The sequence below is a fragment of the Equus quagga genome, chromosome 18 (genome assembly GCF_021613505.1).
Source record: "Equus quagga isolate Etosha38 chromosome 18, UCLA_HA_Equagga_1.0, whole genome shotgun sequence".
NCBI classification, from domain to species: Eukaryota; Metazoa; Chordata; class Mammalia; order Perissodactyla; family Equidae; genus Equus; species Equus quagga.
The window spans coordinates 10,562,864-10,851,221 of NC_060284.1; positions in this window are offsets into that span (position 1 = coordinate 10,562,864).

Below are 288,358 nucleotides of genomic sequence, written 5' to 3' on the forward strand. Positions count from 1 at the left end.
TTGATTATTTGATTTCTTCAGGGTAGTTTATTTGAACCTACACGGTATATGAATGATGCTGATGACGCCCATAAACTTCATGATGCATATGGAGAGAATGGTTGTAGACTAAGTTATGACTTCATGCACCAATTTGGTTGACTTTAACCATTTTCCTAACATTTTAAATATTCTTCACTAGAGAAAGGTATTCCATGTTAAACTATATACCAGACATTTTAAATATTGCTCTCTTGGTTTCCACAGAGTATAAATTTTAAAAGAATAAACAGTTCTCTGGGTTTTTCATTTAAACTTTGTCCTCTGAAGTCCTTTGATGAATATTGTATTTATAGCCTCTGATGCCAGTCCCTTTAAAAATACAAGGCTGTTCTAACTGCCTCTTTCATCTGTAGCATTAGGAGTGTTCAGAGGACAGGCAGCACAAAATGGCATGATTTGCATTCAATGCAGAATCTGTACAGTTAAACTTTCAAGCCTTCATGGAAGGTCATAAAATCTTACAGTACTGACCAAATAGATTTCCTAGAACATTAAATCCCCCATGTATCCTCCTGTACCACTTTAAACACAAGTTAAAATTGCAAATCATAAATACTGAATGCTTTCTTCCCTAATGTAAGTTCGCTATCATAACCTTGTCTGGCTGAGATGCTCCACTTAAAGGTCTGTAACATTTTCATTATCAGCTCTCTCTCTGAGGGCTTCGTAATGCAGCTGTTTCTGTTTGTAATGGGCTGAAAATGCTTATACTGATTTTTCCTTTAAGTCAGCTGCAAGTGTAGCTCTTTTTGAGTCCTGAGCTAAAACAAATGAATTTCTTTAGTTTTCAGTTGCCTTTTCTTTTATTGTCCAGTTAAAAATACAATTCTGTAATAGAACCTATATTTTCATGAATATATTATATCCACAACTTAAGCCTTCCCCTAATACATGAGTTACCTTATTGTGTGGGGGGGTGTGTTTGTGTGTGTATGTATGCGTATGTATATGTAAGAACAAATAGTGCTTTCTCAAACCTTAATTTTCTTTGCGGTAGAAAAGATCCAAAAAAAAAAGAAAAATCCCATTAAGATACACGGGAATACCTCCACAAATTAAGTTCCCTACTTGAGTGGGAAGAGTAGGCTCCTACTAGCATAAAGTGCACTTGAAGCATACAAAAGATTAAAATGTTCTGAATTATATTGCATTTCACAAAAGCAATGGCTTCACTAGCTGATGGGAATATATGAAATGTGTTTTGAATCAAGTGAAATGTTAATAGAAATCAGTTTCACTTCTGTATTATGTGCAAGTGTTTGCTAAAATGCATTACGTTTTAGCAGTGTCACAGGAGCCCTGGCTGGGTCTTACATCTAGGAAACCTAAAGGACCATGATTGCCAACATATTTTGAGGCATCAACCTGCCTATTAACAGATATGTAACAGGAAAGAGATGCTGGATGGCACAGGAGGGCCCTCACTGGATAGAAGAATAGTCTCTGATTTCATCTCTGATATTTTGCATGTTTGTGTAAAGATATCTGTTGTCATTGAGAAGATGCATCATCTCATTTTCCCTGGCCCCTTAAGCTTCTGGAGTAATTTGCTTAGAAGACGGAGAATAATATGACTCTTGGAAACTTAGAAGGTTTTCTTGACCACTTGACATTCTCCAGGCCATGAGAGTCAGGCAATGACCTGGTCTCAAAAATACACACAGAGAACTTCAGTGATATTATGATATGTTCTCTAGTCATCTCCCAATTCCTCTTACTGCTATCACTGTATAACATACAGGTTAGGAGAAGTCATTCTTGCTGTAGTCTTGTCCAGACACTATCTTATCCTTTGATATTCTAAGGTTTACAATATCACAAAATAAGTCATACTCTGAGACCTAGGGCATCACACCACACCCCATATATTCAAGTCATATGACTTGTATATGCTGTATAAGAAGCCTATAAAATATCATATCCTTCTTTAATTAACACTTGCTAAATATTCTACCAGACCTATGTAAACATGTTATAAGTGATTTGGAAATAGAAAAATATAGCATTGTATTGTATTTAACAGAAAATAAATAGTTGCTTATTTTAGGCAGTTTTACTTTGAGAAGATAATGTCAGGTTTATACCAGGATTGAGCTGTGAAAGATCCACAATTTTCTGTCCAGCGTAATTTACTTCAGTTTTGTTTGACTATCTAGTGCACTTATTATTACTCTTCGGCGTCTACTACAGCAGGCCTCACCGCATACGTGTATGTCTGAACTTGCCACAAAAAGCAAATAGCTCTTGCACTTCCCTTGAAAGACATTCTGCAATCTGATGCCACTTGAAATCTTTCCCTTCATTTATCAAGTAACAACTTAATTATTCTTTTTATTTCTTTCTTTCACTGAAATACTTGAAACTCTAACAGATTCTGTCTTACCAATTCAGAGGGAGTAGTAACTGTGGTACTGAGTCAGAAAAGAAGCAAATGGATTTATCAGGGGCTCTTTTAAGACCTTTATATACACACTAGGTAAGTGAGAAAGGTCCTCACTGGGTCCCTTTGGTCCCATCTCCCTCCCCGACTCTGTCTCTGACCCTGCAGTTCGCTTCAGCAGCTTCGATAACTCATTTCATATATTCTCTCTGCTGCCAAGGTGCCCTCTGCCAGTGCTGAGAGCTCTGGTCCAGGACATGCTTAACTGTCCTTTTCTACCTGAACTGGAAGTGGTGGATGCTTCTGATCACTCCTGTCTTCATGTTTAGGGTAGCGTTTTGCATTTTGACTGGTTGTTTGGCCAGTCCTGAGGGCCTACTATGCTCAGCCATGGATAGAAGTTAGAGAGCATGGGGCTATATTAAAGGGTTCAGCCTTCAAGAAGAAGCCTTGAGCACAAAAAGACATTCGTCTAGGATAATCCTAGAATCTTTTGCCATTATAAGTTTTATGTGCATGTGGGTATATGTGGCACACCTTCTTTAATTAATGTAAGCCTATTATATGTAGGATACATAAAAATAAGTCACCTGATTTCACTGAACTCTCTCCCTCTTATCGTCTTTCTGTTTATTTCTTTATTTATTCATTCTTAGGAAGATTAGCCCTGAACTAATATCTGCCACCAATCCTTCTCTTTTTTTGCTGAAGAAGACTGGCCCTGAGCTAATATCCATGCCCACCTTCCTCCACTTTTTATATATGGGACACCCACCACAGCATGGCTTGACAAGCAGTGCATGGGTCCACTCTTGGGATCTGAACTGGCAAACCCGGGCTGCCATTGCCACCAGGCTGGCCCCCTTATCATCTTTCTTTGCTATTGTGTTGCCTCATTACAGAGATCCAGAACTTTCCACTTCCTTCTAGTTACTAAGAATGTCTTCCTCTACTAGGCCCTGTCACTTTTTGATCAGGAGACTTTTGTTCTAAACTTCTATTTCCTGTTCACCCTGGTGCTATCAAACCTATCTTAGCTAGATTCCCAGTGGAAAGACTTTAATCAAACAATTCATAAAAAAATTGTTAACTACTCATAATAAAATTAAATATCAAAACATGTTTACATATGACTTATTATGTTTTAGTTACTAAAGATAATGATAGAAATTATAGTATACTCAGTGGGGAGAAAGACATGAATATTCGAAGAATTAAGTGGAAAAAAAAAGTTAAGCTAATTATTCAAGTCAACTACATGTAATTTGTTTACTAATATCCTCCTGAAAGAATTTCACTCTCCCCCTACTAGTGCTTTACTCCAATTCATAATTGACTATTTTCTTTATATTCATGGCAAACAAAATTCAGCAACTCATGACTATGGAATTATTCATACACCATACAAAATCATGCTAAATATTTCCTAGCCTGTGCATGTCACAGTTTAAAAAACTTTCCTCTATTTCTAATGCAGCTTCTTGGTCTTCCAGGAACCTAGGAACCTAGGAAAAGGGGTTTGCAAGAGGGCATTAGATACAACCTTAATCGTATATATATATGGTTTATACATAATAAAAAAAGGAGAGAGCTAAAGAATAACAGTTAGAAAAATCCATTTTTATAAGTTAGAAGAAATCATCAGAGCATAAATAGAGAGCAAGAAACCAGTACAAAGTAACATCACAGAGTTGAGTAGAAAGAATCTTTTAAAGTAATTATGGTCAACAGTTCCAAACGGCAATTAAAAGCGAATGGCAGCATTTCATAGCATGGCCTTTGGTACTAAAGAGATTGCGTAGCCAGAGAAAGGAGTGTGAGACTGAAGTAAACCGCTGGATCCTGTGACTAACTAATCATTGGCCATCTTCCAAAGCCTAATGTGAAGGGGAATAATGTACGAGTGGACCTTGAGTAAAAATAGACAAGAGTTGTATGTCACCTGACTAATAAAAAAGAGGCGGATAATGACACTTTAGACCACTACCACTTCCCAGGATATCTGCATTTTTGAAGGTGCAATTTCAAACATCTGCCAAAAGTATGGTAGACTGATAGACTTTGACAACTGTCAGTTTTCAGATCACATTTCATAGGCAACCTCTGAGTTACTATGGCATTTGTTATCCTTAATCTCTCTCAATGTGGTTCTGTGCAGCAGAACACAGGGAGGACTTGGTAAGACACAGATTCGTGGCACCTACCCACAGGGTTTATTATTCTGAAAGTCTGGGATGCTGTCTGAGAATTTGCTTTTCTAACAAGCTCCCAAGTGATGCTGCTGCTGCTGGTTCATGGACCACACTTTATATATATTCAAAGACGCTGTCATAAAAGGATTTTTTTTTCTACAGCAGTGGGTAAAATTATAGACGAGCTTAAATTCAGTTCAACTGAGAACAAGAAAGGAGGAAGGAACTGTTCAAATTGTTATGGTGATGAAAGGGACTGAAAATAAATACCATCTCACCTAGTATTGAAATATTACTGGCCATGCTGTGATACTTATTGTATAATCACTCATCTTTATGTGAAAAACTCTGCTGACCTGGACAATATTCTGTAGCCAGATTCTCTTGCTGAGGTTTTCTTTTCTAGATACATAGACTTGGCGGCTCATGATTGCTCATAATTTTCTCCTTTATGTTTACTTAAGAGGATAGCAAATTGTCTTCCAATAGATAGCAATTAAAATGTATAAATGTATTTTAAACCATTTCCTGAAACATGGGAGAGTATTTCATACTTAAATAAAATAACAATTGTTTATAGATTATGGTAGTGATTCACTCTGCCTTTTGTTTATACCAGAGTTCTTTGTTCTATTTATCTTATATAAGACTTCACACGTAACTCTGTAGTTTCTCATCTTTGACGACAAAAAAAAAAAAAAAAAAAACCCTGGAATTTTCAGAACAAATAAAGATCAGATTTATTTTATCTTTGGATCACTTAAAAGTGATTTGTGGAAAATTAAACAAAATAATAACTTTCTGATAATTCAAAAGTGAATTATACAGTTTTTGGGAAAAAGATATCTCCATCATATATATTCTGATATGTTTACAATTTTTGGACCACGTTTTTTAGGTAATAACTCTTCAAATGAATAGAATGAATGTGAGGAACGGATAGTGTGAAAAATGAACTTCAGAAAGTCCTCTGGTGATGGGTAAGTGGGTATTCATTTTATTGATCTTATCTGTACCTTACATATACGGTATAAATATTTTAGTACGTTTTCAATATGTAATAAAAATTAAGAATAAAATTCATAAGGCCCCTGCTTTTATGCCTGTTAAAGAATAAGCCAAAGTAGGGACCTGCCTGGTAGCACAGAGGTTAAGTTTGCAACCTCCACTTCAGCAACCTACACACCACTTATCAAGTCACTGTGTTCCAAAAGTTATTAATTTTTTATAGGAAATAGCCTATGATGACAAAATATAATATAGTTTGTGCCCTGAAGAGAATTGTTTTATAGTGGTGCTTCAAACTTGTAAAAAATATTGGGAAACTAATGGGGAAGTATCTCTGTTTGAATCTTCAGAGAAATATATATAAATTGTGTATAAAATATATAATATGATGTAATATAATTAGTATTAATGTAGTATTATCTACCTACCATAGATAGATAGATAGATTCAGAGAGAGATCAAGAGTCATTTCTCAGACGTATCAACAGATCTTCAAGGAGAAGTTTGAGCTAGAAGATGGAAGAGTCGAAATTTTACTCTGTACTCAGATAATTCCTTCCCCTTTAGTTTACATTGGAGCTTCCATGGATGTATTTAAGAATATTACCTTTTAATTACGCTGTAAGCTTCCTGAAAACATATGTTGTTAATTGTATTGCTGGGTTTTGTTTATGCATTTGATTTATTCCAGAAAAGTGAGATAGATTTGAGTGGAGGAGATGGGTGAGTCTCAGTAAGGCTTGATGGATGTCTGTTCCTCCTCCCCTTGCTTGACATGTGGCTTTATCCTAACTGTGTTGTCCTACCTTTACCAATGATACAAATAAATTAACAATGTTCAACATCTGAAACTTGATTTCACACTTCTGAGTGAGTTCTGTGAATTTGCCATGCTTCATCATTTACAGCTACTGACAAAAAGTATGTGTGAAATAACTGTGAAGGCAGAGAGGCAAAACAGGAAGTTGTAATAATTCATCTGTAAAAAAAATCTGTATAGGGTATGAGCACTGACAGGACTTTTTTTATTTGACATTCAATTCCAACACCATAGAATTCTGCATCTGTCTAAGAAACAGGAAATGAATATTATAGGGCTGCCAAAATGAGGTGACTCTGTAATAATCAGGCCTTTTTAAACTTCCCTATATTTTTCCATGTGCTGACAATGGCTTAAGCATAATATAATCATGTCTTATCTAGTTGAATTATGGGTTTTTCCCCTTTAACTAAGCTTTTTTAGCAATCCTTTGTTAAGCTTCACCTGCAAAATAATTTTAAAATCTTATAATTTATCACTTTCTACACCTTTACACTCAATTTATTGACAAATACTAGGTATGCAACTGTAGACACGTTTTCAAAAAAAGCATAATTGGCATGGTTATTTATGAATTTTCCTGCTACATAATTCACACTTCCCTTAATGGAACAAGCAATACGGAGGCAATAATTCCACTTTCCATATGTTGCTATTCATATATCTCTAAGAATATCATACCTCAGGCATATTTATTGAATACTACTCTTAATGAGAAAAAACTAAAAGCTTGATTATAAGTATTAATATAAATTTTCTCCATTCAATGCCTATTAAAGGAATTTCACTTCATCAGGAGCTAATCACATTTCATTTTCTACTTTTTATTCTTCTTGTGGTCAACATGTAACAGAGCAGTTGAGGCGTATGATAATCAAAGAATTGTTCACGGTTGAAAAAATTTAATACTGTTGCTTCATCAGTGTAGCATATTAAAAAGTCCCCTGGAATATTCAGCTTGATTGTTTAAGGCATCCCACTGGATTTCTGATATCACAGATTCCAAACACAATATGGGTGGGGTGAGAAGTTGCTTTTATCTATCTCTTATCTCACATGAAATTTGGATGGAAATAAGTTTCTTTTCGAAAACAAGCAAAAACATTAATAAAGCTGTAATCCAATTTTTGCCATGCTAGTGGAGAAATAAATGTTAATTTTCTTTTTCTAAGAGGAGACTACCACATACATGTCAAGATATTTGGGGGCCGGCCCCGTGGCTGAGTGGTTAAGCTCGTGCACTCCGCTTCTGCCGCCCAGGGTTCTGCCAGTTTGGATCCTGGCTGTGGACATGGCACTGCTCATTAGGCCACGTTGAGACAGTGTCCCAGATAACACTACTAGAAGGACCCAGAGCTAGAATATACAAGTATGTACTTGAGGGATTCGGGGAGAAAAAGCAGGGGAAAAAAAAAAGATTGGCAACAGTTGTTAGCTCAGGTGCCAATCTTTAAAAAAAAAAAAGATATTTCAGACTGCAAAACCAATCTAGTAGTGTAATAAAAGAGGAAGTAAATATTTTTTTCTCAGAAATCTTATTTAAAATAAAAAGAAACAAACTGATGATTGGATAAAGAAGATGTGGTATATATACACAATGGAATACTACTCAGCCATAAAAAAAGACGAAATTGGCCCATTCACAACAATGTGGATGGACCTCGAGGGCATTATGTTAAGCGAAATAAGTCAGTCAGAGAAAGACGAACTCTATATGACTCCACTCATAGGTGGAAATTAGTATATTGAGAAGGAGATCTGATCGGTGGTTACCAGGGAAAAGGGGGGGTGGGGGGAGGGTACGGAGGGGGAAGTGGTGTACCCACAACATGACTAACAAAAATGTACAACTGAAATTTCACAAGCTTGTAATCCATCATAACATTAATAAAAAAAAAAAAAATGTAAAAAAAAAAAATAAAAAGAAACACACTTTCTAGTATATTCTAAATAAAGTGGCAATGGAGATCTAATTTAATATGAATTTTAGCAGCACATTATCAGCCTGCATGCCTCTTTGTAGAGCTATGTCAACAAATATTCTATATTCATTTTTATTTCCTCTTCCTTCCCCAGAAAATATTTGTTTTCTCAACTTCCATTGCTAAAACACACACAGCTACATTTTAAAAGTACTTTTATTGTCTTGTTAAAATTAAGAGAACTAAAAACCAACAACCACAACAACCCAGATAGGAAATACTTGCTCTTTCATATGTAAGCTTCTTAAAACTTTTATTCATATAGGTTACGTTGTCCTATTCCTTCTGGATTAGAACGCCTTCGGAAAAAGGAAGCACGTATTTTACTTCTTGGATTCTCCAGTGTTTAATATATTATGATGTATGGCACATGGTAACACAAAAGTAGGGCTTATTCTCTTTTAAATTATATTCAGAAAGGAGTATTTTGTTCTCTTTCTTTTTCTCTCCCTGCCCTGCCCTCCATTCTCTCATTTAAGCAGAATGAAATATGGAAAATAATTCACATAATTTTGTTTTCAGATCACAACCAACAAGCTGACATTTGATGCCCCTTAAGTAAAAGAAAGACATAACAATCTAGTAAATATCGGTCAAACTATACACATAAACAAATATGAAGAGTAGAACATAACTTTCAACAAAAAGTTCTAGGCATGCTCCATGGTATAAAGTGACACCAAAAGAAGTAGTTGAGGGTTATAAGGAATTAGTAAAGAAAAAGAAGCCAAGTAAAAAACATGTTTTTCAATTGCCTTAACTTGGTAGCTGAGTGTAAATACTGAATTATAAACTGTATTAAAAACAAATACATCACAAGTAGAAGGACCGGCAACTAAGATATACAACTGTGTATGGGGGGTTGGGGGGATAAAGCAAAAAAAACAAAAAAAAGAGAGATTGGCAACAGTTGTTAGCCCAGGTGCCAATCCTTAAAAAAAAACAAAAACAAAAACAAATACACACATTTTCCCAATAAAGAGTTAAAAAAATCTTCATAAAAGTCTTAAGAAAATGGCATACTAGATATTTCAGCAACTTGGAGTAAAAGAGTAAGGTAAGGATAGTGAACATAGGTTTTAAAGTCTACAGATTTTTTTAGCAGAGTAATACTAGGATTTTAAGTGTGTATTGTAACCACAATTATTTTGGGGATCCAATTGGTAACACAGGGTTTTTTCCTGCATCTAGAGATTAATCTTGATGACTTATTTACTTGTTTCTTAGGTAAATATAAAGATGTTAAATAGCTTTTGAAATATTAGCCGCCAAGTAGTATTAAACTAGTATACTTAAATACATTTAATACTTTAATGTTAAAAAGACAATTAGTGAAAATGAAGTTTAATAATGTATTATCTCTGCAACTAACTGGACTGAGAATTTAGAAGTGTAAAGTTTAAATGTTTGTCTGATATTGATCCGTCACCTTAGGAAAAGTTAATGAGATCACTCATACTTTCCTGGGAAATAAGCAGAGAGCACATAAGAATGGATACAGCATTGGTTCAAAACTGATTTTACTAAAATCTGGACATTTAAAAGTATTTAAAATGATGTAGAAAGGCAACTGGAAATCGTTTGACTCTTCCTCTTTAATTAAATCTGATAAGGATTAGTGATCCATGAAATAGGGACAAGCTTAGTCCTTCTGATATTATGAATCTTGACCATTTAATAGGTCCCCAGTATCTTGTTAATGATGCTGTTTTCCAAAAGATCACATCTTTCTACTGCTTTTTTTTTTTTCCAGTTTGGCTAATTTTGTGTATTTAACTTTTAAAATCAGGACTGATTCTCCTATAGCTAAAAATCTTCACGGTATACCCATCCTTGTGTTTTCTGTCTGCAAAACCCTAATGGAACACTGGCCATATTGCACGATAACAAAATGGCCTTATAAAACTTCCAGTTGTCCCAGACTGAACCGTGTGATAGAGGAGGTACAGAGTAGTGAATGGTTAAAACTTTGGAATCAGGCTGAATGCCTTCTGAATCTTGGCTACCAATCTATAAAGTGATTGACTTGCAACACTTCATTGACTTATCTTGCTTAGTCACAGTTTTCTCATTTATTAAATGTGGATAATAATACCTACCTCATATGGTTGTTGTGTAGATTGGATGATATTGGTAAAATATTTGACCAAGTACTCCATAGCTGGTAGGTATTATGATTATTTTAATTGGTAATGTATTTTATTGTTAATGATAGGGAGAATAACAGCAAACCATTTGAGGACACCCACTGTAATCTCTTAGACTGTAGTTTGCTTGCTATAATTTCTGCCGTGCTTTTTCTGCCAATTGGTAAATTCTCAAGTCCCACTTTTTCATTCTGAGAAGTTGCTTACAGCCAAAAACAGGTGAAACACTATCTTCCGTTAAATTTCTGGAACTTATTTTATTTTTATTTAACAAACATGTATACAGTGGCTAATAGGTACCAGGTATCATAATAGGCACATCAAACATTACTTCATCTAGTGCTCATAGAGACCCTACGAGTTGGGCCCTCTGCTCACCTCCTGGTACAGATGAACACCTGCGGCCCAGTGAAGTTATACAACATGCCTGCGGTCAGTTAGTAGCAGAAGGTGGCAGAGTGGGGATTTTAATCCAGGCAGTCCCTGGTTTTAAAAACTACGCAATCTGCTTCTCCCTTACATGGCTCTAGAGCACTGGGTTTTAAAGAGGCTACTGCTGGCCCCACTTCCCTCCAGAGCTGCTGATGGTGTTGCCAGCGCCTGACCTGCTGTCGCCCTGGCATCTGCTCCCTTTCACTGACACTGTGGCTGATAAACCTGTGGTCCTCTTCCCTGCTGCTGCCAGCCTCCAGCTGCTCTGAAGAAAGCCAGCTTATTTCACCTTGAAGCAAAGTAAATTTTCATCTCATGGGTGTTAGCAAAGATAAGCACCATGTATAAATCCTGACATCCTCTTGCCTTTATTTCCATTGGTCAGATTCCTCAATTTTGGGTTGATGGATTCAAGAATATACACATTTTGAATACGAAGGAATGCTGACAGGTTATTTTCCAAAAAGGCAATGCCAAATCCTACAACCTCTAGTAATATTTGAGAGTGCCTATTTCACCATATAATAACAAAAAAATTGGATGCTATCGATGTTTTAAAATTTCTTTTTCAGCTGGATAGGTTGAAAATTTGTATCTTATTATTTGTAATTTGCAATGAGTTTGAGAAGCTTAAGTTTACTGGACATTTTCTATTTTCTAAGTTAATGTATATAATTAACAAATATGTGCTACATGTCTCCATGCTTGTCATGTGCCTGGCTCTGTGCAAAGAATATTTTATGGATTATCTTAGTTAGTCCTCAAAAAAATCCTGTATGGTATGTAGGATTTTTATTCCTACTTTACCAATGATCTATAAAAAGCTTGCATAGCATCCTCCAAACCACACAACCAGCAAGGGTTGAAGCCAGACTCAAACCCGTATTTATATCCCAGCTACATAAATAACTCCACTTCCCAAGCTCTAACCATATGACTTGATATTTATTGCCCATTTTCTTGTGGGACCATTTGTCCTTTACTTATCAGTACATAAGGAGTTTGTTTGTTTATTCAATAAGGGAGAGTTGGGGAAGGGAATTTTAGTTAGGAAGAGTTTCCCCAGCAGTCAGTAAATCCATCAACTGAGATCAACAAGGGCTGTGTACATTGAGAATAAAAGCATCTTTCTCTACATGGGTCAATAAGAAACCTGAGCATGGGACCCATGAACACACTTCTCCGAAACTTCTTCCCACTCTTCGGGAAGAAAGGGAGGGCCCCTAGGAACCACCGTTCCCTGGCCACCAATATTTGTAGTCCGGTCATGACTATCCCCTTTGGATCCTTTGGGACTAACCACATATGTGCTTTACTGTTGCTTGTATTGGCGCAGCAAGAAGCCCCAGCTTCCCAGGTCACCTACCACTCATCCCCAGTATTCTATCTCATCCTTCCAAAGTGCATGAAATCCTTCCACTAGGAATGCCACAATTCATGGTCCAGAGTAAAATCTGCCCTGTCCTCAAATTTTGTCTGAAAATTCCCATCTCTGCTTTGCTCTTGAGGAAAAGTAACTCTGCAACGGGAACAACATGCTCCCTGCACCCTCTCAGGGGGCAGCTTCTCCCTCTCCCTCAGCCTTTGACTTCTAGGCTGCAAGCAGGTTGTGTCTTTGGTCCCCATTTTGACTTTCAGACTATTCTTCTCAACACCCTCTAGGCTTGTATCTAATGTCATCATATTATATCACCCACTCACATTAGCTGTCATACATTGACCCCAGGTCCATTGCCCCTCTCTTCTCAATAATGTTACCTACTTATTAACAGTCACTTTTTCTAATACTACCCCATCTGAATTCTTAGCAATTTCAACATACACACAAATGATCCTTCAACACCTTAGCCTTTCACTCCTTCTTCTATTAGCAATCTTACTATCCTTACTATCCACCCTATCTCGGGTAGCTTAATTTAATACATTCCCTTTCTGATGACCACTTCTTTTTTTTTTTTTTTTGTGAGGAAGATTGTGCCTGAGCTGACATCTGTTGCCAGTTTTCCTCTTTTTGATTGAGGAAGATTGTTGCTGAGCTAAAATCTGTGCCAGTCTTCCTCTATTTTATGTGCGATGCTGCCACAGCTTGGCCTGACAAGCCATGTTAGGTCTCTGCCTGGAATCTGAACATGTGAACCACCGGGCTGCTGAAGTGGGGTGCGTGAACTTAACCACTATGCCACGAGGCTAGCCCCCTGATGACCACTTCCTTCATACCAGCCTCCTTTCACCTCATACCTGATCCAACCTGCTCAACCTCCAATCCGTTGGCCATACCATGTTTTCCTTGTTCCTCACTCCCTTAATGTCTCTGCTCTCTTCCTTGCCCAGATTAAATTCTGTAGTTAAGCATTATAATCACTTGCATTCATCGTCTCTCAATTTTCTCATACCTTTCTCTCATTTTCTGAACTTGTTTGATAACAAAGAATCACGGACGTAGTTCAATTCAATTCTCTGCCTCCTTTTTTAGCTGATGACCTTGGTCTCTACTGCATTGAGACACTGAATTCACGAGAGTCTCACTCCCACATATGACCTACCCCCGCCTCTGCACTTACACACTCTGCCTCCCTTCTCTTTCTATTGGTCAAGGCTTCTCATTCTTGGCACTCCTGACATTTTGGACTGGCTAATACTTTGTTGTGGGAGCTATCCTGTGCATTAAATGCCAGTAGGAATGCCCCTCTGAGTCATGACCATCAAAAATGTCTCCAGGCATGGCCAAGCGTTCTCTGGCAGGACCAGGCAGATCCTGCTCCTATTTCTTCCCTTTTACTCTCATCACTTTTCATTTAGTTAAGGCCATGACTCCTAAAGTTTAATTTTCTCTTCTTTCTCCTATATCAGCTATTTTTCATTCTCATTTTTGTAAACATACAAACGTGTGCTTCTTTTTCCCATTTGAAAGGAAAAATAAGGAAGAAAAGAAAATATTCTCATAATCCAAATTTCCTCTCCATCTATTTCTCTATTTTTATTAGTTTTGCTTCACTTTATAGCTATCAAAGAAAAAGAAGAAACTCTTAGGCAAACTCATAGTAAAGAATGTGTAAAACAGTTCAACTTTACAGGAGAATTGCATCACAAAAAAACAAAAGTGCAAAGCTGACTGTTCAAAATTTATATCACAATTCTGTTTGGAGAATATTTGGGTCAATTTTGATGTAAAAAATAGGTTTTCCTGTGTTTAATAAGAAAAAAACAAATTGTTTTTATTTTACATGCCTTGTCTCAGTCTGAAAGAATTTCAGCTGTCCCCATTGTTCACGGCCATCTTGGAATGCTGAACTTTTCAGGATGCTAAACCTGTCCATGATACATGGTATGCCAACTTAATCAAAGTGTCTGAGGCTAAAGAAAAGATGTCAGATTTCCTTTCTTAAAAACAAAACTTCTGAAGCCTTGTCTATACTCACTGTGTGTAATTTGTCTTCTTTCTTAGACTCAGTATAATCTGGCTTTTGGTCCCACCAATCCCCTTTAGCTGCTTTTGTTATGGTCACTGGTGACATCCACTTTGCTAAATTCATCTGTCAGTCCTCTTCTTATCACAACAAATTAGCAGTATGGGGCACAGTTGATCCTCGTGATACATTTTCTTTACATTGTTTCCATTATATCAAATTCACTAGATATTTTTCTCCTACATCATTGGTTGCTCTCTGTCAGTCTCCTTTGCAGACTATTTCTCATTTTCCTGAAACTTAAATATTAAAGTATACCAGGGCTTACCACTTACTGTTTTTTTCTCTTTTCTCTCTATACTCACTATCTTGGTGATCTCAAATGCGAATTTTAATTTCAGCTGTTGGCCTGTAAGTCCCAAACGCATTCCTCTACCACAGAGCTCTCTTAAAAATTCCAGATGTGTATATGCAATTTCTTTCTTAACATCTCGATTTGAACATATAATACATTTCTTGAAGTTATCATGTCCAAAACCAAACTCTCGACTTTTTACCACTGCATTGACAGTCTTCCCCATTTCAGTTATTGGCATCTCTGTTCTTGCAGTTATTCTGGATAAACCTGGAATCACCCTTAACATTCCTCTTTCTAATATATCAAGCGCTACTCTCAAAATCTTTCTAGAAACCAATCTTTCAACCTCCAATACTACTAACACCTGCCTTGAGCCAGCATAATCACTCACTTAAATTGTTTCAGTAGCCATCTATTAAATTGTGGGAGACGGTATTATTATTCCTAATTATCCACATATTGCTTGCCGTTTCCTTTGAGAGTATTATTCAGAGCTGCCCACTTCCACGTAACTTGCAGTCAGAGCCAGCTTCATGAGCGTGTGACCTTCATTTGGTTTAATGCTCTGTTATTGCCATCTTGAAATGTGTAATGATTTTTCAACAAGAGATCCCACATTTTAATTTCTCATTGGGGTCTTCAAATTATGTAGCCAATACTGCTTGCAGCGCCCCTCTTTGTAGGGAAGCATTGGCTAATGAAATGCATGCGTTGTCAGGTGGCGCTCCTAGGAGAAGCTTAAAGAACTGTCTTGTGGTGCCACCATTTCTGTTTTTCCCTCTGCAATGAGAATGAAATGCCTTGGATATGGGCTGCTCTTTTATCCTGGATCCTAAAATGAACAAGACTCAGGGAACAGAACCATAGTTGATCCTAGCCAACATCTAACCTGAATGAGCAATACATATTTCTTGTATGGGCACTGAGATTTGGGAGTTTTGCTATCTTCAAGTAAGCTCATGAAAGCTGACTAATGCACAATTTTCCCTGCTTCATCCCTTTGTGTCCCTACAGTGTATTCTCAACACAGCAGTGAAACTGCTTGTTTTAACAATGAGGTTAAAGCATATCATTGCTCTCTCCAAAACTATGCAACAACTGCTCATTTTACTCAAACGAAAAGCCAACGTCCTTACAATGGCAAGCATAATTTTCTTTTTCCACCAGTCTTACTTCGTTGGCCTCATCTCTTGCTATGCTATCACATTTATACCATACCATAGGCATACTATCCTTCTTGGTGTTTCTTCAATATGCTAGGCCCACTTCAGATGTTGGACCTTTTCTCTAGCAGTCACATTTTTAGAATGCTCTTCTTCCAGGGATCCGCCTTGCTTACTCCCTCATCTCCTTCAAATCTTTGTTCAAATCTTACTTTCCCAATGAGGCAAACCTTGACCACTCTAAATTAGATACTGCACCCTCCCACTCAGCACATTTGATCCTGTCTGCTTTGTTCTACTTTTTTCTAATGGCACTTAAACATCTATTAGCACATTTTATTACTTATGTATTTATTTCTTATTTTTATTCATATGCTATCTTCTCACATTAGAATGTAAGTGTTATTAAGACTGGGATTTATTTTCCACCTATGTTTCCCAAGTTCCTGAAATACTGCCTAGAATATAGTTGATGTTCCATAATCGTCTATTGAATATTTAAAGATTGAAAAAGGTCTTTGTATAGATACCTCTCTACTCATATGCCTGTAAGTCTCTAGTTCCTCTCTTCACGCTTTAGCAAAATCCTAACTATGGTTAAGTCTTACACTCTAACTGCTCACTGACTGTACATAGTAGCTAAATGTTGATGGAATGAAACAAACAAACATGTTGAGTTGTTTCACTTCAAATTTAGGACCACCATCCTTTCTCAGCCCCTTGATTCTGCCTGGCAGTCATACCACATTTCTCTATTCCATTCACTCTTCTTTCTTCTTGTCATTTTCCTTTTTTTGGCTTTTGCATTCTTGAAATACCCCAACTCTTATTTTTTCTTTTCACTCTCACTGCAATTTCTTACTTTCAAATTCCGTTAAAAAAAATAGAGGCTCTAAGAAGAGAACTGCCACAAGCCCCCACAATTTTAAACACCAACACTCCTGTATTTTTGCCCTCCATGCAAACCTATGCCATTTCTTCTGTTATGTGGATAAACTCTCTACACTCAAATTGAAGGTGAACACTTCCAACTATGTAGTGGATATCATCTTTCCTGGCTTCTTCAAGAACATCAAACTGGCAGCACCTACCATCTCCAGCAAAATCAGTTTTTCAGTCTCTAGAAGATAGTTTTCATCAATATTCACAAAACACATAATTCTCCCATTTTGAAAAAGAAAAATTAACCTACAACTTCAACCAGATACTGTATAGATTCTCTCCTTTCTTTATAATGAAGCTCCTTAGGAAATTTGTCTATCCTTGCTGTTTCCAACTCTTCTCTAGGAAGAATTTGCCCCCACTCCTCCACTATTCTGCTTTTGACAAATCACCAGTGCCCTCCATATTTCTCTATACAATGGTCAATGTTCAAACTTTAGTGTACTTAACTTCTATCAACATTTGACACAGTCAATATTCCTCCTGGAAACACTTTCTACAGCTAGCTTCCAGCACACCACATTCTGCTGTTTTCCTCCCATCTCTTTATCACTCCATCTCTAAGCTTCTCTCCTGATTTCTACTCATCAAATTAACCTTTTGTCTTTTCTCTGTCTAAATGACCTTTGGTAGTTTCAAATAGTCTTATGGATTAAGCATCATCTCAATTCTAATGCCTCCCGTACTTATCTTTCAAGACTTGACCTCTTTTTTGAACTCTAAATTTGCGAATCCAACTCCCTCCTCTCTATCTTCTCTTGAATTTTCAATAAGCGTTTTTATCTTAGCAAGTCCAAAACTGAACTTCTGATCTTTCCTTTTCCCCCTTTCAAACCTGTCTATCATGGAGCTTTTCCCATTGCAGTTAACTTCAGTTCCATTCTTCAAATTGCTTGGGGCAAAACCATAGAGTTACTCTTGAATTCTTCCTTTTCCTTGCTCCCATAACCAGTTCTTCAGCAAATTGGGTTAGTTATTTCTTCAATATTGATCAAGAAATCTGTCCACTTCTCATTTCCCGCACTGCAACCATGATGATCCATATTTCTCTTCTATCTATGCAGTATTATTTACCTGACCTTCCAATTGATCCCCCTGCTAATGCATTTACCACCTTGGAAGCTAATCTTATCAGAGCAGCCTCTTTGATTCTTTTAAAGCACAACTCAGGTCATTCCATGCCCCTGCTTCGAAGCTCTACAATGGCTTTCCAGCTGAAGTGAAGCCACAGCCATTAGATAGTGTTTAAAAGGCTCTACAATTTCTAGCCCTCTCTTATCTCTTGCTTTGTGCCCCTTGCTCACTTGGCCTCTACATCACTGGCTACCTTGCTTTTCTTGAAATACGCCAGATGCACACTTACCTGCGGGATTTTACACAAGGTCCTCTCTCTGCCTGAGATGTATTCTTTTCATACATCTTCACAGTTGTCCCTCACTTCCTCCAGGTTTAATTCAAAGAGCAGCTTTGTTGTGAACCTGTCTCTAAAGCCCTATTTAAAATTGCACGATTTCCTGATATCCTCTACCCACTTTCTTGCTTTATTTTTCTTCTTAGTAGTTACCACTTTCTGACCTACTGTACTACTGTATATAATTTTAACTTAAGTAAAAGACAAGTTTTATGAAATCAGGGAATTTTGTCTATTGTATTCAATGTTGTCCCCCAGTAGCTGTAAGCTGTAATGGTACCTGATAAATGCTGAAATACTAAGTGCTATATATTCATGTAAAATATATATATAAAATCATCGAATGACTGGATGAAAAATAAGACAGGCTGTAAAGAAATTAAGACAACTCCCAACGTAAAAGAAATGGGTACAACAGATATTTATTTACTGGGAGAGTGACATCAGCAAGACGGAAGACTAGGACGCTCCAGGACCTTGTTCCTTCATGGAAACAGGAAATAAACAACTAGAGACTGACTCAAATAACTTTCTAGGAGCTCTGGAAATCAGTTGAATATCTCCAGCAACCAGGTGAATGCCCCATCAAGAAAAAAACACATTCAAAAGGAAACTTTGGGGTGTTTTTGCTCATCAGACTCCATGGCCTCCTTCGCGCAGTGTGGCCTTGGTGTGGTCTGGAGAAAGTGGCAACTCTGTCCCCAGTTAGTTTCTGTGAACCAGAGAAAGCAGAACAGACCTAATTTGCAACATTATAACTTACCTGGTGGCTGCCTGAGGGATTGGCTTCTGTGTGACCTAGAGGGGACCTGAGACAGCCAAAAACAGCACAGCTCAGATCACAGGCTAAGAAAACTTTCATGAAACCCACAAGGGGTCTCCAGACCAGCAGGTGCCTGGGGTGAGCACTTGCTGAATAAGGAATACAGTATAACCGCTAAGGCCACAAGAAGAAGCAAGGACGAGACTCTTAGGGAAAGTAACACTTTGAAAAGCAGCCATCTATACCAGCCAATGGGAAACAAGGGCATCCACAGGCCTAGAGAAGACACATGCCCAGAAAAGTGCTAAGGGGACCATAAGCCTTGATGCCAAGCTGATTCCAAGGCTCAGAGATGTTCTGCTAATTAGTGAGAATCTCCTGCACAGATCTGGTCTTCAAAGACTGAGAGAGGTAGCTGATTTTTTAAATTCTCAATTTTAAACAAAAGCTCACAAGGCATACAAAGAAACAGGAAAACGTGTATGTTCAAAAGAACAAATGGATTTCCAGAACCATTCCTGAAACACAGAGGAATTGAAAATACTAGACAAAGACTTTAAAACATCTGTCTTGAATATGCTCAGAGAGCTAAAGGAAAATTTGGGCAAAGAACTAGGAATAGAGGAAAACCACCTCAGCATAATAAAAGCCATATATATAAAACCCACAGTTAACATTACACTCAATGGTAAAAGACTGAAAAACTTTCCACTGAAATTAGGAACAAGACAAAAATGTCAATTTTCCCCACTTCTATTCATTATAGTACTGGAAATCCTAGCCAGAACTATTAGGGCAGGAAAAGAAGTAAAGGCATCCAAATTGGAGAAGAGGAAGCCAAATAACCTCTGTTCACAGATATATTTTATATGTACAAAACCCTAAAGATTCCATACACACAGAAAAACAGAACTGAAAAAGGAATTCCAGTGACGCTTCAGGATACAAAATCAATGCTCAAAAATTAGTAGCAGTTCCATATGCTGGCAACAAATAATCTGAAAAGAAAATTAGCAATTTTATTCACTAAACCATCAAAAAAAAATAAATTACTTAGGAATAAATTTGACCAAGGAAGCCAAAGACCTGTGTGATATAACTTAAAAAATATTGCTGAAAGAAAGAAAAAAGATACCAATAAATGGAAAACATCCCATGAGCATGGATTAGGAGACATAATATTGCTAAGATGTCAATACTACCAAAAGTGATCTACCAATTCAATGCAATCCTTATTAAAATCCTGACGATTTTTTTTTCCAGAAATAAAAAGAACCATCTTAAGATTCATATGGAATCTCAAGGGACCCTGAATAGCCAAAACAATCTTGAAAAAGAACAAATTTGAAGATCTCATGCTTTGTGATATCAAAATGTACAATAAAACCACAATAATTAAAAGAGTGTGATACCGGTATAAAACAGACATACAGAGCAATGGAATAGGATAGACCAGAAATAAACCCTAACATATATGTTTCAATTATTTATGACAAGGTTACCAAGACTATCGGAGCATGGTAGGACTTTTCAACAAAAGTGTTGGGAAAATTGGATATCCACATGCAAACAATGAATTTGGACCCTTTTGTTAGACTATATATAAAAATTAACTAAAAAATGGAAGAGATAAATGTATAAGATACAATTATAAAACTTTTAGAATAAAACATGGGGAGAAATCTTCATGATGTTGGATTTAGCAATGATGTTTTGGATATGATACCAAAACACAGATAACAAAATAAAAAATAGACAGTTTGGTCTACATCAAAATTTAAAACTTCGTGCATAGAAAGACACCATTGACAAAGTGAAAAGGTAACTCATGAAATTGGGTAAAATATTTGCAAATTCTGTATCAGAGAAGGAAATTAGGTATGCATTTTTAATGGAAGTATGAAATGGTGCAGCCACTTGGAAAGCAATATGTCACTTCCTCAAAAACATTAAAAACAGAATTACCATAATATCCAGCATTTCTACTGCTCTGTATATATTTCAAAGAATTAAAGCAAGAGACTTGAAGAGATAATTGCACAACCATGTTCCATAGCAACATTATCTACAATATCCAAAAAGGAGAAGCAACCCAAGTGTCCATTAACGGATGAGTGAATAAACGGAAAAGTCAACGGGATGAAGTGTATAAAAATATATTCAGTGAATGAAAATAACATTTCATTCTTTTGAATTGTGATTCATAGGATGGGTAATGAAGGGCATATACGGGTGAAATTTTCCTAAAAATTAATAACGATATATGAAGATTAACATTAACTGATAATCCATAAAATTGTAGGAAGAATCAGCGGAAATTTGAAATTGCTTCCCCAAATTTCAGACCTGTAGGCTTTTCCTTTATTTTGTACTTCTTACATACTGCAGACTTTGTGACTTTTCATTTTAAAATGCTACATAAAAATTTGAGCTTTAAATGCAAGTTTTAACGTATAGCTCTATGTATGTGGAAAATTTATGGAACATTAATATAATATGGGAAGAAATAGAGAATTTAATATTCACAATATCCTGCCTTGTTTCTTCCTTTCTCTCCAGGAAACAGTGAGCCAAAATATTAAATACATATATTTGGATAAGGTATACATGCACACACACACAAAAACACACAAATGTATTTCACTTCATGTGAATAGTATTAGCTGGGTATGGGTACGAGCACCTTTTTCTCATGGGGAAGAAAACACAAAAGCATTTTTATATAGCAAAATTCATTTTCTAAAGTCTTCAGTATAATCTCAGAAATTCTTGCTCAGTCAGCTGTTAAGTGACATTTGGATGCTTACACTTTGAATTCTCTGGACTTCAGCACCTTATTTGGTCTTGCAACTACTGCTGCTGACCCAGAAATGTTTGCTTATGACTTCTTATGAAGTGTTCAAATCGCACTGAGTAGACCCTGGAAATACCTTACTTTGGAGTACAATGTTCTATAATTGAATACAGGACTTTATGCAAATCATAGTTTAGAATGAAAGGAAAATAGGTGAATTAGACCTCTCAAGATTGGTTTAGTTTATAACAGTATTATGGAATTTCAGAACTGAGGGTACCCAAGGGATCATTCAGCCCAACCTCATTATTTTACAGATGTAAATTCTGAAAAACACTAAGGGAAGTTATTTTACTAACACCCAGAACTCATCTGAGTCTAGTCTAATAGTGTGTGTGACATGATGCCTAGTCTAGGCATATGTCCTTGTCATGAAGTAGTATTGGTTAGTCAACAACATGTACATTGCCTGAAGCTGAGTTAGGTTCACATTCTGGCTCTGAACGCTTACTGGACCTCTGGCAATCAGAAACCTAACTTCTAAGCCTCAGTTTACTAATCTGTAAAATGTGTGCTAAAACTATCCTAGTGATTGTGAGACACAGATGAGATAATGCATGTAAATTCTTGAAACAGTGACAGACAAGTGTAAACACTCAGGGAATGTTTGTTACTTTAGTGAACCTTAAGGGTTTTATTTGTTCAATAAATATTTTATCTTTACTTATTCTAGTTGTCAGTATCCATATCCAGAAACATGAAGGGCAGACAAAGGTGTGTTTATTTAAGAAGATAGAAGTGCATAGTTATTTATTGATTTAATTATAAAACATAAGCATCATTATTATATTTTTATATACTCCTGCTTGTAGATTAAAAGAACAATTTACATTTCCTTTGGGCAATACATAATTCTTTTTGTACCTTTGTCACGTGCTATAAAATCTTTTTAAATGCTCCATTCCTGGAATGTATAACAAGCAGGCTTGAATGCTGAACCATAAATATTAAATACATAGGTGTAGCTTTTGAAAACTGAGCATGATCTAGTTTTAAATGGGAGATTAAACAGTGGAACAATTAATAAATTTCAGACATGCCTCTTTGCACTCATAGGTTATTAGAAGGAAGGGAATCTGTAATGAACTCTGCAGTTTCTGACCCTGATACTGATATTGAACTGACAATTATAAAAGGCAGCTTGAGGGGATGGAGTGATGCATTGGCATTGAAACTAGAGCATCTGTTCTGCTTCTAGTACCCGTACTGTTTAAGCAAATATCAAGGGTCTAACAGCTTGATATGCATTCATGGCCCAGAAACCTCCAATTATACCATGTGTCATGACACTGATGCAAATGCTATCCTCAACCATTTGAGAGGGAAAGAAAAAAGTTAAAAAAATATACTATTGTGGCAGTGCATTAACCTGCTCTCAGCTGCTCAGTAAGAGACAATATAAATGTGCTTCAGTTAAGGATGACACAAACCTTTGCCTTTGAGCTAAAAGGGCTATTAAGTTAAACACAGTGCTTATAAAAAGGTATTTATTGTTGATTTGAAGCCTATTACTGTGTCATTACATTCAGTTAATGAATTTTGTTATTGTAATGATAATTGGGAGTGCAGAATTCTTTCCTGCAGGTTCTGGACTTTAGAAAAGCAACGTATCGGACTTTTGAGTTCCCTCCATGTATCCTGATTCCTCTTGGTTTTACACTTTGTCATAATATAATATCCATTTGGTAGATCTGGGAATTGGAGAGGACTTGCTCAAAGGTCGTAACCGGAAGGAAGGAGCTGGTTTTGTTCTCCTGTGAATGCCAGCTTGCTTAAAGTGTGCTTTGCTCTCAACTTCCAGACTTAACCAGTATGTTTGATAATAACTATTTAAAACATAAACTCTTGAAAATCAAAGAAACATTTCAAAAAACAGCTGTGCCCCAATAGTAGACTGATTGATTTCTGATTCTCTTTAACATAACTAACTAGGACAACTTGGCTCCATTTCAGCTGAAAATGCATTTCTTCTAACACTAAGTTGGCATTTATCTAATGACTGTAATGAAGGCAAGTGTTACATGTTAATGTTTCTGTAACACTGGAAGGAGCTTAAGAAAATCAAAGGCACTTTTTATTTTACTTTGAAGGAAAACAATTGTTCTGAAGGTTTCCACAAAGCTTTAAGATGATTCAGACTTACTGCCTCTGTTTTACCATTGTGGTGGCTTCTGTAGAAATAACCATCCTTTTGATAGCACAAAGGCAGAGGGGAGTTGCCATATTGTAAGAGGCCATTGTCCCATCTGGTCTAAATTCCAGCCTGTAGCCAACTAATTTTCTTTTACATCAAGCCTATATTACAATCCTATGACTTTGCTGGGCTTAAAGCCCCTATGGTACCATTTTCACATACAGGTGGTGGAAGGAATTGGACATTCACCAATGGAAAAACTCATTTGTACTACCAAAAGTAAAAATTTTGTTTAGTAATCTTGGGATATAGAAGAGGTGGGTAGCTGTAGGCTAGAAATAAAATCAGATTTCTTTCATCTACAATTGCTTTCTACAATGCTTTATATTAGTCATATAATTTAGAATTTTCAGGATAGCTAAAATAACATTCAAGGACCCTGATTTTGTCTTAAAGATCATGTTCAGTACCGTGATGATTTTCAGGATAGTTACAGCTAGATGTAACTTTTATCAACATTGAATCTTCACGTTCATGCTGATATAGAACTCACCTATGACTGTAGGGAGGAGGGTTGGCTCTTCAATTTCTAGAGCATTCGTTTTCATGGATACAGTATCTAAGTAAAATAAAAAATCCATCAAAAAACTCTCTAGTTCAAATTCTATAACTTTGCATGAAAACTATTAGTGAACCAATTTCAGCTATATGTATTTAAGATTTTTCTAAAATAGTTTTTGCCTAAAATTGCCTGTAACTAATGCTCCTCTAAATCACTTTTGGAGATGTTAAGCAAAAACTGTACAGTTCAAATAGATTTTGAGACAGATCACAGTTATGAACTTGGAAATTCTGTAGGTCTATAATTCTCCAGGCTTTCATTTTCTCTTCTGTAAATTAGTGCATTGCACGAGATGGTTTTTAAGTGACTTTATACACAAAGATCCCAGACCACATCTCCTTCCTATTATCATGAGCATGAAATCCATGATTGCTATGCTTTTGGTTTCTCTCATCCCATTGGATTTCTTTTTTCTGTGTCAGAGGCTAAAATAAATTTACCTCTTTTATCAGTTCATCGAATACAGTTTTGAGACTAATTAATTGATTATTGAATTTCTGAGGAGATTCTCTATTGTTGAAAGTTAGTTTGTCAATGATTTATGGTGTAGTGCTGTCAAAGTACTGGAAAACATTGATCAACGTCTACTCTCATCCTGTTTAGCCAAGTGATCCATAAAGACTTGGTGTTGATATTTTACCTTTTCACTTATATCCCTTTAAGCCTCATTTTCTCATGTAAAAATGGGGTAAATGTATATAATTCATAGTGCAGTTGTGAAATGGGATAATGCCTACTAGGTATATTGTAAAATGCCGAAAGCACATGTTGATCAATAAATGAACATTAATATGTGAGCATCATTTTTACTACCAAGCTCATCATTTTAATCTATCTCCTCAAACAAAAATTTTTCAATTGGAAGAGACTAGGAAAAAAATCCGATACACTAATTATATTATTTACTGGGTGCAGAAGCCAGATTTCGTGCACCTAAATTTACATTCTTTGAGTCTCTGCTTCTTAAGCTGGGTATAGTTTGACAGATAACTTAATGTTTAATATCTCAATTTACTTGTACTGATGTTTTAGTAAATATGTTCATTTATGAGTGCATTTACTTCTCACTATTATTCTTTAATAAGGTTTTCTATATGAGTGTATGGGTGTGTGTGTATGTGTGTTATTGATATTTCTCAATAATATGGCTCAAAAATTTTGAATATTTTGGACTTTCAAAGATAAATTTTATTCAACATTTACGTATCTTACCTAAAGGAGCTGATGGACTTGAAGAAGTAACATCTATCTTTCTGTTTATTCATCCATCCATCTATTTATTTTCGATTTCTCTGCCATATTCCTTAGTGAATAAAACTAATCTCTTTCCCATCCTCGGATTCTCCATAGCTTATTTTCATTGTTGTTAGCTTCGTCACAAACTCAGTTCAAATTCTATCTCTAGGAATTCTTTCTCGTCTATTATAACTGACGTGATTTCATCTTTCTTTGACATGCAATTCGTATAATACATAAATATTCCCGGGAGTTAATTAATGTGTTGTCTTGATATATTTTGAATTGCTATTAATTTCTTGTATGGTTATTTTTTCAAACACGTGTTCAATTTCTACAATTTAAATTGTAAAATCTTTAAAATCACAGGTATAAATTATGCTTCTTTATATTCTTTTACTTGTAGAAACACAATAAGTATTTGTCGACTAATTTAATCTGTAAGTAAAGGCTACATAGGTAAACTTGTCCATTAGTGTCAGACCTGAAGCACAAGTGCTATTAAATTACGACTCTCTAGAAACTGGGACTTAATGACTCCCAGGAGTATTGATTCTTCATTTTCCAATTTGGCCAGAAAATGTCAGATTCTATGTTCTTATTAGTAGAGGAGGAACAAAAATAAATGTCTGACCTAAGCACGAGGTAACAATGCATGATTTAACATTAACAGAAATTTTAGCTAGTTTATCTCTAGGAAAAAATATTCATGAGACAGTTTAAATCTCCAAGTACTAATAACTACTCTAAAACATGCTTTGAACCAAAAACACTTCTCTTAGCCTAAATTTGACTTTGCAGGCTGTTCCTCGTTTCTCTGTACCTATGTTCATATTTTTCTGCAGCTGCTGAAATCTCTAGGGAATCTCTCTCCATGGAGACAGAGCCAGACAGCCCCAGTCTCTTCTCTGTTCTTGAGTTCCTGTTTTCAAGTAATGATTCAGATAAACTAGAGACCAGTTTCCTTTCCTGCAACTCTGGCAGCTGAAATTAATTCTCCAAAGACTTCTCTTTGGAGGCAAGCAGATGGTACACATGCACGTGTTTTAGTTTTGATTGTACCAGTTCTGAATAATTTAAAGTTCCAAATCTCTATAAAACTACTGTATTCCCATTTCCCAATACAATTTTTTTTTCTTTTGCCTCAGAAATTCCTTCCTTATATTTTGACATTTGGCTGAATCTTCGTTCATTTTGTATTTGCTTCATTGTCGCACACCTCCTGCTGTTCTTTGTTACAATTTTAGATAAGTATGGCTTTAGAAAACTAAGATGCTTTTAGAAACTATTCTGCTGGTGATTTTCCCCTTACCATTTGCAAAGCATTTTGTATACATAAACAGCACATTAGCCAAATGATGTTGTTATCACAGTTCCTGTTGGTCTGCACTTGGCTCTCGCTTTAGAATTACCCCAAATAGGTTTGCAGAGTTTTATAGTTGCATTATGAGGCACTCAATAATATGTATGAACTTAGGCATGCTTTTCCCCCTGCCACTTTGTTTGAGAAACAGCCAGTGCTATCTCTGTTGAAGATTGGCTGCTGTTCCAGGTAGAACATGATAAGAAGAGAATGTTCAGAACAATCTCCAAGTAGGTTTCCCCATCTTTAAATTGAGAAGACTTGCCAAACATAGTCCAAAATTTTCAGTGAGATCTAGTGATTTGTGATCTGTGAGACCACAGAAGCTGTGAGTATACATGTATTTGCACACATACACACATATTTGCACACACATCATCTACAGCTACCCAACTCAGAGAACTCTGAGACTGTAGGCGCTAAAGCTGTGTTCAATTCTGGATGAGTTTCACTAAGTTTTATTGCTGATACCTTCTTTTCTTACTATGACTAAAGCACAAGAATAACTATGAGATCGTGTGTGTTATATTAGTACAAGTCATTACCACTACCAGAAAAGAGAACCTTAAACATATAATCAATTTAGAATGAGATAGTAATCTCAACAGTGAAGATAAAAAACAGTCTTAACCACAATATGTAATTAACCTTTACCAAAAGATGTTTTTATATTGTTTTGTGGTTCAACCAACTCTTATAAAATTATGTCATTTTTGAGCACCATATTATGAATGCAGAACCTAAGTTTCAGAGAGATTTAGTGGCTTCAACACCATCATGCATTGAAGCAAGAATACAAACCCCAGGTACTATTATATCAAATTCCTTTTTTATTTTTTCCCATATAAAGTGGAACAAAATAAAGAGTGTAAAATTTACAGAATACCCAAATACATTTTGTCTAGGAAAACTTTATATTATTTTTAAAATATAACTACAGAGGAAATAGTGTATAAAACACCTTGGATTTTTTATTTGTATATAAACTTTGGAAAACAGAAACTCAGAACAACTGAAGAGAGCCTTAGAAATCTCATCTATTTGATAGAACTCTTCCCTTGGGAAGCTTTACAATTGCTATGCAGAATCAACAAATAAATAACTTTCTGGGGTGTTTTGTCTGTCTTCATTTCGACCATTCAAGTGATGTGACTTCTACCACTTCTCTTGAGGGAAAATTCCATAATCCAGCAGTTTTCATGTCAGGAAGGTTTGCATGTATTCCACCCAAATAGTCATTTCTCTAATTTCCTTCCATTTCTCATAGTTACACTAGATCTGAGCACATCACTAAATGAGGTCTCACTCCCAGTGAGGGTTACTCTTTTAAACATTTGACCACCTAAGGTTTTCTTCTTTTATTTTTCACTTTCCCAAGAGTTACAAATTTACCTCCAACAAACTTCTTTCTTCAGTCAGTCCCTCTACCGCCTTCATCAGTTTTAAGCTCTTCTTTACCAGCCTCTACATTTGTTTGCTGAATGGTTTGAAGTGGGGCCTAGGAGGATTATGGCTGTTCCCAACAAAGCTATATTCTAAACATACCATTTAAAACACTACCAATACTTATGCTTTTCAATTCACACAAACACACGGAAGAAACGAGAATGCACATCGCCCCAAAATTAAAATAAATGAAGAAGTAAGATTCCCACCTTTTAGGCTGCTTTAATTTGAGACCTGATAGATCATTTCCTGGGAACCTGATGCAGAAGCTGTGTAATAAAAATCTGAAAGTCCCAGAATATTAAGGTAAGACATATTCAAAAGGATCCATTCTTTTATGGTAAGAGGCTGAGGGTATTTCTGTGGCTACAAAAGTGGCAGTTTACTGCCTAGATGAAAATACTGGCTTGTGAGGTGATAATGTGACAGAGGAATTGTGATCATAATGGGAAATAAAGGATTGCTACTTTTCTTTCAAATGATATACCTGGAGCCTTGAGAATAGACAGACTGATGGTTAGTTTTCTTCCCCTTCCTTAAACTCTAATTCCATGTGAGTTTCATTTTTCCCATTTTTTATTGTTTATATAAGATTTCTAAAATGTGTTTCCATGGTCTTTGTTTGCTGTGTCTCTGGGATTTCTATTTTTTAAATAACATTTTGATTATCTTAAGGCTGAAATTCTTATATTGTGACTAATGCTTTACATGTATTAGTTTTATGATATAGCTTAAGAAGTGCCATATTTTATATATGGCTACATACTGCAAAGTCCAATAGAACCTATCTTGTCAGAGAATTGTTTTTCCATTTAAGTTGGACTAAATGTATTTTGTTCAAAAAACAGTTATTAGATGTCTATAATGTTTAGCAACGTGTAATATTCTAGTTAGATACGCTTCTCATCCACATCTAGTGTGGGGGAGACATGTAAATAAATTTCAGTTATGTATTTAAAATTGGATAATGGCAGTCCATACAGGGTACACTAAGGCACAGCACAGAGAGATCAAACCACTGAGCATGGAGCAAGAAGAGAGGGAAGCGAAAGGCTTTTAAGGTGATGCTTCATCTGAGTGTTCAACAGGAAGAGCTTTTTCCAAACACTTGTAAGCCATTACCAGACGATGGAGCCGTGTGAGCTGACAAAGCACAAAACAACCTGATATGTTCAAAGAACTATTAACAATTTTGCATTCCTGGAGCAGAGGATACAGTGAAGTTTGGAGAAGAAAGACATTTGAGATGAAGCTGAAGAACTGAGAAGGGCAAAATATATGTCATAGAAAAGATTTTAAATTTTAACTCAGGGTTGCATCAAACTATGACCCTCATGTCAAATCTAGCCTCACCTCTTTTGGAAAAGAAAAATTTACTGAGGCACAGCCATACCATTTGTTTACGTATTGTCTATGTCTGCTTTTACGCTACAACTGCAGAGTTCAGTAGTTGCCGCAGAGATCACGTATCCTGCAAAGCTTAAAGTATTTACTGTCCAAGTCTATACAGGAAAAGTTTTCTGACCTCTTCTCTGGGCATTATCGAGTTGCTGAAAGATTTGAGCCAAGAGGTAGCCTGATTGGTTTTCCCTTTTAGGAAGTTAGGTTCGGTAGCAGTGAGAAAATAGATTGGAGGTGTGGTAAAGTGTACAGCCTGGCACGTAATACGTGCTTTATATCTGTTGTATTTCGTCTGTTCCCTTGCTTTTTCTTTTTTCTTTTCAATTTAAACTGCATTTGCATGGATGCTACCTGCTACATTGACCTCCTGCCCATTATATTAATTGCTAAATATTTTACTTTATAGATTTGGGGGGAAAACAGTAGTTTGACAAGAGCTGTTTCAAAAGTAATGCATGATACATGGTTTATAAAACCTGGATATCTAATCTTGGTTATATGCATTTTCTATTTTTATATAAAATCAGCAGAGCAGCAATAGACGTTTATTGTGCATTCACTGTACATAAGGATTTTGCTAGGTATGAACTTAACATATGGGAGTTCTTCATGATGAAGGGCAATGTAATTGATCAAAATATTGTTAAACTGCACATTATTCCAGCTCCAGGTTTTTCAATAGCAGCACCATTGGCATTTTGGGCCAGATAATTCTCTGTTATAGGGGCTGTCTTGTGCATTGTAGGATATTTTGCAGCATACCTGGCCTCTACCCACTAGATGCCAGTAGCATTCCCGACCCCAGTCATGACAATCAAAAATGTCTGCAGACATTACCAGATGCCAAACGTCCCCAGAGGGAGCGAAATCTGTGCTGGTTGAGAATAAGAGGAATTCTGTTTCTCTTCTATGTTCTCTCAGAATATATCTTTGATGAAAATAACAAGAGACAAAAAAAAACAAAAGCTGTATTTCTTCTTAGGCAGGGAGTTCTTTAATCAGAAAGTTGAGATCACAGGCTAATGGTGTGGTGAGGATGGATTCTGCCTGTGTCGTGTCCCCGTCTCTTCCTGAAAATTGACTTCATGTTGTGACATTTTCAATTCTTGCAAAAACTTTCGTCACAAAAACGAGGTATCAGATTTCAATTGTCTCTTTTTTACATTCCTCCACTGTATTTTGTTGACCTTTTCAGTATTCTAGGCAAGATTTTGAAACGGTTGACCATTCCCTTTTCTTCCTATTAAAAAGTACAGTAACCTGTTGCAGAGACTAAAATGACTGGCCAACTGAGATGAAGAATTTTAAAAAGGTCAAAATGGTTCAGCACATCATATATTTCACAGTGTTTATAGAGCATTTTGAATGCGTGTCTTTACTTTTTTTTAAAATAAAATCCAAACCAGTGGTTCAAAAAAAAAAAAAAAAAATGAGAGCATGCCTGATTACTGCTCTCCCTAAAAAGTTGGCCTAACTTGTTACATAGCCTTTGCCTTGTGGTCATCTTAGGGAATTAGAATTTATATAATTCCATGTCAGAAGAATAATTTTTGATACTGTTAGGTGACTATTTATAGTTTTCCTGAGCCTTAGAATACTTACATCTCTGGGAGTCTACTCAGCTATACAGAATTTCCAGACAAAAAGGTAAAACTCATTCAAATAAGAGACATTAAATTTTCTGCTTCTTCAGCAACACTGCAAGAATTTTCGTTTAGCAAAGTGTCAGCATCAGCAGTATCATTATCAATGGACATCTGGTTTTCATTCTCATATACATAGGCAGCAAATTTAAGGTCCGGTTTAGCATATTCAGTGAAGTAAATGTGTTTAGGAGGGGTATTGGGGGAAGTAGATGAGTTTCTGCACTCCTTTTGAGTCAGAACTGAATTTGAAATTACTTAGATATCAAAAAGCCAAATGCATTAGAACACAAGACTTGTACTAACATAGGGATTTTAAAATACAATATTTGTGACATATGTAAATAACATGAATCCTTGAATACACAATCATGTAAAATTGTGTCTATTCTTTTTGTGTTTAGTACCTGGAAGTACCAAGGGGCACAGTTGCTGCCTGAATACCCAACTATACAAATACTGAATTGAAACAAAGGGTAGCAATCGGACACTAAAATGTACTTCCTAGTTATATCGCATGAAATGAATTTACAGGTGTCACGGGAACCAAGGGAGAGGAGTGGGAGGAATAATGTAAATTGAAGCAAAAATTGTCTTGACTCACATTTAGTTATTTGTAGAAGCAAAATGAGTTGACCCTCAGATTGAACATTAAAAATTTTAACAATAAAGTTATTTTTGACCTATAAGTCTAAATATTGCATCTCCTAAGGCTGGAATTTCAGAGAATCAAATATGGCCAGTGTATATTTTCTGTGGGGGGAAACACAGGGTTGCATCCTTCAAACGAATCTAAAGTAGGAGGCATAAAACCTGGCTTCAAATTTAGGTCACGTGTACTTTCAGCTCAGCTCATTACCTGAGGTGTACCTTGGACCTCTTCGCAGATTTTCTTTAGTAAAATAATATTAATAAAAGCTATATTACTTAAAAAAGAACTGTTGAAGAGATTGAGTTAATAGGTTTATTTTATATTAAATACTTGGAATCATCTAGAGACACAGTGCTTGAGGTATAAAAACTCATTCACTTATGAAAAAAAAATGCTTTGTTAAACACCTACTGCCAAGTCCATGTGCAAAATTGAGAGAGATATAGAAAATGCAAAATGGAGTGTCTCTGCATTGGAGACATGTATGTTCTAAAAGAGTAGTTAGGACAAAATGGAAATAACTTGGGTAGTCTTTTATACTTTTCAAAACAATATTTAGTTATTCAGATCTGGTCAATAAATGGTTGATTCTAATTATGGGTTAAACACTCTGGTTGGCCTGGAAACACTGACAAATTCTCCTTGACTTTGAGAAATTTACAGTCTAATTGGAGATATGGAATTTCCAAAGGGTTTAGATGTGGGAGGGTGGTAAAGATGCAACAAAGTGCGTGAAGAATAGACTGGTATTACTACAACTAATTTCAGATGTGAAAAATAAGTTTAAAACAGTTAAGTGATTACTCGTGGTCAAAAATCCAAAGATCCAGAATTTTAATTCAGATCTTCTGCCTCACAATCCAAAATTCTTCCCATGACTACCACTGCCTTTTAAACCGTATTTACAGGTAATTAAGATACAAGCCAGAAATCAGTGACTAAAAAAAATAGATACAAAGCAGAATGAGTGTTAAAAAGTGGAAATAAGACAATCTTATTAAAACTAAAATAACAGAGCTAATTCTCACCCACAGAAAGTAAATGACAGTAATAGATATCAGTATTTCTCAACCATTTCAAGACTATGTGTATGCACATATGTATATCTGTTTACATATATGTGCATGCATGTACATGTATATGAATATATATGTTAACATAACTCATTGTGTTAACTAATGAAAATAATTGCACTGTTTATACAGAGACTCATTACAGTACTTATACATCCGATATCCCTTCTTTAGGAGGGATAAATGAATACACATATATGGATTCCAGGACCTCTTGAAATAATCCTAAATTTCCCCAAGGATTTGACAAACACTTTGAAATCAATAATACAAAAAAGAACTCATTACATCATGGGCCATGACTGAACAATTACACCAATACGTTCTCTCTGATTATTTTTTCAATTTTACTATGCCAACTAAACAATCAACCGATTGAATCACTTCTTTTGTAAGTGATGAACATCTAAAGAACATTCTAAATAAGTATCAATAGCCAATTAAGTTACACTGTGTATGCATGATAAAAATTTTATAAAGATGTTTTATGAGCTCTTGTGGTCTGCAAACATTCCTTCACTTAGAGTTCATGACCCAGGGGGATGTACTGAAGACTCTAGACTGGACTTCAGGTGGCTTGTAGATCAGTCTTCTCTCTAAAACTCATGAGCCCTCAACTGAGTCACTTTCAGGCTTAGTTATCTCATCTGCAAAACAAGGGGTTTACACCCAATGATCCCTAAACCGTGCCTATCTCTAATGGTCAAGAAACTCATGGTTCTCTCTAATTAGCCCCCTGACCCCCTCCACATATACGTGCTAATTTATCATAATGATTAAATGTTCTTTTCTGGTTTACTTCGCAGCCCTCAAAAATCTCAACACATTTCAGTATCTATATCACACAAATCACGTTTTTGTATCATAATGCAATAAAATTTGAAATCAACAACAAAAATAGCAAATACAAAACATTAAAGTGAAAAAGACCTCAGCAAGATCTGGGTTCAAATTGAACCACTCTTTATTTAGGAAGTATTAACATTTGTGTTAGACACGTCTTTGTTTATTTTCCATGTTTAGTCCATCTTCACTTTGTATTTCCTCTATGAAATTCAAATAAACTTCAAAGCTAACTATATCCAGGGCACTCAGGATTGGTGGTTGCACCATGTGGTATCTGTTGATTTTTAAACTTACTTAGAAAAAAGGCCACAGAGTTTTTAGGGGAAAGTATAAGAGACAGATTTTCTCTTTCTCTCTTTGTCTCTCAGAGAAAGAAAAAGAGAATCTGCTTTTTGCTTCCATGAACAAATTTGATTTCTTTTCCTTCTGCTATACACAGGATTCCTTTCCTGATTTACTCTCTGTCCACTCAACATTATGCTCTGTTATTGGTAATAGTTTGTGTGATTTTGGTCTGCTCAAATGACTTATACAAACCTTTGTAAGTTATGAATATATAGTATAAAGTTATGTTAATCAATTAAATATGGCTCAGTTAATTCTATCTAAAATATTAGACACTGGACACTTTGTCAGGCAGTCAATCTTTTATTTATAACGTAATTAGAAAATTTCTTTCAACTTATGATACCTTCTTCCAAGTATATATCTTAATGAGGACTACATCTGTCATATTTAAAATGAAATTGAGAAATGATTTAGTACTTTCCAATTAGAGTGATGTTATCTTAATTCAATCTAAATCCAAATTTTTCATGAATTTCTGAGTCATCTTTTTAAAAAGTTGATTAACTACTCAGTATTGACTTACTATACTAATTAACTGTACAATAAATAATTTAAAGGACCTTAAGGTAATTACCATGCAAAGCATTTACATAATTGATTACAATTTATAGACAATAATTACTTTGATATTTTATACCATCTTGATCTAGTCAGTAGAAGTAACTAAAATGAACCAAGTCTTAGCATGTAATCTCTCTTGTCCCAGGAAAGAGTTTATGAAATTTGGGAGGAATGCTCTCTCTTGCAGGCCACAGGGGTACTATTTCATAAACTGCCACTTCAATGTGCTAAACAGTGCCCCAATGGACTGAAAGAGAAGACCTGTTTCCAAAAGTCTAATTTGCACTGGGGGAGCACTTTGCTCACCTGACAAGTGTGGCCCTGATGCATCACATTCTGGAATGCCAGCAGATTCATGCAAGGATAATTGATGGCAAAGGAAAGCTGCAAGAGACTACTTTTTTCTTTTTTCACTTCCAAACATTAGATCCCCAATTCACCAGTGCATGATTTTATAAAGCAGACACTTTATTAGGGCACAGGGACTTCATGTGACATTATAATTCGACAGCTCTTTTCGGTATTTATTATGTGATATGACTCAGATTTTTTTTAATCAGTTCAGGTGTTGTCACTTAAGACAAATTAATTTTCTGACAAGCTATTATTTTTTTTACAGACGATACTGTATAAATTTTTTATTTTTATGCAACTTTTGCTTGATGAATATTTTACAAAAAAGAAAAAAATGTGACATTAAAAAAGCAACTCAAAGTCTTGTGAAAAATTCCAAGAACATATTTTGTTTTAAAAAAGACCTTTAGAGACTATTTTAGACTTTGCCCAAATGGTGACAAGTGCTGGACCATTAACACCGCTCCAGCTCTCTGGAGAAGAAGTGCCATTAGTATCAATTTCCTAATGTGCCTGATAAGGCATTTTAGTGTGATATTAAATATACTCTTTGACACATTCTTTTGGGGCCATTTTAGAAAATGTAAATGAGAGCATCCAATGAAAGATATAAGAAGTAATTCTGGTCAAGGCTATTCAAAAGTCTGGATTGGTCCAAAGGGATGATTGGAAAGGAATTGTGCTATTTGCATGGCAATGAAAGGGAGAGTTTGAAAGGTTAATGGTGAATTCTCTCTGCTTTCTGTTAACCTTGGCCTAAAGTCTGTTTTTTTATATAACTTCTCAAAACTTCTTTATATTCAACGTGCTATGCAATTTCTAGTGATCAGCTGAGTCACAGTATTTTAAAAATATAAAGGAATTTATAAACCATCTGATTACCACCCCTTCTAATTAGGGGTGAAGATTCTGAATCAAAGAGAAGAAAGGAACCTAGCAAACTATTATACGGTTGCATGATAGCTGGGCCAGAGTAGAACCAGGGACTTCTTTTTTTCTTGGACCCAGCTATCTTTTAATATAACAATACTTTAAAAGTTTACATAATATATTTAAAAGTGTGGGCAAAATTAAGATAGAAGTCTTTATTTCTCCAGTTGAGAAGATGCTATATGTTTTATTTGATAAATCTGGTAACTCTATCAAGGGACACAAATAATGGCATCATTACCCTGGTTCTTCTGCTCGCTTTAGTAGAGTTTTTGGAAATAATGTAATTTTGGAATACAGTAGACTCTTACTAAATATTTTTTTAAATAAATCTTCATCTAATGAGAATCATATTTTGGAATGAGAAGCTAACGTTTCTATTTACAAGAACATTCAGCCCCTAATTTCCCTGTGACAAAAGCAAGGATGGATCAACTTGACCAGTCAGTAACTAAAAACCAACTGTAGAGACAATTCAGAATCTGATGTAGAGGAAATACTATCCATAGGATATGGAGGAAAACCCCCTCCCTTTGATCTATGAATTGTGGAGTGAGAATGAATCAGATAAAGGAGGAAGAAGCTCCAAATATTTGTCCTGACTTCCACTCTCTAGGTGAAAGTCCTGGAGTTGGAAAGCATGACATTTAGATTGAAAAATAACCTTAAAGCATGAATTTATCTATCATCTATCTATCTATTTATCTATCATCTATGATCTACCTCTCTCTGTCTATCCATCCATCCATCTGTCCATCTGTTGTTTTGGTGACCAGAGAATAGACTTTAATGGAGAGTGGCCACATGTCAATATGGGTGTGAATAACACAACAATCACAGAGCCAAGTATCTGTGGATGAGCCTGAGGTATACTCTCTCCTTTCTGCCTGCTGTATTCAAGGGATCCAGAGATGGTCATATGCCCAGGTGAGGAAATAGGTAGGTAATGAGAGAGCAGAGGGACCAGCAAAGAATTGTGGTTACAATAAACAGAATATATTATTTGATGGCCTACAGCTGGAAATAGACGTTGAGGATGACAGTTTCCAGATGTGGGTGCCAACATAGCATTACCAAACACCAGTTATGACATGTCACTCTGACCTGTCACTAGTCCGTAGACCAAAAAGATGCCCGTGTTGATCCATAAGACAATGTGAACACCAGATGCTCCTTCTTCACTGCTGCTACAGAAATGCTTACACCAACACCCAAGACTTCACCAACCTAAAGAGGAGAAAGGGAAATGGAAAAGGGAGCACTGAAAATTTACCAAAAAGAGAATATCTAACCTGCAATACTTTCTAGAGTGAAGAATGCTCATTCCAGGACTCTCAAGATTCTTCAGTATTAAGTTTCACCAAATATGAGCTCATAATAATAAATTGTCAAACACAAGAAGGAACATACCACCATGAGATAAAAACAATAAATAACAGATTTACACTTCCAAAGCCTTCACATTTTCAAAGACCATTTGCAGAACACAAAATGACTATGCATGGAACAAAAAATAAATTTCCCCTATAATTCGTAACCTCCATTATGTGGATTTGTTGTCCAAAATCACAAGACTTGTGTTATCTGGTAAATTTCATAGCAGAATTTATTTTAATATTGGTTAGTTTTGCCCCAGTAGCTTTACAGATGCAAACACAAATACTCCAGACAAATGAATTTTCCAATACAGACTTACAAAATTCCATCTGATAAAAACTGAAAGAAGTATGCACTCATGGTCAAAATGTCCCATATGAAAGTGTGTGCATGTGTGAACACACACACAAATCCTTAGACGACCACAAAGAAACAAGGCATCATGAATGAGAATCAACAGAAAAAATTATCCAGCATAGTTATTTTTCCCAACATTTAAAATGTATGAATTATCAAAAGCAAACTAAAATAAATATTTTATTCAAGAAATAAAGAAGAAGGTCCAGCCCCAGTGGTCTAGTGGTTAAGTTCGGTGTACTCCAGTTCAGCATCCTGAGTTCCGTTACCAGGCATGGCCCTATACTACTAGTCTGTCAGTGGCCATGCTGTGGCAGCAGCTCACATACAAAGAGAGGAAGATCACCAGCAGATGTTAGCTCAGGGAAGATCTTCATCAGCAAAGATAAAGGAAACATGGTTTTTTAAAAGAAAAGATCCAATAGATTTAAAAAATAACAAATACAACTTCCAAGAATGTAAAATGTAATAATTCATTCACTCATTCCCAAATTCTGAAAAATCTTAACATATGCCTTATATTTTTCTAGGTCGTGAAGACAGCTGTGAACCAAATAGACAAAAACAGCATTCATTTGTTGATTACATTCTGTGTGTGTGTGTGTGTGTTTGGGAAAGGGGAGCAAAAATAAGCAAAACAAAATATGTAGATGATATATATATATATATACATATAGATATAGATCAAATAAATATATAGATATAATATTGAAATGTAGTAAATTCTGTGGTGAAACATAGATTTGGGAGGAATAGTAGACAGTACTTACAGAGAGAAGAAATGCAACTATAAACAGGTAGCTCAGGAAAATCCTTAAAAATGATGACATTTCACCAAAGATTTGAAAAGAGGTTAAAGCGAGGGAGCAAGATACAAGACTGCAGAGAGCGGGGGTTCTGCAAACTACCACCGGGGGCCCAACAGGGCCTGTGCCATTCTTTTGTATGGACTGGGAGCTAATTATTATTTTTTTCTTTTTTTTAAGAGTCGTAAAAAATAAACAAAGAAGAATATATGACAGAGTCCATACATGGTCTGAGAAACCTAAAATATTTACTATCTGGTTCTTTAAAAAAAAGGTTTGATGACCTTGGTCTAGAGCAAAAGCATTTTGGTAAAAGGAAGAATAAATAAACAAATTCATTATTTATGAATGGTACCTGAAAAATCACCTAGGGAAAGAATAATGATATTGGGTCCATAGCTCACACCATACAGAGAAGCCAATTTCTAATGGTTTAAATACTAAAATGTGATAGGTCAAACTAGTAGAGAATGTAGGAAAATATATTTATTACTTCAGAGTACAAAAGAATTTCTTAATCAAAAGCAAAAAGTGCTAACCATAAAAGAAACTATTCACACAACTGACTATATTAAAAATAAGAACTTAGGTTATAAAACTGCAGCAGAAGGACAAGTTGGAGGAAAAAAAGGTAGAAGAAATTCATAGCACATATAAAACAACCAAGAATTAGTATGCTGAATATATAAAGAACTTATCACAATATACAAGAAGAAGACATGCATCTTAGCATAAACCAGGCAAAGGCACAAACAGGCATTTGTTCTGATAAGGAGACAAGATTAACGTGTAAATACATGGAAAGATATTTATCCTCATCAACAATACAAGAAATCAAATTAATTCCACAATGAGATATTATTTTTCATAAACTGGGATGAAAGAAATTAAGAAATTTTGCTTGAAGATGTGAATCAGTGAGACCTCTACACACTGATATTGGGAGTGTAAATTAATACAAATATTTTCAGAAGCTATTTGGCTCTTGCTTGTAAAATTGCACATCTGTGTCATCTACAGCACTGCTATTAAAGTCCTGGATAGGTCTTAGTTTAGCTTCCCCTAGAAGCCAACTCAGTCAAGGATTTCAGGAGCCACCTGTAAAGGAGTGGGAAACTGAGACAAAGAAGGAAAGAAAGTCAGCAAAAAGTAGGTTATAAAGCAGGTTACTACAGTGGGCAACTGGAGCATTATCATGCAGTAATCTCTGTGAGGCACAACATGCTCCAGGGGTGTCATGCGTAGGGTCAGATGAGGGTGAAGCGCCAGGATATATTTTGCACCAACTTCCACCAGTCATTGAGTTCTGCTCCCCATTGTCATTAGTTGCCCAGGACTTGTGACCTGCTGAGAGGCAGGGCATTCTTCAAAAGCTAGAGAGAGTCCTCAGGCAAATGGATGCATCAGCTCTCCTGAGGTAGTTAGATCCCCTTGGCTAAAGAAAGTGAAGGCTGAGGCATTCAGGGGGAGCACTGGCAGCTTCTGCTACAGTGTAGATACTAGAGAATATCTTGCATATGGATAAGAACGCGGCACAATGCTCAAAGAAGCATTGCACATGGTAGTTTGCACACACAAAGAACTGAATTCTCAAATCAGACTCAGTGAATTAGAGATTTTACACAGTATCTAGTTTTACTGGTGATTCCCAGGATGCAATAAGTCAAGAGACTAAGATAAAGCAAGCTGAGGTCTGGGACATTGATAGCACCGCTCCAGGCCCTCCAAGGATTTTTGGAAGAACAAAATCATGTAACTCACACAAAGGACTCTGGGCAGTATCTACTGGATAGAAGGTACACATTGTTTTGCTTTTCAAATAGATGGATATATGATGCTAACTTTTAACTAATGCAAAATCCAGCAAACATCAGATAAAAAAGTCACATCTCTAATGCTCGTTAATCAATATAAAATAATTAAATGATCAATTTCTGTAAAGGCACTCAATTATTTAGAGTTTGGTAAAATGGATCTTTGTTTTAACTTTTAAAAGATAAAATCAATATGAAGACACGTTTCAGTTTTGATTTTTAGTTTACTTCAAAAATTAAATATTGTGATTTGATCATTACAAGTATTCAAAGTAATGTATTTATATAACAGCATTTGAAACCATTTGAAAATGGAAAATGCATATTCTCTGTTAAGCTCTTGACTGTTTCACCTGAAATTACTGCTTTTGTCTATCTAAAATATAGATGTATTGTAGTTACTTAATTCTAGCGCCAATATTTTGCAAAAATTTCCCTTCTCTACTCTTAAAGCCATTCTACGGTATTCATCATTCTACCAATAGCATGAAATAATCCATGTTGTGGAGACATTGGTCAACATTGTTGTGAGTTTGGTCAATATTGAAATTGGCTTTATTGTTTTTCTATTTCTAAGGCGATATATTCTGAAATCACTTCAGCAAGAGCTGGTGAGAAAGTTTGACTTTCCTGTCTTTTATATATAACTAAGTTTTACACAAATAAATTTTAGCAAATAAAGTGAGGCTGTGATTAAAAAGATGAAGACAAAACAAAGTAAACTCTTAAGCTCCTTTTCCTTTATTTTGGAGTTTCCAAATATAGGAGAGAGCAGCCCTCTCGCTCTCTGCTTCGTTGCACATTGTGTTTTAGTTCCTGTTGTTTTCATCATGCTTGTTTTAGTTTCTTTCATGACTTTTTGACATAGAACATTAGAGTAATCTATACCTGGTGAAGACCCTTCAGAGCAAAGCCATTTCTGTTGAATGAAGCACCACATAAAGAAAAAGGATTCTGAAACTGAGCAGAAAGTCCCAGGGGATCTTGTAGGGAACTCTCCATTAGAAAGATCTCCATCTCAACAGCCCTGGAAAACACTCTGAGGGTGAAGTCCCTGGAGAGACTATATCTGTTCCTTAGGTTTTCCATTTGAAAGCTGATGCCTTTTTGGCCCCTTTTCCTCACTTTCAAAACTTGATGGTATTCTTTTTCTTTTTTCCAGACTATTCTAACTTGATTAGGTTTAAGGCCACTCATTCTCATTTCTGCATATCCAGCACAAATGCCTATGTTTTGCTTTGGGAATGGTATTTTGCTGTGCCCAATCATAATGGGACACTGAAAACCACTTTTTGTAAATTAAGAATGTTTCCCAGTGCAGCAAATTTCCTTATAGAAGTGAAGAGTAGTCTCCATTTTTTTTTTGTTTAATGACTACGTGTAGTTAGGGAAACCTTATACTTTTAACCTCTTAAGTTATTCCTACCCCTGAACTGTTTCTGTTGTTTTCTAAACAACTGAAGACTTCCATTTGTTTTAGTTTCTTTTAATTGTTATTCATCCTATAGGTTGCTGGAATATTAAAGTTATAAGTTCTGTTTGGATATCTTCATACCTAAACACACCAAATATGTTCTTAAATTCGGTACAACCAGGAAGTCAAATGGTTCTTGATGTTAGAGACTTTTTATATTTTGTTAAGAATTTACAAACATCAGAAAATGTTATTCCTCAAACTCCACATTGTGTACTTTGTGATATAATAATGGTTCTTAACTGAGTATAATATTGCAATATATTTTTCATTTTCTCTGGTATAGTTGAATTCCTTACTAAGCTACATATTCAACACTTAACAGCTCATAAAATAGAGTAACCTGTTTCCTTCAATATGATTTCCAATTATAACTCAGAATATTCTTTGGAATCATTATATTCTATAATCCTGCCAATTTGCATTATTTACAGTTTTACTTTCCCTTTGGAAGACACAATTCTTTATAAATTCACACTTCATTTTTTGTTTGTGGAAAACAACCATACTGCCAGTAGTATTTTCTGAATTCCTTCTGTAAACTGCTACCTAAATATTGGCGTGGCCAAATGTGCATGGCTTTGGGCAAAGTCAGGAAGCATAATATATAGCCTAGTGCAAAGTTACATTAAAATTATTGCATTTGTTTTGTATTTACACAGGTCAGGTGCTGAATTGGTTTGTTATTGGCAAAAGAACTGTGATTCATATATATGAATTCTAATAAATTCTGTATACCTATAGCATTTCAATGTGAACAGAGATGATAGAAATATCGGATTTAATTTACCAAGAACAATCCAATTAATGAAAATGTCTGAATTGTAATTATAATTTATATCATAAAATACCATAACTGAATGAGTCTAATATACTACTTAACATTGCATTTTCTACAATGAATTGTTCTTTTCACTTGCGAAATTGTTATAGTCCAGCCATGTTGATTTAATGAGTACTAAACAGCATTATTAATTTAGTACTGACACATACCAGTTCCTCTAGTTAAGTTAAAATTTAATTAACATTATAATAGACTGGAAAGAAAAATTTAAAAGCTGTTGACAAGCAATATATTTTAATGTTACTCTCAAATTGTAGCCATAACCCTTTCTGTTTTTATTAATTCAGAATCATGTCTCTAACAATAACCAAAGAGATAAATACTTAATAAATTCATTTTTAAAAAGTTATTATAAAACCTAGAATGAAGAACATAGTATGAAAATTAGAGTAAGTAATATTTCCTTTCATGTATTTAAAAGCTAATGTCATTGTTTATTTGTTTGCATATTAATGCATATATAATTGCCCTTAATGAAAATATTTTAAAGAACCATTTGGAAGGATTAATTTTAAAAGTCAAGCAATATGCCACAGTATATGCCTTTCATAGGAACATTGAAAAATCTACATGGTACCTATCAGATAGCACCTATCAGCTAGCAAGTTTTCTAGTTTTCTGTGTGCCAACAAAAAATATTTTCTCTCCTTTTCCCTCTCTCTTCTTCCCCTTTTCCTCTCTCATCCTTTTCTTCTCTTTTCTTTCACCTTGTATATGAATTTCCCCTCCTCTTCTGATTTGCACATGTGTAAGCATTTGCACACACATGTGCACACAGAAACACACACAGTATAGAGATTAAAAGCAGATTTGGAGCAACACTGCTTGCCTTTGAACAATAGCTCTGGTTGTTACTAGACGTATGACTTAGAGCAAATTACTTCATGACACTATCAGTTCTCACACCTTCAAAACAGAGATGATGATAAAACCTACCTCACATAATGGTAATAAGATTTGAATGAGTTAATGTCTGTAAGACACTTAGATCAGTGCCTGAAGTGCAGTAAGGTCCACAAAAAGGTGTTTTGTTTTTCCGAAACAAACATTTTTACGTATGAATAAAATTAAAATTGGATAACGTTAACATGCATTCTCCTCGGTCAACGATTGAAGCATTGGGTGAGAAACGTGTACAATAACGAGTAGCTAGGACCTTTGTTGAAAGCCAAGTTAGCATAATCTAGCCTGGTGTTCAGGGAATTTATAGATGTTGCAGCTGGTTTCCCTTTAATCTAGATAACTGGAAGTAAAATAAAGATGCATTTTCACTTGGACAGACTATGGAAGGACATAAAAATGATTAAATTTAAGATTATGTTATCTTAATATATAGAGGGTACATAATGATGATTCAAATAAAAAAGACTGCTTCACCATCATGCTGGTTTCATTGGCAAGAATAGTGACGAGACCTTGGACTCAGCTGTTTTTGCAGCTGTAATTTTGTAAAACAGAATGGCTTCTCCCCAGCTAAAATGTTTTAGTAATTATTCTATGGTGTTGTCAAGTAAAACGTTATAGTATATGTTCTAAGGTTGGTAAGCTGGGTACTGATCGGAGCAGAGAGTATTGCCATTTCCTCCTACGCCATGGTAACTCCCATTATGAGAATCTACCATCGGTTGTTTATAATTTCTAACCTCTACCCTCTGGTAGTAGATTGTATGGAGTCAGATTCCTGACCCAAGTCTGGACTGTTAAATTATTTTTCCTAGGAATTTGGATTCTGGACCAAGTTGTAGTTAGTCTTCTTTTGTAGCTGGAACTAAATCCATGTAAATTTAAGAGTTGAGAGGCAAATATGTGCATAAGGAAGAAACTGGAGAAAGCCAGTTTGTAAAGAAAAAAGATGAAAGCTAATAAGCACAGAGGAGTAGAAACGAAATCTAATATTGGGCAAATCTATGAGTCCATAAATAGAATAATAGCTAATATTTACTGAACACTTACTACAAATTGGAATCTGTTCTTAACACGTTTAAAGTGTTCACACATTTAATTATATTAATATATTTAATTCCCCAATAACTCTATGAGTTAGATATTATTATGACTATTTTAGAGGTGAGGAAATTATGGTAACCAGGTCAACCAGCTAGCAATAGGCAGAGCTTGAGTTTGAAACTGAAAAGTCTCATTCTTGAGTCCATATTCATAACCACAATTTGTTGTGCTCAGATGTCTATATTTGTCCACTGGATTAAAATTGTTTATAAAATTGGTTAAACCTTATATATTTTTCAAACATTTTGAGTGCTTGATCTATTGGAATCTAGGTGACTTTTTATCATTTGCCAAATATAACTATAGATTCATTAACTTATCTTTGTAATTCTGTCAGTTTTATATATACATGGATTCTATATAATCAGTTGCATAAAGATTCAGGATTGGCATGACTTAGAAAATAGTAACAATTAACTTTATCCATATTTAGTCTGATTTCTTTTGTTAACATGTATCTTGCACCTCACTCTTTTGAGTTTGTCTTCCTTCTTACTAAAGCGTTTTAGATTGTTCTTTTCATGAGGATCCATGAACTATAAAGTCAATCAGTATTTGAGAATATTTTATTTTTATTCTTGAATAATAATTGAGGGGAGTGAGGACATCAAGATTGAGAGTCATTTTTTTCCTTATCAATGTCGTATCTTTGCTCATTTATTGTTGCCGTTTGGTAGTATGTTGTCAATTGAACATTTATTCCTTTAGACTATATACATATATGTCTTTGTTCAGTCAGCTATAACAAATTACCATAGATCGAGTGGTTTAAACAGCAAACATTTATTTCTCACAGTCTAGGGGCTGGAGTGTCCAAGATCTAGGTGACAGAAGACCCACTGTCTGGTGAGAACCTGCTTCCTCGATTGCATATGACCATCTTCTCCTTGCATCCTCATATAGAAGAGAGCAGAGAGCGAGGAAGTGAGTTCTCTACTGTCTCCTCTTGTGAGGGCATTAATCCCATCCTGAGGGCTCCACCTTCATGATCAAAGTACTTCTTCAAAGTCTTACCTCTGCTACCATCCCATTGGGTGTTAGAATTTCAGCAAATGAATTATGGGAGAACACAAGCATACAGTCCAGAAATATAAAACTACATATATATAATTATAACTATATATGTAACTATATAACATATGTATGTAGTTATAACTATGTAAGTAACTATATAACATATATATATAAAGTCATGGACTATATGTATAAATATGCATATATATTACACATATATATACATTCTTTGTTTTTCTAGAATATACACTTTCTTTCTCTATGTTCATTTGTCTTTATTCCACTTTTGATTTGTAATGCCTCCTGAATCTGAAGATACAAATCTTTAATAAATTCTGGACATTTCTCAGTGATTCTTGTTTGGAACATTATTTATTCTTTCATCCTTTAACTCCTATTAGAATGACTTCGGAAATTCTTGTCCTGTCCCCTATGTCTCTTGAACACTTCTTCATACTATAAATATCTTTATCTCATCGTGACGCATGCTGGATCATTCCCCATCTCTGGTTTCCACATTGCTCACTTGATCTTTATTGTGTATAGTCTGTATGCCGTTCTTTACATATTTTATTTCAGCATCTATTATTTTCCATTGCGAGAAGTCCTATTTGGGTCTTTTTAAATTTGTCTTTTTCTTACATTAAACAATCCTCTTCTTTTACTATGTCTTTTTTTCATTTTAATTATTCTAAGCTTCGTTATTTTAGGAGTATCTTTCACAATGTTCTGTTACTCTATGTTTTGGAGGCACTGATTATTTTATTTGTTTTATTAACCGACGCTTCTTCGTGGTTATTTGTTTTCACGCATGGTTTAGTTTTCTTGAGTTGTGAGCAGAGATGGCTTACTCTATGTGAGTCCTATATGCCCTAAATTGTGAAAATGCTTCCATCTTGTATCAGCTGACACCCAAGGGTTTTAATAGCTCTAGATTCTTTTTACATAATTGAACAGCTTATGGATTTCATGTCATGAAGGTATTTTCAAACTTTTTCTGCAATTTGTTTTCTTTTTGTGGGCAACCATTTTTTTTCCTTTCTTTCTTTTTGTTTCACATATTTTTGGTCCTCTATTCAAAATCAATTACAAAGGTTCCTTACTGCCTCTGAAGGCTCCTGGGCGGCATTTATTTTGTTCTAAGCTGCTGAGAGGGTAAAGAACTCTAATACTCCTGACTCTGGTTGCCGTGCGCAATGTGTAAATATCTCCTAGCCCATAGCCCTCTCCAGCTGATCTGAATCTAGTTTAGGATACGAAAGCATCAGATTTCCCTTGCCACTCTTGTTCTCGTTTTAATTTATTTCTGAGATTTTAGCATACGATGGTCCATTTTCTTTTCTTTACAATTTTACCGGTGAATTTAAAAATATGTCCTATATATTTTATCTGGAATTTCTAAAGCTTAGAAAGGCATAGAAGCTCATCCTTTTCAGCTCAGTCTATCTGCCAGAAGTCTGTTTTACATATTTTTCTTTGAAATTATTATTGATTTTAGTATATTTTTAACTGACCATGGAATTTTCTAATTGTCTGAAATGTTATGATTCCTTCTCCAGAATTTTCCAAAAAGTCAATAAAGTCTCTTATTACTAATAATTTATTTGCTTTATTACAATAATGCTTCCCATTTCTTATAAGATCATATTGGTTTCAATTCAAAGAAGAATGTAAGTTAATTATGATTACAGCAGACATCCTTGACTTTTCCTTGGTTATTAGAATTGCATTCTTTTGTCGGTAATCCATAATGATGGCTCTTTGTTTGAGATAGATGCTTTTTTATTACATTAAAAAATGCCTTGGGGCTGGCCCCGTGGCCGAGTGGTTAAGTTTGCGCGCTCCGCTGCAGGCGGCCCAGTGTTTCGTTGGTTCGAATCCTGGGCGCAGACATGGCACTGCTCATCAGACCACGCTGAGGCAGCGTCCCACATGCCGCAACTAGAAGGACCCACAACGAAGAATATACAACTATGTACCGGGGGGCTTTGGGGAGAAAAAGGAAAAAATAAAAAAAAATCTTTAAAAAAACAAAAACAAACAAAAAAAAATGCCTTTTTTCACATATTTCTCTAAGAACTTTTTTTCCCTACTATATCTTCCTTTTTTTTTTTTTTTTTTTTCTTTTTGCTTGGAAAGATTCACCCTGACTTACCATCTGTTGCCGGTCTTCCTCTTTTTTTATTTTCTCCCCAAAGCCCTCGTGCATAGTTTTATATCATAGTTGTATGAGAAAGATGGACAGTGGATTTTGACACTGGCCCCTTTTTCTCTAGAGTCTCCAGGACCCTATCTTCCTATAACTGAAATGGCTGCCGAGGGATTTCCTCCTACGCCCAGGAACAACTCCCAGGAAACAAGTCCCAATTCAAGTCTGGTGGGAAGATCTGACTGGTGGACTATTTCACATGTCTGAGCATATGAATCAAGAAAGGATGGGCAGGGCCCGGCCCAGTAGCACAGTGGTTAAGTGCACAAGTTCTGCTTCTCGGTGGCCTAGTGTTCACTAGTTCGGATCCTGGGTTTGGACATGCTGCCGCTTGGCAAGCCATGCTGTGGTAGGCCTCCCATATATAAAGTAGAGGAAGAAGGGCATGGATGTTAGCTCAGGGCAAGTCTTCCTCAGCAAAAAGGAGGATTGGCAGATCTTCCTCAAGAAAAAAAAAAAAGAAAGAAAGGATGGGGAAAATGTTTTAACATTTTCTTTATTGAGTGAAAGGTATGTTCTATCTTCCTGTAAGATATGTAATGTATGGAAAGAGCTCGGTTACTAGGAAGCCAAGAGGAAGGAACTTTCCTTGCTTATTTAAAAAAATTATCTATAAAAGCTGTTTAGACCAGTGGAATGATCACCATGTGTGGCTTTATCTTTCTACTGATGAAAGAACCCACTTCCTCCTGAGTACAGGAATCAGCAAACAACATACACGGGGAAGATCAGAGAAGTCATACGCTTAGTTCTAGGCATTGGTTTAGGGACAGGCGTGCTACCCAGTGTTGTTATATCAGACTCTGTTGATTAGCTTTCTGTTGAAAGGTACCTGAGGAAGATGTCTTTTCTTCACTGATGCTGATACTATAAAGAAATGGGCCTACAGAGAAGCCATGGTTCCAGACTTTGTAAAGGCTGTATTTCCCCCCCAATGAATTATGTTGCACCTGCATTGAAAATAAATTGGCCATATATGTATGGGTTTATTTCAAAGTTCTTTACTCTGGTCTATTGATCTATATGTCTACCCTCACGCCCATATCATGATGTCCTGATTACTTCAGGATTATGATAAGCCTTGAAATCTATAACTATTTTATTCACTTTGCACAATAAGTTCTTGGTTGATATATAAATTGTGTTTTTTCAATTTATTGAAAAGCTCCTCCATCTGTCATTATTTTGATCTTTTATAGTTTTCTTGGACATTTTTTGTTATTTACCGGCTTCTTAACTCAAATAATTTTAATCTCTTTTTTGCTGATTTTAAATAATTGAATCATTACATCTATGAATTTTCTCAGTCTATTTTTTATTTTCTCAAGAAATATGATACGCTGTTTTCTTATTAAGCTATTTGTCAAATAGTAAAAATCTATTTCACTCTATATGTCATTGATTTATGTTTATTGTCATAATTTTGTAGCTGTCTTCTGAAATCTTGAGTTTTTAATTTTGTTACATCTCACATTGCAGAATTGAATTTATTATTGTTTGGCACATGTGGTTTTGAGTGACCCATTTTCAATAATATCGCTTTATGGAACTTTATATTATTTCCAGAAAATATTAGTTAAAAGTTATGCACATATAAAAGATTAAGTTGATCTACAAAAATATTAATGTTCACCCGCTCTCAGATATCAGATCCTGACCTATTTTGTTCAAAGGAAAACCATAATTTGCATTTCAGACAAATGGCACTGGAATTGTCTACAGTAGCCTATAAAACAGGAAAGCAAGTGAATTGCAATAGTTCATCGATTTTAAATACAGAAGCACATCTGCAGAGATTAAAAACAACTGTCTTGTCTATATCACATGGCTTATGTCATTTCAAATGTGCCCAAGGACTCTAATATACAGTAATGAATCAATCAAAGAGAAGACATCTGAATTTTGACTTGTGGGAGAGATTTACGACTTTTTTTTTGCTTTGTAAGAAGAACATACTGTCACCTAAAAGTACATTTTTGCATATGACTGATGAATATCCATGCATGCCTACAGCAATAGAAATTTAATTAGAAAAGATTCTAATTTTAATTGAAGAACAAGGTTGTTTGCTTTTGACTAGAGCCCCCTTTAACAAACTCGTATATCTTTTCCTCAGAAACTGCATTTAAGTGGCTTTAATAAAGTTCAGGGAAGTACACCTTTCAGACATGTGAAAGTACACCTGTGGAGACAAAGTCTAGGCCCTTAATGAGGACAGCAAGACGAAGAACGAAGAACCATTGCCTGTACGATTTACTGCAGACTAACCTCACATTCATTTCAGCTTCCTGGCTTTTACCCATACTCACAGGATTGGGTTTTGACTTGAATTTAAAAATCCGTCTTCACATCAGCATTTTCCCTATATGTGAGTAGCTTTTATTTTTCTAGCTCAAGAATGCAAATCTGGACATTCACTCTTCAAGTCCTCTCGTATGCGCTGGAGTCTCATGTTCTGCCTGGGCACTTTTGGCTTTTTAGCATCTAACCGATTCTTGATTGCATCTTTCAGTGTAAGAATTATTACTTGTCTCCTTTGTAGAATGTGTTACATCATTTTTGCCTGAGGGCACGAGGTTGACTTAATTGGAACTTGAGAGACTTTTTCAGCGTAATGGAATTGTTCTAGATCTTGTGAATGGTTGTTACGTGGATGTATCCAATTGTCAAGCTGATCAAAACCCTATACTTAAGAAATGAAGATTTTATTTTTTATCAATTAGACCTCAATTTGTAAAAGTAGTAAGAGGAGTAAAGTAAAAGTCAACAAATATAGACTCTACTTTTGAGGAGGTTTCTTTTTGATGAGAGTAGAAAACCAGAAATTGATGAGTTATATGAAATCACAAAGGATTTCTTTATAATTGTATTTTAAGATGAGAGAAATAACAGTAAGTTTGTGTGCTGATGAAAATGACCAATAAAGAAATAAGTAATGAAGATGCAGGAAGACAGCCAAAAATGCAGTAACAGTACTCATGAGTAAGCAAGAGTGAATGGGATCCAGTGTACTTGGCATGGGTGGGCCTCGAATAAGGAAAGAGGTTGTATATATGTGATAATTAGAGAGAAAGCACAGATGCAGAGGAGTAAATTGTCGTGCTGATGGGAATTTACTGAAGTTGTTTTCTGATTGTTTCTATTTTATCATTCAGATAGAGAAGCAAGTATTAGAGGTTTGAGGAGAAAGAAAAGATAGGACAAACTGAAGATGTACTTCCAAGGCAACAGTGGCTGGATTTAATACGAGGTGAAAGAAAATTCAGTAGTGACCCTAATTTAGTAGTTCTGATGGATTCTGTGTTTTACCTATTTGTTGATGATACTGCAGAAAGTAGATCAGAAACTCCCAGAATAGTAGTGACTGTCTTAGAATTGTTTCTTTGTGTAGACATGCTAACTAAACTCAAAATCATTGGAAGAATACTTTTCATGGAATCTTTTTCAGCTTTTTGTGGAATATAAATAAGAACTGGGAAGGGTTTTATACTAAGAACTTGGGTTATAACAAATAAAAGTTTTATGACCCTGCGAAAATTAATAGGCAAGAAATTTTAAAATTGCTAATATAGAAAAAAAAAGAAGCATTGTTTCTTCCCCTGGCAATTCTAATCATTCTAAATTTAGCTGAGATGTTGCTTTTTCTTTTCAGATTTCCTTTCTGTCACTCCTTCTCCTCCCAGAATGGTAATCTCCATCATCAGTCTTTTACTACTACTTGAGGCGTATCTCTATTATAACACTCATCACCATACTATATTATTGTTCTTTCTTCATGTTGCTGTATTCCTAAGCAGGTTATGGAGAAGTGGCCATTTCTAATTCATTTTTGTATCCAGAATATCTAGAGCAAAGACATGGAATCAAAAAAAGTAATAAGAGTTTATTGGAAAGAATTGAATCCTCTAATCTCTGTTACAAATAAACTCCATTTTAGAATGACTAATTGGTATACATTTATCCACTTTCAAACATATGGCTTTTTTTTCCAAAAATAAAATAGTAATTCAGCAGCAGAGTTGACTAAAACAACAACAGCAAAACATTTTGGTATCCAAACTACCAGCAGAGCCCGTCAGAACGGCTATAATTAACAAGACAAGAAATATCAAGTGTTGGAGAGGATGTGGAGAAAAGAAAACTCTCATACACTGCTAGTGGGAATGTAAACTGGTGCAGCCACTATGGAAAATAGAATAGGGATTCCTGAAAAAAATTAAGAATAAAACTACCATATGATCCAGCTATTCCACTACGGGGTATTTATCCAAAGAACATGAAAACATGAATGCATAAAGATATATGCACCCCTGTGTTCATTGCACTGAATGAGAATGTGGTATATATACACAAGGGAATACCACTCAGCTGTAAAAAAGATGAAATCTTGCCATTTGCAACAATATAGATGGACCTTGAGGCTATTATCCTAAGCGAAATAAGTCAGATGGAGAAAGTCAAACACCATATGTTCTCACTCATAGAAGATAAAGACAACAGCAACACTCAAACACATGGCGACAGAGATTAGATTGGTGGTTGACGGGGAAGGAGGAGGGAGAGTGGTGAAAGTGGTGACTGGGCACACATGTACAGTGATAGAGGATAATTAGTCTTGGGGTGGTGAACATGGTGTAGTCTACACAGAAATCAAAATATAATGATGTACTCCTGAAATGTATATAATGTTATAAACCAATATTACCACAATAAACAAAAACACAAAATACTTGTAGATCTCTGCTGTGCCCAAGCCAAGGAAATTATTTCCTACATATTAATTTTACCATAAATGGACATCTTATTTTCTGGAGAAAGGCATCCAAAACTCAGATTATTAGTAAGATACCTTAGGGTTAAAAAATGTATTGTAATATTGTAACATTAAATATGAATTTAGAATGACATAAGACATCAGGGGACCAAAACTTTTTTCACACTTTCGAATATAATTTTACAGCACTGAAGAGAACAAGCACCTCTATTTCAGGTGGCATTTTACAAATAATAGTATTTCTTATTCAAACACTATACTTCCTGCAAAAATTGCCATACATTCAGAGTTTTCCTACTAAGAGCTCTTTTTCTTTCTCTCCAGTCTCTTTGATATTCTTAGAAATGGACTTCAACTGAGTTCAGCTGCATAAAAGTTTGAAAAGAAGTCACCAGAATGATAATGGTGGTTAGGGCTACATTGTATCTCAGAGAAAAGAAATAAAAATATAAATAAGTATGCTGTGCATATGAGATCGATGTTATCATTTTTAGAGGTGGCCGTACATATAGATTCTAAGTTGGGGGTAAATTACTCATCATAACAAAACTATCTAGTAAAATAAAACAATAATAATTAAAATGAAATATTATCATGGGAAGCCTAAAAATGTGATCTTCTCAAAAGTTTAACATTACAGAAGGCATCATTCCTGTGGATTAATAGTTTTGGGAGCATTGATACCTATTAAAAGTGCTAAATTTTTAGCTCTCCCGCCAAAATTCTCCTCTCATTTTACCCCATGAATCAGGCAAATCCCTAGTTAAACAATTTTGTTGAGTGGGAAACTCAACGTCTTCTGTCCTTAGCTTAATATAGAGAATATTATTTTTAAGGTGAAGTTAGATCATGACAGTAATCTTCTTTTGGGGTAAAATATGTTTCTAAAATGAGTCCTAAACATAACTGATTCCTAAAGAACTTCACACTTTTAATCTATTTAAATATGACTATTGTTGTGTGTGTGTGTAACTCCAATTTTCAGAACAAAACAAAGCAAAACACTCTGAGTATCAAGCTTTACATTACCTACAACAGAAATCTGTCTCATTCTTTGTGAAATAAGCAGCTGTTGCCATGGTGAGAATTTGACTGAGATACAAGTTGCTCTTACGTATAATATTTCAAAATCCTTCATGCAGTCTCTATGTGACCAGGGTGTCTGAACCTTCTCAAAAGGATTTACTAGCAGCATAAATACATTCTGTGCTGAGGATAACCATACAGGATTCAACAGATGATCAGTTTCCAGAAGCATCTATTAAAATTTTATCATAAATATGAGATTATTGCAAGCTCCCTTGGATAGATACAAAGTAAAATAACCCCACAAGCAACATACATTCCAGTTGAAGAGATGACATATCACACAATTAAAATTTGAACTGAGAATTAAATGAAAAGCATACATGATTCAAGAGAGGTCATAAAAATGTGAGTTATTCAAGGAGTGATGAAGATGATTAGGGTTGAGTGCAAGGAAAAAGAATTTCTTAGAATTGGTGAGAGAAAAAAAGGTTTTCAGGAGGAGATGGAGCTTGAATCAGATCTTAACGAAGAGGTAAAATTTGGAAAAGCTAAATAAAACAGAGCATATATCATCTTTTGGGAAGAAATACAGAGATTCTAGGAAGTCTGGGGCCTGCAGATTGCGATGATCAGAACTTTTGCATGGAGCAAAAAAATAGCAACCCACATAATAGAACTCTGAAACAAGATTGAGACTCACTTTTAAGGCCAAGCAGAAGTCCCATTGTTGAAACCTTGGTACAAGTTGTGAGCAAAAATAAGGAAAATTATTAACGTTGTATGGCCAGCGTGTATATCTTTGACATCCTCACTCAGCGGCCTTATTTAACCTGCAAACATTGATCCTTTTGTGATTCAATGTCACTAATTGTGCTGCCAAAGGTGGTAAAAGAAACTAGTGTAAGTAGTCTTTTCCCATGGACTGTACTGGTAATTTACCACATATTTTCTCAGGTAACTGTCAAAAAACAGCCTCATAATGGGTACAGAGAGCCAACTGAGGCTCAGTGTCTCAGATCGATGGTACCGAGTTCTCTGCTTTTCAGCCAGCATGCACTCCATAAGCCCCTTTCACAAAAGGCTGGTAAGGCAATCACCCCTCTACATTTCTCTGGATGAGTCGTTTCATTATTAGACTGAATCTCAGTTTTCTTTTATTCCATCTTTCTATTGTGTCCATCCAGAAAAACTCAAACTTTTGATCACAATTACCACATTCCCTCCATCACTAACCATTCACTCCTTCAAAATCTAAAATTTCATTTATTTGGGTCAACAATGACTTCTTATTTATCAAACTCAATACAAAATTTTTGGGCCTAGGATCTTAGCAGGCTTCTCTGCAGGATTTAGCATTGCTGATCATGCCCTCTGGAAAAACTCCTGTTTTTGGCTTTCTACCGCAACAGCATACTTTGTTGGTTCTCCTCGGACCAGTGTGACCATTCATCTTTGCCTCCTATGGGTTCTACTTCTTTATCTCACCCATCAACTTTTAGAATTCCTCTGAATTTCCCCCTCAAATTCTTACATGTACACTTTCCCTGGACAATCTCCTGTAGTGAAATTATTTTAACTGCACATACACGCTGGTGACTCAGAGCTTCATATATCCTATTACCTGCTGGTCACCTTGACTTGACCACATGTATCTGAAATTCAGGATCCTGCTCTAAATCTTATTCTTAGGTTGCAGCTCAGTTGATAGAAGCAGTATCCATCTTTTTACCCAAGTGAAAATCCTAATATATTTGACTCATCCATTTCTTCAGCCTCCAAATACGTGGAATCAGCTAATCTTACAGCTTGCTTCTAAACATTTTACCCATCCAAGCAGTATGGTGTAACTGTTTAACAATTAGTTCTCTGGGAAAAAGATTAAAGCTTGATTTTGGCATTTGCCGTTATCTTTGCATAGATAACATCCACCATGGCAGATTTCAAGCCATCGGAGTGATGTAACTGAACATATATTTGGGAGGAAATGCACACTCATTCAATTCTCCAACAAACTGCCAATTTTCTCATTTTCTACAACCATTTACCCTTGACTCAAGTCCTAAAATTTATCTAACGTGCTATTTTACTATGCCACTGCAGCAGCTTCCTAGCAGGCATCCCTGACTCCACGACTGTCCCCTGATAATTCATCTTCTGCCTTGACTTTGCAGATATTTTTCTAATACATACATTTGATCCTTTCACTTCCTTGTCTAAATCGCATCAGTGGCTTCCCATCAACATGTTTATGTACTCCAGAAAATGAGAAATGATTACAATTACAAGGTCTTGTATGATTTTGTCTGTGTTCTTTCTCAAGCTCCATCTTTACTACTACCTAGCTTATCCTTTGGTGGTTTCTCATCTATACCACGCAGTTCTTCCCCATTATGCAAGCTGCCATTTCTGCTTGGAATGAGTCTCCCATTCTATTCACCTTCACACACTCAATCTGCCTGGCTAACTCATATTTAGATATTTAAGATATATTAAAATTCTTTAATCTCATGGAAGTCTCCAGTGATTTTCTGCACACTCCCTCCCTGCTTTGCAGTGGACTGACCTCCTCACTTTATGCTTAGTTAATAGCTATTTGCATTGCTTTATCATTACTTGGCATAATTCATCATAAATAATTGCCTAAATGTTTACCTGGCCGCACCATATTCTGTGTTCTGTAAAAAGAAAGCTGCTGCTATATTCCTGCTTTTATGATCAAGAAACAGCAAAGTACCAAATATAGTAGGAAAACAATTAATGTTGAATGAACAAAACGCACTACTATTGGATGAAAAAAAAAAATGTTTAGCTTGTAGAGGAGGTGGTATCTGGGTCTTTCCATAAATTTTTCCATGTTTGGAAGAATAAACGTAATACAGATCCTCTAAATTTTATTATATATATCAGCATGCATTTAAAAATCATGAGACATGCCAATAGATGAAAAAAAGATCAAAAGAAAATAGCAGACAAAATAGAGACAGAGATTTTGGAGTTAATAGAGATGTCCTTAAAAATAGCTGTGAGCAATATATTCAAGAAAATTGATACTACCATGTAGAATTTTCATAGAGATTTGGAGTACGTGAAAGTATGTGAACGTATGTGAAAGAAACTATAGGAATAAACAGCTCAATAACCAAAATTTAGAAGTCAATAGGTAGGTTTAACAACAGGTTGGACACAGTGAAACAGATATACAGTGAATTGGAAATAGGTAGTTACATAGTATCCAGAATGAAGTCCAGAGTTCAAAACAGATGGAAGAATAGAGAAAACTGTATGTGACAAATGTCGATTGCAGCAAAAAGTTTTAAATATATGTAATTGCAGGGCTTAAAATATTCACAAAGTTAAAATGCATGAAACTAACACAAAAGTTAGGTTGGATCAAATGGACTTAAGTAGTTCTAGAGTTCTAGTCTTGTCTGGGGAGTAATAAAAGCACTAATACACGTGTTTGAATGTACAAAGTGTGGGGGCCTGTTTTCATTTCTAGGATAACCAGTGAAAGTTCTTTTAAGAGTAAATAGTTTTTAGGCAATGAAAGAGAGAAATGGAATGATTAAATATTTCTGAGTAGTCCTAAAGTGGTCTGAAAGAAAAGAGAGAAAAGGTACATAAAACAGGTATAATAAACAGAAAACAAAAAGTTCTCTGTTAGATATAAACTAAATTTTGTCTGTATTTGTATAAAATGTATTTGAATTCTATATTAAAAAAATCACAAAAGGTAAATAAAACAATACGCTTTTTACAAGAAATAAATCTTACAAATAAGTGCATGGAAATTTTCCAGTTGAAGGTATGGAAGAAATCTATTCTAAAAACAGTCACCCTTCTCCTCTTTCCCTCCTCGCGCACACAAAGTCTGGTATGTCTATACTAACATCAGACAAAATACACTTTAAGAAAGAAATGGGTTGAGAGATACAGAGGACCTTATGTTATGATTAAAATGGAGCATTTAATAATATCAAATCTGTACACATGTAATAATATGGCTTCAGATATGTACAACGAATTTTGACATTATTAAAAGAAGAGAGAGACACACACGTGCCTATAGTGGGAACTTTAATACACCTCTCTCAATAACTGATCGGAAAAGCAAACAACATACATCAAGCCTATAGAAGATCTGAGCAACAAATATAATAAAATTAACCTATTGACATCTATAGAACACAACATTTGGTTTTGACAGAATATGCATTCTTTCAAGCGTGCATGAAGCACTTACAGAGCTGATCATGTGCTGTGTCATAGAGCAGGTCTAGTCCTGCTTACAAATGGGGACCTTAGACAAAATCCAACCGTAGTCAACAGTAACACTGAGCAAAATCTATAAAGATTAACTGTCCGTCTGCTGAAATTCTATTTTTCAGTATAAAAGGCAGGCCGTATGCACTTCTAATAGGAATGATGGACATGCCCTTTTTAGATATGACCATTGGATTCTCGAAAAATTCACAAGAAGGGAAGAGAAAAATTCTTCAGTAGCTGATAACAGGATGAGATAAGAGATGGGAGAGATCTCCATGTGTCTCAATTTTTACTGGGTCATAACTTGTCTCCTTTTCATTCTTTTCTGAGTTTGGCTTGAGTAAAGGCCTCAGAGCTGAGGAATTCGGGCTGAGGCATTTTTTTCAACCTCCTAAAATACATTATTGTTGAGGGAAGAAGATGGACTGGAACATCAGTAATATTCCCAGTGTTTATATTATATTGTAAGAGAGAGGAGATTTCTATGTATTAATTAGGGAAAGAAAATTAAAAATTTCCATTAAACTCTCTGGTCAGAAGAACTTGATAGTGAGTTGCATCAGTTATAGGTACGCTAATTGAAAATCCTCTATTTAGGATCTGTTATCATTTGAAAATGCTTCATTTATCAGTCAGTCATATTCACAAGACATAACTTGTATTCCTCAATATTAGAATGTTGTTGGGAAGAGGGTAGAAGAGACAGATGTGCAAACATATAATCTTCACTCAATATAATAAGTGAAATCATAGAAATATTTTTTTGATCAGAGTCAATGTCTTAATTTTTCTTACTCTAATATTTGCACCATATCTAGTATATAGTAGATCTTAACAAATATTTGTTAATTTATTGAACTGAACAAAATCCCATGAAAACAAAACAGTAAGTAACTACATAGTGTGGAGAAATTTTGTTTACTTTTTTGTCCCAGAAATATTTCATCTATAAAGATAGATTTAATATCAAATATTGGCAGAGCACAATCAAGTTCTTAGAAAATACATTTAGTCACATTAACGTCATGTTAATGACTAGCTTTAAAAGAAGTCATGGGGTGTCCTGGAGAGTGTAAAGTCTGGACGTTAGAAGAGCAGACGCTAATTAATACTGTAACTCTAAACACGCCCTCCTATTTTCTGGGCCCCAATTCTTCCAACAATACAGTGAGGTCATTTGTTTTTCAGGCCATTCAAAATCATTTTGTAAGTAAGAAGCAATTAGATCAAGACAAATTATTATTCAAAAATACCTCTCTATGTATATTTCTAATGTATCATATGTCCATAATAGAAATATGAAGATGCTTAATACCTTCTGATTTAAAATTGTGGGTTATGACCAATACACACATCCACGCCAAGTATACCATGCAATCATTTTGATATGCTGAAGTCAATCAAGGGAAATTTTTCTTCTCTCTCTCTCTTAAGATAACTGACATTAGCTTTTCTCTTAATGGATATAAAATAAAGCACTATTGTAGGAACCCCATCTCCCACAGATTTTAAAGGATTTAATATGTATATTTCTGGCTATGATACATTTAAATTTTTTAAAGATTCCCAGGGCATAATAACTAAATGATCTCATTCTCTCACAAATTAAAACCAACCATACAGATTTTTTCTTATTATTCTTGCCTGTGAAGTTAATCCTCACTGAGCTCTCATAAAGACATCTTTAAGCCTCCCAGGTGAGAGAGAAGCAGCCCTAATGAGGGTGAATCAGTGGCATTTGATCCCACCATAGTAAAATGCCGACGCAGATACAATCTTTTGCTCTTCCAAATGCTTTTAACTCGGAGAATAAAGAACTCAAAATCTCCAACATCAGCAAGCCTTTAAACTAGTTCCTTCTATCCAACAGCTTAGCTCCATTATTTTGCAAAAATAAAACTACAAGTGTTTTATGGGTTTCATTTGGAGAGAATGCAGAAATTGTAGTAGAAAAGGGACCTATATGCCTTCTATTAGAGATCCTTGTTTCCTCCATTTGATCAGGGACACTTTCCCTTCCAGAGCATACTGAGCCAAATTGGCAAATAGAAAGAAATGAGTTTATACCATGTGTCAGTGAAGTTACCACATAAGTGTAGATTTATATATGAAATATTTCAGATGAATTAAGTGTTCCTTTGGGAAATATCTGGAAAGGACACTACACAGATAAGGCAAATAGAAACTACAACCATAAATTAAGTACATTCTCATTACGTCTTCACACCCCCTGACTAGAAACAATAACCTCTGCCCCAATAAGTACATAGTCCCAGAAAAAAAGATTAGTGTACCCAAAGGGCAAAGCAAGCAGATAGATCTTGTGATATGTTCCAACAATCGTAAAGCTGTACCTCTGGCAGATGATGGGTGGGAGTGAATTAGAGAGGTCTAGGTGAATTATGGAGGTGGGAATCTTCCACCAAGGAGGCCAGCTTCAAGGTGCTTGACCCTGGCAACAGACAACAGGGACAGGCAACTAAGTGACAGCTGTTACAGAAGAAAAAGGGAAATAAGTGAGAGTCTCATAATTGGACGTGGCCACAGTGGGAACTGTGTTCCACCACTACATCTTTTCAACATGAGTCAAAATCTAAGTCTCATGATATTATTAAACTGAGTCTGTAATTGTATATATATTACACACTCATATATACAAAATATACACACACTGAATGGTAGGTAATATTGATATTGGATCTTTAAGGGTTTTTTTCCCCCATCTTAAAAAAAAAAGTTGATAGCTAAAAGAAAGCACAAGTAATTATATGAGAGTATCCTCAACAAACTTGAAGATTTCTCTCTGACACATACTCATTTCTGAATGTTTTCTGTGGCCGCTCTCATTAAATTTGATACAATAGAAAACCAGAACAAGTGCATGCAATGTAAGGGAACAGCGATTCGCTTTTGCGAGGAAAAGGAGATTTATGGAGGAACTCACTTGTATCTGACAGTCACTGACATCAGTTCTTAGTTCATGAAAAGTGACTGGTGCCTGATAGATCCTTCTCTGTTCATCATAAAGCTACTGTTTTTCTTGTCTCAGCAATGAGTGGAAAATGAATGATGACCACATTGGTGTGGGGGAGAGAGTCTCATTTGGTAACTGGAGAAAAATATTTACCAATTCAACATTGAATCATCAAAAAAGGCAGATTAGACACCTGACATTATTTCACAGAATAACACTTTTCTCTTTGATTTTTGCTAAGAAAATCTCTATTTAAAATTAGATTTTAAATGTACACATTTAAAAATAAAATTAATTACCACAGTATTCTAGATTAACTAGTAGGAAAAAATGTGACTTCTTAGGAAAATAGGTCACTGATATTTGATTTTACTACTTAAAGCAAATGTACGACACTATATGGCTCATTTATCTTCTCATTGCTAATACTTCGTCTCTTTAAGGAGTGGAAGAAACTATCAAACTTTGTTAGTCAGTGAGTTATGCTTCTAGTATGAACTTGCATCTTGACCAGATTAGGGAAAGCTCTAAACAGTCTCAATGATTTAATGTTTCCTAAAAATAAATTATTTTCTTGTAAGGTCTCTGTTATTCAGTGTAGTTTTAGACTGGTTCTATTGGGGACAAAAAAAAAAAAAGAAACTGCTCTGTTCATATTTGTTTAGTAAAGGGAGTTTATTACAAATAATCATGTTTAGTGATAAGAACATTGTGTGAAATTCAAAGAGCAAGGACTATCGCCACAGTAAGGTCCTTAGAATCCAGATTCTCTGGAGATAGAAAGAGTTGTTGATTTAAAATGATATAAGAACTTAGCAGCAGCATCTGACTAGAAAAACTGCCACATCGAGTGATAAGAAATGAGAGGCATCAATATGGCTCTATGTGGTCTATAGCTATCAAAACTGGGGCTCTTTCAAGGACTGATATAGGCTGGAACCTGGCCTTGACCATTCCCTAATGGACATTTGCAGAGAGGGCGGCTGAAAACCCTAGGGGAACATAATATCAAATGAAGACTACAACTCCAAAGGAGAACAACAAATGATACTAACTACGCAAGCTGCAGCAGAAACATTGGAACAGAAAAATACAACTTTAAAACAAACGGAAAATATATTTAGGAAGATAAAGGATATCAGCCATTTAAAAATGGAGCTAGATAATTTCAGTTGAATATTATCAGTTGGATAAGTATAAAAATGATCTTTGAAAGGAAAGAGAATTCAATAGATAAAGATAAGTAATAGAATAGATCAAGACCAATAATGAAAGAGTGATCAGGAAGATCACAGTGAGGGTCCTCTGCAGAGGACATAAAGGAAAGAAATAAGACAGACAACACTTTTTTTTAAGCAGCAGATATGTTAGATACAAGACGAGTTCAAAATTCTAGATAGTAGGAGCGTCAGAGGAAGAAAATGCAAATAAAAATGGAGAAACGTTTGAAGGAAAATGGATAAAAATTTCCCCGAGGTGTAAACAGATCAAATATATCAGACTGGAAACATTTATAGAATGCCAAAGATAAGAGATTAAAGAAAAAATAAACACATTATGGTGAAATTTCAGACTTTAAAAGACAATAAAATTCACAATTTTAATGACCAATTGGACATGAGATTTCTCAACAGAAACACTGGAAACAATAGGGCAAGTGAATAGCAATTTCAATGTTTGGATTTCAAAGGATGTTGAACTTATAATTTATATTCAGAAAATTATTTAATGCAACATTACAATAAAATATTATCAGAATGGAACGTATCAGAGACTTGTCACCAAGAACCATAATAAAAATAGTTTTAGACAAAATATTCAGATGATTAAAGACATAAATCTAGACGATGCTGCAAGAGATATAAGAGTAAGAATGGTGCAATATCTTGTTAAAGTCCAGGGTGAGGAAAAGGAAAAGAAAGTATATCTGGTATAAACTAGGGCTAAATTGTAGACAATATCAACATTATGCAGTGAGGGAAGAAAAAATGTTCATAAAAGGACTTAGAAGATAACATTTTGTGTAAACTATATTAGGATGGATCTTAGGCTGAAGAACACCAAGATAAGGAAAAAAAATAACTTTTAAACAAGCAGAAGAAATCTCAGTCTGTTCAGTTTAAATCAATAAAAGAGAAGAAAGAAATAGAAAGAGACAACAGTAAAAAAAATAATAATAATATACTAGCAGAATTAAATCCTAAAGTAATAATAGTGGCTTCAGAGATGCATGAGTTAAAGGCACTGAGCTATACATAAACATTTGCAATCAGAATAATTCACATTAAAACAAAGAAATTTCACTTTTGACTTATTAGGTAACATTTATAACATAAGATAACATCAAACACCAGCAGGAAGGCGGGTATATAAAACCCTCATCCTCTCTGGGAGGGAATGTAGACCGGGGCATCCGTCAAGAAGTTATTCTGACACTATTTACTCAAATTAAATAAAACACGCTCTATGAACCAGCAATTCCAATTCTGGATGTATATCCCTGGGAAATCTTCTTATAGGTTTAGGGAGAGTCGTGTTCTAGGATGTTCATTGCCACACTAACTGTGGCTCAAAGTTGGAGATAATCTCAGTATCCATAAAATTAAACAGATGTGGCAAAATGCCGTGAACATGTACCATGGTTCTTATGCAACAATAAGAAGCAGTGTTGCACAAATTAAAAACTAAGTTATACACCTACTAACATGGTTGGATGCTGAAAACAATGCATAATAAGAAAAAATAGAGAGAGACGGTGAGATACGAAACATGAAGCTGTTTATGTTAATTAAAAATAAATAGAAAACACTGGGATACATTTTCCAAAAACATTTAAATATAAAGAAATGTAAGGAACACATTGGAGTTGTTACTTGAAGGAGACATGTCAATAGCAAAGATGTGCCATGAACTTCAGGAGTATAATTAAATCAATTTTTGCTCCTAAGTTAAAAATACTAATAAATATGAAAAACAGAGAAATTAGGCAGATGGAGTTTAAAATTATCTTTATGACAGTTAAAGATGATATTGGAGAATGTGGCTTCAGGATAGTAAAGTGGGCTGCCTAGTTCTTCACACCAAAATTAGACAGATTTGATCCATTCACAGTCATTGGCAGTGCTGAGCATACATAAGCTGACTTGTGGGATTCCGGCCTCGTACGGAACACAAGTGCAGTATAGAATGTATGCTATAGGCAAGTATATCAGAAAGAAGAAAAGGAATAGCTGATCCAAGCATGTTCTGCTCCTTCTCTCAAACTCAGTCTTTAGAAAAATCACTCTTATTCCTGAGAGAAATGTATCTGACAGGGTAGAAAGAAGGCAAGCATGAGTTGCCTGATGGATGCGCCTCCACGAGGCGTGCAGAATGCATCCCTACAAGATGAGTGTAAATATCAACCTGGCTTTCAGGTCTGTTCTCTGAGAGCTGAAGAAGCCATCACACAAATAACTACTGGTAGAGGCCATTAGTAATCTACCACCCTGTGAATAGACCTCTCTTCATCCAGATATGGGCATAAAAGGAAAATAAAATTACTAGCACACTGGTGCATAAAAATCCTGCAACATAAAGGAAAAGGAAACGTGTCTTGAAGACACAAACGGAGACCATAAATTTGAAAATAATTTACATAACAAACAAGACAATCTAGAGAACTACTTGGCGTCATTAAAATAGATTCTACTGTGAGGAATAGATGTGAATAGGCTGAGATTAAAACAGAGATGAAAATAGACTGGTTAAAAATAAGTAAAAACAATGACAACAAAGAAATAAATTCTTCATTGAAGACAGCTAACTGCAAAAATAATAATAAAGAAAATCAAGTGAATCATGATGTAAAATTCTACCAGAATACAGAAGAGATTAAAAGTGAGAAGAGGCTTATGAAAAAATTTGAAAACAAATGTGACACCATGACAAAAGATTATCATCTTTAAACGTGTAAAGAATTCCAATAAATAATTGAAAATATTAGTAGAAAACTTAAAAAGAAAAGTACATAGAGAGGCAAATCTCAAAATTGAAAATGTAGTAAATTATAATAATAAAAGTATTACAATAAAATGAATATAAAAATATTTAACTTCGCCAGTAAACAGTAAATGAAATTAATGTGAAGTGCAAAATTACCTGTCAAATAAAAAAGCCTTCAAAAATGATAATAATCGAGGGAAGTAAGAGTTTGCTCTACTTGTGAGTATCAGTTTAAATTAATACAATTCTTCTGAATTGCAATTTGATACTATATTTAAAAAATCTTTAAGATTTACATACTTGATCCTTTATTTGTCCACAAAGAGCCTATGATAAAGTTACAATCAGTGGAAACTATACATGTAAAAGATGTTTACTGCAGTATAATTTATAAAGGAAGGCATAAACACCAGTATATCCAGCAATAGCTTATCTACATGATAAATTGTTATGTACTTAAAAAAATATTTTCAAAGGCTATTAAATGGTGTGGAATTTTTTTCATGATGTAATGAAAATAAGACAAAATGTATATGTATTTATTTCAATCTCCTTCAGTAATTTTATAAGATATTGTAATATATATGATATTAATAGATGTGTGTGCATTAAAAAAGGATGGATAGAAAAGTGATTTCTGCTGTATAATGAAACTAAAGCTGATTTATATTTCATATTTAGAGTTTTGTCATCTCATGTTATTTACACTGAACTTATATTGTTTTTATTAATGAGAAAAAGTCAATTGAATGTAAAGACAAAGTTTATAGAAAACAAATTAGAAGAGATAATTTCCTTGAACAAGTTAATTTTAAGTTGCCTAAACACATCCAAAAAATATATTTATGGGAAATTATAAATGTTAGTTTGAGTCATACAGATCTAGAGGGGTCCATTTAGCAGTAATCCACATCAGAGGTAGTTGAAACACCTAGAGCGAGTGTGATAATATTGAGAGAGTTTATCAGACAGAATTTGAATATGTACCACCCTGGGAAATCCAAACATTTACTATAAATCAGCAAATATTATTAAATTTCACTATCAGAACCTGTCTACTTTTATTTTTTCACACCATTATATGATACTTTTTATCTAAATAAAGCAAAAACTGATAAATCTAAATTCTTAAAGCAAGGAAGTAAGAAAGGAAGCAGAGTCTCTGATACCCAATGGAAATGCACTGAGAAGTGGTAAAGATTTTGCCAAGTACGCACAGGTTTTCAGCCACAAGTAAAACTTCTGCTCAGGGTTGCAGATTATATCCATTATTTCCACTCAAGTCATTAACCAAGAGTATTCAAATACAAATGTTTAATATTGCCTTGTAGAATGAGCTAAAACTAGCATTTTATAAATGCACAGTAGTGGGAGAAGAAATTATGAATGAATAATTACCTCTATTCAAGGATATGAAGACCAATAATGACACCTTTTATTCAATTCCATTCAACAATATTTGCACTGGTTACAGTGCAAAACCATCCAAAAAAAAAAAAAATCCATCCATATGGCACTTATGTTTGTGTTAGCCAATTTTGGAGTCTTTACTACAGACATATGTAACAAGTTGTTAATGAAATCAACTTAGTGAAATTTAAGAACTTAGATTTGCACCTAAATTTGTCTTTACATGAGTTTGAAACAGTTAAAATCCAATAATTGTCAACGCACAGCAACCTAAGCTGTTCATGTTTGGGGAAAGTAAAATCACACTGAAGGGAAATGACATTTATAGAATGTCTAATATGTTACAGACAAACTGAGAGGTTATTTATCATCATTATCTCATTAACTCAGAAAAGTCCTTTGCGAATCTGATAACTTTTTTTCCATTTTATAAATATAGAAAATGGATAGACTGATAGATTCCCTAAGAACCAGGGCAACAGAGCTAATAAGTGCTGGAGCTTACGAATTCGACAATTTTCTAGAAACTAAAAGCTGTTTAAAACCTGAGAAGCTGGTTCTAAAGTTTAGTTGGAAACATGAGCTACCGAGAGTAGCCAAAACAATTTTGAAAAAGAGAAACAAAGTTAGAGGGCTTAAAGTACCTGATTACAAGACTTGCTCTAAAACTACAGCAATTGAGAGAGTGCGGTGTTGGTTCTGGGAGAGACACATAAATCAATGGAACAAAATAGAAGATTCAGAAACAGACCCACAATCAGTTGATTTTCAACAAGGGGCAAAGTAGTTTAATAATACTGAACAGGTAATCTCTACAATGAATGCTGCTAGAATCCCTGGATTGCTATCTGGAAAAACTGAACCTTGACTTTTACCTCATATCATAGACAAATATTACTTTAGAATTAATAACAGACCTAAACCTATGAGCTAAACTATAAAAGTTCCAGAAAAAAAAAAAGAACATTTTTGTTAGGCAATAATTTCTTAGGGCACAAGAAGTCTGAACCTTTAACAAAAAAACAATCTAAATTGAAATTCATCTAAATTAAACACATTTACTCATCAGATGACATTGTTAAGAAAATTCAAAGGCAAGCTACAGACTAGGAGAAAATATTTGCAAAACATGTATCTCATAAAGGACCTGTCTAGAATGCTAAAAAGGAACTCTTACAACTCAATAATAGTAAGATAATCAACCATATTAAAAACTGAGCAAAAGATTTGAAAAACCACTTCATCAAAGAATGGCAAATCAGCATATGAAAGGATACTAGACATCATTGTTATAGGAAAATGCTAGTAAAAACATCAGCGAGATACAACTACACACAACTGCAAAGGCTAAAATTAAAAAAGATTGACAATACATGTGTTGGCAAGAAAGTGGAGCAATGGCAATTTTCATATGTTGCTGGTTTCGGAAATGCAAAATGGTACACCTACCACCCACTTTGGAAAACACAGTAAATTAAACACATGCTATAATAGCCAGAAATCTCTGACCTGGGTTTATACAAATAAAAATAAAAATATATGTCCATACAAAGAATTAAATACAAATGTTCATCATGGCTTTACATGTAATAGCTAAACCTGGAAACTGCCAAAATGCTCATCAATTCTGAATGAATAAACAAAGTAGACTAGATCCAGAAAATGGAATATTCCACTATTACTCAGTAATAAAAAGGAACAAACTTGATTATTCATGCAAAACCATGCACGAATCTCAAAAGCATTTTGCTAATAACCCAGAGAGAAAGGAACACCTACTTAATTTTTCCATTTATATAAAATTTTAGAAAGGAGAAACAATTGTGACAGAGATCAGATATGCGGTTTCCAGAGATCAGGGGTTGGAGGAAGCGATTAATTGCAAAGTGGCATGAGGAAGCTGTTACAAAATGTTTTGTATCTCAACTGTTAAGGTAGTTACATAAATATATACATTTGCCAGAAATCATTGACTTGTAAGCTTAAAATCAGTTAATTGTATTGCATGTCAGTTACATCATAATAAGGCTGATTTTATAAAAATCAGATTTGGCTAATTCTAAAATCCATACTCTTCGTGTACTGATAATCTTAAAATAATCATATCATTAGTTAGGTCCTGAAATGTGCAAAAATATTTAGTATTTAATTTGAGCATTAGAGGGTTTGTCTGTTGACACATTACCTACATATAACATTAGAAAACGGATGGCTTTGTGTGTATTTTGCAAACAGAAATCTTTCCTAATTCTGATCTACCTGGCATATCTTTTAGTAATGCAACAATTATTGTGGTTTAGAACTGTTTTTTTTATTGATCAGCCACAGGAAATCTTTGAAGTGAAATGAGACTTGAGATAACATAGTGAAATCTCCCCCATCTTTATTTTGTCCGTGTCACATATCTCTCTAATTATAAGTTGAACTTTATGGAAAACATTATACTGGACTTTAGTTTACTGCTTTGAATGTTCATAGTTTTGCTTTTGGCTAATTGACCTGAAAACTGCATCTATTATGATTGATCAGTGGCATTTTGATAAATATCAAATAAAGTATTAGTTTATGAGTGGATTCATTAAGGATATTAGAGAAGAAAATATTGAAAATAATTTTTGAGAATATTTACAATTTAGGACTCAGAACATTTAAATTTAATTAAATAAAATTTCCATTTTAATAAATGCATGTGTAATTTAATATCTGTAGTATTAAAAAAAAAGGATGTCTATACCCTGTTTTAAATGCATATAGAAATTACCATTTGACTTTGCTAGAAGAGGAAGTATAAGGGAACCCTCATACACTGCTGGTGAGAGTGCAAACTGGTGCAGCCACTGTGGAAAGCAGTATGGAGTATCCTCAGAAAATTAAGACTAGATCTACCATATGATCCAGCTATCTCAGTGCTGGGTATTTATCCAAAGAAATTGAAAACGCAAAGGCATAAAGATACCTGCACCCCTATATTCATTGCAGCATTATACACAATAGCCAAGACTTGGAAGCAACCTAGGTGCCCATCAAGGGACGAATGGATAAAGAAGATGTGGTGTATATACACAATGGAATACTACTCAGCCATAAGAAATGATGAAGTCTGGCCATTTGTGACAACCTGGATGGTCCTTGAGGATATTATGCTGAGTGAAATAAGTCAGAGGGAGAAAGTCAAATGCCGAATGGTCTCACTTATAAGTAGAAGATAAAAACAATGACAAACAAACACATAGCAATGGAGATTGGATTGGTGGTTACCATAGGGGAAGGCGGGGAGGGCAAAAAGGGTGATTAGGCTCACATGTGAATGGATGGACTATAATCAGTTTTTGGGTTGTGAACATGATGTAATCTACACAGAATTCAAAACATATTACCATGTACATCTGAAAGCTATATATTGTTATAATCTAATGTTACTGCAATTAAAAAATAATAATAGAAAATTAAGAAAAAGGAATTAATATTTATTTAGTGACTATTATGTGCCAGTTGTTTTTCAATCTAGTTATTAGTTTATTCATTCAGCAAGCAAATATATTTTCAGCCCTTGCTAATTGAAGCTGGAGCTTCACTGATCACCAAGCTAGACGTTATAACTTCTGGTCCAAGAAAGTAGACAGAGCATTTGCTTAACTACAGTCTTGCGCCACATGATGAAATTTTGGTCAATGACAGACCACACATACAATGGCCATCCTATAAGATTAGTTTCATTATAGCCTAGGTGTGCAGTAGGCCATACCACCTATGTTTGTGCAAGTACATTCTATGATGTTCACACAATGATGAAATCCCCTAATGGTGTGTTTGTCAGAACTATCCCCCTCGTTAAGCAGCACATGACTTTTTATGGAAGGACTGCAGCAAGAGAGAAAAATATGTCACCTGACAACCCTGGAAATACCAAAGTAAAGTAAAAGCGTGTGTGACAGAGACTGCTGTCCCATAATGTCCCATCGTCCTTCTGTTATGGAGCAAGCGTTTGCTGCCCAACATGCATAGAAGCCAATACTATGGCACTGGCTTTTGAGAAAAGAAAAAAGATTTATTGCAGGGTTGACTGGCGAGGAGATGGGAAACAAGACTCTCAAATCTGTCTCCCCAGCGCAAGGTTTGGGTCAAAATTTAAGGCAAACTTGGCAAAGCTGATTAGCTAGTCTGGAATCAGTCCATACATGGTAATCAAGCTACTTGGGCTTCTAGAAGCCACATTTTCCTTATTGAAGGACTTCTTGCTTCCTAAAAGTCTCAGGTGACAACATTTCTGAAGATTCTTGGTTCCAGGGTCATCCTGGGACTATGAGTTCTCTCCTGGTACATACATTGTACTATCTCTGTTATTCAGGAAGGTTTGATTAATCAACAACTTGTTTTAAGGAAGCAAAACTAGTTTAAGCTGCTCAATGTTTTATGTGCTGTTTCACCTGTAATATTTAGTAGGCACACTGTTGCACAGAATCAGAACTACATTTCTCAGTTCTCCTTGTAGTCAGCCATGACCATTTGGCAAAGGTCTATAATGCGATACAAAGGTCTCATTTGCTAATAAAGTCTGTAAATCAGCTTCTTCAACTGTCTTCATAGTGTTCTTCTTCATGATCACTGGAATGATGGAAAGAGCCCAATGCCAGCTCTTTTATGGAGCATAGATGCGAAAGTTCTTTAGAAACTCAACCTAGATACTTCACTGTTTTCTCATCTTGCCTGATGTCCTCCATAGTTCCCTCAGCAATTACTCTGGGTTGTATACTCAATATCCTACTATTGCTGAGGTCTTCTGACCCTCGCAGGCAACTGATGGGGTTCAGGAAATGCTACCCCAAAATATTTCATCCTGACATATTGAATACTTTAAGCTAAAGGAGTTTGAAAAAACACCAGAAGTAGGAAGGTCTTTCTGATCTTCCCCTGTCCTTTTCCCCTGAAGCAGGTCATAAGACCTTTATGTGAGAGGTGCCCTCTCTATATCCAGAGGAAAGGACATTCTATTGGAATGAACAGGCCTTGATAATTTCCTAGTTTACGATACTTTAGCTCATACTTTTTGCCCCATCATAGCTGTCCATGATTTCCCATTCTTCATCAAACCTAGCATAAAAACACACAGGTTTAACCATTTTGGGGGTAGTCTTTATCCTTTTAAAGGTTCCCATGTCACATAAAACTTATGTTAAATAAATATCTACACTTTTTCCTAATTTGTCTTTGTCAGTTTAATTTTCAGACCCATCAAGGGCCCTAAAAGGGTCAAGGGAAACTTTCTTCTCCCCTAATGTTTCCCCTTACATGACCCTCTGGTTAGTTTCCACCAAGGCAAATAGAACCTTCTGTGGCTTCACTTGGAGCTGAGGAAACACAACTTAACCAATACAGATGTAATAACTGTAGGCCGCACCATCACTGTCCACTCTCCTTGCCCTGAATTTATGGCCAGAATAATTTAGTCTCTATGTTCATGTGTACCTCTAATTAAAAGGGATACATGCCAAATTCTTTTAAGAATATTTTCACACACCTTTCCTCCACTTCGAATGACACACGAAGCATCCAGCTGGAAAGTGAGAGGCCAGCATCCCTTCTTTGCAGGCTCCTCAGATCTCTACAAGTTTTTTTCGGTTTTGGTTTTTTCAAGTCTACTCAGCATATCCTGGAGCCAGCTTGTATTGATTACAAGGAGCAGATCAGTGTATCTCTTCCCAGCAACAAAGCTGTGATATTAGGCTGGTAGCTTGAAAAACCTGAAAGAGGTAAGTATTTTTAGCACAGAAATTTGCAAGCACTCAAAAAGTCTTTATTTTTTGAGAGACAGACAGTTTACTAACACGTTGCTGAGTCCATGCCCTCAGTTTGGGTATGGAGAGACCCTAGACCTCCACAATAGGATCATAAAACATCTACACATTTATTGCTGTAAACACTAATGTTCTGGCTATATAGACTAGTTGGAAAAAGTGATGGGGTAAGTGTCAGAAGGGAATATGGTCACCTTTTAGATGGCCCTGTACTTGATATCTGTCAGCTCTTTTAGTATTAAAGGAAAAGTCTCCTTGTACATATTGCTATAAATTATAGACAGTTATGAGTATGAGAGAGAATGTATAGGTTATCAATTTTTAAAATTTAAAAGAACAATTATCAGAATTTTGAAGGTAGAATGAAGGCATATAAGAGAAAGCTGTGTTCAGGTTTTACATTTTCATGGAACAAATTGAGGAGTCAAAAGATTAGTCTACTGATCCTGGACCACACAAATTAAAAAAAAAACAAAAACATGAAATAAAAGTCTAGGTAAATTATTAAAATTTACAAAGATATTATAAATATAACTTTTAAACATAAATGTAAATTAAGAAAGAGGAAGAGTTGAGTTAGGCCAAGTTAAATTTTGATCTATTATTGTAAAGTTAAATAAAATTAAATAAAAAGCTCAAAAAGCAATGACATGAGTATATTATATGAAGCTATGAGGTCATCTCCTAAAAAATATAAATAAACAGTTTATATAGTTCAGTGCAATTTCCTCTGAGAAGTAAGATCCGATGCTGGGAGTTGTGGGGCCGAAGTACGTCATAAGCACATTTGTATTATTAGATATTTTAACTATTTCATGTAATATTTTGGAAAAAAATTTAAGAGAGATATTCATTCCTCCTATGTTATTAGCTGTATATTGAGGAAGAGGTGCAATTAAGTCAGAAATCGAAACACTGCCGAAAAATAAAGCTATAATGAGTGAAGGACAGCGTGGAGGGAATACTAACCTGAATTAGAGCATCAGGAATAGCTAAATAAAGAAAGTGATATTTAATCTCAAACCTCAACGATAACTGTAACTTAATTGAGTAAAATAGAGCAAGATAGAAAGAAAATATTCAAAAAGTCACTTGAAGATCACCAAAAACATTTGTGATTTGATTGGAATACACGAGTTACAGAAGCTGAAGAGTCAGAGTTTTGCCACTCTGGTGAACAGGAGAGGGAAACACTGGAAGAACACAATGATTGGCAGACTTGAGATGAAAAACATTACTTTATAGTTGTATGATTCTGAGAAATTCTGAGATTTTCTCAGATGATGCTAACCTGGCAGGCACAATGTTATGGCAAGAGTCCTGAGAATGTTTTTAATGGAACGTTGGCTGTGATGAACCATGGTGAGCTGGAGAGGGAAAGGAGTATAGGTTTGTGGAAAGAACTGAAGTAGAGGGGAGAAGGGCCTGGAAATCTGTGCATGATCGAGACAACAGAATGGTGAATAGGAAGCTAAGATTAAAGAATGGGAGTTTCAAGTTATGATGTTAAAGGAGAAACAACCTCAGATCATGAGGAAAACCAAGAAGTAGATGAACCTATAGAAAAGATGATGATCTCAGTAGATGAAGAGGCCAAGTAATTGAAATGCCAAGAAGTTAAATGGAGACTGAAGACATCAAGAGATGGTGAGATTAGGGGTGGAGAAGAAACCAAACTGAAAGAAAGAAAAAAATGGACGTAGGGGATAATAGATATTAACAATAAGAAAAGATAGAGAATGATACAGGCAGACCACAGGAACACAGGTTTTATAGAGAGGTGAGGATGGATAGAATAAAAGCGTTAGTGGAAGCAAGGAGGATAATTAGGCTGCCTCCCAAAACTTTTCAATTAGTTCATACATCTATTCATTGATTTATTGTTTCTTTATCTTTCATTCATTTTTACATTTATATGGTCATTAAGAAACTTTCATTCATCATTTACTATGTACCACTCTCTTGAGAAAAATCTTTAAAGTAAAGAGATACTCTCTGCTCTTAAATTTTCCCAATCCACTTGAGTAGAAAGATGTGTAGAAAGAGAATGACACATCAGCATAAGTGCTGTAACAAAGGTCTCTGCAAAGTGCTCTGGGGAAACAGAGAGGGAAATTATATGGGTCTCAAAAGGACACAGTCAGTCATAAAAAGCCCATGGAGAATATGGAAGAGTTGCATTTTAATTGAATGTTTACTTCCCAGTAGAATTTCACCATGTGAATTTGAGGAGGATATAAGGACATAAGAAGGACGTGTGGGGGGGCTGGCCCCATGGCCGAGTGGTTAAGTTCGCGTGCTCCGCTGCAGGCAGCCCAGTGTTTCGTTGGTTCGAATCCTGGGCGCGGACATGGCACTGCTCATCAGACCACGCTGAGGCAGCGTCCCACATGCCACAACTAGAAGAACCCACAACGAAGAATATACAACTATGTACCCGGGGGCTTTGGGGAGAAAAAGGAAATAATAGAATCTTTAAAAAAAAAAAAAAAAAGAAGGACGTGTGGGGAATTCATTTAGAAAAGTCCTTCAGTAAGTTTAGGAAATGGCAGTGGCCATGAGGTAGTCTCCACAGCATAAAAAAATCATAATATTTTCTTTTTTTTTTTTTTTTAAAGATTGGCACCTGAGCTAACAACTGTTGCCAATCTATTTTATTTTTTCTTTCTGCTTTTTCTTCCCAAAGCCCCCCAGTACATAGTTGTATATTGTAGTTGTGGGTCCTTCTAGTTGTGGCACGTGGGATGCCGCCTCAACGTGGCTTGAGGAGCAGTGCCATGTCTGTGCCCAGGATCCAAACCAGTGAAAACTTGGGCCACCATAGCAGAGCACCCGAACTTAACCACTCGGCCATGGGGCCGGCCCCTATATTATTTTCTTGAATAAGTAGACCTTGATTTCCATAGCATACCACTGTGGCAATTACTGAAGTATGATAAAGTAGTGCCTTTTGCCAGGGACATTGAATTTAGTCCCTTTATCCATGCCCATCTGGAGTCCAGATGATCTGTAGATTACTTACTGGACAAGATTTTTTATTTAAATTTCTGTGTACTTAAGTGTCTGATTTGTCTTTTAACCAAGATAGATATTAACACATTCTGATCTAATTATCCTTGTGCTTGGTGTTCTTTCTCCTTAAGGTCTAATTAAAGCCATTAGTCTTCTTTCATTGATAAAGTTTTCCAAAGAACATTGTTTTAATAAGATACTTGTATGCTGGGGCTGCACTAAGTCATTTCTTCTAGTTGTATATGAGAAGATTTTAAACATTCTGTGAAAAATTTTCATTCATCTACAAGAAAGAATGCACTGGGTGCTTTCTTACTTGACAGAATTAGTTGTTCTGAGTCAAATGTACCAGCTAAAATATGAATGCATATTTCTCACTGTCTTTTTTTTTTCAAGTCCAGGATTAGCAATTTTAATTTGAACTGATACATTCATAAACCTTCAACTGGCAGAAGACAAGCTGCAGAATAGATGACAAAACTTGGTACATCTCTGAAGATATATTTTAAGGACATTTAACAACTGAATAAAATATTTTATGAATAACGAGACCATATTTCTTATAGTTATTTTTTATGAATTAAAGATCAGTTTTCTCTTTATAAAGCTCTAAAATAAAATAATAATGAGAATAAAGAAATCTTCTCTCTTTCATACCCACACTTCCAGTTGTTAGACCTGTGACATAATCCAGACAAAACCATAGCCTTCCACTGCATAAATTAACATCACTCATTCAATTATGTATTTAACAAATATTTCTAGGTGCTGGAGCTACTGTGCTCAGAGTTAATCAAGACTGATTGGATAAGAAACTTTTACTACATCTCAAATAAAAGTTTTTACTTTTTTTTGGTAAATATGGGGGAGAACTTTGTGCTACCTAAATCTTAATTTGTGAGACAAACAGTTATGTCTGTTCATTTTCAATCTTCTTTGATTTATTTTAATCTAAATCTATTCATAAATTATAATCGTGAACCAAGAAATCTAGCTTTCAGAACTGAAACCACTGTAACTGTTGTCTGCTTCATCATTTTATTGAAGCCACCTTTTCAAGATTCCCTTTGAGCCCCGTGACTGCTCACCAGATGACCCATTCTCACCATGCTCCTCAAGTTTTGCATGAAATGTGTTTCTACCTCAGTGCCTGGTTTAACTTTTCCTTTCTTCCTATAATATACAATACCCTCCCTCCTAACCCTCATCATACACCCATCTCTATCTGCAAAATACCTAATTGTTCTTCCTTCAAAGTCACCTCCTCCCTGAAGCTTTTCTTGATCCACACCCACTACCTTCACCATTAGATAATAGTTCCTTATCCATCATTCACATAATTAATCTCTATTCGCAGAGTTACCACATTTAATTTTACTCTATTCATGATGCTTTGAGAGAATATTGACTGAAAGAACGTGAAAAGTTTAGTTAACCTCTCTGAGTTTTAATTTCCTCTTCTGCTGGAGAAGCAATAAGGTCATTAATAATTCCTAACTCAACAAGTTGCTGTAGTCATCAAAATACAGTAATGTTCTTATAATAAAGACTCCATAGATATTTTGTTATTGCTGTTGTGGTAGATTGTTCCTGTTGCTGTTACCACTAGTAGTAGCTGGAATAGTGGTAATCCTAATAAGAGCAGTTTTACACGTGTGAGGACAACAACAGAGTTTTAGTTTTTTGTTTTTGTAACTCAATATCTAGTCCAATTCCTAGAACATAGTAGATAATGAAAATAAAAAAAAAAACAAACAAAAACTTCTTTTTAATGAACCAGTGAATGCATGATTGAGCTTGAGAAACTTATGCTGGGTGAATTTCTCAAGGTCGTTTTCTACCTTCAAAATTATACAGTTATGGTTAGAAATTGACACATGTAGACAAATGATTAAAACACAAAATAATAAAAACTACAGTAGAGTTAGTACAAAGTTCAACATAAACACCAGTAGGAAGTACCCCAAAATTTTGCTTTGAGAGAAAGCAAAAGATTTGGAGAAGTGACATTTTCTCTTTAGTCCTGCAAAATCAGCATCTCCAGGAATGAGGTATGGGAATGATCTCTACTTTTTTTAGAGATATAATTGATGAATAATATTATATTAGTTTCAGGTGTACAATATAACTATTTGGTATTTGTAAACAATGTGAAATAATCAACACAATAAGTCTAGCTACCATCCATCTCCATATATAGTTACAAAAATTGTTCTTTTTTTTTTGTCTTGTGATATGGACTTTTAAGATTTACTGTCTTAGCAACTTTGAAATATGGAATAGAGTATTATTAACTCTATCCACCTTGCATTACACCCCTATGGCTTATTTATTTTATAACTTAAAGTTTGTACCTTTTGACTCCCTTCACCCGTTTTGCGCCCACCCTCAAACCCTCTCTTCTGGCAACCACCAACCTGTTCTCTGTATTTATGAGCTTGTTTTTTGTTTGATTCTTTTGTTTTGTTTTGTTTTTAGGTGTTGCATATAAGTGAGATCTTACAGTATCTATCTTTCTCTATCTGACATATTTCACTTAGCATAATGTCTTCAAGGTCCACTCATATCGTAGCAAATGGCAAGATTTCATTCCTTTTTATGGCTCAATAGTATTTCAGTGTGTGTGTGTGTGAGTGTGCAAGTATATGTATCTCCTTTATGTGTTCATCTGTTGATGGACACTTAGGTTGTTTCCATATCTTGGCTATTGTAAGTAATGCTGCAATGAACATGGTGATACAGGTGATCTCCATTTTTAAACAAACAGTCCGGTAAATTTTATGCAACCAGCATTTGAGAATCATGACAATAGAAGCAATGGTAAGTTATCTAAAAGTTAGTGTGGACATAACTTTACTGAGATAAATTTTAAAAGTTAATAGATTATAAGACAAAAAGGTATGAATGTTTACTGCATGGGAAATAAATGAGCACCTGAAAAAGCACAGCACTATTTTCACAATTTTGCGTGAGATTAAGCTTCCTTAATAACAGACCATGGATTATTAACTGTTAGTTTCACAGATTTTTAGAGGATGTTTTCAATTCATTTATATTTATAATATCTAAGTCACAAAAACAAATACAATGGCTGATCTATCGAAAACTAGTGTGTAAAACATAAGACTGTTAAATCTATAGCAAATATTTAGAAAATAAGAAAGGTGTTTAGTATTTCTGTGTTATTTGCAAAATTAATAAGGTAGAGTTGAGATAGGGATGGGAAGTTTCCATAGATTTCGGGGGCTATCCTGACAGATTTAGATTAGGATTAGTGTCAGAGCTGTCATATCACAGAAAGCTTCATAATCAACTAGAAACAAACATGAGATTAAGCTCTGTGAGATAGAGAATTTTATAAAAACCTTTTACCTATGAGGTAGTAATCTTTTGTCCTTCTTAGGAAACAGCAGAAGACAGTCTCTAATAATCCTATTAGCTGAAATCATATATAAGACATTAAAGCTAAAAAAGGTCTTAAGTTTGAGTAAGTTTGATAGTTAAAGTCTTGAAGACTAAAGGGGAAACAGTCGCTGACATTTCATTCCACTTTATTGCAAAGACACCCAGAAGCAGGTACTTTTAAAAGAGAGCAAACTCAAAAGAATGGACCTTCTGTGAGCCAGAACACTCACAGACGTTCTAAGGCCAGAGCAGTCAGCGTCTTTCCACCAGCTACGCAAAAATCCAGAGCTTTTCAATAGTAAACAAGCTTGGGTGAGTCTCAGTTACCCCTGGGGAAACAAACAAATGAAATAAGCAAATATATTTAGATTAGAAAAATTTTAAATTCCCAGAAGTCACCTATTTGTGTATGGGTACATCTATGTGTTTTAAAACTTTTTACTGAAATATAACGTCTGCTCAGAAATATTCAGAAATCTTATTAAACAGCTAGAGGAATTTTTATGAAAATGAAAAAATGTATGTAAACAGAAACCAGATCAGGAAACACAGTGTTACCAGAATTCCAGAAGTATATCTTGTGCCCCTTTCAAACACCTTTCCAACCAAGGTAAGTTTTTTTCCTTTTTTGGACACAGATTTGTTTGAAGTCCTACAGAATGTGCTCTTTGTTTTTTTTTCTTTTTTGCTCAATAAAATATTTGTAAAAATCAAACATTTAGTTGAATATAGTTGTAGTCAATTAATTTTCATGGATTATAGAATTCCATCATCACATAAACACCACAACTTATTTACACAGTCAACTATTGATGGTCATTTGAGTAATTTCCAGTTTTAGAATTTACTCAAGGTGTTGCTATTAACACTCTGGTACAAGTCTATTGATGAACATAAAAATGTATGTGGTAGATATAGACAGAGAATATATTCTGCAGAACATATTCTGTAGAATAAACCTAAGAGTAGAATTGAGGGGTTATATGGTATGCATATATTCAACTTTAGTAAAAAATACCAGTTTTACAAAATGGTTGAACCAATTTACTCTCCATGGAAGAGTGTGGGAAAGATCCATGAGTTTTAACCCTTTCTTATGTTTGCTATTTCCCATATTTTCCTTTTATTTTACCTATTTTGGTGCCTCTTTTAATGGGATTTAATTTGCATTTCCTTAATGACTAATGCATTTAAGGACCTTTTCAGATTCTTCTTAGTTGTTTGGGTGCCCTTGGCTTTGAAATATCTGTTCAAGTCTTCAGCCCTTTTCCTTGGGTGTCCTGAATACACGTACTTTGTAGATGGAGCAATTGCAATACCTCCTTGCCTCTGTGGACTACTTTACTCTCTAATGGTGTCATTTGACGAACAGAAGTCCCTAATCTTAACATTGTTAAATTTATACATTTTAAAAAATCTATATCACCCCAAAAAGTGCCTTTGTGCCTCTTTGTATCCAATCACCTCCCTCGATCCTCCATCTCTGGCAGCCACTGATCTGATTTCTGTTAGCATAGTTTTACCTTTTCCAGATTGTCATATCAATTTCAACATACACTTTTTAGCCTTTTGTCTTGATTCTCTGGTTTTTCTTTTTCTACTCTTTTCCCATGCAAATTTGAGATTTAGTAAACTTTTCAAATTCTTCTAGTTTTCTTCATTCTAATATAAAATTGCTGACTTTTAACCTAAATGTATTTTTGTTCAATTTTATTAATAGATTCTAAGATTATGAAACATTATGTATAATGGAAATAGAAGGAAAATGTACATATACTTACCTACTGGAATGATATACAAAATATTTAATGATATAGCATAAGATTGATCAATTGAAAGCTATGTCTGACCAATTAAAATTGACCCTGATCAATGAGGACAGGCATCAATTGTAACAGCACACTGGTGCACATGACGTCATTATTGGTTCTCCTTATATATATTTGTACCCATTCATGTCTCATACATTTATTTAATGCCAAAATTTTTTATCAAAATCAGGGAAAATATTTGATCAAAATATTAGTAATCTATAATTCAGAAAGTCAAAAGATCCTGCTAGCCAGCCACTGCATCTAGTAACCTTACTATTCATAACAATAGTAACCTTACTACTCATAACAGCGACAAGAGATATTTACTTCAGGTATTTCTATAAAGAAGTGCCTGAGAGGAGAGGATAAGCAAAATACCATAATCTGTTTGTTGTCATTCATCTCAAGCCTGAAAGAAACTCCTCAAAATACAGAGAATATAGCTGCACCTGACATACAGATATATCATCATACTGTCGAGCCTCATTATTTTCAGATTCCATATTTGCAAATTCGCCTAGACACTAAAATTTATTTGTAACCCCCAAAGCAATACTTGAGGCTGCTTCCAAGGCATTTGGAAAAGCAGAGCAGTGAAAAATGTGCATCGCTTGACATGCACGTTCCCAGCTGAGGCGGAACAGGAGGGGATCTGCTTTCTTGTTTCAGCTCTCATACTGTGAACAAGTGTCCGTTACATGGCGTACTTAATCCCATTGTTTTTTGAGTTTTTTTGCATTTCCAAGCGCTTTGTTGGTGATTTTGCTTTTAAAATTGCCCTTGAGCTGCAGTACTGTCTAGTATTCCTAAGCACAATAATTCTGTGATATGCCTCATGGAGAAAATACGTGTGTTAGATAAACTTTGTTCAGGCGTGAGTTATGTTGCTGTTGACCATGAATTCAGTATTAATGAATCAGCTATATATATTAAATAAGATGACTTAAAATACAAACGCACAAAATACAAGGTTATGTATTGCTTAGTTGGTGAAATATGACCAGAGGCTCACAGGAGCCTAATCCTTTATTTCTGCTAGGAGTAATAATTCAGTATTGGCTAATTAAGTGTTCATGTTTACTTTCTAGAATATAATTACTTTGAAGAATGAGAATCAACTGTTGTTTTGGGTTTTTTTTTTTTTTTTTGGTGAGGAAGATTGGCCCTCAGCTAACATCTATTGCCAGTCTTCCTTTCTTTTTTTTATCCCCAAAACCACAGTACATAATTGTATATGCTAGTTGTAGTCACTCTAGTTCTTCTATGTGGGATGCCGCCACAGCATGGCTTGTTGAGCAGCGCGTAGGTCCACACGCAAGATCTGAACCAGTGAACACTGGGCCGCCAAAGTGGAGTACACGAACTTAACCACTCAGCCACGGGGCTGGCCCCCAACTATATTTATAAATACAAGAGATTTTTAAAAACTGAAGCAAGTATTTTACAATTTTATTTTTAAATAGTAAAATAAATATAATTTGGAAGAAACTGGTTCACAGCTAGTAAATAATATCTTAAATTAATATTAACTATCTATATCACAATAATATATTAATGTCATGGAACTAGTGTGTGAAGTTGGAGAGATTGAAACTTCAGAATGAGTTGAACGTTACCTTAGAGCTTATATTTACTAATTATCTTGTTGCACAAGCATCATGTAACTCAAACTCGTAGGCATTTAGATTGATAAAATTTGAGCAAATAATTTGTAAATATTTTTCTTTTAACAATTTATAAGTGAAAAAGTTAATTGTGCAATGTTGATACTAAAACTATTTCCAATATCTAAAGATGTAGCCATTTCTCTCTTTTATATTTACCCACAGAGGCCAAACAAAGGAATTGAGTGATTACTTGATTCATTCCAGTAAATTTCAAATATCTACCCATAATCTCAACAGGCAACAAAATGCCTGCGCTTATTCTGTAAGAACCTTTTAGAAAACATGATCTAAGTTCTTGCTTCATTCCTAGTTTTCTGTGTCACAACAAACGTTTGCTTTAACTCTGACTGATGGTCAGAAGTGTTTACAATTATCAATCCATGCAAGCTGCTGCCAAGTTTTCTCTTACTCTCTGGCAACTTTCCTCTGGCCCCCAAAATATTTTTGACACTTCAGTGGTATCTTGATTGAATCACTTTTAAACGTATTTGTGCCATTAAGCCTGCTTGTAAGTTTTAAAAATTCTTAATTTTCAAAATGCATTTGGATTTGGGGTACACTTATATTATGGAGCTTAAAATATTTTATTTTTTGATGTCATCAAAATAGATGTTGGCGGTGAACCTTTATGACTTGGTATTTCTTAGCACAAAGGTCACAGTGTATTAGGCATAGAAATAAATGTCAATAACAAAAAGTACAACTTGCTGATTAGACTAATTTTGATGATACAAATATGTAATATTTAGGGGACATAAAATGCATTTATTCAAAGCTATGATATAATAGTAGACTAAACATTTAAATACTAACATTAGGGATGTCATCCTTGCATTGGACAGTAGATAAGTCTATTCTAAAAAACACACAAAATAGGTATCTGTTCAACACAATTTAATCTGTTTTCTAAATGATCATGTATTTGTTGCCTTAGATTTTATATCAGTTTCTGTTGTTCTTATTTCCATATTTTAACCCTATTTCCTCAAACTGACAGCCAGCATTGGGAGACCCCCTTGTGATGACACAAGGTTTTGTGTTTTATAGCCATGGATTCAAAATCCACATCTGCCACTTCTTTGCTATTTGTCATTGGGCAAGTTACTTTATATCATTAAAATATTTCTACATCTTGCTTATCTCGCTGTATTTTTGTTTTTTGTTAGCTCGTCTGCCCTAGACTGTGAGCTGCTTATGGTTAGTTAAACATTTGGTCACTTTTGTCTGACCATGGATTAGCTCTATGTATGGCACAAAGTTGGCTAATATACTTATTGAATAGAAATGAAATGTAGTGAACAGGTATTGGAGAGGGAATGAGTGAAAGAAATAAGGAATGTATTTTCTTTTGGCATGAAAAATACTATTACAAGTTATATTATCCCCATAGAATAAATATCTTTTAAGACAGTAGATTTTCTTCCAAAAACACCTTGATTTGTCTAACTTTCTTAGAAGTAACTTTTACGTATTTAAGTTTCAGTATGTTATTTAAGAAACTCTATGCTTTTTGGTGTTTTATCATGCCTATCAAATTATTAGACGGTAATAAGAATTATTTGTCAAGAAATTCAGCTTTCCCTTTCAAACTTTACATTTATTGCACAAATTATGCAAAGCAATTTCTGAAGGATGCACCTTTTTTGTCTCACTGTTTATTCTGTTGATGCTCAATTAAGGAATATAAATGAAATTCCTTTAAAATTTGTATAATACAAGAAGTTCCATGTGGTTTTAATAGTTGTCAAACGTATGTCTTATGTTAATTTGTATTGCAATATTGTCATTTATTTTAATGTGTTGCACTACTTTTTGGAAATTCTGGAGAACTCATGTTACTAGATTTTCCATACACACATAGTGATTGAAGTTTATTATAGAAAATAATGATTTAGGTTTTAATATGTATTTGTATTTACTCTATTTTCTGTGACTAATGCTTTGAGAATTAGTTGGACTAGTGTCTGAGCCATACACCAAAAGTCATCATCTTCTGCATTTTTAAATTATTTTAAGGGGTCATTTTAGATATGTTATGCTATCTGTTTGTCTGACACTTTATTTATTTAACTCTTGTTCATCCTCAATTTCAGTGAATACAGAGACTTCTCGACCTGTCCCAGCTCCACATCTAAGCAGGGTGCTTATCACTTAAATTGTCTGAGAAGATCTCACACGTTCAGTCAGCACCGCAGATTTACTCACTGCTCAGGACTTCTCCAGAAAATGTTTGACACAGAGAAATAATTCAGATAACCCTTCCCAGTGATTTGATAGTTTTATTAAAATAATTAAAGATCATGTCATTGGAGAAGGAGACGGAGTGGTGGATGGGATAAAGGTAGCAGATGAAGCTCCTGCAATGTGCTCTCCCTCCCTCAAGTCACTAAAAGTGAAAGAGCAGTTCAAAGTGTGAAGTGTATACACACATACACACACACACATCTTTTTCTATTGTGTTGGAATCTGAAGTGAAATATTGTACCCAAGGAGAGTGAAAGATAAATGCCACGACATTCTAAAGAAGGTGACTAATTGGACCCTTTGACAATATTTTCTGATCTCCCATATCCAGCCTATTACAATTAGAACCGAGTAATTTTCCTGAAGGCCATGTTGACACCAAAGAAAAAAAGGCTATATGAGCTGTCTTGATATATTCCCTACCCAAGGAAATGACCAGAATGAGCAAGAAGGTGTCATCTACAAAGCAGTCATTAAGGAGATGGCACAAAAGACCCTGGCCCTTGTCAAACAGTATGAACTCCCTAGGGTCTATTGAGGACAGTGTATCAAGAACTCACAGGGCCTGGCCTTGTGGCCTAGTGTAAAAATTTGGCTTCAGCGGCCTGGGCTCTCTTCCTGGACACAGACCTATGCCGCTTGTCTGTGGCCATGCTGAGGCGGCAACCCACATACAAAACAGAGGAAGATTGGCACAGATATCAGCTCAGGGCAAATCTTCTTCAGCAAAAAAAAACCCCACAAACAAAAAAAAAAGAACTCATAGAAATATTCCACAGGAAAGAGCAAACATTTGGATGTCTTCTATTACAGAACACATTCAGCAAAAAGAGGAATACAAAGATCATTATTTACGTAAAGAAGGCTTTTCTCTATTGCCCTTTTTCCTCCCATCTTTCCTCTTCCTACAACCAGTACCAATAGGACATGGAAGAGAGAAGTATAGCACAATAAAGGGAAAAGAAAGAACAGAATATATTCCCATCATCTCCAATCCTGGACTGTGTCCAAATTTAGACTGAGAGATGAGGCATGAGGGAGCAAAGGGAGGTGCCAAAATGGAATAAGAAATTGTAAGTTTTTTAAATAAACGTATAAAGTTATAAATAGCATACAATTAATTGGGCATATTTAAAATGTACAATTGGGTGAGTATAGGCACAAGAAGTTATCACCAAAATCAAGATATTGAACTTTCCATGATCTCCAAGTTTCCTTTGTCATTCATTCCTCTGTCTGCTCACCATCCACAGGCAACTGCTGATTTGCTTTCTACCGCAAAGATTAGTTTATCTTTTCCAGTATTTTATGTAAATGCAATTGTAGTTTGTGCTTCTTTTGGCTGGCTTCTTCCACTCAGCATAAAAGTTTTGAAATGTATTCATATTACTGCACGGATAAACTGTTCATTCATTTTTTCCCAGCTTTATAGAGATATAATTGACATAAAATTGTGTAAGTTTCAGGTGTACAATGTGATTATTTGATGCACATATATATGGCAAAATGAGTAGCACAATAAGGTTAGTTAACACATCTATCACCTAACGTAATTACCATTTTTGTGTGTGGTGAGAACCTCTGCTATCTACTGTCTTAACAACTTTCAAGTATATAATGCAATATTGTTAATTAAAGTCACCCTGCGATTCATTAAATCCCTAGAAGTTATTTGTCTTATAACTAGAAGTTTGTGCCCTTTGACCAACATCTCCCCATTTCCCCCATCTCCCAGCCCCTGGCAACCACTGTTCTGTTCTTTGTTTCTATAAATTCAACGTTTTTAGACTCCATGCATAAGTGAGATCACGCAGTATTAGTCTTTCTCTGTCTGACTTGTTTCACTTAGCATAAGGCCCATCCATGTTGTTGCTGCAAATGACAGGATTTCTGTCTTTTTTAGGGCTGAATAATAGTCCGTTGAATATGGGACTCACAGATTCTTTATCTGTTCATCTGTAGATGGACACAGGATTTTTCCATTTCTTGGCTATTGTGAATAAGGCTTCAATGAACATGAAAGTGCAGACATCTCTTTGAAATGCTTATTTCATTTCCTTCAGATATATACCCAGAAATGAAATTGTCAAATCATATGACAGTTGCATTTTTATTTTTATTTTTTTCTGGGAATGATTCTCCCTGAGCTAACATCTGTTGCCAATCCTCCACTCCTTTTTTTGCCCCTTTTTTCCTCCCCAAAGCCCCAGTACATAGTTGTTTATTAGTTGCAAGTCCTTCTAGTTCTTCTATGTGAACCACAGCCACAGCATGGCTATTGATAGACAAGTGGCATGGTTCTACACCCAGTAACTGAACCCAGGCCACCGAAGTGGAGCAGGCTGAAATTTAACCCCTAGGCCATCAGGGTTGGCTCTATTTTCAATTTTTTGAAGAACCTCCATGTCGTTTTCCATAGTGTCTATACTAATTTACATTCCCACCAACAGTGCACAGGAGTTCCCTTTTCTTCACCTCCTCACCAACACTTGTTATCTCTTGACTTTTTGATAACAGACATCCCAGCAGGTGTGAGGTGATATCTCATTATGCTTTTGATTTGCGTTTCCCTAAAGATTAGTGATGCTGAGCGTCTTTTCATGGATCTGTTGGCCATTTAGATATCTTCTTTGGAAAAATGTCTGTTTAGTTTCTCTGCCCATTTTTAAAGCAGATTATTTGTTTCATTGGTATTGAGTTGTATGAGTTTCTTATATATTTTGGATATTAACCCTATACGATATATGGTTTGCAAATATTTTCTCCAATTCTGGAAGTTGCCTTTTAATTTTGTCAATTGTTACTTTTTTTATGAAGAAGCTTTTTTAGTTTGATGTTGTCCCACTTGTTGATTTTGCTTTTTTGCTTGTGTTTTTGGTGTCATCTCCAGAAAAATTGATGCTAAGACCCATGTCAAGGAGCTTCTCCTCTATGTAGGAGTTTTACAGTTTCAAGTGTTACTTTTAAATCTTTAATCTATTTCAAGTTAATTTTTGTGTGTGATGTATGATAAGGGTTCAATTTTATTCTTTTGCATCTTGACTGTCCAGTTTTCCTAGCATCATTTATTGAGGAGACTATCCTTTTCCCATTGAGTATTCTTAGCACCCTTGTCAAATATTAGATGACCATTTACGAGAGGGTTTATTTCTGGGCTCTCAATTCTATTCCACGGATCTGTGTGTCTGTTTTATGCCAGTACCATACTGTTTTTATTACTATAGCTTTGTCATATAGTTCGGAATCAGGAATTATGATACTCCCATCTCTGTTCTTTCTCAAGATTACTTTAGCTATATGGAGTCTTTTGTGGTTCCATGTGATATTTAGGATTTATTTTTTTATTTTTGTGAAAAATGCCATTGAAATTTGATAGATTGCGTTGGATCTGTATATGGTTTGGGGTAGTGTGGACATTTTAAACATGTTAATTCTTCTGATCCTTGAACATGGGATATCTTTCCATTTATCTGTGTTTTCTTCACCAGTCTTATAGTTTCAGTACAGATCTTTCACATCCTTGGTTAAACTTATTCCTAACTTTTTCATGTTTTTTGATGCTATTTTAAATAAGATTGCCTTTTTTTATTTCTTTTTCAGATAGTTTGTTGTTAGTGTATAGAAATGAAACTGATTTCTATATGTTGATTTTGTATCCTGCAACTTTACTGAATTCGTTGATTAGTTCTAACAGTTCTTTGGTGGAGACTATAGGGTTTTCTATATATAATACTGATGTGGATTAAGGCTGCCCCAGCTAGAGAAGCCCAAGGTGACCTCGCCTACATGCCAAACTATATGACCCAGTGGATTTTTTTATGGTATGAATTAGGGCTGCCCCAGGGAGAGAAGCCCAGGACATCCTCACCTACATGCCGATCTATATGGCCAGATTCGTATCTAAAAGTTACATGACCACACAATAACCAGACCCCATCTGCACTGAAATCATTTAATGGCTTTTTACATCATCTTTTCTTTTTCCAGTAAAAATAAGTCATGCACTCATGCCTTATAAAATTAGCCCTAACCCTCAACTCAGGGCAGCAGAAGCTCTGACTGCCCATGGGTCCTGTCCCCATGCTATTCCACACTATTCTCTAAATAAAAAGAGCACTACTGCCAGACCTTGAGAGTCCAAGAAACCTTTCTTTCGACTCCTTGGCTCACCGACCCCACATCAATATCACGCCATCTGCAGAGCCAGGCAAAGTGCTGACAGCCTCCCTTTTGCTTTCCCTAGTGGGTGGTGTATGCTCAAGTTTATGGTTTCTCCCAGCTCCACAGAATCAGGCTGGTTTTCTGTGAGTGCTCACTAGCTGTCTACAAAAGCTTGCTCTTACCCACACTGGGAGCATGCATAAGGAGCTGACCATGGGATGGGGGTATGTGCGGGTGAGATATACCAAGCACTGGGGGTGCCTATGGGTCAGGTGGGGGCACCTGTGGCGAGGTGGCCCCAGCGGTTCAAGGGCAAGCCTCCTGATGGAGTCCCTGAGGCTGTCAGTAGGATCTGAGTCCCTTTGACACATTCTGTTCTGAGCCTTGGCTGTTCTCTCAGCTGCTTGCTGCCCTCCAGTCATGCATTCACAACTCAGTACTCTGCATAGAATGAGAGAGAAATGGGCCTCTGGGCAGCCTGCTCAGCTGGGGAGCTGGGCCCTTACTCACAGGCCCTCACTTTACCTCTATAGGAGAAATCACAGGCCAGCAGGTCTCTCATGGCGCTTCGTTGTACTGCCTGGGGAAGATTTGATGCAAGTAATGTTGGATTGTTTTTCTTACCCTCCTCAAAGCATCCCATCTTGGAATTTTTTTTGCTCCAGTGGTGTGCTGGAACTTCTCCCCTGGACACCTGGAATTCTCAAAGTCTCTCTTCTCTCAGGTGATTGTCTAGATCAGTGTTCTTCAGGGGCACCAAGAGGAGCTAGAGCCAGTTCACAGGCTATGTCAGGATCCACAGCTGGGACCGAGATCTAGATGCCTGTTATCCAATACAATGGTGGGCAAGACCCCTGGATCCCTTGGTGTACGGTGCTGGGCAGAACCAAAGCCAAATGGGGCAGCAGCTGATTCCTTGGTGTAGGGAGCTGTTTCCAGGTCTACACCTGGGACCATGGTCAGTGAGCATCCACCTGGATGCAGATCTGTCTTCTAAAAATTCCTTTCTGGGTTCTTGGGCTGCACCAGGAGTTTACAGTCTGTTACCTAGATCCCACAGCTACCACAAAGGCACTTTTGTCTGTGAATGAATTCCAAATTATTGTCATTGAGAGGGGAATTCGAGTGAGGGACATTTTATTCAGCTATCTTGCAGACATCACTCTCTCATTCACATTTAAGTTAGGCTAGTATTCCATTGCCTGCTTACACCACAATTTGTTTGTGGAGACACTTGGTGATGGACATTTGGCTTGTATTTTACAAAGAAAACTGCTGTGAACATTCATAGTACACATATCTTTATGGACATACATGTTTTGGTGAATGCCTGGGAGCAGAATGGCTGGTTCCTCTTGCAAGTGTATGTTTTACTTCTTAAGAAACTGCCAAACTCTTTTCTAAACTGCCTTTACTATTTGCCAGAAATAATGCCTGAGTTTCTTCTTCCTCATCCTTGCCAGCATTCACTCATGTCAATCTTTTTTTTTTAACTTTTTTTTTAAATTGAGGTTATGATAGTTTAACACCTTGTGAAAATTCAGTTGTACATTATTTTTTGTCAGTCATATTATAGGTGCACCACTTCACCCTTTGTGCCCACCCCCCCTTCCCCTGGTAACCACTAATCTAGTCTCTTTTCCTATGTGTTTGTTTATCTTCTGCATATGAGTGGAGTCATACAGAGATTGTCTTTCTCTATCTGGCTTATTTCGCTTAAGATAATACCCTCAAGGTCCATTCATGTTGTTTTGAAAAGGAAGATTTTATCCATTTTTATGGTTGAGTAGTATTCCATTGTGTATATATATATATACCATATCTTCTTTATCCAATCATCAGTTGATGGACACTTAGGTTGTGTTCACATCTTGGCTATTGTGAATAATGCTGCAATGAACATAGGGGTGCATGGGTCTCTGAATTGCTGATTTCAAGTTCTTTGGATAGATACCCAGTAGTGGGATGGCTGGGTCATATGGTATTTCTATTTTTAATTTTTTGAGAAATCTCCATACTGTTTTCCGTAGTGGCTGCAACAGTTTGCATTCCCACCAGCAGTGTATGAGGGTTCCTTTTTCTCCACAACCTCTCCAACATTTGTTATTTTTTGTTATGGTTATTTAAGCCATTCTAACAGATGTAAGGTGATATCTTAGTATAGTTTTGAGTTACGTTTCCCTGATGATCAGTGATGATGAGCATCTTTTCATGTGCCTACTGACCATCCATATATCATCTTTGGAGAAACGTCTATTCATATCCTCTGCCCATTTTTCAATTTGGATTTTTGACTTTGTGTTGTTGAGTTGTGTGAGTTCTTTATATAGTATGAAGATTAACCCTTTGTCAGATATACAATTTTCAAATATTTTTTCCCAGTTGGTGGGTTGTGGTTTTGTTTCAACCCTATTTTCCCTCCCTTGTAGAAGCTCTTTAGTCTGATGAAGACCAATTTGTTTATTTTTTCTATTGTTTCCCTTGTCTGAGAAGAAAAGGTGTCCAAAAATATCCTTTTAAGACTGATGTCAAAGAGTGTACTGCCTATATTTTCTTCCAGAAGTCTTATGGTTTCAGGTCTTACCTTTAAGTCTTTGATCCATTTTGAGTTTATTTTTGTGAATGATGTAAAAGAATGGTCTATTTTCATTCTCTCTCAATTGGCTGTCCAGTTTTCCCAACATCATTTGTTGAAGAGACTTTCTTTTCTCTATTGTATGTTCTCAGCTCCTTTGTCGAAGATTAGCTCTCCTAAGATGTGTGGTTTTATTTCTGGGCTTTCAATTCTGTTCCATTGATCTGTGTTCCTGTTTGTGTACTAGTACCATGCTGTTATGATTACTATAGCTTTGTAGTATATTTTGAAGTCAGGGATTGTGATGCCTCCAGCTTGTTCTTTTTTCTCAGGATTGCTTTAGCAATTTGGGGTATTTTGATGCCCCATATGAATTTTAGGATTCTTTGTTCTATTTCTGTGAAGAATGTAATTGGGATTCTGATTAGGATTGCATTGAATCCGTGGATTGCTTTAGGTGGTATGGACATTTTAACTATGTTTATTCTTCCAATTCATGTGCATGGAATGTCCTTCCATCTCTTTATGTCATCATCAATTTCTTTCAGGAAAGTCTTGTAGTTTTCATTGTATAGGTCTTTCACTTCCTTGGTTAAGTTTATTCCAAGATATTTTATTCTTTTTGTTGCCATTGTGAATGGGATTATGTTCTTGAGTTTTCTTTCTGTTAGTTCATCATTAGAGTATAGAAATGCTACTGATTTATGTGCATTGATTTTGTACCCTGCAACTTTGCTGTAATTGTTGATTACCTCTGGTAGCTTTCCGATGGATTTTTTAGGATTTTCTATATGTAAGATCATGTGATCTGCAAACAATGAGAGTTTCACTTCTTCATTGCCTATTTGGATTCCTTGTATTTCTTTTTCCTGCCTAATTGCTCTGGCCAAAACCTCCAGTACTATGTTGAAGAAGAGTGGTGAGAGTGAGCACCCTTCTCTTGTTCCTGTTCTCAGAGGGATGGCTTTCAGTTTTCCCCATGGAGTATGATGCTGGCTGTGGGTTTGTCATATATGACCTTATTATATTGAGTTACTTTCCTTCTGTACCCATTTTATTGAGTTTTTATCACAAATGGATGTTGGATCTTGTTGGATGCTCTCTCTGTGTCTATTGAGATGATCATGTAGTTTTTGTTCCTCATTTTGTTAATGTGGTGCATCACATTGATTGACTTAACAGACGTTGAACCATCATGGTGTCCCTGGAATAAATCCCACTTGATCATGGCATATGATCTTTTTAATATATTGCTGTATTTAGTTTGCCAGAATTTTGTTGAGGAGTTTTGCATCTATGTTCATCAGTGATATTGCCCTGTAGTTTTCCTTCTTTGTGTTGTCCTTTTCTGATTTTGGGATCAGGGTGATGTTGGCTTCATAGAATGGAAACACAACTGATTTTTGCATGTTGATTTTATATCCTACAACTTTACTGAATTAACTTATTAGTCCTAAGTTTTTTTTATATATAGATAGAGAAACTGTAGGGTTTTCTATATATAGAATCATGTTGTTTGTGAACAAAGATAATTTTACTTCTGCTTTTTCAATGTATATGCTTTTATTTCTTTTCTTACCTGATTGTTCTGACTAGCTCTTCTAGTACTATGTTAAATAGAATTGGTGAAAACAAGAATCCTGATTGTAGAGGAAAAGTTCTCAGTCTTTCCCCATTGAATATGATGTTGTCAGTGGATTTTTCATAGATGACCATCAGTATGTTGAGGTAGTTTCCCTCTATTCCTAGTTTGCTGAGTGATTTTTATCATTAAAGTGTACTGGATTTTGCCAAACACTTTTTCCACATTAGTTGAGATGATGGCATGCTTTTCCCCCTTCATTCTGTTAAAGTGGTGTATTACGTTAATTTACTTTCATATGTTGAATCATCTTTGCATTCCAGGAGTAAATTCCAGTTGGTCATGACGTATAATTCTTTATGTATGAGTTTTCTTGGTGCTTTCAAGATTCTCTCTGTGCCTTTGCCTTTTGACAGTTTGATTATAATGTGTCTCAGTGTGAGTTTTTTAGGTTGATACTACTTGGAGTTCATTGAGCTTCTTGTATTTCTATATCCACATCTTTCCTCAAATTTCTGAAGTTTATAGGCATTATTTCTTAAAATAAACTCTGGTGTTTTCTCTCTCTCTTATTTTTCTGGGACTCTCATAATTCATATATTGGCCCACTTGATCACGTAACATAAGTCTCTTTGGCTCTGTACACTTCTCCTCATTCTTTTTATGTTTTTGCTCCTAAAACTCACGAATTTCAATTGGTCTGCCAATTATCTCATTCTTCCTTCTGCCTGCTCAGCTCTTTTGTTGAATACCTATAGTGAATTTTTCAATTCAGTAACTATACTTTTCAGCTCCAGAATTTCTAATTTTTTTTAATGATTTCTATCCCTTTGTTAATATTCCCATTTTGTTCATATATCTTTTCCTGATTTTCTTTATTTGTCTGTCTGTGTTCTCCTTTGGCTCATTAAGCATATTAATGATTATTTTCTTAAAGTATTTGTCAGATAAACCCAAGCCCTGTGTTTTTTCAGGGTCTGTTTCTGGAGATTATTTTTGTCTTTTAAATAGGGTAGGTTTCCCTGTTTCTTTGCAAAAGATGTAGCGTAAAGTTGTATACATATTCATCCTCCTTTTTTTCGGTCTTGTAGAAAATATATTTTGACATTATTAATCATTTACTTTCAAATTTATTTGTTCCTTTTATATTATTTTCTTGCTAATACTGTCTTCTATTTTAATTTATTGTTCTTTATCTTTTTAAAAGTGAAGGGAGTATCACAACATTTTGTACTTATGTTTTTTCGTTATCACATATTTTATTTTTATCCTCTTTTTCTATCCTCAAAATATGTAATTGGTATTGCTTTATACTATTAGTGTTCACTTGAATTTTTCCGGACATTCATTAACTTCTTTACCTATGGTTTGCACTTCCATTCTTATCAACCTGACATCACTTTCCTTTTAATTACTGTAGGCTTTCTTTGACAAAAAATAACTTTGGTTTTTCATCTAAAGATACTTTATGGATGTATAGTTATATTATGACCCTTTTGAATGTTGAATATAATTACTATGGTGATAATGTAAATTATTTTTCTACTGTCCTACTACCAGTATGTAGTATTTAAAAGTTTCCTTCCATTCTAATTCCATCAAAAGTAAACAGATTACTTTTTCTGGTTTCTTTTAACATAATCACTCTGTCCTGAATATGCTCTTATTTTGCATTTTATTTTTGTCATTTTTGTGGATTTCTTTTGATTTATCTTCTTAGAAGTTTTTGAGCTGTTTGAATCTGTGAACCAATTTGTTGGTTTTGATAAATTCTCAGCTATTATCTATTCAAATATAAAAAGGTCCAAATTCACAGTTTTTTATTCTTCTAGACATCCAATTAGATATATGTTGGATGTTCTCAATTATTTTTCCTGCACTGTAGACTTCTATTTAATATTTCCTGTCTCTTTGTCTCTCTGTGTTCCATTAAGGACTATCTCTCAGTTTGCTGATTGTATTTTGATGTAAGTCTAATCTGCTGTTCAACTCATACATTGATTTTTTAAATTTCAATTCCTTTTGTAATTTAAATAAATTACATTTCGTTTTTCTGATCCTCTCAATCATTTTTAAATTTGCTTGATTTTTACTTGTATCTTCAATATTTTCTTTTTTATAATTGCAATAACAGATGTCATTTTTCTATTTGTATGTATACAGAAAATATGTAGACATGTGTATAGAAATATGTATATATTCTCTGTCTGTTGAGAGTGCTGAGAGGGAGGAAACCATGACATACCAGTAGCAATGAGCACATCTGCCATGCAGATACACTTAAAGGGTCACAGCTAATTGTAGGGCAGGGGCAAGGAAAATACCTGATAAACTTGAAATATAATTTTGTGCCAGAAAGTAATGATTTACTTAATCTTATGAAAGGAGCAAAATTAGAGGGCACAGAAATCTTGACCATCTGTGGGGCCATCTGAGCATCAAAGCAAATAATGAAAGTAATTGACTATAATTCACTGAATCATATCTGTGAATTCACGTGTATGTAAATAAATAAAGTATGTAAGCAGTGGAGGAGAATCAGTTCCTCCTTGGAGTAGAATGCCAACTAAAATATACAAAAAGAATATTTACAAAATCCTCAATGCATACAAATACTCCTGGGTAAAATTTTATTAAGGACCAATATATCTATGTAATCTCAAAGAACCTCTCCACAAATTATTTATTTTCTACAAAGAAAGAAATAAATAACTTTACAGTGGAGAAACTTTAATCAAAGTTAACATAGCAATACTGGGAGAAATTGGGACAAACTGACATGACAATGCTTCTACTCTAACACACGAGGATGACGCAGTACTCTAGTGGTATTACTGAAAGTGCTTAAAATGTGTGTATTACATGGTCAACATCAGATAAACCTAAACTGAAGGCAGTCTACAAAATAGCTGATCATTACTCTTAAAAACTGTAAATATTATAAAAGACAAAGAAAGATTGAGGGATTGTTTCAGATTAATAGAAAGTGAAGGAAAATAACCAAATACAGCGTATGATGCTAGGGGAGACTTAGTCTGGAAAGAAAAATGGATTAAAAAAATATGTTATGGGACTTGAAATTTGACTTTATACTGTATTTTAAGTAACAGTATAGACTCAACACTAAATTTCCTGGTTGTGATAATTTAATAATTGAATGTGATTATGTAAAAGAAAGTCTTTGTTCTTAGGAAATGCGCAAAGAAGTATTTGGGAGCAATAGAAGATAATTCTCCAAGTTACCATGTTAACTGTTCAGAAAATATCTGGATAGGTAGTTACAGATAGATAGATAGATAGAGAAAATGGGGCAAGATGTAAACTACTGGCAAATTGAGGTACAGATTATATGTGGATTTCCTTGCATTATCTTCATAAACTTTATGTAAGTTTGAAATTTTATGAAAAGAAGAAACAACAAAGCAAAACAAATTTTAAATACTCCACAACATGAATTAATTTCAAAAATCTCATGTTTGGCAAAAGAAGTCCGGCACCTCTACACTAGAAATATACACATAGTATGATTTCACTTACATGAAGTTCAGGAACAGGAAATGTAAAGAGAACGTAATATAAGTAAGAATGGTGGTTATTTTTGTGGAAATGGGATATTGATTGGGAAGAACGAAAGGGAACCTTTTAGGGAGATGTGTAATATTGTACATCTCAGACTGGATAGTTTATTCACAGGTTGATACATATTTAAACCTATGGAGTTGTACACTTTAATTTGTGCATATTACCCACAGTTAGTTCCCATAACAATTTAGTAAATTTAAAAAAATACAATATAAGTAATTCAACACACAGCCAAAATATTTCAGTATCTCACAAAATTGCAGACAATTTCCAGGCCTATCTACTGCAAGGAGCCCAGTCAGTTGCACTAAATGAGGACAATGTTAATGTGGACCATTTCTCTCAGGCAATCTGTCTCTCCATCCCTCACATCTTTTAGAATGTGCTTGTCGCCAAATGATTTTGACGAGCAGATACAACCTGCTTGTTACAGCATCCACAAATTCACATTCCATATTTATCTGGATTCAATGCTTTCTGAGAACTGGGAAACAAGCAGGAAATCCAGGGTTATATTCTCAGCATTTCTGGGTCAGTTCTAAGTCAGATCAGCTGCTTTTTAACTGAACTCTGATGTGTGTTTCCCCTTTATGTGTGTATAAAGAAAGAGGGAGATTTTTGGTTTTGTTTCATTTTTTCTGGTAGTCAGATTTCTTGAAGATTTATCTATGGAAATTCTTGAGGCTCAATTGAAGGTGAGTCAAGTCTGAGAGATTTGATGGTGCTTCTGCTGTTTCTTGGAAGTACTTTAAGTGTGGGATTAGTGTTAAACTAAATTCTCAGTCTGAAGTTTTCAGTCCATCCAGCTGGAGTGACTTGAGTCTGCAAACATATTTGAGGGCCCTACAAATACTCACAACCTACCTTCTTCATAACGGAGAGAAAGGAAAAATGTTCTCTTTCCTAGAATTTTTTTAGCCAATTTCTTAATCGGTTGAGATGACTATATTATCTATCTCTAGGTTCATGATTGTGAAAAAGGATGAAAATAGGTGTTTTTTTACAGTGAATACCTTCAACAGTGGGAGGCCTTGTTCTTCAGAAGCTTAAAGTGCAGCTAATGTAAGCAATAAGAATCCATTTGTTTCAATTATTGTCCTGTCAAACCAACAAACATTAAAATATACATACATACTCTCCAGAATATATTTAATTTCTATACAAACACACACACACCCAGATGTCCATGGTGGAAAGGTTCAAGGAAACCCTCAAATAATATTAATGTAAATGTATATTAGTCTAGTGCTTCTAGAAGATAATTTAGTTTTATGTATCTAAAATCTTCAAAAGATACACAAGCTTTGATTACAATATTACACTTGAGAATTTATCCTAAGGAAATAACTAAGGTTTTTCAGAATAGCTAGAAGAATGGTCATTGCAGAATTCTGTATAAATGAAGGAAAAATAATAAAGTAAAAAAAATGGAAAAGAAAAGTAGAAGCAACTCAAAAATCAAACTATGGGGATCATGAGCATGCAGTACGGTATGTGATTATAATGTGATACTATAGATTTTACCTAAAATACTATTTACAAAATAAGGACATTGAAGCATGACACATTGGAGACATGTGCCTGGGGCCACACAACTTTAAGTGGTGGAGCCAGGGTTGAAACTCCAGCAATCTGTCTCTAGAGTCCATGACTCATGCTTTTCCCAGTATATTATTCTTCTTTTACAGTTATAACTTGAACATGTATGTTGCTCAAGAATAATTAACCTTATTATTTATATTATTAAATAAAAATGAAGACAAGAATATTGAGAGTGTGATTGCAGTATAACTGTGTGAGCGATTGTAACAAACTGGAAAGATACACACAGTTTTCATCTGTGAATGATGGAATCATGGGAGATTTTTGAGGTTGTTTTGTGCTTTGCTCCAATTTTCTATAATGAGACTGTATAGTAGTATTCCTTTTCAAGAATAATTCTATGTAAATAAAAGTAGGCAGTGAATTGCAACTTGTATTTGAATAAGAAAATACAATAAAATAAATCACAATAGAATCTTCATTAATTAACTAAAACTCGAAACCTGTGGGCTATCCTGATTTGTTTTCTTGCTTGGCTTGCTACTTCCGCAAAAAAGCTTTTCCGAAAACAACAATGTTCAGGAATTTCTCAGACTGGATTGTATACTAATATAGTTATTCCACTCAACCCAGTCTGGCATATGTGCATCTATGCATCTATATTATTATAGCTTTATAAGATGAATTAAATGTTTTAAGCCTTGACAATGGACACTAAGAATATTCGAGTGAAAGAACAAGAGCGAGAGAAGGGTAGACTCTGGACAAAGCCTCAAACAGAAATTAAGGGAACTAGATTTCTCTCCTCGCTGACAAGGTGGCTGATGAGCTATCTGACGCAGTTCACGGCAATCCAACTGCATTGTTTAGTTTCAGGTTGAGTTATCCTCCTTTTTGGGCAGCTGTCAGTTTATTGCTTTGCTTGCTGCTAGAACAAATTTTCTTTCTTTGGTGACCTGTAGCTATTACAATAGTTGTCACACTCAGCAATTGTGTGCCTTGAGCCTTGGAAAAGTTCTCTTCGTAAGGACACTATCTTGCTTCATTGACTACCATTACATTTCCGCCATTGCCACCTGGTTTCCTAGGTACCAGGCATAATACTGAAGACTACATTATGTTTCTACCTTGGGATTGACTCTGACAATTGGAATTGGTAGCTCCACAACTCCTTGCTCCTTCATTACATACAGTCACAATTTGCCTTGAGTATATTCCCCATCCATTCCCATCAAAGAGATATTTGGCCTTGATCACTGCTTGATGCTTAATAAAATATAAAAAGAGAGAAGTATTAAAAGCAATGCGGTATAGTGAATACTCATTTTCACCTGCACCATTAAGTAAAATTTCTACCTTGAATATATAATTTAATATCTCTGGGTCTCAAATTCTTTATCTATAAAATAAAGGTAAAACATTCTTTGATAAAAACTAGACTAGACTACACTATTTCTTTCATTTCCTCGCTCAGTCTTATGGCCATTTAGAATGTGTTTATGTACTGGCATGAGTTTCAGAGTGCTGTCGGGAAGACATTTGGGACTGGAGTGCCTTGACTGAGACGTGAAGAGGTGATCTTCAAGTACGTGGTTTAGAAAAACACTTGCAGAACAGGAAGAGTGAGAAAATCATCTGTGGTATGCTCTTCATCTTCATGCTACTGACAAGGATTGCATGCTGTCAAAAAGTATAAGAAATTGTAGGAATTGCTTACTAACATAGAAAGTGTCACTGCCAGGAGATTAGACCATATCCCTGCGCAATGGCTCTTCTGTTGGCTATTAAGCTGAGAGTAACGTCAATATGAAAAGACCGTGGAATTAAGATTTGACACATCGGGGTTTTTATTCAAACTATTCTTGTATCCTAACCTTCTGGCTCCAGCTTCCAAACAGGAAGGTCCCAAGAATGCAATTGCCCCAGAGGATTCTGAGACTACACTGTTTTCACAGGGCTGGAAGTTAACGATGTGGGTCATGGTTGGCACCATGGGTAGAGTGCAACTCACAGGTAACGCACCATGATTCATGATCAGGGCACCTCAGAAGGTTAGAAAGTTGCCAGCAATTTTGTCTCTGAGACAAATATAAAGTACAACTCAGGGATTTATGATATATGAAATATAATCACTAAAACAGAAATTAGTCACATGGAGATAACTTTCTTTCCATCCAAATTACTGGATCAACTTTAGTATTAGTGATTGCTTTATAGTAACTGAGGATAAACCATATACATTACTTTTACCCCTCAGGCAGGGTTCTACTCCCAGATATTGCTTGGGAGAGGGGGCATCTTTGACCCTATAAAAATAATATTCTAACTCAGACTGATCATCTTCTCCCTCACATCACAAAGCAGTGATGTTCTGACAAAAGTGGTCTTGTGTAGAAGGAGGTGGGTCCCTACACCCATAACTATAAACCCTGTTGTGGATAGGCCTTACTTGGAATCTAGTTTATCAAAGTGAGAGAAGGAAATCTCAAAATGTAGAATCAAAATGTGGATGCTTTTTGAGGCAAATAGAAATGAAAGCTATAGAATCCAGATCAGATGCGTTAAGGACAAAGGTGTCTATACTTTTCCCAATGACTTAATTTTTGCCTTGGAAACTTATAGCCACAACAGTAATTTTCCTCAGGGATCTGGTGACAAACCCGAGAAACTTTTCCAGACATTTTTCTTCATACAGCCAAGCTCGAGAAAATTAGGGAAGACATAGTAAGACATTTCTTTCCCTGGACTCCAGTTTCTACATGGAAAACTGTACATAATGATGTTATCAGGATTTTGCCCCCATTTCAAAGCCATACTCTGAGATTCAAACATATTGCCTGAAGGACATGACATCAGAATCCTCTAAAATTTTTAAATAGAAGAATGAATCAATTTTCTTAGGTTTTGAAGTAAAATTTATTTTTTTAAGTATTTTAAAATTTTAGTGAATTAAAATATTCTTGGATATTATGATAATATTTATCTACTTCTTCTGGTTCCCAGTTGATGAAGCTAATATATATATCATGTAATTTAAAAGTATTTTATCTAAAATTATATGAAGATGAATTTTATTGATATATATATTTTAACATGTTACCATTGAGCAAGAGAAAATTTTTCATGCATCTCCTTGGTTCTAAAATAATAAATCAGAATCATAATTTGATAAATCAAGCAAACATTTAAATTCTAGGTCTAAAGTAAATGTTCCTAAATATTATATAATATAAAGATAATAATTTACTCCATACTCACTCCCCTATGCAGTCTAGTTTCTCCATGCCTCAAATTAATTAGACAGGGATTATCCTCTACAAAAGATATTTTCCACAATTTACAAATGTCATGAAAATATGTGAAAACTTTATAAAGCATATAAAAATCTCCTATAATCTGTAAAATGTATAATTTTAGAAAAGCCACTAGAAATACAGGGTATATTACCAGTGTTATAGCTGAATAATGAGCATATGAATATTATGTTTCTATACATCAGCAATGAACAATTTGAAAATGTAATTAAAGAAATAATCTCATCTATAGTATAATAGTATAGAAAAGTATAAATAGTATAAATTTAGAATAGAATTAACAAAAAAAGAGCAAGACTTGCACAGTGGAAACTATAAAACATCATTGAAAGAAATTAGAGGAGATCTAAATAAATGGAAACATCCCATGTTCATGGATTGAAAGAAAGTATTGTTAAGATGGCAATACTCTCTAAATTTGCGCACAGATTCAATGCAATTCCTATCAAAATCTCAGCTTCCTTTTGTTGAAAAAATTAACAAGGAGATTTTAAAGCTCCTTTGGAAAAGTAAGGAACCTAGTTATGTCAAAGCAATCTTGTAGAAGAACAGGCCAAAGTTGGAAGACTCACACCAGCCAATTACAAAAGCGAATGCAAAGCTATAGTGATCAAAACTATGTGGTATGGGCATACAGACAAATAAGTATATCAAGTAAGAGAAATAAGAGTTCAGAAATAAATACATATTTATGAGCATTGATTTTTTTGTTTGAGGAAGATTAGCCTTGAGTTAACATCTGCTGCCAATCCTCCTCTTTTTGCTGAGGAAGATGGGCCCTGAGTTAACATTCATGCCCATCTTCCTCTATTTTATGTGTGGGATGCCTGCCAAAGCATGGCTTGATAAGCGGTGCGTAGGTCTGCACCTGGGAATCTAACCAGTGAACCCCTGGGCCAGCGAAACGGAATGTGTGAAATTAACCAATGCACCACCAAGCTGGCACCATGAGCATTTGATTTTTGACAAGAGTGCCAAAACAAGTAATTTGGAAAAAATAGTCTTTTCAACAAATAGTACTGGAGGAAGTAGACGTCCACACACTGAAGAATGAAATTGGACCCCTAGCTCATACCGTATATAAAATTTAACTGAGCTAAAACTATAAGATTCTTAGAAGGAAACATAGCAGTAAGTCCTTATTACCTTGGATCAGGCAGTGGTTTGTTAGCTATGACACCAAAAGCTTAAGTGACAAAAGAAGAATTTGATAACATGGGCTTCAAAATTAAAATCTTTTGTGCTTTAAACAATACCATCAAAAAAGTGAAAAGAGGGGCACCCGGTGGCACAGCTCTTAAGTTCGCACATTCTGCTTTGGCAATCCAGGGTTCACCGGTTTGGATCCCGGGTGTGGACATGGCACTGCTTGGCAAAAGCCATGCTGTGGTAGGTGTCCCATGTAGTGGGTGAGTGGTGAAATTGCCTTGAAAAACAATTCTAAAGTTCTTCAATATGTTAACATTCTTCAAAATCTTCCACTCCTAGGTATAAACAAAATAGAATTGAAAACATACGTCCACACAAAAATTGTACATTGATGTTCATAGCAGTGATATAACTAATAGCCCCAAAGTGGAAAGAACTCAATGTCATCAACTAAAGAATAGGTAAACAAAGTGTGGTATATCTGTAAAATGGAATATTATTCATCAAGGAAAAGTAATAAAATACAGACACATGCTACAACACGGATAACCCTTGAAAATATTCATACTAAGTGAATGCAGCCAGACACAAAAGTTCATGTATTTTATGACCCATTTATATGAAACATCCACAATAGTATGTTTGTTGTTGCCAGAGGCTGAATGAAGGGGTAATAGGAAGTGACTGCTAGTGGGTATGGGGTTTCTTTTTCAGATGATGAAAATATTCTGGAATTAGATAGTTATGGTGGCTTTAATAACTCTGTGGCCGTACTAAAAACCACCAAATTGTACACTTTAAAAAGATATTTTTGTGTCACATGAATTATATGTCAATAGAGCTTTTATTAAGAAAAGAATGATGAGACAAGAAATTGGTTCAAAAATGCCCATAAAGCAAAAATTTATGGCAAACCTAAACTAATATCAGATTTGAGGTTCACACAATCTAGGATTTTGTTTTGTTTTAGACCAATCAGGTGTGACAGATATTTTAAGGCTAAGGAAGAGTTGCATACTATGCACAGAGAAGTACATGGCTCAAGGAGAGATTTGTAATTATTGTGCAGTGCAAGGTTAAGCAAAGTTTATTATCTCACATAATCTAGCAAATAGTTATAGCCTCTCTAATTAATTACAGCTCTGCCTACTGCGCTCTTATTTCTAAGCCAATATCTGCGAGTGTGAGAAGACTTTTGGGTAAATTACAGGTGTTTGCCATCATCAAGAAAACGAGAATTTGTAAAGTGAACTCCTTGCATTTGCTTTTCTGATCTAGAAATTTAGCTCAAAATTGAATTGATAGCTGAAGTAAGAACCGCTGGATTTACTGAATTCTTCCTATGTATCAAATATATTTCACTCAACACAGCAAATCTATGAGGTTTACACTTTTGTTCTTACATTTTACAGATAGGAAAACTGTGGCATTTTGACATTTAAAAAAATTACTTAATATTTTCTTCAGATAAATAATGTAGCATTTCAGAGATTCAAGTGATTTTGTTCAATGGTCTTTACTCCTAACCTCTACGCAAGGCTGCCTCGAGTTGTCCAGTGGTTCGGAAATATCAGAATGACCGAGGCAAAACATTATTTCGCTGGCCATTGGGCTAGTGTGATCCACATAGGCAGGATGACCCAGGTGCACAGCACAGATTTGGCTCTGGATAACAGTCAGAGAGGTTGACATATTCAAATTAAGATCCTGGGAGTGGAGGAGTAAAGGGTAAAGCATCGTGATTCTTACTAGAGTATAGAAACAGTGAACCGGTTTAAGGGAAATAACATAGTCATCAAGACACTAGTTCATATTAATTCAGGAACCTGCAGAAAATTTGTCCTTCATTCTGAGAGAACACTTGGCCCAGACAAAAATTCATTTTTTTGTTCACAATGTACGATCGGATATGCAGTGAGTTTGAATATTTTGTCCAATTTTACAAAATACCATTTTACCAATTTTACAAAAATTTATAAAATTACCAGAGAAGGAAACATGGGTGTGGGGCAGGTAGAGGGTAGCGATGGAGGAAAACTGTGTAAAAGACAAATTTAAAAAGGGAAGACACACAAAGCCATGTTTGGCAACCTGGAATAGTAAAATAGTTTTGCTTTTAGTACGTAAGTTCTAGATCTCTTTCTCTGGCACCAGAAAACTCAGGAACCAGCTTTGCCTACCGAATGCCTCTTCTTCTTTTCTTTTTCAGACAGTATTTTAAGAGCAGTTTTAGGTTACAGCAGAATTACAGCATTTAAGGTTCCTCTATGTCTTTTCATGGCGTGATCACTCATTTCCTCTTAATGCTGAATGATATTCCATTGTTTGTATATATCACAGTTTCTTTACCCATTCACCCACTGAAGGACAGCATGGTTGCTTCCAAGTTCTGGGAGTTGTGAATAAAGCTGCTGTAGAAATCCATATGCAGGCTCTTTTGTGGATGTGTTTTCAGCTCCTTTGGGTAAATACCAGGGAGCATGGGTACTGGATTGTATGGTAGGATTATGTTCATTTTGTGAGGAACCACCAAACTGTCTTTCAAAATGGGTGTAGCACTTTGCATGCCCATCAGCAATAAATGAGAATTCCTGTTACTCCACATCCTCAGCAGCTTTTGATGTTGTTAGTCTTCCTGATTTTGGCCATTCTAATAGGTACATAGTGATATCTCACTGTTGTTTTAATTTGCATTTCCCTGATGACACATGGTGAGGAGCATCTTTTCATAGGCTTATTTGCCATCTGTATATCTTCTTTAGTGAGGTGTCTGTTAAGGTCTTTGGACCATTTTTAACTGGGTTGTTTTCTTTTCGTTGGGTTTTTTTGTTTTATTTTGTTTTTTGCTTGAGGAAGATTTGCCCTGAGCTAACGTCTGTGCCCATCTTCCACTATTCTGTATGTGGGTCACCTCCACAGCATGACCTCTGATGAGTGGTGTAGGTCCATGCCCAGGAACCAAACCCAGCTGCCAAAGCAGAGCAGGCTGAACTTACCCACTAGGCCACAGGGCTTGCCCCCTTCATTTTGTTGAGTTTTAAGAGTTCATTGTATATTTTGGATAATAGTCTTTTATCAGATATGTGATTGGTAAATATTTTCTCCCAGTCTGTGGCTTGTCTTTTCATTCTCTTGACAGTGTCTTTCACATAGAAGAAGTTTTTAATTTTATTTAAGTTCAATTTATCAATTATTTATTTCATGGATTGAGCCTTTGGTGTCGTATGTAAAAAGTCATTGCCATACCCAAGGTCATCTAGGTTTTCTCCTATGTTATCTTGTAGGAGTTTTATATTTTTTCATTTAAGTCTGTGATGCATTTTGAGTTAATTTTTGTGAACGGTGTAAGGTTTATGTTTAGATTTTCTTTTATATGTGCATATCTGGCTGTTCCAGCACCATTTGTTGAAAGACCATCTTTACTCCAGTGTAATTTTTGCTCGTTTGTGAAAAAACAGTTGACAATATTTGTGTGAGTCTATTTTTGGGATCTCTCTACTGATCTATTGAACTGTTTTGTCTGTTATTTCACCAATATCACATTGTCTTGACTTCAGTAGCTTTATAATAAGTAGTTTTTTCCAAACTTTATTGAGATATGATTTTCATATAATGTTGTGTGACATATTAAGGTGTACAACATGATGATTTCATGCATGTATATATTGTAAAATGATTACCAAATAAGGTTAGTTAACACATTCATCACCTCATATAATTAACTTCTTTTGTGTGTGTAGTGAGAACATTTAAGATCTACTCTTTTAACAACTTTCAAGAGTATAATACAGTATTGTTAATTACAGTTGCTGTGCTATACTTTCCCAGAACTTGTTTGTCTTATAACTGGAAGTTTGTAACCTTTGACCAGCATCTTCTCATTTCCCCCATTCCTCATCCCCCAGCCCCTGGGGAGCCACCATTCTACTCCCTGTTTATATAAGTTTGGCTTTTTTAGATCCCACATATAAGTGATAACATACAGTAATTTTCTTTCTCTCTCTGACTTATTTCACTTACAGTAATGCCCTCAAGGTCCATCTGTGTTGTCACAAGTGGCAGGATTTCCTTCTTTTTTATAGCTAAGTAATATTCCATTGTGTGTGTATAAATATATGTGATATATATATATATATATATATATATATGTCACATCTTCTTTATCCATTAATACATCAATGGATGCTTAGGTTGTTTACATGTCTTGGTTATTGTGAATAATACTAAAATGAACATGGTGTACAGATATCTGTTACGGATAATGATTTCATTTTCTTTGGATATACACCCAGAAATAGGATTACTGGATGACATGGTAGTTCTATTTTTAATTTTTTGAGGAACCTCCATATTGTTTTCCTTGTGGCTCTACCAATTTGCATTCCCACTAACAGTACTCAAGGGTTACCTTTTGTCCACATTCTTGATAACACATTATCTCTTGTCTTTTTGGTAATAGCCATTCTAACAGGTATGAGATGATAGCTCATGGTTTTGATTTACATTTCATTGACAATTAGTGGTGTTGAGCATCTTTTCATGTACTTATTGGCCATTTGTATGTCTTCTTTGGAAAATGTCTATTCAGTTCATTGACCCATTTATAATCAGATTATTTGTGTTTTTGCTAAGTTGTATACTTTCCTTAAGTATTTTGTATATTAACCTCTTATCTGGTATATGGCATATAAATATATTCTCCCATTCTTTAGGGTGCTTTTTCATTTTGTTAATTGTTTATTCTGCTGTGCAGAAGTTGTATAGCTTGATATAATCCCACTTGTTGATTTTTGCTTTTGTGACTTGGGCTTTTGGTGTCATATTCAAAATATTTGCCAAGGGGCTTTGCTGTTGTTGACGTATTTTTCCCCTATGTTTTATTCTAGGAGTTTTGTGGTTTCAGATCTTACATTTAGGTCTTTAATCCATTTAGAGTTCATTTTTGTAAGTAGTATAACAAAGGGTCTGACTTCATTCTTCTGCATGTGGTTATCCAGCTTCCCCGACACCATTTATTGAAGAGACCATCCTTTAACCTATTGAGTATTCTTGGCTCCCTTGTCAAATATTAGTTACTGTATATGCTTGGATTTATTTGTAGGCTCTCAATTGTTCCATTGATCTATGTGTCTGTTTTTACAAAAGTATTATAGTGTTTGATTGCTATAGCTTTGTAATATAGTTTGAAGTCAGGAATTTTGATACTTCCAGCTTTATTCATTTTTTCTCAGTATTGCTTTGTCTATTCAGCATCTTTTGTGTTTATATATGAATTTTAGAATTATTTTTTCTATTTCTGTGAAAAATGCCATTGGAATTTTGATAGGGATTGCACTGATCCTGTAGATTGCTTTGTGTAGTATGAATATTTTAAAAATACTCATTCTTCCAATCCATGAGCATAAGATATCTTTCCAATTACTGTGTCTTCTTCAATTTCTTTCATCGGTGTCCTATGATCATCAGTGTACAGATCTTTCCCCTCCTTAGTTAAAGTTATTCCTAAGTATTTTACTATTTTTGACGCTATTGTAAGTGGGATTGAGTTTTTATTTCTTTTGAAGGCAGTTTATTGTTAATATATAGAAACTCAACTGATTTTTATATGTTGATTTGTGTCCTGCAACTTTATTGAATTCGTTTATTAGTTCTAAAGATTTTTCCAGGGAGTCTTCAGGATTTTATATATATATAAGATTATGTCATCTGAAAATAGAGCCATTTCTACTTCTTTTCTGATTTGTGTGACTTTTACTTCCTTTTCTTGCCTAATTGCTCTGGATAGAACTTCCAGTACTATAGTGAATAGGAGTGGTTAAGAGTGGGCACACTTGTCTTGTTCCTGATCTTAGAGGTAAAGCTTTCAACCTTTCACCATTGAGTGTGATGTTAGCTGTGTCCTTATCATATATGGCCTTTATTATGTTGACATATGTTCCTTCTATATCCAATTTGTTGAAAGTGTTTATTTTGAAAGGATGAGTTTTGTCAAATACTTTTTCTACATCTATTGAAATGATCATATGATTTTTATCTTTCATTCTATGAATTTGGTATGTCACAGTTATTGATTTGGGTAGGATGAACCAGTTTTGCATCCCAGAGATAAATCCCACTTGATCACGGTGTATGATTCTCTTAATGTGCTGTTAAATTTGATTTCCTAGGATTTTGTTGAAAATTTTGCATCTATATTTATCAGGAATTTTGTTCTGTAGTTTTCTTTTCTCATAATGTCCTTAACTGGCTTTGGTATCAGGATAATGCTGGTCTCATAAAGTGAGCTTGGGAGTGTTCCCTCCTCTTTGATTTTTTGGAAGAGTTTGATAAGGACGGGCATTAATTCTCTTTCAATATATTTCTTAGAGTTCACCAGTTAAACCAGCTACTGCTGGGATTTTCTTCGTTGGGAGGTTTTTTATTACTGATTCAATCTCTTTACTTGTTACTAATCTGTTGGGTTTTCTATTTCTTCATGATTCAATATTCAAAGGTTGTATGTTTCTAGTAATTTATCCATTTGTTCTAGGTTATCCAATTTGTTGTCATACCATTCTTCATAGCCTTCTCTTACGTCTTTTGTTTTTTGTGGCATCAGTTGTAATATCTCCTCTTTCATTTCTTATTTATCTGAGTCTTCTCTCTCTTTTTGTTGGTTAGTATAGCTAAAGATTTGCCAATTTTGTTTATCTTTTTAAAAACACCTCTTAGTTTTGTCGATCTTTCCTATTATTTTTCTGGTCTCAGTTTCACTTATTTCTGCTCACATAGTTGGGTAATAACAGTCCCTCCAAGTTTGTTCTCTTTCAGTACTGAATTTGCTAATATGGGTCTTTTCCCTCTCTATATAAACTTTAGAAGCAGTTTGTCAATATCTACAAAATAACTTGCTAAGATTTTGATTGGGATTGCTCTGAATCTATAGGTCAATTAGGGAAGAAGTGACTTCTTGACAATATTGAATCTTCCTGTTCAAGGAAATGGAATGTCTCTCCATTTATTTAGTTCTTCTTTGATATCTTTCATCAGAATTTTATAGTTTTCCTCATATAAATCTTGTCAATATTTAATTAGATTTATACCTAACTATTTATTCTATGTGTGTGCCAATATAAACGATATTTGTTTTTTTAATATCAAATTCTTCTTGTTGACTGATGATATATAGGACAGCAGTTGACTTTTGTATATTAACCTTATATCCTGCAACCTTACTATAATCACTTATTCAGGCTTTTTGTTGTTGATTCTTTTTGATTTTCTAAATAGAAAATCACATCATTTGTGAATGAAGACAGTTTTATTTATTCATTCCCAATCTGTTTCCCTTTTTTGCTTTCTCTTTTCTTATTCCAATTATGTCTTTAAGGTCTGATTATCAGTCACTGCAGCAATGTGGTTCACATGCCACAGAAATCATAATGATGTGGTTTGCAATTTTGTTATATTATTCTTTAGTTTCAATTCCCCAGCCAATTTTGTTAGTAGGTATATAATTTCTCTAACTCCTCTGATGTAATTTCTCATAAAATTATTGTAAATTTGTATAATGAAGAGAGAGATTATTCCTTCCCAAATTTTCTCCCTTTTTTGGTAGCTGTAACTTTACACTGCAAAAGTTCATTTTGGTCACCTCAGTTTTTCAAAATTGGACTTGCAGTTATTTGCTTGCCATAATCAGCTAACAGTGTAAAAACCCTGACACTTCTAACTGACCCTCTCTCATTTTCCTGAGATGAGGTACATGTCCTCGTGTCTTTCAACTTTTTGTTCATAATGTGAGTCATGCATGATATAGTTTATGTTGTCAAGAGCCATAATTCTAATGAGATGAGATCCTATCTGTCAGTTCCATAGGCTCTCTCTCATTTCGCTCATGAGATAAGCATACTTGATGCAAACAAAATACATGTTACTTTGCATTGGCTTACCAAACTTCCTGGGTTGGTGAAAATTAGGTCTCACTAAGAAATAGGTTATGTTTTGCTAATCTCATAAATTTGCTTTTGATAACTAAAGTTATCCAGGATTTCTGATAAATCAACAAAAATTTTATGTTCCTAACATAAAAACAGACTTTCACTAACCACATTTATTGATCCCCAAATCTAACTATGATGCTGTATTGGTTTATTATGATTTTTCATCTATAATTTTAGCCTAGTTAATTTTTATCCATATTTTCATATCAATGTTTATGGCGGGGCACCACTCTTAGGGACTGTGCACATGACGTTGGTAAAGGCAATTTAATTACTGGTTTTTAACTTTGGAAATAATAACATTATATCTATATGCTTTTATGAGTTTCGTAATTTGTGTAGAGAGATCATTATTACGTTATGGTTAACAACTCTTATCCTTTAAAAAACTGTCTCATTTAATATCACTTAATGAGCCACTAAATATATTCAAGGGTTCATTAGAATCATTTAAATGTTCTGAAAAACATAAATGTGAAGTATATACGGCTGAGGATGGTTGAACACAGTTCATAAGGCATAAAATGTGTCATGAGCTGCCACTCAACTGCATGCTTTACTCACTAGGAAAATCAAGACTTGTGTTCTTCCTCCCATTGAGCTCTAAAGGAAAGCTCATGAAGAGAAACAAACTATTCTCATCCTTTACAGTATAGGCTGAAGTTGAATCCACTAGCCATGAAAAATGCTGGGGAAGGCTTTCCTACTGACTTATTTCCCATAAATATCTTTTACTTGAGTCAGACAACAACAACAGTAATTTTAAATGTGAATCAAATTTGTATGACTTCCCTTTAAAAGAAAGTCTCAGATACGCCACTGTTGCCTGAGTTAATGCATTCTCTTGGAAGTGCAACATCAGATTTTGTGTGAAACCCTTGCTTTCTTGACTGAGATCAGACAGGGACAGGCATTTCCTCAATTTGAGCCTGGAGGTATTCCTAACAAAGAGATACATGTTTGCTGTTCTCTAAAAGAAGGGACAATGAATTTGTTTCAAGAGGAGAATATTACTGTCATCAATTGAGAAAGCTCAAAATGTATGTGCCAAGAAAACCTATAAAATGCCATATACCTTCACCCCTAAAATTATGATGATAAAAATGCTAATAATGCATTTATTCCACATAATTCAAATGCTTCCATTCCCCTATAGACAAGAAATGAGTGGGCAAATTTATCTTATCTCTTGGCCAGGGGCATTGTGAGGAATTAATTTCAGAATTTTTTTTTCCTTCTTACATAAAACTTGCTAGGACTATGGTAGTAAGAATTATGTTATAAGACAGTCTTTATATTCCAGACAGGCTGCATTTTGGAAATCTGTACTCCTTGAGTTTGAAAATGATTATTTATGTCAAAACTTTCTTCCAGTTGCCTTTGATAAGCATTGTAAATACAATGAATTACTTGTGCTTTCTTTTTAAAACTGACTTTGAATCTTTTCATACAAGTTTCTTCATCACAATAGACTTGTTTCTACTTGCAGTGTGCATAGCAATCTTGACTACAGCTTCCTGCAGGGGCTAGGATATCCTGCCAGGCTTCACATGACCAACATTATAACAGAACTGCTTGCAACCCACTGCTTGTTTACTTCATATTCTCAACTCAGGATTATTCATCTCTTTCCCCCCAGATGTTAGTTGTTATTTAGCTCCTGTGAGACTTTTTAAGATCTTCTAAATAATGTCTTTCGGATTTTCAGGTCAAGATGGTAGCCAGCCAGTGCTTTCCCCAGACTTTCATTGAAAACATAGAAAGAGGAGGAAAGGTTCAGCAGTAATGGCCACTCAGAAAACTGGTTAAAAGCCTATCACACCTTAAGAGAATTTCTAATAACCGAACGATGCTGGTACAGAATATCAGGACAAGGCAGGAAATCGGTAAGTTAGAATGTACCTCCAGTGTGTTTCTCTGCATCAGAGGTGTGGAGTACCTGCTGACCTGAGGGAAGATAGCCACGCCTCATCCCACATTAGACCCGCTTTATAAGGCAGGCAGGCAATAAGAACGACTTCATTTTCCTAATTCCCCCATTGATATTTCCTTTTGTCTGCATCACTTATCAAATAAATTTCTCAGCAGTGTTACTGGAAGGAGGAGTGGGAAAGCAGTAGAACACTGCATCCTGGAATGTGGAATCACTGATAGAAAATGAGTGTAACAGAGCCCTCTGGGGGTGCAGTTTTATTGGATTGTTTGCAGGCAAGAGAAGAATTACAGACTGTTTCAAATTGTCTGGAAAAAATGCCCTTCTCACAAACTGAAGATCATGAATGGTGAGCAGGCAATCTCTTCTCCATCCAGCAGAGTCCTACAAGACGAATGACTGCTAGATGCTGCGAACGTGGCTTTGGTCTAAAGCAACAAACAAACAGACAAAATATCAGTGATGTAAGTGATGCTTTTAAAAGGCACTAGGCTGATGCTTCTCAGCCTGTGCTCCATGTACCACCCGCATTAGCCTTACTTCAGAAGCTTGTTAAATGTATAAATTCCCAAGCCTCTTTTTCTCCCACATTTGTCAGCTTTGTTGTGATAACAGTCCCACAACTTTAGTGACTTACAAAAACAAACATCTGTTTAGTGCTCAGGATTGCTGGAGCTTTGCTCATGTGTTTTCTTGTTCTTGGACATTGGTGAAGGAACAGCCGCTCCCTGGTACTTGCTCTTCTCCTGACAGAGGTCAGCATCAAGAGATGGATTGGACCCACATAATTTTATCTGAAATGCACCTTTGGATGTGGCAGGTGTTACAAAGGCTTACGTTTTATTGTCCAAAATAAGATACCAATAGGAATGTACTACAAACCACATAACATGGGGTAGTGCATATATCTCTTTACAAGGAAAGGAGAAAGCAATTGTGAAAAATACTACAATCTCGTAACTTCAGATCCATTTTTTCAGTGGGCTGAGTGGAGCCCATTAGTTGCATTTGAACAGCCCTCCCGTGTTATAGCAATATATATTTGATAATCACTAAGACATGTGAATAATGACCAGCTTTGTGTTCTTTCTTATATGATAAAGTGGGGATTATGCTCAATTGCATAAGAAAACATATTTTGGCAAAAATATTTACTGAAAGTACATTTTTAGAAACATCTCTTTTGTGTTATGATCTTGTAACATTAAATAGAGTCTGTTTAAAATTGGATAAATGGTGAGAAGCAAAGACAACATGCTGAAATTAATAGAGAGCAGATTATGAAGTAAGCAAAGGTGAAATGGGACTTGAAGAGATAAGTATTCAATATCAAACATTTACTCTGAATTAGAAGCATCAATGAGCATAGTAGCCATGCATAGCATCAAGTTTACAATATAGAGAAGAATCTTGAGAAATCAGCCTTAAATATAGAGGAAGGCATAAAAAAGATAAAATGGATACAGCAGAAGATGATAGATACGTAAAACAGCTAATGGAAACTTAATATTCAGATGACTGATGTCACAAATAAGAGAAGAAAATACAATATGAGTAAGAGTGAAAAAACAAGAGGGAATAAAAGTTTCTGTATAGGAAAAAAATGAGTTTGCACATTGAAAAGCACAGTGAATACCAAATTGTTGAAATATATATATGTATATATATATACTATTTGATTTTGAAGAAAATATTTTTCAAATCTCCATAAAAAAAGAGGTTACTTTAAACACTTAATTTATCAATCTGGCCTCAAACTTCTGCTATACAACATCTGCAGATATTTGAAGGAAAACATTGTAACCTCAAATTTCTTCATCTAGCCAATTCATCTTCTTCATTTAAAGACAATAAAATAACATCCCCATATTTTCAAAGCTCAGAAAGTATACCATTTATAATTTTTCTTCTGGTGTATTCCAAATAGGACAGGTTTTTTCAAATATGGCATAAATAATTCCTTAAAAAAGCTATATAATGAAAATTAGCAATTATCTGGATCTAAAAATAAAATAAAGTAGCAAAAATATGACATTTTGGGAACAGATGAGAGAAAATAAAAGCAAAATAAGTTCCTCACCTTTTGAAAATACAATATTGCATGCAACCCAAAGGTCCAAGAGTGTATAAATAGAGAAATAAAATTAGAGTACAGTCAAATGCTATACACTTTGAAAGCATAGTTTTGAAAATCATTCAGCAAATGGTATTTTTCCTTCTTCTTTTGAAAAAATAAAATATATTAAATATAATATTAAAATGTATATGCTATATATACTTTTTCTAGATATTCATGAGGTAAAAGAAGTGGAAGATAGGTAGCAATGACACCCAGTAGCAATGAGCATACATAGTGCCCAGATCTTGGTTTCTAATACCATTTTCTGCTGAAAGGAATGAAGACTCCTAGGAGAAATGGCTGATTCCTTGACTGGGACAGAGAATATACAAGATGAGCTTGGAGTATCTTGTAGTGACAGACAGTAAGTCCTAAAAAACAAAACAATGCAAAATTTGAAACACACGCACACACAATGATGTGTTATGACAAAGGGACACAGGAGCCAATTGAAAGACCTCCCAAGACCAAAGCAGGAAGAATTTGAGCAATAAAATAAACTAGTATTGGATTACAACTCAAAGTATAAAATCTGTACCCATGTATGCATATGTTCCTATGTTGAAAATCAATTGACCTTATTAGTTTGGATCTATTTCGATGATCTTACTTTAATTCTCAATTTGTCTAATTTCATGAAAATACCACAGTGTTTTGATAAATGTAGCATCAGAATTAGTTGTGAAGTTGGTATAAATAAATGATTGAGTAAATAAACAAATGAAGGAGAAGATACAACTCCACTGTGAAGAAAAATTTCAAACAATTTGTGTAGATAGTTCACCATCAAGGAGGTACAGCATGACTCTCCACTACTTAAGTGTTCGCTGCACATAGTGACTTTCTCCCAAAGAACAGTACAGAAAAGGGGAGACAAGGACTACTTAACAGTGGAGAAGTCTGTTAAACCCTGCCTCAGCCAGATGATCAAGGTCAACATGAACAGTGATGAGTTACAGTGATAACATAGACTATTGATATGATGTGATGAAAATGGCACTTTGCCTCTGTGGTCTCTCAGTAAAACCCATAACTTCTAGTATTAGAAAAACATCACATAAGTCTCAAGTTAGAGATATTCTACAAAATATCTGACACATACTCCTCAAAATTTTCCAGGTCATCAAAAATAACTAAAGTCTGAGAAGTTATCACAGACCACAGGAAGCTAAAGAGACATGGCAACAAATGTAGCATGGGATCCTAAATGAGATCATGGAACAGAAAAGGGACAATAGGCAAAAACTTAGGAAATCTGAATAAAGCATTGACTTTAGTTAATAATATATCAATATAGGTTCACTAATTATAACAAATATTCTATATTAATGTAACATGTTTTATAATACGGGACAGCAGGTATGGGATATATGGGAATTCTGCACTATTTTCACAATTTTCTATAAATCTAAACCTTTCTAAAAAATGCAGTTGTTGGTTTTTTTTTGAAGAAGACTAGCCCTGAGCTAACTGCTGCCAATCTTCCTCTTTTTGCTGAGGCTTGCCAAGTGGTGCCATGTCCACACCCGGGATCCAAACGTGAACCCTGGGCCGCTGAAGCAGAACATGTGCACTTAACCACTGTGCCACCCGGGCCAGCCCCTACAGTTTATTTTTTTAAAAGGCTATAGGAAATTTCACTGACTTGTGGATTATGGCGTTATTAGAATTGAGTTTGCATTTTTCTATGAGAAAAAGTTGTCAAACTTTATTAAAAAGAGAAGAAAATTATTCTTATTTTCGAGATATAGGGTGAACTGATGAACAAAGAGGAAGGTAGTAATGCATGATTATGGCTTTCTATTTCTGGCTATATAGGTAGAATTGCAAAGACTTGTAGATTTACCAACCTACAAAAGTAGACATCTGGTAAAAATGGGAATAATTTTCATATACTGTAAAAATCACTTGGTTTTAACTATCAATGGGTAAATGGTGACACTAGGATTAATTTAACCGTAAGAGCTTGCTATCTCTAAAAGTCTGTGAGTTTGTGTTTAAACCAAGATTGGGTCCTAACTTGAATGGTCGCCCAAATTTAATTCTGTTATTTGAGAATAACTATTGGTAAGACTCCCTTTAATTTTCCAAAGTGTCTAATTTTAGTAACTCACATAGCTAACCTATTGCTTTGATAGAGTAAAGAAATATTGTATAAAATATAAGTTGCCTCAGAAATACTATAACAGAATCATTATTTAATACCATGCCCTTGACTTTACTGCAGGTGGACAAAGGCATTGAACATATGAATAACTTTGCAGTTTTGAAGAAAAAGCTATTATATTTACCACCTATTTGAAATTTCTCTATTATTTTTACAAAGCTTTTTTCAATACGTTCTTCCTAGAGTTTAGAGATAAGAAAAAAATTATGTCTCCCTTCGTAAATTAAAATGCTATCTTTGATTCATAATTTAGTCTCTGTAGTCCATTCTGTTTCTCTTTTAGCCTTGGCTTCCAGGAAGCATTGAACTAAGTTTCCTCTCAAATATAAGACCTTCCCTCAGCCTCGGTTTTCTAATACAATTATTTGTTTCCTAATATTTGTTGTTTTGTGATTTGTTTGTATTTTTAAACATAAAAATTACCTTAATTTTTTCTTGGAAATAAGCAGAGCATGTGCATGTGTGTAAAATAAACAGTAGTATGTTATTAACTGGTTTAAGGCGTTATAATATTAAGCTAAAGAAGGTCGTAACTTTTCTATTGATTTTGTGTACACATTGTTTAGTAACTTCACATGCTTTCTATTTTGTACTGACATTTGCATCATTTTTTTTTTTTAACCCTTCAAATGTGACTCCCATTTTGGAGCAGCTTTATACTGACCCAGAGTTATGTCCTCTTACAAAATAAGCCATTTTCTCATCAATCGAAAGAGGTGTTATCAGAAAAGAAATTAGGCAAATGAGTTTTAAAGAGAATAATCTATTTGTAAATCAAATATTCCCTTCCTAAAATTCTAAAGCCCCCAAAATATCCAAATAATAAACTTGTAATGACTGGTAAAAAAAAAAAAAAAAGTCGTTCTTTAAAAGAAATATGATCATTGTATCAACTGATTGTAGAAATCCTTAAACCGTGCTTTTCTGACTGTGTGACTTTTTTCTGTATTTTCAGTATTTCTGCTGTTAATGAAATGATTCAAGAAAGATTTCCAAACCTCAGGGAGCATCACACATGCCCTCACTCATAAATGCTCATGGTGGCCTTAATCCAGCTCTGCTTAATCCAAATCTGTTCTGGTTTATTACCTCCCTGGAACCTTACCTGAAGATGTGTCTGGTCTCACATCTTCTGTTAGTACTGCATATCCCATTGAAGCACTGGGTACTCAACCACATTTCACAGCTCCACTGTCTAGCTAGACGGTTTTTGCTTTTCCCTTGGACAATTTAACCCTGCATTTACCACAGCAAAATAACCACATGGATTTTTCAAGCAAATAAATTTCCAACTGAAAATGTCCACAAAACACACGCATTTTTTTTATACTGCTTATACAAAAGGTTTGAGGAAATTCAAAGACACAGATGCAGAGTGACTCACCAATGAGTTCAGAAACAACAGATAAAGAAATCTCTGCATTCTGAGAGAAATAATCTACCATAAAAACATAATTTAAATTGCCAAAGACCCTAGACATAATATTCACATTTAGTGTTTGGGTAGACATATGCGCTGAAGACGAATAAAATAAAATATCTCAAAATTAATAAAACCCAATTTTTATCAATTATCACTCAATCAACTGAGAAATAAAAAAAAAATCATACTATTTTGTTCATCCACCAATCCAACCCAAATTATCACCCTGAATGCATTGACCTCAATCTTCTTTCCTAGTCCCTTGCCTTTGTTCATCGATTAAGTATTATCGTAACATGCCTAGACTTGCTTTTCCTTTCTGTGTATATAATATCTTTGAGTGACCAAATCTAGTTCTTTATCTTTAATTACCTTCTATATCCCAATAATTCCCAAACATATACTTGTAATTTTAACCCCTTCCTTAAATTTTTAACAGATGTATCCAACTGCCTTCTTGATTTTATCTCCCTACTCATCTATCTAAGAGATATTTTAAAACTAACGCACGATTCTCCATTTCCTCACTCTATCCAAAGTTGCTTCTTCTCCAGGCTTCCGTATCTCAGTAAATTACTCACTTATTGAAGAAGAAGAAAAAACTCTTAAGTAATCATTGATTTCTTTTTAATTCACTCACTGTATACAAGCCATTGGCATATTTTGTTAAATTTAACTCCAAAATCTACCCTAATTGGCCAATGTCCTTCCATTTTCAGGTCTACCAGATGATTCCAAGTTGTCATCCTCCCTCACATAGACCTCTGGAATAATCTCTCACCTAATTGCCCCGTGTTTGCTTTTGCCAACATCAAATCTATTCTCCATCAGCAGCCTGAGTGATTTCAATGAGAAGAAATCAGGTATCTCTTTATCCCTGCTTATATGTCCCCTGCCTCTTCCATCTCTGTCTTTATCTTGTGCCATCTCCTAGATTATTACACTTCATACCTATTGCCTTCCTTTCGGATCTTTCATCATTTCTAATTCAGGAATATCTTGAATCTTCCCCCTGGAATGTCTCTCATTATGTTAGCATTGTTGATTGCCTGGTTTTATTCAGTCCTCTCTCTTCAAATACTACCTCAGTGGAACGCTCACGCAGCACGGAGCCTAAGTATCCAGTCAGTTATGCATTATCACATCACCCAACTTTAATAACTGCATAAAACACGCCGCTATCTTTATTTGCTTATTGTCTGCATCCCCTACTAAAATATAATTTCCATGAGAACAAGGATTTCTTTTCTAATCACTGAATCACCAATGTGTAGAAGAATGCCTAGCATATAGTAGATATTCAATAATTATGAGTCAAATGAATGGATGAATAAATGAGTACTAGCTATTTGGAGACTTCCATGCTTTGCTTTTATTTCATATTTCTCTTAGGATGCATATTCTACCCCCAACCCCACTTCTTGTCCCCTCATATCATCATTGTCATCAAAAGCATCCAATGTTAGATATTTCAAAGACCATTGTAATTATTTCATAGTATGAACAATATTTCTTGAAAACTTGGAGACACTGTATATGTGTATAAAATATTTTTTATTTTGTTATCATTATGTTGTGAACTCAAAACACCAAACATAGCTCAAATATCAAAAAAAAGAGTGATTCTTTAAATTTCTTTAATTGCCTTTATATGGCATGTAGTACCAATGTCATAAGGTACATAGTAAATATTTTATAATCATATTACTAATTTTTTCAGACCTATGAGATTAAAATGTTTAAAATATTTTCCACGTTAATATGTGTTATTAAAGAAATATGACAAATATTTTCATAATTATTAGTTTTCTTAAAGAGTAACTTTGAAGATCTTGAACATCTTAGTGAAAGAAAACAACTGACCTTTGTTTGAAGCGTCCATTGGGGTTTGAGAGATGCTGATCACCAACCTACTTTTTTGAATTATTACCAATTTGGAACAAGGACAGAAGGTCCAGATGAGATACGATATGCACTCTCAGTTTTATTAGTTTGCTTATCTGAGTACCAGTTTCTTCATTTGCACGTGAAAAGATCAGCAAATACCATAAAGTATGAAGGTTGCACACTGATCCGATTTAGCTCATATTGGATATTTACCAGAGAGAGAATCCTTTAGTAGTTAAGTATGTGGGCTCTGTAACCAGGTGTCCTGGGTTTGAATTTGGCTTCACCACTTTCTAACCCTGATCCTGGGAAAAATAACTTCTGTAAGGATCAGTTGCCCCATGAGCAAAATGAAAATATTATTAATTACCTCCTGAGATTGCTGTGAGAATTAAATGAGTTAATTCATGTATATTACTTAGGTACTGGGAAGATAAAGAAAAATTAGCAATGATCCCTGCTCTCAGTTCAGTGGTATAAATGAACATTGATTTTTCAAAGAGGATTTGAGATAGTCATTAAAATATGACCAGATACAGAAGTCATACTATAGAGACAGTGATTAATTTTGTCTAAGTTTCTAAGACATCAGGAAAGAAATTTCTCCAAATTCTAATATAGCAAAAATAAAAATCATCTCTTTTGAAATCTAAAATAGATAATTTAAGACAAACAAAAAATATATAATTTATGTATTTGGATAATAAACTTCTCAAAGTGGTTATCCAGTTATGTGATATTCTAAATATACTACTATGTCAACAAATATTGAAATAAACAGATAACTGATCTATCTTAACTGAATCATATTGATTTATAAGATTTCTTCCCGTATCTAGGATTGAGACAGTTGTCTGAAAAAACGCTCTTGCTTATGACCACTCTCCACCTTGGCCTGGGTCAGAAACATAACAGTGTACTATGGTACTAACTTTAGATATGACCCAGCATAACAAGAATTCATTCCCATGACCTACTCTCTCCTTTCAGTTCTCCTATTGCTCACTGTGCTCTCCCTCTCTCACTCTTGCTCTATTCTCATTCACCGTCCTATTTTGTCAAATTCAGCATTGTAGAGGGTGGACAAAGGCAAAGTTGGAGGCTTTCCAGGTTAGGATCAGGCATTTAAAGTTGTGACAGATTTAGTTTATTCTTCAAAGGGACAAGCACAGAGGGTACATATTCACATGGAGACCTCAGGATTCTTTCCAGAGGGTCACCAAAAGCTATAATACTGCCAGCTTTGCAGTAAAAAAGAAAAGAGAGAGAGAGAGAGAGAGAGAAATCTATGTAATGCAAAAGGGATTTCAACAACTCCTAGGAGAATACCCACGTTGAAGGCAGACATTCTCCATCCTAGCAATATTTTAAAGTCTTTTATGAAGGTGGTAACAATACACATTCAAAGCCTCCCTTGAATATTATAACTAAGTATATCTAGAATAGAGCTTGGGCTTCTGTATTTTTAGAAAATCCAATAAGTTTGGAAAAGCTCTGATTTATAAGGCAGAACTATGAAAATTCATGTAGGAAAGAAATTTAAGAAAATCAAAATAATTCTGAGAAAAACTTTCAAGAACACAAGGGGCAGAAAGATGAAGAATGAAGATGTTTGAAAGAGGTCTTTGGATTAGATCACGAAGGGGAAAACATGAAGTTTGCAAAATATTACTTGCATTAAAAAAATTTCAGTAACTTAAGGGTTTGTGTTACTACAAGAACAATGAAAAGGAGTTTATATTTTCTAGAACAAAGATTTTACTGTCATATAATGAACATGTTAATATATTGTGAGGTCACATTAAGTCAAATATTTAAACTATCATGAGACTATATTAGCCTTGTCTGTCCTGGTGTATATCAAAGAAAGACAAATTTCATAAGATATATTAAAAAAAAAAAGACCCCTAAACTGAGAGCAGGAAACCTGAGTTCAAATACTACCTTTGACTCTAACATCCTGTATGATTACAAATAAGTCACTTAAAAAATTAATGATCTGGAGGCCAGACCTATGGCCAAGTGGTTAAAGTTCTGCACACTCACCTTCAGCAACCCAGGTTCACATGTTTGGATCCCAGGTGTGGACTTAACTCTATTCATCAGCCATGCTGTGGAGACATCTCACATACAAAATAGAGGAAGATTGGCACAGATGTTAGCTCAGGGTGAATCTTCCTCTCACACACAAAAAATAATAATGATCAGTCACTTCACTCTGGCTTGATTCTTTGGTACCACTTGTTCAGGAAGGCTTCCTCTACACCCCAATCAGGTGAAGTATCTGAATATCACCGTAATCAGCTTACCTACTGATGTCATCAACAAGTCTGTAAATTCATGAATGGTGAGCAGAGCAAGCAAGGCATTTAGTATCAGTGGAGAAACTTTAGATAGACAGTTAGATGCTGATATACAGATGAATAGCTTTGACAGAACATCAAATGTGAGAGGAAGGATAACACATCAAATGTTACAGAGCACAGAGAAAGGAATAACTACCTCCAACAAGGGTCATGAAGGACATTTAACGAGTACTCCCTAAAGGAGGCGGTGCTTGAACCAGACATTAGGGATACTAGAGAATGTATGTAGGATATTCTTGGAATTGCCAAATATATCAAATAGAAAAATCTTGAGCCATTTTGATGTGTATTAGTTTATTAACTGAGTGCTTGCTGTGTGACATACAGTAGTGGAAAAGAAATTAAGGTCAAATAATCACAATTTTGGAATTGCACCTCTTTTGAGTTTATACTTGAAATAATAGGAAGTTATAGAAAGTTTTTAAACAGTGAGTACTACGAATATATATCTGTATAATGGAAATTAGAGAGATGGATATGAGGTGGAATATACTGTTGATAGAAATCCACTAGACTAGTCACAAACTATTGCTGTAGTAGCATTATAAACAGTGGATTCCTAACAATGGAATTATTCTGATTTCCATGTTGACTATCTCTTACTAAATATTAGGAGACTGAGCTGTCTCCACTATTAGTGATTTGAGATTCCAGATAATAATTGTAATTATATTCCTAATTTGGTTAAGCCTATAATGTCCACAATGTATGCAATTTCTGGCTCTCAAACCCATATGCCTAGAAGAAGGTTAATACCATAAGCTTGACTTACATTTATTTATTTATTTATTTATTTATTTATTTATTTATTTATTTATTTTGGTGAGGAAGATTGTCACTGAGCTAACATCTGTGCCAATCTTCTTTTGTTTTGTATGTGGGACACTGCCATAGCATGGCTTGATGAGCAGTGTGTAGGTCTGCGCCCAAGATCTGAAGCCACGAAACCTGGGCCACCAAAGTATAACATGCAAACTTAACCACTATGCCATTGGGCTGGCACCTTAACTTATATTTTAGAGCTGTCCAACTCCGCAGCAGCAAAATAAAAAATGTAAAGGAAGCTCTCTGTGGATCAGAAATATTCCATTCTGTGGAATACTTCAGTCTCTCAGGATGTAATGAAAATGAGGATTTAGGAAGTGGGAAAGAATCATCTCATGTCAGATGTAGGATTCAATAAGTATTTATTCAATGAATTAATGAATTGTTATATAAGAAGTAACTGAATTCAAAATGTTAGGGCTTTGGATATATTTAATTTTTTTTACTTAGTGGTAGAAATTGGGAAATTTATGAAAGTTACCACAATGTAAATGGCTTAGAACGGTGCCAGGAATATAGTGATCTCTCATTAAAAGGTAGATACTCTGGGGCTGACCCAGTGGCACAGTGGTTAAGTGCGCACGTTACGCTTTGGCGGTCCGGGTTTTGCCTGTTCGGATCCCGGGTGCAGACACGGCACTGCTTGGCAAGCCATGCTGTGGTAGGCATCCCACATATAAAGTAGAGGAAGATGGGCACGGATGTTAGCTCAGGACCAGTCTTCCTCAGCGAAAAGAAGAGGATTGGCAGCAGTTAGCTCAGGGCTAATCTTCCTCAAAAAAAAGAAAAAAGGTAAACACTCTGATGTCGGTGATGGAAATTATAAAGTAGGCACAAGATGAGAATGCTCTACCAAGTCCTACTATGCCAAAGCTTCTTTGGTACTCAGATTTTTCTTTGATTATGTTTAAAAATATAAATAAATTGCTGCTGTGGTAGATGGGAGGATGACTCTAATTACTAATTCTTCCTTGTATCCATGTCCTTTGGCACATAACATTTTAGTGCCCTCCTGCAGAGGGAAAGACAAAATTTGTAGCAACACGACTTGCTTTGAACAATGGGATATTAAAAGATATGATTCAAGAAGTGTCTTGGAAAAAACTTGGACAATTTAGCTCGTTTGCTGTTTTGTCTCTCCTTTGTCATGAAAAAGACATACCTAGGTTAGCCCAGTTGTCCTGGGATGAGGCTGAGAGTCACATGGAGCCATCCCCAGTTGACCTAGGACACACATGTGAGTCAACTTGAGTTCCTCAGAACAGTTCAGCTGAACTAGATCTGATAGCTAAGAGCTAGTAACTACACAGACTCACGAGAAATGATAAATTGTTGTTTTAAGCCACTCACTTTTGAGGTGAATTTTAAGCAGTAATAACTACCTGATACAACCCTAAAAAGTCTTTCTTATCATAAGTAACCAAAAGACCCTGCCCAGCTCTGGAACAACCACACAAAAATGGAAACTCTTCAAAGAATATCTATGGTCCTGTGAGAATTTTAACGCGCACATGATGGGCAGAAATGAAATTAAGGAATGAACATTTCTGAAAGGTTATTGTTCTGGAACAGTGAGAATTCAATGAACACTGGCAGCTTATACCTTTATGGTTTTTTGACCCATGTGACAGGAAGAATATTTCTGATTAGAGACCTAGGAAACAACATAAAACATATAAGCTTGATTTCTACTTTAGAGTGAGAAAAAAAGCATCATTTGAGCATCCCTACGTTTTCTTCTCTCCATCTCTCCAATTGCTTTACAATCAGCTTTATACATATATTTCAAAGCAAAATATCTGTGCTCTTGTTTCCATTTCTTCCTAGTTTCTCCTAAGTCTTTGCTTTTGTTAATTAACCCCTCCCTTCTTTTTTCATTTCTCCAGCTCTGTTTGTGAAAAACATAGCTTATCAGATTGGTATTCTTAGAGATAGCACTATAAACCATATAAATTATATGCAAGGTCCAGTCCTAACACATGTGATATAAATTTTAAAAACGACACCACCATTAGATTAATCCAGACAAATATCTGATTAGGTGGCCCCAACTTTCTCAGGGAGGCTAAGAGAGAAGCAGAATCACAAATGAGTCATAAGTTCTATGTCACTAAAAGAAACAGAATACCAAGAAACAGTCCTCTTTGTTTCATGACCCTTGAATATTTTCAGTCAGAGCTCGGATTAATAATTATACATTTCTAAACAGTTAAGAACTGTTGTAGCCATCACTGCTATTTAATAAGCATTTCTGTCTTCCTGTTATTAAAACATACTTCCTACACCCTTCTGTTTGGGTGGAGTTATGTGACCAGTTTTGGCCAATGAATTCTGAATGAAAATGACTCATTTAATGTTTGGCTAGAACATTTAAATGTCAGTGTGAGAAGCTCCAGAAATCTGTTTTCATCTGTCAATTTGGCAATATTTCAGATAGTGTTTGCTTCATTAATCTGGGTCCTGAAGAAAAATCAAATTATGCTGGAGCACCCAGCCTCTCTGTGACAAATACCTTGTCCAAGTGTATACATTAACTGTGAATACAACTGTATATATAAAAGACACTAGAGAAAATTCACCAAGTGAATACTAATAATAATTAGTAAATGTCAGATTGGGAAATTGTAGGACTTTTTTTCTCTTGTTTTTGCTGTTCTTAATTTTCCAAATTTTACTTAATGGTTAGAACATCCTTTTTATTAGAAAATATAGTTTATATTAAATATATATGCTATTTTAAGGTGCTTGGAACTGCAGCAGTTTGATGAATTAAATAAGAATGATGCAGTGGACATCTATTATATATTGTGTGCTCTTTTCCATGTTCTTCCAGAAGCTGTCCCTTATCTACTTTAAACCATTTGTGGGACCTTCAATCAACAGCCTCTTCTGACACTGTAGGTAGTTTACTAGTCAGAGTCTCCAGAGAAACAGAACAAACAGGGTGTGTCTGCATATATGGAGAGGGAGATATTTACTTTAAGGAATTGGCTCACATGAAGGCTGTCAAGTCCAAAATCTCCACGGTAGACCAGCAGTCTGGAGACCTAGGCAAGAGCGAATGTTGAGTTCAAGTCCAAAGACAGTCTACTAGCAGAATTCCTTCTTGCTCAGGGAAGGTCAGTCTTTGGTCTATTAAAGCCTTGAACTTGTTGGATAAGGCCCATAGAGAGCAATCTACTTTATTCAAATTGTTAATCTCATCTAAAAGAACACCCTCGCAGAAACATCCAGATTGTTTGACCAAATATCTGGACACTGTGGCCCAGCCAATTTGATACATAAAATTAACCATCACAGGTATTAACTTTGGCTAACAAATCATGACTACTTTACCACCTGGTAATTGAACCAGGACATGTGACTGAAGTAGCGCCAAGGAGAGTTCTTTCTTGGGAGCTGGTATGAACAGTAAGATCTTTTCGAGATCTCTCTCTTTGGGTTCATAAGCTGTCATGGTAAAACTATCAGTCAGAACCCGGGGTAATACTTACTATTATGGGATAAAATCTCAGACAGTGTTGATAATGCCTGTCTCATATCTACATTCATTAGTAAGATGTCATCGTTGAATGCCTGCGCTATGTATGGTATTAAGACTGTGGAATCTGCCATTTGAATCTGTGCATGGAAAATACCAGAGAATTTCCATTTGAAAAACTACAACTTATTAATTCTCTTCACTACATAAGATATTAGTCTTTCCAGCAAAGAGCCACTTATAAAATTCTTTTAAATTATTTTCGTTTAAAATATCTACCTATTATTCCTAGGCAGCACCCACGCATTCTGTGTCCTCTTAACATAATAGCATTGAGGAAACTGTTGATTATGTTATGACTAGTCTATAGAAACACAAGTGTAACAGAACAGTAACCACTGCTACCTGCAGAGTTTGTGAATTAAAACATAATGTACTGGCTGTGTCTGATGATTTAGAAAACAATAGGTCAGCATTTGCCCGTCATTAAGAAATAAGACTCGTAAAGCACAGCATTATGCCTGAACCACCATCTAAAGGATGATTACACATAAATTGAGAAGGCAAGTTATTAGCTATTGATAATTATAATAACGATAACTTCTATAACATCAATAAAACACCTTTTGATTATTCATTATTTCAATATTTATCATGTTTGACTCTTGTAATAACTATATTTCATAGGTAAAATGTTTCTTGCCTTAAGACCCTCTTTTCCTCACATATGAATCCACATTACTCCAATCTAGACCCTGGAAACCATTCTGTCCTTAGTGGGCAGGTGGCGTTTATGGAACTCTAGTTTACCAATGTGGCACAGTCTCAAGGTAACCCTGTCACTACTCCTGTTTCATCTCTAACTCCATGATGGGACATCTATTTTGTACTTGTTACCAAGTTCTAGTTCGACTAATTCAGTTTCTTAGCTGCTTCTTTCATGCCTAAGAATGTGGTGTGGAAGCCCGCCTAGTACGATGGTACAGTCTTTTTCTCGCTTTAATTCTTAATGTACTGAAGTCCAGTCCTCTAGTCAGGGTCACACGGCCTGTAGCCTGATCTTGACGTCCACAGCAAAGGGGCAGAAGCATGGAATTTGGAATCAGAAGGAAGTGGATTTGGTATTAGACATTTAAACACTTTGTCTATCAGTTTTCTCACGTGTAAAATAAGAATAACTATTTTTTGCCTCACAACTTTATTGAAGGAGATGATACCCGTATTGTGCTTAATGTAATGCCTGGTATATAGTAAGAACTCACGGGCTAGTAGCAATTTCCCATTTCCATCCTTTATCCACGTACTGCAACTATAGTTAACTGATCACTGTTGCTTTTGTCAACCATTTCACTGGCCTGTTAACCTTTTATGTGTTACCAAATTTACTGGATTATATGTGTTTGTTCATACTTTGTCTTAATGAATTATCTTGAATTAATATTGTCTAGCTCCAATTCAGTGGGTTTGGTATATTTTAAGCTCTAACTGCTCTGGACTATTCCATAGCCTACTGCAAATTGAAAGTTTATAGATGGTATAAATAAGAACTTAGAAAAGTGTTTGATATATAAATATATAGACATGCATACTCATACATATTACACATTTGCATTCATACATTTTGGCATATGTATATGGACTCATGTATACTTATGTTGAATACAAATGGATTCTTACTTTATCAGGTCATTGTAGGCAGAGAATTATTTTCTTGGTATTATTTAATGGACTAGAACCTGCATACTTCTTAAAATGCAAATCACAAAAAGTTAAAAATTAGCCTGAATTAAAGTGAGTATTATACTGAAAGCAAATAAGATAAAAATGTGCAACTTGTTAAATATAAGATCTCCTTAGAAATAATTTAGTGTCTTTAAAAAAAATACAATTATTACATATTCACGTCCAACCATCAAATTAAAATGACTGACTAGGTTCACTCATTTACATAAACCACTTAGTTGAATGAACAGAGTATAAATAAAATGCAGATTTTGTACACATTTTCTGTTCAATTAAATATGTTACATGCAAGTCCTTAACATATATAGTAAACCTTTAAAAAATGCTTTGAAAACTTTCCTATAGTGTCCTGAGGCTCGTTTCATAGGTGGCTATTAGAATTCCACATTTATAAAACATTCTCAGGGAATGAATTGATCCTTATAAAAATCTTATGAAAACTAAGATTTCCAAGTAATTAAGCCAAAGTTACTAAAAGCTATTCTGTCTAGATTTTGTCAGTTTTTATGGAAATCTTTCTAATACATGTTAAAGTTCCTACTCTCAAAAATAAGATACAGCAAAGTTATCATAACCTTCAAGGTACTTCCCTAGTGATATTTATCTTAAAATAGGAAGAAGACCGTAAGCCACCCTGGCCTGATTTATTTGTAGAAAACGCATCCAGTAAGTGCTATACCTCCTGAAGCAGACTGGATAGTGGTTGTTCCATTAGTCTCGCTTTCATGTTGGCACATAATTAGATTCAGAGATATGTGTGATGCACAAATGTGTGTGGAAAACTGAAATTGTGGTTGGATAACTCATAATTGAAAGATCCTGGCTGTTAGTGGTGCTTTAGCTTCTGAAATAGACTAGACAATATAATTCCCCTTCCCTCATCTTCCCAGCTGGTATAGTTCTTGTACCCATCCCTAGCCCTCAATAACATACTCTGTGATGTCTACCAGGGAGTCCACAACTCCACCACCCGATTGCTGTGAGCAGTGGCATCAGGAGCAGGAGTATGGTAACGTGAAGCAATAGTGGGAATGCAAACTTCATTAGTAATGATAAGTGAATTTTGCTGTTGCGAATTAGTTGGGCCAGGAATATTGTTATTATTATGTATAATAGTAGTTTTCATCAATTCTTCATTTGATACCTGCTGTTTACCCATCACTAAGGAAGAGTATACAGATGTATAGTTGGAAGTTCTAAAGCAACACTCTTCAAAATGTGAAGACAAACTAAAGACCATGATTGAAAATTAGGTAACTTGGAGGAAAAAAATAATATTGACAACGTGGATGGTGATAACTAGTCTCTTTAAACAAAAGTCTAACTATAATAGAAAATATATGATCTTTATAATGGTATAATCATCACTAGGATTTTTTGTGTCCATTTAATGTATATTTTTAGAGATGACGTAAAGATTGATGCAGTTCTAGTTGTGTTCAGAGTAAGAAAAGGGTAGCTGCTCTCAGTTTCAGCAGCCTAATATTAATTTTGACACAGGTGTCACAAGAACTTCCTTTGAAGCTGGATCTCCAAAAGTTCCTGATGGCCACATTCAACATTTTGAATAGGCTAGGGTAGCAACATGGCATACTCAAAGCTCTTGAGTATATCACCATTCATCGATACACCTGCCATCACTATCTAAGAAAACTGTCTCCCTGAACGTCTCCTGCTGGCTCTGGAGAGCTCGTAGATGCTGCTGGGCAGGAACTGCTGCTAACATGTGGTAGGCTGGGTCAGAAAGTCACAAAATTTTCATGTCAGAGAACCACTGGAGGATTATATTTACTATACCCCTATGGATATTAATTTTTTACAGCTTTATTGAAGTAGAATTGATATACAAAGTAAACATATTTAATGTGTACAGTTTGATGAGTTCAGACATAAGCAAACATCCATGATACCATCACTACAATCAAGGTAATAGATATTTCCAATATCTCCCAAAGTTTCATTGCATCTCTTTGCGTGTGTGTGTGTTTTTGTAAGAATACTTAACATGAGATATGCCCCGTTAACAAATTTTGAAATGCCTGATATTATATTGTTAGCTACAGGCATTATGTTGTAAAGCAGATCTTTAGACCTTATTTATCTAGCATAACACAAACTTTATACCCATTGAGCAAGAACTCTTTGTTTCCCCCAATCCCCAGCCTCTGGAAACCATTATTGTATTCTCTGCTTATTTGAGTTGGACTGTTTTAGATACCTCACATAAGTGGAATCATGAAAAATTTGTCCTTCTGTGACTCGCTTATTCATTTATCATACTGTCATCTGGATTCATCCATGTTGTCACAAACGACAGGATTTCCTTCTTGTTTAAGGCTGAATAATATCCTATTGTATGTATATACCACAATTTCTTTATTCTTTTATCTGTTGATGAATAAATTATTTCCATATATTGGCTATTGTGAATAATGTTGCAATGAATATAAGATGCAGCAAAAACAGTACTATGAAGGAAGTTTATAGCAACCGACACCGAAATTTAAAAAAGAAGAAAGATCTCAAATAAGCAACCTAACTTTACAACTCAAAGATCTAAAAAAAAACAACTAAACCAAAAGTTAGCAGAAAGAAGGGAATAATAAAGATTAGAGCAGAAATAAATGAAATTGAGGGTAGGAAAAAAATGTAAAAAGCCAATGAAAGCAACAGTTGGTTTTTGAAAGATAAAATTGACAAACTTTTAGCTAGACTAAGAAAACAAGAGAAGATTAAAATTAATAAAATCTGTAAAGAAAGAGGAGACATTACAACTGATGCTACAGAAACAAAAAGGACTATAAGAGACTATTATAAACAATTATATACCAATGAATTGGATAACCTACAAGAAATGAACACATTCCTAGAAACATACAAACTACAAAGATTGAATCATGAAGAAATAAGTCTAAACTGAGCAATAACAAGTAAAATGATTGAATCAGTAACCAAAACCTCCCAACAAAGAAAAACCCAGGACCAGGTAGCTTCACCTGTGAATTATTCCAAATATTTAATTAGTGCCAATTCTTCTCAAACTCTTCCAAAAAATTGAAGAGGAGGGAACACTTCTAAACTCTGATGGCTAATTTTATGAGTCAACTTGACTAAGCCCTGGTACCCATGGTACCCAACTTTTAGTCAAACAGCAGCCTAGATATTGCTGTGAAGGTATTTTATAGATATGATTTCCATTTAAACAAGTAGGCTTTGGGTAAAGCAGATTACCCCCCACAAACTGAATGGATTTCATCCAATCAGTTGAAGGCCCTAAAGGAAAGACTTAGGGCCCCTGAAGAAGAAGAAATTTTGCCTCCAGATGGCCTTGAGACTGCAGCAAGTCAGTTCCTGCCTCAGCCTCCAGCTCTCTGACTGCCCTGCACAATTTGCACTTGCCACTCCAACAGTCATATGAGCCAATGAGCCAATTCCTCAAAATCTCTCTCTTTCTTTGTGTTCTATTGGATCCATTTCTCTGGAGAGCCATGACCAATACAACCTCATTCTCAGTCTAACTTCAGAGAACCTAGGAGAACCTAGCATAAAGTATGTGGAAAATTCAAAGAATTAAGAGGTGATAGCCTGATGGACTCAGTGCAATAGAGTGTGGCCTTAAATTAGTGCTTTCATGTTTCTCAAGAAGTAATGATTATAATTAATGATTTATATTCTAATCAGGCCAGATTTATGAAACATTCACCACACAGGGATGAACTTTCCAGGGCTAGGATCCTCCTGGCACAGCCTAATATTAAATGTTATATTAAAAGAATAAATTATAAGTGTGTACTACCCTGGCTTTCTCAAAGTAGACCAGGATTTTAGCAAAAAACCCACAAAACTTGCCTTTTATAATATTGTAGACTTTTCGTCATGTTGATGTAAATAAATTATCCTTTATGCAAAAGTTGATTATCAGAGTGGTCAGAGCAGAAAAATAGAAAGGGAACATCCATGACTGTCTGGCAAACCTTCAATCTTATGATGTATTTAATTGACCTGAGCTAAGACGACAAAATATGGTTCAAAAATTCCCCCATGGGGCTCTCAGATACACAATTTTTATAGACTGACGTAGAGGTAGTTTCATGGCAGGAGTCACGCACTGCTGGACCACAGGAAAGGTCAGCATAGAATATTAGTATTTCATTCAGAGAACCATGATCCCCTTTCCATGAAAAGGTTTAAGAAATGAAAGATGGCCAGGATATTCTAGAACCCATCTGTCATTTCAGAACACTTCAGTTGGCTAAAGAGTTATTGAAAGAAAAGAAAAGAAACTTTCTATCATCCCTCACCAACCTCCAAATGGACACGGTTCTAAACTATGAGATATAATTTCAAGATGTGTTTGGTAGAGGACTTCAACGATCTTTGAGTTAGATGACAGACTCACTTGGTGTTTTCATGAAAGTAGACATCCAGAGAGAACCAGGCCAGATTTTCTCTTCTTTTGGGAAAATCAATCTACTAAAGAGCGGATGGAGAGCCTGGTGAAACTCTGCTCCAAAATAGTGATATGTAGATTTTGTGGGGGACGGGAATTGGCCACCCCAAGGTATGTCTCTTTGAATGAGGATTATTGTGGGCTGGTTACTTTTGAAAACTGCAGACAGGAAAGAGACTCTGAAAAGTGGAATTTACTTACCCTTTGTTAAGAGACATTTACATTGTAAAGGAAATTTCCATCTGTAAAGGTGTCTTCCTCTCTGTACCAGGAAGAAGGGGAGATGACCTTATCTCTAGAAACTCTTGATAAATCAATGTGGAAAGCAAGAACTCAAATCAGCATAATATGGTAACCTCCTGTAACTGACTCCCCCCACCCCCAATATCCTCTTTTGTCTTTAGCTGAGGATGGTATTTAAGGTGGTGACTTCAGCCATTTTGGTGAGTTGCTCAGCTTGCCTGAGCCTCTCCCATGTATACATGTTATAAACCTTTGTTTAATTTTCTCCTGTGATTCTGTCTCATGTGAATTTAATTTGTTCTCTGGCCAGAAGAACCCAGAAAGGGTAGAGGAAATGTCTTCCTCCCCCACAATTCCTTAGTCTTGAACTCAGAGAAAATATAACTAATTGATGGGAAAGCAGGCTCAATAATCAGATCCATCACAAAGTTGCATTTGTAGTGGTGGTAAATGGAGGTGATGATCATGGTGGTAGTGTTAGTGACAATGTGGTATTTAGAACAGATGTGGAGTCTGGGGGTAAAAATGGACCCTACAAAATGTTTCGTATGCAAGTTAATTGCTTGTATTATACAACAGAAAATATTTACTGGTGGCTAAAAACTGGGAATTTAATGGACATTTAATACATTTTATTCACATTAAAGGGAAAGTAAGCTTGGAGATTCTGGTTAATATGATCGTTCTAAATGACCCCAAACTATTTCTGAATGGTCTCCAAAGTTACAGAATCACACATGCTGGTTTTAAATTATGATGTCTACCATGTTACTGTATCAACACACATACACACATGCATGCACACATAACAAACACATTAGTATCCGATAATATCAGAATTTGTAGCATGCAAAATAAGAAAATTAAATAGGGCTGTATAACCTGTTATGATTTACATTGTCCATTGATATTGAAGTGAAAATAAAATTCTCTGGTTTGCAAGTGAGACGCTTTTTTATTACACATTACAAAACTTACTCTAAGGTTTCTATTATTTTGTTTCAGATAAATATGACAAAAGAGAAATAGGAAAATTGTGCGGTCCTGAGTTGACACCACACCACTGTGTTCAGGCACGGCATCGGACTTTGTGTAATTCTGAATTTAAACTACTGGCATCTGAAAGTCCTCATTTAGCCACGTAGTCCATGACTTTTTGTACAACTTTACTACTTTAACTGTATTAGAATTTAAGCCTATGTGATTACATCTCCTAAGAAGGGTGTTTCGGTGATCACAGACTGGGTTGCAACTAATTTACTGAAATTCTCTGCCTGTTTATCAGTCCGAAAGCCGCATATTATTTTGGATAAGTGACTAAATAAAATAGCTCTATATAAATATTATAAATAAGTGAATTCAACTTTCCAATAGACTTTCACAAGCACTACAATATTATACCCCATATCTTTTACTTCATCCTTTTTGCTGTTTCCTTTTCACACTGTATTTCATTGCTCTGCAACTTGATTTTATTTTATGACAACTGGAATGAATAAAGCACCATTTTTCACCCACATAGATATTATGCTGTTTTTCCCCAAAAGTATTCAATTCTTATTAAGGATGTATAATGATATTCATACTACTAAAGTGAGACTGCAATCTAGAATTCCACTAGCTTAAGAGAAGAAAATGATCTTATGGTAAAGCAAAGAAATTTCAATCCCAAACAGCCATATTTCTGAATTATACAGATGATATAAGATTGATAGTCTCTCTCCTTATTTTCTGTCCTTTATAAGAGATTTTAAAATGTGAATAATATTGATAGGTTTTAACCTTAGCTTTCATGTATTATTACTATTATTATTAGGCATGAGAAAGAAGGAATGGTAGATTCTTTCTTTTTTTTTTTTTAATCTGATTTTCTATCTCTGCTTTATTTGAGCAAGGAGAAAAATAAGCTCTGTATTTTAGCTGTCAAGGCAATTGCTCAAATATAATTTTGTGGTTGGGTAACTCAAGAGTGGATTAGTTACAAAACTTCTGATTTTCGGCATTTGCTCTTCAAAGCCCTGAATAGGAAGGAAGGATGACTTGTTTCACAACGTGCATTTAAAACACAATGTGGCAACAACAGCAATTGGCATCCCATCACTTTATTGGGATTCTAAGCAATTCTCAGTTCCCCTCTGTCTGAAGCTGCACAGACCGCAAGGCCCCAGACCTGTGCAGGGAAGGGCATTTGCTTTCTCCAACATTTTTTCTGACCGCAGGGGATTCCCAGTTGGCTCTGGACAGAGGCAGCAGAGGCTTTGTGTCATTCCAGGTGTCCTACAGCGACCCTCCAGAGATGCTGGGCTTTTTATGTCGTCTGCCTATTGCTTCACCGCCTTTCCCATGAGCAGATTTCTTTAGTGCACTAAGTTTGCAGAGCATGGAAATAAAATGCTTAAGTTAACATTATTAAGGACATGTAAACACTGTTTTGATAGATGTCATGAGTCTACTCAAAGTACAGAATCAGTTGCAATGGAACAGCTGGCTACTTACTGATTTAAGAACAGCAGAGAGGCTGAATGTGCTGTCTTTTATCTACTTCCTTCTCCCATAGACTCTGGAGATGTCCCTAGAGTATTGATTCAGACACTTGCTGGGATAAAAGGAAGGCTATATTATGCAATTAATAGATATTTAGAACTCAAATACAAGTTCTGCATCAATAAAGTCTGTGTTTTTTTTTAGCTGACTTTGATCCCTAGTCTTTTATCTAGTTACTTGATGGAACTAATTATTTACAAATACAATCATTTTTCATGCAATATTTTTTCATAATGCTAATCTCTAACTACACACTTGGCTCATGAAGTTTTCAAATTTTCTTTATTCTCAGAAGACTGCTTTCATTTATTAGACGTTTTTATTTTCGTTCTTATGGTTGAGCTGGCCTATTTTTTCTGGGAATCTATTTTCAGTGGCTTATAAATTTCCCCTTGGAAGGTTTCATCCTAGAAATGATTTTTTTTGAAATTTTTAGAAAAATGTATTCATTAATTTTTGAAAATCGTATGCTAAAATCAGTGATGGGTAAATGGAATGCTTAATTTCCTGAATGGCATGCCTACTGGCACTATCTTGTTTTCTGATTAGGGATGACTCTCTGGGGCCAATATTCATGCTAGTTGATATGTGGCTTTCTTTCCTTTCCCTAACAGCTAACAAAAGAAAAGCTTATCTGTACTCAGTGCTCTGTTTTCTGAAACTCAATGCTATAAGCATTACCTGATCATAAGTTCTTTTCATCAGACACAGAGAGAAAGCAGCAATCTGGTACCCCATCAGACTCTGATTAAAAGGTGACTTCCCTCCACTAGGCTTTTTCTAAATCTTTATTCTTCTCTTTTCTTGGTTATCCACTGTAATCTTTGGATTGTCTTTATAGGTAATTTTATTGGCTGGTTCTATGAATCTTTCTGTGCCCTTGGAGAATCAGATGCTGTCGAAACCAATGAGACACATTATAGGTCAGGATTTATTTTAGTTGGATTTGAGGAACTATAATCATCAAGAAATAGAAGAAACCATCTTGACAGCCTCTCACTGATATACCCCTTTGGAGAGTGAGAAAGTCTGAAGACTGAGTGATGCCTCTGAATTGACAACTTATTCCTGACCAAATGCCACTTGGAGTACCTGAAGCAGCTAAAGGCACTTGATTTTCCAAAACGTAAAACATGCTTTGCCCATGGGCAGACCCTATTCATCACAGGTGAAATAGATGAACCTGTGATTGCTATGCTTCACAGGACCAAAGTTCCCGTAATGTTGGCCTGATGTGACACCTTTTGATTAAGATTACTTGTCTAGGTATCTCTTGTTAAGCTAGCATTTTCTATTCATTATTTGGTTGGTAAATTATAGATATTTTTTCTGCATGAAAATATTGCTAAATTACTGAGAGTTTAGAAGAGTTGACATTATATTAGGTTATAAATACTTGTAATGAAGTATTTGTAGATATCTATAGATGTGTATATAGTTCTATATACATAGATATCTATATCTATCTATCTATATATATGAGTTAGAATCACAGGAAACTAAAGGACAAGAGAAGAGAAAGATCGTAAACCTTGCACTATGCCTTATTTTGATAAGAGGGAGGTCCTGAATGTTTAATTATTTACCTTGATCGCATAGCTTTGTGAGTGGCAAAGTTGATGTTCTAACCTGAAACTTGCTATTTTAACCTGAATCCTAGTCCAATGCTATCTAAGTGTCTGTATGCTCATAATAATAACAAAAACAACTAGAATACCACCAGCACCACCACTAAAAGTAGTGTGCCTATAGAAAAGTAGCTTTGTCTTCTCTATGCATTTTTCAGCCCAATTAATAATTGTAAGAAAGAGACTGCTTTCATTAAAACCGTGACATTATAGCGATGCGGTCTGTGGTATGGACAAGACTAACTTGTGACATTTCGGGCAAGTCCTGATTCCTTTGTGTAGGGCTATTCATCTTCAAAAGCAGGACATTCGGTCAGATATTTGGTGCCATTCCTTTCCTGTTTTGAGCTTCTGTGCCTCAATGATCTGAAGATAATTATTGAAAGTGATCTTCTTTAAAATGTTCACAGCTTTGGTTTAAGTAATTTTCATCTTCCATAGTAAGTTTAAGTCAGATAACAAATCTGTAAGGGAGCTAAAAAAGGAGAAGCAAATAATAACACCTTGTCATATAATGCTCGAAGACAGAGAACATGTAGAGCCATTCTACTAATAGCTCTTAGGTAACTTGTGCTAAGTCTCTGGAGAGTTGTAGGAGAAAATCCTCATTGAAAATTAAACTTTAAGACAAATTGCATCTTTCAAAACATTATAGCCTGGCCACATGTGTATAACATTTTTGGCAGATCAACACCATAAACATTAAACAGGTTGGAAATATCCAGTTGGGGATGTTATTGTCGTGCATTACAGTTCACTCTTAATACAAACAGTTGATGTGCATCTACCCCAACATCCTAAATTTCCATAGAGAAAAACAAAATGTAACACAATAATCTTTGTTATCTCATTACTTCTTTGGGGAAAACCAAACCAGTTTTCTTATTTTCTCAGCATGAGTGGAAACAAACATTAAAAATAAAAAGCAAAACTTATACTCTATTCTTTCTCTCTCTCTCCATCTTGATATAGATATATAGAGACATACAGATATGGAGATATAAATCGATATAGATAGAGAAATATAGAGAGATGTCTATCTCTCTTTATCTATCTAGATAGATAGACAATAGAATATGAGCTTTGCTTTTTATTTTTAATGCTTACTTTTCTTCACTCATCTGTCTATATAGATGTATATAGATACACCATATATAGTTATGTATATAACTGTATTTATAAAGACACTATGTAGCTATATAAATTTCACTCTTACTCCTTAGATAGATAGATAGAGGATAGATAATCTAAGGAATATGCTTAAAAACAATTTACAGGTTGCAGAAAGTTTCTATGTCCTAAATCCTTGACTAACTGCTTTCAAGATATTTAACCATCCAACACAAGTTCAGGATATGTGTTGAAGAACTATTAACACTAGTGTATAGGTTGTACCATGTGTGAACTCCATATTGTTAATAGCATAACATAAAAATCAGTGTAGTATAAAACAATCCAAATAGATATGTTGAGGATAACCCTGGAGAAACAGTCTTTCCCCTTATTCCAGAGCAGTATAAGATTGCATAGATATCACAATACCATTATGTTTCAAAAATTCAGTATGAAAAAATCAGATCTTTTGAACCTTATTATACACTATGAAATAGACGATAAACTCAAAGTAACAGGTTTGAAAAATAAATTAAAGATTAAACGGATAAACGAACAGTCACCCTGATCCTATTGCAGTCCTGATTGGATCATTTAGAGACAGCTACTGCTGCCGACCTTGCTGTTGACTTGTGAAAGTGTCTCATCCAGTTGAAGGTGACAGTACTATTACTGACAGACAATAACAGAAGCAGGTAGTAGAAGGCAGGTTACAATATTCTATGGAGGTGCTCACTAGTGCTCTATAACACCTGTTAGAAATAAGATCTCTGTCAAATAAACACATATAGGAGAGACCTCATAAAATAAAAGCTGAATTCACAGTTATGAATCTCCAAAACACCCATCTATTAGCTCATTTTCTCTGAATTTATATTTATCTCCCTGAAAGGAAAATGTTTCTATTGTTTCAAATTCTTTCTAAATTCAGGTCCACAGAAGTCAATGGTTAAAGAATTTTAACAGTATAATTCAAAAGGTGTGGTCTATAAAAGCAATAACATTCACAAATCTATGGGTTATATTTTTCCATTCCTAGGAATCTTCATGCTCACTATGTATCCTTTGATTTGTGAGTCAGAGAAGCCCTGAAAGTTGCAGCTGCTCACTTCAGGTCTCCCAGCAGACAAGATGTGCAACCCAAACCGCATCTTCGGGCCCCCTTTCTGGGCTTCTTTTTTCACTTTATTTTTGGCCCAACTTTAGTTAAATTTAGTAAATTATAGTTTTAGGTCAGCTTGAAGGGCTGGATAAAAAGTAAGATTCCCTTTGGAGAAGGGGGCAGGTCACCTCTATGTGGAACTTGTCCCAGCCCATTTTCTGTGGGTTAAGTAGTGATCTTGGGTACCATCCAGATAGTCTCCTAAAAACATGGAGGAATCCCTCACTTTGTCCCTTAGATCGCTTCTATTTATGGAAGCGTGGATTAAAATGTGTTTTCATCAGTTTGGGCTGCTAGAACAATACTATAGACTGGGTGGCTTAAATTACAAACATTTCTAATACTATCATGGGCCTCCACCCTCATGAACCAGTTATTTCCCAAAGGCCCCAGCTCCTAATACCATCCCATTGGGGTTAGGGTTTCAACATAGGAGTTTTGGGGAGACACAAACATGCAGTCCATAACAAGATGATCTGATCAAAAAATAAAAAAGTGAGGGGCTGGCCCTGTAGCCTAGTGTTTAAGTTCAGTGTACTCTGCTTCAGTGGCCTGGGTTCAGTTCCTCAGCACAGATCTATACTACTTGTGCATGGCCACGCTATGGCGGCAACCCAGGTACAAAATAGAGAGAGATTGGCACAGATGTTAGCTCAGGGTGAATATTCCTCAGCAAAAATAAAAGTACATAAAAAAGTGGTTGACTCCTATAAACATATTAGCAATATCATGTTTTATTTCAGGGCAAGCAATATCTGAGAAGTGGAGAAAGGAAGCTCCACAGAGATCGAGCATTGGTGTTCCAGAGTGATTCCTTGCATGGCTGAGTGCTGATTTGTGTATGTGTATGAGGAAGATATCAAGATCAGGGAAGTACCATCAGAAAATAACACAAAGAAAAAAAATCAGAACTCACGTAGGCCCAAGAATACTTTCTATTCCCATTAGACAGATGAGAAAGAACTTCTAACACATGGACTACGAGATAAAGTTCTCAGACAGGTACTGCCATAAGAGGATTTTTCTGCGGAGGTGAGGGAAAGTTAGCCCCAAAGGAAAGGCTGCTCAAAATTCCTGCTAAGAAAACTTGAAAGGAAGTCTCAGGGGGATCAAACTGATTAAGAACTAGTTAAAGGAATAAAATGTAATCTGGCCACCAATAAGGTAACACATTTGGCATCAAATTCAAAATAATAAGGTAAGCACAAAACAAGAAAATGAATAGCCAGGAGAAAAAAATCTGTAAATAGAAAGAGAGCCAGAAATAACAGTGAGAATAAAATCCATAGGTAAGAAAATTGAAACTCTTATAAATATTTTTCATATGTTCATGAAAGAAAAGAAATTCATAAAAAAATTATATTAAACTTTTAAAGGTAAAAAAATATTTGTAATGGAAAATTAACAGCAGATTAGAAACTACACAAAAAATATTAGTGAATTTGAAAGTTTAGCAATATTATATATCCAAAATTTAAAAACAACAACAAAAAATGCTGGAAAAAGTAAACAGTGCTTCAGTGAGTTATAGGACATTATTGGTCAACCTCATATGTGCAACTGGAGTTCCGCAGGAGAGAAAAAAGACAAGATACAGAAACAAGATAAGATATCAGGGACAGAAGTACTAAAAATGTTTAAAAACTATTAGCTCACAGATTCAAGACATTCAAAGAATTTCAAGCAGAAGAAAATCATACCAAAGTGTATCATAATCTAATATATGTAAACTCATGGTAACAAATCCTAAAAGAAATCAGAAAAATAAAAGTTTTTGTATGAGGAGAAAAGAATGATAGCAGACTTCTCATTAGAGCTATGCAAACCAGAGGACAATTGAGTGATATTTTACAAATATAAAAAGTACAAAGAAAATGTTAAAGAGCAAATATATTTTTCAAAATTGATGTAGCAATAAGTTTCTCCCTAGACAAACAAAAGCTTAGATAATTATTGAGAAGTATAAGAACACTATAACAAATGTTAATGAGGTCCCTCAGGCAAAAAAAATTATAAAAGATGGGAAATTTTAATTCACTAACAAGTGAAGAGGAGGCGAGAAAGTAAATATATGAGTAAATATAAAACACATTTGTATCTCATTTTTAAAACCTCTTTGAAAGATGATTGATTATTTAAAGGAAAAATAATAACAATACATTTTACATTTTAAAAAATCTAAGGGACTAAACTGTATAATAGCAATAATGTAAATCCTCTCAGGGTAAATGAAACCATATGTTATAAAAGTTTGATATTATACATGAAGTGCTATAATATATTTTTATTTTAATAAGTCAAAATGTATATTTTAAATCTTAAAGCAAAGACAATTTTAAAAACAATTATTGAGTTAGAGCTAATAAGCCAATAATAGAGATGAAAGTGAATTCTAAAATTTACTCAATTAATCTAAAAGAAGGCTGAAAAAGAAGAAAAAAGGAAAAAATAATTAGTTATAGAAATAGAAAACAAATGGCAAAATGGTATATTTAAATTACAATCTTATAGATAATAGCATTAAATGCAAATATTCTAAACATTTAAGTAAAAGACAAAGATTTCCAGATTGGACAAAAAAGGAAGACCCAAGAGCATACTGTCCATAAAAAACTTACCTAAAATATGAAAACATAGGTGGATTTATAATAAAAAGATATATCATACACTGTTCAAAAGCAAGCTGGGGTGACTATATCAATAACACAAGAAGTAGTTTCTAGAGAAAGGACTAATGACCATAAAAAAATAGGTTATTGATAAAGAGGTCAATTTATGAAGAGGGCGTTAACAATCTTAAATGCATATGCACATCATAACAGAACATCTGTGTACAGGAAGCAAAACTGATAGAACTGAGAAGAGGAAAAGAAAGCCCATAGCTGCAGCTGGATATTTCAAAACCCCTATCTCAATACTAGGTAGAACTAGATGAAAAGATTAGTGTGAATATGGAAGACTTGTAAAACACTATCAACCAACACGATATAATTGATATTTATAGAACACTTCATATAACTACATGAAAAGACATATTCTTTTCTCATGCACATGGGTAAACCATCCTGTGCATATGGATAAGATGAACCATATTCTGGACCATGAAACAAATCTTAATTTTTATAGAATTTTTGAAATTGTAAAAAATATATTTTTTATCCCCAATAAAACTAAATTATAAATAAATGACAAAAAGATATCTGTAATGTCCCCCAAGAATTTGGAAAAATACTTTTAAATAAATCATGGGTAAAAGAAGAAATCATAAAATAATGTAAAAATGATTTCTTGCTTAAGAAAAATGTAAAGTAAAATATCAAAATTTGTTGCTTGAAGAGAAAATGGTACTTTTAGAGAAATTTATAGCATAAGAGAGTTATTAGAAAAACGGAAAGATTTCATATCAATGATCTTAACTTCCACCTTAGAAAAGTAGTAAAAGAAGATCAAAACCACTTCAAATTAGCCAGAGTGAAGTAAATAACAAATATAAGAGTAGAGATCAATAAAACAAAAGACAAAAAAGAGCAGTGAAGAATCAATAAGAACCAAAGCAAACATAAAGAGAAATAAATTTATAATTTTTAAGCCATAATTATCAGGAAAACACAAAGGAAACAAATTATCCATGTCTAGATTGAAAGAGATGACATCACTCCAAATATATTATAGATGTTAAAAGAGAAATACAAGAATATAATAAGCATATTTTTCCAATAAATTCAAAAATTTAGATGAAATAGACAAACCACAATAATACCCAAAATTGAAAGATTGATGCTTCTTAGGGTTTGGAGAATGCAGTCCAACTGGACTCTCATTCCTTGCTTGTGGGAATGCAAAATGGTACAGCCACTTTGGAAGATGGTTTGGCAGATTTTTTAAAGCTAAATATATCATTTTCCCCAGCAATTCTAGTCCCACGCCCAAGATAAATGTAAACATATATTCACTCAAATAATTTTAGGCAAATATTCATAGACTTATTTGTAATAGCCAAAACTAGAAATAACCCAAATGTCCATCAGCTGGTAAATGCGTAAACAGATTGCGGTATAACCATAAATGGAATACTGTATTAGCAATATAAAGAACTGAATTAGTGACACAGGCAATCATATGGATTAATCTCCAAAACTTCATGGTAAGTGAAAGATGCCAGTCATAATCGATTTCATTGGTAAAACATTAAGAAAAAGTACAAACTTATTGTTATAGAAAGTACATCAGTAGTTGCCAGGGAGCAGAGAGTGGAGGGAGGCTATTGACTACAATAAGTTTCAACTTTCTGGGGTGATGGAAATATTCCATATTATGATTGAGGCAGTGGTTACACAATTGTATATATTTGTCAAAACTCATCAAGTTACACATTTAAAATTGATCAATTTTATTGTATGTAAACTATACTTCACCAAAGCTGATGAATTTTATTTTGAGTAGGAATCCCATTGGTTACAGATATGACTTTCCTACAGGAATACTTCTAACAAGAGAATTAACTAGGAAGTGTCTTCTAACAGTGTTATTCATTATTCTACCCAAGATGGCCCAGAACTTGTTTTGTTGTTATTGCTAATATATCCTGCCAAGATCAGCAAGCTTTTCCTTCAATGTCCAGATAGTAAATATTTTAGGCTTGTGTTTAAACCAATCCTTGAAGCCACTACTCAGCTCTAACTTGTAGTGCAGAGGTAGCCACAGACAATTCATAAATAAACGAGTCTGGCTCTGTTCCAATAAAACTGTACACAAACTGGTGGAGGTCTGAACCGTCAGCTGTAGTTGCTAACTCATCTAGACTTTCAGTAATTGAGGCCAACCTTAGTTAAACGTTATTCTGGTTAAAGCACTTTACAATTTGACAATGTTCTGTTTGATTTTGGTCACACCAGTTTTTCTAAAACATATATATAATAATAGAAACTTTTCATATATGTGTTATTCCAAGTACAATTTTACTGTACGAGCGTATGAAGAAATTGCTTAGGAAATTCTATCTTAGAAATGGATAGCTTCTAACTCCACGAAGTTCTTTATTCCCACAGGATTACATTTAAGAAGGCACCGTTGTTGAAAGAATTTCATCCAATAATAGCAGATTTTTTTTTTTCCCTTATGGCTAAGATCTGGGCTACGTCATTGTTTCATTCATTCATTCATTCATTCAATAAATGTATTTATTGAACTTACATCATGCTTGCTGCTTGGGAATCATTAGGAAACAGAAGGAAAAAAAAATTTTCTGTCATTATGGAGATTTTATTCTAGGAGGAAGAGGGAGAAACAGCCAATAAACACAATGCATCAGTGAATCATATGGCACGTCAGTCTGTGGTCAGTGCAATGCCAAAAGAGGACAGAATAAGGAAATATGGGAGGCTAGGTGTGGGGAAAAAACAGATCACTATTTTAAAGTGGATGATCAGATTTGCCCTCCAGAGATGGTGAGAGAGAGTGAGTGAGCCATGTGGAGTATCTGGGGAAAGAGCATTACAGGCAGAAGTAATGGCTGTGGAAGAATATAATGTCGAAATCAGAGACTCCAGTTTGAAAACGGTTGCAGTAATCCAAGGGTGAGCTGATGTTGACTCTGAAGGGGGTGACAGTAGCAGAGTTGGTGTAAGTGTTCAAATTCTGGACATTAATTGAAGGTAGGGCCAAAAGAATTTCCTGATACGTTAGATATCTAAGTTTTGTAAAGAAAGAGAGCCATCAAGAATGATTACAAAGAATTTTAGCCTGAGCAACTGTTTAATACAGTTAATATTAAAACATTAACCTTTTTACACGATTAACAGTTTAAAAAATAGACAATATATAAATAATTATAAATACATAGAGTGATAATATTTCATAATTTGGGCCAAGAATAAGTTGTTTTAAGAAAAAGATCTCTCAGAAAAGATACAAAGCTGTGTGTATATGATATTTTTCTGTTTTTTGTGCCGTCATAGCAGTGTTTAATATCACCACTGTGGCACTCATTACATCGTGATGGAATTAGTATTTTCTCATGTCCATCACCGTTTATAGTCTGTGTGTTCCTTCATTTGAGCGTTATCAGCCATATGTCACCCACTCCAAGCATATTGTTTGTCACATAGAAGGCACCTGGTCCAATTATTGTTTGATTAGCTTTAGCAAGTATCAGTTGAACATTGACTGTGTTTCTGAGCTTATATTAAGGGCTTTATATACATTATCTCCTTTGTTCTCAGCAAAATTGTATGGGGCATGCTATATTATAACTCTGTTTTAAGTATGAGAAATATAAGCCTTAGAAGGGTTCAAACCATCCTCAAGGTTACACAGCCAACAAGTGGAAGGGAAGAGATTTGAATACATGTCCTATCCCCTACAACACTACACCATATGAATGGACTGGGCCACACAGGGGCAAATCAAAACCAGCGGTTGGGGTTTGCAGGGCAGTTTGGAGGCTGGTGTGAACCTTTCATATTTATCTTTGGCAGAGGATCAGAAGGAAGCTCCTTTTTTCCTTTGGATAACTATTTCCTTAGTCAGAATACTTTTGTTTCAGCAGCACTTTGAGAGACTGTAAAGATTTGCCACTTAGAAAAGTGCTAGTTTTAGATGCTATGGAAGTCTTATTCATTTATTAATTGGTCATATATGTATTTATTACTTACCTACCATGTTCTAGACACTGTCTAAACAGTGGAGATATTAACTGTGGACAAAATATACAGTGCACTTTTTTAAGGAACATTCATTTCAGTGAAGGAGGCAGAGAATAAATACACAGATAAATAATATGTGTGACCAATCCTCACACATTTTCAGGGCCTTACTTGACAGTCAGCTCCTCAGTGAGAATGTTCCTGGCCTTCTATCTAAAATATCAACCCCCAGACCCTATTTTATGTTCCAGCTCCTTGCATTTTTTTCTTGTCAGTAATTTGCACTCTCTAACCTTGCTGGGGCTTTGAGGGATCCGGGGCTGATCAAGCTTTGTTTGGGTGGATTTTGAAGACAGTGCGTGAGAGGGGGACTCCCACGCAACAGGAGCCTGTCCAGAGGCTACAGAGCTGGAGTCGCTACTTAATAGGGAGAAGGACAGGGGAACTCCTGAGAAAGACAAGGATTGGAGAGGGGGCTCATGTGTCTGGGTGATGGTACTCAGCCCCGCGGGAGGGATGTGTCCAGCAGAAAGCTCCAAAGGGCCTTAGAAGCTGAGGGCCTTAGAACGAGAAGGCCCTACCTTATCAATAGCAAGTAGTTTTGGGGGGAGGTTTTGCAGGTGTGCAAAGCCGGTGGGCTCTAAATGGCTAAAAATTTGCTTTTCAGGGCTTTTTAAGAAAGAAATAGACCTGTAATATTTTGAGTTTGGCATCAGTGGGCTTTTGCACAAATAGATCTCAGCCTGCAGTAAAGAATTTAACAACCTTGGGCCAGTACACAGAGACCATCTTTGGCTTATTTATTTAATAAATATACATATATATTTAATTTATTTATCTTTATTATCTATCAGCCTCACCAGAATATCAGCCGAAGAAAGGCGGGAATTTTTTGTTTACATTGCTTACTGCTCAATCTTCAGGTGCTAGGATTTTGCCTGATACAAAGTAGGTGCTTAATAAGTATTTGTTGGATTAATTAACTAGTTAGTTCCATGAATGTGACAATTAATCATCCCTTGACATCATAAGAGCAGGTAGATTATTACGTAATCAAAAGAGGCAATTGAAGTAAGGATCCATTAAAAATGATGGATATTTAAAACAACAAATTACTTTAATTAAAATTTACAAATAGATATTTATTTGTCTGACTTTAACATGAAAATACGAGTTTTCGTTGCGAGCTCTCACTGCAGTTCCACACTGCGTTTATAGAGTAAACAACAGTAGAACAGCCTCAACTATGATTTCCAGTTTGGGATATTTTAGGTTCAAGTAAGACTTAGACCTATTGCTGAGGAATGAGAATGGAGACCATCTAGATTCTTCACATTTTCCCATTCTTTGACAATTATCTTGCATATAATATGACAAAAATATTTTTGAGTCATTTGTTTCTATCTAAACTTTCAAAACATTTAACTTGGTTTTTCATAAAAGGCAAGTCTTTCTTTTAATACTTTATTATATAATTAAAAGCTGAGATTACAGTCACAAATGTGTCCAGTATAAACAAGTATGGGAACAAACACATTTGCTGTTGTCGAAGAGACAGCTCATCTCGTGAGGGTGGAAGTGTGCCCAGACATCACCCGGTCATCTTGAGTGCCTATATTGTTTCTACTTCTGGCAGCGAAGGGAGAACAGTCACTGGACTTGCCCTCCAGCTATAACAAGTAGAAAGCCGGACAAACGAAGTGAAACAGTTATTTCAGAAACTGGACAACAGGTAGTGCAGGATTCCGACCCTCAGAGAAAAAATCAAGAGAGGGAAACCTTATGATCTCTCTGGCTTTCTGTCTGTAGTCAGGAGGAGCTCACTGGAAGGGCATGCCCATTCCACTGAGCTGAAGGGAAAGAGATTAGAATTTGGGGAGTCGGATGTAACTGGAATTTTTGGAGCACGGTGTGAAAGATGAAAAATCTATGTGGAAAAAGAACTCCATAAATTGGCACGTAGGTGTACTTAAGTGTTTGGCCTAATACTAAACTGCACATTTGCAAGAAAGGACACCAAAAGACTTGTCAAAGAACAACTACAAAGGAGAGAAAAACTACGGGGAAGCTGAGAGGTGAAAATCTGAGTTCACACATTTGAGTTCTGACCAGTCAGAACTGAGTTCTCACTGAAACTCTGAGGCATTCAGTAGGAATGTCAGAGTACAGAGCTTTTCTACTGGGGGCCATTTTGCCCTTTAGGAACTGTCTAGAGACAACTTTGTCACAACTTGGGGGAGTGCTGCTGGCATCTAGTGGGGAGACGACAGAGATGCTGGTGAATATCCTACAATGCACAGAACAACCTCTTACAACAAAGGCTAAATCATAGAGAGGGGAAATATATAACAACTGAATAAAACACCTTAAATATAGGCACATTTTAAAAATAAGTGTTTGAAACTGAACAGTCATAAACACTCAGTTTTTCTATTGCTAATTACATTATACTTTCAGTGAAAAAATGTTGGATATCTTGGTATACGTGTGTGTGTGGTGTGTGTGTGTGTGCTTGGGGTATCATGTTAGCACAGCTTTAAATTGTCCATGTCTTAATATTATCATCAATAATATAACATTATCAGCGTTTATTTCATGTCCTTCAAATTTATTAGCCATAGAGCTGTATTGAAAGCAGAGAATGTTTGTCAGAGATAGATAGTGTAGAAGGCCAATGAATCACTGTCAATAATACTGAATGTCTACACAAACCACAAAATTAAATACCTTGGAATAACATTGCAAAGTGCTATGTTTGCAGAGGCATCAATTGAACTTAGAAAGAGGAGCCCCAGAGGGGTTCATTTGCATAGCATTTCTATTGCCACTCTTGTCAATTAGCTCAAACATAAGCGAACTCAGTAGACACATATGAGGCCAACCTAAAGGAAAATATGTCGGTTCACTTTAGCTTCCTTAACAGGAGGCACATGTACAGTATTGGGTAGAAAGGAAAAAGTAGAAATGTCAAACGTAAGCTTAATATTTTGAATGTCTTGAATATTTGAGAACATTAATAATATTATCTATATACGCATGTATAAATACATATAAATGTGAATAGCTATATATATCTATAGATGGAAGGATGGATGGATAAAGATCTGTATATATGTTTTCTTTCTTTCAAACCTAAATCAGGCTTGTTGGGAAGCACAGATAGTTTGACTGTAAAGTTACTTATTCATATTTCTAAATATTGTCTAATAAAACTTCTGGGCTTAAATAAATTTAAATTTTCAGCAAAGTCTGATACAACATACTTGTGTAAAATTTTGGAGCTCAGTTTTAGAAATCTGGTATAGTTTTCAATATTTAGAGTAGGAAAGCAAGATTTATCACTTGAGAGAGAATTCTAAAGTTCTTCTTAAAACATTGAAAGCAGTTTACCTTCCTAATAGACATAATATAAAGCTTGCAAAGTCCAGATGCAGTATCGATATTGGGCATGGATTTTGTTTCCGTTCAACATCATAAACTACAAACTCAGCCATGGCATTAACATTTTATACATTCTTGGGGTACTTCTTTTTCCCATTAAAGCTTGAAATTTGTATATATATTGAAATTAAATATGATGCTCATGAGCTCAGAGCACATTTAGGTTATTGTTACCCAAGGTTAGAATACAACAATTTCATATTCCACAGGCATGATTACTGTCAATGGTGTCAACCAGGAATTTTTATGTCAACCGTGTCAAACCAAGGATTCTTCTTCTTACTAATCTGCCTATATGTCATCTTCTTCTATTTATCCGCCTTAACTCTCTATAGATGTCTGCAGGGCTAAGGGCCACATTAGCAGTGACTGCCAAATTCTTCCATTTGTCTTGACTGGGGGATGAATTGAACTGACTGCGTTCTGAAAATAAAATGAGAACTGGGAACTAGACTCCCAGCTGCTCAAGGCAAAGGCCATAGCTTCTATCTGTCCATGACTGTAAGGTAGCATACTGCCTGGAACACAGACAATGCTTAATACTTCCAGCAATTAATGACTTAACAACGAATTACCGGACAAGCCTACTACACTCTATTTATTTTGTAAATATGAGAAAAAAATCCAAGGTATTTAAATAACTTTTCCAGATGTGGCTATTTAGTGACAAAAGATTCATAACAAAAATTGAATTCTTTAATGTACTTTTTCTTCCTTTTATAATTTACTTTGAAAAACGTGTGATACAACAGATTTTCCAAAGAATGTATATAATAAGATTTCACAAATTAGAAATTTCTAAACTTCTGAAATGTCCAAGCTTATGAAATAAAGGAAGAAATAATGTTTACTTTTCTAATTGCATTCTCCTCCTGCCCCCCAGAAGGTAGGCAGTTTCCTGAGTTTGTGTTCATTATGTTCTTGGTTATTATTCCCACATTTTCATGAAATGTATTATTTCACTAAATAATACTTTTAAGTTTAACCTGATTTTGAAATGTATACAAGATGATACTTAATATTACATTTTTGAGATGTATTCATATCGACTTGTGAAGTTATCGCTCTGTACTACTCCACTGTTTATATATATCCCATTTTGTTTATCCTTTTCATTGATAGACATTTTGGTTATTTCCAGTTTTTAACTATTCCAAGCAATAATGCTACAAATAATTGTGTACAGATTTCTGGGAACACAGTGCAAGAATTTCTCAAGATAGGTTGTTAGAAATGGAATTGCTACGTCATAGAATACACTTATACTTAATTCAATAGATAATGTCAAACTTTTTTCTAAAGTGGGTATATAAATTTACTTAGCACTAAGCAGTGTACGAGAGTCCTCACTGCTTTATGTCTTTCAAACATTGAATGTTGTCAGACTTTTTATTTTTTCCCAATGGGATGTTTTGATCTAGTATCTCACACTTCTATTTGCATTTCTCTGATTACTATGAAGGTTAGGCATAATTTTCTTTGTTTATTAGATATTAATATTTTCTCTTCTGTGAAATGTCTGTTAGGTATTTTGCCAAGTTTTCTAGAGATAAATGACATAGCTGCAAACTTTAGATTCTGGAACTAAGCCTCAGCATTCAAATTCTTTCTTTGCCACTTACTATTTGTGGGACTGAGGCACATTTTAAAAATCTGTCTGGTTAATGTGTCACCTCTGAAACAAGGATAACAATAATGCCTTAATTATAGGGCTATCATGAGAATTAAATAAGTTAATATATGTAATCCACTTAGAGAAGTATTTGTACATAGTTATATTTCCTCAGAGTTAGCTATTATTGTTTCTTCATATTATTCTGTCTGTTTTACTTAATGTACTTTGAAGCTATGTTATTTAGAGCATACAAGTTTTTTCAGTTACTTTTTTATTTCTACAATTTCTAATTTGTTCTATTCACTGATGGCTGGTCAAGTTTGACAGTCTGTATTTCTCATTGAATTAACACTTTCTTACATTTCTTTAAAAATACAATTTAAAATTTTTCATCTTTTAAATTTAACAATATAATTTGAGGCCAAATTATACATTTTGGGGGGTTTTCTCTGACCTTTTCCTGTAGTGGTTAGGTTTTCTCATATTTTTTAGTGATTTTCAATGGTGAGCCCACATTTCTTGGAGCGTTGTGGAAAATCTTTGAGGCCTGGGTTTGAAATTATTTTCTCCAAAGATAACTTGCCTGGGTTTCTCTCAGGTGCTTAATTATTCCCAGAATCATAACAACTTGGGTCCACATTTTCAAGTTTGAAGTGTGGGAATTTTGAGGAGTGGATGTACAAAGGAATGGTGACTGCAGATTCGTGTTTAGACTTTAGAGAAAACGATGAGACTGATATGAATTCCCAAGTTCTTATTTTCTGGGAGTTTTCTTATTTTTTCATATCCTCCACTGAGGTTTCCCTTTTGGGGATATCATATGTGAAGGTGGGGATGATGAATTGAAGGGGATGGACTGGTGACCTCCCACCTGCTTTGTCTTCTGCCCAACTTCAAGACTAGCAATTAGTGGCTCCAGTCTCTTACTTTCTTATTATTAAGGATTTTAGTTTCTTGTTATTTCTGGCTTCAAGGAATTCTCTAAATTTCCAGATATGTCAGTCATGTCTTTAGTATATATCTTTATGTTTTTTCATGCATTAATAAGTATGCTATATGTGGAGTAGTTTCTCTGAACATTTAATCCTCTGTACAAGCATAATCTTTTTCTCTCACTAGGTAAATTTAAATTTCTAAAATTACATAGCTGGTGAGTATCATTACCTGCTTAGTAACTTGTCTGTACAGTTCTGTTAGAACAGTTCAAGCACATGATTCACATCTGAATTGAATCAAGAGAACCTATCAAAAGCAGGCTATATTTGAAGCCATGTAACAGATCAGGAAGTAAGAGAGGAAATAGAGGCTATTTAGAAGAAATGATGGTACATATGTGTAAACAATTTTCCACATATTTATTTTTATAGAGAATAAGATTTATGTGATGGGGGAGAATGGTTGAAAGAAAAGCATTTATAGTGAAGCTTACCAAGCACAAATGATCCTATAAAAATGCATCTGTCCTAAGAAATAATCAATTAGAAAATTTAAGTCAAGAAAGATGAAAACAGAAAGACTCGTTATGTCGGAATTTTCTGAAATTACAAATGGATAGCCTTTTGTGTTCAAAACAAAACATAAAGATGTAATATATCCATTATGGATATTTTAGCTGCATATATGATAAACAGAAATATAATAACTAAATTTGACACAAGAACAATGTGACTATAGATATTTCTGATGTTCAATTTCCCTTTGTATGTCCAATTAACCTTTATTTACTGAGGAACCATGGCATTCTAATTTGATTGGCAGCACCAGAGCTGGCGCCTGTAAGGGGAGTTCAGAAACTCTGCTGGAAAATCATGGTTTATTAATACATCATTAAGCACTTTAAATGGATTCCAATTGTGTATGTCTAAGGAAGGAAATAATTCAGCATTTGTTAGTTACTGACAGAGTACAGAATTGAAATTTACATTATAAGCCTTACATTAAAAATCCTAATGTGCCAGCAATTGAATTACACATCACAAAATGATAGTGTATGTCATCTGCCTCTTTACCAGGGAGAACTATAAATGTTAACAATTATGTACTTTTATCCGGACAAAAGCATATTATCATACAGTAATATGATCTAGAAAAGTAGGAGTGCAAATAAAATAAAAATTAAATTTATTTGCAATATGCTTGTGATGGGCATTTAGTCCATTTATGATTTAAACCTAAATGGTATCGTGCATAGTTGAATTATGCTATCTGAACCGTACTTTGCTTTCAATGAGCACACATCAGTAAGGGTATCTTTAAAGCACCATTATGTTTTTCTCTATGTTACATTCCAAATCATTTCTAGGGAAAACAATAATTCTTGAGTTTAGAAAACATTCACGTCTTTATTTTAATTTCTAATGTCAATCTAAATCATGGCTACATTTGTTAATTCTTTCTCCTGTTTATGTTTGAATCTATGGATAATCTAAGAGAAAGTTATTTGTGTATGCTTCTAATTGATTCATGCTCACACATAAAACATAAAAATGTTATCTTGGAGATATTTAACATTCCAAAGTCTTGTAGACTATTAAAATATTTTTCACCAAACTTGGATACTTGAATTTGAATGGATATATTTTGAATGCAAAACTTTTACAGTATTAGAGATCTATAAATAATAAAATTTTCACCACACTACTCTAAATCCTCTTCTTCTGGTGTAACCTGAACCGCCAATTTTTGTTTTATCTTTGTACATAAATATTTCGGACACGTTTGAGTGATGTACCAAGAAGGACAACCACAATAATTAAGGTAATTAGATTATGTTGACTAAGCACCTTGGTTGAAATAAATGTTTCTCAAATTGTATGCCTAGATATTTAGGAAGATTGATCTCGGTGAAATTCCGATGAACAAATTGGCAGCAGGAAATTTTGGATTGTATATAAAGAAGGAGCACAAATTATTCCTTCAGCTCCTATCAAGACAATTCTCTTCTTTCTCTCTAGCCACACCATAAACTCTGATATGTGCTAAGACATGACACATTGTCAACTTTCATGGCTATAACCCTATTTTCTCTAACTCAAGTGAAACCCTGATCACTAAGGAGACAGCCATTTTTGAGGGAAATTTCAGTATTTCAATGCACCCTGTGTGCATGGAGTGAAGACAATCTGCTGTCTGTAGGCAGAGCTAATGATGTGATGCCTTAGCAACCAACACGGATGGAGGCAGAAGCATGGAACATATTTTGACATCCTTTGCAATGTTTCAAAAGATAGTTCCTAGTGGGGACATAGCATGAAAAGCCACGTTACAAAATGGAATTTTTCATCTCTTCTTTTGTTTCTCTTTTGTATAATGAGACCCTGGCTTTGAATGATCAAATTTGTCAATTTTGTAAAATTTGAAAATATCACGTTATACCCACAGTCAAGTTTCTGAGTGTAAATTTGAGGCTATTTAGGCTTACAGTCATGTTTTCGTGTGTAGTTTCTTTTTAAAAAAATAGCTCATTTAACTTTTTTTCTCTCCATGAAAATAAAGAAGTAAACATATGGTTATATAGCATGATTAATATGCTAGTAAAAATGTGAAAAATCTTCTTTATGTTTTTATGACTTGAGTGGTGTGCAAATTTTGCTAATTTCTACATTGAGAATGGCTTTCTTCATTAGTAAAGAGTTCCAAACGGACCCATAAGTGTTCATTCGGAATATCTATATTTTCTTTCATTTACATAATATAACCCCTGATCTGAACCATTTTCTATATTGAAAATGAATAATTATATGCACTAAATTTCTTGTTATTGTGTATCTTTAGAGGACGTATCTAAACAACGACTAGAAAGTGTGAATACATGTGAAAGTTTCAACAAATAAAAGCATCAGAAACAATAACAAAGAAATCAGGAATATTAGGTTGATTACTTAAATATCTTTGGAACCACATTGCCTAAACATAAAACAGTGTGTAGTTTCCTTTCCACACAATATATACACCAGTAACAATCAATAAATAAGTAGATTTTAGTGGACTCTGGTGATATATAAGGAAAAATAATAACGAAGGCTACTTTTGAAACCTTGGAGAATTGTGTATCCATGTAAACTTTTTGCCACAATTGCAGTTTCCAGAAAAAATGTATACATTGTGGTAGGTGGGAATGTATAAATGAAAAATGACTATCATTGAATTCATGGTTTAGATAGAAGTAAGATAAGAAGTCAGAAAGAAAAACGATCAAGGAGAGGGCAGCCAAGAGCAAGAAATAAGTTGTGTTTTTAAAATGAAAGCAAAGAAAGTAAAACCAAAAGTAGATAGAGATGATACTGAAAATAGGGTGTGATAAGGAAAACTAGAATCATAAACTCACAGTCAATTTTACACACTGCTCTTCTGTTAGAAGTTATAGGCAGGGGATCAGGAAACCAAAATAAAGCCTGATGGAAATGGAAATAACTGACATATTGCTAAGAAGAAATTCTTTTATACACTTTTATTTTATATGAACACTAGTAACTGGATGTCTTTTTTAGGTATTGTCTCTTTGGAATTTTTTTTAACATCAATAATCAGCAATAAACGCAAACACTCTCTCTTTCTCTCCATCTTTCAACTTGAAATGGTATATTTTTGAGTTGGCAGGAGGCAGAATTGAACCTACTGTCTCATGAATTTTTAATCTCAAAATATTAACTCATCACCCTGGCGCTTCCTTTTGTTTCTTCTCTGTGTGTTTGGAAATGTGTTAAGGGACAATAAGAAAAAAAGAGGAAAGTAAGTAAAATTAGAAGAACCAACACACTTTTTGTTTTTACAAGTTTTCTGAGGCTCCGTAGCGGTGCCTGTCAAATGTATCTCAGTGTAGATGTTCAGTTAGAGACTATTTGTGTTAAAAATCAATCCTGTTTTTTTTTAGAGAGAGAGAGCCAATTTTTTATTTTTTTAAAGATTGGCACCTGAGCTAACAACTGTTGCCAATGTTTTTTTTTTCCTTTGTCTTCTCCCCAAAGCCCCTCAGGACATAGCTGTATATTCTAGTTGTGAGTGCCTCTGGTTGTGCTATGTGGGACACCGCCTCAGCATGGCCTGATGAGCAGTGCCGTATCCACGCCCAGGACAGGAACCTGCAAAACCCTGGGCCGCCCAGGCAGAGTGCGCGAACTTAACCACTCAGCCATGGGGCCAGCCCTGAAAATCAAGCTTATTTTGTTTCCTGGTAAAGCCAAAAGGTGACTACCTTGTAAAGAAAGAACAACAAAGCAGATACAGTAACCAATATGTACTCACTTGTCTACTGTGTTTCAGTAACTTGGTGATTAACATGCCATGGATACATACAAAGGATAAATCAAAAACTTGAAGCCTGTGGAGCTGACCCAGTGGCCTAGTGGTTAAGTTTGCACACTCCACTTCAGCGGCCTGGGGTTCACAGGTTCAGATCCTGGGTGTGGACCTACACAATGCTCATCAAGCCACACTGTAGTGGTGTCCCACATACAAAATAGAGGAAGATTGGCACAGATGTTAGCTCAGGACCACTCTTCCTCAAGCAAAAAGAGGAAGATTGGCTACAGATGTTAGCTCAGGGCCAATCTCCCTCACCAAAAAAACCCAAAAAATACCTTGAAGTCTGTTATTTCAACAATTAAAATAAGTAAAGAGAAAAAAGTTAACAATAGAGTAGGACTAACATTCCTAAACAACAAAAACAGTAACAACAACAATAAAACCTAAACAGTCAGAGAAAGTCTATCCTTTGTTAGTTTCCCTGGAGAATTAAAAAAAAAGAAAGAAAGAAAGAAAGAAAAATGAAATAAAATGATGATTTCAATCCTTTGTTAGTTTCCCTGGAGAATGAAAAAGAAAGAAAGAAAGAAAGAAAAATGAAATAAAATGATGATTTCAATGCCAGGAAGTAGAGATTAATATAACCAAAGTAGCACAGCTAGAATGAGGGAGGCAAGAGCCCTATTAAAAATCAGGAGGATGTTTTTACAGGAAGCCTAGATTTAGCTAGACAGGAGGAGGCAATGCACAGTCTCACCTAAACAGAGATATAACAAATACACCACAGACCAAAGAGATCATTTAGATTACAGCAAAAAAAAAAAAAAAAATAGAAAGGAAATAAATGATAAGAAGCTACTAGGTCTCAGGCAGAATGAAAAAGCAGATTTAGAAATATGTATGCAGATAAGAAAAGCTTGTAAAAGAACTAGGGAATTAATCATGGAAGATTATAATTACACGAATGCCAACAAGGCTGACAATTGGAGAATGCCTATGGATGGTGGCACACTCAGAGAAAGCTGAATGTATAATATATAGATAATATTTACAAAGAAAACATATCTGCATGTACACTGAAATTCGATTTTGGAAACAGCCTGGTAGAAATGATAATGCAGTTGGTATAAATAGATTGAATAGGAAAATTAAAGAAAAAAGTAAAGATGGTAATGCACAGTGATTAAATACCAAGACGGTTTTACGCAATTCATGAGGGTAAGTGACTCACCTTTCAATAGACTTCAATAGATTTAGTGAGCACCTCTTGTGTCTACAGCAAAGAATTTTAGATGAATAACACATAGTTCCCAACCTCAAAAACTAGTTTGAACTTGTGGAGTAATTTACTGGTGTTTAGTGAGTATGCCAAGTCTTTAATTTCTGATAGTCTATATCTAGCTGAGTTAAAAACAATATACTCTCTCTTTTTTTTTTTTTTTTTCCTGAGGAAAATTTTCCCTGAGCTAACATCTGTGCCAATCTTCCTCTATTTTGTGTACGGGTCTCCACCACAGCATGGCTGACAAATGGTGTAGGTCTGCACCTGGGATCCAAACCCACAAACCCAGGCCACTGAAGATGAGCATGCAAACTTAACCACTAAAGCACAAGGCCAGCCCCGATACACTGTTTTTCAGTTGAGTCTTTTGATTCAAGTAACAGAACTCCACAAAACTTAGTTATATTAAAAAATAAAATTATATCGGTTTGAAGTGGGAACACAGGCAAAAAGCAACAAGGCCATATGAGAAATTGAATCCTTTATCTAAAACGCCAAAACAAAACAAACTAACAAAACCTAGCAGGCCCTCTCTTAGCTCAGCTCTTTCTAAGTGTCTAGTTTCTTAGCCCAGCTCTCTCCCATACAGTTGCAAAAAGAAGCAGTTTAACACTGCCTGTGGTTTCTGGCCTCTAGTTAGCTGGGTTTGAATTCTTGGTCCACACTTACTGTCTCAGAATCTCAAGACAAGTTATTTATCCTTTCCACATCTCAGCTTCTTCAAATTTAAGATGCCGCTTATAATACCTGCCTCACAGATTCTCTCCACCACAGGGTTGCAAAGAGAAAATGTATGCAAATAATTTAGAATAGTAAGTAGTACATTGTAAGAGCTAAATAACTGTTCGCTTTCTTCTCTATCCCCATTCCAAAGGTGTCTGCCTTTTAGCTCTAGAGTTCTTATTTAGTATAACCTTCAATTTTAGCAAGATTCCATCATTAAATTGCAGCCTTTAAATCTCAGGAGTAAATTTCTGGAAGGAATAGACCAATAATCATAAAATAACTAAGCATGGTTGTGAAAGATCTATCATTTAATAAGGTTACAAATCCAGATAGTTTTACAGCTGAGTTCAATCTATCCTTTAGGTAAGAAGCCACAATTCTCGGTATTATTCCAAATACCAAATACCAGAATCAATTTGACATATGTATTTACATAGATTTGGAAACAATAAATGTTCGAAAGTTTAAAATTTTATTAAAAGCGTAATACATTGTGATAAAAGTGATGGTCTTTTACTGTGTCAACATGGCTAACTAAACTGTATTTCCCAGAATCCCCTTTTAAAAATGTGTTTATGATTAGGAGGATCCACAAGGCAGATGCCCTCAAGATTTTTAAGGCAGAAGGGAAACAACACCCATTGTGTAGTGCACACGTTATTACAGAGACTGGCACCAGCTGGGCACATGATTCTTCTACCTTCCTTTGGATCCTTTTTTAGCTGCTCTGATTCCTAGCCAGGTGGATGCATTTGTCTTTGCCATAAAAGGCCAAGCTTCCGCAGAATAACCTCATCACTAAGGTGGGAGGCAATAAGAACGGACGCAGGTTTCATTACATTCTCGTGGGGTTCCGTCTCAAGCTTGTGCGTTTCAGCCTGCTTTGTGATCCTCTTTTCATGACTGCCCTCACTGTGAACTGCAACTTCCGGCATCAAAAGCAGAGAATGCAGCCTTAGAAACTAAGTCAATTTCCATAATTGCATAAGCCAATGGCCTAGAATAAATCCTCAAATATATATTATAACATATTAAATTTTATATTATAAATCATATGTAATATATCTGTATTGGTCCTGGGAACTCTGGAATTAGTTCTCTAATCCGATCTGATTTAAAAACACGAATGATATTGTTTCTAGAGTCAAAGAAGACATTGGTAAGCCATAGCATGACATGCCAAAAGAGTTATTCAAATATCACCTTTAGATAACTATAATCAAGTACCTACAGAGGGCAGGGTTCTGGGTGACCACTTATTTAGTATATTTTAGTCAGAATAAACACACAATGGAATTGTTTGGGTGTGTCTAACTGTGCTGGAAGACTTGGGGGAAAGAAACTGATGAGCTTAGGACCTTCAACATCTACATGAAGGACCTGAACACTGTGACTGCTCTGAAAGAAACCCCTATCTGCTGTAGCTGCAAAGTCAAGATTTCTAGGAACCAAACCCAAGGTCTAATTTCACAAGTGACTTAATTATAATGTAAATTAAATTTCTAACCTTGCCAGGTCACTTTTTCAAAGTTAGGGCATTGATTGGGAAGGAATGGGAACCTGAAAATTGGAATGGAGATTTATGGGAAGAGTCCAATAAAGCTGGAGACATCAGCAAACTCTGAAGTTGGAAAGCTTTAGACCCAAGAATTCTGCAGTCTTTTTTGCAGAGATTTTTGTAGAAGCAACCATTCCACCCCTGCCTGAAAAGGTTAGTTGCCCTTGGCCTAAGGCATCTGTAATGACCTTCCTGATTTACAAATAACTTCTGATTTCGCCACCTCTTTTTGCTTCTAGACCTCTAACCAGACACAAGTGCCAGCATACTCCAAAGAGTGAAGTATAAAGTGTTGTGACTCATGGGAAGAAGCCTAATAATTATAGTGGGGACATAAGGGCCAATACCATTGAAGCTGGGACATTGAACCCTTAAATTCTGTTGAGTTTTCATTGCCAGTTCAAGCAGTTTTATCTCTGAGAAGATTAACCCTGTTTGGCCTTAGGAAACTATAATGGCCTCACCTGATGTAATTGTCTTGCAAAGCATTGCTGATTTTCCTCCAGATGCCTCGCTCCCCTATTCACTTCTAGACCAAAAGCTAGACTTGAGTCCCAGCAGGGCCCCCAGGGTGGGGCACAAAGTGTGATTCACAGTGAGGTGCATCACACACCGTAAGAACTGCTTGGTTTTTCTCATTTATATAGATAAAAATCTGGAGAATGTGTATGCAGTTGTATCTTAAGTGTATGAGATCAAGGTAAAAGGAATTTAAAGTTGCACTGGCTTAATGTATTCATGTGACCCCCACTAAGTAGAGTTTCTGGATTCAATGATTTAGCTCAAGAGGTTAGGAAAGGCTCTAAAAGATTGCTCAGTTGGCTGACTGAAACATGGATCAAATGATGTTGAAATGCCAGAAATTCGCTGATATTCTGTAGAGAAACATATCCAAAGGCTTAGGGAGATTGGAATCTGTCTGGCTGCACACCCGGTTGTTCAAGCAATGCAGGATAGGTAGTGGAGAGACCAAAGAAAAGACCTGGAGATGGCATACAAGATATGTAGGTTTATTCGTACTTATGTACGGGGAGTGTCCAGAAGCAGTTGGCTGGACAGAGTTGCGTACCTACTACCTTGGGCAGAAAGGGGGTTGCTTATATAGGCAGGGGAACAAATGTTATGTGCTTGACAAGAGGGAATGGCCTTAGTACAACCAGCATTCCCAGAAAGAGTAGCTCACGTGGAAGTCCTCTGTGTTCCTTTAAGACATGATAGTCTTTGACATAAGTGAATATCTGGGTTGGCCAGGCCCTGGATTGTTACAAATTCCAGACGGTTCGCATCTCACCCAGAAGGGAGCCAGATGGACACATGGCTCTTAAAGGGCTCACAGTTTATTGCTGAGCACGCGAGACACTACGGAATCTTAGTGTTTTATCATGGAAGACCTGCTCACATTCCCTGGAAAGATCAAGAACATGTAATTTTCACCAAGACTATGAGAGGTAAATTGGTGAGGGGAGCATCATAACCACTGAAGGCCTCTGAGGTTCTTTGTAGATCAGAAATTACAGTGGTAACTCTTACCATTCAAATGGGATCCCTAAATGCAATGAGAATGATAGAATCCTAGGGTAGCAGGGAACAAGTGGTGGCACTTATTCACCAAAGACAAGGTGATCATGGTTACTGTAATGAACAGTAGAGGCAAAACAGTAATCAGAACGGTCTTACTTGCAGAAATGTTTAGCATTGGCTATTTGATCATGACATCCCTAGAAATTAAATAGTTGGGCAGCCTACTGTATGCTTTATGTGACTGTCCTATGTGGCTTGAGCTTACACTGAATTCCCAGAGGTAGTAAAGCTTGGAATCAGAAATTCCAGAATTTGGTTGGAAATATTTCCCTAAATTTGTCCTGAAAACAGAATAGTCGCTTCTTTAGTTCAACTCTCCTATCTATAGCTTCTTATATATAGCTAAATGAAATCAGTTGACAGTTTTACTATTGGATCTGAGAATCTATTAGGAAAATTATCAAATTCATTAGGTATATTTTTATCTACTTTGATTATTAATTTAATATGTAAAGTGGGCTAGACTCTAGTACCCAGTTGTTTGGTCAAACAAGTTTAGATCTTGCCATGAAGGTATTTTTTAGATGTGATTGACATTCGAATCTATAGACTTTGAGTAAAGCAGATTACTCTACATGAAGTGGATGGTCCTCATTCAACTAAGCGAAGGCCTTAAGAGCAAATGCTGAGGTTTCCTGAAGAAGAAGCAATTATGCCTCGAGATTGCAACATGGAAACCTTGCCTGAGACTTCTGCCTGCTGGCCTGCCTTGAAGATTTCAGGATCAAGTTGCAGTCAACTTCAATTCTTACCTGAATCTCCAGCCTGTTGGCTTGTCCTACGAATTTCATGCTCGCCAGCCCCCACAATTACAACTTTTTAGTGGCTTAACGTAGGAGCCATTTTATTATCTCTCATTGTTCTGTGAGTTGACTGAGCGAGATCAGGTGAGTGGTTTATCTGCTCTACATAAAGTCAGCTAGGGCTAAAACCCAGGTAACCTGAGCCTCTCACATTATTGCAGATAATTTTAGGAAGAAGGTAGAGGAAGCTGCCAATTGTTGTAATGCCTGGGCTCAGAAGTCCTAGGACATCATATCTGCCACATTCGATTAGGTAAGCAGTTTCAGGAGAAGACGAGATTCAGGGGGAGAATCCACCTCTCTATGTGCACAGATGGAAAAAAGAAATTCATGATGACCACTGATGTAGGAAAGGCATTGATGATGGCCATTGCTAAATACTATCCACCACAATGAAAGGATAAATGTAAGAAGAAAAGATGAAGTACTAAACTTATTCTATAAAAGTGATATGAAAGAAATGTCTGCTATCTCCACTGTTATCCAAGAGTTCATAAGTTGGAGACAATGTGATCAACATGGGACACAAAGTAAACACGGCAGATTTTATTTTCCCAAGATAGTTGCAACAAAATCTTCCATTCTACATACTTTTCTTACTATGTAACCTTGACACTCTTATTGAATGAGGGCAGTTTATATCCTCTCTCCTTGAACCTGGGCAGGACTTCATGACTGCCAACAGCCGACAGACGCTATGCACTTTCATTATGCAATTGTTTTATAGGGACAACTTTTATTAAATGCTATAAACACTGTATGTTTTATATAATTTTGTCTTTACAGCAACTATATTCGTAAGTACTATTAAGATTCCCATTTGACAGTGGAGGTAACTAAAGCATTGTATGGTTAAGCAAAGTCTGCAAAATCCCACAGCTGTGAATTGACAGAGCTGGAATTTGAACCCAGGTGTTTCACTCTAGGGCAGTGATATTTCACTCCAGAGCAAGTATTTGCCTTCATACCCCATTGCCTCTCACCAGAAAACCTAAGAGAAAGGGATGGGAAAGTTCCAGAATGAGGGATGAGCGAGAACAAGGCAAGACCTAGAAAATAAACAGCATTCAACACAGTAGAGTTCAAGAAAGGTATAAGGCTGGTGAATTAAGAAATGACATAGTGAAGTTTACTGAAAGGAGTGATGAAAAGCTAGACTGGAGAACCCAGTGAATTTCATTAGGGCAAAGAGGCTGTGCCAAGTAGCACTGTGGTTCAGACCTGAAAAAGGCCTTTTTCCTGGCTAGATCCAAGTCTTTGCAAGGAAATCATGGGACTTTGGTTCTCTTCTCCAGAGGTAACTGGAAAAGAAAGGAAGTGTTGACCAATTGTTTTATTCTTAGTATTTATTGTATTTTCTTCCTATGCATGGTGGACACAGAGAAGTAATTACTGTCTATTTCTATGACTATTTCGAGAGCGACAACTCTCCATTAAATATGTAATTATGAGTATGTGTTCCTGCATGTGTGTGTGTACCCACGCACGTCTTCATTCTAAACAGACCTCCTAAGTCTAAATGATTGACTCTCAGTGGTGAAGAAGAAGGATCAAGCCTAAACTTTTGGCTTAGACAGGTGGCTACATGGAGTGCCAGTCATCATGTTCGGTTTGTGCCGGAGTCCAGCTCCAGCAGAGTCCAGGTTTCCTGAGGGATGGACAGTGTTGGAGAATGAGAGGCAGTGAGACTGCAAGTGAGGTTTCCAAGTCTGATTTATTCAAAGCATTCAAGCACTTATATAGGGTCCAGGTCATGCGTTTATGATTTCATGGAATTATCCCAGTACATAATTTTGGCAAACCCAAGCGGAGTTTTATGCGGTTGGCAAGAATCCCACTCAATATCCCCAAGTACAAAGGTTATTTCTTGATTATCTAATATATTTTTAGCAAACAAAATGGGTACATAAGCATGTCTTGTTATAATATTAGCACAGTATGTCTATGAGAAGCAAGCAACCTTTATTAAATATAGATATTGACCTTTTCCATATGTCTACTAGGCGTCTAGATATCTAAGACTGATTGAAAAACGGTGTGCAACGTCTAGACTCAGTTCCCCATGGGTCGAATGGCCCTAAGCCTCTATCTTTATTCCTGAAATAACGAAAGCAGAAATATTGCAAAGTATAAGGAAACCAAGTACACATGGGCCCCCATCTCCGTCTGAGCGAAAGCCATACAGGCACAGTGCTTGGGGTTTCTCTTTTGCCATTAACTATTTTATAGGGTTCCCAATCCTCATCATAATCCCAGTTCCTCTGTGTATATATATTACGATATATCTTTGCAACCTCATCAGGGTTATGGGTTGTTTTAGGAGAGTGTACCTTTTGTATACCTTTGCTCCTGGGTGGGTGCCACCATTTACCTCCTGTCCTAACAGGCCTGGGATAATAACTGCCTCCTAGAAATACTTGAGGAGGGAATGTGCTCTTTTGAGGCTGATTATTAGAAGGCTTCCTCCTTGAGGGCTGTCCAAGCTCCCTTTACCGCCTTTCCAGGAGGGGGTCAGAACGTCTTTTTCCTTTCAGGCTGTTGTTCCCCTGAACCCTGCCTAGAAGGCCAGGTTACACCAGCGTTTTTCCCCCGCTTGGAGAGATTCTCCCCAAGATATCCCCATGTACAGAAAAAGAACAGCAAGAGCAATATTGCTAAGATTAGTAGCATGAGTAGGATCAGGAGCGGCCGACCGCCATCTTCCGAGGGTCCGCCGTGCGTTCCCTCATCTCTCTCCCGGACCGTGTCCTTGGGTAGAGGCTTAGAGGACTGGTGGGCGGCTCCCGGCAGGTTTTGCCAAGTGAGATGCTTTTCTGATATCAAAGTGCAGTTTTTTTATAATAATTGAGAAATATAGGTTTGTAACAGAGATCATGGTTGGATCAATATATAAACAATACTTAAGTCATAAATACAATTCATTTTCTTCTATTTAGCAATGACCACAAATATAAATAAATATTGACACATAATATATCTCGTAAATCTAAAGAAGTTGCTTTAATGAAATACTGAATACAATAATTTTTTTATTAAAGTGAATATGTATCCTGTACCTAAAATAGAGGGGAGTTTACTTTTAGATAAGTATTGTAATCACATATTCAAGGTTCTGTATAGAAAATATAATGCCTTCTAGGCATTTCAAACAATGGATAATACCTAATTAGAAAAATAGGTGCTTACAAAATCAGGTGGGGGAGGAGAAGTCAGAAATCAAGAAAGGGTGCTCCAGGCTGTCAGTTTTGCCACTCACCACCAGCTTTCAGGACACTAGTAAGTTCCTTTTGTCACATATTTACTGTCAGTGCCCGGATCAGGAACTACAGGAAATTCCGCCCATGCAGTTGTCTGCAGCACCGAGGCAAATAATTTGCAAAGGAACTCCTAGTTGTTAAAAAATCTGCGAAAGCCCATGTGGCTGCTTGTCACTGCTGGAGGAAGATTGATGGTTTCTGCTTCCCTTTTGCCTTTCAGATCTTGTGTAAAGGGCTCTTATTGGAAAAATGGCAATCACAACCCAAGACTGGAGGTGAAACATTCTGGCAAAAAGAGAAGTCTTTCAGAATTCATGATAGTAGAGAGAGCATAGGAGGAAGTGGTGAGAAATTCTGCTTTGAGCTCAGATAACCCCTTTGGCTACATTAAAAAAATCTGTTCCCACAAGATTTTATTTTGCACTGAAGCTATGAGCAAATTTCTTTTTAAGATTACCATTTTAATTTTTTCAGGGAAAGATTGGCCCTGAGCACGCATCTGTTGCCAATCTTCCTTTTTTTTCCCCTCCCCAAAGCCCTAGCACATAGTTGTATTTGTAGTTGTAGGTCCTTCTAGTTCCTCTATGTGAGCCTCCACCAGAGCATAGCCACTGACAGACGAGTGGTGTAGTTCTGTGCCCAGTAACCGAACCCAGGCTGCCACAGGGGAGCATGCCGAATTTTAACCACTGGGCCATCAGGGCTGGCTCACAAAATTTTTTATTTGTTCCTAAATGATTGCTCTCTCTTTAGAGTTGTGTCTAAATCTGACTAGAGAGAGAAGTGAAAGATAAAATGAGATTGATACCAATCATAATGTGAGCAATCTTGACATGAGGTTGGAACTTGAGCAAAATATACTCTAAAGCACAATGATTGAAGACAATCTGGAAGTTTAATCCCACTACATGGAGGCCAACCACTATAAGAGTGGGGGTGGGGGTGGCGCAGTGTGCAGTGTCGTGACTTATTCTGTGAATCAAACAATGGTCAATACTCAATGTATTCCAGTCTTTCGGTCAGTATATAGCATGTTGATGAAGGACAAGTGGCCATGTCCCCATCCCTGTTCCACCTTCATCTCAAATGTCATCTCCTCCTACACTGACCTCACAGAGCTACCCAATCTGTCCTTGCTTCTACCCAGGACTAGATATGTATTTCTGAAACAGCACTTCCCACATGTCTACTGTATTTGTCTATCCATATGTTTGTTTCTTTCTTTAGACTAGAGCTATTTAAGGGTAGAAATCATGTCTTTTTTAACTCTTCATTGGCTCAACTTAAAATACTAGAATCTAGACTGAAAGAGTTAACCGACCACAGAAAACTGACTCCAAGAACTGGACCAACCATCTTGGGGTGAGAAGAAGAGAGAGAGAAAGAGAGAGGATGAGAGGGACTTGAGCAGTGTATGTGTGCGTGTGTGTGGACGCATGCACTCATGCACACGCATGCATGTGCATGCAGAACAGGGAAGTTACAGGGAAGTCTGAGCAAACTATCAGAGCTCACTGCTGTGAGGGCATGGTATTTTATGGGAAATAGTATTGATTGCTTTCAAGATTAAAGAATCTTTGCTAATTTAAGAAATGTACCGTACTTCCTCTCCTGGCCATAACTGGGCACTTCTCCCTCTATGCTCTTTCACAGCACATAACGCTTAACTGCTCTCATTTGTTTATATACTTCTATGTTTTATTGTATGTTAAGCCCCATGTTTTTATGGGCCACATGCACGGGCTGTCTTTTTTCCATCCTGGTCTCCTCAACACTTAAAACAATGCCTACAGCATACTAGGTGTCCCTAAGACTATCCATGATGAGCTTTAGAAGAAAGAAATGAATGAATTAGGCATAATTATAATCTGTTTTGAATTATTTATGTTTCAGATAAAACAGCCCTCTTGGATAGAGGTATACACTTTGGGGAAAAAAATGTGGAAATTGGCAATCCATGGACTGGTGAACTTATTACCATGTTAAAATGTCAATTTCCACGACCATCTCTGCTGGAAACATGGCTGACAATTTTTATGAAGAAATCATAGCTTTAGACTATGACCATGTGCTTCTGACAAGCTAAACAAAAGCTCTAATGGGCGGTCGAACCATCTCAATCACCTGCCTTAGGTGCGCATATCAGAACACCCCACCTGAGAAAGAGTGAGTTTTCTGTCTTTAAATCACTGAATTGGGCATGTGTAAGTCACAGGTGAGCACTGTAGGTTGAGGACTTTGGAAAACATTTCACAGGACGAAAAAACGAAAGTGTTTTTTTTCCCAAGATTCACAGAAAAATAAATAACAATTGGAGAATAATTAAACACACACACACACACGTGAACTCACACAATTTCAAAAAATATGTCCTATTAATAAAACTGTCTTTGATAGGCTTGCAGGAGGGTATATAAAGGGTGTACTTTTTCAGAAAAAAATTAGGATAAAAATACAGTATTTAAGGTAATTAGGAGATCAGTTTCAAATAAATTCAGATCTTCCACCAAATTTCTCTCCGTGTACTTCAGGCAACCTTTACAACTGGCAAAACAGAGAATGAATCTGTAAGCTGTTTTTATTCAGTGATGTGAGAGCTCTGATTTCTAAAGAAAGTCTATGAATACAATTTTTGATGCCATTAATGTAGCATTTTCATATTTATGCTTATATTTGTTCTTCATAATCACATGAAAGATATGTAGAACTGACTGTTTTTGGTTTTCTTTTTTCTTTCTTTCTCTCTCTCTCTCTTTTTTTTTTTGGTGAGGAAGATTGGCCCTGAGCTAACATCTGTTGCCAACTTTCCTCTTGTTTCTTTTCTCCCCAAAGCCCCAGTATATAGTTGTATATCCTAGTTGTAGGTCATTAGTTCTTCTATGTGGAACGCCACCACAGAATGACTTCATGAACAGTGTGTAGGTCCACACTCAGGATCCAAACTGGAGAACTCTGGGCTGCCTAAGTGGAGCATGTGAACATAACCACAGGGTCACAGGGCCAGCCCCAGAACTGACAGTGTTTTTAAACTAAGACTGCCATTCCCCATACTATTCTTTATTATATATATAAAATACAAATATATTATTAGGAATATGTTGTCCATATAGTAATATAGTAATATAAATATATTAATATATAACAACACTATATATAATAACATATAAATATATATAGCCCATTTTATGTTTTCGGCAATTGGAAAAGCCTTAGTAATGCGACTTCCTGGACATTTGGAGAACCCAGACATTGTAGTCCACGTCATCCTCAGGATTCTCTAACTTTGATAGGCGTTCAGATATCACATCTCTACCAAATCTATTCTTCTATCTATCCCTCTTCTTTCGATTATTTCTTTCTTTCTGTCTGTCTGTCCATCTCTCTCTGAATTGCTCTGTTTCAGATTGGAGAATCTCCTGAACATGGATACAAGGGCAGACACCAAATCTAACATACAACTGTGACCTGCAACAAGTGGTGTGGGTTTTGCAAGGACAAAATGATAAGAACAATAACAAGAAGAAAAATAATTAGGCTTGGCTTCTTTTCCTCCGTTACTACGTATCAGATTATCTAGACACTTCACTGATGGGAAACTGGGAGAAGCTTCTTCATAAGCAGTCTTAAGAAGCCAGTAAAATGTGATTACAGGAAACAAGAAAGACCCTAGTGTCACAATCTCCAGATGAAATCCTGTCTTTCCATTTTCTTTCTCAAAAGTAAGAGAGAGAGTATAAACATGTTAACCTAGATATCAAGCCTTCACAATCTTGAATGATATAGTTCAATAATATTCATAATTCCCAAGAGCTTCTTTTTACCTAAGGGCACTGTAGTTTCCATTTGGAGCAATAATTAATTATGTAATGTGGCATATTTAATTGTATGGCTTTGTATTTTAATTTTTAAAATTCATAACTGATAAGTTTTACTTACTCATTTTTCATTCCAGCAGATATATCATGCATGTCATGATTTTATAACATTAGTAATACCCACATAGATTGTGTGATTTGAGAGAAAATCCTTATGAGATCTGATGGAAGAGCATCTGTGCAGTATCATAGTTCGTGCAAATCCCTCAAACAGGAATGTTTGTGAGTCTTTGGGGAAGACAAGGAGAACAACGTGACAGCACAGGAAGTGAGGGGGAAAAGGCAGGAAGTGATGTCAGAGAGATAGTCCTGGGTAATGTTAATGAGGCCCAGTTGATCTCGGTAAGGATTTGGAATTTTAATTCTAATTGGAAGTCATGAGAACTAAGAGTGGGAGAATTTCATGATCAGATTAATTAAAGATTAATTTCACACAAAGCCTTCCAAAACATTATTTCAAAGTAAGAGATATATATCTCTGTTACATATATACATATAGATAGATAGGTGTATTAAAATACACTTTCTAATATTTTTGATTCATTTCACTTTTGACCATTATATACAATATGGAGAAAATAGATTGGTATATGAGCTTCAAAGGCAAAGGCAACTAAGTTAGCATCCTTTAAGATGACTTACTGCTGACCTTTTAAAAACTGCAGCATCCTATTGATATTTAGTCCTAGGTAACATTTTAAGCCTCCTGCTAAAATGTAGCCTTATATATTTAGGTTAAGATAACTAAAATTAGCTTTATTTTGATATGTTCATGCCTATAAAAATATCTTGAACTTGAATAAAAATAGTAAAACTACTATATCTTCTCCAAGAAACAGTGAATCATAGAGGTTAAAAGAATTACCCTGGGTCTCACAGCTGGCTTGTAGAAAAATCAGACATGAGCTCTCATTTTCTTACCCCAGTGACCAGGAGTCTTGTCATTATATCAGTGTCGCCTGTTGAAATACTATCATTGTGAGTTTCTGCACTGTCCATCGTCCCGGGAGACCCAATCAATTGTTCTCCATTCCTGTCCAGTGTCAAGAAGTTAGTGGGCCTTTACAGATTTAGGTATTTTTTATATAATTACTTTTGTTTGGTTTCTTAAGTAAAAACATATTTGTTGTTTTTTGTTTGTAGGTTTGATTAAAATTAGCGTTACATAGTAATTGTCAATTATAGTGGAGATTTACAAAAAATAGTAATTATAAACACAAACATAGATTTAGTTTGACCTATCAATTTTGTCCTAACAGGAGAGTTAATACACATTCTTTTATTTACAATGGCTGTGGCATTGTCTTGCTTCTACAGTTTTAGCATACGTCCAGCTTCTTTTTTATTATTTTCTGGGAGCCTCATAATGTCAGTGCAAGAGAGTGCATGAACTACCACGGCTGCTGTGTGGTGTCTAGTTCACACCAGGGCGAGGCAGTTTTCACTGAAAATAACTGTTAGTTTTTACTCTTTGTGCCCTTTCTTTCTTATCCTTTTATTCTTCTTTGGGAATTTTCTCTTTCGTTTGCACATTCTGTAGTTTGAATTACACCACTCTGTGTGCTTTGCTGCTGTTTCCCCACATCTCATTCTGTTATGCCGTGCTCAACCTCCATGACACTGCTTTGGCTGTCCTTTCTTTCTTCCAGCCCTCTGTGTTTTCCTCTACATGTTGTCTTTGGTCCCTCCCGAACTGAGTGTTTGGCAGATCTTGCAAATTATTTTGGGTTACCACTCTAACCTTCTGTATTCTCAGATATTGTTTTTATAACTCATTTTTTGTTTTTATTTTTATTCTGCCTCTGCATTGGGAGGGATTATTTATTTTCCTTAGCAAAAATCATGTAGCCCTAGAAAGACAGCAGGCTGAAGACAGGAAGACCATCTACCATTGCCCTGATCTTCCACAGCATGAAGCCTGACTTTGAGATACTTTCTGGATTACTTCTTTCAAATCATGACTTTGTCAGTGGCCTATAGATTAAATAAAAGTCTAAACCTGGGACTACAGGGGCAGTGAAGTAGATTATGTGGCTATTTGGATAAGCTTAAATTTTTCTCACAAGTTGCTTTCAAAATTAAAGAAAAAGTGACAAATGAAAATAATTTCTGCAAAATATACTTTGTTCAGAATATTTTGGGCCTTTGAAAATTATTTTAAGCAACTTTAGCTTTAGGGAGAATACTGATGGAATTATCAAAAATGAGAATTATTTTCTTCAATTTACAAAGTTATCTTTTCAGGTAGAAAGGATGAGGCCCATAGCCTGAGGTCCAGTTCATATCATGTGTTATCGAGGCACGTATATTAGTTATTTTCCATTTATATAACACAAAAATTTTAGTTTTAAACTCAAAGCCGAGTGAGAAAATTAATTGTAAGATAACTGATGCTAGACAATGATAGTTATGCTGAATGCTACACAGAAACTTCTATAACACATCTTAATCTCTTCTACCTCCTCCTTGGTTGGATACACAAATTGTCGATCCCTAAAAGATGGAAGAGACCTCATTTTGCTTGAGGACCACAGAGGGATATCTAATGCCGTCGTTGGCTCTTAACTCTTACTTACTATGGGATTCCATCCTCTACCATGGAAAAGTCCACATATTTTTTATGAAAAGCCTAAAGGCTGGCCCCTTTTCTGCTGCTTATAATTTATGTCACTATGAGAAAAATAAAACATTTAGCCTCTCTAATCTCAATTTCTCATCTGTAGTATAAAGATAATAATTCTTACCTGCTTTGATTATCTCAAGAAGGGATCAAAAAGTTGATGCTAGAGTACTCATCAGGCTGGATACTTTTCCTTTTCATTTGTTTTCTTCTTTCTTACTCTCTTGTAACTGTAGGGGAGGAAGACATTTCCTCTACCCCATGTGGGTTCCTCTGGCAGGAGAAGGAATTGAATTCACATGAGACAGAATAGCAGGAGAAAATTAAACAAAGCTTTATGAGGACCATGGCCCGGGGCCTTTCTTCCCAAAGGAAGAAAGGGCACCGAAGAAGTGAGGTATACAGTTTGGTTATATACCCCCAAACAGGATATTTCACATATGATTGAAATGTCCCTCCCACAATAGTCACAAGATTGCCCTGTCGGCACAGCGCTTGATGGACACAGCAGGTAGTGGGTTTGCTACCTTGGAGGGCATAGCAGGAGGCAAGTCTATTGTCTTGAGCTGGGTGGTCACAGGTGAGCGCAGCAATCAGTTCCTAGCCTAAGGAAAGATGCTTAATCCTTAAAGAAATGCCAAGGTTGAGAGGAGGAGGGAAGTCAGTTACAGGAGGTTACCAGACAAGCACAATAAACAAATGCAGATTTAAGTCCTTGCCTTCCCCATTGATTAAGAGTTTCTAGAGATAAGGTCATCTCCTTTCTTCTTTCTGGTACAGAGAGGGAGGCACGTTTACAGGTGGAGATTTCCCTTACAAATGTAAATGTCTCCTCACAAAGGGCAAGCAAGTTCCACCCCTCAGAGCCTCCTTCCCTGTCCTGGTTTATCAAAAGCAACCAGCCCAATAATCCTCATGCCAAAGAGACATATCTTGGCGTGACCTAGACCAGTCCCCCACATCTCCTTTGTTCATCATTGCCCTTATCTTCTTTCCTCTTTGTTCTTCATTTCTTCTTTCAGTTTTTTAGGAGTGAATAGATTACTTAGTTAAATCAGCTGTATTCTTAGCCACAAAGGCCACTAAACCTTATGCCAAAATGGAAGGTTATTACAGCATCATAAATATCATGCCTGAATTCTTCATGCCTTCACGGAATGAAATAAAGTTTATATCAAATGACTTTTCATCTGCTTTCATACATCTTACTATATGCGTAAGTTTTCTTCTTGGAGCAATATGTGACATTGCTATATATTCATCACCTTCTCACATACTTTCTGGTAGAAAGAGTATATAGAATACAACTCTCTGGTTCTGAAAAAATATATAAAACAGTGCAGGCAGTAGAAGACAATAGTAATCAAAACAAACATAAGCTCCCTTACAAGAAAGTCCTCATCCAACTCGGCCCAGCCCAACTCATTATGGCAGATGTGTCTGCTGGAGACTTGCCCTGACAGCATAGTACAAACCAATTTTTTTTTTAAAAAAAAGAAAGGTGTGTTCCACACGTGTGTACACCAATTACTAAGTCTGTAGCAATCATGATAAATCAGGATTATGGACCTAGTGGAAAATTTCACTTTTTTTAATAGAAAATGAGAAAACATTTTTGTAAAATTTATGCATTGCCTTTTATTTCCACTCCTACCTAAGAAGACAGCAAGGAGAGGCCCTGAGGACAAAGAGGAAACAAAGTGATCTTATAGTAGTATATTATCAGAGATATCTGCGTATTCTCTCAACTACCAAGCTTCATGAATTGGTTTCAAATATGAATGCTGAGAACATATTATGAGTTTTGTGGATCTTCTAAAACATCTGAGAAATCACTCTGGAGAGACACGAAAGAGTAGGAAGTATTGGTTTAAGTTTGAACAAATGAAAATTTCCTGAGCTCAAGACTCAGGAAGTTTCTTCACTGAAATTTTGTTTTGCTATTGCTGCTTGTATCTGCACCGTTGTTTCTCATATTATTGGAAAGACATCAATAGAAAAAAGAATATCAGGAATATATAGATAAATATTTTCTTAATGTTGTTTTATATCATGCCTTTATTTGCTGGTGACACTATTGACTGACCAGTTTCCCTTGGTTGAATAATGAATAAAAATTATTTTTACTATCATAAAATGACCCAGAATGTTCCTTCAAATATTTTTCCAAATTTATTTTAATTTCCTTAATTTCCTATGTCATATGAAGTACAATGACTTCACAGAACAAGACTTTGCCAATTCACTGAAATTTGTCTCTGTGCCCCTATGCCTCACATCATTCTTGATACACTCTGACTTGTCTTTAGACTTTGTGCTCATCTCTTATTCATCATATTTATTGATCACGAAACACTGTGCAGTAAAACTCATATTCACCATTTCTCTATATCCCATTGTCCTTATCTATTAGAAGTATGTGTTTTCAGTCTCTCCATATCTATATACACTTCTCCTCATTATTTACTATTGTTTTGCCCTCGTCTTCTTTCCTCTGCTTGTTCATTCCTTCCTTTCTTACCTTTTGTCTTTACGACCTCCATTTAGAACAGTTTCTACAAGACACCTTTTCATCAGTGACATTCATTTACTGAACACTGGAACTTTTTCATAGTAGACAATTTACAGGTCCTATTCATGACACGTTCTCTACATTAACCCTAAAATACAGTTTTTGGAAAGGTTGAGCGGCCTGCAATCATCGTCTTATGCTGACAAACAGCTTGAGGTGGTTTTGTGCCACTGTGAAAGAAGACACTGAGTGCCCACCAAGGGTTTTTACCAGTCTCCCTACCACTCCCTTGAAAGCAAACCAAACACAAGAAATTGCACCCCCAAAAAAGCGTCTCAGAGAAGAGAAGGAAAATGCCAGGGAGAGGTGTTTTTTGTTATGCTAATGACAAGAAAACTTGTAAGCAATGCTACTTAGAAAAAACTCCTTGGGAAAATGAGGCTGTATGTAATATCTTTCTTTATGTGCAAAGTGACTTGGGGAATTGAGACAATTGTCCAGATAACTCAGGCCCAACAATTTCACTAGAAACTCAATCATGAGGCAAAATTATATACGGATGCATGTTTTTACTCTTGCTTTTCTTATCTGAATATTTCTTTCAAATCGCTATTTCACGTTATAGAAAGAGTAATTTAAGTACATTTTTAGGTCAACTCGGTGAACCCTCATGGAGCTCACATCTGGCTTAGGGATCATTCTTCTTGTCCTAGAAAGGAAAGTTGCTTTGTAGCTTTTGACATTCTGCCTCTCAGTTCTCAGTTAATATTTCGCTTCTCCAAGGAGAGAGAATTTTTCACCACAAATAAGGGTCTTGAATTAATTTTGCACATTTCGAAGTGCTCACCACTTTTCCTGGATTTAATTATAATTATGTCAATTTGTTATATTTACTCTATAATTGCAATAGCTGCTCTGCATTTATTTTTAGCACAGTTCAGAGAGGAGTTGAAGAGGTTGTGTATACTGTATGTTCACAACACTGAGCACACATAGCATCAGTGTGTATTTGTTCAGTAGAATTACACATTAAGAAACCTCTCAGGTATGGAAACAAAGGTAAGAAATGTGGTCAAATATGAATATTGCATCGCATGAGAGGAAGTCTGATTTGCAGTATAGGTTCTGCTTGTCTTGTTTTAGCAGAGCCCTTTTCATTGTGTACTGTGCCCTCTCTTACCCTTATTGTGGCATAAATAGGCCAGTTACACAACATTTAAAAACCGGTGGTGTCTTGAAAGTATTTTGCTTCTTGGAAATAGAGGTATGGGCAAACGAACTCACATGATGGTCTTTGTTAGCACATTCATCCTCGACTTCCTTAGAGCTGTTAAGAACTGAAAAAGGATGTTGAATTCACTTGGCTCTCTTTTCTCAAGATGTAGGAGATATTCAGAACCCTCAAATGTTCTAAATCAAGAAGACAACACCTAGATCTTTAAGTCAGGATGGTCCTATGGCTAAGCAGAGAAAGGAAATGTCTGAGAGATTAGGTGGTCACATGCTTTGGCTTCCATCTTGCTTCTTCTGTTGACTTGTATGTGTGTTATCTAGTATATGTCACTTCACATTCCTGAACTTTGATTTTCTTAGCTGTAAAGTGGTCATGACACTGAATTATAACAACGATTAAACATCAACGTATGTGAAATTAGTTTATCCCATATATTATGAATGCTGTGTAGATGGGTTGCTGAAATATTTTATTCTTAATTCCTATCAAAATGTCTGTCAGTGAGATCATTAATCTCATTCTTTAAAGATAGAATTAGCCTTGTTTACTGTAATAAAGGCAAAGACTTCATTTTTGATGTTTGAACACTAACAGCTTTCAAGCTCCTCTTTCACCTCCCTGTTTACTTCATAGCTGAGCAAACTTATAAGAAAGCTGCATGCTCCCGTCATGCTGGTAGGAATAAGCATATCCCAGCCTACACAGGGAACCTGTGCTCTGGCCCCACTTCCTAACCACAGTTGAAACCAGAGTCGTCCTTCTCCCTTGATCTTTCCTGTTTCACTCCAGACCAAACTTGAGCCATTGTCCTTTAGAATCTCTTAGACGTTTGCTGTGTAAATAATAAGCTTTATTTACTTATTTCATACCCATGGTGCCTCTGTGTCATTCATCTCAACATCCACATAAATTCCTGGGGTGGGGATGAGTGGGTGGAAGTTAGGCAATTGCCCAACATGGAGCACTAGCTACTGAAATAAAACACGTACTTTGTCTAGCCAGCCCAATAGCTGATTTTCCATAGTGTTCCCCAGGACTTTGGGGAAATGAAGAGAGAATTACTCAACATGTGGATACAGTGAAGCTTTCAAATCATTTGAAATGCCAAACAGTCTTCAATTTCTGCTGTCTTAAAATGATCTGTTTTCAAAGTGTTCAAGAGGGATGGATATGGAAATAGAAATACCTTGTTATTCTTACTCCAAAGGGAGGTGCTAGAAATGGTTCTAATTGGTTATTCCCCACTTAATAGGATCCAATGGTACCTATGCATTCACGGCTCAGAAATGGGAACCAGCTATGTTATGGTAGACTGATAATTATGCTAGGCTAGATATTATGCATGCCGTGGAGATAATAATGATGAGCAAGATTAAAGCTCTACACTTTCATGTCCTATATGGTCTGGTAGGGTAGATAGAATAACAAATGATTGAAATAATGAAAGATACATGCTATGCCAGGGTTATTACGGTGTGTTCTGATGAACCATACCAGGGGCTTCTCACATTGTCTGGAAATGATGGGTGGGTCATGAAAAGATACATGGGCCATAACTAGATGATAAAGCTAGGAGTACTGGGGTAGGCTATTCTGAAAGAAGGAACAGGGTTTATAAATACCTTGAGGAAGTACAGGGCCTAGAATAGCTACATGTCCAGATTTGATGAAGACAATCTAGATTTCCAGCTGTTCTACCAATGTGATTATTAACAGTGCCCTCATTTACTCTCAAATTTGTCTTAGATCTGACCAAAAAAGGATACAGTTACCCTAGCCACATTAATTGAAAAGATAATTTACTATGAATTTAGACTTAGCTGTGATTTCCTCTTCTAACCATACTATTTATTATTCCTTTAATCCTAGAATAAAACAAATCAAAAATATTCTGGTTAATGGTGCCAGCCCAGTGGCTCAGAGGTTAAGTTTGTGCACTCTGCTTCAGCAGCCTGGGGTCTGCAGGTTTGGATCCTGGGTGTGGACCTACACACCGTTCATCAGGCCATGTTGTGGCAGTGTCCCACATACAAAATAGAGGAAGATTGGCACAGATCTTAGCTCAGGGACAATCTCCCTCAAGTGAAATAGAGGAAGATTGGCAACAGGTGTTCACTCAGGGTGACTCTCCCTCACAAAAAAAAAAAAAAAAAAAATTCTGGTTAATAAGAGCCATGATTGTGAATAAAACTTCATAAAAGTCCAATAAGTTTCTCTTAACCGTAGATTACTTCCTGTCCTTCCTTTAGGATAAACAATTCATCTCTTTACCATTAGTGTTTTTATGTGTTTCTTTAACATCTGTCTCATTGAATAAGCTTCTTCCCTGAAATTTAACAAGTCTGGTATGGTACCTAAAATCCTATTGAGAACAATTCTGTTGTAATATTTCTAACTTACTGCAAAAAAAAAAAAAAAAGGAAAGAAAGAAGGAAAGAAAACCACAAAGGCTGTTAAAATATTTCATTGTACGCCTGGTGGCTGAGGAGTTAATTCCAGAGTTCCTTTTATGTCTATGTCTCTGATAAAGGCACAAATGATCTCAAGAAATTAGTTTACTGCCCCTAATCTCTAACTTGTTCTGTCTTATTATGATCAAAGATGGAAGGAGCTGTTTCTTGAGAGAAACTTCAATTTGGAGAACATTCAAGAATGGGGAAAATGCTGTACATTCCCATGTGAAAAATTATCATCATGCTTATATCTGATCTTTTGGCTTGAGTTCAATTTTAGTCAGAGATGTTACAGGAGATTCACTTACTAACATATCTTCACTATGTAACATATTTCTAAGAGTGTATAAATGGACTGACAATGCACATGTAGCTACATTTCTTAATGTCTCAGAGATTATATGCAGGCTACAGCCTGTAAAACTAGATGAGAAAAATAGTGCTTATTAAACATGCCAATACACAATTTAAAATCTTTTTATGAATCATTAGAAAATAAGGGTGAAATGAGTAAGCAATGCTGTCAAATGATATGGCATTAGCACCTACAGTGATACTTATAAGAAAAGAGGATTAGAAAGACATTAGAAAACTAACTCACGAAGAGAATCATAAAGTGAGTTCTATAAAAGGCTATTTTGAATATTGGCCACTTTTTCATGTTTCTGTTCCACGAATGAATGCAGATGTGACTGAGTGTGATTGATGGGAACTGTGAGAGACGGTAGGGATTTTAAAGGCCAAATATTTGGATGGATGTGCTTAGAAGCATATGAAAAGGAACTCAGGTGGTCAGAGGATGGCATGATATGGATAGTAATTTAAGAAAAAAATGAATGAAATGATCTTTTCTTGCTCAAAAGCCTAGTAAACATTGTTAGGGCAAAACATTTAGGAAATAAGAAAACCAAAATGGGTGGAATACCTATTACATGGTGTGTGTTGTACCTAAATTCATTTCAGTGAGGCCTCATGACAATCTTACGAGTTGAGCTAAATATCTCAAAGTGGTAGTTTTGCCTAATATGTCCCACAGATGTATCTTATTTGTCAGGAAAAATATTTTCACAACATTTTTGAATTTAAATTCCTTTGAGTGAAGCAGTCTCTCTCCAGTTTACCACAGACAAACCCCTCTTTCCACACCATCGGCCCTTATACCTGTTGGGCCCCCAAAGCCCTTCACTGTGATAAACATTAGTACTTCAATGTAAGAGGAACAGACACTGAGGCTGAGAGAATTTAGATAGCTCTCTCAAATTCGAACAGGTAGCATCTGGTATAGAAGGAATTCAGGCAAAGAATTCAAAGTCCCTCTATGTTCACTTTCTTTATCTTCCCCATCTTCACTCCCGCGGTAGAAGTATAATGGCCCTACAACGGTGTCCGTATCTTAACCCCTAGAAAGTGTGAGCACATTACTTTGAATGACAAAGGTAATTCAGGTTGCAGATAGAATTACCTTACTGATCAGCTGACTTTAAAATAGGGAGATTATCCTGCACTATCCAGGTGAGTCCAAGTGAATCACACGAGTCCTTAAAGGTGGAGAATGTTTCCTGGTGGATCAGAGAGAAGAGATAGAAGGAGAAGAGATCTAGCATGGAAGGAAGCAGACCTGCACTTGCCGGTGCTGAAGATTCAGGGAGAGATCGGAGACGAGGAAGGTGGGTGGCCTCTAGACGCAAGGGACCAGTTGACAGCCAGAAAGAAAACAAATATCTTAGTCCTGGAGATCAAGGAACTGAATCCTGCCAAGAACTCAAATGAGCAGGAAATGGATTCTCCCCTAGAAACTCTAGAGAGGACCCAGAGGCCTCCTAACACCCTGGTTTCAGCATGGCGAGACTTGTGTTGGGCTTTTGACCTACAGAAAGGTATGATAATCATTTTTTGTTGTTTAACCTGCTAAATTTGTGGTAATTTGTTATGACAACAATAGAAAACTAACATAATCACAAGGAAAAAGAGTATTCATGTGATTTCAGAGCATCAATTAGACGACACCTGAAAGCGGATGGTGTCGCTGCATTGAAATCTTACTGCAGGCTTTCCTGCTCTGTCTTGCTGCAGTGTGTCGGGGTGGGGGAGACTCTCCTGTGGCTACTTTGCTCTTCCTCTCACTTAGTTGCGCCGGGGGCTACTGGAGCTATAGTTGCAAGATGCAGTCAAATGAACCTATGAGGACAAGTAAACTCTTTCTCTCTTTTTGATAACGATGTGTGCGTGTTGTTGCGTGTGCAAGACTTCCACTTGGTTGGGTTGTGGTAAAGGGACAAAGTTAGGTAGGTGCCCATGTTTTTGAGATCAGAGTTATTTAGACGTTATTACGTAATATTTAGAAATAATGACATGCTTAGCTACCCAAGTCTTTTGCCTCTTGTTTGGTGGCCAAAGCCACGACTAACAATAGAAAATTATTTTTTTTCCATCTGAAATTGCTTTCTCTGTTCAATTTAGCTATGGAAACTTGTGGTTGCCTTGTCTGATGCAGATTTTGAATACTTCTGGGTTCCTTGGTCCTTAGCTTAATTTCTAAGAGATTTCCATCTAGGTGTCTCTGGATCCCCCATCCCATGTTTGCTCTACAATGCAACACTGCCCGCCACCTCATCCCCCATGTAAAATAACAGGTTGGATAGTTACCACTCACAGCTCAATGCTCTGAATGTAATCCAGCTCTTGCAGAAATAGGTGAGCTTTCATAGAGCCACGGAAAATATAGGGCGTAAAGGCAGATTTATTTCTAGACTCTGCTGACATGGTGAGAACACTTGTTAGCATTTAACAAGAAAACAAGTGATTCACACTTCTTCATAATACATCTTTATTTATTTTATGGTGATTATCTCAAAGCTAGTACCATTTTCTAATAATAAAAAAGCAATTAACAATTTAACCTTAATATAATCTTATTGTCATGGTTTCATCACTGTAGGCAAAATTTCTGCTGTAGTGAACAGAAAGAGAATCTGGCAAGGGCGTGGTGCCACTTTTCCAAGTATTTTAGGACCTGAAAATCTGCATTAGAAAGGGGAAGCCTTTCTCTTTGGGTGGGCTATGCTTCCAGAAAATCCTAAAGCTAATCAGCTGAAGGGAAAAATGGGCTACCTGGTCAGGTCCTTGGGAAGAAGGTGATGGTGTTTGTCTCCAGGTGAGCTGCTATTTGTGCCTGAGGTTCAATAGCCTTCCTGAAGACTCTCTTGTCTTTCTATTCTCTGTTTAAAAATATACTAACCAAAATAGAACTTCAGTTGGTTAAACACAATTAACCTTTCCAAATGCCTCTGAACCCACAGACACATTTGATGATAACACTGAGGTCTTCCTATTCTTAAGGAGACAACTCCAAATGGACCCTCCCTATCCAGTGCCTCACAGTGTCAATCAACCCTGAGCAGAGAACTATGATTGTGAATATCTTGTCATCATCATTTTTTGGTAATAAACTTAGTCAGGAATACTGAAATGTACTGAGTTCCCACTATGTGCCATGGAATAAAATTGCTTTTTCCAATTACTGCCTTTCTAATTGTTTTTGCCAGTCCACTAGGGTAGGCACTATCATTCCAACTTTCAGGGGAAGGAAACTGAGATACAGTGAGATTAAGAGACTTAACTTTCAAGACCGTATAGATAGTAAGTGGCCGACTGAGTCTCAAACCCGAGTTTGCTTAACCCCATTTATTAAAAAAGTGACCCACATTGTCCCATATGCAAAACTTAAAAGGAAAAGGGTACAGTTATAATATTGGCAAACAAATAAATTCTTTCTAATCAAATCTGTATGTTTCTAGTTTTTTCCTTTTAACTGCTCTATTTTTAATCTTCTGAAGGTTAGCCTTCTATATCAGAGATAATCTCCTATGTGGAAGTATTTAAAGAAACATCCAGAAAAAAATTCTCCCGTAGAACTTAAATTGAGAGTTAAAATATCACCATGATGTTTTCCAAGTTGAGGGGGAAACTTTCTCTCTCTCCATTTAGACTTGGTGAGCCGACCCGGCTCTGCGTCTCCCAGTGTGCAAAGGACTGAATGATCATTGCCTATCTATCTGCCATTCCTCCTCATGAGACTGTAAGATCTTTTGGGGGCAGGTGCTGTGTGTTTCATAAAATTAAAGGAAACATTAAGTGTTCACAAATATTTATTGGAAGATGAAATTAATTGCAATGATGCAAGGCCCTCATCCAACATAAGCGCACTTCTCAGATGTCAGAGACCTAAATATTTCTCAACAACAAAGAACACAAAAGACTGAACACCTAACTATGAAATAAATGGTCTTTATTTCTCCCCCTTTTGTAATATCAAGGTAGTGTCCTTTTTAATTGATCTCTGCATTTCCAGGATATTCCTATGTAAATGCATACTGTTTAAAGAGAAATAAGAGTTTCTCAGGGCTTGTTCTTATTAGTACATTAAGGTAGTTTCCCATCCTCTGTCCTATTTTTCTGATGCCTTCAACAGTAACACACCCATAGATATATTTTCCTTCTACTTCTCTCCTTCTGCTAACCGGCCCCTATCCCTACGAAGAAACAAAACTCTGCCTCTCTCTCTGACACACTTACAGACAGACAGACAGACAGACACACACACACACACACACACACACACACACAGTTTTCCTTGTTTATTCCCCAGTGAGTAAGGCCATGTCTACAGTGGTAAACAGTCACATAAGAGAAGCTGAGTTATCTGGGCTTGAAATGGTTGACGAAAGAGTGGTTATCACAGAGAAAAGAAAGAGCAAAGGGGATGAAGACTTGGAAAGAGGATCCGAGGCAGAGCAAAGGGAAGGGCCGGATCTGGAGTCTCTAAAAATAGCCAGAAGTCTGGAAAACCCACAGGCAGCAAATGTGTAAAGTGAATTAAGTTTCCCATACTTGTACTTTGCTAAGATCTTGATACACATGCTGTCTAAACTGTCTTTTCCAGAATAACCGCTATAACTGGACACCTGCTTTATTTGAGACTGATATGATTTTGTTCTGGTTAATTTTACATAGATATTACACCTGCATCTTCCTAAAAGTAATATTTATTACAGCAATTGAAATGCATAATTTGATAGAAAACATAAACAGAGTAAATAATTAGCTGATTTACAACTTGCTTTAGATAACATCTTCAATTATTAAAATGATTAGTGAAATTGAATTCAAGATAAAATCCTCAGCTTAATTTGAACTTGTCCTTGAAGCTACTTTCTGACCCATTTTAACATATTACCTGTTGAAATATTCATAAGAAAAGAGAAATTTTTAGGATCTCTGTTTAAGGTGACTTTTTTCAGTTCACTTCCATTTTTTTAAATTCCCTTCTCTCGTATATTCCTTTCTCTAGATAAACATTCTTCAACATATCAATACAAATGACTTTAGTTCATCTTTTCTGAGAGTCTGTGTTTCTTTAGCAAAAGATTTCTAAAAGCTCAGTGTATCTCTGTTTTTTGGACTTCTCTGCAAGAAACGTGTAATTCATCTTCTTCTTTTGTGTTATTCAAAAGGATAAACATCGAAATATATCCATTTCCTATTTAGGTAATGCGGTTTGCTTTAAAATACAAACAGCACTCCCCTCAAGACAAAAGATTATGAACATTGAAGAAAATCTGATTACCATCCGAAATGCCGTCCAAATTGCTACTGTTTTTCAAAATGAGCTTTGACCATTACTTTGGGGTTTTATATAATAGTGATTCATACTGATTTATGACCTAAATATAGAGATTAGTAGTGGAAGTGTTTCTCCCCTTTATGAAAGAAAGTTGAACACAATTTTATGGGCTCAAAGGAAAGGAAGACAAAAATGTTCTATTCTACACATTTTTCCTTTTCTCAAACATTATCATGATTTCTCTAGGAAAGTTTCTTAGAATCTAAGTTCGTTTCTGCAATCATTAGAAATTTGCTTATTGTATACCAAGAAGTCCTGTAGGAAACGTGTTAAGTTCAGAATACTGCCTATCGTACACTGCTTAAAATGTGCAGGCTTGGGACTTTGGACTTGGAGCAGACATCCATGGCTGCCTGCTCTGTCATGTTGATTACACTCATGCATTTTATTCTGGTTTATTTTTTCGAACAAAAATAAGCATATTTTGTATCATAAAATGAAAGAAAATAGATAATAGATCTTTTGTTTCTCTCATTTATGAATTCTCACCTCCTTGCCTGCAGTGGCTCTTAACCCCAAGTAGACTTAGGTTTCTGCATCCTTAATGGATCGCCAGAGTTCTTGTGTATCGAGACCAAAGGCAGAATCAATTTTGGCTGCGTTGGCTCCTCTGAAAATCTTATATCCAAACGCTTGACACATGGCTCTAGAACTTCTTTTGGTTCCAGAAGGATAATAATTTCCCTAGTAACAGTCATAGCAGACAAACTCAACATAGATTCCTATAGCCCAGGGTCTCCTGTTCCACGAGAAACCTGGAAATCACCCAGGGGAGGTCCATGGCACACGTATAGTAAAAAGAGTTTGAACTCCAGGTTAATCTGGGCAAAAGTTACTATAAACCACATCTACTGTTCTTCTTCCTTCTTGTTAAAATTGTATGTTGTGTCAGTAAATGTCATTTTTTTTAGCAATATAAATAAATTAGACAAGAAGTTGTGTCTTGTCACTTTGGTAATGGAGACCAAATCTCTTTGTTCAACAACCTTGTGGAAATTGGAAATCCCAACGTTTTATTAACACCAAATTCTGTGATCTTTTATAAGAACATATAAATTACCCTGCAGAGTGATCTCTTTCTTCTACTGGATCTTGTAATCTAAATGCAACAAAGCCCCAGTGAGAGAGTCATTAGGGGGCAAGGTTATTTTCCTAACAGAAGTCTCAGGGTCAGGTTTATCTCTTCCAGCCTTTCATACAGATATTTATCTTTCAAAAATTTATATGTGTTTTCATCCAGCAATACCTATAGGATATTTGAAGTAAAGTAGGTAAACTGGAAAACATTCTGAAATGCTGCAACGGTAACAGAGTTTTAAATTTGGGTCAATTTAACACTTTTATTAGGTGCAGGCTAAGCTTCAGTTTCCATGCCAGGAGCAGAGTGTAAATAGCTGTCTAGGAAGCAATCTCCACACTCCCCATAACTCAATGTGCCAGGGGAGATATGTAAATGGAGTATATTACAGGGAGATAAAGACAGTCACACAAAATGCGTCATAGAACCTACTTTTTTAATTCAACCTGCAGTCATTTTAAGTGCAGAAGTTACTTCCAATAAATTGAATTGAAGTGCCCCTTAGCTATTGTTTAAGACTCACTGATCAGAGCGAGCATAAAACCCTGCTGCTTTGAGGAACAGTAGTTTCTTACTCACTATGGAACCCCTTTAAAGGATCTACCCAGCCACGGCAAACACATGCGAGGAAGTGTTCACAAAATTCACTGGCTCTCTTCTCTATTTCTTTTGGGTGTCTTACCATTGGCTCTTTTTGTCCTTCTTAATAATTTGCACACGCTTTTCTCATTTGACCCTTGGCCCATAGTCTTATGAACAATTGTTTTGTTCCTGGTTCTCTGTCCTACAGCTGCAGATAAAAATTCTTCCTTCCTTTTCCCCTGGATGTTACAGAGTACATGGGAGGAAGCAATACTCTCGGTGGTGTGTTGGGATATATTAAACATCTAACCCTCCGGGAAAATCAAACAAACATGAGTTGTAGCATTTGTTGATTTTCGTGGTGTAAAAACTCTCTCTGTCATTGCTATCAAACCACCAGGATGATGTCACTGAACACAGTGTCAGGAAGTTCCTAATAATTGGGAGCCAGAAAAAGTCAATTCTAGCAAACCATTGAATATTCCCTTCATAATACAATTTTGATATGGTTCTTAAATATAGGTGTCAAGTGCCTAACTAAAGACTAAGAATTTGTGACACATAGTAGTAAAAATTAAAAAGAGAATAAAGGAAGAAACACAGTAAGACACAGAAAATAAACAGCCTCTCCTGGGCAAGGCATGATGGTAGAATTCAGAATCACATGCACCAGGGACTGCTCTGATTTCACCCGATAAACAACGAGCACAATTACTCCTCTCTTTCATACAAAATTTGCTTAACGTATGTAACATATTATGTGAACATTATAACATTCACCAATATCCTTTTTCTCTTCATCGAAGTATTCAGAAGGATGCCCCTTTTAACCTCTCCTGAGGTTAAGTGTGGCTGTGTGTCATTCTTAGATCAATAAAATGCAAACAGAAGTGACATGTGCCACATCCAGGTGGAAGGATTTCAGCGGACTGTTGGACTTCCTGTGTCCTCCCCTGCAGTGGTGATTGTAGGCTGTGTTGATATAGCCGTGCCATGAGAAATCTGAGCCAACGCGTGGAAGGTAGCCGCCCTGGAGACTGGCCTCGACATGCAGCACCAGATTCCTCAGTGAAAAATAAACTTCTCTGTGTTAATCCAGTGGGATTTTGTGTGTTTATTAGCTCTGCCAACCTGTCTTATCCCAGCTTGTTAAATACTTGTGCCTAAGTTCAGAAATAGTGGTGGACTCATAGTTCTTATTTCGCAAATAGGGTCAGTCTTCAGTAGATCTCCTTACTGAATTTACAAAAGCTTAAATTAAAGGACGCTTCCAAAAAGTGCACATTAAATAATTCTCTGTGATTTCCCCAAGAAAGCTGGCACTGGAGGTGTGGGAAGTGGCGATCTCAGTTCTTTCTTAAGAGAATTTTTAATGTAGGAAGACTATGTGATTTTTATTTTATTGTGTGTCCCCTTGTATTTTTTCAATCCACATTCAAGATCAAGTAAATTCTGCTTGACTGCTGCATTTAACACACAGAGTATGCAAAAACATATGAGAAGTATCCATTAAAGAATATTTTAGCTTTAGCTTACCACGTTTTAAAACGTTGCTTCTTGGTAATGAAACTGTATGCTTTAGTTCTGTCCTTTTAAAGTGAGCAGCGCAGTTATAGAATGATTGTGACTGTATTCCAAAAATCTGGGGGAAATTTCAAACTCTCCAGCCCTGGAGATTCTAAAACTGTATCAAATTAGAAGCCCAAGATTCAAAAACATTCCTGGATGGTTCCGATCTTGTCTTCGCTATATTTTACTGGAAAACACTGGAGAAAGGATTATGGATATCTTCACACTGTAACTCCTTATGACACTTTACACCAGTTATTTGAACTCTCAGACCTATAGTATCTTCATCAAAAGTTGGTAAGGCCTCTATCTTCATGGTATTATGAGGATGAATTAAAATATGTAAAATGTCTGAAACATATACTTTTCTGGATATTTCTCAGAGCATAAAAGCTATTCTAGCATTTTTAAATATTTTAAAACAAACTATTTTTTACCTTATGCAGAATATCTCTAATTTTATATGTTTGAATCATGTGGTCTCTTAGTTTTTATCTTTCCATGAGGAGATCCCAATCTTCAATTTACACGGCACTGTGACTTCTACTTGCATATTTTAAAGTTTACATTAATAATCATTATCTCATTGCACTATAACACTACCCTATCGGTTAATTTGCAAAAGTTATTCACAATTAATTGATGAGAAAATTAAGATTCGGATATATTACCTGGATGCCCAAAGGTCACAATAATATATCCAAGGTTTCCTGGGTTTTCTGAATCTTTATTGTTCTTTCCATAAGTCCATGGTGGCTATAGGATGATGCTCAGATAAATGAAGGATGGACATATGAAACATCTGTAAACTTAAGAATATCTGGTACCAGAAACAACTACATATTAATAGCAAAAATAATTCCTACCACAGTGCCTTGTGTCAGCCTGGAAACTTCACAGCCATATAACAATAGAATAGGCATGTCTTCCTTTGGTGGGAAAAACTGCATTTTGTGTTGGATTGTTTTCTCAATTTTGCTAGAAGAGACCAATTATAGGTTGAAAAATCTATTTTTTCAGATTTGATATCTTTTGGTTGTCATTTCTTATTGTTGTCCACATTTGGTTGCTATAGAGTCTAACAATTAGCTGCTAAGAAGAGGTTTCAATATATTGTGCCTTACCCAAGTCCTGTTAACATTATATATACATATATAAATATACATATATAAAATATACATATATGTATGCTGTGTACACTGGAATACAATTTTGAAGTGATTGATTAGAAAGGCTCATGGAATCACGATGAGGAATCCTTCAATACTCAGCTCAAGTACCATCGTCTCTCTGAGAAACACTGATTCACTCCCTTCCTAGTAAGAATAAAGAACGCATGTCTTTTCTGCTCCTATAACACCTCACGCCTGTCTCTGTTAGAGCAGCTTCTACCCCACACTGCAATTGTCTCTGTTCATGTCTGTCCTTTCCGATTATCTTGCAATACCTTGAAAGCAGGGTGTGTACCTATTTTTTTGATTACTATGTAATATTGTCCTTGGTTTACAGTGGTGTTAATGTCCATTGTTTAATTTAAGAGTAGACTGAATAATTGCTGAAGTCATGGGATCAAGAGAAATAGGACCTGCATGCTATGTGTCCCTTTCTTCATGTTTCATGCTCATCCTGGCTGCTTGAACATCAGAACCCAGGGAACCACCTTTAACCATGTTCCTAGTTTAAAGCTATGCCTACTTGCTTGACTGTCTAACCCTAACTGTCAAAATGCAGCTTCCAAAGAGATGGGGTTCATCCCACACCCCAAAACACCTACCATGGTATTTAAATCAGCCTGACATTTCACAGCCAAATAGTTGCCTATGAGGCCAATTATGTCACAAAGAACACTGCCAAAGTCAGAAGATTCTTCCTTCCCTAACCAGCAAAATAACATCACAGTGAAATGAAGTGAATGCAAAGGCTATCTGAACCAATGGGATTTATTTGATGACAATATTTAGTGAAGAAAATATTTGATTTTTTCGTAAGACAATGCTTCCCTAATGGGAAAGATGTGAAAATCTAGTCCTCTAATATGAGATCACATCACCAGGATGAAAATACTAAGCTCCAGTGAGAGCTAGCACTGAAAAGTCCAGTTTACCTTTAGTTCAGCCTGGTGTCCACTTGTCTATACAAATATCAAAATGATATCAAATTTTCCTTTGCGACACAGAACACAAACTATAAACCGTGGCCTCCTGTCTCTAAACAGAGCCTAACTCAAGGGGGAATGGGTCAGTCAATGTAATGTAATTGGAAAAGCGCTGCAATGTGCCCCTACCAAAATTTTCCTTCCTTCCTCACACATCTAGATGAAGAGAAGGACTCTAATGACTGTCTTGTTGGGGATGAATAGCTAGAGAATTCTAGGGCATAGATACGATCTTCCAGACACTTAGTTTACAGATGCCCCAAAGTAACAACATTTGTTTTGATTTTTACAAGTTTTGTCTGAGAAGGTAGGATACATACTTCTCTTTTCAAATTTAAGGGAATGTAGATATTTTTACAAATTTTTGTATGTCTCCTTGACACAGTAGGATTTAATGCTTTGTAGCCAAAAGCTTTCTTTTACTTGACCCTATTCCCACTGCTTTGGTTTAAATGCTTTACTATCAATTGTTTCAGAATGCAAATAAATTGGACCTTAGGTGGAAAGAGCAGAGCTATGAGATTCATGTTTTGGTTGCTGTTTCACAAGAATTAATCTGCAGTGGCCTCTGGGCCTCTGTGGTGGTGCACATATGGTGTGGAGAGTTGCCCACTGATTGGAGACCCCCTGTGATACGATGGGCAGCTGAAAGATGGTATTTGAGAATATTGTTGATATAATCTGGGTTCTAAGTATCATTCTTGTGGCATTATCTTTGTTTACTTGATTTATTTGCTTGGCTTTTTAACAAGATGTGTCCTTCGCAGTTGCCCAGGGAATACGTGATTCAGCATTCAGTAAGAATGCGAGATAAATGGGTAGACAAGTTCCAGGAATTCAGATTTCTCTAAGGAAAAAGAAGAAACGTAATTGCTACAGTAAAACGATGAAGCGAAAACCAAAGAAAGTAATTTGATTTTGATATTGTTAGTCATACATTATATATGCCTATGCTCTTGGTAGCCGAAGAGAACAAAGTCTTCATTATGGAAGGCTTCTCATTGTTATTTTAGGAATTTTTGCAAAAAACTTGGGGAGTAAACTTGGGAGAGAAACTGAAACATTCACTACGTGGATATCAACATATAAATTCAAGTTTAGTGATAACCATAAGAAAAACTAAGATTATAGTTAAGCATTTATTTGTGTTTATGAGTGAAGACCCTGCATCTAGCACCCACGGATGTCAGCACTTGCAGGCACCTGATCAAAGCCATTCTTCACGGCTATCTGGTTTCTTTAGATGCATTCAGATTCACAAAATCATTGTAAAAACATGATCACCTTCCGACTCTTTCACTTTTGTGTATATTCTCATGTCCGCATTATTTCCTTCACTTGCCCACAAGCAGGCATTAATAAAAACACACACACATGCTAAAGAAGGAAGTCACTGTTCAGATAGGCGTATAGACCAAAGCACAGATAAATATGAAGTTGCAGGAGAAACTTGTTAAAAAAAAAAAAGCATATGGCTGTATTTCCAGAGTCAGGTATATGGATCAATCAGGCGTATAGCTGTCTTTACAAACATATAATAATAAGCACATGTGAATAGATTAGATAAGATAGTGTAGAAGAAGCAAAGTGAGGTGAGTGAATAGGTAGATTGATTAGGGAAGATGGAATAGGGCTGTTTAAAACATCAAATATTCTGTATGTGAGAGAACTGACAGGAGAGTGGGCCAGTGCCTTAGTGGCCCGTGAAGGAAATAGCGACTACTGGTGCTCTGATTTTACAATGACAGCAGGAAAGTGTTAGTGCACCATGTTTGATTGCTCATGCCAGGGACAATTCAGGCAAAGTATTGTGTTCTTGGGGTTATTCAGTTGGAAATGGAGGAAGTAGAGATACCATATACTACAATATTCATAATCAGTTTTATCTGCTCCAAGTAATATTTGAAGTCTCAGTGGGGGCAATATCAAAAGAAATTCACATTCTTTATTCTCAAGAAGACTATACATAAAATGCATTTTATATTTTCCAAGTTGCAGCTGGTGATTGGGAGGCGGAGATGTCGCACATGTATATCTACTGCATTGGGTTTCTGAAGGGAGTGGTAATGCTGGCTCCCAATATCCCGTGATACACCAAAGATAAAGGACAATGTCTTCAAATTATGTTATTGTTAACAAAATGAGATTGGTTTGCTTCCTGAAAGGTATTCATTCTTTGACTTCCTTGGAAAGAGCGATATATACAGTCTTCCTTAAAATTTGGTGACTACTTTTTAAACCTAAATTGTCCCACCTGCCTAATCACATAGCTGAATCCATCTTAGCACATTTTCCCTTCCCTTTCCATTTCTTTAAGTTGAATCATAATATTGAAACTAACTTCCCATAATTTACTGTTAAAGCATGAAAAGAGATCAATCCAATAAATGAAAAAGTAATATATATTTAAAGTAAATGATAATTTAGAGATAGTCATTTAGTGAAGAGTACAGTGCACCAACTAGAAAAAGAGTTGGTCTTTTTGAAAGACGCTATTCATTTGATTCTGCCTTTTTCTGATGTCTTTGTTGCTGCCAGGTTCTGACTGTGCTTATCCTGAGTCAGTGCGCATTCGGTCCTTGCTTTAAACGCCTCCAGATCCGATTATTATAATACCCTTGGTAGCACTTTGCCAAGGATGCTCATGTGAGAATCGAAATCTCCTTTAACAGGAAATGGCTATAAGAGGTGAATAAAACACTGTTCTGGTCACAATGGAGTTGAGCTCCTGCCATCACCTGCCTGTGAATCCACGCCTGCTCTCCAATGCTTCATTTACCATAGCAGGGCCTTCTGTTCTCAGCGCTGAGATTTGCTCCAGAAAAAGTGATCACATGGATTAACTGTCCCCGCAGATTCTCCCTTTGCAGTCATCCAAACAATACAGAAGTCTCCTTTTTTCCTATTTCACTGCATATCTTTCCATTTCACTTCCTATGGGGAGATTTAATCATTTTATTAAGAATTAAAAGCAAAAAACTACTCTCTATTCCCCAATATTATGTTAATTTCAGTTACCGTGACAAATTTGTTTTCTTCTCTTCCTTCTTTCTTTTACTTATTTATTTATAATTTTTAATTTTGAAATTATTTTTCGTCAAATGTTTTGTTGAAAATTAGAAATAATTTTGTAAAAACTTTTTTTAATTTCATACACAGACATATCCTAAAGCATATCTCACAAAAATCCTCTTGTTCCTGTTTTTTTTCTGAGTCAAATGTATTTTAGCCAACTAATTAATATCAGGAAGATAAAATTATCTTCTCATTTAATATGAAATATTCATAACTCTGAGTCTTTAATAATAAGTGTCTTATAAAATTAAAAAGCAGGACATTAATTTATTCAGTGGTAAAATATGAAGCTTCTAACTTAAGAATTTTCACTGTCTTCTTAAAAAGCAGATCTTATTAAAGATCTCAACTCAGATATCTAATAAGTAGAGGTGTGATTATAGCCCTAACTGTTTTGCATATAAGTTGAAAGTCAAAGGGAAAAAAATGAGGGAGCCAAAGAGAAACTTAACTAGGTGAATGTACATACAATAAAAAAAAAAAAGATGTATTTCTCATCTGCAACTAACTTATTCACAAATAATTTACCTAACTTCTTTATCTAAAAATCAAATAGGTAAGACAACATAGGTTATCTGTCAAATCACCAAGTCAAGCTCTTTAAGTTTTTCAAAATCTCTTTCACCAAGACTTTTGTTTAGGGATACAAAACATGGTTTGAACTGTCTCTCTCTCTCATCCTCCATGTCTTTTTGTCCCTCCCCTCCTCTCTCCATATCACTTATAAATATTTATCTTTCTTTAGAATTTTGTTGTTATACTAGGGTATATTCTTAAATTAAATAGCACAATTATACAAAATGAAAACATCCCTGTGAAGTTAGAGATTCCATAAAAGTAGGGCATCTTTGGTACTATTTTGCTTCTGCTCTTATGTATTTTTCACTTACTCAGATGGTTACCTGAGATTTTTGCATTTCTTTCAATTCTGAAGCACTGCATAAGTGTTTGCTTGAAATCAGTCATAGCATAACCTTTTAAAATGACTGTAAGTTGGAGGAAACAAAAGAAAAAAACAAATGAATGAAGGAACAAAGGAAGGAAGAAAAGAAAGCAGAAAGAGAAACAGAAACATGTTGCAGATGGTCTTTAAACAAAACAGCTGGCCAGGGTAAAAACAACAGTTCTTCAGGTGGAGGGGATCTTGTCTGCCTGAGCACAGACTATTGATAGGCACAATCCCTTACATCACTTGAGAATGGATGAGCACGTTGCCGCTCTGGTATGCCTCAGCAAGGCATCTCATATGAAGTACTGTGGTACAAAAGAATTTCTGTTGGGGTGAGACTCAGGAGACGGGAGCTATGGTCCCAATTCGACCAGTATTCTGGGGCAGACTTTCTTAGATTTATTATGTCTCATCTAAAAATGAGGTTACTACACTTTTCTTGGCAGGAAACCCATGGATATAATCTTTTACAATATTTTGCATTGTTATCAATATCATCCCACCGTCTATCACAGGCAAGGCTCACAAACAAGTCCATGCCAGCTAGATTTTGCAACTTTTCTCCTACTCTCTTAAGGGGCCATTTAGGCTTTTTCCAATAGACTCTGAACATAACAGTTTTGTGTTTATGGACATCACGAGTCAGCCAGGTCAATGAATTATGCTCCTGGGGTGCTGGGTGTGGCAATGTACAGCACACATGGACTCCATTCTATGGTTGCCACACCAGGCACCTCGGGCTCTGCTATGCCAGGCACAGCATGTCCCCAATGAGGGCTACTGCTCTACACCAGGAAGAGCAGGTTCCTACTGGTACCAATTTCTTGAGCCTCTTGATGGCAAAGCTCCAACGTAGCCTGTGACTGAGGGCATCTGAAAGATAGAATCAAAGAACCATTCTCTCCTGCTAGAGTGTTCCCAGGCAACGTTGACTGTACAGTAAGGTATTTTATAGTTCACTGAAACAGCTCATTCACTATTTTAGAAAATATTTATTACAGTCTATGCCTACCTTTTTAGGTCTCAGAAATGAGTATAATGGAGACTGAATAGAAACATAAATCCTACAGACCAATTCCATACTATGTCTAGAACCACCTTTTATGATTCAGACAGTGGTATTAAGTTAATATTTTTAAACCTAATTCTTTCTTACTCTAAAATTTATTTTTTTCCTAAGCACTTAGTTCTTTCTACTAGTAACGTACTTCTCTTAAATAGTCCCACCAGTTTTCTGCATGCAACTATAGTGTCTGAATCCCCCAAATGGGCCACGTTTATATTCTTCCACAGGAGGTTCCTCCACCCCAGAGACAAACAGATTTCAATTAGGAATTGTTATACACTTCAGCAGATGTCTTTACCCGTTCGGCCACTTAGCAGAAGACCAAGTGTAGGCTGGCATTAGCGTTACACTTCAAACAAAGGCACATAAGGAGACAAACAAAAACCGACTAACAAGATCCACCACAAGCTGCAGACAGTGACTATTCCTCTGCTATCGAATTGTGAGAGAATTTGTATCTCCTTTTTTTCCTGTACCTTTATCTGTATTTTCCAAGAGAGTTACAATGAAGATGGATGAGGTTTTAAAATTAAATAAGAGAAAAAATATTAGTTCTAAAATGATGTTCTATCTGGTTCTAATCAGGATGCAGTAGTAGGACTGCTGGATTCCAGCCCTAAGAGAAATCAGAGAGACATCTCAAAGAAACCAGAGAGGGAAACCAATAAAAAAGTGAAAAAATGATAGGAAATCACACTACTGTATGAGGGTAATGGAAGGACCAAGACCTACTGTAAGAGGAAAAATTTAGGGGAAAAAGCCCCAAAACTGTAGGATTCTTCTCTTGTTCTTCCATCACCACTGTGTTGGCATGAATCCTCCCTCTCCCCACTTGTGTCAATTCTTCCTCTGGCCCAAGTGCCCCCCAAAATAATATCAGGCTAGCAGAGAAACCTGTGTTTATCAGGATTCGACATAAACAATATGGGAACTAATTATCGTCCCAAATAGCTTCCCCAACCGTTTAGGAAGTGTCTTCACCTTATCATCGGGGCACAATGAATGAGGTTATGATTGGGAGAATTGTATTATGGAGCGAGGAGTACTCTGATACGAGGCTCCCTTCACCTTACCTTGAGCTCACAGGGCTTGAGTTTGCACTGAGCTCTGGCCTCTGCTCACGTTCTGACCCAGCACAGAAAAGTTAACACAGTAGGCTGGAGGCTGCTATTTTACAAGTTTGGCCCTTGGCTGGTGTCTGGGAACTTGGTTTCTGAAGCATTCCCCAAATAACATGACTGTGTACCTGAGTATACATGGGTTGTACAAACAATGCAATTTATGGTGAAAACCAGCTTTTCTTTTGAGTGCCTGAAATTTTAATAGTTGCTAGACAAAGAATGTCTATGTGACCAGACCCCACTAGTCTCAAGCCAGATTACCTGGACAGAAACATCACAGAGGTGTCACTATGTTTTTGCTGCTACAGGATAGGTGCACTCTATATAACCCTTTATAGGGGGAGGAGAGCATGGGAAACCTGTCCATCAATTCCTCTAGACTCTGCCTGTTTCTTTTTCAGTTGATCCCTGCTGTGTCTCTGTAATAAATCTTGGCAGTGAGTACAACCATATGCTAAGTCCCTTGGGTCCTTCTAGGGAATCACAAAATGTGTGGGTGATCTTGGGACACTGGAAACATTGACAAAGTAGCTGATAACCCTGGAGAATATGAGGTCCAAGCCCAAACTAACAGCACCTTGAGGAGCACAGCTATCTCAAAAGAAAAGCAAATGTTGGATTATCGTCTTTTTCACAAGCAAAATGTTAGAACAGATGGACCCAGAATTAAAAATTATCTTTGCAAACATTCTGAGAGATAAGATATTGACAATAGGGAAAGAGAAAGGAAGCAAGAAGTATCTTCTAACCTGTGTTCAGTCAATCTACATGCTATCATCTAACTCATTTCTTCCCAGGTGTTTTAATGGGTAGTTCAGTCATGTTGGTTTTCGATAATATTTCATTGTCTCTATCTTCTCTTCCTTCTTGTATATTAGCAGGAAATTCAGAGAAAATGCTAACTACCTTCCAGTGTAGACAGAAATTTAGTTGCTCCTTCTTTTCAAATGTGTTTTTGCTTCTCTGCCTTCTTCGTGAGTCAAAATCATAGTCTCCCTTCATGGTCCAGTTTAAATTTCACAATCTCTGTAAACCATCTTACTGTTCAACTTCCTTGTTGCCAATTCTGCGCCATACTGTATCACAAGACTTTTTCTCATAGCCTTATTCACAAGACCTTTATAGTATTTTGGACTGGTGTGTGCCCACCTAAATAGAATACAATATTTTAGGAAATAGAAACTGCAGCATATTCAGGTACTCTATAGCACTGAGCAAGGAGATATATATATATACATATACATACATATATATATGTATATGTATATATATCTTTTTTTTTTAAAGATTGGCACTTGAACTAACAACTGTTGCCAATCTTCTCTTTTTTTTTCTTTCTACTTTTTCTCCCCAAATCCCTGCAGTACATAGTTGTATATTTTAGTTGTGGGTCCTTCTAGTTGTGGCACGTTGGACGGAGCCTCAGTGTCCCTGATGAGTGTACTGATGAGTGGTGCCATGTCCTGGCCCAGGATCCGAACTAGCGAAACCAGGGCCGCCTCAGGGGAGCATGCAAACTTAACCACTCAGCCACAGGGCCTGCCTCAAGCAAGGATATTTTGAATGGCATTGCATTAGTATAACAGAAGGAAGGTAATGAAAATAATAATTGCAATTGCAGTCAAATGAACCAGTCTATACAGAAACTGATAAATAGTAATGTACTCCTGAAATTACACAATGTTATAAACCATTATGACTTCAATAAAATAAGTGAAAAAAAATAATTGCACTTACTAGCTTTTATTGAGCACTTACTATGTGTCATTAACTCTTCAATGTTCTACTTTTATTAACTCATTTAATCCTCACAACCGTTTATGAATTAAGACCTCTTATTTTCTCCATTTTAAAGATGAAGTAACTGAAACACATGGGGATTAAATAACTTTCCTAAGGGTAAACTGCTGCCTGATAAAAGAGGTAGGCTTGGAATTGGTGCCGTCCAGTTCCAGAGGCTGAACCGTTTAAATACTGTGTGAAACTGCTTCTCATAAAAGATGATTAATATTAGGGTTGCCTGATTCAGAAAATAAGATCCAAAAAACAGAATACCCAGTTAAATCATTGTCATTTATAAGGACGTCCCAAATATTGCGTGGGACACACTTATACTAAAAATTATTTATTGCTTATCTAGAATTCAAATTTCACTGAGTGTCTTGCATTTTATCTGATAATTCTATACATGGGCCTAACAATATACATCTTAATAGAAGTATGCTAACTTGTGTGATAGATTGGGAGATACACCACCAAGATAACCGTTAAGAGACAATTTGCCACCCAGAATGGAGGGCAGGGTGAGCAGACAGCCTCTGCCTGCCAGCTTCTCAGGGCCTGCCTGAGTCCCAGAGCACTCCCTTGTCTATGTAATTAGGCCCTTTCAAGGGAGCTGATGTCACTGACTGAGGAGGGTGCTTACAAAGGCCCAGCCATTTAAGCCCAATTCCAGACAGCTCTGAGAGGCAATATTAGCTCTCTAGAGTTCCTGAAGCTTGTGCATGGCATTTGGGGGCCTGAATTAGAGTTTGACTTCCTTTCTGGTCAACTCTGCCTCCTCCCCTTTCCTTTCACAGGTGTTAATCCTTAAAGAATATCTTGCACCCCAACTTTGTCTTGATGTATTCTTCTAGAGGAGCCAACCTGTCACAACTTACACATAACCAAGTAACAGGATGAGAGGAAGCCCCTTTGCTCTACAAGGAACTTCTTTTAACAGAAAAATAACTTTTACTGTAGCACCTTTGCTGAAATCAGAGCAATACACCTTGTAACAGTCAGGATTCCAGCAGGAAACAGATGCACACTTAAAAGTGAAAATGAAAAGAGTTTATGAGGACACTGCTTATGAAGATGTGGACAGGGTGAGGGAACCAACAAGGTTGTTAATAACAGGAACTTGTTACCGAGAGCAAAAGTTAACATGGAGACTATAAAAATCTAACTAGTAATGCAGGAAGTCATCGCCACCCCTCAGTGGGTAAGATAAAGGTAAGGAATGGTTATAAGAGTCCAGAAAAACATATAGCTGCAGCTGGGGCAAGGGGACTCCCTCACAGACACTGGAAAAGTACAGCCAGGGACCAACCATGGTGTGGCATGTAGGGAACTGGAGGAACTCACACACAGAACTCTTACTCCTCCCCGTGACCAGCTGTTGCTGGTACTTCCCACCGGCTGAACCCAACCAGAAGCCAGAGGGCCAGATGGGGAAGGTCTCCATATACCGAGCAGGGTAGGAGCAGCATAAAGAGTGGATCTGGCCAGCAAATAGAGAATATCCCACAACACTAAAGCTCAAGGAAGCAAATGACGTGCTCATTCATGAAAAAAAAATAATAAAGGCAGAACACCAAAGAGAGTACTATATGAGAAATTCAAAGACCTGAGTTATAGAGCTATTAACAACCCTAAGTAGCTTTGATATTTCAAGCAAGTTAATCTATCTCTGGGCCCATTTTATCTTCTGTTAAAAGAGTTCCATGAACTCGAGGATTTTTTTGAGCTTTAACAACCCATAATTACATATATCTAAATTTCCTATACAAAGTATAGGAAAAGAATGACTTTAGGAAATGAAATTCAGAATTATTTAAGAAGGTAGGATAATTATCAGTAGCAATGACCTGCTTAAAGAAAATTAAGAGAGCAGCAAGAAAGGTCATCTGTAGGGTTTGGTAATAACAATGGATTATTAACAAGAACAAAATTTGGTGCAAGAGATGGTGTGAAAAGAGTACAAGAGAGAAGACAAAGGAAATCCAGATGAATCCATTAATCCTCAAAATAAGCCCAGTTTACTATTATCTAATTGAAATCATAACAGACGTAAAGGACATAAAATACATAGGCATACAATATTTTTTTCTTCATTTGGAAATAAGAGCAGTATGGGCTAATCTAAAAAACAGGTGAATTTAAGATCAAAGTTCATGAGCTCAGATTTTCATGGAGTACTTAGGAAGAATAAATGAGATATTTATTTGAAAGTGTTTTGAAAGCTTTAAATTGCCTCTCAAATAGTGTTGACCTTTTTGTGGGGATCAATCTACTGGAATCTTAATGGATTTTTTTTCTACATAGAAAAATGCTTGGATTTTTCTAAGCACATATTTTTGAAAGAGGAATCAAGAGTCATAGCAAAAATATGACATGGATAAAGTGCAGGTTATTAGTATGATAGATGATATTACTCGTTACCAAATATGCCAGGTTCAGTCACTGCAGGGCCTCTTCATGTGAGAGGATGACGCCCTGTTGAACTTTATCGTGGCCTTGAGACTTGCTTTGACTCATGAAATATAGGTAGAAGAGACATGTGTCACTTTGAGGCAGAAATTCAAGAGCTGGCATGTCTCTTTCCTCTCTCACAGTGACTAGCAATGTGCTACGGAGAAGCTGCTCTGTCAACCTTGGTCCCAGGGTGACTATGACATGAAACAAAGTCACAGTCAACCCGAGATGGAGGTACAGTGTTAAAGAGAAATAAACTTTTTGTTTGCTTGTTTTTGGGTTTTTTTAGTAAGGAAGATTGCCCCTGAGCTAACATGTGTGCCTCTATTTTGTATATGGGATGCTGCCACAGCATGGCTTGAGGAGCGGTGTGTAGGTCTGTGCCAGAGAGCTGAACATGTGAACCCTGGGCTGCCTACGCAGAGTGCGTGAACTTAACCACTATGCCACAGGACTGGCTCAAAAGAGAAATAAACTTTTGTTGCTATAAGTGACTGAAATTTTTGTACCAGTTGTTACTGTAGCATAACTTAGCCTATCTTAACTGATTCTAGGTTTTTCATTATATTTACACAGTTCAGGGCATATATTTCCAAAGGGATATATACTTGCTTGAACTGTGGCCTATTAGTTTTAGGGCAGAAATACCTGACTTGCCTCCCTCACTTTCAAGTGGATAATGAACTCAGGATTTGTGATTTAAGACCATAGAAGAGCTAAAGAGTCACTCCCTGTGTTAACTCCGTGCCTTAGTCATTCTGTGGGCTTTTCTTCTTTAGGCAAATCAGCCTGTTTTTATTTCTGGTACTGATGGATTTGTTTACTACGTATCTTTGAAATTATTTCTTTGATTTGTTTCTTTGGACCTTTTTTTCATCATGTTCTAGTTTAATATTTTTATTTATTCAATCCTGTAGTGAATATTTCACTGGATAGCCATTCAAGTTGACATTAAACATTTTGTCCATTGTGCGTACAATTAAAATAAATCTGTTAAACAGAGGCCATGCCCTCATAGAGATTGTAATATGTGTGTATGTATATTCCTAACTCCAGCCATGCTCTAACCATATGTATAGAGAGGGAGGACAGCAAAGAGAAGAGAAAGGAGAGGAGATGACGATAAGACAAGGAAAGGAGAGAAGAGGTGAGAGAAGTATCATAAAGAAAGAGAAGTAGAAACACATTGCCATGCTAGTTCAGGGCAGAGAGAAATTGTGTCTTCTTCAAAGAAAACATGGCAGTTAAACTGTAATTTGCAGGTGCTGTAGAATTCAGATCCTGCATGTGTAGCATGTATGTATTATGTAAGTGCCAGGTTTACTATGAAATGAATGAAGCTTAAGCTTAAGCATCAGTCCTCTTGCTTGCACTGAATCTTCCAAGGCCCCGAGTGGAGGGAGTTTTGCAAAACAATAGGTTCACATGGTAAAATGTTTCTGTAATGCCATTTTGAACTGCTGTGAAGGCTGTTTTCTTTTCTCACTCTGATTTCCTTTGTCACAATTGTTTTTGTTTCATGTAGTGTTGGAATAAACTAGTACATTTTTGGAGTCTGGTTAGGGGGAAATTGATTTGGGAATACATTTGTTTGGGGTTTAATGAAATAACTTTGTGGTTCACAGACACTTTTGTGTAAATTTATTACTAACTCAACTGATGTAGAAATATATTACAGTAACATACCTTTCTGCCCCTAATGGGTGATGACTTACCCGGCATTATGACGTGAAAGTGCAGCATCATTAGTTGAATTGCTGTTTACAATCTTAAACACTGAACACTACAAGCATGTGTTTAGTGTAGGACAAATAGAATATGGAGCTGGAAGATAGTCTGTGCAGAATTCTTATAAACATAGGATAGACATCAAAAATTCTAAGTAGAAGGTAACAGTCTGCCTGCATGCCCAGTTAGAATGAGCGTTATATCCTGTCAGAAGTCTGCTTGATAATGTGTTATACACAATGATAAAAAAAAGCCAAACTGGGTTTTTTTCTTTCTTTTTATCAGAGTCACACAAAATTTTTTAGAAGTCCTCTGTTTGAAGAATCAAACTTTCAGTAGTACTGTAAATAAAAATATATCAATTTGCAGTGTCCCATTAAAATATGCAACTCAAATTTTAATAATAAAAAATTCTGCCAGTCACACTACAGGAAAGATCAAATTAACACTGCAATCTCTCCAAAGATATTGCTATTACAAAATCAGTGTTATGTGAAGAGATGATCAATGATCATATAGCGAAGACAGGTAAACATAAAAGATATTGCATGGAAGCAAGTAATTAATAAAAATTATTATGCTACCAGTCTGGAATTTGTTATGTTTATTGTGTTTGTCCGTTTTTAAAATTACTAACATGTTGCTCTTTCATTTCTCATTCTAAATAAATATCTACATTCGTAACTAATTTTATGTTTCCAACTTTGTAGTGTTTATTTTTAAAAATGGGCCTCAATTTATATAATCTTCAGGACCCACAAAGCCTGAATCTCTATATATGGATAATGGAAGGAGGGTGTTACATGAGGATTACAATATAAGGAAAGGTGTAGAAATGCCAAATTGAATAGCACTTATGAGATAGGATAACATGAGAACGCATGAATTGAGTTGGAGTCATTAAACACCAAGTAAATAATTTGCGTAATCTTTGAAAGCTTTTATTGGACTGATAATCATGTCTGTAGTTCAGTATTTATACTCTGGCATCAGTGATGATGAAGGAGAATCATGCTGAAGATTCTGATCAGGAGGCAATTAAGTAAAGGTGATAGGAGGAGAGGTAAACATATATTCAAGAAAAAAATTTATGTGTAAAATAACCAAGAGTTGAAAATTCATTCCATAGGGGACTAAAGAATAAAGGTAAGCACAACCAGAGGCACTCATAGCTAGAATATACAACTGTGTACCCGGGGCCTTTGGGGAGAAGAATTAAAACAAAAACAAAAAGAAGAAGAAGATTGGCAACAGTTGTTAGCTCAGGTGCCAATCTTTAGAAAAAGAAAAAAAAAGAATAAAGGTAAATCAAAATTGATATATCATCTCAAGGTGCCTGGAAAGATGGAAGTGTTAATAATAGAGATTAGTAATAAATTTTAAAGAAATAAGACTGGCAAAGCAATATGTCTTGGGTATATACTTGAAAAAAAACTTCACCCACTCTCTCAGTCTTCTTCAAAGCCAGCTTCCCTGGCTTGCTTTTCCATTTCCGGTCCAGCTTCTAGAAGGAGTTGTCAACATTCCAGCCTCCTTTTCCGGGACTATCAACTTACTCCAATTTGAATTCCAGTTCCTGCCCTCCCCTGAAACTGCTCTTTCAAAGATTACCTGTAATCTCAACATTTTGAAACACCAACTGTTCTTTTCCCACCCTTATTTCACTAGCTATCTCAGCAACATTCGAAGATGTTTCACACTTCTTAAAACACTCTTTTCCCTTTAACGCTTTTGGTTTGTCTCCCTCCATTCTACTTACTCTATGTCTAGTTTGTAGCTCCATCCTCCTCTACACAGCTATTTCAATGTCAAGTCAATTCTAGATCTGCTCCTTTTGCCACTGTATCCTTTCTCTCTAGAAGATGTCATACAAATCTTCTGTTACCATATTTATATCTATGACTCTCGAATGTACATCACCAGCCAGAACTTTGCATTCCAGGCACTTGTGCTCTCTCTTTCTATCTTTCTCTCTTTTTAGAGTATATCTATTCTGATATATTGATGTATTCTGCATACAGATATATTCTCCGAATATATAATAATAGATTATATATATGCATTTATATGTATATACACATATGAATATGACTGTTCTTCAGTATCTGAAAGTAAAAAGCTCAGCACAAAGTGAAATTGAGGATTTTCCTCTATTGTCCTTATCTTCTTCTTGGGTTTCCTAATGGATTGGATCTGCCATGCATCTGCATGAAAAGCACATGACCTTTTTTTAGGTCTTCAAGAAGCAGGTTCAGAAACAAACAAACAAACAAACAAACAAAAATCAGGGCAAATAGTTTATTTGGAAGGTGCAGTGAACACCAGCAGAAAAGTAGGGAAATTATCCATTGAAAGGAAGTCAGCCAATAGGGGCAAATTACTAAACCAGCTATCACAGAGAGCAAACAGAACCTAATCCTGTAGGGAAATGCTGTGAAATGGTGTAAAACACTCAGCACACAATTATCTCACTTGAAGGAACATTTATACACCAACTCCTGAAAGTCATTGCTTAAGGGCTGTTCTGGAAGGATGTTTATTTCTTGGTACTTTGGGCATGTGGAGGAGAATTGAATTCCATGGTTCCAAACCAAAACTTCTCAGGCACTGAGGTGCAGATACTGACAATTAGAAATAATTTTGATTTCACCACAATGGAAGGGTCTAACGCATATGTGCGGGGACCTCTCAGGGACCGCTGCAGTCACCCTTCTTCCTGCTCAGATTCATTTGCTCCCCACATAAAACTCTCTCCATCCTGTCACTGCTTATGTATAGTATTTTTTAAAAAATAAAATGAAAAGACTTACAACTTTCATTCGCTCTCAAGAACGTAGCTGGTTTTCATTGTCTCATTCTGCCACCATCAATTCTAGTATTCTTTCACATCAGGTTTGTATCTGAGGTTCTGAACCTTGTCAGATCATGATTCCTGAAATTGTCCATTTACAGTTACATCTGGATATGACAGCACAAAGCAATGCCACAGTGAAGCACCTGGGTTCCAGATAGATTCTCCCCTGTCCTATGGTATAGTAGCAATCTCAAGAGCTAATGATAATAAGAGTGAATTATCCTCACCAACATAGCTACTCCTTTCTTTGCCTGCTAACATACTGGCATGATAAGTCCAACACAACCAATCAAAAGTTGTAACTTAATGTTTACTGGAACTCTTACTTGTCTAAAGGTAAGAGTGTGCCTCCCTTGGGAATAAGGACCTCTATTCTAACAGAGCCTAAATCTGTGGGGACCGGAAGCACAACATTCTTGAGTGGGTCATTGAGAACAATGTTGAGAAGAGCCATTTCTTTTTTCACCTCTTGGTTACTATCCCAAGGACTACACAAATACCTGTAGAGTATACCATCCTATAGCACTCCAACCCTTCAGGGTGTCATTTCCAAGAATATAACTCAGCTGTGCCTTTAAAAGATAATTCCAACAATCTATCGCGACAGCCACTCCTGGATTATGGAACACATGGAAGGCCCAGTGAATACAATAATAATATGCCTATGGTCACATCTCCTTTTCTGCGAAGTGGATGCCTTTCCACTGTTATGTGATACTCCATCATGATAAATCACTCTGTATCCCTAGGATAGTGGGCCTAGCTGAAACCGTAAAGGTGAGTCATTGCCCTCCTGCAAGATGGAAGGATTCAATAAAATCAACTGTTCTATTTGGTTGGGTGATTTTCTTGAGGGGTGGTACCATTCATAGAGTTTAGTGTTAATCTTTGTTACTGAAAGATCAAGCATTCATCGGCATTAACTAGATTGGCTTGATGAAAGTGAGCCAATGATGTTGCAGCCTTCATGTCTGCCACCATGGCTATGCCATCCACTGTGTAAACACTAGTGTGGCTGAGAGTAAAGACTGGCTGAAATTTGCTGGAAGAATTATCCTGTCCACCTTGCTGTTCAGTATTCTTTAGTGGGCATTAACATGAAAAACAAAGATCCTCACACTTCATAACTACTTCCACAGATAAATCTCCAGATATCTTTGTTTCTAATTATTCAATTTTGTTCTTTCCAGGACCTCAGCCAACCAGCTAATCATTTCTCAGTGCTCAGGAAAACACACACGTTTTTACATGAGGCTGTTTGTCCTGTCACGTCTAGCTGATGATCACACAAAATTCTGCCCACTATGAGGATTTCACTTAACTATCTCTCAAGGCTGCTTCTAAGTGGGTGTAAAATGTGGTAACATTTTTGCTATCAACACATCCAGCCTACCCATCATGAGCTGGGCCACGTATTTACATAAATGACATGTGCCCCACAGTCTTGCTTGGATTATCTCCTGAATGTATTATCTCCATCATATGATGGATATTTGCTAGTGGATCTAACAATACCCAGGTCATAATGGGCAGTTCTGAACACAAAGGAATTTGATTCCCACAGTTAAGCAATGCTGAGGCCTAGCAGCTTGATAAGAGCTAGCTTTTCAAATTCTAAACAGTTCCCTTCTGCAGACCTCATGCTCTTGCTCTAAAATCCTAGAATCTTCATAGAAACTCTCTTAAGTCTTCCTAAATATTCCACATGGTCACCGTATCTACTACAAATGCCTCTAGCCACGTGGAAGCGCTTGGGTCATATCACACCAAGTGCGGGGCTGCTTAATTTCGGCTGCAGTGGTCTTTCTTGTTCTGGCCCCTCATCAAAATTGACAGTCTTCTGAATTAACTAATAAATTAGCTGGAACACTATTCCCTAAAGATGTGCTGCCCTCATAACATGAAAAGATCTATAAAGTATGCGATTATTTTCTTAGTGGTAAAATGTGAGGTGGAATATGTTCTTTATCTTGGAAAGGTATCTCAAGATACTCCACTCTAAAGGATCCCCAAAATTTCCCCCATTTGGCAGGCACCTGAAGCTTTTAAGATTTTATCTTCCATCCTTTGATGCACATGTGCCTCACTACAGTATCTAGAGTGTGATCTACTTCTTTGTCCCCTTTGATTAATAGAATATTATCGACAGAGTGGGACAGTTTGGTATTCTGTAAAATGTCCAAATAATCAAAATTTTTTGTGACAAAGAAAACAAGTATTATACACCCCAGGGGCAAAGCTATGAATAAATCATAGTGTTTGTCCCGTAAATGTATCTCACTGTCCCTTCCATGTGGATTGATTCAGATTCTTCTCCATAATGGAAATTGAAAAGGCCACATTTTCTAGATCAATAGCTTCTGGTGTCTGCTATGAAGCTTACTGATCTGTTGACTGTGTTCTCATCAATTTTTGTCATAAATCGACATTGTCTATTATTATCTATAATATAGATCTGTTATTGTACATTAAAGATACCCAGAATAGCAACTACAATTGAGGCTGCCACTCCAGTGGCAAGAGCACGATTCAGCCATTTTTGAAAGGGCCAGATGAGTGAATTAAACAGGGACATAAAGATGACCACCAACCCTGCATTCTTTAAGTTTTTTTTAAGTGAGACTAATTGTTCTATTCTACCTCCTGACTTACCATATCCAGGGCTTGTGGGGTCACAGTTACAGGGACTTCCCTGGGCTTTTCCTACATTGTAGGTCTTATTTCACAGGTAGGATTCTTAGTAACTGATGCCACAGCAGGCCAGGGATAGTCACCACTTGTCTTAGTGAGTTTGGCTTCCTATAACAAAAGTACCATAGATGGGGTGGCTTAAAGAACTAACATTTATTTCTCGCAATTCGGAAGGCTAGGAAGTCCAAGACCAAGGTGCCAGAAGATCTGGTGTCTGGGGGGACCATTTTCTGGCACGTAGACGGCCACCTTCTCCCTGTGTCTTCAAAGGGCTGAGAGAGAGATCATCTCCCTCATGTCTCTTCTTAAAGGTCACTAATGCTGTTCATCAGGGCATCACCCTTATTACCTAATTACTTCTCAAAGGCTCCACCTCCAAATCACATCACATTGAGGATGAGACTTGAACATATGAATTTGAGGTGGACACATTCAGTCCATGGCCCACTCTTCTTACAATAGGGTCCTTATTCCCATCTGGCTGGCTAGCGATCCAGTTCCAGAAACTTATTTTAGGAATTACTTTCTCAGACCACTTTTGGTTTCAACAGTTAAAGTGTGGGTTCCTTAAGATGCAGGTCCTGAGGTAAGGAGTCAATTTTAAGTAGTTAATTCTGGAGATGCAGGATGCATGAATAGGGGAATAGAAAATGGAAGCAAGGAAGAGAAGATGTCACTAAATTAGTTATCTCTGTTGGCTGAAACTTAATCACACTGGGAAATAATTTAAAATACATTTTTGGAATTATATAATTGCTTGAGTATTAGTTTATTAATGTCTATCAGTCATTGTTTGAGGGCTGCTATCAAGAGGTGTTATTTCTTAGTACTTCTAGCCCTTCATGCTGGGGGGTAAAGCAATGTTCAGTGTTTTCAGATAAAAAGCTCTCAGGCGTGGAGATGCAGAGACTCACAACCAGAAGTTGGTGGTGGTGTGGCACACAAGAAAATGTTGTCTTCTGAACTTTGGCTACAGGTTCACCGTTAGTAATTACTCTGGGGCAAAGGAGCTTTGCTGGGACAGTCCTGGACAAAATGGAACATATGGCAGCTTTATTGTGCCTCAATGAAGTCGTCCCTCATTGCCATTCTCCACACTGAATCCAGAATGATCGTCTCAGAACACAAATCCCACCAACTCATCTCCTTATGTCAAATCCTTTAGTGGTTTACTATGGTTCAAAGGATGGAGTCAAACACCCTTAACATGGCCTACACCTTCTGGATGATCTCTCCCTCCTATCCCGAGGCCTTTGCACATGGTATTGCCTCTGATTAGAATGCACTTCCCTCTTATCCTTCATATTTCAGTCCTAGCATCACTTCCTCAGAGACGTTGCTATATATCTTAGCTGTTGGTGTTTTTACTTTAGTTAAAACAATCTGATTTATTATGGAGAATTCTAGGGTTGCAGAATAATGATATCATGTTTATAAAGCAATCCAGCGAGCCATCCCCTGCTATCTATTTGAGTTGGCCTTCTAAGTCTCCCGCTGTCAATGGGAGTGGCACTAGAGCGCTTTGTTTCCTGCTCTACCCCATCGTATACTGACGCTGGATACAGACCTTCAATACATTTCAGACAGTTTCCTCCTTGGCAGCAGTAGCACATTATAATGCAGTACTGATGTTAACTACCCAGAGTTAGCACAGACTTCACAAGTTAAGAGCAAAGTCTTCAAAACTCCCCTCACTTCAGACACCAGCCACGTGTTCTAGGGGTTTTAAAGCCACTCATGCTTCTGATCAACTGGCTATAATTTGAGGGTCCCATTACCCTCTCAGCTTCAAGAATTCACTAGAGCGACTCAAAGAACTTAGGAAAGCACTATACTTACAATTACACTTTCATTAGAAAGGTACAAATCAGGAACAGCAAAGGAAGAATGCATGGGATAAAGTGTGGCAGGGTCCAAATGCAAAGCAGTCGTGTCCTCAGGACCTGTCACCCTCCCAGCACATCAGTGTGTATCGCCAACCAGGAAGCCCAACCACACTTAGACATCCAGAGCTTTTATTGGGGTTTTATTACCTAGACATGATTGGCTGAATCATTGGCCATCTGATTAACTGAATCTCCAGCCCCCTCCCCTCCCTGGACATCAGACTGGTATCAAGTGACTCAAAGCCCCAACCGTCCAATCACATGGTTAGTCTTTCTGGCATGGTCATCCTCTATCCTTAACTATCTAAGGGCCCACCAGGAGCCACTTCATTAGCATAAACTCTGTTCACCCTGAATAACAAAGATACTCCTATCACTTGGGAAATTCCAAGGGTTTAGAAACTGCCTCAGGAAGCTGGGATCAAGACCAGACAAACTATCATGAAACAGATATTTATATTCACAGGAGCCAGATTGATGCGGGGTCCGTGAGCCGAGGAGCCGAAAGAAAGATTTCTTGGACTCTCAAGATCTGGCAGTAGTGCTCTTTTATTTGGAGAATAGTGTGGAATAGCATGGGGACAGGACCCAAGGGCAGTCAGAGCTGCTGCTGCTGCCACTGGCATGGGGACAGGACCCATGGGCAGTCAGAGCTGCTGTGTGGGGACAGGACACATGGGCAGGAGGAGCTGCTGGTACCACCCCTTCTGCTGCAAACATGGGTGGAGAGTAAGGCTAAATTTAAGGCATAGGTATGTGAGTTATCTCTTTACAAGACAAAGGAAAGAATATGTAAAAAGAGTGGTTAAAATGATTTCAGTGCCCATAGGGTCTGGTTATTGGGTGGTCCTATAACTTTTAGGTAAGAATCAAAACCGGATTGAGTAAATGGCAGAAGCCACCGCTTAAATATTATTTTCAGCTAAAGACAAAGGAGGATGTTGGGGGGTCAGTTACATGAGGTTGCCAGACAGTAAACAACTTAAGTTCTTGCCTTTGGCATTGATTAAGAGTTTCTAGAGATAAGGCTGATGAGGATTTTAGGATGGTTACTTTTAAAACTGCAGATGAAAAGCAGGCTCCGAAGACTGGAATTTGCTTCCTCTTTGATGAGAGATATTTGCATTTGTGAAGGAAGGGGGGATGGCCTTGTAGGGACCTGGAATTGGCCACCCCAAGATATGTCTCTTTGGCATCAGGATTATTTGAGGCTGATTGCTTTTGATAAACTGGGACAGGGAAGGAGGCTCTGAGGAATGGAACTTGCCCTTTGTTAGGACACATTTACATTTGTAAGGTAAATCTCTATCTGTAAAAGGTGCCTCCCTCTCTGTACCAGGAAGAAGAAGTGAGATGACCTTGTTCCTAGAAACTCTTAATGTGGAAGGCAAGAACTTAAGTTGGTTGCTGTCTGGCAATCTCATGTAACTGATTTAGGGTGGTGGCTTCTGACCTTTACTTAATCCGATTTGATTCTTGTCTAAAAGTCATGGGATCACCCAATGACCAGACCCCACCTGCACAGATACCATTTTAACTTTTTTTCCTGTTCTTTCTTTTGTCGTGTAAAGAGATGATTCACATACCCATGCCTTATAAAAGTAGCCCTAACCCTCAACTCAGGACAGCAGTGGCTCCTCCTGCCCATGGGCCCTGTCCCCACGCAGCCGCCTGACTGCCCATGGGTCCTCTCCCCGTGCCGGCAGCAGCAGCTATGACTGCCCATGGGTCCTGTCCCCGTGCTATTCCACACTAGTCTCTAAATAAAAGAGCACTACTGCCAGATCTTGAGAGTCCAAGAAATCTTTCTTTCGATGACTCGGCTCACTGACCCCGCATCAAGGCCATCCCCTTTCTTGCTGGCACAGAGAGGAGGCATCTTTACAGATGGAGGTTTCCCTTACAAATGTAAATGTTTCCCAACAAAGGGCAAGCAAACCCTGCTCCTCAGAGTTGCTTTTATTAAAGATAACCAGCCCCCTTCTCATCTGCCGTTTTAAAAGTAACCAGCCTAAAATAATCCTCATCAAGATTATTGGCAAATCAACTCTCCACAACTTCTGGATGAATAAACAGGCCCTAGTCCATGTAGAAACAAAGTATCCTTAAACTATTTCTGGAATGAAATAATGAATTACTCAAACGTTTTGAATACAAGGGACAGAGGATATAAAATGCTAGTCTATTTTATCCTGCTGAAGATAATGTTTATTTTTCTTCCTCTGTTTTTTTGGTTAGTGGTTCACACATGTTTATAGATTACTAATTTTTACCTGATAAATAGCTATAAAACAGATGTAGGTTTTATCAGAAATAATGTAAGAATACTTTTTTTCTACATGGCCCTTGAAAAAATGTAAAGCATATTATACTATATACTCTTAATTGCCACAAATATGAAAAAGAAAAAACTCATGCACTTTCTCTTCAGTGTACAATTTAACTTATTGCTAAAATAATGGTTTATTTCTTTAAAAGTCATGTATTTGATTAATGAGAGTATCTAGCTAGTTAAAATGATCTAGTCCAGTTACTTAAGCTTTTAAATTCTAATAGGAGACATACACTATTGTTACCACACACAAATGGGGTTCTCCCATCCGATGCTCATAAATAAGCCAATTAATTATGGCTTTAGCTTTTGGGAAAAGAATTCAGTTTTATTCTGTGAGCTTGATCTGCAGAGGACATGTGCCCTCAGATCTGTCTCCTCAATTCAGGATTTGGGGCAAAATTTAAGGGTTGGGGAGAACAGGCTGGCACAGAGAAATGCTGGTGGGACAGTTTGTGATTGGTGAGCTTCAAGCATTTGTGGTGAGGCTCTAAACATTGATGATAGGGTTCTAAACATTTATGATAAGGTGAGGAAGGAATTTTAACACTGGATCTTCCTGAATAACCCACCCTCCGCTTCTGATAAGAGTTGACTTTTCGGTTCCGGTCATGTCCTGGTCCTTTGGTTCCGTGGGGAGGAGAATCTTTGGTTCCACAGCCATTTCAGGTCAAAGTTTCTTCTTCTGTGCCTGCTCTGGCTACGTGACTTTGCAAAGTCTCTGAAAGACAAAGTTCTCAATCACTCTGTTGAAAACAGATCGGGTCTGTGTGAACTGCTCTAAATGGGCCCTGGGTTATGCTATCCAGCCGGATTATTTGGTAACAAAACTTCTGAAAGGTGGATCATATGGAAGGCAGGACGCAACCGTAGTCTGAATTCTAGTTTTTCCACTGAAAAAAACCTCTATTTTATGGAGAATGAAGTAATAGGTGCTGTGAGATCTTAAACCAACAAACAAAAACCAGCGTCCTTGAATCTTTATTAGTAGACTCCTTTCCCCATGGACTGTTAATCACATCACTTGTGTCCTGGGGCCATGGCTCTCTTAGTTTACTTGATCATCAACTCTGAATGGATCTCAGGACTGCCTAACAATTTTAAGCCTGATTTCTTTTTGTTCTGAAATCTTCCGAATTGCCCTAGGGTTAGGAAAGGAAGAGAGAGAAAATAAGCTGAAAGGAGGCTGATAACACCAAGAAGGAAACATTGTATTTGTTTTGTTAGAAATAGAATTTTATAAGTTTCCTCTCATCCAGTGAAAGAATGTGGGCCCATTACATTCCCAATGTTATCCTGTTAAATTATTCTCTTCATTTGATATTCTTCACCACACCAAATTATGCTACATAAAATGAGTCTTAACTTTTAAAGTATTAACATGGGATATTCTGAGACTAAATGCTTCCATCAAGTGTACGGTATCTTGCTGGCACTCAAGACTCATACTTCAAGAAATGGATTTGCTCATACAATTAAACATAAGCAATTGCTAGTTAAGCAGATTTCTATTGCCTCTTAGCAGCCAAACTCCAGTGGGGGTAATGTAGGCAGAGCCTTAACCTTTAAAATTGTGGCTTTCTGCCATGCCCATATCAAAGCATCTATGGTGCGGGGGCTGGGTATGTGTGATAATGAGAATTTAAAATTCCGAACTAAATATACTGAGGGAAATTGTTGCGGAACCTAATTAGCCATATGCAGCCTAAACCACTCAGCTTTTAAGAGCAGTGTGAGCACACAGTTGCTTCAAAGAGAGGCATGGCAGGCTAGGGTGTGAATTTGACACAGGTTTGAGTCGAATGACTTCATTACCACCACCATTACCACTCTGGTTTAAATCTGTATGGACTCGGTTACCATGTTGCAAATTGTGTTAAACATTTGCCCAGCCTCTACTAGCCCACTGTCAGTTTCCCTAGTCTCTCATTCCCTCATATTTTTCAATGGCTGCCTGGGTGGGTACATATTCTAAAATTCACATATAATGATATATTTTTGAAAAATTCTTCAAATGCACCCCAATATGTAGCATCCATGTAAACTACTTTAAGAGGTAACACCCTTTATGGACAGGCCCCTACTTGATCTTAGACTATGGTGTGATTGCCTCTATCCATGTTTCAGGGAAACCCAAGTGTTGAATCACGTCCTTGTGCATCGTTGGAATAAACAAGATGCTTAATCAAGGCTCCAATCCTGTATATAGCATCTAGTCTTCTTTATTTCCCCTCTGCTCTTGTTATAAGAAGTCAGGAGTGGGGAAGAATTAATTGAAACATCTCCCACCAGACTGTTGCATCGAGTGAGCTCTTCATTTTTTTCCCAGTGTCTTATTGTTCAAAAAAACGCTTTTTTGTTTAATCAAAAAGTACATAATTATCTTGATATTTAAAGCATTTTTGTGATCAGCACTTGCTGACCAGATGAGGTTCTTATGTACGCATTTTTATGATGCTTATATTGTTTTAGGTTTCACATTTACGTCAAAGATCTATCTTCATTAACTGAATTTGAAATTGGTTCTAATTTTCTCAACTTTAAAAGTACGATAATCTAGCCAAACAACCAAATTAAGAAATTATGGAATTTCAGAGGTGAAAGCAGACTTCAAGGTCATCTAGGCATTAACGTTTTGGGCTCCTCTTGGTTTAGTAGTTGTCCTTCTCTTGTAGTTTTAGGGGGATGCTTGGCAGAAAAGTGTTTTTATATGGGGCGGGGGTGGGAGTGGAGTGGGAAACAAAGCATTAGACCAGAGATGATAAGACTTCCAAATCCCTTTCAACTCCATAATCCTAAACTACTATTCTCTCTTTGTAAATCGAACATATATAACTGACAAATAGAAATGGCAAGCAATAGGATATATTGGAGAATATGAGGAAGCCATTTGGTGTAAACCTAATTCGGCCTGACCTTGTTTTTCCAAAAGGGCCTGACCTTGGCCGTTGAGCATGCATTGTATATCTGCTTTACATATTCCCTATGGCAAGAACAAAGGCCCTTGAGACAAAGGTGCAACTTCCTTCCCCCTCCCAACATTGGCATTTCCTTAAAGATTAAGCATCTTTCCTTGGGCTAGGAACTGATTGTTGCGCTCACCTGTGACCACCCAGATCGAGACAATAGACTTGCTTCCTGCTGCGCCCGCTGAAATAACAGTCCCCCTACCTGCTGTGTCCATCAAACGCTGTGGCGACAGGGCAATCTTGTGACTATTGTAAGAGGGACATTTCGATCATATGTGAAACATCCTCTTTGAGGGTATATAACCACCCTGTATACCCCTGCTTCTTTGGAGTGCTCCGTTCCTTTGTGGAAGGACTCTCCCGGGCCAAGGTCCTCACATTTTAGCTCAGAATAAATTCTCCCAAATTATCATCTATAGATTGGTTATGGATTATTTTCATCAACATAACTGATGCTCTATGAATTTAAATATGCTACTTCAGGTCACATAACTTTGTGGTGGAAATTTATGTTAAGTCCCATTTCTTATGGCAAATGGTATTTCCTTCGTATCCTGTGTCTCTCCTAAAAAAAAAAGTATATCCCATTTGTCCAGTGTTTACTCTGTTTGTTAAATTATTTTACTTATTCTTTCCATTTAAATATTTTGTTATCCAACTTGTCTAGAGAGTTTGTTCCATTAGAATTACCGAATTAACTGATGAGCCAGGAATATCCGATGCTGTGGTTTTCACCAGCCAGGAGCTTTTAGTCTATAGAGGAAAACACACCACAAGAGTAATAACAAATCTTCCTGAGAGAGCACATTTCAGCCAACCACACCAAAATAAAGCGATATAAAAAATAAGGAAAAAACTCTATTCTAAGACAGAAAAAAAATGATTGTTTGAAAACTTCCCTTTATAAAGAAATTCATGTTTTCTGAAGTCTCAGAATATTTCTATATAATTTCAAAGTTGGATACAAAATGAAAAGTTCATTTATGTGTATAACTAAATATTCACTTGCTACAATTTTTTAAATAGTTAAAAATTTGACTGTAGATTAGTTTTAGTTTTCTAAGGCTATTGTATGCTACAGTGTTTTTCAAGAGCACCAAACTCAAAGCCGTTGTGAAACTATTCTCTATCCTGAGACAATGACCCTGAGGTCTTGACTGCCCTAAGAATGCATCACGACTTATGTTTTGATAATGTCCTTACTAGGAGGAGTGATTAGACACTTCTAGTAGGGGGTATGTTGGAAAATTACCTGTATAATTAATCAAAAGCCAGCCCAGGCCTGAAGATTCCTCTGCTTATAGGTTACCTATTATCTAATTATATCTTCCTTAATTATAGTGAGTTCAAGCTTCTCCTTTTATTGTGCTTGGGGGTTACTTTGGAGTATATTAACACGGAAATTGTTGTACAGTATTTTAATGAGGTTATGTGATGGCACAGGTAACACTAATAGAGTATATAATTTATCAAAACAGAGGTTGAACTGAATAATTTTTAAGAGCTAAAATTCCTTGTTTTGAATTGTAGGGCAATGGATAATCATAATCAGGCTCCCATTTTAATGAACATATAAGTATTTGCCTCTCAAATAAAAGGAAAATGATGAAATATTTTCTAGCAAGTTCATGAAGCAGAATCTTTCCTAATTTGATACTTACAATGGCTCTGTGAGGTAAGCAGTTATATCTTACTGGTCACTTCGCCTAAAGTCTGTTACGTTTTGCTTTCCTCAATACCACGTGACTAAAAAAGGAGAGCTGAAACTTGAAACTACATCAGATAGCCTAAAAAATATTTATAAAGTAATATAACATCTTCATTCTTCTTCTTCTAATCTCATCCCTGTGCCATCACCAATGAACCAATAGGGAGTATTAATGTTATATTTCCTAGGGGCTCTGTTGTGATTAATTTTATGTGTCAACTTGATGGGGCAGGCAGTGCCCAAATATTTGATTGAACATTATTCTGTATGTGTCTCTGAGAGTGTTTAGGGATGAGATTAACACTTTAATTGGTAGACTGAGAAAGCAGATCGCTCTCCCCATGTGCTTGTGGAGGGGTCTCATCCAATCTGTTGGGAAGACTAAATGAAAAAAATGGTGGAGTAAGAGAAAATTTGCTCTTTTGCTGTCTCTGCCTGGCTGTTTTCAAGTTGGGACTTTGTTCTTCTTCTCACTCCGACTGGAACTTACGCCATCAGTGCTCCTGGGTCTCAGATCTTCTGACTCAAGCTGGGACTACCGGCTCTCTTGGGTCTCCAGCTTACAGACAGCAGGGCATGGGGCTTCTCAGTCTCCACAATCACGTGAACCAATTTCTTATGATAAATATCTTCATATATATTTTTATAAATAAAGATATCTTTATATACTATAAAGGCATAGCTGTAGCTATAGATACACACATAGATATAGATATATTTCTCATTGGTTCTAGTACTCTGGAGATCCTGGACTAATACAGGCTCTGTTTTGTCTTTTGGTATAGCAAGATTTATAATAGCACCAATGCATTCTGCATTGTTCTTTGAAAAACCAGGTAACTGAGTTTTATAATTTAGAAGTTCTCTAAAAAAATGAAGGAAATTGTGCTTTTCTAAAGGAAAAATTGGAGCAACTAAAAGGGACAAACAAAGGCTATATTGCAATTACATGGTCATTCAAGCCAGATATACTCTGAGTTTTGAAAGAGAATGAAGGAGACTAGTAGTTTAACAAGTTTTCTGCATGCTTGACTTGTTTATTCCTTCTTATGAGCTATTGCTATTATACTGCAACTTATATCCTGAGAAAGGAAGGTAAGTCATTTCTCTATAATTGAGAGAAAGAGTATAAATTCAAAGTCAGTTATAAAATTCTGATTAGTAACGCAGTTTAAAAAGTTGAAATATAGCATTGCCATATTAATTGAGTGAATGATTTTATTATTTGGTGATGAGAACAGAACATGTAAAGAGAGAGACTTGGGCATCGATGGAATGACCGTCCTTAGTAGAATTTTTGACCATTGGCAAAAATAGACAGTTATCTATGAACAAAGGACTTAGCAACAAAATTCATGGGATTAAAGAATAGAGAAGAAACTATTTCTATATGAGATACTTTTCTTGTTAATGAAAGTTTGGTATGTTAGATTATGAAGATATATAAAAAATATAGGTGAATTCAGAACAATTATTATTTAATTTTTTATAGTAGAATAAGAGGTCCTAGATAACCTTGTACAGTATGTGCAGAAAGTTAACTCTTATGGGGAATTTTAGAGGCTCAGTTAGAATGTCAGCTGGATAAAAGAGTGCGGAGTTACTGTGCATCAGGGATGCAGGGCTTTTGTGTTAGACACTGTTTAGAATCCCTCAATATTTTCAAAGGCAATGGTGGGAAATGATTTTGAGAATGACACTTACTGAAATTCACTAAAAAAAAAAACACTAGGATAATAACTGCAGCACAAAGAAGTAAAATTAAAACTGCCAAATTTCAGTGCATTTCACAGTTGAAAAAGTACTCCTTTAAAAGCATATTGCTTAATTTTGAAGCAACTGGGAGTTCTTTTGGAAGTTAAATAAGAAATAAGATTACTTGTTCTGGCATTCCAAATTCACTCAGAAACTCTTGAAGTCGAGCTAAGTAGACATTGATGTTCTAGCTATTCTTTTATGTATTTTGAATGACATGTCATCATTTCTGATAGAGTTGCTCATCATAAAATATGACCATGTAGATTCTAGTAATGGTAAGCTAAGGTAAGGTAAATATTATAACAATATTAACCACTCCAGGAGCAAACAATGGTACACCTTCATGTGTTGAGGAATGTGGCTGTAAATGGTAAAACTTTCTCATATGTTAAATTGATAATATTTTCTAAAAGTCATTGATGGCCTTTAATTTTTTTGTCTTTCTTATCTCTGTGCTTCTTTTTTAATATTTTCTCTTCCTATGTATTCAAGTTCAATGATCTCTCCTTCTCCAGTGAATAATCTTCTGTTAATCCTATACAAAGTATTTTTCATTTCAGATAGTATATTTTTCATTTCTAGAAGTTTGATTTGAGTCTTTCTTTTGTCTTCCCATTTCTTTCCTCCTCATACTGATGCTTTTCCTTTTGAACATGTGTATTTTTCCTGGTTATGTGTTATAGTTTCTTTCCTCTTTATGTGCTAGTATTTTTAATTGGATGCAGTACATTGTAAATTTTACATTGGCTGGTGCTGGATTTTTTTTAAATACTTTTAGGCTTTCTTCTGAGACATAGTTTTATGTTCTTGGAATTAATTTGTTCATTTGGGGCTTGATTTTAAGCATTGTTTGGGTGACCCTAATTGTGGGCCTACTAGCCCCACTACTGAACCAATACCCTCTAAGGACTCTAACCAATTCCTTGTGGATTAGAAGGTCTTTTTCTTCTGGCTGGTGAGAACATGAACTATTTTTTGTCCTTAAAAACTCCACCTACTCCTTTCTCGTAGTTCTTTTTCTGGCCTCAGGTATTTTCCTCACAACACAAACCGATACATTCTAAGCCAAAGACTTAAAGGGATGCTTCTGTGTACCTCCAGAACTCTCTCGTTATGCAGCTTCTTTCTTTGCAATGTTTTACCCCAAAAAGTCTAGCCACGTGCAGCGGTTAAGTTTGTACGTTTCGCTTCTCAGTGGCCCGGGGTTCACCAGTTTGGATCCCGGGTGAGAACTTGGCACTGCTTGGCAAAAGCCATGCTATCATAGGCGTCCCGCATAGAAAGTAGAGGAAGATGGGCATGGATGTTAGCTCAGGGCCAGTCTTCCTCAGCAAAAAGAGGAGAATTGGCAGTAGTTAGCTCAGGGCTAATCTTCCTCAAAACAAAAACAAAAACAAAACAAAAAAAAGTCTAGCCACTATCCTTCCAGAATTTTGAACTCTATCTCCTCACCTCAGCATCTTCCCTCCACTGCATCCTGGAAATTCTCACCAGACAGTAAGTGGGGCCATCTTCCATTTCACTTGTTTCCCTTCTCTTAGATGTCACTGTCCTGAACTGCCTCTCATCCAGTGTCTGAAAACTGTTGTTTTGTATATTTTGTCTGATTTTATAGGTGTTTAAGGTGGGAGGGTAAATTCTGTCCCTGCCATTTCATAATAGCCAGAAACGCAAGATCTAAGCCCTGAGATTTTGATGGTAAATGTACTTAAATCTGTTCAGTCAACACCTTGAAGAGTGTTGAAGTTAATAGGCAGACGAAGCAACATAGTAGCTTGTAGTTTAGGACTGGGGCTATGGACACTCTAAAAAAGTTAGAAACATGAGTTGAATTTCCAAACCAAACCATAGACTGGTTAGATTGAGATGTCTCGTGAGGCTAGGGGTATTATACAAATACTATGGATGGGACATAAGTAAAGAGAAAGATTGTATGCAACCCCGGGAATCACATGTATTTCTTGAGGACATTTATATTTAGAGTTCAACTTAGTCCATTGTTGACTCTAGATCTAAGCAGTCTATTTGGATTTTCCAGATAGATATTATATCTATGTAGATCCACCCTGAGGTTACTTTGTTTGAGTTTATATCTTCTACTCCTATGAAATCACAAAATTTCAAGTGTGTATTTTGCTCTTTCCTGCAGGGACCAACCACCTCAAGCTAAGCATATGATATTATAATTCATTTGGGAAACTTAATAATGGTTAGGAAAGGAAAAGAGATGACAGCATTTATCTTTGGGTCCAAAATTATTACTGTGTATTAGATAAATGACATTTACATTGACTACTTTGTATAGCAACCAGTGCCTCCATATATATTCATAAGCATTCATTCAACAATATTTATTCAGCCCCTGTGTGCCAGATAATCTTGAGGAATTGGACATATGGTGAAGAAAAATAGATGACAAAAATCTCTCCTCTATGGAGTTTGAAGAAAATCAGACTGTAATAAACAAATAAATAAATAAGATAGTCAGAGACTTCTGCTTATGGCCATAATGGAGTTACTGAAACTGGACTTACCCTTTCAATGTAAATAATTTTAAGAAAAACTGGAGAACAGGCATGGCATCACTGTGATTATTGAGAGAAAAACCAAGCGATGTGAGTCCTACAATATCCTGACTTTCTACCTGGATTAATTTTCCAAATCTCAGGGCAGAGTTAGGGTTCCACACAGAGCATGTCTGCTTGGTGGAGTTGATGGGACATAGTTCTAAATTCAAGGAAGTGGAGGTAGCTTTAATTTGTGAGACAGACTACCTGGAAGAATAGAGCTGTGGAGAGGAAGAGCTCCAAAATCTGAATTGAAGTCCCCATTTGTCTGTTGCTGAACACTAAGCCACGCCTTTGTAAATATAAATATCATGAGACCAGCTATAGAATGATTGCGGAGATTTAAGAGAAAAACTCCCCAGCATGTACACAGGGTTGAAGAAAGTTTCAACCATCAAGAGTGAGGAACTCTTCTAGAAATCTTCCAGAAATGGAAGATATCCAAAAAAACTCAATTGTATTTCTAGAAAGAAAAAAATGTAATATGTGAAAAGAGTTTACTTGTTTGGCTTAATAGCAGGCTAAATATTGCTAAAGATACAGATCATGATACTTGAAGTCAAAGAAATAAGAACTATCCAAATGAAAGCACACAGTGGAAAAAAAGACAAAAAATAAACAGAGCCTTAGTGAACATATGGGACAATATAAAATTTAATAATATTTATTTTTTAATTTGTTGAAAACTGTAAACCTTCAGACTTTAGTTCAGTGAACTCTTAAAGAAAATAAAACAGTCTCGGGCAAATTATAAATTGCTAAAAACCAGTGAAAAACAGAAAAAATTAAGAGGAGGTAAAAAAGGCCAAATTATATTCAGAGAAAGACAATAGTACATTTCTCATCAAAAACTATGCAAGAAGAGAATGGAATGACATCTTTAAAGTTTCAAAAGAGAAAATAGAACTCTGTCAATATAGAATTTTACAGCCAGCAAAGATATCCTTCAGAAATTAATGTAACATAAAGACTCTTTCAGGAAATCAACGATGAGAAAATCATCCCCAAGGTGCTACACTGTCAGACATGCTAAATCACTTTCTTCAGGTAAAAAAATCAGATGGAAATTTGAATTTATACAAAGGTATGAGGAACACTATAAAAAGTAAATATATAAATAAATAGAAAATATATTATCCAACTATATTTTGAAATTTTTTGAAAATTTCTTCAATATATATCTTTGCTTTTAAAGGAAAAATAACAATGTTATTACATATTATTTTAATGTAAAGTTGGTTTATTTTATATATAATGTAAATGACATTTACATTGACATATATGCACACATATATACATTTACATCTATGTGTAAAATATGTGACAAAAATATCATAAAGGATGGGAATGAGGATTTTGAAATGTACCACTCTAACAGTCTAAGAGTATATGTGACATTGTATAATATTACTTATTTAAACTGTGATAGGTTAACGATGCACTTTTAGAGCATTAAAGCAAAAATACATATAAAAAATCAAAATACAGCTCATAATCAAAGAAAGAAAATAAAATAGAATCCTTATAAACACTCAGTTCATTTAAACAAGGGCAGAAAAATGGGAAAAGTGAAATGAAAATCAAATGGGAAAAAGTTTTAAAAAAACACAAATAGAAGATAATAGATTTAAGACAAACCATATAAATAATTACATTGTATGTAAATGTTCTAAGTTTTCTAATTACAAAGCAGAGTTTTTCTAACCATGCTAAGAAAGCAAGACACGACTTTATTCAGCGTGCAAAAATTCCACTTGAAATATTTAAAACAAGATTAAAAGAAAAAGATTTTTAAAAAAGTCATATCATGAAAATATTAATCATGAACTCTGGTGTGGCTATATTATTATCCAGAAAAATAATCTTCAGAACAAGGAAAATCAACAAAAATGAAAGATATTTCATCATCATAATAAAGTATTATTTTTTATCTTGAAGATATATCAAATGATATATATTAAATGTTTATGCACATAATTTAATATGAGCCATAAAAAAAGGAAGAACAAAATAGACAAATCCACAATTATAGTTGGAGAAATAAAAACCCTTTTCTCAGTAATGACATATAATGTAGAGAGAAAATCAGAAGAGTTATAGAATATTTTAAGAAACAAATATTCCACACAGTAACAGTGGAATGCACTTTTTCTGAATTTTGCAGAATACTTTTACTAAAAAGAAATATATCAACACCAAAGGTCTACAATTCAAAAGTATTAAATAATAAAGAGAATGGTATTTTTACCATAACAGAAGCAAATTAGAAACAAATTAGAAATGCATAGGGGGAAAAACAAATATTTTGAAATCAACAAATTACAATTAAAAGAAAAAAATCACAAGAAAAATTATAAAGTATTTTGAACTGAATAAAAACACAAAATATCAAAGGCAGTAAGAGTGATTATAGAAATGTCTGTAGGAAAATTTGTAATACTCATGCTTGTATTATTTAAGTGGATAAGAAGGAATTAAAAAAAGCTAAGAATGGGACTCAAAATTGGAAATAACAAAAATCAGAGAAAATCTGTTTATCTTCAAAAGATCAATAAAATTGATGAATTTCTAATGGTAATAAAAGAAAAACATTACTAGAGATCTATACCTCATTAAAATATAATAAGTGGATATTACTAACAATATTTGCCAGTAAATTTGGCAACTTCAGATAAAGTGGGCACGTTTTTCAAAGTCACAAATTACCAAAAGTGAGTCGACAATAATTTCAAAACACATATAGTTATATATCTTTTAAAACATTCTACCTCCCATTAAAAGCCTTTCCACAAAGGAAATTTCAGGCCTAGATTGCTTCAGTGATAAAGTCTCTGAAACATTGAAGAAAATGTTGACACCAATCTTACCAAATTTGTGTAGATAACAGAAGGGGAAAGAATACATCCAAACTGGTTTTGTTGTTCCTTGCTTGGACTTTTTAAAGAAAGATAAGGACATGACAAAACAAAATAAAAACCTTGAAACCAATGCCCTTGATATCCACAACAATACTTACCAAATTATTGAGTTGAGTCTAGGCCCCATAAAGAAGTGTAATAAATCACGAGCAAGCAGGACTTAGCCCAGAAACACAAGATCACCTTAATATTTGAAAATCCATGTATTTCACCACATTAAAAACACAATAAATACATACACATAATAAAATAAAATAAATATAATCATCATAATATCTGAAGAAAAAGCATTTGACAAAATTGACAATTTGCTCAGGATTAAAAGTCCCAGCAATAGACGGAGATGTCCTTAACCTGCTAAAGGGCATCTACAAAAAGCAAAATCTACAGTTAACATCATATTCAGTGATGAAACACTGAACGTTTTTCCTAAGATCAACAACCAGGTAAGGATGTTTGCCTTCACCACCTCTATTCAACATGCAACTAGGGGTCTTATCTAATACAATAAGGCAAACTAAACAAATAAGTAACAAGAAAAGTAAGTACCATGCAGCTTGAAAAGAAGGAGGTAAAGTTGTTCTCTGCTCACATGCTCGTGTATACAGAAAATCCAGAGAAACCTATACAAAAACTTACTATAACTTACAAGTGAATTTAGCAATAGCACAGGATACAAGATCAATAGACAAAAATCTATTTTATCTCTACAGACGAACGATGACCAATGGGAAAACAAAATAAAAGATTATCATTCACAATAGCGTAAATGTTAAATACTTAAATAAATATTTAACACAACATGTGTAAAAACCTATATTCTGAAAATTATAGAACATATCTTTGAGAAATTAAAGTTCCAAATTAACATAAAAATGTACTATGTTCCTAAATTGGAAGACTCAATATTTTAAGGTGACACTTCTCCCCATATTGATCTAAAGATTAAGAACAATCCTCTTAACAAAATGACAGCAAGTGTTTTGCAGAATTTGATAAGTTGATTCTAAAACTTACATGGCGTGCTAGTCATATATTGCTGTGTAAAGAGTTACTACAAATTTATCAGCTTAAAACAATATGCACTTATCATATCACAGTTTCTGTGGGCCAGGAATATAAGTACAGCTTATTTATCCCTCTGCTTCGTTGTCTTGCTGGCTGCAACCAAAGTGCTAGCCAGGGTTGGCACCTCAGCTGAAGGCTCACCTAGGAGTGGATCTGCTTTCGGGATCACTTATGGAGTTGTTGGTAGGATTCATTTCCTTTTGGGCTATTTAGTTGCTAGTTGGCTGTTGACCAGAGGCCATCCTCAGTTCCTTGCCATTTGGGCCTCCCCAACAGGGCAACTTGCTTCATCAAAGCTATGAAGAGAGAGAGTCTGCTAGGAAGACTATTCATAGTCTTTTGAATTAATCTGGGAAATGACATCTTCATTCCAATGGCAGTGTTTTTAAAAAGGCCATGAAGAAGAGGTGAGAATCACTGGGGATCATCTTAACATCTGTCTACCTATCTTATATGGAAATGCAAAGGAACAAGAATCACCAAAATTATTCTTTGACAAAGAAGAACAAAGTTGGCATATTTCCACTCGCTGATTTCAGAATTTAGTACTAATCTAGAGAAATCAGGTTAGTATGATATTGGCATTTGGATAGTCATAATGGATCAATAAAACAGAACAGAGAGTACAAAAACATTGTTTAGACAATATATTTTTAACAATGGAGTAAAAATAACTTAATTGGGAAATTAAAATTAATTTGTCCTTACAACAAATAATCCTAAAGTAACTGAATATCTATATGTCACAAAAAATCAAAATAGATGAAAGAAAAATGTAAAAACTGAAATTATGAAATTCCTAGAGGAAAACTTAGGAGAAATTTTTTTGACGTTGAGGTAGACAAATATCTTCTAGATTGGAGTCAAAATGCACAAGTTATAAAATTTAAAAAAATTAAGTTGGATTTCATCAATATTTTAAAATTTCTACTCATTGATACATGCTGTTATAAAAATGAAAAAGTAAGTCACAAACTTGAAGAAAATGTTTTCAATACACATCTGGCTTTTATTCAAATATATAAAAATCGCCAACATCTCAATAATAAGAAAACAACAACAAAATTCCTAAATGGATGAAGTATTTAGATAGGGAGCTCACAAAAGGAGCTGAAGAACCACAATTAAAGCACAAAATAATGCTCAATATTTTTAGCCAAAAGGCAATACAAATCAAAACCACAAAGAGATATCATACACAGCCACTAAAATGGCTAAAATCAAGAAGTCTGGCAAAACCAATTGTTGAGGATGTGGAACAACTGGAGTATTCATAAATTGCTATAGAGAATTCAAAATTGTACAACCACCAAACATTTGAAGAATTAACACTAATCTTTCTCAAGCTCTTCCAAAAAATTGAAGTTGAGAAACATTTCCAAACTAATTTTATGAGGTCAGCATTACCATGACCAAAGCCAGACAAAGATATTACAAGAAAAGAAAACTGTAAGTAAATATCCCTAGTAAAAACAGATGCAAAAATCTGCAACAAATTAACTAGCAAACTGAGTTAAACAGAACATTAAAAGGATTAAAATTCACTTTGAGTTAATTTTTGTATGTGGTTCAAGGTAATGGTCTACTTTCATTCTTCTGCATGTGGCTGTCCAGTTTTCCCAACACCACTTGTTGGAGAGACTTTCCTTTCTTCATTGTATGTTCTTGGTTCCTTTGTTGAAGATTAACTGTCCATAGATGTGTGGTTTTATTTCTTGGTTTTCAATTCTGTTTCATTGATTTGTGTGTCTGTTTTTGTGCCAGTACCAGGCTTTTCAATTACTATAGCTTTGTAGTATGTTTTGAAATCAGCTATTGTGAAGCCTCCAGCTTTGTTCTTTTTTCCCAGGATTGCTTTGGCTATTTGGGCTTTTTTGTTATCCCATATAAATTTTAGGATGCTTTGTTCTATTTCCATGAAGAATGTCACTGAGATTCTGATTGGGGTTGCGTTGAATCTGTAGATTGCTTTAGGTAATATGGACATTTTGATTATATTTATTCTTCCAATCCGTTAGCATAGAATATCTTTCCATTTCTTTATATATTCTTCAATTTCATTCAATAATATAGTTTTCAGTGTATACATGCGAAAGAATAAAAATAGACTGTTATCTTGCACCATATACAAAAATCAACTCAAAATTGACTAAAGAATTGAATGTAAGACCTGAAGCCATAAAACTCCCAGAATAAAATATAGGCATTACACTCTGACATCAGTCTTAGCAGCATCTTTTCACATACCATGTCTTCTAAGGCAAGGGAAACAAAAGAAAAAAATTAACAAATGGGACTATATCAGACCAAAAATCTTCTGGAAGGCAAAGAAAAATGTAAACAAAACAAAAAGACAACCCACCAATGTGGAGAAAATATTTGCAAATCATATATTCACCAGTGGTTAATACTCAAAATTTGTAAAGAACTCATACAACTCAACACCAAAAAGCAAATAATCTGATCAAAAAATGGGGAGAGGATATGAACATTTTTCCAAAGAAGATATAGAGATGGCAGACAGATGCATGAAAAGATGTTCAACATCACTAATTATTAGGGAAATGCAAATCAAAACTATAAGGGGCCAGCCCCATGGCTGAGTGGTTAAGTTTGCATGCTCTGCTTCAGTGGCCCAGGGTTTTGCCAGTTCAGATCCTGGTTGTGGACCTAGCACTGCTCATCAAGCCATGCCGAGGCAGAATCCCACATAGCACAATGGAAAGGACCTACAATTAGAATATACAACTATGCACTGGGGGGCTTTGGAGGAAGAAGAAGAAAAAAAGATTGGCAACAGAGGTTGGCTCAAGTGTAAATCCAAAAAAAAAAAAAACCACAATGAGATATCGCCTTACACTAGTCAGAATGGCTATAATTACCAAGACGAAAAATAATAAATGTTGGAGAGGATGTGGAGAAAAGGAAATGCTGGTGGGAATGCAAATTGGTGCAACCACTATGGAAAACAGTATACAGATTTCTAAAAAAAATTAAAATAGAAATACCATATGATCCAGCTGTCCTACTACTGGGTATTTATGCCAAGAACATGAAATCAACAATCCAAAGAGATTTCGCACCCCAATATTCATTGCAATATTATTCACAATAGCTGAGATGTGGAAGCAACCCAAGTGCCCATCAACTGGTGAATGGATAAAGAAGATGTATTATATATACACAATGGAATACTACTCAGCCATAAAAAAGATGAAATTGTCCCATTTGTGGCAACATGGATGGTCCTTGAGGGGATTATGTTAATTGAAATAAGCCAGACAGAGAAAGACAACACAGCATGATTTCACTCATATGTGGAAGATAGACAAACACATGAATAGAGAACAGGTTAGTGGTTAACAGAGGGGAAGGGAGTTGGGAGGTGAGCAAAAGGAGTATAGTGGCATATTTATATGGTGACAGATAAAAATTAGACTATTGGTGGTGAGTATGATGCAGTCAATACAGAAACTGATAAATAAAAACATGTACCTGAAATTTCACAGTTTTATACACTATTATGAGCTCAATAAAAAGAAAAAAGATTATACACCATGACCAAGTAGAATTTATTGATGGGATGCAAGCATGGTTTAGCATTCAAAAATCAATAATTATGATATATCCATTAGCAGAATGAAGAACAAAAATTACATGATGATATGAATAGATGTAGTAAAATTTGACAAAATTCAACACCCTTTCATGATTAAACTCTCAACAAACTAGGAATAGAAGGAAATTACCTCAATGTAGTAAAGCCCATATGTGAAAAGACCACAACTAACATCATACTAAATGGTGAAAAACTGAAAGTTTCTCCTCTAAGACTAGCAACAAGGCAAGGATTCCCACTCTCACCACTTCTATTCAACATCGTACTGGATGTCCTATCTAGAGAAATTAAGCATGGAAAACAAATAGAAGAATTCTAATCAGAAAAAAAGTATATATTTTTTCTGTTTATACAATATGCAATCTTTTTTTAAATTTTTTTTGAGGAAGATTAGCCCTGAGCTAACATCTGCTGTCAATCTTCCTTTTTTTGCTGAGGAAGACTGGCCCTGATCTAACATCCATGCCCATCTTCCTCTACTTTATGTGTGGGATGCCTACCACAGCGTGGCTTGCCAAGCAGTGCCATGTCTCTACCCAGGATCCAAACTGGCGAACGCTGGGCCGCCGAAGCGGAACATGCAAACTTAACTGCTGCACCACCAGGTCAGTCCCATACAATATACAATGTTATATGTAAAAACCCTAAAGATTCCACAAAAAACTGTTAGAGATAATAAATGAATTCAAGAAACTTGCAGAATACAAAATCAACATACAGAAACCAGTTGTGTTTCTATATACTAACAATGAACTACACACAAAAAAAAATATTGAGAAAAGAATCCCATTAAATATAGCATCAAATAGAATAAAATGCATAAGAATAAACTTAACCAGGGAGGTGAAGTATTTGCACACTAAAAACTACAAATATTGCTGAAGGAATTTAAAGATGACAAAAATAAAATGGAAAGATATCCCATGTTCATGGATAGGAAGACTTACCATTGTTAAAATGTCTATACTACAGAAACTGACTGACAGATTCAAAGGAATCCCTACAAAAATCCCATTGGCATTTTTTTATAAAAATAGAAAAAATAATTCTATTATTCCTATAAAACAACAAAGGACTGCAAACAGCCAAAATAATCGTGAGAAAGAAAAACAAAGCTGGGGGCCTCACACTTTCTGACTTCAAAGAATATTATAGAGCTACAGTAATCAAAACAGTATGTTCTTGGCATAAAGATAGACATATAGACCAATGAGACAGAATAGAGAGCCTAGAAATAAACCCACATATATGGTCAAATGATCTTCTACAGGGATGCCAAGAATACACGATGTGGAAAAGAGAATCTCTTCGACAAATGGTACTGGAAAAACTGGACAAACACATGCAAAATAATGAAACTGGACCCTTATCTTACACCATACACAAATATAAACTGAAAGTTGGTTCAAGACTTAAATGTTAGATCTTAAACTGTAAACTTATAGAAGAAAACATAGGAGGAAAGCTTCTTGACATTTGTCTTAGCGTTGACTTCTGGGATTTGACACCAAAAATAGGCAACAAAAATAGACAAACTGGAATATATCAAACTTAAAACCTGGGTAGCAAAGAAAACAATCCATAGATTTAAAAACTCACCTACAGAATGAGAGAAAATATTTTCAAACCATATATCTAATAACGGTTAGTATCCAAAATATATAAGAAACTTCTACAACTCAATAACAACAACAAAAAGTAATAACTCAATTAAAAAGGGAGCAAAGGACTTGAATAGACATTTCCCTAAAAAGACATACAAACGGCTAACAGCTATATGAAACATGCTTCACATCACTAATTATCAGGGAAATGCAAATCCAAACCACAATGACGTATCACTTCACACCTGTTAGGATGGACATTATCAAAAAAATAGAAAACAGCAAATGCTGGGAAGGACGTGCAGAAATCGAACCTCTGTGCATTGTTCCTGGGAATCTAAAAAGTCATATAGTGTTTCCTTAGAAAATTAAAAATAGAACTACAACATCATCCAGCAATACCATTTCTGGGTGTTTACCCCCAAAAATTGAAAACAGAATCTTGAAGGGATACTTCCACTTCCTTGTTCATTGCAACATAATTCACAATAGTCAAGAGGTAGAATCAACCTAAATGTCCATCAATGAATGAATTGATAAAGAAAATGTGGTTATGCATACAATGCAATATTACTCAGCCTTAGAAAAGACGGAAATCTTACCATATCTTACAACATGGGTGAACCTCCTTGAGGACATTGCGCTAAATGAAATAAGCCAGTGACAGAAGAGAAACACTACAAGATTATACCTATATGAGGTAGCTGAAGTAGTCAAACTCATAGAAATAGAATGTGAAATAGTGGTTGCCAGAGACTGGTGGAAATGGGAAGTTGCTATTCAACGAGCGCAGAGATTGAGTCACACAAGATGAACAAGTTCTAGATCCTGCTGTACAACAATGTGCATATAATTAACAATTATGTACTGTACACTTCACAGAACAGATTTCTGTTAGATGTTTCTTACAGTGATAATAATAGTAATAATGTCAGCAAGACAATAAAAGAATAAAAGAGAAGGCATGATCAGTAGAACAGTGAAGAAGAGCGTACTGTTCAAGAAGTAGATAGATATTAATAGTCAAACAATGATCCTTTAACTAAGATGAGGATTCATTGATTTTAGCAACATGTAAATCATTGGTGAAACTCAACAGAGCTTTTCTATAGAAGGTGAGGGCAAAGCCAATGAAGAGATGATTCAAAAAGAAAAGGAAACCGTGAAAAAAAGGAAGAGTCATTAAAGTCAAAATAGTAGTAATTCTTAGCGTGGAAGGAAGGGTTTGTGATTGAGAGGGCACCCTGGAAGGCTTCTGAGTGTCAGGCAAATTTCTATTCCCTGACATGTGTAGTAGTTATATGCCGACACTTGTTTTATATTTTTGTGTTATATTCGATAGTATCTAAATTTAAAAATTTTACAGAAGAAGAATGGAAAGAGAAGTAGGACAAGTTTTATTACACTTGGAAGCTGAGAAATGGGGCAAAACCTAGAGAAATATGTAGGGTTAAGAAAGGTTTTCAATTGTTTTTAATGGGGGAAATAAAACTTTTATATCCCGACAGGAATGATTCTGTTAAAAGTAAAAATTGATGATGCAAAGGAAGTGGGAGAATTGCAGGAGGTATATTCTTGGAAAGAGGTTAGAAGATAGAAACTGGTACACATGCGGATGGTTTGGCTTTAGTTAGGAGCAAGGTCAGTTTATCTCTACTAAGAGGCAAGCAATGGGAGAGTGACCGTAGATTTAAGTAGGTGGGTAAATTTAGATGTGAACTTGTGGAAGATTTATTCTAACTTCCATTTTCCAACTTTGATAGACACAAACTCATCAAATGATTTTGAGGTTAGAGGAGAAAGGGCTGCAGGTTTGATGACATTGGAGAATTTATGAAGTTGAAGTCTAAGAGAGTGGGAGAAAGACTGATATGGGAAAATGCAATATGGCTGCTCACATCATTAAAGATACACTTGAGGCTTGGGGTTATGATTTCAAAGTGAGAACAGTCATCATGATTATGCTTTTTAGCGTTAGCAAAAAAGGGCCAAGGAAATTGAAGTTGCCTGAAAGGAAGTAATTATAATAATTAATCTTGCTTCAAGCTAGAAGAGAGGGAAGTAAAAAGAGGAGAGGGTTGAAAGGCGGTTAATAGGATATGTGGTATGAAAGAAATGTTGGAGTTAAAGTACTTGGGAGAGTGAGCTATTAAAAAGCTGTGGTCAGAAATTAGGGTACTTGAAACTGGGATTATAGTAAGGGTGAGATCGAGGTGGTTCTATGGTATGAACATAGGACTGAATTTCTAAGGAAGGGAGGTAGACGCAATCATTGAAGGCACAGAGATCTAACTAATTGAAATATGAAAATATTGGAAACATAATCTATCTAGATGTTAGAATTACTGAAAATTATATGAGGAGGGGTTATACAGAGTGTCAGCGAGCCAAAACTCAGAATCTTCAAAAATTCAGAAGTTGTGCTGAAGGGGTCTTTGGAGGATTGCAAAGTGGAACAGGAGGTTTAATTTGATGAGAAATTTCAGATTTTTAGGAAAGAATGAGGAAGAATGGTCTGGAAGTGATAGTGAGGAACAAGAAAGGCACCTATGTCACCTCAGGCCTCATGGTAGGGAAGTCAGGGTACACAAAAAGCCAATGAGTTTCTTTTAGAGCAAGAAAATATTGAGGAAGACTTTGAGTTGGAAGGTTCAAGATTTTTCCACTGATGAATTAAGAGTTCCAGAAAGCACTTGGGAAGGATGTCAGGAGTTGAAGAGTGTAGAACTCTGGAGAATCGAGAGCAGGGGCTATATAGAACCAGTTGGTAATCCTGAGTATCTTGATGGGATTAACATAAAGGATGATCTAAGGATTTGATATTATTCTTATGGATGGTTTAGAGGGACTTAGTTGAGATTGTTTTGGGGAGAGGTTGGTGTGGACCTTGTTAGAAGCTTGCGGATATCTAGAACTCCTTTTTCACTCTGTCCAAGCAATAGTGACATGGAATCTAGGAAACCAGAGATTGCATCCAAAGTGCCTGCATACCTGGAACTCCCTCCTAGCTCCAGGTGCATACCAGAACTTCAGCGCTGGAGGCGTGGATGCCAAATAAGAAATGGTCTATACCTAGAGTACCTGGAATTCTGTGGTCCTTTCTTGACTTCTCCCGGTGGAGGCAATGTAACTCTGCTGAATATGGAGTATATCAACCACACTGAAGGAGGTTTGTACACAGTAAGCATTCTCTGGGCCACAGACTCGCATACTGGATTATTGTCACATTCTTTTTCACTTGTGCTTCGAACATACAATTCTAGTAGATCTTTTTAAAAATACAGTTCTGTAGTTAGACCCAAACTTAACAGATAAGCTTTGTACACAATAGTGAAAAAATGGCTTTTTTTCTCCCCCCCCCCGCCACTGACCTTGTAAAAATTCCAATTGAAGCCATAAATCCCTTTTGTGCACTAGTGCTTCTGAGCTCCTTTGAAGAATACTTTTCATTTTGTGAGTATAGCACTCGAATTGAAAGGTCTGAGAAAATGCTGTTTGTCAGAGTAGCAGGCCAGTTGATGTCTTTTTCAGAAAGTGTTTGTTTTCCTCTCTTATGCTTTAACTATTTACTAGACCCTAATGATAAAAGTGAAGAAAGACAATTGTCTTCATTGGCGATAGTTTTTATTGAATAACTATTTTGTGCCAAGAATTGCGCTAAATTCTTATGACACCACCACAACAAAATTAGACATTACCCTTTCGTCCTTACACTTAGAATCTATAGCAAGGCTGACATAGAAACAAATTGCAACCAAGCACGGTCCTTCTATCGCTCAGAAATGAAAATGCCAGGGTGGGAAAAGTTGTATGATTAAAAATATAGATAGTTTACTCCTTTATTTACTAATGTTTGCTTAAAATAATTTTAAAACCTATCACCAGTAACAAAATCTACGCTGGAGAGTTAGAGATAAAGTTAACCTAATATAAGCTCTTTTGTTAGCATTCAAAACGTGAGGTATTTTACATACATGATCCTCAGAATAATCCTACAAAATAGTTAGTTGTAATTTCATTGTATTGATTGAATAATAGAAGTTCAGACGGACTGTGTTGTTTTCTAAAACTAGTAAGTTATACAAATCGATTACTAGCAAAGCCTTGTGAGATGGCAGGGCCAATATGATTTCAGTGAGGCCATAATTAATCCAGCAATACTTGTAGAAACAGGAGCTGATAGAGTGCTTTCTCTTTTTGGTGGATCCTTGCTGCTTCCCTTAGATGTTTTAAGAAATGGAAAATACAGGAGTCATTTGTAATTATGGATCTACTTTCTGCAAAAGAAGTTAATGATTTAACTTATGCAAACAAACTCATAAGTTATTTAATGCAATACTTTTTCAACATTAGCAAAGTCAATATGGATTTAAATCATAACATTCTATTAGGATGTAAGCGAGAGAAACTCTGCACTGCAAACATCTTCTTGTCCAAATGTGTTTGCCAATAAAGCCATTTTGTACTCCTACTGAAAACTGTACAAGGCAGGTGTCATCTGCATCCTGAATTAAACATCTTCAAGAAAAAAAATCAGTTTACCAAATATGCTGACATGTAATACAATGACAGGACTTACTTGAATAAATATATCGCCAAAAAAACCAGAGCCAGACAGCACATTATTTTTATAGGATTCTGCATAGCATGTATTTTACCACAATATAAATTGCCAACTTTTCAAGACAAACTTTATCCTTGTTATCAAACACGTAAAATGCACAACAGAGCTTTAATATATATGATATGGTTTGGGCTCTTCAAAAACTAATTTTTGAGGTGCTCTGTCTAAATTCTCATATTCAAGTTTAGTGAGCTCCCAGCCTTCATCTTTTATGTGTCTGAATTATTATTCATAAATGCAAAAACAAACTGTACATAATTCGTTGTTATTGGCAAAGAGATTTATTACAATGGAAATGGGGTGAACCATATTGTAAAATGTTGGGATTTTTTTATAACTGCAAATAAAAATAGTAATATAGTAAAAATTCCACTCAGAGTGCCATGCCACTGAATGTTGGATTATAGTGCTAGTCAAATCGTGTTTCTATGTATATCATAAGGTATAATACACTTTCCTCATAACACATAAGCCCATAAATATGTATGTAACTCTTTCCTTATGAAATAAGTATTCAGTGCGATTCATCACTATTATAGTACAACTAATACAGCTCTGATCTTTAAAAGTAAAGGCATTACTGGATCATTTATCACACTGACTTTATCCACTAGTTTACAACTTTCTTAAAGGGAAACTAGAAAACTATTCTTCATGTAAAACACATTGGGCTTTCTCTGAATGAGAGACTCCTCAACTCTAGTTGAAAAACAAAATTCACAAACAGAAACAGTAAATCAATTTGCACATATTGTACTTGTTTGATGATAGTTGATGTACCATTGTGAAAGTTTCGGATATTGAGGATCGGGGGTATTCACAAGCTATTGTTATCTTGTATCTTTTCATGCATTGTTTTCAAAAGAGGATCACAAAAGTAAGAAATAAGAGGAAATGCATAGATTTCACTCAACCAATACTGACTGACCACTTTTTAGAGTTCTGAAAATTCTGGGCCCAGGTATTAAAGGTAAAAACGCAAGATTTCTCCTTCCCAAACTCTCAATGTCTACAAGAACAGAGAGATATATACACAAATAATAATAATGCCTTATGAAATGTGACATTGAAAATTATGGAAAGGACTAATCATTAGCTTAATTTTTCAAAAAAAGTGGACTTTCCTTAACACAATTTTCCAATTTCATATTCTATCTCATCAAAATCATGCTTGGAAACTGATAAGTTGGGTGAATACATTAAGGGTTATTAATGTGTTACCATCTCAGATAAAATTATTCAGTTTTTACTTTTTCAGTCAAGATTGCTCTCTTTTATTGTGTATAGATGCTCAGTACAGAAAAGATTCAAGTTAGTGAAGATTAAATACATCACATTTTTGTCCCTGCTAAGACTCCATACTGACAGTCTTTGTATAGAGTTTAACCTGTTTGTGGTATCTTTTTGAGGATCCTGGGATCCTTATATCTTCCTTTATTCATACATTTCTGAGACTATGAATTGACAGAAATTCTGAATTTCTAACAAACCCTAGGTGATGCCAATGCTCATGGTCCTTGTACCTCACTTTGAGTAGCTAAGGGTGTAGAATATTCTTTCTGGTGACGGTGAGAAGAATGGATTATAAAAGGTCAACAAAATAAAGAGTTCATTTAGAAAGATGTGGTAGAAATGCGTGAGCTAAGAGGTTCTAAATTACTGAAGTGACATTGAAAAGAAGTATACATACAAAATTTATAGGACTTGATGACTAGTGTGATGAAGCTTGAGGAGAAGAGTCTTGGGTATAAGCATCCTCTTCTAATGGTGATATGTTTATTTAAGGTTCTATTACACAGGTACTAATATATTACTATTAGGCTATTACACTACTGAATTTGAATTAGGGGCAAAACTACTTCCTATATCAAGGAGATGGTATCTCATGTGAAAGGTAAAGACCTTCCTTTCTGTGCCATTAACTGAAGAAAGAGTTGCTTCTTTTAGACCTGGAGCAAGATTAGGCAAAGAGATTAACATGTGCAGTAAAGGATCAATTTATCTACCTTGGTCTCCTGATAAAGTTAGGTTAAAAATTAGAAATCAAAAAGTCCTGAATGAAGCCGACAAAGTTACACAAAACACTTAGGAATAGTGAAAAGTTAAACAGAACACTTAGGAGTAGTAAATGGAATGGCCCAGGACCTCTGAGTACTTGAAATAAGACACTTATGGCAGGATCAGATGGCTACAATTTAGAGGCCAGGCTACTTACCTCTGTAAAAACAGACAGTATCAACACAAAAATAGAGAAATGAAGACAATAACAACAACATAAAACAGAAATAATGGGTAACAAATAGTGAACTCTCATTATGTGCTGGTCTTGTGCTAGTTAAAACATAGTAGCGTGTGTGTGTGCGCGCGCATGCGTATAGAAATAGTTTAATGCTCAAAACAAATTTAAGAGAAGAGTAAGGAAATCTACTGTCATACTTTTCAGAAAACTGAGGCTTAGAGAAGTTAAATCACTTCTCCCAACTCTTGTAAATCGTAGCAGGGATGAGATTTGGAGGGTAGCACTATCTTCCCGGGATCTGCATGAGGAGTACCATGCTTTGAAGAGGATTTCTTGACATTTTAAAAGCCCTCTGTCGTGTCTGAGACAAGTATCATCTGTTGGCTGGGGAAGTGCATTTCTGCAGCTTTGGGATTTGAGTTTCTAGGGTCTACCTTTGTCCTTGCCAAGCCCTGGTTCCAGAGGGACAAGCTGGCCAACAAGCTATTCCATTTACATGACCACGGGATGGAACAAAAATTGTGATGCCAGAGTGGTGCTTCCCTGCTGATTTGGAGTGACTTGCACTCACATTTGACAACAGAATGAAGAGCCTTCACCTATACTAACTAGACAAATACCTCTTTCAACCTATCATTTTAACTTTTCGTCAATACGTCACTGTATCTATATAGCCCAAGAATTCCATAATAGATTTTCTTTACAGATGTGTTGAGGTATAAGTGATAGAAAATAAAGCACATACTTAAACTGTACACTTTACCATACTTTGATGTATGTATACTCATCATAAAATCAAGATGCGATCATACTCATCACACACAAAGTTTATCTTTGCCCATTTATAACCTTTCTTTCTCCTCCTCCTCCACTGTTTCTAAGCCACTACTTTTTATACATTTTTAAATCATATTGTTTATGTAGCTATTATTTCCTCCAGTCAAAAAAAAAAAAACTTGCCTACCGCCCTGCATATCCTGGAGTTGGTCCTGGATTTGAATGCTGTTTTTTCTGGCTTTGAAGCATTTTTAATTTTTTATACTATAATATCATATAAGCTTTGTACAACTTCTATTTCATTTTTGTTCACTCTTATTCTTTCTTTCTTTTTTTTTTGAGGAAGATTAGCCATGAGCTAACATCCACCACCAATCCTCCTCTTTTTGCTGAGGAAGACTGGCCCCAAGCTAACATCTGCACCCATCATCCTCTACTTTATATGTGGAACGCCTGCCACAGCATGGCTTGACAAGTGGTGTGTCGGTCTGCAACTGGGATCTGGTGAACCCTGAGCCACTGAAGTAGAACATGTGAACTTAACCGCTGTGCCACCGGTCTGGGCCCTGTTCCCTCTTATTCTTAATAAAATCTTTAAAAAATATCATCCTGTCTTATAATAAATGAAACAAAGAACAGAGTATGGTGGCCATGTTTTGGCAAGAACATGAAATGTTTAGTTCCAAGATAACATAAGGAAGAGTATAATTATGGTGATGTTAATAAAAGTAAGACAAAACTCAAGACTCAGTCTGAGGTAATTTGTGGAAGCATAATTCGAGATGTGAAAATTTTCCTTACAAAGTTCAACCTCAGGGAATCTGGATTTAATTTCCTTAACATGGAGGTAAGAGTTTATAAATATTTATTTTCCCAATATTTCTGAGCTATTTTAGTACACATGAGTAGTAGCTGCTCACAAAAATCCACGTTCTTTCCTTTGAAACTACCTATTACAGCAATAGTGTCACCATAATAATGTTATTTGAATGCTCCCCAATAGCTCTTGGAACTTCAAAACCCGTTGATAATAGTTCTAAAATATCACAATGCTTACGGAGCATTCCATTCCCACTTTTCACGGGGCTACTTCATTATTTCAATACCTTGCTCACCTGCAAATAGTGAGAACGTGTTCATGGCTCCAAGCAGTTGAAAACTAGCCTGGCTAACAAAAAATGAATTGAAAATATATTTGATATTTCACAGAATTAACAGGAAGACTAGAGAGTGAGTCAGCAAATGTCTGAGGACCAAGGATAGCTAAACCATAGATATCATAAGCAATGTTATACCCTGGACACATTCTAAAATGTCATTACTGGCTGCACAGCCACTGCTGGATGCGACCTGTACTTAACGCTCTGTTGAGAACATTTGCCTGCACATTACTTACTCCAGTAGGAATATCTGACTATTCAAAACTAGGACTTGTACCCTTACCCTTGATGTCAGAGTGTGAGGAGAGTGAATTTCTTTGGCTGTCCTTTGAATTATAGTCAAAGGGCTCTGGGGTAATTGGAAGCAAAAGTAAATAAATTAATTAATGCCCTCTGTAACTACCTTTTATCCCAGCTCTTATTCACCTTTCGCAGTGTTCTGAGTCATCTTTCTAGCACATAGATCGACTCTTTTCACTTTCTTCCTTAAAAGCTTTCAGTGAATTCCAACTATCCAACTAATACCTTTCTAACTTTAGGTTGGAATTTTATGCTGATCACAACTGGCTTTTGTCAACATTTCCAGCCCCATCAATCTCTGTAACCTGGAAAAAAATCACGCTAAAAAAAAATTCCTATATATGCTATATATTTTTATGAACCTAGTTTTGCTCATTTTGACTCCATGTCCCTCTATTCAAATGGAAAATTCATCTCCATCATGTCTTATTCGAGGTCTTTTTTTTTCATGTACTACCTTTTCTTTGAAACCTTTCTGTGCTACTTTCCTCCAACACAGAATAACCTACATTATTTTCTCTGCTTCCAAGCCTTCTATTTGTACCATTTGCACAACTGTACACAAATCTTAGTGTCTTTTCCAAGAACATGAACTACTTGAGGGGATGAGCTGTGTCATATTTTATTTCTTTTATCGTCATTACAAATATTTATTAATTAGTTGTTGCATGTCTTTGCTTGGTACTAGGGATGCAGTAAAGATGTTTATGTGTCATTTAAAATCATAACTGACATTTAATGGAAATCAGTGTATATGGAATGAAGACATGAATGACAAGCACTTAAGGAAATTATTTAACCACTTATAAATCACTTAAGCAATTATTTAACTATTTTCAAAGCTGATGGGAAAAGAGGAATTATTCACCAGTTGCTTCTGATTACTCCCCAATTCTGAATTTCTATTTGACAGTTTGAATTGACAGGGGTCGCAACACTTTTAATCCACTCTATTTAGTTCATTTAGTTATTTAGTTCATTTCACCATTTTCAACATAATTATTGGAATAAATGCATTACACAAAATGATACCTTTTTCCAACGATGGGAATTCAGTTGGTCTTGGTGGTCAATAGCTATTTTTTAAATGGTTTTCTGTTTTCCCAGAATTTTTGTAGCTTCTGCTTTAAATTCCAAACTGGATATATCAGGTTGACATCTTTTGTATGTATTCCACACTGTTAAAGATAAGTACTATAACATCGTTTACAATTTCACTGTGAATAATTATTTTTGGTAAAACCATCTTTTCAAATCTCAGTAGAAGTCATTTAGGCTTCCCATCAATTCCCCACACTTTTCCTTAAGTGTTCCTACTCAACTGTCATTAAATTTTCCTGTCACAGTTTAGGTAACAATACTCATCATGAATGCTCTATGATGACTTGCTGTCAAGATTGGAAATCCAGTCAAGCTCAAAGAAATGAATGGTGTCAGTGATATAATGCTATTTAATAAGCATGGAAGCATTTAAGTCCTTCTACTTGTAACAGACAAGGATTTATTTCTAGGGAGAAGACTTGAGAGGGAAAGCTTTGTGGAAGTAAGTGTGAAATTTGGTGAGGGAGAATGTGTTACTTAGGAAGGCTGCTTCTTTCCATGATGAATAGAAGGAAGTTCCAGCTGTGAGTCTCTAATTTCTTGCAACCTGTAGTGCAGCAAACACGCATATAACCACCTCTTTGTATTTACCGACATTCACGGGGTTTTCCTTTTTTCCAAGGCCGTGAATTTCAGAGTATGGTCCTAAGGTTCCTGGAATCCCCTGAACTGCTTTCTGAGTACCAGTAAGGTCAAAAACTTCCACAGCAGGGTTAAGATTCTCTTGTCTTTTCTACTCTCCTTCTTTTACTATACTATAGTAGAATTTTTTAAAAGTCTACATGATGTATAATATTGCAGCAGATTCAACAAAGAAGTAAATGTGAGAATCTAGCCATCTTCTATTAAGCCAGACATAGAAGAGATTGGAAACATATAATACAATGACACTCTTATCACTGTTTTTTTTTTAACAGTTATTTTTCTATAAAAAATATCATGTTAAATGTAATGGGTTTGTAATGTTATTTTAAACAAGCTAATTAAAGTGTTTGAAAGATTTTCTTGGTTCAAATGTCTGATACAGAAATATCAACACCTATAACTCATAAGAACAAGGGTGAGGACACTTTTGTGATCCTCAATCATCTTTAAGAGTGTAAAGAAGTCCTAAGACCAAAAAGTTTAGAACCACTGATCTGAAGAATTTAACTTGCTTTGAATCCATCCTAGGACTTTGTAGTGCTCTTCCATTTATTGCTTAGCTAGGTTTGTGCTTAAGGTTGTATCATATAAACATGATTTATAGATCCACAAAGCATTCTCCCATCTTACCCTACTGCCCTTTTCATAATACCCGTTACACTCCATTGTAATTACTTGCTTGGTATCTGCCTCCCCTGTAGCTCAGGTCAGACTACAGTAGGTAAGAAATGAAAAGTTGATTATGGCAGGATGAGTTAATGTGATATTAATGTTGTTTTAATATCTGTATGCCCCTCCACTCACCTATACACCTATGTGTCCAAGTTCACCAAGTACAAACATTTCTAGGTTCTCTTGTACTCCTTTCTCTTTGGAGAAATACAGCGTCTTAGTCAGTTCAGGCAGCTATAACAAAATACCAGACTGGGTGGTTTAAAAACAGCAGAAATTTACTGCTTTCAGTTCTGGAGGCTTTAAGTCCAAGATTAGGGTGCAGCCACGGTCAAGGGAGGGCCCTCTTCTGGGCTGCAGACATCCCACTGAATCATTACATGGTGGAAGGGACTAGGGAGCTCTGTGGGATCTCTTTTATAAGAACATTAATCCCATTTGTGAGGACTCTACTCTCATGACCTAATCACTTCCCAAAGACCCCACTCTTAAAAGCTCCCAAAGCCTCTAGCTACTAATACCATCACCTTTGAGAGTTAAGATTTCAGCATATGAATTATGGGGAACACAAACATTCAGACTGTAGCATTTAGTTAGGGATCGAAAGTAGAAGTTGCTTGCAGCTATTTCCTTTCCTGCCATAGACTTTTCAAAGCCTCAGCTCATGAAAGAAATTGTGCTAAGGCACAGAGTACAAAGAAGTATATCTAAAGACAGCAAGTTGGGAGATAAAGAAAATTGTGTGTGTGATAGAGAGAGAGAGAAAGAGAGACTCAATCAAGGCTAACAAATTAGGAGCTGGAGAAAGAGAAGGACTTAGTACTTCTTGAAGATTTGGACCAATGGAATGTCAAGAACTTATAGAAGATAGTTCTAGAGTAAGCATAGAGTAGGTAAACTCTAGTCACTGAACTACTCAGACCTGATAAAGTTGTCCACATATTATGTGAGGCAAAGAACAGTGATGTCATCAGACTCCAAGGACTCACTGATGGTTCAATGGGTGAGAAATACAGTAGTATTCATCTTAGAGATTTGCCAATCTGCTCCAATTTTCAGCAAACATCGAGACTGACTCAATTCCAAAAGCCCCTCTCATAAAAGCCTACTAGGAATTCAAGGTCATATTAAATTTGGGCTAAAACAATATAGAAATGGATAATTATTGATCACTTGAATTTGTAGAATAGGATTCATAACGTTTATACCTTGAAATTAGGTTACATCTCCATTTCTATAGTGCATACTTTCTTCTGCTTGATTGGCAAACAATTTTAGAATAAAATTGTCTATCCAGTCATATCACCCTAATGAATATAATTCAAGAAATTCAAGTATTCAATTTATTCAACAATTCAAGAAAAACACAATAGGAACCCCTTTAGGCGGCAGCATACACACTATAAATTCATTGTTAGCCATGAGAGACAGACAGGAAACAATATCATTTGCCCCAAGTCACAGAGCTGCCTGTGGCTCTTTGGTCAATCTTCTGAGTTACTTCGGAAACTTGAATCGCTTGGAAGGACTAGGTTTTTGTTATTAGAGGACAGGAGGCCTGCTTCCTGGTTTGCCCCAATGTGTCACTTTTTACAAAAAAAAGGGATATTGAATATTATAAATACGAGCTTGTGAAGGGCCTGAGGAAGAAACAATATCCCTTGCCAAGATACAAATCCAAGTGTAAAATTGAACTCCTTCTGTTATCGATTCTCAGGCCCCCTCAAGCTCACCCTTTGAGACCTGCCTTCTGTTTTAGAGGCTTTGTACATTTAAATTAGGAAGTTGAGCCTTCAAAGCTAACAGCAGCAAACATTGCAGAAGCTGCCCATGGCATGATCCTAGAGGTCTCTATTAGCAGCAGAGAAACTGGACTAAATAATCTTAAACTTCTTATGTTTCAAATTATCTCTATTTTGGTTAAATCACGAGGCAGAAACTTTTCTTGTACAACATAAGCAATTTTTTCTTTTATTAAGTGTCTCTCCTCCTCCATTTAATGTTTTTCTCTGTTCTCAGCCATGGAATGTGAAATTTAAGAAAAAGTGGGGTTTTTTTAGTTTAAAGATTAAGCCTGAAGCACTGTTATCCCCTGATGATTTGACTGAGTTATTAATTTAAGGAAAGGATTCAAATCCCTTATCTCAACCTGAGCTGACTTTTGATGATACTCTTGGAAGAGGAAGGCCTTGATTTTTTCATACAGAGTATTTTTTTTCTAATTCATTGCTAACCCTCAGGATAATATGCATTATCAATTATCAATCATTAAGTTATAAAATGCACAAATAAATAGAGGTATAAAATTATTTCCGTGAGGACTGAAATTGAGGGTGGTGTTCAAACACTATTAGAATTGTTAAAGTATACACTTAGACATTCCGGTGTGCTATGGATAACAGTGGAGCCAGCTTACACTACCTCATGAAAGCCAGTTGCTAAATTTTAAGGTATTTTGTGAGCCAGCTGACATCAAATTCATAGCTTGAAATCAGCCATGATGGAAATATTTACACCGTAGAACCTGGCCAACGCTATCAATCACCACCCCCCCATTGGAGAGCAGGTTGTTAAATATTTATGAGCACATCCTTGTATATAAGGCCAGTGTTAGCATCTTCATTTTGTAGGACAGCCCAAAAATATAATTTTTGTTAGGATTAAATGTCTCTTCAAATAAAACTATTAAGATTATGTCAATATGAGATAAATTAAGTACATTTTTAGTCAGAGTATATAATTGATCGTTTCTTTATTATCAGTATTTTTTGTTTTTTTCATTTCCTTTGCCTAATTGAGTAAAATGAAATGAATTTGCCAAAATATTAGTCTACAACTTCTTTTTGTCATACCCTAGATTATTCTAAAAAATAACATCTAAGGAGATATTATTATCTCTGAACACATCAATTGTCTCATTCAAAGTGTCCTTAGATCTTATTTCCAAGTTTAAGTACTTATTTATTAATGGTAATCATATATTTTCTACTTTTTAGATTATTTCTTACTTCCTACTTTTTTCTTGTACATCTAATGTGTTCCAAGTAGTGTAAGATATATCATATTATTATCTATTTTAATTCTGACAACCATTAATGCCATTTTCTCCATTTTACAGACAGAGAAAATTGAGTTACTATGAAACTAGGATGTCCTGATGTCATACAGCTAATAAGTGGCAGAGAGAATCTTGTTCTAGGTTTCCAAATTTCTGTCTCCAATGAAGAAGCTTTCTATATACATCAAAATTAAAAACTGTTTTTCTTTACAATAAATATCTAGAAAACTTTCCATTATTAATTGCATCATATATTCTACAGCCCCGAACCAAGACTGATCAACAAACACATGTTATATTATTTTTTGTACCTGCTTACTAGATATCTAATATTCCTCTGCTGGAGGGGGTAGATACACATGTGTCTGCATGCAGGCATTAATTTTTTTTTTCCCTTTTCTTCAGGAAAGAAAGATATATACCTATTTCTTTCAATGTGAAAGCATAATTTACAGATTTAGCTTGTGTAATATGAAGCTATTCAATTTTACTCAAATGTTCTTCTCAGTTTACGTATTTACCCATCCTGGGTGTTTGTAATGAAATAACACAAATCATGAAGAGTAAACTTTGTGAACGTTAGCTTGAAAATGAAGTTGTAGACTTCATTTAAGTACAGTTGAGTTCTTTTTTCAGTTTAACACAATAAATATGTTAAGTGCTAAATAAGATTGATGCATTTTGTTGGATCCAGAAACAAAACAATAAATAAGATGGGATTTGTTCTCTCAATGATATCATACATAATCTTCTTAAAACACTGATATGAAAATAGTTAGCTTTCTTATGCCATAAGTGCTATCTGGCTCTCCTGGGATACAATTCTTTGACTTTCTTTTAAGAGTACAAGATCATTTTCTCATATTTCAGAATATCTACAAGTTCCTCTTTATTCTTCTTTGCCAATCTTATTGATTTTCCCCTATATGAAGTCTATTTCCCATTGTCTAAAACTTGACTGATTCTTTCTCAAGGTTACCTGTTTGTATTTTCCATGATGCATCATTTTGTCTAAATTTAATATCCCAGCAGTAATCTCAAGCTTGGCCCACCCTACAGACACACACAATCATTACGCTCCTCGTATTTGAACTGACAAGTGGCATTCAGGTAACCTTTGTTTAAAAGATAAACACAAACTTTATTAAGCCACATAATGTTAAAGATATCAAATTTGTTCTAGCAATAATCACCTTGATGCTGAGATTTTCTTAGAAAATGACCCACAGCCAGAAAAAGGATTTCATGGAATTTATTCATGTTAGAATGTTCAGAATTATTATGAAAACAGTTTTCTTCAAATTAATAACCATGTTGTACAAGCTTAGCGTTTCAGAAACTGAATTCAGAAAAAAGCTGTGAAGCTTAGAGGAAAATGGAGAATTCAGAAATTCTTTGAAATTCACAAGCAGATGTAACACAATTGAGGACATGAACAAGCTGGAGATATAAGACAGAAAGCCGGTTATTGGATTTTAGGATTTCAGAAGTTTGAAAACTCCATGTGATAGCAAGATGCATGATGTAGCCACAGCTTGATGGATTGATAAATAGTATGAAGAAGAGCTGAGGAATTATGAAGAAACTATAAAACTTGGTTACTAGTAAGATCCTCACTTGGCCATTAGATTTTCCAACATGATAGAAGCATATGGTATTTAAAGAAAGACTGTGATGGACATATGAACGACCCAGCTAAATTTACTCGGCAGCTTAAAACACTCAGTTTAGGGTATAAGTATTGACCTAGAAACAGGGCTTAGGTTACCAAAAGTCAGGTAGTACGCTCCCACCTTTGGCTGTGATGGACTAGACAAATTCTTCAGAACAGAGGACAACAAGAAAAGAAGGATACAATACAAACTTTTTTTAAAAAGTGAACCTGGGGCCAACTCAGTGGCATAGTGGTTAAATTCACGCACTCCACTTTGGTGGCCCAGGGTTTGCAGGTTCAGATCCTGGGTGTGGACCTACACATTGCTCATTGGGCCACACTGTGGTGGCATCCCACCTACAAAAAATGGAGGAAGATTGCCACAGATGTTAGTTCAGCAACAATCTTCCTCAGGCAAAAAAGAGGAAAATTGGCAACAGATGTTCACTCAGGGCCAGTCTTCTTCACCTGAAAAAAAAAAGTGAATGAAGACATCCAAGGGCTATCAAGGCAACTGGAATTTGTGGGGCAAAAGTACCTGAGAAAAGTAAGCCCAGAAAGTAGTCAAACCTTGCTGTTTTTTCCCTTCAGGAATTTGTTAAATTGCAAGAAGCAGCTAAGAGACTGAGAAACTCAACAGTAAGTGGTGGCTAAAGACTGAGAAGCAAAGCAGAATTTTTGACGGTAATAAAAAAAATCAGAGTCCAGGGGCAGCTAAACAGAAGAAATCCTGGAAAACAGCCAGTCTCTCACTGGGCTCCCCTAAAAAGCTGCTACTACCTTGGAGTAAGTTAAAAGTGGAAATAGGATCTCCTCTCATATATAAACGGAGGTTCAAATCAGGTGAAGCCCAACCTGAATCGGGATTAATTTCTTCTCGTTCTAACAATTTATGAGAAGCAAAAGTAAATCTCTGCTGGAAGATATCCTTTAGGGCCTTTACAATGTTTAATATAAAATGTTTAACATTCAATAAAAATTTACCAAGGATACCAGCAAAAATAAGAATGTAAACTTTCAAGTAACGCCATTGACTTTCACATCTGCATAAATTAATGGATTACGGCAGCTGGATGTTCTTACTGCAACACAGAAAAAACTTAAAAAATTATATCTTAAAAGTGCTGAAGAACTTCAGATGCAAAAATACCAGATGAACTAAAACTCCAGTGAAGAAAAGGCCTTCGAGTGAAGAAAGTGCTGACAAGAGCCAGCCATTATCTTCTCAAAGGTGGCAGTGGACCGAGGATTATTTTGAGCCGACTCAGAGAGACTCTACTGAGGGAAAGAGAAATCAGCAGAGGATTAGCTGATCTGTGACCTATGACTCTGGCATGATTGATTGAAAACTAGAAGTGCCTCAAATGTAACACGATTTTTACCCATCAGATTTCTGATGTCGTGTCGATGATCGGCAAAAACTGGGACAAAGTGAAAAAATACAGTAATTGTTTCTGCTGCCTTGAGGTGCTTGGAGGCAAAGTGCTGCTAGAGAGAGCTCATTACAAATAAAAACACAGCTGGCCTGAGAACATAACGACAATGTACATCCAAATGGACCAAGCAGAGAAAGAGCTCAGCTCCACCTCTCTGAAGAACAGTATTTGAGAGCTGAGGAGTTGGGACCTGCCAAGCTCTCAATCAAAAACACAGAAGGACAGCTTCAAACTGGAAATAAACCAGAGATGGAGGGAAACTGCAAGTAAATCCCAACTCGACTCCATCTCCGAATGGACTGAGATGATAGAAACCTTGTAATATATTCTGACAGAGGAGTGGGGAACTCTCTCTGGTGGAAGGTAATGTCTGAAGTTTTCATAGTCCTTTATGTGTAATGCTAAGCATAAAATTAAAAATTACTAGATAGGCAAAGAGGCAGGAAGTGTGACAAACAATAGAATCCAACTCATGCATATTTCAGATATTGAAACCATAAAGTTTTTAGGAGAAACATGAGAATATGCTCATGACTTGGAGATAGGTAAAAGTTTCCTAGCTCAAATACAGCAATAACAATAAAAGAAAAAAAAGGTACCTGATAAATTAGACTGCAACGTAAATCAAACGTCTGTTCATGAAAAAAACAATGCTAAGAAAGTAAATATTCAAGGCACAGACAGGAAAAACATACTTGCAAAACATAACATCAAACAAAAGTATGATGCACATGACATGTGAAGGCATCTTATAGACAAATAGTAAATAAACCAGACAACCTAATACAATGGAAAAAATTGAACAGATACTTAACAAAAGAATATGTGTTAATGGCCGATGGCTCATTAAAAAGCTACTCAAAAATCATTAAGCATTAAGCAAATATAAATTAAAACCAAAATGAGATACCAGTAAACACCCACCACAATGTCTAAATTAAAATGTTGGAGCTGAAACCAGAAGTCTTCTGCCAATATATTATAAAATTAAATACTTTCCCTAAAACCTGGCATTTTTATTCCTAGCTAAGGTTTACCAAAAATAAAAGAAAATGTGTTTATAAAAAGAACAGTATAAAACGTTTCATTACAGCTTTATTAAATAACCCCAAACTAGAAGCACCAGGGGTCTCAATCAGTAGCACAATGAATAAACAAACAGTCTTAAATTCATACAAAGAAATAGTACTCTACAAATATAAGAGTGAGCTACTAATATGCCAAACAACAGGGATGGGTCTCAGACACACTAAGCTGAATGAAAGAAGCATTACACAAAAGAGTACATACTGCGCAATTCCATTTATTCAAAATTCTAGAACAGGAAAAATTAAGTTGGGTTTCTAGGTCTGCATTCAAGGATCTTAGAAGTTGCCACTCCATTCTAACAGCAACTAAAAAGCTGAACAGACTGAAACATCAACTCTTCTTGGATCCACAAGAGAGAGGAAGACACAGCATGGAGAGACAGCAAATATAGGGAGTCACATCTTATTGGCACAGAGACTCATGCACGGAACTGCAACAGGAACCGCTGCCACATAGGATAACGTGAACTAACGTAATTGACAAATTGCTGGAGACTCAGGGTGGAAAAGTCTGGGAGTAAAAAACTCCAAGGGTACCCAGTCATGGGTGAGGGGAGCCCTGGCGTGGTGAAATTGACCTCCACGAGCTCGACCAGACTCCCACAGTAAATATCTGAGCAAAATCCCCTAATGCTTCCAGCAGGAGAGGAAAAGGAGCCATTTTGAAATATGCCAGAGCTCCCTGTTCTTCTCAAAAGGCCTATCCTCAGAGGAAACTAGTTAACCAGCACTTAACCTGCTAGGGTATTATCAGAACTAAATGACCTGAGGGAAGTGAGCAACTCCAGCCCGCTCTGGCCATGTCCCACCTAAGGGAGGAGAAAACTGAGAAATGCTTGAGAAGTTCATGCTCCAGAGGCATAGACTCACCAAAAGACTGAGGCTTAATCACAGGATTAGAGAACACTCCCATTCCACTCACCCAGCACTTTGCTAAAGGGTTATTTACAGAAGTTCCTTTCACCCAGTGCATCATTTCTGGCTATCAAGAAAAACTTACAAGGAATACCAAAGGCAAAAAATACAATTTGAGCAGACAAAGCAAACATCAGAACCAGAGATGGAAGGGATATTGGAATTACCAGACTGGGAATTTAAAACAATTGTGATTAATATGCTAAGGGCTCTCATAAATAAAGTAGACAGCATGCAGGAACAGATGGACAATGTTAGTAGAGAGATGGAATTCCTGAGAAAGAACCATAAGAAATGCTGTAGATCAGAAACACTTTAACAGAAATAAACATTGTCTTTGACGGGCTTGTTTGATAGACTGGACGTGGTTGAGAAAAGAACTCTGAACTTGGGGATATCTCAATAGAAACCTCCAAAATTGAAAAGTAAATAAAACAAAGACTCAAAACAAAACAAAAGAGATTAATGAAGGACTGTGGGACAACTACAAAATGTGTAAAATACCCATAATGGGCATAATAAGAGAAAAAAGAGAAAGAAACAGAAGAAATATTTGAACAATAATGACTGATAATTTCCTCAAGTTAACGTCAGAAACCAAACCACAGGAAGCTCAGAAAACACCAAGCAGGATAAATGCCAACAAAACTATACTTTGGCATATCATTTTCAAGTTACAGAATCAAAGATAAAGAAAAAAGTCCTGAAAGAATCCAGAGAAAAAGAAACACCTTATCTTAGAGGAACAAAGACAAGAATTATATGACTTCTCAGAAACGAGGCAAGGAAGAAGAGAGAGGAGTGAAATATTCAAAATGATGAGAGAAGAAAAACCCACCAACCTAGAATTCTGTACTCTGCAAAATTATCATCAAAAGTGAAAGAGAAATAGACCTTTTCAGACAAACAAAAATTGAGGGAATTTGTTGCCAGGAGACCTGCTTTGCAAGAAAGGTTAAGAGAAGTTCTTTAGAGAGAAGGAAAATAATACAGGTCATAAACTTACATTTACATAAAGTAAGGAAGAGCATCAAAGAAGGAATAAGTGAAGGGAAAATCAAAACTTTTTCAAATTCTTAATTAATGTGACAGGTAACAGTTTGTTCAAAATAATAATATTAACCAGGTATTTGATTATGCATGCTTACATACATAGCAAGCCCTGGTGATCTAATAGGTGAGGTCCTGTGCTCTCACTACTTCAGTCTGGGTTCATTTGCTGGTCAGGGAACCATACCACCCATCTGTGGTTGTCACACTGTGGTGGTTGCATGTTGCTGAGATGCTGAAAGCTATGCCATCAGTGTTTGAAATACCAGCAGAGTAATCACCCATGGTGGACAGGTTTCAGTGGAGATTCCAGACTAAAACAGACTAGGAAGAAAGACCTGGCCACCCACTTACAAAACAATTGACCATGAAAACCCTGTGAATAGCAATGGAGCATTGTCTGATACAGTACCAGAGGTGCCAAATTTGGAAGCAACCAAGATGCCCTTGATTAGGTGAATAGATAAGTAAATTGTGGTACATTTGGACAATGGGATATCATTCAGCACTAAAAAGGAAATGAGCTGTCAATCCATAACAGCCATGGAGGAACTTAAGTACATATTACTAAGTGAAAGAAGCCAATCTGAAGAGGCTACATACTATAAGATTCCAACTATATAACATTCTGGAAAAGGCAAAATTATGGAGACAGTAAAAAGATCAGTGGGTGCCTGGGGTTGGGGCAGGGGCAGGGATCAAGAGATGAAGCACAGAGGATTTGTGGACAGTGAAAATACTGTGTATGATATTATAATGATGGATACATATCATCATACCTTTGTCCAAATTTGTACAATGTACAATGCTAAGTGTGGACTATATGAACTTTGGGCAATATGTATCTAGGAAGGTTCATCAATTGTAACAAATGTATCACTCTGATGCGGGATATTGATAGTGAAGGAAACTATGAAGGTATTGGGATTGAGAGTGTATGAGGAATCTCTGTACCTTCCCGTCAATTTTTCTGTGGACCTAAAACTGCTCTAAAGAAGTAAAGTCTTAGTAAAAATAAATAAATAAGTTATTGTTAAAAAAATAGAATAATGTTACTTGTGATCAAAGGATTGCTTGGGAAGGGGCATGAGGGAACTTTATGGGATGATGAGAATGTTTCGTATCCTGATAGGTATTAATACTTATTTATATTTACTCTTCGTATATAGAGAGAGTTATGCAGGTGTATGCATTTATCAAAACTCAGAAAAAGTGCACTTAAGATGTTTGGATTCCATTGTATGTACAGGAGACCAAGACGATGTGCAGATCTCCAAAGGATAAAGGACAAAGTCAGCACAGCATGGACCATATAATACAAATGTACCTTAAGACCAAGGAGTTTTCAAATCAGATGGAGGAAAGCAAACAGAAGTTTATGAAACGGAACTGAAAATCTTACAATATATAAAGAAAAAATGTTCAGCTTGAAAAATCTGAAAGGAGAAACTGACAACTTGAAGCTAGCACCCCAGTCAATACCTACACCTGTTCTTGGGATATTGCTGAAATAGGTCAGTGACTATGGAAACAGACACACCCGGCCCTTACAATTATTATGCCATTAAAACTCAGAATCAGAGACTTACTCTCGTGACTAATTTGTGCTCACCAAACAAGAATAAATACAGCTTACCCTGAATAATTTTTATTCCAGATTCTGACATTTATCTTTACATGTAAATTAATTAATTGGATGATCTAATTTGTCTGTCAATCTTCTGTGAGTTGGGCTATCATAAGTCAACTTTTCTGCATGCACTTGAATTCACTTTAACTCTAGGAAACAGATAAAAATTAATTTCTGGATGTGAAGAAATTTTTAAAAGACACCTAACCAGAGTAAGTTAGTTAATAAAGGCAATTAATTAATGTAAGATTTTGTTGACTGTTTTTTTATAGTTTTGTTATGTACTTTCCACCATTATGATTCTTTTTAGTTGTTATTAAAAAGAGATGTCATCACCTATTATGAAATTATGAAAAATAAAGTATATCCTAAATACTATGGAAATCGAAGAGGAAGCAATTAATTCAGCATGTAAGAGAATGTAAGCGAAGAAGCTTAATGGAGGTACTCAACAAGTTAAAATTTGAACTGTAAAATTTCTTAAGTTTTTCAGATCTTATTGAACATATATTACACAAAATAACTGTATCTGGCTTAAAAGCAAAGGATTTCAAGAAATGGTGACATTATAACTGGATGAAATATGAAAATGTTTCTAGAAATGTTTCTACTGTCTGTGTGTGTATATGTAGGTAGGTGTGCATGTATATATGTATGCATTTGCCTTCATTTAGATGGCTTAAGAAATGAATTAAGATGCCTCACACTTATGAACAATCTTTCAATCCCCAAATATATTTTTTTGCACACCAAATACCTCTTTGGTCAGGCACCATGCACCATTCATTGTAACACCCACAATCAAGCACAGTTCTTTGCACACGTTGCTCAGAAAAATATTTCCTGATTCATGATTTCTCCAGAATCCCTTTCACTAGCTTTTGATAGAACTTTCTGATTGAAACTTCTCCTATTTGTGTATATTTATCAAAAGCTTATAATAGTGTATGTAGGAGAAGTAAAGGTATTCAAATGACTTTCACACTCTGTGTTTCTTTCACTAAATACCTTCTCTTTGGAGTAGAATGAGATGAATATAGCAATATGTAAAAATTTTGTCTTTTAAATACATATATTTTAAATACTATATTATAATATTTTACTTCACTACTAACATAATGTACTTTTCTTAAAAACACAATGAGCCCTTACCATGAAAAGTATTTTCTCCACCACAGTGTTCTTTATTTTGAAGAAGATGGAATCCTAGTCATAAGAAAGTGTTATGTTCTGTCACTTTTTTAGAGTGGTTTAGACTTTAGTACTTTTTAAGGTATGCAGCTGCCAAAACATCTAGACAGTTCTAGAGAGAATCCTAATTTTTATAAAACAAAATATTAGCCAATATATATTAGTAATGATGTTATAATTTGCTTTAATGTCACAATATTTACTCTTGTTCATACTATTTGTGTAATGAATTATCAGTAATGACAATAGATATGTACAATATAAGAAGATTTAACAATTATTTTAGCCAGTATGAAATGGCCACATTTATGATGGGTTTCAGTGTGGTAAGGCAACAAGAACATGGAAATTTCAAGAATATGTTTGAGTCCTGCTGGTAACTCTAACACACAATGTTACTTATAACATATTGCTGAGACATTATGAGCATCACTGGTCTGTTCTACAAAATGGATAGTAAATGCGAGTCATAGACAATAAAAATATTACATGGAAAATTAGAATGTTCCACAAATTTCAAGCTATAAAATATATGTGGAAAAATATATTATTATATATAAAATTTTTGCACATCAAATTTTTACTAATTTATTATATTACATTTGTTTTTGTTGGGCTAGCTTATAGATTTTTCTTTTATACTGAGAAAGGCTATGATAAGTTATTTTTGCATTTTATTTTCTTTAGACTATCAGCTAGCTCAGAGCTACTAAATATGTTCTATTTGCTGAAACTTACCCTACATTTCTGGCAATATTATTTCTCACCTGCCTTATATGATTTGTCTCTTTAAGTTCCACTCAGGGACCTTTACACTTTTAAACAAGCTTTTATTAATTCCTTGAGCAAATAAGTATTGAGTGACTTCTGTGTGACTGATATGAGCTAGATAGGAAAGATACAACACTGAGTAGAAGACTCTTGAATTGTTTTTTGTTAAAGATCAGAGAATAAAAATATTAGATAAAAATTGTATTTGATTGTAATGACCTTCATAGTAGAGAATAGGTCCAAAACTTATTTATAACCTTTTGAATACTGTGTTAGTTGGTAAATGGATTGATTGCTGGGTGGTTGGAAGGCTTCTGGGAGAAAGGAGTAAAGCAGCTGGCTTAAGATCTAGGCATTCACTTCGCGTTTTGGGGGAGGGTTCACCTGGGTAAATAACCTAATGATATTTGGTAAGAGAAAGAGAACTTATCTCTCAATTTAAGAGGATGCCCCTGGCCAAGGATTCCCTCCGGGAAACAGAACCCAGGACTTGTAAATCTTGACTCCCCAGAAAGTAAGATTATATCATGTAAGATAGGCTATGCATCTCTCCGGAGTCTGAAACGGTGATGTCAGAATGTAAATTCTCCCCCTACAAGAGCGATTCCATGAACCTCAAATAGAGACCACGTCTATTCTGAGCCAGAGTGCCCTATGCCATGCCTGAAGAACCTAGGAAATTGCCGTTTACCTCCCAGACCTCTTTGTGCTTCATCTGAGCTTTTGATTCCCTGTATCCTTAATATTTAGTTAAGCTTAATGTGCGAGTCCAATTTGACAATCTGATCCTGGGTGTAGACTATGCTATACGACCGGTGGATGGATGCAAAGAAAATCAGTTAGTTAAATTTAGATGCCTCTTTGTTCACAAAGCAAGCCCGCTTCTGTGTGTGTCTGCATGCATTGTTCAGTATGTGCATTCCTTAAGTTTACCCGTGTCTTCTTGTCCTACTAGTTTATACATTCAAGAGGACATTTAGTGCAGATACTGTGTGGAAGGTCACATCCAACGACATACTTGCAGATGTCCTGAGCACATTTGTTTTAGAGACAGAAATGAAAAAAAGGTATTTACCACCTGACAAAATTCAGACGTCAAAAGATAAAGTAAGAGGGTCCGGTCGGTGGTGTAGTGATTAAGTTCTTGGCTCCATTTTTGCAGCTGGGGTTCAGAGGGTCGGATCCTAGACCTGCAACTGCTCATCCAGCAACGCTGCGGTGGCGCCACACATAAAATAGAGGAAGACTGCCACAGATACTAGCTCAGCCACAATCTCTCTCAAGCAAAAGGCGGAAGATTGGCAACAGATATTAGCTCAGGGCCAATATTCTTCACACACAAAAAAAGATAAAATAAGAGGCTTCTTGAGAAAAATAGATATTGCTGGCATTTTTTAAATAAAACAATAAACAAACAACTAGTAGCTCCATACTGAATTCCATATTTGTTATTTATCTCTCTCTCTCCTTTCTAACATAGATGCTGGCAACAATCCTAGATTGCTAAGAATGACATGATGGTGTGTTCCCACATGAGTCAATTTGTACCACAGTGAAGATTTCAGATGGTAAAATGAGAGAAGATATAAATCATCTAGAGTTCACTTCTCTCAAGAACTCAAAATACCGTGAACCCAGTCTGATCTCTTTAACTTATGATGTCAGATGTATTGCTTCCAACTCCTGATATATATTACCCAGAAAAGACTGTGCTTTTCTTTCTCTTTTTCTTTTTCTTTTGTATACACAAAACACTCTGTCAAAAATATTTGCATTCCACATCATTTTCTCTTCTAGACAACCTAGCTTCTACAAATGTCATGATGGCATTGTCTGTATTTCTTCTGTTTTTATGTCATAGACTAGTAATATTTAAGAATTTTAAGACATTGGCATAGGTTTCCAAATATGGAATATGTCATTTACTCATTGAGCCTGTATAAAGATAGCAATCTACTTTTCATAGTGGTGTATTTTTAATCAGCTCAATATTTGCAATGCTTGAGTAATACCGGATGGGATACCCATTTGAATATATGCAGAAGAAAATTTTCCAGAAAATGTCCTTTCTTCATGATGTAAAGTAACTTTTCCTATTTGCTACTGTGAATTAAGGTTATAGTTAATCTTTCCTAAAACAATCTTTCTCAGTCACTTCAAACTATTTCTCAATTAAAGGTTACGGGTTTCCCCTTGCTGAATTCTCAGCTTGCTTTGCCTTTTCTATGCTGCATGTAGCTGTCGATCTAAGCACTGTCTAATGTTATGCCAACTGTTTTAATACAAAAGAGGCATTTTCAAATGTGAATAGCTTTAGTAAAAATGATATTAAACACAGTTAGTCATTATTAGAATAAATGTAATTTTTCTCAGCATGAATAATTTCTGGTACATGAGTAGAATGAATTCAATTTTTATTGGTTGAATTTTTAGTTTCAAGTTTTCAGTCTTACCTGCTTCATATCTCTTCACACCTGCCATTAGAAAGTATCTTATACAAATGTGAGGTCTTGCACAAAATTGTGGTTTTATTTGTATAAGAAGGGAAATATAATTTTCTTTTAATTATCTTAAATAGAAGAAACATCTATTGGTATGTCAGGTGGTTACTTCCTATTCAAAAGAATATTCTAACCTCGAAATTAAATTTTTAATTAATGGTTGAAGAATACAGCATTTTTTAGCCTAATTAGAAGAAAGAAGAGATGCACATACAAAAACTAAGATAATTTCAAAATTAGTAAGAATTATAACAGATATTCTGTCACACAAAAAGATACCTGAAGTTTCATGTGTCTGCGTAATTGGACCCTAACATATAAGTTATCTCTTTTTTCAGTATCACTAAACTTTCTCCAATAAAACTGTTACTTGCAATATTTCTAAGTAAAAAATTTTGTAAAGTATGCATGTTACTATGAAAAACATTAATTATAGTTTCTGATATACCATTAATAGTTTAACAAAAATGCCATTCAAACAATAAAATTGACCATGTTGCTATATACTAGCTAAATACTCCTGTTAATCTTGGCTGCTGGTTGCTCATATATGCAAATAGTATTCTATTTATATGGTTAACATTACCTTATAATTTACAACTAGTGAAACTGCAATCTTGTGTAAACTGATGATTGATTCCTATCTTTGTTGATAATAAATATATTTTAACTCTTTTTATAAGCATTTATTTCTTTATTCATATCTATATACATATAAAACCTACTAAACACTCACATTTTTGTCTCATAGGGTGATTAAATGGCGAACAACAGGGCTTCAAGTAGATTTTGTAATGATCAATGAACTAATTCATCAATCTACAAAATGCGTGGGTGAAATACGTAGCTAGCCAAACATTCTTCAGCAGATTTCTAACACTTAAAACAGAACATAAGAAAATGAGTGTGTTAGCCATTGGCTAAGGTTGTCCCAGCCATAAAATTCTATGACCTCTTTAGTCTAATACTGTAGACACAAGGTTGTCCAAATTAAACATCAAGGTGTGTACCCTATTTTGATAATGAAAAACCAAAATCCTAAAAAAGGATTCATATGTTCAATTGAAAATTTCTTTAACTTAATCAATACGGACATTTAAAAAGATGTTAGTTGCAATATTACTAATCTATTTGGGTGCATTAAATAGCTGACTACTCATTATAGAATTAATGTCTCGTCCTGAAGTGAAAGGGCGTTTAACACATAGTTGAAGCAGAGTCTCCATTGCAAATTTTACTTTCTGTTTCTTAGAACAGAATAGTTTTTTAAGCAATTGTTTTTCCTTAGCTGCTTTGGAACGGGCTGGTAAAAGATGTTATCATTTTCATATACAAAGCCAGGAGTAATTGACTCTGTTTTGTGGAAGATGATGCGTTCACCATCTTTTATTTTGTTCTCACCGTCGTCTGATAGTTTGTTTTGTAAAAAAGGCAAGGAGCATGTGTCTCATATGTGAATCACAGTACAGAGGGTCATAGAGCCTTCATCTTGGGTAAAAAATGCATTTAATAAAGTCAAATAAAATTTCTTTAGCTTGCCATTTGTGTGTTGATGCCCAGGCAGATACCATATTTATAATTCTGAATCGTTATTCAGTATTTTTTTCAGACAGAAACTCTGATTCTATCAGTGCAAAAGGTGTATATTGCTTACATTGGGAGGTGAATCAATTCTTTCAGAATATCAAAGTCGATTTAATATGATTTTTCTCCCACTTTCTCTCTCTCTTACTCCTTCTGTTCCTTAGGGAAGGCCAAATAGTCTCAAATTTACCTATTCTCCTATTCATATTTGCCAGAAAAATCAAATGAAAATGCATTGGGGAAACATAAAAATACCTGAAATAAGAATGGAAATAAATAGCGTTATTAATTATCTTCCTGATTGAGTGATCATGTCAGAGTTAACTATGCTGCACTATAGTCTTCTCAGCAACTAAACTGGTTAATTTCTGTTAGTTGCATCTTAATCTATATATTTATAGGTCTATATCTCTATATAGATATAGACATGTTTGTAAAGATAATGTAAAATATAATGTAGTATATGCGATAAATATATTCATATGTAATATTCTACAATATCGGTAGTTATTTTTTGTTACTCATTAATATACTTTGAAATATCAAAATCCACATTCCTTCATCAGAAGTAATCTCCTTGAGGGCAGTGGATGGTAAGTCAGTGGACGGATTTGGTAAATGGTTCTTAGAGATGCTTTCTCTGAATGTACATTTTCTCTCCTCTACAACTCAGTGGTGTCTGTTCTAGTTTAAGACCTTATCATCTCTCAACTAAAATAATGTTCCACACCTAGACTTTTCCAAAGACTTTTCCAACGACAGTGAAAGTACCAAAAAATTAAATTTGAAAATACCACTTTCTCGATTAGAGAACTTTATTGGCATATGATCATTTATAAGATTTAACTAAAACTCATTGGAAAGTTGGCAAGATCTTTCAAAACTTTTCACTTACCTTATTCATTAACTCTTCAATAAACGTTTCTGAAATCTTACATACCAGGTAATGTGATTATTTTATACCATTTACTAGTTATAGTAACATAAAAATATGTCACTATTTCATACTTCTTTGCCTTTCTTTTTCTATTGAGATAAAATTCACATAATATGTAACTCATCATTTTAATCATTTTAAGGTCCAAGATTCAGCGGCTTTTAGTACAGTCACAATATTGTGAGATCATCACCACTATCTAATATCAAACATTTTCTTCACCCTGAAATGAAACCTCGTAACCACTAAGAAGTCACCCCTCCCCTACCCCCTGGCAACCACCAATATGCTCTCTGTTTCTCTAAATTTGTCTATTCTAGATATTTCATATAAATGGTATCATATAACATGCGGCTTTTTGAGGCTGACTACTTTCTCTTAGCATAATATTTTCCAGGTTCATCCATATTGTAGCATGTGTCAGCACTTTATTTCTTTTATAGCTGAATAATATTTCATTATAGGTACATACCAGTTTGTTCATTCATTCATCAGTTGATGGACATTTGAGTTGTTTCCACTCTTTTTCTTAATGCTCATCCTTCTTCAGGGAAACTCTGTCCAACATTTTTTGGTAAGATATCTCATATATTCGTAAAGATACTGGTGTAATTTCCCATGCAAAGTCCCATATAATTTCCAATGAAGCATTTCCTGAACCCTGTCAATTCTTCTATTTTTTTAATACATTATCTTATGTCAAAATGTATGGTTTTTCTCTAAGAACGTGTTAGAAACTTGGGAGAAAAATTACTTATATTGCTATCTGCATAGTATGTGACACAGATTCATGTTAAAACTGTCTATAAACTGTATATAACTGTATAAATACAGTTAACTGTTTTAACTGTGTCATTTTATACACCGTAACATAAAAGTTCAACTGCATATAATTGAACTATATATTTTTAGAATGAAGCAAGAAGACTTGAGTAATTAAGGAACAGATTAAGAAGGTGTACAGGAAAAAGAAAAGTGGGTCAATAGAAATTTAGAATTCCACATAAAATTCTGGCAGGTAAGAAAGTTCATTAAAATGATTTTTATTTGCATAGTGGCTAAGGTAGTTGAGGGGGGAAAGAAAGAGAGAGAGATTTTTCTTACTATGACGTCAAACCTAGTGAATGATGGATTAATCACAGTTTGTATCATTAAAATGCCATAAGTTATGAAGAATTTTTTCTATATGCAAGAAAGCAACAGAAAATATTTAAATTTTGCTTTGGGACGGCACAATAAATAGAGATGTCATTTGCCAGATAGGATCTGAGGGAAAATAGAAGAATGAAGTTGAAACAGTTCATTCAAGTGCCTTTAAACCTTCAGATAACCAGTCATTTTTAAACACAGTCACAATTAAAAACGACAGCAGCAAACAGTGACTAGATCTAATTTTAGAAACATGGGAAAAGCTAAGCATGTGTTTTCTTACTGCAACTTCAGTAGCATGTACATATAGCAAAGGTAATTACAGGTAAGGAAACAGGAGTTTAATGAAATATATGCAGAAATTGATATTGTATAAAATACATATTTTTTATTTGAGACGAATTCATAACATTCTTTCCATCACTCACCAAGCATTTCCAAAATTGGAGTGTTGCCTTTGACGTTTTCATAAAGAACAAAGAATTTGCTTTTAAATTTGTAAAAATTGTTTTTCTGGCTATGAACTTATGTTGTTTCCACAGAAATAAACTCTTTCATAAAAGAAATATTTAATTTACTAACAACAGTGTCTGAACTTGACATACCATTATTGACACTAGTCTATGGTATCTGTAAATCTACTACAAAAGTTACTCTCATGTATTTGAAGATAAATATGCAACATTTTACTGCAACTAATATGGATCATATGTTTCCTATATAATGCTTATTCAGGAAATTCATTTTGTCTTTGGAAGCAAATGATACCCAGCCAAAAGGAGGAAATCAAGCCAGTTTCAGATTTTTTGAAGGAAAGCAATGACTTCTGCCAACAAATTTTTACTAAATTGAAGTCTTTTTTCTTAATGTGTTAAGTTAAAAGAGTATGTAAACTTTTCCAAAAGGTATTCTCTTCTCAAAACATAAATTACCAAATGTTATAATTCGTACAGTACTGACATCAAACCAATTTACTAGTGATCATATTGATCCATTAAGAAAGCAAATGCATCATATAGGGTTATAGCACTAGCTACGTAATAATTCAAATTATTTTTATAGACATCCTGATAAATTGAGGGAAGAAGGACCAGGGAGGTGAATTCCCAAAGAAAACAGGGGAAAAGTTAAACCTTCCACATTCTAGTCTCATTAGGACAGAATGGAGACTCCTTGTGCTATTGTGATTTTAAATATCAGTCACAAACTATTAAGACAGAATCTAAAGTCCCTTGAAAGCCATAACTGGGCATGGAGCCAAATACAAAATTCCTTCCTTCAACCTAAATTCACTAAACACTTGTCATGCAGCAGCCTGCTAAGGTGGTCCATAGTCTGCCAGAGCTCTTGCAAGAGTTGATGAAGCTAACACTGGTTCTTTGGAGTGATGCAGAAGTAGGGTTCTTCTTGCCAGAAAACGTAATGGTATTTAGGCACTGATTCATTTTTCTCTAGCCCAAGAATTAGGAATAAAGATTTGCAGGTGTTCTTTATTTAACTATCTTCTCAATTTATATTTTATATTTAGAAAAGTAGAGACCTTAAAAATGCCAGTTAAGGGGCCAACTTGGTGGTGTGGCGGTTATGTTTGTGTGCTCTGCTTCAGCAGTGGCCCAAGGTTTGCTGGTTCTCATCCCAGGCACGGACCTACACACCGCTTATCAAGCCATGCTGTGGTAGGCATCCCACATATAAAATAGAGGAAGATGGGCACGAATGTCAACTCAGAGCCAGTCTTCCCCAGCAAAAAGGGGAGGAGTGGCAGTAAATGCTAGTTCAGGGCTCATTTTCCTCAAAAAAAAAAAAAAAGCCATTAGGGGAAAGAATTCAATTTCGTGAGCTGTGTTAGTGATAACGTCTTGGTTTCTTTTCTTGGTTTCTTTTTTTCTTTTTCTCTCTTTCTCTCTATCTTTCTTTCTTTCTTCCTTCCTTCCTTCCTCCCTTTTTCTATTCTTTTCCTTTCTCTCTCTTTCTTTCAATCATTCATTCTTACTTTTGTTTTGACAATGTTATTATCAAGGTGAATGAGCAACCTTTCTGGGAAGTATCTATCTTGGTTCTAGACCTAAAGCCTGTGATGACTGAGATAGACCTAGAAATCTTTATCTCTTTGAGTTGTTTCTGATCACATATTTACATTTTTTTCTTATTTTGTTCCAAGCAGAATGTCTGCATCCTAATGTGTGTCAGGAAACTTTACATTATCTATGTCTGTTACTCTTCACAATTCTATTGGTAGGATAATTTGTGTTCACCTTTATTCTCAAAAGGGAAATGAACTTTAGAGATTTTTAGTATCTTGCTTAAAGCTTGCTTTAAGCAGGCAATTTCAATCCATCCCAACTTGTTTGCTTTGGCAAGTCTTGTAGCTGTCACTATAATTATTATATTGTACATATTTCAGGAATAAGCATCTTCTATGTGTTTAATAACAGCTGCAAGCATTGAGTGCTTACTATGTGACTTATGGCCCACTAAATACTCTATATACTTGGAGAATATTCTATTCTATATACTTACATATAATAGTCTTCTTATACTATATATGTTCATATATATTTAAATATTATAATATGTATTCATATATATTTTATATAAACATATATTTATATTTGCTTATAAAATCCTCATAACACTGCTGTGAGGTATCGGTTACTAAAGTCTGTTTAAAGATTAGCAGCCTCAGGCACAAAGAAGATAAATAATTTGCTAAATTCTTAAGAGGCAGAAAGGAACTCAGGAGCATATTAAGCTGGTACATCTCTAACCTGCATTTAGACGCAGTTGTGTTCATTTTAAGCCATCTTGTTTAATCTTGGCACATGGTAGCTACTCATATTAGACTCATTATTCCTCAGAGTCAAGTTAGTTGCCTAACACGTAGTAGGGCCCCCAAAATGTTTTGAGTTGAATTCTTTCTTCATTCTAAGATCTCTGTTGTAAAATATTCTGAGAAAGTACCTTGATATAATTTCTAGCTTGTGATGGGGAAAACACTTTTTTCAAAAATATGAATATTTTAATTTCATTTCTAAAAAAGAGAAAGGATAATATCCACTTTACCAGCAGTTGGGAAATTACCTGACAAAAATGACAGTGATTCTCAGTCCCACAAAATGTTTTTTGATTTGAAGGATCAAAGGAGACAATAGTTGTGCTAAGAAATTCCACCAACGTGTTTCACTATGTTGCAGCATCCGTATTGTTATTTTCTCTGTAGAGGTGCAATTGGAAATACGTCTCATTCCTTTTATTCTGCTGTCTTTTCAATTTGAGTAAATCTTTTGTACGCTACGCTCTTAAAACAATCAAATTTTATTAAATATGTCTTTATACTATGTCAACGATTAAACAATTACACACATATTCTCTTCTGATCTGAGATGACCTAGAAAATAGTCCTCCCAATAATTTATCCTAAAACAGTAGAGCCTGGTAATTTGGGTAGATAATACTCTTTCCTGCCTTTCTTTCTGCTTTTTCCACTCTCACAAATATCTTTATTTCATATTCGTGTCTCTCACCCTCCAAAAGGGAAAAACAACAAAAGCTCCTTTTATCACCTGAAAATTTGTACTGGTGGTCAGCATGTTTAAGGTTCAATCATTGACATGAGAATACGACAAAAATTATAAGATTCTTTAGATGATGGTAATAATCTGTTATACCAAAAAGTTAGTGTTGCCAGGTTCAGAAAAGGAGGAACTAGGTTACTTGGTCTAAAATTAGTCCTTTATTTCCTCAGTCCTAACCATCCAATATTTTACCTTGTTGGTCCCCACTCTGAATGTCCTGTGCCCTCACCTGTAATGGGTTGTCTTGCAGACCACAGGTAACACAATCTGTTCAACGTGCCCTGCATACCCAATTCCTTCCCCTAGAATTTCCCTATGACAGTTGTCATTTTCCTGGAAATTTGTGAGTGTCTGGAACTCAAAAAAGAAGATTTCTGCTTCCAGAATAATACATAACAAGCAGATGGTTAAAAATTTAGCTAAAGTTTGGTATAGAAACAATGTAATAACTTTGTGGTACCAGTGTAACACTGGACTTAAGAGTGCCTGCCAAAATGTTAGCATCAGATTTTTCTCCCAGGGCATGAAACTCAAGAATATGTGGAGAGGGACCGGCGGTGGTGCAGCAATTAAGTTCTCATGTTCCGCTTTGCTGGCCCGGGGTTCGCTGGTTCAGATCCGGGTGCTGACATGGTACCGCTTGGCAAGCCATGCTGTGGCAGGTGTCCTACATATAAAGTAGAGGAAGTTGGGCATAGATGTTAGCTCAGGGCCAGTCTTCCTCAGCAAAAAGAAGAGGATTGGCAGCAGTTAGCTCAGGGCTAATTTTCCTCAAAAAAAAAAAAAAAAACCAACAGAAGATGTGGAGAGGAGGAAACCCTCACACACTGCTTGTGGGAGTGCAAACTGGTGCAGCCACTATGGAAAACAGTATGGAGATTCCTCAAAAAGTTAGGAATAGATCTACAACATGATCCAGCTATTCCACTGCTGGATATTTATCCTCAGAAAATGAAAAGAGGAATGCATAAGGATACATGCACCCCTATGTTCATTGTAGCATTATTCACAAGAGCCAAGACTTGGAAGCAACCTAGTTGCCCATCAAGAGACAAATGGATAAAGAAGATGTGATATGTATACACGATGGAATACTACTCAGCCCTAAAAACAAGATGAAATCCAGCCATTTGTGACAACATGCATGGACCTTGAGGGTATTATGCTAAGTGAAATAAGTCAGAGGGAGAAAGTCAAATACCATATGATCTCACTCATAGGTAGAAGATAAAAACAATGACAAACAAACACATAGAGATAGAGTTTGGATTGGTGGTTACCAGAGGGGAAGGGAGGAGTGGGGAGGTGAAAGGGGTGATTAGGCACATGTGTGTGGTGACAGATTGTCATTAGTCTTTGGGTGGTGAACACGATGTAATCTATACAGAAATCAAAATATAATGATGTACCCCTGAAATTTATATAATATTATAAACCAATGTTACTGCAATACAAAAAAATTAAAAAGGAATTATAAAAACCCAGATTTTATTCCCAATGAAGAACAGACTCTAAAGCCTTAGGAGAGCAACTTAACCTCTCTTTTACTCATGTTCTTTCTAATATTAAGGAGTTGAGCTAGAAGTGATTCCCAAACGCATTTCAGACAACTTATTAAAACAAAACAGAACAGCACAAAAGGCTATTACCCTAAGCCTGCTGAATCACACTCCCTGGAGGTCAAGTCCGAGAATATCTGTTATAAAAATGAACTCCTAAAATTCCAATGAGTCGCCAGATTTGGGAAACACTGTTTATCTGATGATTTTCTCTTTCCAAATATCTGATAGGCTGATTAAGATCATGGCTTTGGGTAGGTGAGCGATTTGGAGACCCTAAATCCTGCTTCACAGGTATGGCATACACCCCCTGGGGGTAGAAATGGCTCTGCACACCAGAAATCTGTGTTCCAGGGACTATTTCCATTCCAGAAAAATGACGCATGAAATAATCAAATGAGTACAAACTTTTGGACTAGGCATGAATTTGAATTCCATTTTAGGAGATATATCTAGAAAGGAGCTCAGATCACAATAATCCTCTTCTCTTGACTAGCTGTCAGATACACAATATACAGCCCTCTGAGTTCAGAGTGTGATCCTTTCTCAGGTACAAGCAGTTAGATACTGATCATTAGGCATACATGACAGCTCTAATGGTCTTAACGTAACTGCTGTTTTAATATTAGTAGGAGGGCAGATCAAATACAGAGCATCCAGTTAAATGTGAATTTCAGATCAACCGATATTTTAGTATAAGTATGTCCCAATTTGTCTGAGCATCCCATGCAGTGTTGGAGACATACTTAGACTAGAAAACTATCAGTTGTTGATCTGAAATTCAAATTTAACTGGGTGTCTTGCATTTTATTTGTTAAATCTGGCAACTCTAAATATGAGGTCTCTTTTTTTAAAAAAAGGAGCCCAACAAAGTTTCCAGGTAGAGATGAAAAATTTCAAAGGGATTAAAGAGGTCTAATATCATAAACACTTGTTTATGTGGTAATATCTTGCCTATAAAACAAAGGAAAAAAACTAAACTATTGCATATATAATTTATTCAAATCATCAAAACTTTACACAAATGCTATTTTCCTTGTGTGTTTGTGAGTGTGGGCACATGTATGTTTGCATGTGTGAATATCTTAACACATTCACTTTCATTTTCTGAAAACATCACGGTTCATATGGGCTAAAAAAGCATTAATGTTCAGGCTTAAAAATATTTTAATATTGCAGTAATATCACATCATAGAGGATATTTAAAACATCTATATTTTGAGATTTTAAAATAATAATTCACAGTTTGCAATACGGGAAACTATATATAAATTATATTTCAACAACTGCTTGCAACTTCAACTTTTAAAGCTTTTTTTAAATCTTTTTCCATGGCAGAGAATTGTCTATTGATAGCATAATTGCCTTCTGACTGGATATGAAGAAACTTAGAATGAAACAGATGGTTGTCACAAAGTAACGTCTACAAAGTACAATTGAAAATCAGTATTCAAAAATGAAAACCTGGAACTTTTTCTTGATATAATTGTCAAAAGAAATCTGGCTTACAAATTTGGGAAATGAAATTTCCAGTATTTATTTTTCATAAGTATTAAATAAACAAAACTAAATTTGTTGATATATACTAACATTTTAATGTAAACCATTGCCAATTATAGTCTCTTAAATAACATATGTGCTAAGTCAAACTCGTATTTTAACTCTACCTTTCAATGGTAATCCTCCAAGATCTTCATTGGCATATGAAAACAAGAAAGTTATCTTTGTTTGCCATGTGACTAATATTCTATAATTAGTCAAATGATAAAAATTGGTAGAAGTGGAGACTGGCCCGGTGGCACAGCAATTAAGTTCGCACGTTCCACTTGGGCAGCCCAGGGCTCACTGGTTCAGATCTCAGGTGCAGACATGGCACCGCTTGGCAAGCCAAGCTGTGGCAGGTGTCCCACATATAAAGTAGAGGGAGATGGGCATGGATGTTAGCTCAGGGCCAGTCTTCCTCAGCAAAAAGAGGAAGATTGGCAGCAGATGTTAGCTCAGGGCTAATCTTCTTCAAAAAAAAAAAATTTGGTAGAATTGTCTACTATATTACCACATATTTTATCTCATATATAGCTTGTGAATGACTAAAAAACCAATTAAAATAGATATTATTGATGAGTTTTACTTTGATCTCCAGAGGAAATGGTTTCTACTGAAATCTGAGCAAAAGCATATCATATTTACTGCCTGTGTTTCCTTTACTTTGACCAAGTATCCAAAGGTTAATGGAAAGTGATAAAGCCCTGTCTCTTCCAACCTGTGGCAATATTATGCATGTGACAGCATCTGGAATTCTGCTACTAAATCGGGCCAAATTGACCTTTTGCTATCCGATTATATCTGCTAAATCTGGGTTTATGTGTTTCGCACATACCCTCATTTCACTACCACATGAGAAGATAATTCACATTCTCCCGGGAACCCAAAAATGGAGAAACAGTACACTCTTCCACAAAGTTCAAAATTTTCTCTAGTCAACTTAAATGTCAGTGCTTCATCACCTTTCAAAACCAGCAGAGGATTTGAATGAATATCTTTAACAAGGACTTTTACAAAGGAGTTCATTTCAGAATAAGTCTCATTATTAGGATTTTGGCAGTAGATTAGCATGCTCAGCCAGTTGAAATTAAAAAAATAACATTTATCAGTATTTAATAAAAATCAATTTAATTTGTCTTTTGGCAAGTTACTTCTCCTCGAGATGCTCAAGAAAACTAACTTGTGGAACGTTAAGATGGTGACCTGGAGGGAATCCCAGTTATTGGGAATTCTGAAATGTATGCAGTCATTTAGAAACACTCCTTTCAAGACACAAAAAATTTCCATCCCCTTGAAAGTTCCCTTTCAAGTCATTCACCAGGATCACCACTATCCATCTTATAACAGGACAGAAAACTGTTGCTGTAATTCCTATCATCACCATTAGTTGGTATTTTCTATATTGAATGTCATATAAATAAAATCATACAACAGGTACTCTTCTGTATCTGATCTCAACAACACTATATTGTCTTTAAGATGCATCCATGTCACTGTGTGTAACAGGACATTGTCCCTTCAACTTCAGAATAGTATGCCATTGTATAAATATAGTCTAATTTGTTTACGCGTTCCCCTGGTGATGGACATCTGGGTTTTTTACAGTTTGTGGCTACTGTGAATAAAACATCTACGAATTTCAGTATACCAGTTTTTTGTGGGCATTTGTTTCATTTCTCTTGGAGTGCAATTGCTGGGTCATAGAGTAGATACAAGTTTAACCATATAAGAAAGCACCAAACCTTTTTCCAAATTCCTGGTAAAATGTTTACAATGTATAAGTTTTCCAGTTACTACAAATCCTTACTAAAACTTAACATTTTATGGTCAGTCTTCTTTTTTTTAACATTTGCCATTCTATTGCTTGTGTACTAATATTTCATTTTGATTTTAATTTGCATTTCTTGAAAGTCTAATGATGTTAAGAGCATTTTCATTTGCATTTATACATTTATAAGTATTCTTTTGGAAGAGTTCAGTTGAGTCTTTGCTGCATCTTTATTGGATTGTTTCTCTTTTTGCTGTTGATTTGCAAGTCGTTCAAATATTCTGGATACATGTCCTATATCAGATACACATATATTTTACAAATATTTCCTCCCTGGCAGTACTTTGCCCTTGTAATGAAGTTTTTTGATCAAGTAAAATCCATTGTTTTTTCATGTTCATTTTAGATTTATTTTTAAATAAACTTCTTTTTTAGGAATAATTTTATCTTTACATAAAAATTGCAAAGGTACTACAGCCGCTTCTTGGTTAATCCTTGTCCAGGAAGACATTAATTTTAATGAATTAATGAAGATTAAGACTTCCTTCTAAAATAATCTCACCAACCCAGAGATCACAAAATATACTCTATGTCTTATCTAGAATCTTTAATGCTTTAGCATTTGATTTAGGTCTATGATTTGTCCTGAATTCATATTTGCTTATCACATAAGGTTTATTTATCATAGGGATGTATCTTATTGTTTCAGCATCAGTTTTACAAAATGATGTTCCTTTCTCTGTTGAATTGCTTTGGGACCTCTGAGGGATTCTGATAGGGAATAGACTGCATCAGCCCCACTTTAATGAGAATTAGCATCTTAATAGCATTTTCTAATCCATAAACATGGTATAGTTCTCTATTTTAAGGTTTTCTCTATTTTATATCTGCCATATTATGTCATTTTCAGTGTTGAATTCTTGCATGTAGTTAGCTAAATTTACTCCCAATATGTTATATTTTTGATACTATTAAAAATGTATATTGTCATGTTTATTGAAGTATGATTTACGTACAATAAACTGCACCATTTTAAAAATGTACAGCTCGATGATTTTTGAGTCAAATTGTCTTAGTTCATTTGGCTGCTATAACAAAAATAATACAGACTGGGTGACTTGTAAACAACAGAAGTTTATTTCTCACATTTCTGGAGGTTTAGCAGATCAAAATCAAAGCACTGATGGATCTGGTGGCTGGTGAGGGCCTGCTTCCCGGTTTATAGACAACTGTCTTCATGTTGCATCCTCATATGGGGCAGAAGGACCAGGGAGCTCTCTGGAACCTCTTTTATGAGGGCACTAACCTCATTCATGAGGGTTCAACACTTATGACCTAATAACGTCTCTAAGTCCCTACCTCCAAATGCCATCACATTAGGGATTAGGTTTCAACATTTGAATTTTGGGGAGACACAAAATTCAGTCTATAGCACACGTGAACACTTATGTAGTCATCAACATAATCAAAGTAAGAAACATTTTGATTACCCTGAAACATTTCCTGAGCCTCTTTGAAGTCACTCTTCTTCCCCTACTTTTAGCACACGGAACTCACTGCTTATTGTCACTATAATGTTTTATCTTCTAGAGACTCATATAAATGAACAGTAAATTATGTAGCTTATTAAGAATCTTTTGAGGGGCTGGCCCCATGGCCTAGTGGTTAAGTTTGGCATGCTCTGCTTCAGCAGCCTGAATTCAGTTCCCGGTTGTGGATCTATGCCACTGCTCAGCAGCCATGCTGTGGTCATGACCCACACACAAAATAGAGGAGGATTGGCATGGATGTTAGCTCAGGGTGAATCTTCCTCAAGCAAAAAGAGGTAGATTGGCAACAGATGTTAGATCAGGGCAGATCTTCCTCAGCAAAAAAAAAAAAAAGAAGAATCTTTTGAAAATTATCTATGTTGTTGTATGTATCAGTAGTTTATTATTTTTATTACTGATTAGTATTGCATCATGTGGATATACCATAATTTGTTCATTGACTAGTGGATGGACACTAGTTTTTAACCATTATGAACAGAGCAGATTTGAACATTTACATTTTTGTGAGAACAGATGCTTTCATTATTCTGAGGGAGATGTATCGAAATAGAATTGTTGGGTTGTACAGTAAGTATATGGTAAACTTTATTTAAAAAAGGGATAATGTTTCCCCAAATGATTAGTGTGTCATTGTTGATTATATCATTGTTGGTGTTAATCCCATCAACAATGTATGGGTTGTCCAGAGGTATGATGCTGTGATCTTACATTTCTCTGGTATCTAATGATGTTGGGCATTTTTAAATGTAGCAGCCATTCATATACAAATTTTTGCCCAATTTCTATTGTGTTGCTTCTCTACCTAATTTTTTCAAATTTTATTTTATTGTGGTAAGATTACTTAGCGTGAGATCTAACTATGTTCAATTTTTTAAGTGTACAACACGTTATTGTTGACTGTAGGTACAATGTTGTACAGCAGAATTCTAGAGCTTATTCATCTTGCTTAACTGAAACTTTATGCCCATTAATAAGTAAATCCCCATTTACCCCTCTTTGTAGCTCCTGCCAACAACCATTCCACTCTATGATTTTATGAATTTGACTATTTAGATACCTCATATAAGTGAAATCATGCAGTATTTGTCTTTCTGTGACTGGGTTATTTCACTTAGCATAATGTCTTCACGGTTCATCCACTGTTTTTGCATATTGTAGAATTTCCTTCTTTTTTAAGGCTAAATAGTATTCCATTATATGTATATACCACATTTTCTTTACTCATTCATCTGTCAATGAACATTTAGGTTGTTTCTGTATCTTGGTTACTGTGAATAGTGCTGCAATGAACATAAGAGTGATAATATTGATAAAAGTATATATATTTAGGTATACTTGTATATATATATATATTCCACACTGTTTTCATTACTGTCACTTCATTGTAAGATTAGGAATCAAGTAGTATTAGTCTTTAAATATTGTTCTGTAAAACAAAAAAATGGCTATTCTAGTTCCTTTGCACTTCCATATAAATTTGAAATCAGTTCATCAATTTCTATAAACAAAATGTGTGCTGGGATTTTGATCGGAATTGCATTGAACCTATAAGTCACTGGCAATAATTGGCTTTTAAAAACAAAAAATAAAAATAATGAATCTTCTGATTTATGAATATGAGCATCATTTAATTTAGTAGCCTTCTTTGAATTTCCCTCAGCACATTTTGTAGTGTTCAGTCACAGGTCTTGAATATATTCTGTTATGTTAATCTCTATCATATCACAATTGGTATTTTTATTTAAATAGCTAATCATTTATTGCTAGTATAAAGGTATTGATGTTTTTACACTAACATTTATAGCGGGAACATGCTAAACTTACTAGTTCTATTAGCTTCTTTGTACTTTATGCATTTTTACATGCATGACTTCTTCTATAAAGATAGTATTATGCCTTTCTTTTAAATATCTATTCCCTTTAATTTTTCTCTTACTTTATTTTCCTGGCCAGGATCTTCACTACAACGTTCAACAGAAGTATTAAGAGGAGACATCCTTGCCTTATTCTCTGTCTTAGGGGAAGACAATTAGTAATTCACCATTAAGTGCAATGTTAGCGGAAGGTTTTCCATAGATCTCTTTGAGCATATTGAGAAACTTCCTTTCTATTCCTTGTTCATGTTTATTCTGGGATGAACTCCACTTGTATTTGAAATATTGTCATTTTTATATATGAATAAATTTGATTTGGTAATATTTTGTGAGGGGATGTCTATTTATATTTCTCAAGTCTATTATCCTCTAATTTTATTCTACTGTGAAGTCTTTTTTTTTTTTGGTTTTGGTGTTAGTGCAATCCTTGCCCATAAATGACATGGCGGTTAGCCACTCATTATGTATTTTGTGGAAGACAATTCATAGAATTGGTAATATATATTTTATATCTTCTTAAATTATGGTAGAAATTGATAGTGAAGTCATTGGCCCTGAAGTATATTATGCGGAAAGATTTTTTCCCTATTAAATCTATGAATTTATTTTATTGAATAGCTATAGGGACATTCAGGTGATCTGTTTCTTCTTAAGTAAGCTTGGATTGGTTGCAGCTTACTGAGGAATTTTTCATTAAAGTTATCTAATTTATTGAAACAAAGGTTTGATAACATTTTCCTATTATTCTTCATCGTCTTTAGAATATTAGTAACTCCCTCTTTTTCATTCTTGGTATTAGTAATGTGTATCATCTTTTGATTTTCTTTATCCATCTAGAGTTTAGAAATTGTACTGATCTTTATAAAAACTAACTTTTGGTTTCATTGATTATTCTGTGTTGTGTTTTGGCTTCATATTTCATTTTTGCTCTTTATTATCCTCTTCCCTTTGCTGGCTTTGCTTTAATTTTCTCTTCTTTTATTAGTTTATAAAAATGTGAGTTTGGGTTATTGATTCAAGATCTTGTTCACATGCAATATGAGCATTTAACGCTATATTATTTTCTAAGTGCTCTTTTAGTTGTATCCTACAAATTTATGTTGGTTTTGATCTTTATTCATTTCGAAATATATTCTAAATTCCCTATATTCATTTATAGTATATTTATAGTTGATTTACACTATATTGATAGTATATTGATTTATCTAGTGTGTAGATCAAATCTTGATATATGTTATTTACCATATATTGTATAGGATATTGATTTATAGTATATTTAGTTGTCTGAGAATATATTTCATATGAATTCAGTCTCTTTAAATTTGGTGCCACTTGTTATATAGTCCAGAGATAGTCTATCTTGGTAAATATTACATGAGTATTTGGAAAAAATTCCTACTGTTGTCATGTGAATTGTTATAAAACGTCAATTAGGCCAAATTTGTTGATAATGTTGTGTAAGTCTTTAATATTCTTATCAATTTTTTTTTGTCTGTGTTCTGTCAACTATTGGGAGAGAAATGTTGACATCTTCGATTATAACTGTGGATTTGTATATTTCTCCTTCTAGTTCTACCACTTTGCATTACGGGTTTTGATGACATTAATAGGTACAAGGACATTTAGGATTGTAATGGATTCTTGATGTCTTTACCCTGTTATCATCATGTGATATCCCTTTTTGTTACTGCTGTTTCCCTACTCTGAAGTCCACTTTATCAACATATATAGAGCCATCAAATCTTTCCTTTGATTGCCATTTGTATGAATTATTTTCCCATTCTTTTACTTTCAGTTTATCAATGTTTTTGCAGGTTTCCTATAGACACAAGGTTTTGGGGTCTCATTTTTATATCTAATCTAAAAGACTCTTCCTGGTAACAAAAGTGTTTAGACTGCTTATTTTTATAGTAATTTACGTGGTTAGGTTTAAGACTACATCTTGCATTGTTTTACATTTGACTCAGCTGTTTTGGGGGTTTTTAAAAGTTTACTTTTTTATCTTCTTTGGCTTAATCATCACTTACTGTATTTAAAAGAACGGTAGAGATTGAGATAAATATTATCTATTCCCCAAATACATATTCTTCTGCTGCTGCTCTTCCTTTAGCATGAGTGGTTGCATCACTTTAGTCAGTAATTAGGCTGAATTTGGTTTAGGTTGTTGCTATAGTTACTGTCAGTGTACCTCTGACTTCAAATTCGTCCAGTGGTAGACTACTGATCCATTCTACTAAGTGTGAGGTCTGGAGTGTCAGCATGTGTTTTTCTTAGTGTCCTTTCCATTCTCAGCTTTCTGTAGGCCCTTTACTCCTGCATCACAGAAAAAGGCAAGACACATCTCCATGTCTTGCCTTCTATCTGTTAGGGATCTTGGATGGGAGCAAGTCTTCTTTTCCTACCCTAGTGGCAGCGGATATCTGCTTTGTCTCTGAGTATGAAGTGCTTTCCTGTCCCTCTACTAGCAGCAGATATGTTTCCCTAGTTACAACGCTGTGGATGGGACAGGTCATATAGGGCTCCTCCTGCAGCGGCTGCACTTTACCTGGAAGGAGTGGCAGCCAAATGCCTTACTCCTCCCTCAACAGCTGACAACTTTTGCTTCAACTCTTCCTTCAGGGTCAGCTCACCTCATCTTTGCCTGGGACAGGGAGCAGCAAAAGGTTTATTTTGTTTGTTTGTGTGTTTGTTTTTTGCCCCTTCCTAAGAGGAAATTAGCTGATACTTCATATGAAAGAAGTCTTGAAAAGCAAGTCATTTTTAAACCTGTCTTCTAGTCACAGCTAAATCATCACCTGCACAGCTGTTGCATTGAATCCGTCTTTCCCGTCACCTATCTGACCTCCAAGTTTTCACCTGAGCATCCAGCAGAGGCCTAAGGAAAAGAGCCAGCAAGTCAGAATGGCTTTCTGATGGGGCTGATCTGTCTTGTGAGCCTGCACTCAGAATTTAAACACTCTTATAATTTCAGATATTTTCTTCTTACCCATTTTTACAGCTGACTCGTATTCTTCCCATGCTCTCATATAGGTAAAACAATTTGTGATTCCCTCCTCCCATCTACGGGGCTTGCTGTCTTTTGGAATTTCATTCATCCAATTGCCTTGTGATCTAAATTTTCTAATGGGTTCAACAAAAAGTTAGTATTTTGTATATTGTGGGGTTTTATTCTTGTTAAAGATGGGAACAACATCTTTCTGTGTCTTTCTACATACTAACCAGAAGTAAAACCTTGTAAATGTATTTTTAATTTCATTTTCAAATTTTATATTATAAACATACAATTGATTTTGAATTGAACTTGTATATAATTGCCTCTCTAAATTTAGCTTATTCCTGGTCTGGGAGCCGCAGGTTAATGTTTTAAACAAATCTAGAACACTTTCAAATTTTATTTTTTCAAATATTTCTTGCCTCTCCTCTCTTTTATCTGTGACTGTGATTACAGCTGATATTGTCCCACCTGTCATCGACGCTGTTAATTTTCTCCAATCTTTATTTCTTGGTGCTTCAGTTTAGATGTTTCTAAAAGTCCTGTCTTTAAACGAGGCAATCAGTTATTTCTTCAGTTTAGATATTATATTTCTCAATTCTACACTTTCTAATTGACTTCTATCTCTAATTTGCTTTTCTATATTTTCCCTCAAATATTTATAATAGCTATTTAAGGAGGCTTGGTTTTAGATTTTATCATGTCCGGCTTCTTTTTTTTTTTTTTTTTTTTTTTGGCTCTAGAGCACACCACACCATTTCTTGGTGGTTTATTCCTATGGTTTTTCCCATCTGGAGTTTCAGTGGAGGCTCAAGGTGTTTATCACCCTCTTTAACTTGGAGTGACTTGAACTCTATTCTTTGTTTTCACAACTGGGTAGTTTGTATATTCTCCGCTCAGCTCTTCAATCCTACAGCTGATACTTATCACTTCATTCATGGCAGTCTCTACTGGTATGTGTGCAGTTTAATAGCAAAATATTTGAGGGCAATGTGTTGGCAAATTCTTCAGCTTCCCCATCTGTCAGATTCCCCAGTCCACTTCCAAGTGGTTGACAATCTTAAGTTAGAAACTTGATTCCTCCATCCTGTAACATTGCGGCTGCTTTCTTCTTGCATTTTATTTCCCACGCACAGTGAGGTGAGAACTGGGGGGTGGGGATGACGCTCTGTTTTAATTTGCCTCCTCCTTACCCTCTTGGTGAGAGTCAGATTCCTGCCTCAGGGTTGAGGAGATGGCTGACCACGTGACATACACCACTGGACAGAGGAAATTGACAACCGTTTATTCCTCACATATACTCACAACCTGGGGGAGGAGGGCACCACACGCCATGCAAGGCTGTATGGAGCTTGTCCAGGAAGGAAGTGAGCAACCAGGGACTGTGGGAGGTGGGTATTATAGTATCAAGAGGAGAGGGGAATGCCCTCTGGTCCTCTGAGGGTTGTTGATTGGCTTGTTTGAATAATTTACTGGCTGGCAGGGAATTGAAACGCTCTACTCAGCGATAAGCAGGAATTACACCTGTTCTCTGTAAAAAGAAGAGCTGTTTGGCTAGGGGACTGGATCTGTGGGCGCAGAGCTGGGAAGGGAGCTCATGGTTCCATTTTTTGAGGCCCTCTCAATTTCACTAGACATCGGGGCTGCACATGATATTGGACCTTAATCTGAGGACTTAAACTACGTGCTCTAAGCAGAAAAGCCAGTTAACGTGGGTCTCTCTCGGTGAGAGTCACAGTGTGATTCATTGTTCTCAAAGGTTATCTTCCAGCTTCTGTCTGCTTTTGATCACTCTTCAGTGTGTTGAAAGGTTTTTATTTTCATATTTGGTCAATAATTTGTAACTGTTATTGGGAAGAGGTTTAGTCCTTCACAACCTTTGGAGGGACGTGTGTCATTGATTTATTATTCTTCAGTATTTTATTATGAAAATGTTCAAACATAAGAACAATGAAAAGAATTATATAGGGAACATGCTTATCTCCAGCATCTAGATTTTACAATGAATATTTTGCTACATTTGCTTTGTTACACATCTATTTATCTATTCATTCTTATATTTATTTATCAATCTTTCTTTTAGAATAAGTCACCTGTGTTTTTTTTATTGATGTATGATTGATGTACAACATTATGTTAGTTTCAGGTGTACAACATAGTGATTTGGTATTTTTGTATATTAAGAAATGATCGTCATGCTGTCTAGATACTGTCTGTCATCATGTAAACTTATTACAACATTATTGACTATATTCCCCATGCTGTACATTACACCCTGGTCATTTATTTTACGAGTGGAAGTCTTTGCCTCTTGATTCACTTCATTTGTTTCCTCCCTCCCATCACCCCCCACCTGCGGCAACCATTAGTTTTTTCTCTGTATCTATGAGTCTGTCTCTGTTTGCTATGTTTGTTTGTTTATTTTGTGTTTTGCATTTCACATGAGTGAAATCATGGTATTTTTCTTTCTCTACTTGACTTATTTCACTTAGTGTAATACCCTGTAGGTCCATCTATGCTGCTGCAAATGACAAATTTTCTTTATTTTTAATGGCTGAGTAATATTCCATTGTGTGTATATGTGTGTGTGTATATATGTATACATATACATGACATCTTCTTCATCTATTCATCTACAGATGGACACAGGTTATTTCCATTTCTTGGCCATTGTAAATGATGCTGCAATGAACGTAAAGTTGCATATATCTCCTTGAATTAGTGTTTTCATTTTCTTTGGATGAATATTCAGATATCCAGAAGTAGAATTGCTAGATTGTATGGTAGTTGTATTTTGAATTTTTTTGAAGAACCTCCACACTGTTTTCCATAGTGGTTGTACTCATTTACATTCTCACCAATAGTGCCTGAGGGTTTCCTTTTTTCCACATCCTCACCAACACTTGTTACTTCTTGTCTTTTTAATAACAACCATTTTGACAGGTATGATGTGGTATCTCATAATGGCTTTGATTTGCATTTCTCTGATGACTGGTGATGTTGAGCATCTTTTCATGTGCCTGTTGGTCATCTGTATATATTCTTTGGAAAAATGTCTATTCAGGTCCTCTGCCTACTTTTTGATCAGATTGTTTGTTTTATTGATGTCGAGTTGTATGAGTTCTTTATATATTTTGGATACTGCCTGTTTATCAGATATATCATTGCAAATATCTTCTCCCATTCAGTAGGTTGCCCTTTCATTTTGTTGATGGTTTCCTTTGCTTTGTAAAAGCTTTTTAGTTTGATGTAGTCCCATTTATTTATTTTTGCTTTTGTTGCCCTTGCCTGAGGAGACATATCTGAAAAAATATTTCTAATCCTGAAGTCAAAGAGCTTACTGACTGTGCTTTCTTCTAAGAGTTTTATGATTTCAGGTGTTGCATTTAAGTCTCTTAACCATTTTGAGTTTATTTTTGTATATGGTGTAAGAAAGTGGTCCAGTTTCATTCTTTTGCATATACTTGTCCAGTTTTCTCAACACTATTTATGGAAGAGACTGTCTTTTCCCCATTATATATTCTTGCCTCCTTTGTAATAGATTATATGACCACATAAGCATTTGTTTATTTCTGGGCTGTCTCTTCTGTTCCATTGATCTATGTGTCTGTTTTGTGTCAGTACCGTACTAATTTGATTACTATAGCTTTGTATTAGAGTTTTAAATCCAGGAGTGTAATATCTTAAGCTATGTTCTTCTTTCTCAAGATTGCTTTGGATACTTGCGGTCTTTTGTGCTTCCATATGAATTTTAGAATTATTTGATCTAGTTCTGTGAAAAATGCCATAGGCAATTTGATAGGAATTACATTGAATCTGTAAATTTCTTTGGGTGGTATGGACGTTTTACTGACAGGAATTCTTTCAATCCATTGGCATGATATATATTTCCGTTTGTTTGTATCATCTTCAATTTCTTTCATTGGTGTCTTATACTTTTTAGAGTACATATATTTCACGTCCTTGGTCAAATTTATTCCGAGGTATTTCATTCTTTTTGATGCAGTTGTAATCGAGATTTCTTTCTTAATTTTTCTGTATTATGGTTTGTTATTAGTGTATAGAAATGCAACATATTTCTGTATATTAATTTTATATCTTGCAACTTTACTGAATTCATTTATTAGCTCTAGTACTTTTTGATGGAATCTAATTTTAAATGTCAGTGCACTTCACTCCTATGGGCACAGTCTGAAGATAAATTCAACAGTGTTAGAATATTAGGTGTACAAAAATGTGAAGTCAAAGTTGACATGATAGATTTTGATCTGAAATCTGAAAGAATGATGTAGTTATTAACCAAATGAGAAGCCCTTTTTGTGGAAATATGGGAAGTATGATTTTTGAAATATTTAGTTTTAAAATCCTATTAGACATCTGTGAATTCTTTAGATATAAATATTAAGAATTTATTCTAGGGGCCCACCCAGTGGCACAGCAGTTAACTTTACAAGCTCTCCTTAGGTGGCCCGAGGTTCACTGGTTCAGCTCCCAGGCACAGACCTATGCACCACTACCAAGCCATGCTGTGGCAGGCGTCCCACATATAAAATAGAAGAAGATGAGCACAGATGTTAGTTCAGGGCCAATCTTCCTCAGCAAAAAGAGGAGGATTGGCAGCAGATGTTAGCTCAGAGCTAATCTTCCTCAAAAAAAAAAAAAAAGAATTTATTCTAAGTATCTGGCATGAAGGTATACATCCATGATTAACTTATGTCTTTATTTTTCTATCCTCAGTCTAAGCACAGAGCCTGGAACGTAGTGTGCCCATTAAGGTTTGTTGGATGAATCAGTGATTCAATGAATGGGAAAATACATGAAAAGAATTCTTTTGAAAAATTTTAATTATCTTTAATTTTGAAGCAGTATAGGTATTCTTAGGAGAATGTTTTATCAGCGTAGCAAAACAGATACATAAGTTTTCTCATGGTCTATTTCAGTTACTTCTAGGGAACCATTGATTCAAAAGAGACACATTTTTAACAGTGCCTCCTACTATCTAGAAAGGATGAATAATTTTGACAGTGTCACTCAATAGTGTTTTCCTCAGTGGAACAGGGGTGGCTCAAATTTTTAATTATTTATTTAGTATTTACATAATTACTTCATGTTTGTAAGCCCCTACTTATGGACAAGATAAGTAAATTCTAATATAAATCAGTGTCTATTTACAAATTTTGACATAATGTAATATTTTATTTTATTTTCATTTCATAATTGGATTTGTTAGTTACCTACTTGCAGCCAGTATGTAAACAACAAGATACTTTGATAAAAGAAGAATTCTTCAGATGGGGCCAAAGGTTAGCAACTACAATATAAAACATCTTGTATTAATTTCCATATGCAATTTTGCATTTTATAAATATAAACTTGCATAAGCTCAATCCTTCTATTTAGTCCTTGAGGGTATATTTGACCTAAGCTTGAATTCTATTTTTGTTTTTTTAGTTTGCTGTTCATTGATTCATTACAAATAATACCATGAACAATATTGCCAGAATATTTTAAAAAGTCATAAAACCTTTTCTTTGGTATTCTAATTAACATTTTATTATTAATGGAATAACTGGAAAACACTACAGTAATTGTTGGCTGTGTCAGTATTTTTGACAGCTCTCCTAATTTTGAACTCAAGAGAAAAATAATACCTCATGTTGTCCCCTTTGCCTAATTAATAGACAAAGAGTCATTCATCATCTTTTGACTGGTAGAGTATGATGAGGTCAAGGCCATCAATCAATATTCGTATTCTTTAACAATGTCTGAACTTGACAACAAGAAGAGAAAATTTGCCAGTAATGTGCATGTTTGTTTTATAGCGACTACACAAAAGTGTTAAGCGATTAAGATAGCAATTGATTTTTTGGTATGGTGACATTAAGAATATACTCAGATTTAAAGTGATGTTCTTACTGTGAATCATTCTGTTTCTTGATTTGCAATATTGGCCATCATCAGAGCTATTTTTCATAATACCCTCTAGCACATTTCAGTGTCGGAATATGCTTCACTGTGACTGACTGGCCCCGCACTGCGAAAGCTTTAAGAAGACAGGTTCACCTGTCTCACCGGAATTCTAAGACCTGGAGCATCTTCTACCTGTCACTTTCTGTATAGAATTTAGATTTTTAAAAGATGTGTAGAGACAGCCTATTTTTAGTTTTACCTCTCAACTGAAACTTCATTCAGAAATTTGCTCTTGACTATAAAATAACATATTGTTAAGTGATCTGTACTTGACCTATAGTGTCAATATGTATAAAAGAAAAATGAACTTGCGGGATATTCACATCCAATTCTAGTGATGATAGCAATGAAAGATTTAGTACAAATAGAAGTCATTTCATTTTAGGAAAATAAGACCACATATTAGATTAGAATCTTTAACACAATCAAAAATTAATTTTATCGAACATTGAATCAATATTTCATTCATTAAAAAAGGAAGCCACTTTTTAAAACAGTAGTTTCATTAAAAATGTATATCAATTAATAGTTTGTAATAGTTACTATAGTTGGTTAATTATACATTTCAACAGTATTTATATATTTTCCGAGACACCATAATATTTTATACTCCATTAGATAAAGGAAAATATTTCAGCTGGTTTCCCTTATATCATAGAGTATAAAATGTATGTGTCATCTGGGTTTATAGAACCAAATAAAACATTTCAACTGGAGAAATTCTACACAGCACTGAAGAAATCATACTCCTCTTGGAAGATGTGTCCTCTCTATTGATCCTTAAAGAAATACATGATTTAGGCATATGGATATGAAGAACATGATATTTAGTGATATAATGAGCTTAGAAAAAATTTCATTTACTAAATTAATTTTGTGCAATCAGCTTGAACTGAGGAGAAACAGATGTTGGTAACATTTTACCAATTTTCTTTTCAAAAATCATGTTATAAACTATGTGTCTGTGTTTATTTTATTTTTATATGTTGGTTTTGCCTCTGATATTAAAATTTTTACATGAATTTGATTTTTTGATAGTTCATGATAGTACAAAATATGTATACTTGTTTTTCTTATTTGGGTTTTTCCCGAATCTTAAAGAGAGTGATTCCAAGGAAACCAATCTCAAGCAGAAACAGAAAAGGTACTTTTAAAGCTATATTTTTCTAAAGGTAGAAAAATATGTTTTTGCACATGTAAAACTAGATAGAAGATTAAAGCAAATAGTACTTGTTCATGGGTAAATTTTGAAACTAATGACAGTGGAAAGAAATGATTCCTGCTTAATAATACTGTGCATCTTTAGAAATACAAATGAATTTCTATTTTATTATTAAAAAGAAGTGGTAAAAGGAATTATGAAACTTTTGAAATATCCTGCGGGGATCAGGCAAAGTGACTAAAACTGTTGAGGAAACAGGAAGAAGAAATATATCTACTAGGGACTTGTATCCCATTTTTAGAATTCAGTAAAATAATCACTAATTTCTTAGAATAAATGACATACTTCAGTGGTCCATAGAAAGGGACTTGTACAGATGGATTTGTTGAAAGTCACACAACATACAGGAAAAACAGATGTGTGGAACAGTCAGTCAGCCACCTGGGGTGGCACCTCTTTGTGATTTTTGTGGATGTCGTTCTCTCATTTTCACAAGGCAGAAGAACTATGTACTGAGACTTCCTCCAAAAACTGTATTGGCTTATTGTAGGTATCCAAAACTCTGTGCTTTGACATCATTATTGCCCACCTAGGGCTGCTCTTTTTTGGTCTAGCATCAGTGTCTTTGGTTCTCTTTCTCTGACCCCTGGTTCCTCACTGCACCAAGAAACGCTACGTCATTGCTATTATTAGATGTTGGAGAGACAATACAGTCTGCTCGCCTGTGTGACATGCCTATGGTTTAAACGTTGTGACAGCAGGGAGAGAGCTAACAGAGAATCTTGAAGAAGAAACCAGTCGCATTTTTCTAACGAGTTCTTATGCAGCATCAGGACATTCAAAGCAGATTTACATATGCCCACTTTGTTCTCTTTGCTAAATCGTGTTTGCTTAAAAACCTTTACAATTAATCTAAAGTGTTTTCCATGTTCTCTTACCCAGTTGATACCTGATACTCCAGGAGACCTTTCTCATGATTGCTTTCTCTTTACTACTCCTGGTAACTAACGGAAAAGATCCACGATGAAGAGTTTGCATCACTCCTTTGCGCACACCCTCAACTCCCTGGCCCCTTTTCAGTTTTATTGCACTCACCTAGAACCCCTTCTTCCATTTACATCCTCCTCTACACTCACTTCATTTGATCCAAATTTATCACTCCGTCTCTCTCAAACACTGTCTTCACTTGGCTGGGGATAATATACTCCTAATATTTTCCTTCTATCTCACTGGTCCTTTTTATAAGTCTCTTTTGGGTGGTTTTCCTACACCTCTGTAATCTCTAAATATTGGAATGCCCTCAGGCTCAGTACTTGTACCTGTTTATTCTCTTCCCTTGGTGTTGTTAGCCAACTTTTCGTCTCTAAGTACCATGTATGTAATGACTCCTAAATGCATATTTCCAGCCCAGTTCTGAACTGTAAACCAATCCTGTCCAATAGAAATTCAGTGATGATGTCAATGTCATGGCCCCACACTCTGCGTTATGGTAGTCATTAACCACATATGGTTATTGTGCAATTGAAATGTGGCTAGCTAGTGAGACTGAGGAACTAAAAATTTAATTTATTTAATTTTAATTAACTTAAATTCAAATTGTCGTGTGGCTAGTGGCTATTGTATTAGACAGCATAGCTGTAAACTAAAAATTTCTAACTGCTAACTCAACCTAATCACTTGGGTGCCTGCTATGCAACATGGTACAGCCATTACTCCTCTTTCTCTCATCTCCACATCCAATACGTTAGAAAATCCTGCCACTTTTATTTTAAAATTGTATCTAGAATCTGACCATTAACACCATCTCAACTATGACTACTCTGGAAAAAAATCCACAATCATTTTGCATGTCATTTGAAACAGTGCAGTAACCAGATCATTGGTGCCTTGCTTCCCCTATACTGTGTGTTCAGTTTTTCGTAACAGAAAAGTCTCTTTCGTAGCTGGAGTAGATTTCTGAAATATAATCAGACCATGTCACTACTATGCTCAAAGTTTCAAATGGATTCCCACCTCATTCAGTGTAGAAGCCAATTTCTTCGCAATGACATCCAAGGTCCTATACAGTAGTTCTCTCTCCTCCAAACTTTCACTTCCCAAGATTTCAGTTACCCAAGGTCCACCACCATCTGAAAATATTAAATAAAAATTTCCAGAAATAAACAATTCATAAGTTTTAAATTGCATACTGTTCTGAGTAGCACGATGAACTCTCCCACCCTCCTGCTCTGTCTCACTGAGGATCTGAATCATCCTTCGTCCAGCAGATATGCAGTGTAGACATTTCCACCCTTTGGTCACTTAGTCATTGTTTCGGTTATCAGATCCACTCTCACGGTATCACAGTGCTTGTGTTGAAGTTACCCTTATTTTACTTAAAAATGACTCCAAATTGCAAGAGTAGTGATGCTGGCAATTCAGATATGCCAAACAGAATCCATACAGTGCTTCTTTTCAGTAAAAAGGTGAAAGTTCTTGACTTAATGAAAGGAAAGAAAAAAATTCATATCCTGAGGTTGCTAAGATCTATGGTAACTTTTATTACAGTATATTGTTATAATTGTTCTATTTTATTATTAGTTATTGTTAATCTCTTACTGGGCCTAATTTATAAACTCAGCTTTATCGTAGGTGTGTATATATAGGAAATAACATAGTATATATAGGGTTCGGTACTTTCCGAGGTTCGGGCATCCACTGGGGGCCGTGGAGCCATCTCCTGCAGGTAAGGGAGGACCACTGTGGCTGTTGTTCCCCTTCCCTCCGCTCTCTGGACTCATTGCCTGCTGCGCCCTGCCTAGTCATGCTGACCAACTGAGGGTTCCTTGAACATATTAAGCATTCTCCAGCCTCAAAGCTATTGCAATATTTTTCCTCTAGAATCTAGGACTTAGATATCTCTACATGGCTCCCTAATGCAGCTCCTTCAGGTCTTTAGGCAAATGTCACATTCTTCATAAAGCTTTTCCTTAGTAACTTCTTTAAAATTGCAATCCATCCACTATAGTCTCTATTTCTTCTTCCATGTTTTATTTTTCTTCATGGATCCTGAAATCTCTAGTGCTATATATATGCTATGGAATTCCAGAATATTTTAATTACCCTGAGAAAATAAACCTGGCACCCGTTAGGAGTTATTCTCCATTTTCCTTTCCTCCAAGCCCTTGGCAATCACTAATCTACTTTCTGTGTCAATGAATTTGCCTGTTTTGGTTCTTTCTTTTTTTCTTTTATTTTTTGAGGAAAATTAGCCCTGAGCTAACATCTGTTGCCAATCCTCCTCTTTCTGCTGAGGAAGACTGGCCCTGAGCTAACATCTGTGCCCATCTTCCTCTACTTTTTTATATCTAGGAGACCTACCACAGCATGGCTTGCCAAGCAGTGCCATGTCGCACCCGGGATCCGAACCAGCAAACCTTCAGCCACCTAAGTGGAATGTGTGCACTGAACACCGCGCCACTGGGCCGGCCCCTGTTTTGATTATTTCATATAAATAAAATAATACAATATGTGGTCTTTGGTTTTTGGCTTACTTAAATTAAAATAACATTTTCAAGATTTATCCATATTTTAGCATGTATCAGTACTTTATTTCTTTTTAAAGCTGAATAATAATAATATGCTTTATAGGTATATTACATTTCATTTATACACTCGTCCATGGATGGACATTTGGGTTGTTTCTACCTTTTGGCTATTGTGAATAATGCTGTTATGAAAATTAATATACAAGTAATTATTTGAACACCTGTTTTTGATCCTTTTGGTATATATCTATATATCTCGTGGAATTTCTGGGTCACATGATAACTCTATGTTTAACTTCTTGAGGAAATGCTAACCTGTGTTCCAAAGTGGCTGCACCATGTCACCTTCCCTCAGTAATGCAAGAGACTTCCAATGTTTCCACATTCTCTCCAACCTTGTTATTGTCCATCTTTTTAATTACGGCCATTCTATTGATGTCAAGAGGTATGGTGTTGAGGTTTTGATACACACTTCTCTGTTGACTAAAGATGTGGAACATACATTCATGAGCTTGTTGGCTATTTGTATATCATCCTTGTACTTTTTCATTTGGGTTATTTGTCATTTTATTGTTCTGTTGTAGCAGTTCTTTATATAATAATATATAATAATCTGGATACTAAATCTTTATCACATACGTATGATTTACAGATATTTTCTCCCCTTCTGTGGCTTGTCTTTGAACTCCCTGATGGTGTCCTTGAAGCATAATGTTTTTATTTTGATGTATTTCAACTTGTCTATTTTGTCTTCTGTTGATATGTCATTTAATAAAGTTTGCTCAATACAAGGTCATGAAGATTTCCTTCTCTGTATTCTTCTAATAGTTTTATAGTTTTAGCTCTTATATTTAGGTCTATGAACCATTTTGAATTAATTTTATAGGGCATGAGGTAGGAGTCCAGGCTTATTCTTTTGCATGTGGATATTCAATCACCCCATGCAGAAATATAATAGATTTTTATATATTGCTACTGTACCTTTCAATCTTGTTGAACTCGTTTATTAGTTTTTTTTTTTTGAGGAAGATTAGCCCTGAGCTAACATCTGCTGCCAATCCTCCTCTTTTTGCTGAGGAAGACTGGCCCTGAGGTAACATCCATGCCCATCTTCTTCCATTTTATACATGAGACGCCTACCACAGCATGGCTTTTGTCAAGCGGTGCCATGTCTGCCACAGGATCCGAACCGGCTAACACTGGTCTGCCAAGAAGCAGAACTTGCGAACTTAGCCGTTGTGCCACCAGGCCGGCCCCATTCATTTATTAGTTTTAATACTTATTTTAGTGGATTCCTTAGGATTTTCCATATACAAGATTATGCCATCTGGAAACACAGATGGTTTTACATTTTCCTTTCCAAATTAGATGCCTATTATTTTATTTCCGTGTCTAATTACCCTAGCCAGAACCTTCAGTGCAATGCTAAAATTAAATTTTGTTACTAACTTTATTGGTAAGCATTCAATCTTTCACCATTAAGTATGATATTAGCCAACAAGTTTTGCCTTTATTAGGATAAGGAAGTTTGTATCTAGCCCTCGTTTGTTGGGTGTTTTTATTAAGAATGGCTGTTAGATCTGTCAAACACTTCTTCTGCATTTATTGATATAATCGTGTGGTTTGGTTTTTATTCCATTACTATGGTGTATTATATTCATTGATTTTTGTATGTTAAACAAAGCCTGCATTGTTCAGATGAATTCTACATCATCAGTGTGTATAATCCACTTAACATATGTGGGTTCAGTTTGCTAGTATTTTTTTGAGGATTTTTGCCTATATTAATAAAGAACGTTGGTTTGTGATTTTCTCTTTTTGTAATATCTTTCTGTGGTGTCAGGATAATACTAGCCTTATAGAATGAGTTGGAAAATGTATGTGAGGATTAGCGTTAATTTTCCCCTAAAACTGGTAGAATTCACCAGAGAAGGCACTTGGGCCTGGGTTTTCTTACAGGATGATTTTTTGGTTAATAATTCAATCTCTTCACTTGTCACAGATGTAGCCAGAGATTTTATTTCCTCTTCTGTCAGTTTCTGAATTTTGTGTATTTCTAGCAATTTGTCCATTTTATTCCTATTGTTTAATTTTTTGGCACATAGTCATTCATTTTTTTTTCCTTGTAATCTTTTTTATTTCTGTGAAATCAGTAGTAATATCCCTTTTTTAACTCCTGACTTTAGTATTTTGAGTGTTTCTTTTTATTCTTGGTAAGTTTAGGTAAAAATTTGTAACTTTTGAGCCATTTTTCAGTTTGTTGATGTTTGCAATTATTTTTCTATTTTTTATTTCATTTGATTCTGCCTTAGTCATTATTTTTTTCCACTTGTTTGTTTTGAGTTTAATGTGCTTTTACTTTTCAAATTTCTTAAGATGGAAAGGTGGATTATTGACTTGAGATTTTCTTTTAATATAGGCATATAGGCATTTGCAGTTAGAAATTTTCTTTTAAACACTGCTTAGCAGCATTCCATAAGTTTACGTATGTCATGTTCTCATTTTTATTTATCTCAAAGTATGTTCTAATTTCCCTTGT